The 288,358-nt window shown below is 42.3% G+C and overlaps 1 protein-coding gene across 2 annotated transcripts; it reads left to right on the top strand.

Annotated features, from left to right (window-relative positions):
• Positions 1-72,977: 72,977 nt before the first annotated feature.
• ARPP21 (cAMP regulated phosphoprotein 21) lies at positions 72,978-286,646 on the top strand. 2 transcript variants are annotated; one of them, XM_074150269.1, is made up of 22 exons: positions 72,978-73,112; positions 176,394-176,562; positions 178,338-178,506; positions 178,917-178,958; positions 179,366-179,407; positions 180,326-180,415; positions 184,519-184,669; positions 185,942-186,020; positions 187,346-187,405; positions 188,995-189,135; positions 205,919-206,027; positions 207,908-208,009; positions 214,474-214,511; positions 216,584-216,643; positions 219,802-220,031; positions 227,485-227,715; positions 232,155-232,324; positions 233,881-233,985; positions 236,452-236,721; positions 245,939-246,065; positions 284,170-284,321; positions 285,821-286,646. In XM_074150269.1, the coding sequence occupies exons 3-22, from the start codon at positions 178,339-178,341 to the stop codon at positions 286,076-286,078; spliced, it is 2,625 nt and encodes an 874-aa protein (XP_074006370.1). In that variant the 5' UTR covers positions 72,978-73,112; positions 176,394-176,562; position 178,338; the 3' UTR covers positions 286,079-286,646. The 2 variants fall into 2 exon arrangements, with proteins under 2 accessions (XP_074006370.1, XP_074006371.1); XM_074150270.1 differs by lacking the exon at positions 207,908-208,009 and having other exon boundaries at positions 72,990-73,112; positions 178,301-178,506; positions 219,802-220,034.
• Positions 286,647-288,358: the final 1,712 nt, after the last annotated feature.

Here is a 288,358-nt window from a genome sequence, read left to right as displayed (position 1 = left end):
GCAAGAAGTGAGTAGGGAAGCAAATTAGAGAAATGGCTTGTCTAAAATCACAGGTAACTGACAGAATTCAGGTTCCTGACTCACAGTGTCTTCTCAGGGCACCATCTATTTTGGACAGACACGCATTTGCATCTGCATACACACTCAATCTATGCTAATGCACAATCCTCTTCTTACAAATTGTTCTCTTTCGGAATAATATAAGGATTATCCCATCCTTAAGAGGATGACTGAAATACCCAACGATCTGTTAGGGGGTGCCAATTAAAGTTTTAATGCTCTAACAGCTGTTGTCTCCTTGTAAATGATTTCTCCTAATTTTGGGATTTTGTGTTAGCACATAAAATGCTTTGTTAATAAATGTGAAAGTCCTCAAGGAATTCTGTGCATTAAACTTTAATAATTGAAAAGTGCAGAGGAATAGCTGAAATAAAAATGACTGCATTATGGAGCAACTTTTAAGATGTGCCACGTCTACTAAAGATATCATAAACTCCCATGATACAGCATCTATTTTCTTGTGGGTTTTTTGGTTTTTTTTCTTCTGGAGTGATCAGCTCTCAAATCCTTGAAACAAGTTAGCTAGGATAGGTTATTTGGAAAATTAAAGTTCCCCTTGAAATCTCTGTCTGATAAGACATTCTGTTACCTTGTAGTCCAGGTCTACTAGCTTCAGCAAAACTACAGCTGTTTGCATCATCTGAAAACTTGGCCCACTGTATGCACAAGGCTCTCTCTCATATACTATTCAACTGGTGTCTTGAGCAGTTTCCTTTCAAGTCTTCTTTTTCCCCATTCCTTAAACTCCTCACATCAGGTCAAATTTGACACAGTGCTGAAAAATGCAGCCTAGGTGAGTGAGTAGCCTGTAGATGATATAAAATATCCAACGATGAGGCTGACTGGAGGTAAAAGAATTCCATATTGTAAGATGCATATAAGGAATATTAAAAAGCCAAAATTTACCAATGATTCAGATGACCAGCTTTCCCTAAATGCGTTTCTTAAAGTAGGCATTTTGCCAACTTCAGTATTTGCAGGGGCTATAGAGGTTTATGCTAATGATAATAATAATTATTACAGTAGTAATAATAATGATAATTAACAGTGTATGCTACCATGAATAACATAACCAGGACAACAACAAGATATTAAAAGAAGTAACATAACCAGATGTAATAAGTGAAATCCTGCGTATTCCAGGCTAGTGTTATCTGCAGCCAGCATAGGGCCTTTGGGGGGCTGATCACTCTATTAGCAGCCACCAGCCTCATCCTGTAATATTGCTGTTGTCTTTGGGTCTTGCTAGCAAGGACGGCGATGATATTTTTTTCCTCCCAAGTTTGTTCACCTTCTATTTCAGAAAAATTAGTGGCACCGGCTGTTGTCCTAGGTCGCGCACCTCCGAGTTGTTGCCGAGGGAACTCAGCGTATTGTGTGTTCAACGGTGGCTTCACTGTGTTTTTAATTTAGACGGGTTGAACCGGTGCATACCTTTTCCATTACAGTACTCATTTGTATACTGCATCATCTCTGTGTCTATGCTAGTCACATACATTATGCATATAGTACATGCTGTCAAATCATTGCAAGGCCCAGGGGTAACCTCTCTCAGGTTGACTAGCAGGTTTAAAACCGTTTGTTCTTGCACATGAGCGGTTTCTCTGTCAAGATCGGTGCCTGAGTGGATCTCCACCCTTAGTCCTGGGCAGCTTTGCCCCCAGCTGGGGACTCAAGAGGAGGAGCAGCCTGGGCTTCCCCAACCAACAGAGTCAATGGCGTGGGGCCATCACCTTTCTGCTCCCACAGCAGAAAGCAGCTCAACAGATCTGCTGCTGCGTGGCCCAAAGACGCGGTGTGTGATTGAGCTGCGGTGGGCTGGAGCCACATGCTTCTCTCTTGTCATCAAAAACAGGCACTTGAGAAGCTGCACTGGCAGAGGTCATCCAGAGCAGCGGTTTTCCACTTAAACGTATGGGGAATCTCACCTCTTCAGAAGCAGTGTTCTGTGCTTTGTGAAATTCAGTTGCATGACAGGTTTCCAATTCCGCATTAGAATTACAGAATCATAGAACTGTCCAGGTTGGAAGGGACCTTTCAGACCATCTATTCCAACCATCAACCTAACTCTGATAAAAATCATCACTAAACCATGTCTCTAAGCACTATGTCAACCCGGCTTTTGAATACCTCCAGGGATGGTGCCTCAACCGCTGCCCTGGGCAGCCCATTCCAATGTGCAATAACCCTTTCCATGGAAACATTTTTCCTGATATCCAATCTGAACCTCCCCTGGCGCAACTCGAGGCCGTTTCCTCTTTCTTGTCCCATGGCCTGGGACTTGGGAGAAGAGACCGACCCCCCCTGGCTACACCCTCCTTTCAGGGAGTTGGAGAGAGCGAGAAGGTCTCCCCTCAGCCTCCTTTTCTCCAGGCTGAACACCCCCAGCTCCCTCAGCCTCTCCTCACAAGACTTGTTCTCCAGACCCCTCACCAGCTCCGTTGCCCTTCTCTGGACCCGCTCCAGCCCCTCAATGTCTTTTTTGTGGGAAGGGGCCCAAAACTGGACACAAAAGCACATGTTTAGGAGTGTACTTTCTTGTTGGGGCTACACAGAGGAAAGAGAGGTGTCTCCTAGAGTGCAATGCCTTGTAAAGATAGAGCAGTCCGGATTGAGCAGACATCCACAACTTCTTAGCATGATACAGGGGGTATTTGGGCTGATCTCTTCGGTTTGAGCAATAATCTTCCTTCCTTTTTCTAATGGCTTTTAATTGCACATTTCAAAAGCTTTTCCTTTGAAAAAAAGAAGTGTTAAATAACTTGATGAAGTAGAATTTATTTGGACTTCTTTTTTATAGTTAGAACAAAAAACAAATTGGCATAACAGTGTAATTATGAGTTAATTATTCTAATAACTTTCACTTTCATTTTTATTTTTAATCTTGATTTCTTTTTCTGTGCTGAAGAATAGGAGACAATCCAAACAATGAATTAATTAATTACTCTAAGCTCCTTGATCTCTTCCTTGTTCTTTCCGCCCCCTCTTTTCAGATCATTAGAACTATGAGATAATCAGGGCAAGATTTCATTTGCTAACTCCTTCCTTTTTCCCAGCTCCTCCAATATTTTTTTTGCCCTTCTAAATCCCATTTTATCTCTCTCTTTTATGCACAACTTAATTGTTTACCATTTTTTTGGGTGTTATTTAAGTTCAAGAGCAGATAGAAAAGGAAGGGGAGTAAAAAAGACCCCTAACCATTATTAGTTTCTCAGTAGGTGAATTTCTGCTATTTTTGCTGTAGCCTGTTGAAGTCAATGGAGCTGTACTGAAATGTTCTTGGGGTTCTCCTGTCTCCATTAGAGTTGTCAGAGGCATCACTGTGTTTTGCCATTTGGAGCTGCTGCATTGGCAATGCAGTGTTTTGTTAGTGCTCAGTGCATAAAAAAAATCCGTGCCCCCCACATGGTTCATAATTAGCAGCGCTCCTTCTTCCTACCTGCTGCAGCTTTTACCCTCAGCTTCCACTCCCTGGAAACTGGGAATTAAACCTGGTGTTGGAGAGGGAATTATCTGCTGCCTGCAGCTTTGCAATGCAGGTTTATTCAGATACATCAGATTAAAACTTCTCTTTCCTGAGAGGCAGCAGCGGGGAATTGTTGCTGGTGCTGAGTAGGACCGAAGTGTCCAGACAGGATCTGGAGTGTGAGAAGGTTGCTGTGATGAAGACCTCGCCGTGCAAATAAACCAGACCAGTGAAGAGCCACCAAGCTGGTGAGGGGTCTGGAGAACAAGTCATACGAGGAGAGGCTGAGGGAACTGGGCATGTTTAGTTTGGAGAAGAGGAGGCTGAGGGGGGACCTCATTGCCCTCTACAACTCCCTGAAAAGGGGGTTGTAGAGAGGTGGGTGTTGGCCTCTTCTCCCAAGGGAATAATGACAGGAGCAGAGGAAATGGTCTGAAGTTGTGTCAGGGGAGGTTTAGATTAGATATTGGGAAGAATGACTTTAGTGAGAGGGTGGTCAGGCCCTGGCACAGCCTGCCCGGGGAGGTGGTGGAGTCGCCATCCCTGGAGGTATTTAAGAAACGTGTGGATGTGGCACTTCAGGGCATGCTCTAGTGCCTGAGATTGTAGGGGGTTTTTTTGTGTGTGTGTATGGTTGGATTCGGTGATCTCAGAGGTCCTTTCCAACCATGAAGATTCTGTGTGATTCTGTGAGTGACAGAAGAAAAGGAAAGAAGGCTACATTTGCATTGCCTCTTGCAGGCAGACATAAGCATGCTCTGCCTGTGCTCCGAGTGGGCTAGAAGCCCATATATTTCTGTTTCAATGGATCTTTGATGCTTGCAGGGCTGACTGTAGCTTCATGCTTCTGTTTCATAAATAGCTTACAGTCAGGGGCTTAGAGTTGCTTGGGCAGAGCAAGCTCATGCCCGCCTCCACAGTGGGGGCCTGAACACCATGGAGGCTTGAAGATACCCAGGGTAGCAGCAACATCAGGGCCAGTGCCAGAGCTCTTCGGATGCACAAGTCAGTTATCTTGTTTCTGCCATGAACGTCATAAATGGGTAATGAAGTTTATCATTCACTGTTTTGACACGCTGTTGTCTGTTGGTACTTGTACCTTGACACCACTTGAGAAAACACAGCTCCTGATCCCTCTGCCATCACAGTTTCACAAATGCTTTAAGCTGGAACAAACTGTCATCCTCACTAAAGGAAGACATACTTTCCTCTCATAGACAGATATTCATTCTTGACTCCACGTTTTTCCCTCCTTTCACTGGCACATTTATGCAGCAAGTTGAATCAGAGACCAATTCACATCAGAAACCATCCAGCAGAAATGGTTAGGTTGACTTCTTTTGGCAGCAGCTCTCATGCCATCTCAAAGTGTGCATGAAAATATGGTTATAGTTTTGCTAACTAGGACAGTGATTAAAGATCCAGTGAGTCTTGCGTTTCCTTTTAGCCTGTGCTCTTTTACTTGCTGCACTGAAATATGTCGTTAATGTAATAAGTTATACTCCTGCAAGCTACTTAATACATGTAGTAGTACTTAATGATGCAGAAATTCTGAGCCTGTTACAGTCAAAGACAGTTTGGGCATTAACTTCAATGAAGCTAGGATTTCACATGGAATTTCAGTGTTAATGAAAACCAGATGAGAATAATAATTATAACTTCTGCTAGTAAATGGTGAAATCGGCAAATCCTACTCAGCAGTTACTGTAATATATTTTTTGCCTGAGTAAGGTTTGCAAGATTTCACTTTAAAGAGATGCATATTGCTTTGCAGTGTTGTTGTTTTGGTATATTTTCATGGTCTTACAAAGCTGTCATTGTACAGCAGTGGTTTTTTCAGCTCTTTAACTTGTTCTTAGCATCTTTCTCATCTTTCCTCTTTGAGCCTATGGGAATATTGTTTCTCTCCTTTCTCTGCTCTTTTCTTCTTTTTCCCCTCTTTCTTATCCTCACCCTCTTTCTATTCTTGTCCTCTCCCCTCTTGTCCTGCTGCTAAGAGAACAGGCATACCTGTATGCTAAACCCACTGCCATTTCCAATATCGGAATAACTGTATTAACTCCGAGAGGTGTGTTTTTAAGGTACAGTTAGGATGTGTTCTGTGAACAGCTACACCTAAACAAATCACTTTGACATACATTTTTTTTAACCATTGGCTTATCAACGTTTCTGTCTACTCATAATTATAGGTTCAGTCCTGCAAAAGGCTGAGCATCTCCTCCCAGTTGCTGAGCATTACCAAATCCCGTTGGTGTTGAAGAAGAAACATAGAATATCTGAAAGTCACCCAAAATGCCCTTCCACTCCTAATCGGGGTGATGTATGAAATGGCATGCTTGTCATAGAATCATAGAATTGTCCAGGTTGGAAGGGACCTTTCAGATCATCTAGTCCAACCATCAACCTAACTCTGATCAAAACCATCACTAAACCATGTCTCTGAGCACTATGTCAACCCGGCTTTGAAATCCCTCCAGGGATGGTGCCTCAACCACTGCCCTGGGCAGCCCGTTCCAATGTGCAATAACCCTTTCCATGGAAACATTTTTCCTGATATCCAATCTGAACCTCCCCTGGGGCAACTTGAGGCCATTTCCTCTTGTCCCATGGCCTGGGACTTGGGAGAAGAGACCGACCCCCCCTGGCTACACCCTCCTTTCAGGGAGTTGGAGAGAGCAAGAAGGTCTCCCCTCAGCCTCCTCTTCTCTAGGCTGAACAACCCCAAACTCTAGTCAACTCTAGTAGATCTGTCAAATTTAAATTATAATGCACCTGTATTTTGTATTTATTTGCTTTAAAAACTAGTCTATTAACTTCAGGGTACTATTTGTAGGAAATTAAAATGGCAGGTGATTTTTGGATACATTTGGCTCGAGTCTAAAAGTATGTATTGAATAATGAGGTGCATATTTTCTTCTCCACTTCTGCTTTATATTCTTCCAACATACTTCACTGGCATACTTCTTCAGCTTCCCAATCTGGCTGTACGGTGAGTAAACAGCCAGCAATAAACACTGAAAGAAGGCTGTGATTGCTGCTTACACAAGTTACATCCAACCAAAGATTGATTTTAAAGTGAGAAAGAGTCTACTAAGATGACAGATAACTACAGCTTGGCTTCTGAGCCCTTGAGTGCTTCCCAGTGCTTTGTGGCAAATTTGGAAGTGAAACATGGCTGTGAAGTGGTGTCAATAGTGTCGTGGGGACAAGGGGGTCAAGGGAGTAAGGGTCTCACTTTGTGGGTGGGAAAGGGGATGCAGGGACATTGGAATTTCATAGCAAGATTAAAATCATGGAAGGCAAGTCTTAGGGTCAGAAACGTTTGTCCACTGCTTGGGTAGATTAACATAGACCAATTCCTTCTGGGCTGCCTCTTAATGAAAATGACTTAATACATATAATCAAAAAGGTAGAACAAATCAACCAGCCAACCAGATATTCAGAGAAATGATAGAAAATACATCTTTCTCTTCCCTTTTTGTATGTTTACATTGCTTTGCTATAATGATGCCTCCTGCTTAATTTTAGGTGAAAAACAGTCTTTTATTTGCAAAGGTTTTTCTTGAACATATTCCAGTTCAGGAAGAACATGTTCTTACGCTTCTGGTAAAAAAATTCTCAAACCCAAGACTTACGTATGTGGACAATCTGTCTGTCAATATGCACCAGATGTGTTGACCATAAAGTTGATTTAGTATTCTGCACCCATATTTTCTCACGAGGCGGACTAATGAGAAAGGAAAATAGATAAAGGAAATGTCAAGGAGAATTGCAGTGAAAATTTAGATTGTTTTGCAGGCAGGTAAATAGAAATGGGGATAAAAGCAGAAACTTTCATTCTGCTGCAATTGCTTCCGCTGTACAATACCAGACACTTTTAAAAACAGAGCCTGGGAAGGAAAAACACCCTTCGTTATAGAAACCTGGCTGCTTCCATCAAATCTTACGTATTCTTACACTATGCCTGGCAGGAGAGGTAATCACAAACATGACTTGCAGCAAATATACGGTATTATCAAGCATCTTCTAGTTCATTTATGGTGGGCATCTGTGAGAACTTGCATAGTTTTAAAGAACCTATTGTTGGAGCAAAATTCTGTATTTCAGAAAAATAAACACTGTAGGAAATAGACCTAACTTCAATGATGAAAAAAATATGTTAGTGTTGCAGGGTCCTGAATGCTGACTGATGCTCAAGTTCCTTTATCAATCACCATTCAAATGAAATTGTATACTCAGACAGGATGTGCTGATGAAATTATTTATTGCCCAAAATCATCCAATATAATGGATCGCTTACTCTTTCTGAGTAACTCCCTTCTTCTTTTCCTACTAGTTTCAAACTAGTTATTTGAAATAATGTATTTCACCTTTTATTATAGGAAGATAGCGTAGAACAAAGGAGAGGGACATGAACTAGGATACAGGAGAACTGGTGTCTGTTAAGCTCTCCCACTGATCTTGACCAAGTCAGGTGGTTTTTTTCCTCTTTTTTCTGTTTCCAAGATAGTGATAATGATACTGGCCTCCTTCGATAAAGTGCCTTGATATCTGCTTACTGAAGATATGCATCATGTGAAAGTCAGGCATTTCACCAGCTATGCAAGGAAAACAGCTCCTGTTGTATTCAGTCCCTTCTCCCTCTGATTTGAGCTTATAAAGTCAGATACAAATAACAGCAGCAGACAACCAGTTGCCTCCTTCATGCATAGCTACATAGATAATCTCAATCAGATGGGAACAAAGAACAGATGTTCCCTAAACATATGTGCAAACAAAAAATTGCAAGTGTGAATGTTCATGAGCAATGACTAAATCAGGGGAAATGAACAAAGTATGATTTCAGGATGCAAGCAAATATTTGTGAGGCCTGATTTGGAAATTTTCAGCTAGCTTTAAAAATGGCACAGTTAAGAAAATGAAAGGATTTAGGGATTTATTTATTTTTAACTCTGGGCCACGAGGACATTTATCTAAGTGCCTTTGGTCTTTTCTGAACAAGAGTAAGATGGCTAAATGGAGATGGTGCCAGGACACGCATCTGTTTGCATCTAGGCTTCCCTCCACGTGGTTGGATTTGTAATGTAGTCAAAGGATTAACTTTCCAGATTCTTTCAGTGCTAAATTATTTTTCTCCTGCTTCAGTTTCAGTCACCTTACAGCCTTCCAGGACTTTTCATTTTTCCCAAAGTGAGTATTAAAATGACTTACAAAAAACTCAACTGTTCTACTACCATTGTATTTTCCTTCCTTCAAAAGATCTGGCTGCCTTTGACTCAAACTTTCTCTTAACCCACTTTTAAATTACCACATCATAATGCCATTGATTTCAGGGCAGATCTACAGAAGAAGAAGAAAATTAGGTTGAAGTCAAATCTCTAATTGTAAATATGTTTTTCCACTACCTCACAGGCTATTCATTAGCAATATTACAAGTAGGAGATAAGTTGTTAAGCTTGGATTAAATGTCTTGAATCACGCCATGCTACCTTCTTTTGTTGTTGAATGGGATGAAAAAACAATGGTGAGCTTTCATAAAATACAAAGATACAAAGAAGATACAAGACACAAAATAGATACAAGGTAGAAAAAGGTATTTCTCTGTAAACACAATTACGTTTTCACTGTTAAGATGTTGATCTTATTCGTGCTTCTGGAATTTCAGAGATTTTGTGGTGGTTTTGTTCTAAATATGCAAAAGCAAACCAGGAAGATGTTGTTTTGTCTCAGAAAATGTGACTCTTACTTTTTAAAAGATTTTGGGGGCATGTGTGAGAAGTGTATGTTGAAATATGTGTAGTTCTCTACATCCTTTCATGGAATTATACTTTTTCCATTTGGTTGAAGAAATCCCAGATACCACACAAACCAGAAACATTTACAAGGGTTTTTCTTTCATGTACACATACTTAAAAGATATTTCACCCTTGAGGAAATACCCATATGATATCTTTTGTACACCATCCAGTAGCAAATTTATCTTAGTGAAAACTATTCTCTTCTACTTAGAAATCTTCATATTTATGTACGAAGGATGCTTCATAAGGTCAAAGATATGAGTTCTATTTTTCATCCTAACTTAAGCAAAGGCAAAAGCTGTAAAATCTCTGTGAGCTTGCATGGCACCTGATCAGCTCTGATTTACAAGGATGTTCATGTTGCTGCTATTGAATTAATATATTTGCACTACCCTGCTTTAATTTAGATGTGTTCCAGACCAGTTAACTGGAAGAGCTAAATAGGTGTTTAGTGTTTAATAGATATGATTATTAGTTTTATTTAACTTATTAGTAGAGCTGGGTAGAAAATGTTTTTCCTCAGCCTCTGAAGTTCTGGGGATTTAAGAAAAATGTTCCTATGCCACCTGAGGAAAAGATTACATAGTCTGTTGGGGTTTTCATGGATGTATGTGTTTCTGCATACACACACAGTCCTTGTAAGAAAAGAAAGTAAAATTCTTGCTGCATAGCCTGCTGATGAGGGTGCTTAGTGAGAAATCACAGAATCACAGAATGTTATGGGGTTGGAAGAGACCTCTGGAGATCATCTAGTCCAACCCCCCTGCCAAAGCAGGGCCACCCAGAGCAGGTTGCACAGGAACGTGTCCAGGTGGGTTTGGAATGTCTCCAGAGAAGGAGACTCCACCACCTCTCTGGGCAGAATTTAGGTAATTTTTATGTCTGCAGTACTAAGTGCTGTGGGGTTGGTTGTTTCTCTCCTGTCTGCTCAGTAGGTCTGCGCTGTACCTGAGGGCCTCTACCTGAGAAATGCTTAGTCATAGTCATGCTGTGAAAAGTTTCATTTCTATGAGTCAGTGAATCACAGAGAAAGCACATGGTCGAAAAACTCCAATTGTTTCTGTTTACTCATTTGTTTTGGTGATGGTTTTCTTCTTGTGTCTTCCCTTCTGTATCCCCTCTCTTCTTGGAGCATATTTTGCAAAGATGGTTGCTTTCAGAGAAATCTGTTGAAATTTTAACAACAGGGGTTCTTCAAACATCTGGCACAACATCTGGGCTGGTAGTCCTGAGAATAACTAGCACCCTCCCTCTTGTCTTCCTCATTCATACTTAAAAATCAAAATATGTATCTGGTGGTTTTTCTGCTACCTCTGATAGTACATAACACGAGAGGCTCCTCAGGAAAGGAGCCTTCTTAGAGAAGGTGGGCACACAGCTCTCAAAGGTGGACACTGCAGTTGGCAAGAAGACCCTGGGATATCGGGAGCTGCCTCTTCAGCACCTCAGTTTTCTGCCCTCGCTTGGCTTCCCCCTTGCTTTTTCTTGTTCCAGCTGCTTTTTCCTGTCCCCGCAATTGCAATTGGCTCATGTTCAGATTCGGCTGCTTTTTCAACACCAAGGTGCCTCTGGTTCTTTAAAGTGGCTTCAAGCTCCTGTTTCTCTGTGTTTTCTTCCAGCGTCTCATGCTGTGCAGCTACAGGACATGGACAGGAAGGTCCAGGTTGACGGATGTGTCCGAAGCAGGGTTTGTCCCAACAAATTTTTTTACTGGTTGAGCTGAACTAGCTATGCTTTTTGTTTCCAGCCACATCAACTCTTCTGGCTAGGCAGGGTTTTGCATGGTGTGCTTTAATGAACTCAGTGAAAGCGTCAGGCTGGTTCATCGTATCTAATTTAGCTAACTTTGCAGTCATTATTCCTCAGCAGACAGTGCCATGCTGTCCTAAACTGATGATGGCTGCTTTTCCAGGCCAAACGTTCAAATCTACTTAGGTGAACCAAGCAAAATCCAGTTCTAAACAGCTTTTATCACTTATCTTGCTAACAAATGTTTCCAGAAGACACTTGCATATAGCTTGTGCGTTACCAGTTTGTGTGACTTAATGGAGGGACACACTTCGCTCTGTGTGGGGTTTTTTTGCACTAATCTGCACTTGTTCTATCTGATAAAGGTATTTGGATGCTGAGCACCAGGAAAGAGTTTGAGCATGTTATAGACCATCCTACTGTAGAAGCTGAAGTCCATGCTGTTAGCTAGGTATCTTGAAACCACCCTTAAATCACATTAATGAAAAGCTGGTAGAAGTATGTATTTATTTAGTGGGTGAGAGAGGCTCTAAAGTTACTGAGGTTTATAAAGGCACAAAAGATTCAAAGAGCTAATTTTATTTTTTTAAGAAGAGCTCTAACATTTCATCTCACACTCCACTGACAAAACATCAGATGTTTACAAGCTCCTGCTCAAGGATCTTTTTCTTAAGAACCTTTACTGCACTCATGGGAGAGGTGTTTGCGTTGGGGACACGTGCTTATTTCTGACCTTCTTCTCCATTCTTAACCCCCCTCCCTTGTTTGGAAATGCTAAAGGCGAAGTGAGGGCAGTTGTAGTATACATTTAGCTAAACTATTAGCAAGTGGTACCTTACTGAGGGATAAGCCAGCCCTGTCCGCCTGGGGAAGCAATGAACGAGTCCCAGTGAGGAGCCCCTCCACACCCCAGGCGTTGTATTTCGCATCAGTGTGGGAACTGACAGCCAGCTCCTGGGTTTATGTACAAGGCTAACTCATATTCGTGGTACCGTGACGCTGCCCGTTTGACAAATTTGTGGATAAAGAGAGCCGCACGTTCTTCTCTACAGATGGGAAGGGCAAAATTCAGAAGGCTTCTATGCAGATCTTTGAAAAATGTGTAACTTCTGAAAACATCTCGGCTGCGGTGCCAACAAAACACTTTGATGCTAGTTAGGCACTGGTGTCTTCTGGCCACTGCTTATTCTGGTGTCCATTGCTCCCTTGTGCTTTCACCAGCTGCTTGACATTTGCTTGTAGACTGTTAAGTTTAATGCTAAGCTCTTTCTGGGGATGGCAACATATCCACTGCCGTTTTTGCACGGTTCGCAGCCACAGCAGAGTTCTAGGTGCTAACACAGTGATAGGTATAGACTTATTTTTTCCTGACACAGCAGATCTAGACCGAGACCCCCACCTGTTTATTATGTTCCAGTTCTCTCCTACTGCTATCTGTGCTGGAATCAGTGATTTAAAGGTTTAAGATTTCAATGTTTTTTAGATACCTGACCTCACCTGCCCCGAATAGCCCCAAGTCCCATATTTTTTTTGAAGTCACTTGGTCTCTTTCAATGAGTATGTCATCGCTTGGTGGAGATACAGTGTGTAGATTAAACACATTAACATAACATCTGCCATCAATAGCTGACACATCTTGCTGCTGTAGGATGGATTGCAGTGCATATGGCTGGTATTTACTGCTGAATAGATAAGAGGAAAGAAAGGGATGAATGGACAGAAAATTGTGAGCTCTCCAGCTCTCAAAACTAGAGATTTTGTAATCAGTAATTCTACTGTCTTCTTCTGTCTTCTAAAACGCCTACAGACAACAACAATGACAAAAGTATATAGTGACTTGCCATTGTTAATAAAGCTGCACGAATGCATGTGTTATGAAAATGAGTAAATGAATAAAGGAGCTGCCGTAGTTAACCTAGCAGAAGCGTGAATCAAATGCTGCTCTCTCTTGACCTCACGTAGTCCCCTTGCCTCTGTGCTTTAAATATCCAAGGACCTTTCTGTACTGCACATTGTACTTTAAGAAGTAGTAAGCTGTGTTGGGCTTTGTCAGGCCAAAAGCCACAGCCAGTGCCAGGCTCCCTTTGTTAGCCTGGGCCCCACAAGGCTTGTCTTTCTCCTCCTTGGAAAGACCAGAGAAGACCTGTAATATCTCATTTTTTCTTAGCTGAGCCATGCCCACCGGCTCTGCCACCACTTTCTTTGGTGCCACCAGCACGCTGCAGTGTGGTAGCTTTGCCTTGGGGCTTGGCAACGGGCTGAGAACATCTCCAGCCATACACTGCCAGCGACCAGGGCCAGTTCCTGCCTTGTGGCCTGTGTGTTTGGTGGTTGTCAGTGGTACCGGCATGTGCACCTCACACGTGCATCCCTCGGTCATGGGCACAGTCATCTCCTTCATGATCTGACACTGATGCAATCCAGCTTGCCTCATGCCTCAAAGTCTGCAGTTCTCATATGGCTCTCATTAAGTAGTCCTGGGTAGGACTCTACAACCACAGACTCTACAAATGACCCTTCATATAGTGTTTTCAGGGTCTTTGAGAAAAAACAGCCTGTTGTCACTGTTGCTGTTTTAGCCATGTGTTCTTTAATGCCCTCTAATAATAATCAATAAATTCTAGCTATTCCTAAGAGAGAAGCAGTGTGAAGAAGAGGGTGAAAATGCCATTGTTTGCTAGCACAGAATTGATCATCACTGGAACTATAAACAAGGATTGATTATTTCTCTTTTTGTTAAATGTGAGGCTACTTCAGGTTTTCTAGTGAATAGGTTGTACTTTCTTTCCTCTTGGCTGCATATAGTGTGTGCTGTTCTTAAGCACCTTTAAGAAAAACTTACTTTTGTTTAGCTTATAATATCTACCTCATGAGCATGTAGTCACGTGTACATATTAACAGTTAAAGGAGATACCCAGAGAAATTCCAAATGGTTTAAACACATGCCTTAACCCATTTCCACTGATGTTCTTCTCAGATAATTTGAGACATAGCTTTAAAAAATATAAGTAGTCTAACAAGGGAATAATAAAAAAATCAAATATTTTACTGAGCAAATTCCAGTATATAGAATCATAGAATTGTCCAGGTTGGAAGGGACCTTTCAGATCATCTAGTCCAACCATCAACCTAACTCTGATCAAAACCCCCATCACTAAACCATGTCTCTAAGCACTATGTCAACCCGGCTTTGAAATACCTCCAGGGATGGGGCCTCAACCACTGCCCTGGGCAGCCCATTCCAATGCTTAATGACCCTTTCCGTGGAAACATTTTTCCTAATATCCAATCTGAACCTCCCCTGGTGCAACTTGAGGCCATTTCCTCTTGTCCCATGGCCTGGGATTTGGGAGAAGAGACCGACCCCCCCTGGCTACACCCTCCTTTCAGGGAGTTGGAGAGAGCGAGAAGGTCTCCCCTCAGCCTCCTTTTCTCCAGGCTGAACACCCCCAGCTCCCTCAGCCTCTCCTCACAAGACTTGTTCTCCAGACCCCTCACCAGCTCCGTTGCCCTTCTCTGGACCCGCTCCAGCCCCTCAATGTCTTTTTTGTGGGAAGGGGCCCAAAACTGGACACAACCCTCGAGGCGGGGCCTCACCAGTGCCCAGTACAGGGGGACCATCACCTCCCGAGTCCTACTCACCACGCTGTTCCTGACACAGGCCAGGATGCTGTTGGTCTTCTTGGCCACCTGGGCCATATGACGACCTCTGTTCTAGAGGAACCTGGTCCTAGTGATGAGTCCATCAGAACTAATTACTTTAGTAATTAGAAATTACTAAAGGGTTAGGTCACATGTTTTTCTTGTCTCGGAAAGTCACCATATCAGGACAAAACTGAACATGTGCTGAAATGCTCTCCCAAACTGGAGCTGAAATCAGTCAGCCTGCACTTTACCCGTGCGTAGGCCGCTCACTGCCATACTACTGGAGTTTCTGCATGTCTGAAGAGGAGAAGTTGAGGTGGCTGTGCAAAGGATAGGCAGCATCAAAGAGCAGAATGAGGTGAGGAGACAAAGTGAGACATCAGGTGGCGATGACGGAGGTAGGCTTTCACATCCAGCTCTAGATGGATCTTCAGGCAACTAAACATAAGGCAGTGCTTCAGGGCTTTGCTGAAATGGGTCAAGGAGAAAATTGGTGGAGAGTGTGTTAAAAGAGAAAGGGAATGCTTGGGCAGTGTGTTATGGCCACACTACAGCTCTGTTGCTGGGCCAGGAGGGTGTCTACCTGAAATTTCCTATTATAGATAGCCAGGCTGGAATGACGTTTTTGTTTGTAAATTGTGTTTTCAAACCAGGTTAAGCCACACTGAAGCACTTTCATACACGTTAATGATCGCTGTGGAGAACAGTCATCTTGTAATGCCTCCAATTCAGGCTACGTATAAAAAGGCAAATCGGTTTCTGTATTATTATTCTAGTGTTTTTAAGCTAGAATTGGCAATGTTGATACCCAGATTTGCAGCCGTGAAGGTTGCCAGTGCTGACTGGGAGACCTTCAACCTTAAAAGCACATGTATGGAACTAATCAGGTAGGAAACAATATGTACAAGCTGTGTTCTGTGCTCCTGGCAGAAACCAAAGAAGATGTCTTCAAAGTGCAATTAGCACAGCGTGTACATTGTGCCTCCTGGACTATTAAATACTGTGTTCCATAAGAGCCAGGCCAAGCATATATACTGTTGTTCTCGCAGTAAAACTGATCTCTCTCTGTCTGGATGCGCTGAAGAAATTTGAGGTTTAGACGTTATTAGTACTGGGTTTATAAATTTTTATTTTTTTTTTTCTCAAAGTAGGATTGTAATTTGATATTTGTGTACCATTTGGTATTCAAATCTGTGTAGAACATCAGACCAGACAGTCCCTTAAGTTGTGTTTCCCTGGGCTATTTAGGCAGCATTTTGTTTCTCAGAGACGGTATAACATATATTATTAGGGCGTAGCAGTAAGTCTTTTCAGTGCAAGATACAGCTATTGAATCAGCACTGGAATTTTACATTCTTATAGATGCAAAAGCAATTCTTATTTTAATTAGGAGTTTCTCTGGATACTTAGAAGGGCTTTTGACAGAGGCTGTGTCTTTTGGGGCCTTTGATCTCCAGTCCGTTTTTTTATGTTACTGTTTCACCTGTGGAGTGGACATCATCTCGGCTTAAACATTGTGAGGATGTCTGAGGTATCTCCAGGGAAACATTTTGAGAAAGTTAGAGCTGTTGAAAAGAAATCTAAAGCAAATGGATAACAAAAAAGGAGAAAAGGAACAGAATGAAAAAAGGATATAGGAGCAGGATAATAGACAGTTTGGAAGATGGGTGAAATACTTCGAAAGATTGAGGATAAAACTGAACAAACAAAAATGTAGAGGGAAAATAGAAAAAATGTAAAAAAACCTAGCAAAATAAAAAAAGATTAAAAGTGGAAAAGAGGAATGAATGAAACATGAGAAGGAAAGCATATAAATGGATTGTTGGCAAAGGAAAAAGGAAAACAAGTGGATGGATATGTAAATTAATTTGGAGAGAGATTGTGTCTGTAACATTGTCACATGGGCATTACATGAGTTTTGCTGACTACTTCAAAGTGAGCGAGGGGAAAAAAAAAAAAGGAAGATAAGTTTTATACTTTGGACAGCAAAGATGTATGAATATTCAGGAGTCATAAACCATAGGTAGATCTCGGTGGTTCAGAGCTGACAACATCAGATTTTGGATATAGACTTCTAAGATATCTTTATCTGAAGTAGAAAACAGATATACTGTAACTGGTGCCAGAACCCTCTGTTTTGTTTTGGTGGAGAGAATACACATCTCGTGCTGCTCTACTAATGAGTCAATATTTATAGTCTCAGTTTGGCCTTTCTTTAATAAATTCTGCAAAGGGAACGAAATTCAAAATCAGTATTGGTTTTGAGTTTGAGAACATTTTTATTTCTTCAAAGGTGTACCTTGAATTTAAGTAATGCAGGCTTTACCTAGGCTCTTTGAACCCTCAAAATTAAGCTGGAAAGAGTCTGAGATCAACATATTTAGCTGAAAATTCTCAAGCCAATGTTAGGGTAGATCAGGGCTGGAGAATATCTCAAGGCATTCATATTTTCTGTACTGTTCTTAAGCTGATTTGAATGCCGGTTTGAAACAGCCCAGTGTGTGAACTTCCCTTCAACACAGGACAGTGAATTTTTTCCCCAAAAAAACTTATGGCACAAATCTAAGGGTGAGTCTAGCAAAGATATGCAGCTACTAAGAAAAAAGAGGTTCTTTCATGAGGAAGAAAATGTTTACATTTTAAAAGTTGGAGCTTGGTGTTAAACTTTTGAAGGTATCTTGACTTAGAAGTGCTGAGAGGCCTGCTGTATTTATTGATTTGAAACTGCATTTTCGTAAATCACTCAGTTTATTTAAATGTTTTAATACGTGGGTAAGATCTGAATTTCAGTTTTCTGCTGTGTAAAAATTAGGCCCAAATTTGTTACCAGATCTGCAGACTTTACTTTTGGTATATAAAAACATATGAAAAACCTCACAGTATTTATGTTTTTAAAGAGTTAATTGAGACAAACTGACATGCTTGTCTAGTAAACAAGAACTGTTATCCCTTCTTAGAAAAGTCGAATTTGGGGTTCTGCTGGTTGGTGGTGGACAAAAGATGCAAAAAGTCCCATTTTCCTAAACACACAAAGAATGGAATGGGGTATATTTCTTTGCCAACATCTGTTAGATGTAATTCTGCCCACATGGTGCTCTTTCCAGACTGTTCTTCAGAACTACGCTCCTTTTTCAGCGCATTACCTTCACTTTATTTCTAGTTTGTTCTTTCCTGCGGCTTCTGCTCCTCGCATAAGTAAGTACCTCTACTAAAAATAATTTTCCTAGAACCTTTTTGTACGTGTGCCTGGTATGTACTTCTCTGTTGGCCAGAACCTCATGTTTTGGAAGCTGCAAATCATTCCCATCTTTTTGCTCCATGAAAGAATTTCTTATGTTTGTTCCTTTCCAAATGAAGAACACTTGTTAAATCACTAACTTTCAATAGAATTTTAGCAAATTGTGGCAGTACAATGAAGATCACTGTTATGCATTACTTGGTCGTTTTGAAATGGATTCTCTATGACTGTTTATTACCGGTTTTCCAATAGCTTCTCTCAAGTCCTTCTAGTAAGAGAATGAGAAAGGAAAGGCTGAGCTTTATACTAAAGTCATGACTGGTCTGGTTGTGAGCAGCGTCAGATCAAGAATTGCTTCCTATATGTCTCTAAACAAGTTGCTGAACTCTTTAATGCTTTAGTTCACAAGATAAAAATGGAAACAATACTTTTCTCCTGTTATTTACATTGGGCTTTTAAAGAGCTTACTCCTTCCCATAAATATTTGGGCAGGGTAAGCCCTGGTTTATCTTTGGTTATCTTGTACCCAAGCATATTTATTGCACGCATTTCAAGGCTGTTCTTTTCCAGCTACTACATAGTAGTTTTCTTCTTCTCAGGAAAATCTTAGGGTGGTGGCAGGTGAAGTTTGGATGTTTCTGAAGTTGAGTTAATCACAGAGAAGTTCAGATGCGTAGATGACTCTGCTGAGATTATTTTATCTACCTGCAGTTTACATAGAAGCAGGCTTCCTCATGAAGTAATCTGTCCTGCTTCAGACCTAGGAAGAAATGCCACAAAACCAGCCTGTCACTGATGTGTGATGGTTTCAGTTATTGGTACTGCTGGGATTCAGTGGGAATGTTTAAGTGCAATATACCAGTAAAATAAATAAATCATTAATTTAACTTAATTCAGTGTTCCTCTCTCTCTACCTGCCTCAGGACAGGGTTAATGTTTTTTTTCCTTTCAGAACTGCAGTGCATTTTAATTAGCGTTGGGAATACTTCTGCAGCGAATGTGTACTTCGTGGCCACCTGAACTTTAATGCTTTTATGCTTTTACTTATATTACAGAGTAACTGTTCTTATTAGGAAATGGAAAAGAGCTCTATAATAAACCTGTGCAAGGTACTTAGTTTATATGGACTTCAAAACTGTTTTCTTTAAACTTCTGCAGCTTTTTAAATGCCTCCACACGCTGCTGTTCAAGGAACACATTTTTTTTCTTAAACGGACCTTAACAGTTCATCATGCTTTTGAATACAAGTGGTTGACCATGTACCTCAATTACAAGAGCAAATTGAAGGCAGTTGTACTATTCATCGAAATAAATCACATATTAGTTAACTAATGAAGAAGTCAACGGACAGAAGCATAATATCACAGCAGTTTTAGTAAACACAGGGGCAAAATTCTTAGCTGGTGTAAATCAGCACAGCCTTCATCTCTTCAACTGAGTTGTGCTGGAAGATACCAGGTAATGATCTGGTTTTTTTGGTAAACGTGTGAAGAATTATGTGCACTAATTTTCCTTTGGGAATTTAGGGGGCAAAATTCATTGAGGCTTGATATTTAGATGTTGCTTTTTATCTGTCCTTTCAGATAAAACAAAGAATCGTGTTGCTCATATAAAGGGAGACTTTGGCTTCTGTTCTGGAGAATGTGATTTGCAATTCCCATTTTCCAAGCCAGTTTGATATGCTTACCTAAAGAGATAAAATATCTGGGATCAGGAAGTTCAGTCATTAGGTGAGGTAAAGAACTGTGATGCTGCGGATATAATATTTTGAGAGCTAGCTAGATAAAAGATTAAAGGCCGAAGTTATTCAGCGTACAAGAGAAAACGCATTTCACACGTAAGGATAATGATTTTCTTTTAAGGGAGGAGTGCAACAGCTGTTCTCAGTGCAGTGCTGGCTCACATAAACTGGAATGTTTTCTCCAAACACTACTTGGGTCGCTTGTTTTATTGTTTTGTTTGTTGAGAATCTCTCCAGTGCTGCAGGTGCTTTCCAGTTGCACAAAGTTCCCGTCCCTCCAAACCTAAGCAGTAAACAGAGGTCAGAGGAAAGAAGTAACAACATGAATCTTCTATAGGAATCAATACATTTTTGCTATGAAGACAGCAGGGCAGAAAATGGATTTTGAAGCAGAGAGAAAGAACAGAGGGCAGAGGGAGCTTCAAGATAAATTAGTAAAGGTCAGCTGATACAGAGAGGGACTGCAGAAGGATGCCACAAGGTGACTCTTAAAGGTTGTGATAAAAGGGCAGAAGCAGCTCAAAAGTGGGGCAGAATAGAGGTAATGCGATGGGCAAATCGCCTGTTGAAATGTAGTATCTACATGACTTTAAAAAGACCTTCAATGCGTTTGGCTATAACAGTATGTACCAGCACTTGCTATCATTTGGTAGTGGTGGGGGAAAGGCTAAATGCCAGAGAATTGGGAAACGCCAGATTTCTGGGAGCTGTGTTGCTTTGAGTCTGTTCCCATGTGCTCTCATGCTGGCCATGGTATAATGTAAAGGACCTGTAAAAAAAAGGAAAAAACATAGATCACATGAAGTATTTAAAGAAAGCAACACAGTACACATAGAGGTGGATGGACATTTTCAGTGAAAGGAAGTATCCTAAACCACCCTTGCATGGAGAAATACAGAGTGAAAAAAAGAAAGAATTACTTCAGGGGTCTTGCTAAGGGTTTCTTTGACCCAGGATTCTGTCTCCATACATACTGATGTATAAAATAATCCCATCCCAAGCATATTCTTCCAGTTTCTGTCAGTCTGCATGATAAAGTAGGCAAAACACGAACTAGATGCTTTCTTTAAAAAAAACTAAAATGTACACAAGTGTAGCTACTTCCTAAGAGTTAACAAGCGGGAAGGCTGAGGAAGAACAGGCTGAAGTACTTTCCATTCAGCTTTCAGTTCACATATATATGACCTTGAGTTTAAGCAATAGACATCTTTACAAAAGACATACTTGGCTGCTTTGGCAACTCTTTCTCAAGAGCTTCTGATTTCAGTGCATGCCATTGTCAGTGACTAGCTGTCAATACCTGGTGAACAAATGTTCAAGTGATTTTTCAGTCTATTTATAGATGATTTGTGACCATAAAAAATAGGTGATGTTATCAGGTTGTTTACAATGAAAATCATCTATGAAAAATAAGAACTTAGGGGACCTTAACTTATCAGCTCAGTAAAATCATAGACCAAGTCTCAAAGACATTTCTTTGTAAGATCTTCTGCATGACAAACTATTTTTATGTATTTGCAAATGACTATTCGAATAATTTCAAAGATTGTTCCTGTACGAGTGCTGCGTAACCATGAAAATTTGTGTAAGGGAAAACTAGCAGATTCATTTAATTATCCCTTTCCCCTTGCTTTGTGCGTCAGAAGGCTTTGCTTTGTTTATAGCACTTTTTCTTTCGCACAAAGGGGAAATATTTTAGACACTGGTAATAACTGAGGTTTGTGTAAAGAGTAGCCCTGATGGTGTCTGGCCATCTTGAAAGCTCCTTTTGGTTATAGGGCTTCTCTACTCCTGAAGCACAAACAATACCCTGGGACTTAGACAATCAATCACGCAGCATGAATAATGAGCAAACACTCAAAGCAACAGTCACATTTGCATAAACCATTCATTCAGTACATTTGAATAACCACCAAATTAATGAAAATCAAAAGGAGTCCATGGATCATTTGCCAACAGGAACGAGGGCTAAAGCTGTTGAATAGATGGCTTGCTGAAAAAAATTTACATAGCTCTGTCTTTTTAGAAGGAAAAAGAGGAGGCTGGTTGGAGTGAAAATTACAAGGAGATGATCCTCTTCTTGCCCACCCCTGTAGTTCCTCTAACATCACTCTATTCGTTCCTGTGAGTGTCATTTTCAAGGAAAAAAGTATAATCTAGGAACCCCACTTTGCAACAAAGTAGGAGAAAAAGCAAGTAGGTAAAAAGATGGGTTTAATTGCCTTTTTGCAGGTGGAGAGCCAGATGTAAGCATTATCAAGAAATACTGGTTTCCAGAGATGCCTGCAGTAATTGGGGTTTTTTTATGGTACACTACATGCCTGGCAAAATCAGTAATGTGATGGTCTCTTTAGATACATTCAAAACAGGACAATTTTGAAAGAAACTCAGAAAGATGCGTACTTTTATTTTGTCTGTTCAATTTCTCTTGTTTTTCTCTTCCCTGTTTCAGAAGGTGCTGACAAGCCTCTGCCAGGAATCTATATTCAGTTTTAGAAAGTAAACTCTTCCAGCTGTCACACCTGAAGGCAAAACCTAAACTCAACGAATAGCTTATCAGGAGGTACTTTTCACTTTGCTGCTCCTGCCACTATTCAGGCTTCCCATTTCTTGGAAATCCTTTTTTTTTTTTCAGAAAGAAAAAAAAGGCAAAACCAAAATGTATGCATCATTCAAATATGGATGCAATTAATTTCATTAGGAAATTCTGTAATCCTGACATAAAAAAAATGCCATATAGGATAGAAAAACCAAGTAATATGTGTTTCTGACAATATTTAAATTAAACAAAACAGTCTCTGCCTGGTTACTGATTATTTAACTCTATTTTGTATGAAAATGCTTCCACCTGTTCTTCATACCTTGACAATGTGAGATCAGCAGAGATTTCATGCATGCCAAAACAATTGCTCAAATTAAAAGATACATGTTTATTGCTTTGGTAACTCCCATAAGTAAGGAGAGAGAGCAGGATATACTTCAGAGAAGTCAATCACTATCAGACATGGCTCTAACAGACAGGCTGGTGGTCTGTGTCTCTGTACAGTTCTTCAGCCTCAGCTCTTCCAAAATGTTGGTATTGGACACCCTTCATTGCTTACACCAAATGCTGATACTAATTCCAGAAGATTCTCCTCCTGCAGCACAGGCGTGTTTGATGGGCTGTTCAGTCTTCCAGAAAGACCTTTTAACTTAAGGCTTGCGTCAGCAAGTTAAACAGTTCTTAGGTTCAACAACCAACGTCATGTACAGCAGTCCCTTTGAAGACACTAAGCCTGAAAGATGGCAAAATCTGGAGAGCTGCCAGTTCCACAGGGAATCCCATTTTGGGGGAGATAGGAATGGAGAACCTCACTCAGGAAGCAGCTTGCTCACTCCTAGAGCAATCCAATGGGATTTGTGCTTTTGGATCTTCGGGTCGTCTTCTCCATTGCTTCTGGGGTTCTTCTGGCAGCTGTGTGTTTGGGGTTTTTTATTCAGGATTGCAGATGCAAATGCAACGTACTTTTTATGAGGCTTATCCTACAGGGTTTGGAATAGGGACACAGGGTTACTTGAAGACATTGAAGTGCTGGAGCAGGTCCAGAGAAGGGCAACGGAGCTGGTGAGGGGTCTGAAGAACAAGTCTTGTGAGGAGAGGCTAAGGGAGCTGGGGGTGTTCAGCCTGGAGAAAAGGAGGCTGAGGGGAGACCTTCTCGCTCTCTCCAACTCCCTGAAAGGAGGGTGTAGCCAGGGGGGGTCAGTCTCTTCTCCCAAGACCCAGGCCATGGGACAAGAGGAAATGGCCTCAAGTTGCCCCAGGGGAGGTTCAGATTGGATATTAGGAGAAATGTTTCCACAGGAAGGGTTATTGCACATTGGACTGGGCTGCCCAGGGCAGTGGTTGAGGCCCCATCCCTGGAGGTATTTCAAAGCCGGGTTGACATAGTGCTTAGAGACATGGTTTAGTGATGGTTTTGATCAGAGTTAGGTTGATGGTTGGACTAGATGATCTGAAAGGTCCCCTCCAACCTGGACAATTCTGTGATTCTGTGAATGAACTGGGTCTGTCCCTTTGCATGCTGACAGTAAGGGCCTTACGTTCAGAGGCATCACCACTCTCCCAGGCTTGTGTGGTTACTGTTGTTTCTGCACCTAAATCTCTGCAGGGTAGGCCCCTGAAATCAAGAACTCCACTTTCCACGGAAAAAATATGGATGCGAAACCCACCTTTTCATATGTTTTCTGTATTATTTTAACAATAGCCATCTGATGTAATGTTCAGTTCCAGCAACCCAGACAGGAAAGGGCATAAGGTGTCATGCAGGTTTCTCATTTTCAGCTTGAGCTGCACAGATCACTTTTACTTTCTCTGTAGCCAAATGTAGACCAAGTGATCTACCTGTTCCTTTTCTTGCCTTATTAGCTTTGCATTCGGAGAGCAAAACTTGTGCCATCTGAATGCCAAATGCTAATGGCTGCTTTTTGGGAAAAGTGTATCTTAAATTAGTCCCCACAAAAATCAGTTGAATTATATTTTAAAAGTAACACAGTCATATAAAACAAGCTGCTCATAGATATAAAGCAGGTGAGTTTCGTGGCTTAAGTTGCTAGAAACATAAGGTTATTGGCATCTGGAAATTTGATAGTTATTATGCTTTTTGTATGTTAAACTAGATCACAAATAAGCTATTTATTTATGTTTCTTTGCTGTTTGTTCTGAAAAAAAACCTTGCTGCGATACATACCAGATGTCTGTCTCACTCCCGTATGACTTTATTTCTCATACCTGCATTTTTTGTGGCTTATTGCTTGCCTGACTGCTTCTTCCTGTTGATTTCTTGTGCAGTTTTAGACTTTTTTTTGTCGTATTCTTTGTTCTCACAGCTGCTCCTCCGTCATCTCAAAAGATATGACTTCTAGCTGGTGCCTTTCTTAATGTTCATGTCCTACGCCTCTGATAGCAGAAAGATAGCAGAGGGTTCGCCCGCCTTCCGCAGATGTGCAGGCATGTCCAAAGCTGGTCTGGTTGTAAAGCTTTAGGTCACCATAAGTGAGCAGTCGTTATCACATATATATATTTTCTTTCTCTGCAGCAGGGGATCCCATCAGTACCTCTTCTTTTTGCCTCCCAGAACTCACAAGTGTTTCAAATCAGCAAAGCACAAATGAGAACAGTGTGGTAGGAATCAACAGGAGAGGAGTACTGGTAAAACAAATACATGTAAATGAGTCACAAGGGGAATGGCAGCTCCAGGGAAGATTCCAGTTACCTGAGGTCATACCCACTTTGTCCTCGCAAAGTCTCCCTCCCTCCTGCAGAAGATTGGGTTCACAGCTCTGCTCTGTCTTCTCTCCACTAGCTCGGTAGAGTTGTCCATGGCCTGCCGACCTCTCTTAGCATATTCTTGATGTCTATCCAACAGACCTTAATTAATGCTGGCTTTCTTGCCTACTTTTTAAACTGCAGAACCCCTGCCGTCTTTGCCTTTTAGGAACCAGCACTTTTCTTTGCTGTCCAGGTTTGTTTTCATTTCCTAATGTATCCATCAGCTGTGCTTTTTGTGTTGCCAGTTTAACATGCCCTGACACTCTTGTGCTTGATCAGCTGGATTTGGCAGCGAAACCCCAGATTCCTCAGTGTCTTCTTTGGCTTCTGGAGGTCAGGCAAGCTCAGCCTCCTACTTTCTTATGAGACCTATCAGTTAGCTTTTAATGTCAGTCCTTCACCACTGGTTACTTGCCTGATCTAACCTTCTCAGATTTAATATTCACACTGAAAGAAATAAAACACTTTTGATTTTCAATAATGTGTTATATAATAATATACATAGTAAAATACATTGCTATGTCAGACTATAGTCTTTGACTTTTAGCCTCCCATATACTCCTCACATTTAAATTAAGTTCTAAAGCTGTAAGTTGCTGTGACAAAGTTTGATGTCTGTATGAAAATTCAAAGAGCCCATACTGGTGTGAAGGCTCTGTTGAACAGCATGGAGGGCCAAAGCCTTAGGGCACCAGTATCATCAAGAAGGGACTGTCCTGCTACTTCATATAGAAACTAAATGGAGTCAGGATACTGTGAAGAATTTGTCAGAAATCCAGAACAATGTTAAAAATTTCAGTGCTTCTCCAGGTTGCTTTGAGATAGAGCCAGCTCCACACCACACCTGCTCTTATTCCAACCTTCCAGCTCCTTCTTTTGACCAGTTCAGTGCATTTCTTCATATTCTTGGAAGCTGCACAGTAGATAAAATCATCTAGCTGTATTTGCTGTCTCCCTAGCTAGATACTTGTCTGAATCTTTTACAGCCATCTGCTGCCTTCTCAGCCATGTAACAGAGCAGAACATCAGCAAAAATCAAATGTCTGAGCTAGAGATTTCAGCTTTATTCTATGCTCGATGAATAGTTTTATAATTAGTGATTTTTTCAGTTTAACACCATGAGAGCTGAAGGGCGTGATATCACGTAGACTTCATTTCCCCCCCCTGAAAATTGGTAGTACTTGTAAATATTTGTGACATCATTACGCAGTTCATCAAATCCAAAGGTATTGCCAGCTTTTAATTTAGAGCACAGCTCAGTCATATTTCACTTGTAGCCAGAAGTGGGTTGTGTTTCTTTTAACATTTGAATCCAAAGTATATGGAATGGGTAGACTGTGAATTTTAAGCTTCTGTTGTGTCTCCTCAGATTCTTTCATTTTTGCAATTTTGTACTTATTTCTTAAATAGATAAATAGATTGTGCTTTTGAGCAACCAATCAACGCAATTCAACAGGAGATAATAGGAAAGCAGTTCCCGACGGTTAGTTCCCATTTTTCACATCTGTAGTTGGGTTCATCAGAATAAAATCTCCAGGCTTGAATGACAGGCTATTAAGGGCATGAGATAGGTACTTACCAATGACTCAACCTACTCTTGTTTAATCGAGAAAAACAGTTGTTTGCTCCAATTAGACTACAGCAAGGAGAAAATGAAACTTAGCCAAAACCAAAGAGAAAAAATATCTTTATAGCTTACTGGCATCCAAACTATTGCAAATTCTTGGAACTCTACAGTTTAGAATCAGAGATGGGGATCTACTGCTCCTTCTCCTGTATGCATTTCTTTGTTATTTCCTAGAAGCTGGAAGGCATGGTCAGGTCAGGTATGTTGACATAGAATCATAGAATGGTTAGAGTTGGAAGGGACCTTAAAGACCATCGAGTTCCAACCCCCCTGCCACGGGCAGGGACACCTCCACTAGAGCAGGTTGGTGGACAGCAGCTGTTGAATGTTGTCATCTGAGCATAGGCAGCCATAGTTTTCCCTGTAACCATAACAGCAGAGCTGTTATAACCATCTGGAGGACAGGAATACACTTTTCCTACCCTGTGGAGTTCATCTAGCTTCTTCCCAATTTATTTTTCCTAAATAGCCTGGGAGCGTGAGAAGTAGGGACTTTCCAAGCAGAAGACAATGATGGGTCAAGCAGAGGAAGAGCATCACTGAAAGGTTTAATAATCTTGAGGTATTAAGCTCTACTTCACTTTGGGGCACAAGAAGAGCATTCTATTCCAGCTGTGTTTTGGTAGGCAGAGGAAGTGTAAGCACAGTGTTTTGAGGGGATGTATGGTTGTACTATTATTTGTCTGCTGGCCTAATTTTACATCAGTATCACTTGAATGCCTTCATCTAAAGTCAGGTTCTTTGAATGAAGAGAGCAAAGGATGTTCACTGTCCATTTGTCTAAATGTCTAAAGCAGAAAAATGACATTAGAAAAGATACCTTGATTACATCCACATTGCAGATGAAGAATTAAGACATAGCAGTTGTTATGTTGACAAAAGGCCACCCATGACCTGTGACTACACTGACAAGGCAACTACGTGAGAAGCAGCAGCAGAGAGGGATATTACATCTATAACCAAATAGGTGGTAGGAGCTTAACAGAGTTGCTGACCAAGACTGAAATTACTATAACACTACCACGTCACAAATATTGTATAAAAGTATAAAATCAGCGAAACTGGGCCCATGGGAAAGAGTAAAGAGGGGTTGGCTGTTTTTTAGGGAGAGGTTGAGGGTGGTAAGGGAGAGCTTGGGAGGGAGCAAAAATGTAAAAAGAGAATATAGGGGGTAGCAAATCGTGTTCAGAGATGACTGGGCTACACTTGAAACAGTTTCAGTGCTTGTGAATATTAAATATTTGTGATTAGTCAGGTTTTGATGTTATTGGTCACTAATCCTTGGCTTCTGTGGCAGCAACTGTGGCTATTCTGCAAATACAGAGAAGTCTGCACTTTGTCAGATCAGTAACACTGCCTCAGACTGCATTTTACCTAGAGAAAGTTTATTTCTGAATCCTCTAGGTTCTTCTTAAAAAGGTTAAGCTGTTGCATATTGATCTCTGTATTATTTTTGAGGGCTTTTACTTTCTATAGATCTGACATTAGGAACTGCAGTGTGTTCTGTACAGCAGAGCAGTGGCTTCAGAAATATGCTTCAGGGTGCCTTGTCCTGCAAGAGAGAGAATGATCCGTCCTACTACCTCCATCCCTTTTAGGCTTTCTGAAGTTTAGCTTGTCCTCTTGATGTTGAGTGTGACCTTTTTTTGGCACAGACGCTGTCTCCGCTCTTTAAAGACGAATGCCTGTTCTTCTGGAAGTGGCTGCTGTGCAGTGCAAAGACTTCTGAAGTCCCTTTGCAATCCATTAAGAGATTGGTTTATTTACAGTCTGCTATTGATTACTACTTAATCTTATATTCCTTCCCTCAAGGAAAAAAAAAAAGAAATAATCTTTGTGGAGTTTCTGATTTGTTCTGTGGCCAGAGAGAGCAAAAAGCGGTGATTTAGCTGACTGAAGAGGATTTTCAGCTTTGAATCAAAGTGCATTTGTTTTCATTTTCTAGCTGAGTTACACCCCCAAAAAGATTTGTTTGGAGCTAAAGTGTAGTGGAAATTGCTAGGTTGATGTCCCAGGGACAAATTTCTCTGTTTACCTGTAGGACAGGTGCAACCAGGGCAGCTCTGGCGCATGTTGTTCCCCAGATCTCCTTTCCTCTTTTGAAAGAAGAGCTTTCTGGTTGTAAAGCATTCTTGAGCACCCCTAGTCTGTTTAGGCAATCAGAGAAATGACCACTAACTGCTGTCGTTGGGTGCTCTCCACTGAAATTGTATGTGGTTCCCACACTGATATTGCTTGAACATTTTTGGTTGCTGCTGACGATGGGGTAGATGTAAGCAACATGTTCTACTGGGCCATGCACGGAAACAACCATCTCATTCTGCTTCTCCCACTGTGCTGAACAGCCACTGAATAGCAAAGATGTACGCCAACTCCACGGTGGACCAAACCTGCATCTGGATGATTTAGGGAGTAATAAGAGCCCCCAGATAGGACAGAAATTTCTATTTACAGCAGAGGGAAAAAATCTCCCCAGACAACAAAGATTAGTTCACGAGGAGCAAAACTGAGGATGCCAACTTTCTGTGCTTCTGCATACTAACCCCTGTGCTCCTGCCCACTGCAGGGGCTCCTCGCAGGCTTCTCATCACCCTGCTCTCTCTTGGTTCACTCTCGTGTCCCCTGACCACTCAGTGTGTGAGAAGTTCTACGTACTGAGGACAAAGCTGAGAGATGCATATGCTGCCAAGTCACTGAGTAGGTGAACTGCTGGGTGGGTGTTGGTAGGTGAAGCTCAACAGATGAGCTTAAGTTCATGCCGCAGCCCTCTTCCTCCTGGGAAGAACTTCTAACACGAGCCAGCAGTGTGCCCAGGTGGCCAAGAAGGCCAAGGGCATCCTGGCCTGTGTCAGGAACAGCGTGGCCAGCAGGAGTAGGGCAGTGATGGTGCCTCTGGACTGGGCCGTGGTGAGGCCTCACCTCGAGTGCTGTGTTCAGTTCTGGGCCCCTCACTACAGGAAGGACATTGAGCTGCTGGAGCGTGTCCAGAGGAGAGCCACCAAGCTGGTGAGGGGTCTGGAGAACAAGTCATACGAGGAGAGGCTGAGGGAACTGGGCATGTTTAGTTTGGAGAAGAGGATGCTGAGGGGAGACCTCATTGCCCTCTACAACTCCCTGAAAGGAGGGTGTAGAGAGGTGGGTGTTGGCCTCCTCTCCCAAGGGAATAATGACAGGAGCAGAGGAAATGGTGTAAAGTTGTGTCAGGGGAGGTTTAGATTAGATATTGGGAAGAATGACTTTAGTGAGAGGGTGGTCAGGCACTGGAACAGCCTGCCCAGGGAGGTGGTGGAGTCGCCATCCCTGGAGGTATTTAAGAAACGTGTGGATGTGGCACTTCAGGGCATGCTCTAGTTCCCGAGATTGTTGGGTTGTGTCTGTCTGTGGGTGGGTGTGGTGGGTGGTGTTTTGTGTGTGGTGGTGTTTGATTGGGGTTTTTTTGGTGGTTGGACTCGATGGTCTCAAAGGTCCCTTCCAACCAAGAAGATTCTGTGATTCTTTGGCTCTCTTCTCAATCCATCCAGCCCTCAATTTGTATGAAAATTTCAGGAACATAATTGTCTTTAAGATTTCTGCTACTCTGTCAAATTTGCTTCAAGTTAGCTAAGAGGTCAAAGGTTCAGAAGAAGAAAATGGACTGATGAGCAGACAGAGATTGCTGAAGTTTTTGTTCCATGAAAAACTAGCTTAAAATAAAATGGAGATGGGGGAAGAGGAGGAAACTAACAGTACAGGTTTAATTACTGGTAATTTTCTTGTCCAAAATTATTTTTGAGCTGTACTTTGTATTTATGACAATAAATTAGTGAAAAGAAATAATTTTCAATATTTCCTGTAGATTTTGTGCAAAGACTGTGATCAAACCATCTATTCTATGGCCTGAGAAAGATAAAAGCAAATCTGAACAGCTTGATGCAGTATTTCAATCTCATAAATATGAAAAACAAATCATTACCCATAATTATGAAGTACAATAAAGAATAACAACTACTTCTATTTCTATAGTTGGGGTTTTGTTTTTCTTTATTTTGTGTGTTGTGGGTTTTTGTTTTTATTTTTTTTACATAAGTGGTGGTTTTAAAGGGCTTTTAATTACATACTTGTAATGTACACTAAGAAAGCTGGCAGCTCCCTTGCATCTAGCAGCATCCCACATATAGCTGCAAAGTTTTAAAGGAGCTCTTATTTCCTTCCTCCCTTCCTTCCTTCTATTGTCTTTAAGAGCCAAATTTGGTAGACCTTCTGTCTGACATTCCTGGAGACTTATATTCTTTATTTCCTGACCAAGGGGCAAATTATCCCATCTCTTCTTGCCCCCCTGCCCCATCTCTCAGCTGAGCAGATGGAAAACTCGGAAGTGCTGTGTGCTGTCCCAGCTCTGCTCTCTCCCACAACTAACACTGGTTACTGGTGACAAAGGCTGCAGCTGAACAGGACGGTCTTGAAAAGACCATCCCACATCATCAGCCCTGCACTACCCATACGTGTATGTAAGGAAGCAGTGCAAGTTTTCTGACCAGAAACTGTAAAAATATACACCAGCAAAATAACCTGTATGGATAGAGTTCAGAGTAATTCCCCAATCCTGCCTAAGGCCTTAAGCTCCCACTGGTTTTGTTTCAATTTTATATCCCTGAGGTCACAGGATTCTGCCACTGTAAAGCAGAAGAGAATTGGCCCTGTAGCTCTCATCAGCAGGTAGAGAATAAAATGGGTTGTTGATCAAGATGTACAAGCAGCCAAGACACCCATTTCCTCTTTAGCCTGCTTATTAATCCTTGATTCTCTTTCAGGATAGAATATTAACAAGCAAAAAGCCTCAAGACATTTGCTTAGGAAAATTCTTCCAAAACCTGAATCTGCTTTTCTCTGCAAGGATATTAAACATAACTTTCGGCAAAAGATCGACAGTGATTATTCTTTTAGGCAGAATTTCCAATCCCTCTCTATTAGTTAGCCACTATTACACTGCACGTAGCAGGCTGGGACCAGCAGGGCTCTTCTGGTGTGGTCAGTGAAACCTTCTGCGACATCACGAATTAAGTGCCCATCTGCGAGTTAGGAGTGTATTTACTGCAACGGAACACGGAACTGAAGATAGACCTTTCCGGTTAGTGTTTTTTTGCTGGAGAGCATGAGCTCCAGATGATTTGATAGAAAAGGAACCACCTGGCTGTTGAGCCCCTTCCCTTCTCCCCCTTTCCTCTCACCATCCACAGCACCTGTGCTTCCAGCTGTGTGAGTGAGACATGGTGCCAGCCAGCCCAGCTAGGGTTCTGCATAGGTCAGCGTTACCTTTGGTGGTATTGCATATCTCTCTCTTTTTTCTTTTTTTTTTTCTTATTTTTGAGGGGGTGAGGACTGTTTTGTGTACTTGCTTTACAAGTCTTCACTTTTCTTAGAGCAGAGAAGTTTCCAAGCAGATCTTTCTGGACAGAATCATTTCACTCATTAGTTTAGCAAGACATTTGCACAACCATCTCTTCAGCAATGGCCCCATGTAACCCTGGATGTGCCTGAACTCCCCTTGTGTTTAATGTGAAAGTTCCTAGGCTGTGACTGTGACAAAGCATTTGTTTGGGTATGGCCAGCCAGGCTGCAGGGTCATGGGGGGCTTGATATGGGAGGCAGCCCCTGAGTGCATAACAAGTTAAAGCTGGTCCCACTTAGCCAGAGCTAAGTGTGCACAGCTGATCTTTTAGGAGAAAGGGTGAGCCCTGATGTTTTGAGGCTGCAACTACATTGCAGGGTGGTGGTGGTGGATAACAACAACAACAACAACAACAACAACAACAACAACAACAACAACAACAACAACGTTGTGCATCTCTCCTTGACTTACAGCCAGGAAACTCTACAGGAATGTGAGCACCTACTCTGTGAATCTGGCAGCCAGGTAAATCCCAGGCAAAGATGCTATGCTGCAGCTTATTAATACGCAAATGTAGAGGTTATAAGCCTGATTTAGCTACTTGTGATGTTTCTGTTCTGCCCTGTACTCAACTTTTCTTCTTGGGTACTACTTAATAATTTTTTATGCAGTTTATGTGGTTTTGAATCTTATTCCTAGGTGTTTAATTCACTCTGTGTACTGAACAAGGAGATGGGGGAAAGGGGAAATCAGGAGTGTAAATATAGGTGGACTTGTGGACTACCTTAAGGCACCTAAAATAATACTGTTGCTTAAAGTATCTTGCCTAATACAGGTTACCTGTTATATCCACTAACTGTGTATGGATGCCGCACAAGCCTAGGTATGTCTAAAATGATGGCAGATGCTTAAATCTAGACGTGGGTCCTACTGTGGAGGTTTGTTTTTCTGCTCTGGATTTCACTTTAGAGGTATTAAGTTACTGACTGTGGGATTGGTGGGCAAGTCTGTATGCTTTTCTTGGGTATAGCCTTTACTGCTATTAGCAGGTGCTGCTGCTAATAGGGGTAGCATATCTCTCATGCTCATCGGGTATACTCCAGAGAAGCACCTATTGCTCAGAGTGATGAATTAATAAAAATATCCACCTATCGGCCCAAAAAATAATAATAATCTGATGAAAGTGTCCTGCCCTGGTCCCTCCAGCAGATACTTGCTTCATGATCTCATTTATGTCTCTAGTCAAGTTTCCCTATTAGAACAACTTCTGTCATGAGGTTCTCATAGAAAAAAGGTGGCTTTTTTTTTTTTCCCCATGTGTGTCCCTGACCCAAGGAGGGGCTACTGGGTTAGGAAGAGGGGTTTCTAACAACCACTGTGAAAAGCACAGTGACTGGACAAGGAAAAATATTCAAGATGTTGGAGAAAGCAAAGAGAATTCATGCAAACTTTGAAGTGAGTTGAAAATTAGAGGGTATGATAAAAGGCTTTTTTTTTTTTTTTTAACTTATTCCATATGTATCACTGATTTATTTTAAAAAATGTTTTGTGAAGCAAATTTTCAGGGGTTGTGAATAACAACAAGTGAAATAGGGGGTTTCATTCAGGCGAATGTTTGCAGTGCTGCTTTATTGTGTTGATGCTGCACCATCTAAGCATTACCTTTCAATTGAATTTTAGTATAAATTAACTTATCTTCATGCAAGTGGCTTTAAAGCTAATAATCCTAAAAGAATTAAGATTAGAAAGTAATGCTATCAGTGACAAAGCTCATTAATGGCTTTTTATCACTGCAAACTGGTGAACTATAATGAAGATAATTGGCGTAAATGGAATATACTGTTCCTTCAGCCAGGTATCCTTTACTCTACTTTACATTAATTACTTCAAGGTTTTGTTCTGGTCAAATAAAATTTGGACGGCTTGTCCACCTCTTTTCTGAAAGGCTGAGCAAATGTCAGATGTGCTGCTTTGAGAAGTCAGAAAGGGTAAATCTGCAGCAGGCAAGATAAGGATGGGCAGAGGAGGTAAATACAGAGGCTGGAACAATTGCCGCTGCTGATCATTTTCAGCTGGCTGCGGGGACATTCAGGCAGCATATTCCCACAGAAAAAGGAACCTGTTTTTCCAGAAGGAAAGGTGCTCGGGTTGGAAACTATACTCATATTTTGTGGTGGATCAGCTCAGGTTTGCTACGGGAATAGGGATATTTTTTTAAAAAAAACCCTCCATAAGATGTATGTGATTAAAATAAAGTTGTTTGAGAGTCCAGTGAAGGCTGGTCTGCTCCAGGCTTTTCTGTGAAAGCACCTGAACAAAACAGATGTTTTTTGATTGTAGACCTTAAAAGCCTTTAGCCTTCTCTAGTAATTTCACATACAGAAATTAAAGCGTAACATGCATCAGCATGCTTCGATACCCTTATCAAAGCCCTTAAGAGACCCTCTCGGGGGGCCTGTAAGCACTAGATAAAGACCCTTGGCCTAAAGAAGAAGCATTCAAGGAAGAGATCTCTGGTCTCTCTCTGCTGGGAAATACTGGTTTATGACACACAGAGGCAGGTTTCTGGACTGCACCCCCTGTTTTCCTGCCAGCTCGTGTTGAAGTTGCTCTGTGATAGCTGAGAGTGCAGCAAACCTGCCTCCTGTAACAGCTGCTGTGTTGTCTTCCCTTTCCTTATGTTAACCAGCTTCATGAGGCAAGAAGAGCTTGTCTCTTTTGTCCAGTTAGTTGAAGTGTTGGTTGTTGGTATCTGGAAAACGGAACCGAATTCAAAAGGAAGCAAACCAAAGTATCAGAGCAACCTTTTTTCTGCTCTCCTCTGCCTCTCCAGACTGGATTTAGTTGAGCTAAGGGAAACTACTTGGCGATCTTCCCACCTGGTTTTGTGCCCCACTGGACAAGCAGGAAGGATGCTATGGGGTTTAAGTTTTGAAGGCATAAGAGTAAATGGTCATACTACTGCTCTATGGCAAAAAGTGGGAGAAAAGAGATTTTTAGCAGTTTGAGAGGCTTGTACAATACGCTTACTTTCATATATATATATGTGTATCCACTACAACAAAAAAAAAAAAAAGAAGAATTAAGCTGGGGGGGGGGGGGGCAAGTTCTGATAAAAGTTTTCTGTCTGATAAATATCTTCTGAAAGTGAGCACAAGCTTTTCCTTTCTTCTTCTCCCCTCAAAGGGTCTATTTCTTCCCTGTCCTGCACCTTGTTCACAGCAGCTCCTGCACCCGGCAGACAAATCAATTCTAAACCAACAGATTTCAGGGGGGGTTGGTGCCATGATTTGTGCTTTTTTCGGCAATTCAAATGGAAAGAGCTCCTTTACCCATCCTAAAAGTCTGCTGCATTAGTGCAGTACCTCAGTGAGCACTCTAGTGCTCAGGACATGTGCAACTAAATGGAATGAAATAGGTACTTAAAGATTCATATAATGCATTAACCATTTTTTTATCTTAATTCAAGGCATGATATATACAGCTGACATCAAAAGCCTTTCATAGCTGTTCTTTAATTTCAGTTTCAGTAATGAATATAGATCCAATTAGAAGGGACCTGATACACGTTGAAAAGAATTAACAATACCCCTAATTTCCATGTTGAAGTAATGGCTGCGATTATAGACTTCTTGATTTTAATCAGATAGTCTCAAAAATGACAGCGGATGGGGATTCATAATGCTCAGCTGATGCTACAAGGGATCTCTCTCTCTCTCTCATGTCTTTTATAAAATAAATTCAATCTTACAACCATAGAACAAAAGCTTCTTCCACATGCTATGTATTTTTTTTCTGGCACAGTAATGTTTACCTGAGCAGCCAAGAAGCAGATCACAAAGAGCATGTCTGCTGGTGGAGGGGGTTTGCAGTAGCTGGCCCTGAGCCCCAGCTATGGTAGGTAAGAGTTTGCTCAGGCTTACTTTGATCCTCTCCGATACGGTTTACGGGGGCCGGGTGGCACTATCTCCAGACAGGGGCCGAGCCTCTTGGTTCAAAGCATTTTTGTCTTCATGGTATTGAAAGCGATGTTGGCGCAGTTGTCGCAACTTAAACTGGCTAAAACTTCGGGACATTTATGTCACCAACCGCGGTGACTGTGGGGGAAAAACGCCCCTCTGCATTGACTCTTTCAGTAAGTGGTAACGTACCTAGTGTCAGAAACATATGGTAAACTGAACTGGATGAGAGCCTGACAGTGATGCAGGATTGCTTTGTGTCCTCTACCTAAGGCTGCATACCAGAAATTCTTCTGTCTTCAGGGTTGCTCTTATTTCTGTGGCATGTGCCGGTTTCAGAGGGAAGAAAGAATTGTGTGTAGATGCAACACACAGGGAATGAACCCGCTTGCAAAGGTTTCCCTCTCATCCATCTACCCTTATGGTAAAATCTGTGTCTGCTGCTTCTGTGATGTCTGTGTTACTGTCCTTTATACAGCCATTAGGATTTGGTATTGCAGGGAAGAGTGTGCCACGTGAATAACTGCATGTGAAAAGGCTCGCCTTTTTGATAAGGGCAACATCTAAGGCTGTGATGTGAGGTCTCTTCAGTTTGACTTGCTTTTCTGATGTTTTGGAATTGGTCTGTACCCCAGCTTCAGTATGTGTGGGAGAAGGTGGGGTATGTGGCATCTCAGGTAGAGACACTGGAAAATATTATATTTTCTGAAGCAATAAAGCCAGGCAGCTTAACTGGACAAATAAACCTATTTAGAGAAACGGAAAGTGTACTGTTTTGTTGTCGCTGAAGAAAAATTCCCCATACAGTCTCACCTTTTACTAAGCGCTTGACTGACGCACAAGCTCAAAATGAGAGCTGTTGATGGTGTCTGGCTATAACATCTGTAATGCAATATGGGATAAATCTATCTGAATCTGTATTGGAGGATACCTTGTGTGCAGCTGAGCTGTTACTCTAAAGCATATATTAGTCACAGAATTTTAATCAAGTGGCTTGAATTAGAAAAATCTCATCAACAGGGATGCAATCCTTAAATTGAAAGCGATATCGCATGCTGCTGAATGGGTGTACTTTTGTGTTCAGATCTGGCTCCATTAACAAATAGCTTTTAAATGTGCTGCGCTTATTCCAGTTATGAAGCTTATGTGGGTTCTCTCTGGTGTGTGCTTACTTTGACTCAGCAGGTGTTGTACCCTATAATTAATACTGCCTATACCAGCACGGGGAGTATTCCTGCTTCTTTCTGTTCCCATGTTGTTAAAAAGGAGAAAAACCTAGATAAAGAAGCCCTCGTTTATTATAAGAGATGGTGGAGAGATGGCCTGACTTGTGTCTTTGTCAAGAGCCAGCCCTGAAACTGTGTTAAAACACGGGTAGAACAGAGGGTAGTGGATATACATGGATATAGTATCAGTAAGAAAGTAAGTTGGGAAAGTGTGTAGTGTTAGGAAAGGAAGTATTAAAACTTTTTTTTTTTTCCATTTAATAATACTAATGCATGATTCTATGTCTCTGTTTGGTATTTGGGAGACATGGTATTTCTATATGTAATATGTTTGCTGTACTAGACAGATGTAACTTGATCATTCCAGTCTTGTATCAGATGTGTATGAGGAGAGAGAGGATATTAAGCTAAGTATTTTTTGAGCAGGTTTTTTGGTGGTTTTTTTTTTTTTTTCGTACCAAGTGGTGTGAATATGCTTGAAAGCAAAATTTCTGAAGGAAGATAAATACTTGATATGTGCTGATGCCAGCCTGTAATGGAAACTCTTAATTCCATAATATGCTTCCTTCCTCTCTGTCCCTTATTTCATGCTGCAATGTGCACAGCATTGACCATGAGCCAGGAACGTGCCCTGGTGGCCAAGAAGGCCAATGGCATCCTGGGGTGCATCAGGAAGAGTGTGGCCAGCAGGTGGAGGGAGGTCATCCTCCCCCTCTACTCTGCCCCGGTGAGGCCCCATCTGGAGCACTGTGTCCAGTTCTGGGCTCCCCAGTTGAAGAAGGAGAGGGAACTGCTGGAGAGGGTCCAGCAGAGGGCTACAAAGATGATCAAGGAAATGGAGCACCTCTCTTAGGAGGAAAGACTGAGAGACCTGGGTCTTTTTAGTCTAGAGAAGAGAAGACTGAGAGGGGACCTCATCAATGCTTATAAATATCTAAAGGGCAGGTGTCAAGGAGATGTGGTCGGTCAGGTTCTTCTCAGGGGCACCTGGCGACAGGACAAGGGGCAATGGACACAAGCTGGAACACAGGAAGTTCCATCTGAACATGAGGAAAAACTTCTTCACTTTGAGGGTGGCAGAGCCCTGGAAGAGGCTGCCCAGAGAGGTGGTGGAGTCTCCTTCTCTGGAGACATTCAAAACCAGCCTGGATGCATTCCTGTCCAGCCTGCTCTGGGTGGACCTGTTCTGGCAGGGAGGGGGTTAGACTAGATGGTCTCCAGAGGTCCAACCCCTACAATTCTGTGATTCAACTGTGTTTTAGTAAATTTCTACTTAACCATTTCTCAAGTCTTATAAATTCAACACTACTATTTTCTTTCCACGAGCTATTCTCCAGTTCAAAACTGCTTCACTGTAACTTAAACCATTTATGTAGAATATGTTAAAATTAAATCTGGGTGGGGTTTTTTTGCAAATCTTTGAAGAAGCAAGAACACTTGAGTGTTAATATCCTTGGGGGGGTTTATTTGGCTTTCTGGCAAATTCTTTTAATTTGTATTCCAATTCTATGATTTTAGATGGATTACTTTTCCTTCTACCCTATTTAAAAATGTAATAATCTAGTACTAGTTTGGAGATGCTTCTTTTATGCTAAACAAATATTTGAAAAGAGTTAATAAATCATTAATTTATGTTTAGATGCATGAAAGCTTAATCAATTGTTGCTGTTGAAGGTTTGCATCTCAGGTCTTGTTTATAGTATGACTTATAAATGTCTGTTCATGATGTACACCAATGATCTCCTATCCCTCCTGATATTGTGACTGTAATGTGTGGTAGATCATCTATTATAACTATATCAACTATTTAAAACATGCCCTGTGTATAAGATGAGATTTTTTTAGCCATCAAGCTTCGGTAATTGTTCCTGTTCAATATCAGTCCTTCCATCCTCACCATATGAATATTTGCAGTAACCCAAGACTGCAGGAGGGAAAAAAAAAAAACCAACACAACAAACAGTGACAGATGAAAACCCAAGATGAAAAAGCAGCATTAAAATTTGGCTCAGCCAGGAAGGCTGGGAAGATTGGAGAGAAAAGTCCGGCCGTGGATCTACTGAAACTGGTCTTACACACAGAAGTTAAGAACATTAACCTCTTGTCAATCCATTTCGTACCTAAATTCTTTCCTTGGGCATCACTTATAGCGTTGAGCTACGAGAGGCATTGCCTGTGCATCCCTTCTCAGATTCACTCTACCTATCAAAATAGCATATCCAAAGTTTTCCAGGCTCACGAGAGACAAAACTTATACTTAGTAAAAGCTGAAGTCACAGTTTACAGCAAAACTCAAGGCCGGACTTTAAAAATTGGAAACAAAAGATAATAGGTAACATGAGGTATCTTCGTCTTAGTCCAATTCTTTACAGGCCCATGCCTCTCTAGTTGCGTGGCCTCTCAGGTTTCCTTCAGCTCAATTCATGCTATGCCATCATCTAAGAAACTGTTATGTACATGTTTTCACCATTGAATGATGTATCTCTTCTGTCAGGTCTCTCTGCCTAACGTTTATGTAAGAAAATAGCTGCAGTCACGGAAGCTATAACCACTTCTTTTCTGTCTGGCCGTTCAGTGAGGGCACCCCTATGTCAGAGCCAGCGGAGGGGAACAAGCTGTACCTCAGCCACTGCAATTCAGTCTGGGGTTGCAAACCAAACCCATCTTTGCTGGGGGTTTAAGCTGGTGTAGTGAACTGAAATCACTGCTCATGGGGGCAGAACGTTGTGGCCCTTCCGGCAGCCCTCACTACAGGTCTTCTCCTCTCCGAGAAGCTTGCTGGGTCACAGACTACTGTAGGTAGGTTTGCCGAGTCCCCAGATCGAGAGAAAGCCTTCCCAGCTGAGCCCAACTGTTGTATCATGTGAAGCTCCAGCAGATGTACAGTGTATGTGGATGGAAAGATGATATTCAGCCTGCTCTCTGTAGGCGCTTGGGGCAAACACCTTGCTTGAAAAATTCTGCGGTAGGAGTTTTTTTCAAAAATCCAGATTTGGAGTGGATATAAGCAGAAAGAAATGTGAATGCACAGACTTAAATGGTTGCACTGGAAATCAGACTCTAGAAGCTGCAGGTGGCTGTCGTGTGTACACAAATACCTGGATTCAGGTTAACTTTAGGTGTTTATCTTCAGGACTTCTATAAGGATCATTGTCCTGGCCTCTCTCCAGACGAAGAGAGGGAACCGAGACAAAAATGGGAAGAGTCCAGGCCTAGCAGATCTGTTAGGTCAATCTGTGCCAACCTATTCAACTTGAAATTATCCTGATTGCTAGACTGTTGATATTTGTGCAGTTGAAGTGGTGATAATGTCTTCTCTTCCTCCTCAAATGGAGAGGAAAGCAAGACCTTTGTCATAGAAGTTTTCTGATGATTATTTGTTTTAACTTTTCCTCTCCCCTGCTCAGCAAATAGAGCAGAGACTGTAGATGGCATTTGTTTCAGAACTGTGCCTTCGAAATGATGATACATGGTTTAATTTCACTATTATGCAAAGTCTCATTGAATCCCAGAGAGATTCCTCATGGTAGGGAAGTGCAGGACAATAACTGCTTGCAGCGTCAGGGATTGTCTCTAGGCTGGAGCATTCTCATTACATTGTTCGTTACCGATAACTGGTCTGCCTCAAAAGTTTTTCTCCTGCCTTTTACGTGTCGTGCTTCTATGCAAGACCTAATTGCTGTGCTTTTCTCTGCTAACGCATGGGAGTTCTGGACATAAAGTCGTGCTGTATTAAGCGCTCTAACCAAGCATATCTGTATTGGGATGGTGTTGTGCAATAAGCAATTGAGCTTCGCTGCTGGTCCCAAGCAGGCAGCTCAGTTCAAACCCAACAGGCTCCATGCTTTCCTGGAGCAAGGGTTCCCTGCAAAGGTCCTAGGAGCAGGTTCCCCTCCTATACCTGCTGGGCTAACTATATCATTCATTAACTACTCTCGTTGGCTTTCTTGGTCTTTGCCACGTATTCTTTATCTACACGGCGTCCCACCTCACTCGGGCACCGTCACACAATGTGCCTTCAAGGTGGAAAGAGGATGTTTTCTCCTAATGGAAACCCCTCTGCTCTTTCCTCAATGAAGAGAAATGAGGGTCAGCTTTAAATAGGAGCGCTAAAATGTGTTTTCTCAGACTTAGTTCTGTATTCAAAGGCAGTGAAGAAAAATATGATCAGCTGGTCTCTAAAGAGGCAAATTATTTCCAATTATGATAATCAACAGGCTGGGAGATAAAAAGACTGATTTCTTTTAGGTGTAGTGATATTAGGTATTACAGCAGCAATAACATGTTTTTGTTTGGTTGGGGTTTTGTGTTTATTTGTTTTTTTACGAGTATTTTTAATGAGTATTTTAATCCCCTCTCTGAATGAAGTGTGTCTAGGTGCAGGTTTGGTGTTCCAGTTCAGATCATAGTAATGAGGTTGCAGTTATACTGATCTTCCTTATTTGAACTTTTGAAGGGGGGAAAATACTTTGGGCAACAAGTAGATCAGAATTCTTGGATTTTGATGACTTCCTCTGGAGATTTTTCTTTAATGTGGGTTGTTTTTGTTGATTGGTTTTGGGTTTTTTGGTGGGTTTTTTTGGTGGTGTTGGTTTACTATTTTATTTTATTGTAGATTAGCTGTGGAATATGCTTCCTTTGCTGTTAGTGGTACTCTAACTATCGGATATATGGTGCAATTATTGAAATATTCTATAGATAAACCAGAATAATTTCACAGAGCCAAGAAAGCAGTAATTGCTCATGCAGATGAATTGCCAGCTAAGAAGAATTTCTTATGAGTATTTTCAATTTTTAATGTTATGTAAATTATTCCTACACTAACATAAACAGGAAAGCAGGCTATGATTTTCAGACCCCTTTTGAATAACTTTTGTTCACATTTCTTTCATTCATTCTGCATTTCTATTGTGCCGCCCAATAACAGTTTCCCTCGCTTTACCACCCCGTTTGTCCATTAACGCATAGATAATGACCTCATTGCATTGCTGTAAAATATACTTATCGCTGGGATTCGTTATTCTGTCATGGCAAGGCTATTTTTAGCCCAGACTCCAGCTGGCAACTGAGAAGAAACATAGGAAAGGAAATTGCCTCAGGTGCTATTAGTGCTATCTAGTTGCCTGTAGTGTCTACAGTTTAATGTGAAGTGCCCTGGAGTGCATGGCTCCCAAAATAATTTTATTTCTTTAGCCTAAGAAGCAGTACACCAGTCTAGGGTGGAAAAAAAAAAAAAAAATTCAAAATAAAAATGAATACGTGACCCTGCTTTGAGGGGGAGCACTTCAAAGCTGATCAATAAGGACAGGTAGCAAAATATATAGCAGCCAGAGCTGTGATCAAATTTGTTCCTTGTGCATTGCGCACCTTGAGTCTTAGCCATGCTGGGCACAAGCTTGCCTGAAATTGGTGTCTCCAGATGGTTGGGAGATGTTTATCTAGACACTTTTTCTTGGGGTTGCTAGCTAAGTGTTACATTTTGGCTTTTGCACAGCACTCAAATTTGGATTTTTTTTTTTTTTTTTTTAAGGACTTGCCTGAAAAAAGTCCGTTTCTTTTCCGATCTGTGGAAAAGAATCTGGAGATGTTGTCTACCTTGACATAAGTGTAAGGTTTCAAATGGGTCCCATTGGTTATACTATTTCCTTAACAAAAAGGAAAAGGAATCTTATCCTGCTTCGGCAGGGGAGTTGGACTAGATGATCTTTATGGTCCCTTCCAACTCTAAAAAAAAATTCAGTGAAATTCAGTGAAAAGATCTCAAGAGGCACAAACTCTTGGAGTAGAAGACTTGCAGCTGTGACCTGCATTTAGTCAGAAGAGAGTGAAACTGGCTGCCCTCTGCCCGGCAGCCCTGCCGTTTAAAGGCCACTTCACAGATTTATGCATCAAAATTTACCAGTTTCAATACAGAAGCTAAATGAGTGTGAAACATGAAGTACACTGGAGAGACCTTGCTTGGATTTAGGGAAATGTTTTGGAGTGTGGGCAGTCTTTCATTGCTCCAGGGTGAAGCCTGGCTCGCCTCAGTCCAGGGCTCCTTCTGTGGGAGCAGACTTCCATGTTTAAGGTCCTCTAACTGAGAATTTAAGGTTTTTATTCGGGTTCTTTACATTGCTAAAAACGTCAATAAAATTGAGTTTGAGACAAATTTAAAATCTCTATTAGAAGAAGTACCTAATCTCCCCCCATGTCAACCTATAGCGTATAGTTTCTGTGTCGAGTACTCATTAAAATTCATTATTTTATTACAGTTCAAACACCCTTTATGAAAGTCTGCTTTAAATGGAAAATATATGCTGGAAACCTTTATAGGAAGGCTGTGCATATCAAAACAAATTCTTCTTTTAGCCTCGGCAGAGCCCGAGGGGTTGGGGGGAGGTGAGGGGAGGCAGGAACTGTATAACAGAACAAGCTTGGACAAAACACCCATGTGCAAACTTGTCACCAGGACCTGCAGACCATGCCGATGCCAGCCAGGGACTGCAACTTGATAGTGGTCATACCCTTATTTTAGTTTCTGCATATCACAGCCTGGTCTGATACGGTTATGCCTCGTGGCTGAGTAACAACCCCACCCTGGTCTTCCTCAACACTGGACTGAGGTGGTGAGAGCTCTTTCTCTTGAAAACCCATAAAACTGCAGTGAGCCTTCATGGAAATTAGCTGGTTGATTCCTGAGTGAAACTCACCTCTAGATCTTCTTTAGTTAGCTTAAGTGGCTATCATGCTTCTGCGATCCACATGACTAACTTGATAGATGCAGCAGACAACCTGCAATAGGAGTTACATTCCTCTGGGAAGAAAACTTTATACCAACATAAAATGATTTCAAGCCATGCTGCTTAATAAGGGAGAAGGATAAGATTTTACAAAACGCAGCTTTATGCTGCTGAGAAGCATGGCATCCAAGAAATTAAAAAGTATGTTTATTAGGGAAAGGAAGAAAGGGAACTGCAAATTATTTCTGAAAATTGTGATAGCAATAGGGTCCATTTGTGAAGGCCATTGCCAACACTTGCACGTTGAGTTAAATAGAACTCCTTGCTTTGCCTCAGGCATCATTACTTCCCAAGTACTCTAAAATGACTATAATATTCTCCATTATGTCCTTAATTAAGCATCACAGGACAAAGAAGCTCTGCAAACAAAGAACGTTTCTGTGTGAATTGATGTGGAGGAGGGAACTGTTGTGCATGGCATCTCTTCATTGTTCTGGTAAAGTGTGGTGGAAAAAACCCCACCTTTCAATATTTTTGTAATACGTTTAATCAAATTATGTCTTATGAACCTGTGACTGGATAATGGCTTGATAGTGACTTAAACACTAAGGCGATTATGAAAAAAGCAAAGTTTAAGGAGATAAATATAAAGTGATTGCTATATGTGTAAATCCGTTGTCATTATTCCAGGGATACTAAATAATCCGCTTTAAACAATAGGTAGTAAACTCTGGTTGAACCAACAGCCTGTTTCTGGATTTTGAAGCTACTAGAAATCTAATTTGGCAGCAGCTGGAGAGAAGGACAAATGAATTTTAAAATTTAGAGCATTTAAGAATGGCAAAATATTAACCCAGCAAAGAAAACATGAATTAAAGTGATAAACAGAAATAGTCTGACTAGCTTGGAAAAACACCCTTTTCTTTCAGATGCTTTGAAACTAGTATATTAATTGAAAAAAAGTAATCCAATTAAGCTAAAAATATCATAGAATGGGTAGAGTTGGAAGGGACCTTAAAGATCATCCAGTTCCAACCCCCCTGCCATGGGCAGAGATACCTCCACTAGAGCAGGTTGCTCAAAGCCCCATCCAGCCTGGCCTTGAACCCCTCCAGGGATGGGGCATCCACAGTTTCTCTGGGTAACCTCTTCCAGTGCCTCACTACCCTCACAGGAAAGAATTTCTTCCTGATATCTAATCTAAATCTCCCCTCTTCCAGCTTAAAACCGTTACCCCTTGTCCTAGTGTTACACTCCCTGATAAAGAGTCCTCCCCATCTTTCCTGTAGGCCCCCTTCAGGTACTGGAAGGCCAGTTGGTTTCCAAGTAGCTGGAATATATCTGTTTCCAAGTAGGGAAAATGCCACAATATTCTCTGTGCTTCGGAAGCTGTCCTTTAAAGGAGACTGGTTGCACTTCTGCAGCTGTGCACAGAAGCCGGGTGGTGGACGTGGCAGTAACACCTCGAGATGGCAGCCCAGTTGGTTCCTTGGTTTGTCAGACAAGAACCTCGTGCCCAAGAGGAGAAGCAGCCTGTGCTGAAGAGCTCATGGAGTCATGGGACTGGAGAGGCAAGGGACTGAGAAATGCATATGGATGTGAGAAAGTATAAAGGCAAAGGAGAAATAACAGCAGTTCCTTAACCTGGAGTGGATGGAACTCATCTGGAAATAGAAAAACATCTTAATTTGCAACTTCAGTCCTGAGGTCCAAAGGACCCTTGACATAGGAACTGTTAGGATATTTCTGGAACGAGTCGGGAGCTAGCTAAAGAAATAGAGGCTGCTACAAAACAGTGGAAACTCAGCGAACCCCAGAGCAATTCCTCCTTCATTTGGAGGTTCAAATATTTTTTAGAAACTTAAATAAAAGGGAGAAAAACAGCTGCACGGTGCTTCGGGGATTACATGCTAGTCATTAAGAAAACATTCAGTGGCCTTTGCTAATTCAGAGCAGAGATATATTATTGAAAAGTGTTGTGACAAAAAAAAAGGCAATTGCAGCTAATAGTTATATTTAACTGTTTCAACTAGGTGAGTGGAATATGACTGATCAAAACGCAACACTTCTCAGGCCTTTGTTTTTCTCAAAGAGGACTAGAGCTGCTTTACACTATTTCTTTGATTTAAAGTGGGTAAATGGAGATGCTTGAAGACGGTGTTGCATTTAAACACTTGAGGTGAAGGCTGGATGGCCTTGGGGCGCAGCTGGTGAGAGGGGCTGGTGCACAGGGTGTCTGTATTCATCCCAGGCTGCCATGAAGCGGTTGTCAGGAGCAAAAGAGGCAGAACAATTCATATAAGCTCTTGGAAGAGCCCCAGAGAGGAAAAACTAGCTGGTTTAATTCATGGAAACTCAGGAACTATGTATGTTGCAAAGTCCAGGCTGGTTCTAAATACAGAGGTGAAATAAATGATACAAGATTAATTTTCACTGACTATGAGTTCCTGGTTTGACCCAAGAATTAAGCTAGAAATGGCTGTAGGTCGTTGATAGTTTTCTAGCTCATTTCAGCCTGGTTTTAAAATAATATTTAAAATAATAAAATTGGGCTTTCCCTGAACCTGTTTCCTAGTTTTCCCCAACTTTATTAAAGGCGTAGACGTCTCAAAAATACAGATTCCTATGTATTGATTGAAACTTGATGGTAAGGGAGGAGAAGAGGTCTTACTACACCTAATTAAGGGGGAAAATAAACCACCAAACCATTATGCTTGCCACCCACAAGCAAAGTCTGAATCTGGTCATAACGTGATATATTGAAGCATAACTGATAGCTGAGGGATGTAGGAGAGATCTGAGGAACAACAGAGGGATTGGAGGACATGGAGGGGAAGGAGGAAGGGCAGCATAGCCCAGGAGCAGGAGCCACTGAAGACAAGTTACAACTGTTAAGATAAGTACGGCAGCAATACGTGGAAATGTATGGCACGAACCCTTACGAAAACGGGCATCTTTAATTCTGAGGCAGAATAACTTGTTCCGCATCACATTTCTAGTGTTAGCAGCTGGTATCTTTATTACAAAGGAGGTCTTCCGTGCTGTGATGATCTGCAATTTATATTATGTTGGTTAGCTCTGACTGGACTTGTGCGTCTCATGATGGTTTTTCTCTCTCAAAACAGATGAAAATAACTCTTTGGCTGCCCGTGAGCTTGTGCCAGAATGAGCTTCCTGTGGTGCCTGCTTCAATGCATCCCAATTGAGTTTTCTCCACTGTTTGCTTAAAATGATTAGCAAGCAGGTTTTCAGAATTAATATATTTGCTGGCATCACTGAGGAAAAACGAGCGCAACGTGCAGCTACAAGGAACTGCCTCTCTAATTTCAGCGGCTGTTCTGTGCATGCAGCTATCTTTCCAAATATTCAGAGTGCGTAACGTGGCTATTGTGCTTGTTTGATTTCATCACCCAGCTGTTTGTGCAGTATGGCCATGTTTCAGGAAACCGGTAACTCGGATCACAAAGAATAAATATAATATGTTTTTTCTTCCTCCTTTTTTTTTTTTTTTTTCATTTTCCTCCAGTTCATCGCGAATCTCCTGTATGTGAATCTCCCTGGTTCTTCCTCACTGCAGCAAACGTCAGATGAGCAAGTCACTGCCTGCTTTTCTTTCCTGGCATTTCTAGCGTTTCCTTTCTTCCCCCTGTTTTGAATGATATCCTGACGTATTATAACTGAATGTTAAATTTCTAATTATTTCCTTCAGAAAGTTGTCCGCAACAGCTTGTCCTGATTTGGAATTTATTTAGGCCATTATGTTTGAGGGCAGGCTAGGTTTGAAAGGTCAGATTGAGCACAGGTCATCCTGCAAATGCATCTGCTCATTTCAAATAATTTCCAGTATACTTCGGTGTAGTTTAGAAATCTTCTCCCCTTAATAAACCGTCTGCTTTTTTGCTCTTTTTTTTTTTTTTTTTTTGTCTTACTGTTGCTTTTCAAATTGCCTACGTTTGTGCTGAACTTAAACGGTGATGCAGCGATTACTGGAGGGGTGGGATTTTTTGTTTTGGGCTTGAGGTTTTTTTTCATCGGGGTTAAAAGATTTGAAAGTACTACCAAAAATAAAAAAGAAAGAAAATAGGTACTCCCATAATATTAAATTTTGCAAATCTTAGTGATGGGTGAGGTTACTTATTCTTGTGTGCAACTGTGGGATGAGGAGAACTGTCATATCAGTGCCTAATGTACTGAATAATGTACCTTCTACATAAAGTGCATTTGCTTTGTTCCTATAGTGACAGATGCAAGGAATTAATTTCTCTTAGCAAGAAATGTTCATTGAAGATAAGGCCTGAAATAAACACTGACACACAACTGTGAAACGCCCTGAAACTGTTTCTTGGTGACAAATTACTGCTGAGGTATATAGACCCTTCCACAAAAGTGACACCTATTGAATTTATTAGACAGATTATATAGAGGGGACTGAATCAGTTTTTGTCCTGTTTGTGGAGCTGACATTTACCAGCTTCTAATGAATTGGATATAGGCTGCTGAAAACAAAAGTCAGATGGTTATGAAATCTCTTGGACCAACCACCGTGGATCACGCAGCCACCGACAGTGTTTGTGCCGTAGCATTTTTGTGTGGAGGTGGACAGTCCCGGAGTTTGAGGCTCAGGTCGTTCATCTGTTCAAGGGAAATGGTGTGAGAGCTGCAATCAGATCTGTGAGACCTCACTGAATACAGTGAAACACACAAACGGTTTGTACTTTGCACAAACTGAGGCTGGATGCTGCAGGTTGCAGCAAAGGAGGAACTTGAAGAGTTGAAAATCATCCCTTGGAGCTAGTGGGAAATTTGATTTTTTTTTTTTTTTTTTTTTTTTTTTTAAAACCGAGCAAAGGAGCCAATGCAGTCAGTGGAGTTTAAGCAAGCATTTCACAGTCAGCTTTCTGTAAAGGAATAGATGCTGCCATAAATTTCTTTTGTGGGTGTTTATCTCTGAAGATGTTTGTTTAAAACACCGCCTTTGGTCACAAGTCAGCCTGAATGTGGGCTAATCTTAAATTCTGTCTCTGATTTACACATAGTCAGAAAAGACTTTACGTGGCACTTCTTATCAGTACTTTGCAAAGGAGATTAATATCGTGAGTTCCAGCTCACAAAGAGGGAAACCGAGATGGAGAAAAACGTCTTAAGTTACGGTCGTTTCCCCCCTCCCCAACTCATTGACAGAATCGGCAACAAAACCAAGTCTGTTGATCACAACCCTGCATTGCTTTCTGCAATCTGGTTTGTATAGCTACCGCTCATTTTACTCCCCTAATCTTGTTATTTTGGGATTTGAGCCCAGGTTGGTGTGGCGCGGGGGACAAAGGCTGTATCTCCTGTGTCACCAGTCACTCAAGAATGCAGGAGCGTGGCAGGCCATGTGGCTCGGTGTGCAAAGGCACCAGTTCAGTCCTGTGCTTAAAATGCAAGCCAGCAAGCTCCTAATTAAAAGGTTCCTTTATAATTTGCAAAAGCAGAAGCGTAAAGAATTTCCCTGCTGTACCTCCATCTGAATTATTATCAATGATCTTTTAAAAGGTAAACAGAGAAGTAATCCTCCTTCAAGGTATTCTGAATGAGAGGAGAATAAAGTGTCCTTCAGCAGCTTAGGATCAAAGCATACAGGAGACAAACGACTTCTGCTGAAGGCAGATTTGTGAAGGTATCTCTGCTCTGTCCTCAACAATTTAGTGGGTTTTTTCCCTTGCTTCATATTCCTCTTCCCTGCAGTAACCCCGCTGTAAGAGGTGTCGTACTGACAGCCAGATGTGAATGCTGTATGGAAGAAACAACAACAAAACAAGACCTTGCTACTGAACGTATGCTCTGGGTGTGTAGTATCGCATGAAATGGCTAAGGGTAGTTGTTTCTCGAGGGTTAAACTGACCCTTGCCCAGAATGCCGTATAAATCCAATGCACCACTTTGATCCTGCTCTCCTCCCAGTTCTGCTGGACCCAAATACGTGGGTGAGTTTGCCCCCAGGGCAGGCGTGGAAGGAGATGCAGTCAATAAAACATCACAAAGAAGTATTAAGCAGCACTTTGTTTCTGTTTACTTAACACAGGGCCACCTCTGCAAATAAATAATCTGCTGATTTTGTCTGGGCTTGCTGGCATAGAAAGGTTTGTTTCACTTGCAGACTTCTTCACAAGTTCTCCACAAGGCATAAATGGAGCAAATATATCTGAGCGGCAGGTCCCAGAGGCTTTGGGTCTGTCTGGCCTGATGTATGGTGGAGACAACCTGAGGCTATCCTGTTTCCACAGTGAAGCCCTCTGTTAAAAGGAGCCCTCCATCATGTCTACCTGGACTTTGGTAAGGCCTTTGACACCATCCCCCACAGCGTTCTCCTGGAGAAGCTGGCGAATCATGGCATAGACAAGTGTACTCTTCACTGGGTAAAAAACTGGCTGGATGGCCGTGCCCAGACAGTTGTGATTAACGGGGTGAAATCCAGTTGGCGGCCGGTCACCAGTGGTGTCCCTCAGGGCTCAGTTTTGGGGCCAGTCTTGTTTATTGATGGTCTAGATGAGGGGATTGAGTGCACCCTCAGTAAGTTTGCAGATGACACCAAACTAGGTGGGAGTGTTGATCTGCTTGAGTGTCGGCAGGCTCTACAGAGGGACCTGGACAGGTTGGATCAATGGGCCAAGGCCAATGGGATGAGGTTCAATAAGGCCAAGTGCCGGGTCCTGCATTTCGGTCACAACAACCCCAGGCAACGCTACAGGCTTGGGGCAGAGTGGCTGGAAAGCTGCCCAGCAGAAAAGGACCTGGGGGTGTTGGTGGACAGACGGCTTAACGTGAGCCAGCAGTGTGCCCAGGTGGCCAAGAAGGCCAAGGGCATCCTGGCCTGTGTCAGGAACAGCATGGCCAGCAGGAGCAGGGCAGTGATGGTGCCTCTGGACTGGGCCGTGGTGAGGCCTCACCTCGAGTGCTGTGTTCAGTTCTGGGCCCCTCACTACAGGAAGGACATGGAGCTGCTGGAGCGTGTCCAGAGGAGAGCCACCAAGCTGGTGAGGGGTCTGGAGAACAAGTCATACGAGGAGAGGCTGAGGGAACTGGGCATGTTTAGTTTGGAGAAGAGGAGGCTGAGGGGAGACCTCATTGCCCTCTACAGCTCCCTGAAAGGAGGGTGTAGAGAGGTGGGTGTTGGCCTCTTCTCCCAAGGGAATAATGACAGGAGCAGAGGAAATGGTCTGAAGTTGTGTCAGGGGAGGTTTAGATTAGATATTGGGAAGAATGACTTTACTGAGAGGGTGGTCAGGCCCTGGAACAGCCTGCCCAGGGAGGTGGTGGGGTCGCCATCCCTGGAGGTATTTAAGAAACGTGTGGATGTGGCACTTCAGGACATGCTCTAGTTCCCGAGATTGTTGGGTTGTGTCTGTTTGTGGGTGGGTGTGTGGTGCGGGTGTGTGTTTTGTGTGGGTTTTGGTTTTGTTTTGTTTCTGATGTTAGAGGTTGTGTGTGTGTGTGTGGGGTTTTGTGTGTGGTTGGACTGGATGATCTCAAAGGTCCCTTCCAACCAAGAAGATTCTGTGTGATTCTGTGTGTGATCGTGTTAGCCAAAGAAGAGAAACGTATGATTCTGATCTCTGCTTCATTCCCTCCAATCTTCCCTTCTCTAGCACCAGGGATCAGCTAGAATTTGGTACTCTCTGCCAGTCCTTTTTCCTCTCTTTGCCTACTCTGAAACATCCCCTGTATCAGGGAGTGGCAGAAACCTTTCTCCGTTTGGCACAAAAGCTTTCTGAATCTCGGACCTCTCTGCCTCGGTGGGACTCTGGGACTGCAGTGGATCTAACCAGGGCAATCTGCACCTTTGCAATTCAGCAAGATTGTGCACGTGCCATGCAATGTGAAAAAGAAAATGTCAGCCTAGCGATGACGAGCCCCAAAGTGCTTTGGACCTTGGAAAAGATTGTGTCGATATTCTGCCGTATGTGTAATTTTAGTTGTTTTTTTTTTTTTTTCTCCCCAGTGATTTAAATTAATTTGAATCAAATCATTAGGCCCCAGACTGGTACTGAACATAATGACTCATCCCTAAATTAATATTGTCTTCCCTGAACTACTCCTGTCTAAATCACTGGGAGATTCAGGCTTCTCACAAAATCAGCTACATTCAAATGAGTTCTGCAGCAGTTCATTAGGTAGTGATGTAATTGATACGTCTGGGTCAGCAAATGTTTAGTTACCCGCACTTTGTCCATTTAAAAGTTGGAGCAGGGAAACAGGTGTTTTGTAAACTTGTGACATTTCCATGAGGGGGGGGGGGGGGGGTGGGAAGGGTAAAAAAAAAAAAAAAAAGTAAGTAGAGCTTGAATGAGGAGAAAAGGCAGCATATCGTACTGCAGGAATCTCCAGCTCCAGCCTCACTTCTTCCTTGTACAGTGTGCTTCTCTTCGAGCAAATTCTGTCTTAAACGGTGTACTTACCACTTATAGCACTTGAAAGGGGCTATGCTAAAGGAATCTGTTAGCATGAAGAATAAATGTACATAATCGGACTGAGTTCAGTGGTCTAGGTGAAACCTTTGTATAACCGAAGTCAGTCGTTTTAGATGCTTGCTGTGCATTGGAGCTCTGGCATCCCTACATCACTGCGCCAGGCGCTGTATTTCAGTCGCAGCTATATGAGAGGAGAGACTGGCGGCAGCACACCAAGAACATCCCGCAAATGCTTTTCTGCGGCTATAGAGCCGATGTGCTAAACAGTCTGCAGACTATGCACGAGGCAATTTATCTTCCAAAGGTCTTAAATAGTATTGCCCTAATGAAACAAATGGATAATTATTAACTTTTTATCAGCTGAGCATCAAACCTTTTTGGTTGGTTTTAATTGTTTGAAATTTTTTTTTTCTGATTATTCTGATATTTTTTTTTTTTCCAAAGTCAACTTTGGACAGTGGCTATTTTTATGTCTTACCAAGCCTGTTGGTAAACGAGCTTCTCTCCTGTACACCTGTGGTGACAGGGTATGGCATTTTAGACTTAAGTAATCCTGGTCTCCACAGGGGAAGAAGCTGTCAGTCGTTCCCTATAATGAATGGTAGGTTTACGGTACGAGGCACTGCCTGTAGTATTAAGCAGCAAAGAAAGCGTGGCTGTCCTAGATTGTGAAGTGCTGGCTTCTGGTTATGGGAGCTGCGATAATGAATAACTGAGTGAGACCACTTGACAACTGCTCTGTTTTATAAAATATGACGCTATTTTTGCTAAATTTCTGTGTTTTCGTGAAGAGCTAGAACTTCCTGTCTTCCTTCAACAAATAAGAGAGAGGAAGTGGTGATGGAAAAAGAAATAATATAATTATTTCCTTGTCTCTTCCTTTTGCTGGTTTAAGGTGATTACCTAGCTATTGAATCCTCTAGTACAGGTCTTTTCCAAAGCAATCTTGCAGTGAATTTTTACGACCGGTCTTGCTGGCATCAGTTCCTTCTGTAACCTGAATACACTGGATGCAGCACATTTGTTTCACTGTGTTGTTCCGTTTGGAGGAAGTGAAGGAATAATGCTAAAAAGGAGTGACTGAGCTGACGGAAGTGACATTCGAGGCGGCAGTTTGGAGAGGCTTGGAACAATTCAAGTGTAATGAATGTGAGTCGTCTCCATATCAGCAGATTCGATATCTAGAAGCCAGTTTACTGAAACTTTTACCGAGTTCCGTTTCTGTAGCTTCTGGGTTGTTGGCGATTGCTCAGTCCCCAAGGATCTGAGGCTTATGGACCTCTTTTCATCTGGCTGCTCTTCCCTAACCGCTCACCCTGAGCGGTCCTATCTCGCTGCCATCCTTTTCAGGGTATTGAAGCAGAAATGTCTTACCATACCAAGGCACAGTCTCTGGATTATTAGTAACAGTTATTTCTGTAATTATTTATTTATTTATATGTATTTTACAGATGGAATCTGTAAGGATCCTCAATCCTTCAAAAATATTCAAAGTAGTTTTTATGCTTTTGATTCTACTCTTTCGTAAGGCTTCCTCTGTTTTCCTCCTTGTGTCTGGGCTAAAACACTGTATGGGATGGGTCATGTGGTTAATCTGTTGGGGTTTTTTCCCAGATCAGATATATTGCAGAACTCGAAATGATCAGAGAAAAGTTAAAGGAACATTTTAAAATATTCAATAAAAAGTTGCTAAGCCTAGAAAACAAGCCATTACTTTTTTCCTTTGCTCTTTGTCTAACGGGAATTTTTAAACTATATGTGGCTGGACAAATTGTCGGGTATTTCAGAATAAACTCACCGATTAAATTGTTAAGCAAAACACTAAACAAATTCATTAGTGAAATATTTCACTTTGATTCTATAAAAGCTGTTGTTCAATCATGTAATTTTCTCCTTTGGCAGATTTTCAAAGTTTTCAAAATATCGATTGTTCTGTAATTTCAGTCCCCACAGCTGTGGCATAGAGTTAATTTCCTTATGAGTGAAGCCAATCTGCATAATCGAGATCTGAAACAATTGTATTTTCTGCTTTTCCCGCTGAACGTCTGCCTAGAGTAATTCTTGTGCTATCATAAAGTACTTGCAGGAATATGGAGCATAATGTGCAACAGAGAATTTTCACATTAAATCATTCACTATATTATTTTTTATGTTCCCTCAAACTGATTGTATGCATAAATGTATGTACTTCTAGTACCGCTGGATGAATAGTTTCTAGCGTTCCCATTTTCCAGAGCGCTCTTCTTTACACGTAGACTTCTCCTCTGCTTGAAATCCCGTGCACCCTTCATTTCCCACAGATGGCCCAAGGAAGAAAGCCACTTTCCCAGAGGTGAGGAAAGAATTATATTTATCCAGATGCCCACGGAAAGTCTCTGTTAGAGTATGTCAAAAAACTGATAGGCTAGAGGGCTGACAGGTGCATGCAGTGAGGCCCTGCGAGATCTCAAACGCCTCAGCCGGTGAGAGCAAAGTAGTAACTGGGCAAGAAAAAACAGTGACAATAAAAGTACTTGAATGATAAATATTCCTGTGTACGTGAGTTGCTGTGCAACATCGGGGGGACCAGTGAGATTGAAAAAGCGAGAGCGAGTTTCTGGGGTGCTGAGGGTTGCAGGGCAGTCTCTTCTGTAACAGAGGTTGAGAAATCAAATGGCTTCCCATGCTCAAGCCAATGGGCTTTGCCAACTGAAAGATTTCATGCCAAGGCTGCCTTTCTTTTGTAAAGGGCTTAATCACCACCATCCAAGGAGCTCACCACCAGTTCAATATTAGTTCTTTTTCAGGGTAAAGAGAGAAGATACTTTGCAGATTAACTTTTTGTCTATTGTTTACTCTATGGTCAAAATTGAGATCTGTGCCTGAGAGAGGCACTGAATTTAGGAACTGAGCATCTCTCGGGTCATAAAAAATAGACAGCTTAGCTTCCTCTCATGTGTATGTCTGCCTAGCGTCACCCTATAATGACCTCTGCAGGGCTGACTGGAGTTACTCAGCCACCACTTTGAATATGTCCCCTTACCTTTTTATTTTCTCTTTAAATACTGGAAGTATTTAATAGAAAAGGCGTTTGGGTTTCTCTTTCAGGCTGAGATTTGCCCAGCAGTATTTAGGACAGAATATGTTTAGAGTAACCTGCGTCAGGGAGCAGCTGCTCCTTCAGGGCTGGGTGCCCATCATGCCTCTCATTGCTGCCCGTGCTCTGACATGGATGACTTGCGCTGTCGGAACCTGGCAGCCAAGTGGGTCCTGGTTTTTTTAGATAGTCATGAAGACAGAGGTTCATCATGGTTTCACAGAATCATATGGGGTTGGAAGGGACCTCTGGAGATCATCCAGTCCAACCCCCCTGCCAAAGCAGGTCCACCCAGAGCAGGTTGCACAGGAATGTCTCCAGGTGGGGTTTGGAATGCCTACAGGGAAGGAGACTCCACCACCTCTCTGGGCAGCCTCTTCCAGGGCTCTGCCACCCTCAAAGTAAAGAAGTTCCTCCTCGTGTTTAGATGGAACTTCTTATGTTCAAGTTTGTGCCCATTTCCTCTTGTCCTGTCCCTGGGCACCACTGGAAAAAGACTGGCCCCATCCTCCCGACGCCCACCCTTTAAGTATTTATAGGTGTTGATCAGATCCCCCCTCAGCCTTCTCTTCTCCAGATTAAAAAGACCCATGTCCCTCAGCCTTTCCTCCTAAGAGGGATGCTCCAGGCCCCTCATCATCTTTGTAGCCCTAGCCTTTGTTTCCACTTGGCCATGTTCTAAAGGACCTCTATGACCCATTCACCCGTTGCTGAATACCACTATTAAGAATTTGAATTTAGACAGTATATGAATGGTAGTAGATATACACACTTATACGTCTGTGTATGCATACGTATCCTCATATATACATGCAAGCCTTGACAGATGTGAGCCGTAGGTGTTATAGATGGTTGTAGCGCATTGATGGGAGAGGATTACAGGTTGTGCTGCGCTGTGTGACTGATCTGCATTTCGATTCCACAACAAGCCGCAGCAGTCGAGCCGCTGTTTTCAAAGCTATAGTTCAGAGGAACAAAAAACCGCATCTAATTGGCGCGGCACATGGCAAGCCAAATCGCCGAAGCAAAAGAGGACCAAATTGCTGGATCCTGTAAGGGAAAGTTACTGGCTTTTTTAGGGGGAAAAACCCAATTACTTGAAAAATACGTGTAATCTCTGTTTAGGAAGTACAAGTTGGAGGTAGCTTGCACCCCGGTTACCTGAGCAGAGGGTGCTTGAAAACTGAATGTGAGCTGACACTGGTGCTTCAGAGCCCGGTGCTACTCTTCCCACATGCCAACAGCTTCCACTTCAGAAAACAGAAGCTGTTTGAGTTCAGGAAGTGCTGAACTTAAAATTAAAACATACATTCGTAAGCCTGAGCGCTTTACAGAATCAAATTTTATCTTTCCTACTGTACAGCTGAGGAAGCTGAGGCACAAAGAATAAGCCCTATTTAAGGTCACATGAGGAGTCTGTGATAGAGCCAAGAGTAGAATTCAGCTCCTTATCATGAGCCTCTACACTCTGGATTATAACTTCCCAAAATATAGTTTTTGGAAGAAGAATACCCTGACCCAGTTTCTTCCGTTTGTTATTTATTGTTTAATTATTTTAACTAAGAAACAGGTATGGTTTTATTTGTTTTTTCTTTCACAAAGATTGAGACATACGTATTTAATTTAAAAAACCAAGCAAACCCACCTTATACCTATTATTACCTCTTTTGAATAGACATTAAATCTCAGGATCTCCTTTTAGTTTTCAGTTGCGTACGTTTTTCTTAGTCTAACTTCACTGCAGGATATTCTATTTGGTTTTATTGAAGTTTAGGCTTTTGCTTGATGAAGCTGTGCTGCTTCCTTTTCAAGTTATTTTAATATATTATTTTAATTTTCCCTAAATAATTGAATTGTTTTGCACAGAGAAATACCATTTCATTGTTTCATTTCCGTGCAGATTTTTAAAAAATTTCCATTGTAACTAAGATGCATAAGCGACTAGATAAAACACAGTGTTACTTACAGATGATAAAAGTTGAAGTCTGTCTCTTTTTTTTTTTCCCCCCGAACCTAATGTGGTTGCAGCACTACTCATTAATTTCAGATTGCTGGTGAATTTAAATATCGAATGCCATTATTTTATCCGTGTCTCCTGCTGCTCTCTGCTGTCCCCCTTCTTGAGGCAGCAACAGGAATCCGATAGTGCCGCCGTCTTCAGGGACACGATGTGTTTGGCTCAGTGAGACACCGTAGCTGTGCCTGTGAACAAACAAGCAAACAGATGTAGCTAAAGGACTGGAGAATGAGTTTGCCACTCAGGAAAACATCCTCTATCCTCCTCATGCTATTTTTTTTTTTTTTTTTTTCAAGGCAGTGACTCTAAATGGTCTTTCAAGGTTCTCTTTCTCTTACTGTTGCTTTGTGATTATATTGACTGTATCTGTCACGTTCACAGGCAACTCTAAAGGGCTTAGCATCTCCTGAAAGACCAGGAAACCTTCTGGAGGCTTTACTTCTGATGGAGAACTGATGTGGAGATACAATGCTTGGAATAGAAAGCAAAGCCTGTCTTGTAAGAGCAAGGAGGGGACGGTTGTTCACTCTCTCTCATGATGAGTTCACGGCCGGGTTCCTGTCTGCCGCCCTAACCCTCCAACACAGGCACGGGCATCGTATGACAGTGTCTTCAACCTCATCTGTAGAAACCTATGCCTTGACTGAATGTCCATATACCTCCTGGCCTTTATGTGTGGTTTCTTAACATTTGTGTGTGATTCTTAAACTGATACTCATACGTTTTAAACGCTAAACAGATTTGCCACTGCACAGGGCATTACTGATTTAGAAGAAGTGTATGGCACTTTAGACCTATCTAGCTAAAGGTTGACCCTCAGCACTGTTTCTTGGCCTCTATGAGCGGCATGCTTTTCTGGAAGTGATGTGCTCCAGATGTCACCAGTGATTTTGCACATCTGCCCTGTCAGCCCTGGAGCAGGGTTTTGCCTTATGAGTATAATCTCAAAGATTGTAGAGAATCTGAGGCTACAGAGACGGGTACAAAAACCTGTTAAATGGGAATGGTACAGTAGATTGTGGTGCCGCATTTGTTTCCCTAAACATGAGTGGCCATGCATACAGGTCATCAGCTCAGGAGCTCATTCCTTGTGGAAGAGCCTGCCCTAGGGCTCACCAAGTCACAGAATCTTCTCCTCCAGCTCCTCCTGGGCCTGACCACACTGGCCATTCACAGCACCAGGAGGAGACAGCCCGAGAGGGAGACCTCGAGCATCTCAAGCCCTGCTTTTGCTCCCTCCTCACCCCATGCCCCAGGCAGAGCACCACTGGGCAGGGCCCACCAGCTCCCTGGAGACCAGCATGGGACATGCCAGGGTGCTCTCCTCACCATCATCCACATGGGTCCTCTCCATCCATTTTCCAACCCTGGACCCTTTCCCTTTCCTCATTAGTTCTCCAGTCTTTTTCCCCTAGCCTTTCCTCATCCCAGGAGGGCTGAGGGGTTGGTTAGGAGGGAGTGAGACCCATCGAAGGGCCATGGAAAAGGATCTCTACAGATTGCCAGCGTGTAAAACCTTTGGTCTCATGAAAATCACAGCTAAATAACAAGTGTGTTCTCTGCATGAGGATGAATTTTCCGTCTTTTCTCCTTTCCTATCCCCTACCTGTGATACAGGATGCTCAGCTCTGCTTTTCAGTGCCGCTGTAGGACTGTCAGGACTTTTTTATTATCAGTAACTTTCTCTCTGCCTCATTCCCCACGTCCCTGGGAGCCTCAGACCACCGCTATACCACCGCGGCTCCGAGTTGTGCCGTTTCCCTCGCTCTCCGCTGCCTGAGAAGGCATATTAACGACTCCCACAGCCTCCGGGTGCAGGAGGATGGGCAGAGCTACTGGCGGAGTTTGCTTTTTCAGCTCCCGGGGCTGAAGTGGTTGACAGATGTTTGGAGGATTTCTTGTCTCTGGACCGGCGCTTCGTCTGTTCCGAATTGTTCAAAACACAAACAGTGGGTTGGCAGGAGTGAAATATGCTCAGAACCGGGATGTCAAAACAGAGATATATTTTTAAAAAGACAAGTGTCAAAAAAAAAAAAAAAAAAAGGTGTTCGAGCAGTTTATAGCAAGATGTATTTAAATAGTTGAGATTTTCTTCTTTTAACCCTTTGGACTCCCACCTGACATGCTATTCTGCTATAAATTTTTTTACATTCTGTAAATGTTATCAAGGGCATTTTAGGTCCGAGTCGCTGCTCTGCTGACTGATGGATTGGCTGCATTTTCAAGGTGTTTGACGTACTAGCTAACAACATAATTTGGAACTATCCTGTGAAGCGTACTGTTGTAAAATTGTAGTGAGATCCCGCAAATGCAGCGAGTGAGACGGTTGAACGGAGTGGCGGAGGGAACGTTTAGCGAGAAATCAAATTACTCCAGAAAACAGAAAGGAGTTGGGAAGAGATAGGGAGGAGAGGATGACAGAAGTAAAAGAAGGCTTGGATTTGGAGGAGAAGAAAGGTAATTCTGTGTATTTCAGAACTGTAATCAGTACAGGAAGAAGAGTTTCAGGGTCCTGTAGCAGATACAGCTTGCCTGCAGCCTCCTTTGGCTGTGTGTGCAAAATAAGGCAGGGGTGGTCGCCGATACCGAAGTGAATCATCGCCAGAGCCCTCTGAAAGGGCTGTGCAACTTTGGCTGAGTTACTGCAGGCAGGCTGGGTGTGTTAGTAACTCCACTTGCAGGTAGAAGAGTCAGTATTCCCCTGGGAGATCTTTGGAAAATAATCCTTAAAAAAAAATCAAGAGAAAATATAGGAAGCAAGTGTTTAAATAAGCAATGGAAACAAAGTCCAAAACCAGAGGATAAACGTGAGATGATTTCAATTAGATTTATACTTTGTCATCTTGAGTGTGATGATTAGTTGGAAAAACAATACAAAAAACCAACATTCCCAGAGTGTTGAAAGTTGTCATGTCCAATTCAAACGTTATGTGGTCAGCACAGGAGATGTTCCTTTTAGAATAAAGGTAGCACGGGACAAGCATGTAGTCCCGTTATTGCTCTGCACTAGTAAATTAGCAGAGTGCTTGTTTAGCTGGCTTTCATCAGTTGCAGAAATAATTCTTTCTTCAGCTATTGATGCTGTTCATGTGGGTATCATCCACATCGTTGTCTGTTCTGGTTATAATCCCTGTCATCAGAACAAAGTCATGCAGTAATATTATCTTATCTCGTGGTAGTGTTTGACCTGCAAATTAATCTGTTGCTATGCTTTATTTTGAGAACGCTTTTGGTGACAGTGGATTCTTGCTGTGTTGTCACTGCTCATCGTCATGACAATTTGCTTGGTAGGAACACTTAATGTTTTAGGAGCTTTCTGTTCTCACAGCAAATAGCACTGATGCTCTGGCATTTTTGTTGAGATCTGATGTGAAACTGAAGCCTCCAAATGTATATGTGTGGTGGATTTATGAATTCTGGTTTTGAGCTTGCAGCCCTTTTATTACCTTTAGAACAGTCTGGACCATGACTGAGTGCCTGCTCCTTTTTCTTTCCAACAGATGGATGGCTGTGTGACCAGGGACGGGGTTAAAAGTGATGGGTCTGCTTCTTTTTACATTAGCATAACTCAGCTGATCTCAGCCCGGATGAACTCGACTAATATTAATCTCAACGAAGAACTGACATTCTTCATGAGGAAAATCTGCCTGCATTCAGTGGATGTTATGTATTTCTTTTACATCCTTGGTTTTTTTTTATTTTAATGTAAGCAGATTTTATGAATTCTTACCATCCATAAAGAGAGCACTTAGCCAGGAGGGAAGATACTGCTTTTTTTTTATTTTTTTAATGAAATGAAAGTGCTGATACTTACCCATGTTAGATTCATACTGAAAGTCAGTTTTGATCTGACTTGTGTGCATTTAGGGGTGGACGATATTTAAACATTCATACTAAAGTATTAAAATACTTTGCAAACTATTGTAGCCAAGGGCATAGCTGTGCCTACCCAACTAGTGTGAGCATCGGTGAGTGGGTGTGGAGAGGGAAAGGACAGTAAAAGATAAAGCATTTCTGGGCCGCATCAAAAGAAGCGTGGCCAGTAGGTCGAGGGAGGTGATTCATAGATTCATAGATTCATAGATTGGTCCAGGCCGGAAGGGACCTCCAAAGGTCATCTAGTCCGACCTCCCCGCAGATTCTACCCCTCTATTCTGTTCTGGTGAGACCCTACCTGAAGTACTGTGTCCAGCTCAGGGGGGACCTCAGCACAGGAAAGACATAGGTGTGTTGGAGAGGTGGAGGGCCACAAAGATGCTCACAGGGATGAAACTCCACTCCTGTAAGGTCAGGCTGAGAGAGTTGGGGTTGTTCAGCCTGGAGAAGAAGAGGCTCAGGGGAGACCTTATAATGGCCTTCCAGTACCTAAAGAGGGCTACAGGAAAGCTGGGGAGGGACTCTTTATCAGGGAGTGGAGCCATAGGACGAGGGGTAATGGTTTTAAACTGAAAGAGGGGAGATTTAGGTTAGATACTAGTAAAGAAATTCTTTGCTGTGTGGGTGGTGAGACACTGGAACAGGTTGCCCAGAGAAGCTGTGGATGCCCCATCCCTGGAGGGGTTCAAGGCCAGGCTGGATGGGGCTTTGAGCAACCTGGTCTAGTGGGAGGTGTCCCTGCCCATGGCAGGGGGGTTGGAACTCAATGGTCATTAAGGTCCCTTCCAACTCTAACCATTCTATGATTCTATAATTGGATCCAAGCAATGATAATGACTCTATTCTCATTAACTCCGAGGTTTAAAGTGTAATTCCTTTCTGTCAGTGGAGGCATTTTGGCTTGGTGTGTTGTAAACCCAATGGAGAGATGGTCTGTAACTGGCGGTGTTGCCAGTCCGCTGGGTGATCCTAGAGGCATCCTGGCTGCCTTCGGCCATTCCCACTTGTGTTGCTGAACAAGCTGAAGCCTTGGCCTGAATCTGATTATGGAATATGAGCCCATAATGCTCGGAATGGACTTTTAATGTGGGAAGTTATAAGATGTGTTTACTGTGAGAGGATACTTGGGAGAGCCCAGATACGTATCCCCTGCTCTGCCACGGGGGTATTTTTTAATTTCTGTCTTGGTGGCCAGCAGTACCCAGCTGAAATGTCACTGTCCACACTTAAAAAGCATTACGATTTTTTTTGTTTCCTCTTCATTTATCTTTCTTTTAGGAACACTTTATTTTAAATTGATTTTGTTATTAGTGGATCTGCTCAGAGGCAGTGCATCTGTTACATATATTGAGAACCTGACTCCTGACTTTAGCGGGAGCAAGTGACAATGTTTTAAATTAAGCTGTCCTCCCTGCAACTATCCTTCTTCCCTCTATCTCCCCACCCAGCCATAAATAACCAGGCAGCAGAAGGCAGGTAGTGTTATAAATTGTCAGGCTACACAATTGCCTCATGTTCTGCATTCTGTTCTCTTTCCCTGTTATCATCCATTTTAAACTAAAAGTTCATCCATTTGTGGTCCTGCCATAAGAGGATGTCAAATAAATTGATACTGTAGTGTTTAAAAAGTATTAAAGAATACAAATACATACCAATACATTGATAATGCTCAGCAACCAAAAGACCCTACTACTAACTGGACAGTAGTGCTTTATTACTGTCATTTAAAGACCAAGGGGAGTGAAGCATAATATGGGGAAGAGTGATTATCACTCATAGTCTCTCACTTAAAAAGATGAGTGCTGGTTTCACTCGCCGTAGTGGCCCATGATCTATTAGCTCTCTGTTTCCCTTATACAGTAGGTGTTTTAATAAAGAGCTCACTATTTACTTCTGAAATGTCAGTATATCATCCATCCCAGGTCTTCATGGTTGTTCTACAGAACAATTACAGCCAGGAATTGTTATGAGGTATGGCCCTCTTGCTTTCCTAAACGCTCAGCCAGAAAGGCATGGCACAGCATCTGCCAGGCAGTCAAGGTGGCTGGCAGGGGCGTCATCCTTGGCTTGTCCCATCTTGCTTTTGGGTTCGTGCTCCCTCTCCATTTTTTTCATCATGGCATTTCAGACTGCCTTGTTCTATTCCGCTGCCCCTTGGCCAACACTTTGCTGTGTTTCCAGAGGTGCTATAACAAGTGTAATCTCTTTTGCGCTGCAGTTATTTTCTTAAACATGGCTTCGCCGTCATATAACGTACATGGATTAGGTCTAAGCTATAGAAATGTGTTCACACTTGCACCTAGAGCTTGTTCCCTACACTGAGGCCGTGAGGCGAGTGTGAGTTCCCGGGGGACCGCTCCCCATACCACTCCAGGCTGCCACACGCGCATAAAAAGGACAATCCCAATTGCTCACGCCAACCCTAAGTTTCATTTCCACTTATTAAAAGATGTGAGGGTGTGCTTCTGCTCAACTCACAGACTTCTTGAAAGAGAGAGAGCCCTGCCAGAAAACTTTCCACACTTTTACTGTCCAGACTATGACTGGCATCTGTCACTCATGTCTCAATAAGCACAAGAAGACAAAAAGGGGGTCAGAACCTGCTGTCAATTGTCCACTGTTTGCCTTAAAGAGTCCCTTTCCCTGACCCAGCAAATGCACTTGTGAGCCAGCTTGTAGGGGAAGGGGACTTAAAAGTGGGGAGGGCAAGCTCTTTGGGTTGTTAATTTTGTTTTCTTTAATCACTAGCAGCTTCTAAAATGTCTAGTCATGCATTTGGAAACAAAAACTTAACTATGCTGCCAGTTTCTTCGTAGATTTGTCTGAATGTTTCCCATTTTGGATAACCTTCAGGCTGAACCCCCCCAGACCACATCCTGTTATCAGTTTTAGATCTGAACTCCCCTCCCATTGCCATTGAAATTTAGACAGAGGGAGGTGGTTTGCATAAAAAGCAATGGCACAATATGGTCCATGATCTTGTTTTAACAAATCAGGCTGACTTGCCAGATGGGTTTTTACCGCTGAGAGCAGACAATGCAACATTTGTTGTGTCTGATATTTGGAACTCTGGGAATGGAGAGCAAAAGTGCTGTCATTGAAAGTAGTCCGGCCTTGGTCAACTTCCCTCCCCTTTTCACTCCTCTGAAAAATCTTTAGAACCGTGTTTTTGACAGTGAGTATTGGTGCATAAATATTTTGTTATGCAAACTTGATAATACAAAAAAAAAAAGGGGGGGGGGGGAAATCTGCTTCTACATATTCGAGCCAAGCATCCAGGGTATCTTTGGTACTGCACAAAAAGCACGGCACAAATCTCAAAAAATTATATGTGGAGCTGTTGAGAAAGAAAGCTGTAATACAGTGCTGCTGCTCTGCAAACGAATAACATCTGAGAGAGAGCATGATCAGTTGGGCAGCATGATACTCTTCGTGTTTCTCCTTTTTCTTATAATTTCAGTGGTTAAATCAAAACCTTCAGAAGTTACTTTCACAGAAATAGTCACTAGTAAAACCAGCTTCAGCATCAGAGGATGACAATAAACTCTATTATATTTCACTGAATTTCACTGAATTTTTTTTAAAGTTGGAAGGGACCATATAGATCATCTAGTCCAACTCCCCTGCTGAAGCAGGATTGCTTAGAGAATGAATATTTGTGCTGCTAAATTCCAGGAGAATACAGGACTATTTAAATAGATGCTCTGATTCCATGTAAGGAATCACTGGCCTTGAGATATGAATACCAGAATGACAGCAATGATGTATTCCAGGCTGAAGACTAATCAGGAGATTAATACGTGTTTGTCCACTTCGGAGTTAGTCTTGCTAGTTAAAGCTGACTAGTGACAGCTATAGATGGGGACAAGGTAACTATTTGTTATCCACTACAAAAAATCAATCTATAAATACATGTGACGGAAAAAGTGCTGTGAATTGGAGAAACTCTGATGTTTTTAGAGAGACAAGGATGTCTTCTTCTATCCAAAACTGGAGGCAGTCATGCTAATGAGTGGGATGATTGTGATAGATAAGAAACAGGACTTGGAGTTAGCAATTATCTTTGGTTGCTCTGTTTCTTGCTCGCAAGTAGGAAGCTTTCTAAGAGGGGAACTCAATGGTAAAATGTAAGTTCGCCTTGGTAAGTGATGCTAAGGGTGGGTCTGGCAGCAGTATGGGATGAGCCTCACACATAATTTGGGGGTGGAAGGGGAGCTGTGAGTGAAATATAATTATGGCTTGCCTGGCTGGTAATGCTGCCTTGAAGTTGCTCTCCTCCCTGTATTGTGAGGACGTTTTCAGTGCAGCTGGAAATGCTGTTGCTAACCAACACGCTAATGTGAACGCTAAGAATATAAAACCACTGGTATTTTATCAGAGAAAATAGAAAGGCTCTTAATCTGGAAGATATTTGCACTTGCTAATAGCTTCTGACAGTGATAAACTCGTGGGTAGTATCATTTCACAAATGAGAGTTTAAAAATTCCAAAGGATTCCTCCAAACATGAGCCCACAGTGTTTTTAAGGTTCCTAGCAGTGACGAGGTCTAGCCCAGCTTGCCTTGCCATCCTAAGGTGGACTTGTTCCTTTCATTCCAGATCTTCCTTTTCTGCTTGTTAGAAACGAGGAGGAAAAAAATAAATTGGAAACGGTCTATTTCGGGAGAATACATCTTGCTTGTAAATAGAGGAATTGCAGTACTAGCCATAATGATGCATCTAGTCAAGCATCCTTAATAAGCTCCTGATGCTCTGATTCATTTGTGCCAGACGGCAGCCCAACGCAGGCATTGCAAATGAAAGCTGCCCTTCAAGAGCTGGACCTCTGATGACTGGCATTTCACCTGCCCCTTCTGCCACATGATCATGCTGGGCAGGGGCCTACCTCTGCAGAGCGACTGACTTCTTCCTACCCTGCTAGTCCTCAGTGTCACCTCTCCCCGCTCTGACTGACGGAGACTCATTCTGCGTTACCAAAAGAGGAATGAAGGAGGAGATTATTGCAGTATATGGATGTCTGAAGAGCAATTGGAGAGGTACCTATTCCTTTTTTTAGTGTTGTTTTCAAGACCGTGTTCTTTTAAGAAGAGACAGAAAAAGGTCTCAAGGTTCCCCCGAATCATCCTTGAAACCATGCAAACATATTGTTCCGAGAGATTGAGAATTAACCAGGATTGAACTAGATTTGGCTTGAACTACTTTTTCCCCCAGTCATTCAGAATAGCTTCTTTTTGCACTCGTTCCCTTGCATAAAGCAGGACAATGTATATATAAAAGCAACCAGAACACACAAAAAATGTACTCGTATAACAACGACGTCATCCTGTTTCTTACCAGGCATGTACCTTTTCTTGTTAATCTCTAATACAGTGCCTCATCCTTTGGCCCTTTGGTGGCAGCTTGTGTTGGTCAAGCGTTGAGGCCAGCAGGTCACATGGAGCTCCTGTGCCACGCTTGTGCTTCCTATTCTGTCTGGTCTTCTCTGCTGCCTCCTCTTTTCTTCAGCTGACACAGTTCAACACGATGGGAGCACCCCTTGGGCTGTGGGGGGGCACACGGGAATGACCCCTTAGTGCACACGTAGACCCCTTGCAGGTGCCTGATCTCAGCTTACTAAGACTTTTTAATTCTCCCCCTTGCTTCAGCTAGGGTCTTGCATCATTCAAGGACATTTTTAAATACCATGCTGAGCTGCCATCTGATATTTTTTTTTGTTGTTTTATTTAATTTTCTTTTAATTTTTACTTTTTGGGAGCAATCTTTTCTGTTTGGGATGAAAACAAGCTGTGCTTGAGCACTGCTTTACATCTCTAAAAATAAAAGTTGGCTTTCTAAGTACACAGCACCCTCCCTCCTTTCTGCATCTCCATCTACCCCCCCTTCCCTCTCTCCGCTTGCATCTTTCTGCTGGAGAGATGGGGGGGGTTGAGGGGAGGGCATTCTTGGCAACTACCGAAGATGGATCCTAAGTGGTGCACAAGCGCACACATAGCAATTTGGCACACAGCAGGGGCTGGGGGCGGGAGGCATTTTTGGATTTGTCAGCTCATCGGCACAGCTAGGTTCTTGTCAAACAGCAGAAGTTGCACAAGTCCCCGGTGGCTGAGATGCAATCGGCAAAGCTGTGTCGGTCTGGAAGAGCAGAGATGTTGAGGCCACAGAATCGTTTCTTCCCCCATGCTCCGTCACAACTTACAAACCAGGTCGCAGTCTGGTCTTACTTCCTCAACACTCATTCTCTTTCTTGTCCTGCGTGCCCCAAATCTTATGTCAGTTTTGAGATCTATTCTCTGCCTGCATATCTTCACTTTCCTGCCTTCACATATGAGCAATTCTATTAATCACGATGCTGTGATACTAATTGCTGGGAAATTTTGAGACCTTATTGTGGTCAGCACAAAGTTGTGCCTGGGAGAGGTTTATGGAGCACAGGGATTCCCAAAAGGAATTACGTGAGCCACTGCAAAGCAGTACCAAATACAGGGCTAACCCTTGAGTTGCCTTTGCCAGTAACGTTGACGCAGCATCGATTTGCAGTCAAAAGAATATATAAAAAATTAAGCGTATTGCGTTTGTGGTCTAGGATCTGAATGTACTCTGCATAGCATGATACTAATTTCCTCTGATGAGATGCCTTACAATTTCTTAGACTCCTTTTCCGACTTAAAATACTTTTTCAACTGTGGTTTTGCATGACTCAGAGATGCCTTTTCTATTTGGGCTTGCAAGCAAAACGCAGTGGAGCTCTTTACCTCTGTGCTGTTTGGGAGATGCGCTTTCATCTGCAGGTAAAACACACAGTGTAGTTTTGAATACACTTGTCTTCCCTCCATGACTCTGTCAGCCGCTTCAATTCATGCTATATAAATTTATTTAAGATCTCTCAGTAGCTGGCCCGTGTAACTGTGTGATTAGGTTCTTGCCTTGACCTCTGCGGTTGCAGGAGATGTTGAATCTTAACGAAGGCAGCATGAGGATGCCGACAGATCCCTGCTTTTGTGTGTTCACAACTGCTACCCCTCTGATACAGTGAGGGGCTGCTTCTCTGAGAGCAGGTGCACCAAAGTCCCGAGGAGTTATTTTAGAAACCATTAAGCCAATCTGTCACATAAGGCTTGGCCTGGAATTAATTTTGCGCTAACCTGGTGATCAATCCAGCCTTCCCCAGAGTGGCAGAGACGGCGTAATTACAGACTTCTGTAGGAATGGAGCTAGGATGTTCTGGAAATCTTGCTTCAGCACTGGAGCAGTTCAGAGGAGCTACTGCTCAGCCTTATCTCCCCCAGCACAGCCCTGCACATCACACACACACCATTCTGCACACTGGATGGAGAGCCGTGTGGATTGCTGTTTTTCAGACGGACTGATATACTGAAAAGACTGAAAAGGAACAAAAACTTGACGATTATTAGTAACCAAAGATGAGAATAGATCTGTGTGCATTTTCAATTTTTTGATTCAAATTTTTGTTTGGGTAGTTAAAGGGTGGCTGACAGAGAGTTCAAAAATAAACCTCTACTCTAGTGATTAAGGCGTTCTGCCAAGTCAAATTCCTGTTGTGGAAATATGTGACTATTACCTCGTATATACAGACTGGCTGGAAACTTGCATATTGCTTTTGTCTTACCCATAAAAATTTATTCTACCTCTCTACTGAAATAGCAACAGTTTGAAATTGCAGACATCTTCCTCAGAGTGCTTTGTAGCTGTAACTTGGTCAGTATGGCCTGTTGCTGGGTTCAGTTCCCTTTAGACAGGGAAGGGAGCCTAACTTATTTTTTTCATAAGATACTGGGTCACAGATCTAACCACCAGGTATTTTGGGGGAAAAAAAAAAAAAAAAGACATAAGCTGTGACCTTGATCAACCTGATCTTCAATATAAACTACAGTCCCAGCTATTTATTACTGCTGCGATGAAGTCCAACAGAGTACATCCAGTTACAGATATTTGGGCCAGTTGTAGTGAAAATTGGAGGCACCTCCGCAGCAAGGCAGAAGCCAAGTGTGGCTTTTAAGCATCCAACTCCTATGGATCCAATCCTATCTGGCTTTGTCCTTTTATATCCTTGGGTGTACGTTTCAAAGTACAGGGCTTGCAGGGGCTGGACTAAAAAATGCTTTTCCTCTCATTGTTGCTATATTAATTCTTGTGAAAGTGCATAGCAAGCTAGGTCGACGACAACATGGGAGACCATACACTCACTAGAAAATCTGTGATACCATAAAAAAAAAAAAAAAAATCAACATATACATGAGAAAACTCAATAGTAGGGTAAAATCTCTTGTGGCAATTGCATGCGGGCATATCCAGGTCCAATATTAGCTTCATGCCAGAGTCTGAGCAGCTTGTTTCATGTCATAAGTCCTTGCGCAATATTGAGTGATGATACCAGCTGTGCTCAGGTTCTTGAATTACAGCTAGATGGTGGCCATAAGGGGACACACCATGCCTGCAGGAATAGTTGGCTTGCTGCTAGACTGAAAAGCAGAGGACTGGAAGCTGAGACTGAAAAAAAAAATATGTATATATATGTAGTTTCCTGAATCTCTCTATTGTTTATTATAACTCTCTTGGAGAATATGACTTTGCATGTAAAATTTTTGTTCTGATATACTTACCTTCTAATGGCATGTGCTGGCATATTGTCCCATATATAATACAAGCTTAAAGCAGCTAAATCCAGTACACTCCGAGGTGAGAGAGTCTCTTACCTGCACTCAAGCTGTGCAGCTAGATTTGGTCTTCACTTGGTCTTGAGTTACTTGCCATGGGAAGTCTAGAGAAGGACACCCATTTCCTGACATGGACACCCAACGCATGCCTCAGCCACAAATATCCCTCACTAAACTGATGTCTGGTGCTTTCCTCTTTTAAGGAAAGCTGTAGTTTTCTTCCTCCGTAAGCTTAATCCCCTTTGACCGAAGGGGAACAAAGCAAAGAGCAATTAAAGTTATTTGTTTATATAGGTGGCTGCACATGGCCACTTAACAGCTTGTGTCACATCAGAATAAAGCAGGCTTCCCGTGTTCCAGTTTGGTACACATTATAAAGGTTGGAAGATGTGGATCCGAATCCGCCTTCCTTAAGAGAAATGTTCCTTTCTCTAGTGAGAATTTTCCAAATCTACCAGTAATGCTATTTGAAAAATTTAAGTGTTAAATATTTGTTTTTAAGATTTAGGTTAAAGATAGATGTTCTGGCTAAACTGAAACCTTTTTTTTTAAAAAAAAAAAAACTGGAGGACTCAAATGGTTAGTCAGGGAATGAGTAGAGAGTATTTGGCAATTGCAGACTGGCGAGCCCATCTTGATTTGGTCGGGTAAACAAACAATCCAGCGAGTAGGGAAGGAGAGAACCTGCGCAGATCTTGGCCAGATTTGTATATTAGTATCAAAAGAGACTCTATATTAGTATCAAAATTTCCTTGGTTGTGGAAATTAATCAAGTTTCTTTTCCCTCGAGATCAGAGAGGTTACTCAGAGGAAGCAAGGGGAAAGTAGAGATTCAGCTGTGTCACATTTTCTCTCTAATTTAGCTGTCTAGGGAGCCTCCCACGTTTTGCAGAAGTGGAAACATCCAGTTTCACTTAATCTTTCTCAGACTGCAGCGGCTTTCTTCTTCAGAACCCAAGGTCTTTCTATGTTTACTTTTGGTGTTTGTCCCTTTAATTCTCCTACAGTTTCACAAATGCTTCTGGGGTATTTTTAAATTTTAGCTTAAAATCACATTTTTTATTTATTTATTTATTTATTTTTTTAAAAGGCACCATCTGGTCCCTGACACAGTTTAAAATAACAAACCAGCCAGCACGAAGCCAGCAGCGAGACCTCACACCTTTCACAACTCAGTAGGAGAGTTTCCCTACCTATATTTCTCCACAAACACTGCCACCATTGGGTTCCGTTCCCTCCAGAGAGGTCTCGCAGAAAGCAGGGCCTTGTAGCTCTGGCTTTCCATCCCTTTAATCTTGAACATAGTAATTTCATGGGAAGAAATTGGTTGCATCAGAGAAGCTTACGGCTAGGACTGGGGAGGATCTGCTGTAAACTAGAGTTGGAGCTCACGATCGTATTTAAGCTGCCCTCTGGTGCTTGTCGCTTCTGCAGCGCGTGTCTTCATCCCATCCCCTGGTGCCTGGAGACCCCTGCGATAGCCAGGGAACAGAGGAAATCAGGCACTGAAAAAAATTCCGTAAAAAAAATAAAAAAGCGGCCCACTTCTGCGGGTGTTTTATTTTAAGCAGGGTGTTAACATGCTGTGTTATCATTGCAGGCTGTGCTGGGTTGGGAGGTTTTCTTGCTTTTGGTTTTTATGAGCCACTTGTAGCACTAGCTTGTGTTTTCCCTTCCTGCTGTATGCAACGGCGCTGTATGTTGTGGTGCTTTCCCAGCAGCCACAAATCAAAGCATGCCACTCAGTAATGTGATAGTGCGACCCTCACCCTCGGCACAGCTGAGGCTCAGCCTGGCATTTCTCTCCCACCTGTTGGAAGACCTGAGGGTTGTCAGTGCCGAGGTAGCAGAGACAGTAAATACCAACATAACCTTTCCTATTTGCAACCAACGATTTTGGAAGGACTAAACCCACTGCTTGGGAGAAAAGGATCTGGGAGTCCTGGTGGATAGCAAACTTTCCATGAGCCAGCAATGTGCCATTGTTGCCAAGAGGGCCAACGGGATCCTGGGCTGCATAGGGAAGAGTGTGGCCAGTAGGTCAAGGGAGGTCATTCTCCCCCTCTACTCTGCACTGGTGAGGCCACAACTGGAATACTGCGTCCAGTTCTGGGCTCCCCAGTTCAAGAGAGACAGGGAACTACTGGAGAGAGTCCAGCGTAGGGCAACAAAGATGATTAAGGGATTGGAGCATCTCCCTGATGAGGAAAGGCTGAGAGAGCTGGGACTCTTTAGCCTGGAGAAGAGAAGGCTGAGGGGGAGACCTCATCAATGCTTCCAAGTATCTAAAGGGTGGGTTGAAGGAGGATGGAGCCGGACTCTTTCCAGTGGTTCCCAGTGACAGGACGAGGGGCAACGGGCACAAGCTGGAACACGGGAAGTTCCATTCAAATCTGAGGAGAAACTTCTTTCCGGTGAGGGTGACAGAGCCCTGGAAGAGGCTGCCCAGGGAGGGTGTGGAGTCCCCTTCTCTGGAGATCTTCAAGACCCGCCTTGATGCAGTCCTGAGTGATGTGCTCTGGGCAACCCTGATTTAGCAGGGGAGTTGGACTAGATGGTCTCTAGAGGTCCCTTCCAACTCTGACGATTCCATGAAAAGCAGGCTAATGGGATGAGTGGGAAAGGAGCGTGGGGGGGGCTCAGGGACTTCTGTGCAGGTTATCCATCCAGTGGGATATCCACTGTCTTTTCTTTTCTTTTTTTTTTTTTCCTATTCCATTTTTTCCCTTTCAATTATTTCCCTACAAGCTGCTCTGTGCCTGGATCACGCTCCCATCCCTGGCGCCGGTGGCGTGGGTGGTTAATATTAGCCGCGCAGCTGATTGTCCCGCTTGGTGCCCTGCGACAGGTGCCGGACAGCCGCCACGCTGGAATCCCGCCCGGACCGATGCCGGCGCTGGCACCCGCTTTCCCATTATATCAGGAAGGTCTGTGTCCCCGTCACTGCGATGTCCCGGCCCCCCTCCCCGGGGTTGGCCGCAGCTGTCCGTGGGACGTGGAGCGGGGCTGCGGGCACCCAGGGAGGCTGCTGCAGGGGGAAGCAATCCGTGACTCCACCAGACCGCAAAGACGGGAAGCTCCTGGGTTGGGACTACTCCTGCCGCGTGGATGGGGTAAGGAGAAGGTGTCAGCAGAGCTCCAGGCTGGTGGTTTTGAGGTGCTACTCTCAGAAGAGGGAACCACACAGAAGAAATTACTAAAAATCAATTATTGGCGCTTTGAAATTAGCAGGTCCGGGCTGCATTTGCTCATCCCTTGGCCGTGCTTTCTTTGCAGACAGCACAGCACTTGGGGTTTGCGTTAATTTTAATCGGCGTTCTCTGATTTTAGAATGCTCCTGTGCGAAGTTACTTTCAGTTCCAGCAGTGATTAGGTGGTGGTGGTGGTGACGGTGACGTGTTTTAATCATAAACATGAGAGAGAGAGAGAAAAAGAAATGGAATGCGCTGACTGCACTTGTGGGGAAGGGAGAAGTGCCGTTGCTCTGCTCTAAAAGTCCCTGATCTGTCTCCTTGGGGGTAAATATCTTAAGGTCTCCCATCTCCTTTGTTCTTTTTTTTTTTTTAACTATAATAGCTTCTTTTGGTTAAAACAACAAAATGTCTAGGTGGTGTTTTCTTAGCGTAGAGGCTTGGAGAGAGGAAGGGGGAGCCGAAAGGCTAGCAATGCTTCATGCATTCCTGTTCCCTTTATGTGACACCCCCCCACACTCTGGGTGGACCATGTGAGGAGAGGCAGGGCTGTAGGGCAGATGGGAAGGGGACCCGTGTGCTTCCAGACTTCTGCTGGAAGGACGTGTGTGTGTGCCCCGCGTGGCGCCTACGTGCCGGCTGCGGGATGGAGCACTGCAGGTTGGCTCAGGGAGTCGAGCAGGCTCCCTCTGCAGTGTGAGTGTCTGCTGGGCGCTGGAAGCCAGATGCTGCTGCTGCTGCTTCCGAAATAAAGGGGGGAAGAAAAACCCAAACATATCAAAAATAAATTAAAAAGAGACTCATCTCTGTAATTTGGCGATTTCTGCTCCGAGTTGGGGTTCTACCAAGGGCGGAAGGTCGGCCTCAGCAGTGCTCCTGGAGAGGTAGGGTGATGCGAAGGACGCTGAAATCGGCAGGAGTCCCTCCCTTGACTGTGGTAGGCTTTGGATCGGCGCCGTCCTCGCTATTTCCATCAATGGGTATCAATTAAACAATTTTTTGGGGAATTGTGGAATAAATAAGTGCTATCTGGGCCTAATAAATGCAATATGAAACTGATGAGAAGGTTCGGCTTCACAAGAGTCAGATGTCTCGAGGCGCAGTCCAGGTCTGGGTTTCTTCTAGGGGAAGTTTTTTGGTTGAAGCCATTAACATTTGAACATGGTCTTGACAAGGAAGATGGAAAATGCCTTTTCTCAGTGCTACATGTGACAGTTGCATGTGTGGATTTGCCTCAAAATGCCACTAGAAGCTCTTTGCTGCAGGAACCGTAACATCTCATGGAGGTTGCGAAATCCTTTCTGGTCTAATAAATGCTATATGAAACTGATGAGAAGGTCCAGCTTCACAAGTGTCAGATGTCTCTAGGCACAGTATAGGTCTGAGTTTCTTCTAGGAGAGGTTTTTTTGGTTGAAGCCATTAACATTTGAACATGGTCTTGACAAGAAAGATAGAAAATGCCTTTTCTCAGTGCTATACGTGACAGTTGCATGTGTGGCTTTGCCTCAAAATGCCACCAGATGCTCATTGCTGCAGGAACTGTAACATATCGTGGAGGTTGCGAAATCCTTTCCGGGCAGGTACCTCTTACTGAGGACATTGTGCTGCTGTGACACTATTACTGTCCTGCTGCTCCTGACCTCCCCACAGCCTGTGCTGCGCTGGGGACTTGACGTGGTTGGTTGGCAATGAAGACACTATGTAAACTATGGTAATCCCATACATCTCTTGATGATCAGAGGGATGGAGCACTTCCCCTATGAAGACAGGCTGAGAGAGCTGGGGTTGTTCAGCCTGGAGAAGAGAAGGCTCCGGGGAGACCTCATAGCAGCCTTCCAATATCTGAAGGGAGCCTACAGGAGAGCCGGAGAGGGACTCTTTGTCAGGAAGTGTAGTGACAGGACAAGGGGTAATGGTTTTAAATTGGAAGAGGGGAGATTGAGATGAGATATTGGGAAGAAATTCTTTCCTGTGAGGGTGGTGAGGCACTGGAACAGGTTGCCCAGGGAAGTTGTGGGTGCTCCATCCCTGGAAGTGTTCAAGGCCAGGCTGGATGGGGCTTTGAGCAACCTGGTCTGGTGGGAGGTGTCCCTGCCCATGGCAGGGGGGTTGGAACTGGATGATCTCTGAGGTCCCTTCCAACTCTAACCATTCTGTGATTCTGTCTCCTAACGCCCTGACTCATGCTTTCAGCCATACCTTTCTCCGGCTCCCTTTCTGCTTCCCACCACGCACCCACCCTGGTTTATATTCTTATTTTGATACATGAGGCAGAATTAGGTGAACCTCAGCCATGGCTGAGCAGGAGCTCCCATGCAGGGATGGGCCAGTGCTGTGAGGGCTGGTGTTTTGCTGAAGGGAGATGTGCTGAGGCGAGGGGACAATACGTGGCCATCTCCCTTTGAATGCCCTTTATTTGTGACTTCAAAAGTGCCTCTCTAAGCAGCTCGCAGAGAAGCCATTTGCAAACTTGATGCCAGTTTTTAAATACGAGGTGAAAGTGGATTTCACTGCCGTGAAACTCGGCAGGAAAGAGTCCCTCAGGAGAAGAGGGACAGCAATCTGCGTCCCTGAAGAGCTGGATCTGTTGCCTTGCAAAGGGCCTTCAGTCTGGGTGGGAAAGCATAACTAAGCATGTGGATCTCCAGCGGGGCTGGGGACAGGACAGCATGTTATTATAAATTTTTATTTATTTATTTATTGAAGCATTATGAGAAAAGTGTTCCGTTACAGTCCTTTGAGAAGAATAAAGTGTTTCTCCCGCTTTGTACATGAACCACTGATCTTTCATAGGAGTTAGAAGGCATATCCAAACAAGTTTTGCAATTCACCTTTCGTAACCCAGCAGGTCGAGCAGTCATTGCTGTATCTGTACAATTCTTTTTTTTTTTTTTAATTAAAATTATGTATCATTTTCATAAGAAACTGACGTTATGGGTTTATGGGCTCCTGTATTGCATTATCATTGCAATAGCACATGCATTAGCACATCATACTCATAATTTACCCTCCCATCATCCTCGTAATTTCTTGGGCATTTAGCTTGTAATGTCACTGTAACATTCTGAGAAAATCCTGTTACGTTTCTAAGCAGTATAGGAATCCCCGCTGCTACTGTAAACACATTACCTGGTCAGAGTTATTTTAATTTGGCGTTAAGGAAATAGAAGAATATACTCTAACGATGTGCACATCTAGCTAGTGAGGAAGACAATCCCTTTTGGCTCCTTCAACTATTACAAACATCTGCCTTTTCTCATGCCCTAGGACTATATATACATGTGTGCATTTGGTAATATGATTTCTATAACATATAAAAGCATGAGCTCATAAAATCCACCCTGTTAGGATCCTGACAGCACTGCTGGTGAAGCTGGTGATAACCAAGCACGCAGGCGAGGTATCCCTCAGTCACACATCAACAATCCGGCACCTCTGTGAATTTGTAAAGGAACACTTCTTTCCCTTGCTGGCACGGAAAATCTGCTGATGGCCTGTTCCCTCCTCACCAAGGGCTAGAAACAAAGAGCAAGGGAGAAAGGCTGTTTGGCAGAGAGACTGGGAAGAGAAGGCTGGGACAGATTTTCTACCAGATGCTCCCCAGAGCAAAGGCAATAAGTTTGTTTACAGCTACGGTTGTGTATTGTTTACAAACTCACACCTCCTGAAAAGCAAAAGAGAGGGGCGAAATTATTTGAAACACAGAAAAAGAATGCACGAACAATCTTACCAGAGGCTATAGAGGTACTTAAGAGGACTACATCCTCATGGGGAGGTCTGAGGAGCACATATCCAGGTGGAGCTGAGTCTATTGCCGTCTAGGTGCCTCCTGTTCTTGCCTCACTTGTTATTGACAGACTTCACTGGCAAACTAGGCTAATGTTAGCACGTTCTCACTGGAAGTGATTAGGTTTATATGTCTTTGTCTTGAATCTAGGCCTGCCTTAGATCTGTCTGTCTAATGCTGGGTTTCCCTTGTTGCTTTCCTTGCAAGTTCATCCGTCTCTCCCTTGCTGCTATAATGGCAACCGCACCTTTGTTTGCACTCCCACCTCTTCCCTGCAGTGATTAAGAAAGGTTAGGTAAAAATCTGTGTATCCCAGTCTTTAGGTTAAAGGTGTCCGTATGTGTGCATGGAGGGGAGGGCAGGAAGGCAGCACGATTATTCACAGGGAAGGCAACCTCCATCCATTTCTTCTTAAAGGAAGAAGGAGGTGAGGCGTTGACAAATCAGTCAGGTTGACGTCTCTATGAAAGGGTTGTTGGTAGGGAAGGCTCATAAAGAAGGTGCCCATGGAACCCTTAGCAACACGTTGGCAGCACCCGGCAGGCTGAGTGGTAATGGAAGAGTGAGGAAATGGAAAACAGCAGCGGCCCAGGCCCCTGGTGTCCTCGCTGGTGGATCCTTGTGCAGTGCAAAGGCCTGGAGGGGAGGTGACTACCGGTGATGGATGATGTTGAGACCTCAGAGAGAAATGATATAATAAATGCTTGGTCTGACACAGCAGGAAATGTTTGCGTAGAAGTGATGGGTAATAAATAAGATCATGTTGCTATAGATCCTGCAGGCAATGCTGGAGCAAAAATACTTTCTGATTTTCTTTCTCTAAGGAAAAGAGGTAGGGAGTCAGGGACTCTTATTTGTGATAGCCAGGCATGAATAAAACTGTGCTGGCTGCATACAGTCGGTGTAATCTAAGGCTGATCCAGATCCAAGTACTGCTGCAGCTGTAGGTTCTCAGTTGTCATCGCTAAGGTTACAAAACCCCTTCCCTTGCAGCTTGTCCGATGTCACGGTCTGGAGCTGAGGGCCCGCCGCTGTATCCGTGGTTAAAACGCCGTCTTTTCTTGCACTTGTTATCAGGGCTGCCACGGAGATGGGGACAGTCAGACAGTTTGCCCCAGGCATTGACTCGTTATATGTGATCCACGGTAACACACAGAGGGATGCAGACTCAGCTTCTGCCCTGGAGCTTCCAAGTGTTTCTGTTTGTTATTTTTTTAAAGTATTTAACTCCTCCCCCCCCACTTACTCCCCCCATTTTTGTATAATTTTTCCTCTCTTTCTCAATTTTATTTGAATGCCAGAAAAGAGACCTCTATTGCTGCAGCTGCGACGGTCAGTTAGGTAAGCTCTCCATGCTAATTTTTGCTGGGTAGATAAATATTACCTGAAAGCAGCATTACAAAATTAATAGAGACTTTGATTAAGAAATCTGTTAATTGAAGGGCTGGTTCCAGAAACAGGTTAGCATCTCTTGTTTTGAAAAAAAAAAAAAAACGAGTGGGGAGAATACACTGGCTATATTTTTAACATTTTGAGGTAGCTTCAGAAGTCTTACCCACAAGCCCCTGAAATCAGTGAAACAATGTCCCGTCCTTTTTATTTTCCTTATAAGCAGCTAAGGAAAGGATAAGAAATTTCATACTGAAAGCCGTTTTTTTTTCAATATGTGTCTGAGGGTTAGTGAGCAGCCAGGGAACAAGAGTACTAAAACTATCTGCCTAGCCTCAACCTTTAAGATCTTGTACAGTGGATTTCAGAATGCTTTCTGGGGGGGGTTTTTTCCATGGCTTTTTTCCTTCTTGAGAATCGCACTCCATGTAATGACAGCTATCCAGCTGTCCACATTTAAAGGACAACTCTCCTGAAGAAAAAATACACACACGCCCCCCCCCCCCCGAAAAAACCCCAACAAACCAAATCTCATACGATCAAGCTCTAGTTTCCAAAGATGCCACTGCTAAAACTGTGAGGTTTTGTGACCACTGGTGATTAGGATGGACGGTGTTAGTGAATAAGGGAAGGGCAAGAAGAGCATTTAGTGTCCCCTCCAAGACAGGGTGCTGGTGTCTACAGTAGGGCTACTAGGACTGTCCAAGAGAGTTAGTGTTCATTCATAAAATCAACATTGACCTTAAATGGTACAGTACACTTGTAATTATAGAAGCTTTGTCATTTCAATGCCTTCTTGTGCACCTGATTGCATATCTCCCATTTTCTTATCCATGCTAGGGGGTTCTGGGACTTGGGACTTGGCAGTGAGGGAGGATTATTTTGGTTTAGGCATGCAGTGACCTATGATTTGACTTAGAATATTAAGCAATGGCCTGACAGTTGCTATGTAGACCTACTGAGTACCAACATTTGGAAAGTGAGGTCTGCAAAACAAAACAAAGCGTTTTTCCCTGAACATACCCTATAACTATGGTAGCTCAATGTGACTGGATAGATTCTTGTTGTTTCCCATGCTTCTGCATTACATTAAGCCTAAGCTAACTGGATTTTAGGATTACTTGCTGTTCAGTACATCACTGGCATCATAGGGTTATAATGCAGGACTTTCTGACCATGGGAGTACACAATATTGAAACCTGCAATACAGTTTCTATGGTAGTGCATTACATTCTGTTCTTATTAATCTGTTGTTCCCTAAATCCTGTATTGTTAATGATCAAATAATTGTTCTATTACAGATAACCCCAATAGGGCTAAATCTAGTTGGTAAGCAAGACTACCCAGTTTTACAAAGAAGAAAAAATGGAGGTGGAGGAAATAGGGAGTGGGGGAGTAGACAATTATATACAACATATTTACACGCATTTTACACGCACATTTTTACAGCCACCCGTAGCACCGGTCCCCTCTGCCAGCTCCAAGTGCTGCACATGTATTTGCAGGTTGAATTTCAGCCCTACTGCTCTGCTTTTGCTGACAGCGCAGTAATGAGCTGAAACAACACCACGCTATTCCCAGGGCCGCGTGGACATTGCTAATGCCGATGAATAAGTAAAGCTTATTTGTCGTGACAAGGTGAGACTTGTATATTACGCCAGATCTTATGCTGTTCAACAAGAAAATCTCTACTGATTCTCATTTCACTTAGGGGGAAAAAAAATACCGAGGAGGAAAAAAATCAATATTTTGAAACTGGGAACGTATGTTTATCAGGTTTCTGAGAGAGACTGGAGGCTAAATACAAAGCCTCACATAACAATTAAGTTTGAGGAATTTTGCCTTGAAATTAAAATCCTTTCCCTTTTCACACTGCTAGACACTGGGGGTGTAAGAGCAGTGTCAAGCCAATAAATTGGGGCAGGGCAGGGAGCTAAGCTGGTAATTACCCCTGAACTGTTTATCAAGCTCTCAACAACACCCTGAATTTAAAGGCCCACTGGTTGTGCAAGAAGACTTGTGGAGGGGCAAGAGCAAGAGCATTTACTTTGGTTGGCACTGGTTATTTGTGGTGGTGGTGTTGGCAGGAGACAACACCAAGTTTCAGGCCCCCTCAGCTTGCTGAGATGACTGAAGAGACAGGAAGAGCGTTGTTGGCTTCAGCGTGGCCCAGCCAATACAACTGCAGTCTCAATGTCCTTTGGTAAGCCAGACTGCCCAAAGGTGGGAAGTGTAGCTGAGATGGTTTTTAGAGAAGCGAAAGGTGGGAAGTGTAACTGGGATGGTTTTTAGAGAAGTGTGTAAGCTTGTACTAGAAGAAGTCAGTCAGGAAAACTCAGGCTGCCCCTGTGGAGGTTTGAGCTGTGGTTGGTTACAGGAGAGGAGGTCTTGGTGTGAACCCTTCTTCTCTCTGCTAGCCTGGGGGATAAACACAGGACCCGAGAAACTGCAATATTTCAACCATGTGCCATTAGAGCCTGAACTGAAATCCCAAGATCATATAGCATATTTGGATTATTGATATTTCTATTACTATTTTTACTTCTGTTGCAGTATTAACATCAGGGGGTCCGTATGCTTGACAATTTGCAGAGGAGTTTGGTATTGTCCGTTTTACAGGATGGGGAAACAGGGAGGGTCACCAAGGCAGTCTGCTTAAAGTCTTACTCTGATGACTCCTCCTAAAAGCTTCTTCTGCATCGCAAGGGGGCTTCAGCAAACATCACAGCAGAGATGGAGATGGTTTTAGGTGGCAGGTTATGGGACAAAATCTTCCAGCCAGCGCTTTCATGAGCAACACTAGCCAGAGTAGACATCCTCATGTCTGGCCCCTGGAGAGGGAGATAAATCAGTCTAAAATGAGCAATTTTATTGACAAATAACTCAGTCTGTGATGTGTGAAAGATCTGGTGCTTTTCACTGAGTGAAAACTGATCTGTGCTGTAGTAGCCAGATGATTCACCACACAGAAAAAAAATCAGAAGTCAGAAAATGCGCTCGTGAGACCCCACCTGGAGCACTGTGTCCAGCTTTGGAGTCCTCAACACAGGAAGGAGATGGACCTGTTGGAACGGGTCCAGCAGAGGGCCACAAAGATGATCAGAGGGATGGAGCACCTCTCCTATGAAGACAGGCTGAGAGAGCTGGCGTTGTTCAGCCTGGAGAAGAGAAGGCTCTGGGGAGACCTCATAGCAGCCTTCCAATATCTGAAGGGAGCCTACAGGAGAGCCGGAGAGGGACTCTTTGTCAGAAGATGTAGTGACAGGACAAGGGGTAATGGTTTTAAATTGGAAGAGGGGAGATTGAGATGAGATATTGGGAAGAAATTCTTTCCTGTGAGGGTGGTGAGGCACTGGAACAGGTTGCCCAGAGAAGCTGTGGATGCCCCATCCCTGGAGGTGTTCAAGGCCAGGCTGGATGGGGCTTTGAGCAACCTGGTCTGGTGGGAGGTGTCCCTGCCCATGGCAGGGGGGTTGGAACTCCATGATCTTTAAGGTCCCTTCCAACCCTAACCATTCTATGATTCTATGAAAATGCCTTGTGAGAACTGGTCAAATGTGCAGCACAGGGCTGATCCTCTTGATGTCCTGGGTGTTCCCCTCCCAGCCATCAGCTGGGGTCAGAGGCATCTTTGCACTGCTCAGATTCGGAGCCATCAGCACCACAGTTCATCCCAATTTGTCTGTTTGTTATACACAGTGAGGAGGTGGGAGACTATGTGTTCATCTAACTCGGGATCCTGGGGAACCACAAGGATGCTGGGAAAGAAATAGGACATGAGTACAAAAAAACTCCTCTCCATGCTACAGCTCCTCACCTTCAGGCGTTGAGAGATTTAGGAGGGGCTTCCTGAACGGTGTGGCATCCCAGCCATCCTGTTGATTAGCCATGTCCCTCGTGAATTTGTCTAGTCCCCTTTTAGTCTTATTTTATACTTTTTGGCTTCTGCAGCATCCTCTGGCTATGAGTCACAACTTAATTACACCTTGTGCAGGTAGGTTCGATGCCGCGCTGGAACTGGCAATTAGTACTTGCAGTGGCGACGCAAAGAGACATTTTCCCTGTGAAATGGCCTTTTCATCAGCGCTACCCCATGAGGGGGGAGCTGCCTTGTTGAAGCTTGCAGGAGAGAAGGGTTTCCGGGGGTGGAAGGGGCCGGTGCCAGCCATCGCGTGGCCGACGAGCAAGAGGGGATAGGTCCCGTCAGCGTGGTGCCGCACACCTTGGGCTACCCGGCGCTGGGACAATTAAAAAAGCCACCCTGCCTGCTGAACGCCAACCGCGTGTTCGGTGCTCTGTGGCCATGGAAACACCTGACCTATTTACACCTTCAGCGGAGCGAGTGGCGGCTGGTGGAAGCGTGGTGGGAAAAGGGGGAATGCTGATTGATGTATGTGAACGAGCGTGTGGGAAAGTTTCGGAATAACACAGCCCGAGCGGGCCAGGGGTTCCTGCATCAGCTCAGCTGCAGCCTCAGGTGCTCCTTGAGCAAACACGGTTTGCCCAGAGCCCATGTTTTGCCTACGTAAAATAACATTCACCTCCTCACCCACCGCTTCCAAAGGTCTGTCCATGGCTTTCTCAGATCTTACGGGAATTCATTCTCTTCTCACTTCAACAGCAAACTACTTCACGCTCTTTCTCCAGCATTCATCCCTGAAAAGGCTCCTTTACGTGGTGTCCTGAGTTGAGAGACACAGGACTAACTTTTCTTCTAATGCTGGGGAAAATTGCACTTTTAGAAGACTCTAGTGTCTGAATTTGTGAAAATATTTACTTTATAGCCAGCCAGGCTCTGTGGGATTCAAGGTTCGTGTTTTCGAGCCTTGCCAGGGGCAGGGACGAGGAGGAGCAAGGCCTGGGCATTTGACCCGGGCTGGCCAACAGGGTTATTTCATACCATGAACGGCACATCCAATATAAATTAGAAAAGTTTGCTGCGTAGCTCTCTCTCTCCCTTGATGGCGGCGGGTCCAGACAACTCCTTGCCCCGGTACCGGAGCCCTGAGCCCTTCCCTTCCTCCTGAAGCCATTGCGCTCCCAGTGTCCGCCATTTGCTGTCCCTGCTGGGAGTGCACAGCTTCTGCTGACAGAATGGGCTGAGTATCATTCCTGTATAGCTTATATCAGTATCGGCATTAATACTGGTTCTTTGGTATTATTGTTAATTATTTAGTCTTAGTCTGTTAAATCTATTTATATTTCAACCCTTGTGTTTCTTTGTGTTCCCCGATTCCCCTTTCCGGGTGGGGAGGGGTCATCGGGTGATAGAATAATTGTCTAACGATGATAGATTGTTATGGGTTCTCTCAAACCATAACACGTGGGAAGCACTTTGCTCCACCCAGGAGGGGAAGGGAGAGGAGTCTCACTCTGCAGGAGGGTTGGCCATGCGCCTTACAAACCTCATCTGCTCCTCGCCCATCTCTCGGTACAGCCAGGGAGATGGGAATGAGGAACATACAGTCACTTGGCCACATCAAATGGAGCAGGCGATTTCACTTAATTGCAGCCGGGGCTTTTACTTAGGCTTGCAGATTCCCGTGACAGGATAACACCGTGTAATTTGGTGGAGCATGAGCACAGCAGATGTCAGGCTGAGCTTCCAAATTCTGTTCTTCTGAGGTTGTGTATTAATATAAATAGGCAAATTAGGTTTTAGAATAGCAGTTACCTGAAATGGAGCCCTAGCTAAAAGAAGAGGAGGTCTGCTGGAGAGAGGGGAAGATATTAAACTCTGGATGTAAAGGAGAACTCTGCAGATACAAGATAATCACGGTGCATATTAAGAATGAAAGGAACTCCAAGACTTTAAAGATCTGTTGGGAAATCTTGAGGAAGAAAGGGTGTTCGCATTTGATATTAGTGAGAGAGAGTGTTTAATATCTCCAAAGCATCTGATTAATAACCATAGCATCAGACCTTAGGAATGCAAATTTTATAGGTCTTTAAGATGAAAGCTCCCCCTCCACACACTTTTTTAAATTTTGGGTGTGTTTTTTTTTTGTTTGTTTGTTTTTTTATTGCATGTTTCAAAGCCATTCATGTTCTGGCAGGTAACAGTTTTTTATCCTTAAAGTAAGGGTTGCCTGAGGAACAAACTGTGCAAATTCTGTTCTCAAACACCAAAATTAGACAGAAAATACCATCTGTCCCCTCTCCAGCCTACTCTCCCTGGTCCCAGTAATGCCTTCTAGTGGAAAAATGGTCGTGAAGCCACTAAGATGACACACGACAATACACCATAATGCAGTGGTTTGTGTTTGCGGAGGGACTGCTGTTTCTCCCCAGAGGAGGCAGGTGGAAGCCCTGTTCCCGGCTGGATGAGGAAGACTTTCATCTTGCCCTGCGCCGCTGGGCCCCTGCCTGGGCTTGGTGGGAGTCTTCTTCCACAGCAAAGGCTTTCAGGTGGCATTCCTGAGAGCTTTCTCCTTGCCCTGCTACAGCAATCAAATTGACGGAGCTTTGACAGCAGCTGTGACTCATTTCAGGAAGAAATCCACTTGAGTGCTCATTATCACTTCAGCATCATTTACATTTTTCCCAGTCGGGGTGAAAATTTTGTCGTGACAGAGCACAGGCTGTTTCCTTTGCCCTGGGAAGCCCGCACAAACAGACTTTCTACCTGTTAGCTCCTGCCAGCAGCTTTGCAGCTGGCTGTCTTTTGTTTCTGACTACTTCTTTTTTTCTCTTTTTTTTTTTTTTCTCCTTCTTTTCCTTAATGGCTGTCTGGGTTTTGGAGACTAGTTACACAACGCTGTTTTTTCCCTCCTCCAGCATCGCCGAGCAAATTTCAAGGCTGCGGAGGAGGGGGAGGAGAGACTGATGTGCTGAGCCACCTTTGCCCATCCACTTGTGACAGGGGTATAATAGGTACAGTTGATTTGAGACTGCCAAGAGTTTGCTGCCAAATTGAATTTTTCATAAACTGATTATTGCAAAGTGCTCTTGGCAGAGGAGTCTTTAACACCTTTCTAACAAGCTCAGCTCAGCCCAGCTAGTAAGAGGGATACTGTAATACTAATCCCCTTCTGGATCCCTGGCCAGGATTTTGGATTTACCCAGAAACTGTTTCCACCCCCATTCCCTCACTCATGAGTAAACCCACTTAAGGTTTTTTCATAGCTATTATTGGTGCAGGCATAGGAAGACTTCTTCTCTGCTGGTGTAAAGCAGCCTACCTCCATTGATTTCATTGTCCTGAGTTACTTCAGTACTGTGGGGGTGATCATATGATTCAGACATAGTCGATAAAGTTGATGGTAATCTATCCTCAGTAATTTAGAGAGTTTTCCTCCAAAGAGAGCTATGTAGCCAGGGAAAGAGCCTGGCTGAACTACGCAAACCATTTATCTGGCAATTTCTGTCTTGTGTTTTCTGCTTGCAAAATACTCACCCAAAAAGTTTTTGGTTTATATGGTGTTTTTTTCTTTGTTTTGTGTTAGTGGGTTATAAGCTAGGTAGGCAAATTTGGTTCCTCAAGATGCAGTGTTGCCTGATGACCGTCACCCCACAAGCAGAGACCACTTCCAAGGAAGCAGGACAACCTCCTGCCTGTAGGCAAGCACCTTTGCTCATTCAGAGACACGTGCTAAGTGGCCAGAGACCCTAAAATATCCTTAACTTGCGTGAGTCTTCAAGAAAGGAGAAACAAAACAGATTGCAGTTGAAGCAAAGCTGCTATTTGCAATTAGCCCAAATCGTGTTTAGAGCTCAAAAAAATGCACATCAAGTGTATTATTTTGGACAAACTGTGTCCCTTCGGTTTAGCTGTTGGAGGCTGTGCCTGCTCGGACGCTGTGGAGGACCTGGTTTGCAGTGGAACCTTGATGTGAACTCCAGATGGATAGTCCAGGGGGTGGGCAGGGATCCCACATTGCACGCACATCTGCTCGGCAAACTTGGCAGAACAGATGCTGGGTGTATGCGATGCTTTAAAAAAATAATAATTCATCATTTTAAACCCCCCACCCCTCGGATGACCTTTCTAGCAGGAGCTCCTAGCGTAAAATAAATAGTACCTTAGCAGTAGCCACTGGGGGAGAGCATGTCCTTATTTATTATTCTGTTTGCTTTGCCTCTCCTTAATATTTTTACCATCAAAATATGGCAGGGCTTCACATGTGCCAGGGACATAGATGCAACAGAAAGCCCACACTGCTCCAGAGGGGAGATGTTTATGGAAGCACCAAGGAGCAGAACAAAGGCACAACGTGCCGCCAGGTCCACCACCAGCAAGCGCTTGTGAGGAGTAATCCGTACAGTATACGGGACACACGCAGATAATGCGGTCACAATTTAAAACCATACCATCTGTTTAGGAAATCTGAATGGTTTTGATCTGCCCCTGAAACGGAAAAAGAAGTGGGAGTACTCGGGCTTGGCTTCTCTTTGGTGGTGCAAAGAAGCAAGATGCTTCCAAATGTCTGAGCAGATCCTCTTCTGCTTGGGGGAGCTCCTCGTGGAGCAGGCAGGGGAACTGCTCTCACAGGTACAAGAATTATGACTTAATTAAGGAAATGTTGATATTTATAATTCAGATGTTTCCACTATAATTTTTTACAAAGATTGAATAACTTGAAAATTTTTGTGGACCAAAAATCTACAAAAGCTAGGGGAAAAAAACCTGCTTGAGGTCAAGTCAGGGCTTCTTTTTGTTTTCATTTTACTCCAGGAAAATTTCTTTTTGCTGTCCCTTAGCATCCATTTTGAAATGAAAAGTCATTTTGATTTGAAAAATGAACCTTTGTAATTAAAAGTGAATTTCAGTGAGATATATTAAATGATGGGGGATGTTCACTGTAAATGACCTAAACCCAATGCCAAATCTTCTCAAAAAAATGTTTCATCGAGTACTTTTAGCCAGCTCTTCTCATCACATAGACATTATCTATAGCAGTAGGAGTTCTGGTGTTGAAACAGGAAGCACATATCATGAAAAACTGTCATTTCAGTCAGATAATTCATAAATATTAAGGATAGTTGTTTGACATGATAAATGATATTGAATATCCTATCTGGTAGAAGAGGAAAAATGGCAGCTGTGAATATGCTGCCATTAAGTGGCCAAAGACTTTGGCAAAAAAGAAAATCCTGTATTTGTTGTTTTAACATGAAAAACTATGTATTATTCTTTTTTTAACATTTCGGACATTAAATAATATGCAAGTAATGAAGAGTTTTAAACAAACAAGAAAGGCGGAATAATTAACCATAGAAGTTTTTCTGTCATTCCCAGGGCTAGAATATCAGCAAAGATGGGTGAATGTAGGTTTCCTCTTCTGGGGGTTGGGAAATAAATGAATAAATAAAAAGCAAGCAGTGTAGGTTTTTTAACAAATACGTGAAAAAAAGTTCATTTTTTTCTGGAAAAAAGTTTTGGACTTTTTTTTCCTGATTTTCTCTTATGACTAACTAAGGAGGAGAGGGAGAGAGAAGCTGCAGTTGCAAAGTTTGACAGTTTCATTAACAAAGATAATAAAAAACCCTCTTTCGTTTCTTCAAAAAATCTAAGCTACTCCTAAGCAGCAGTATATGAAGGTGGCCCAGAATTACCAAGCCTTCTGTTGCTTCTTTGCAAAAACACTAGTATCTGCAGTGTAGCTTTAGGGAGGTGCATCTGTTCGTCGGGAGTCTCTTTCTTTTGGTGAGAGCTGGGCAAGGAAGATTATCACAGAATCACAGAATCTTCTAGGTTGGAAGGGACCTTCAAGATCATCTTGTCCAACCATCAACCTAACTGACAAAAATAAACACCCCCAAAACAACAAAATGCAACACCATCACTAAACCATGTCTCCCAGCACCACGTCAACCTGTCTTTTGAACACTTCCAGGGATGGTGCCTCAACCACCTCCCTGGGCAGCCCATTCCAATGTCTGATAACCCTTTCAGTGAAAAAATTTTTCCTAATATCCAGCCTGAACCTCCCCTGGCGCAACTCGAGGCTGTTTCCTCTAATCCTGTCTCCTGTGACTTGGGATCAAGAGACTGACCCCCGCCTCTTTATTATGGCGCATTTCACTTCTTGTCATACTTCCCTCCTAACCTTTGCATGCATATATATATGTATATTTAAAAAAAAGATGCATTTTGAATCGGCCTCCAGAAGGAGGGTGACATTTAAGACACAGATGCCAGGATCTGTCCTGCCTGGTACCTGCACGCCGTGCAGTTTTTGCATGGAAGGAGAGCGTACCGTTAAAGACTAAGATGCTCTTCCTCTTCATCCACAAACCTCCTTATGAGGAGTGCACTGCTGGAGCAGAGGAAAACAGGTTTGTGAAAGGGAGTGTGACTGCAGTGGTTTCCATAGCGTCTTTTTCATCCTCACTGCTTTCTCCTAGCCTTCTCCCTGTCCCCTCACTGTCCCCAGCAGGACTGGGGACATGCTGCCTGTCCAGAGTCACCCAGGCACAGGTCAGGTGAAGCAGGGACCATTTTGGGTTTTCCCACTCTGCCTCCACTAGGTCCGGGAGAGAAGAAAGAGGGGGATTTCGTTCTTCAGGTTCATTCTGGTCTTTTTTGCCTTTGTTAACACAGATACCAGATTTGGGGGGGGGGGGGGGCAGGAATAAAAGCTCCACATTTATTTCAGAGAAAAAAAGCTGAAGTGTTGTTTTCATTCTGAACTGGGAACAAAAATGCTCTTGACTTTCTGAAGGCACAGAATTCTAAAAATTCACTTAACGTCCTATTTTACTGGCTTTTCAGTTCTGAATTTCTTTTCTGTATTCTCCTCTGGTATGTCAATAGCACACAGTGCTGGTTTTCGTCTTTCATTTGGTCTTTTTTGCAGTAGCTGAAATACTTATTTTAATCGATTCTTTTTTTAAACCTTAAGAGCAGCTGTTACTTGGTGTTGACTAGCACATCCTAACATTGCTTGTAGATCACAGTTTCTTTTTTACATTATAGCTGCAAGCGGTTTCCACTTAGCTTAATCGTTTCTACAGGTATCTATTTAGATACCATTCATTTGGGTTTATAGAAAAAAAAAATGAAGCAGGCTCTCTATTTTAATTTGTGTGGCATTATTCTGTTAGACCATATAATCCAGCATCAAACATTTCTTTAGACACATGCCTTGCCTAGTTTCATTCAAAGCATTCCTCTGCTTGGAGGCATCAGGCAGATCCCTTGGGCAATTTGTTTCCAGTCGAGAGATATTAATGTTTCTGTGTGATAAAGTGTTGGGGTTTTTTGTTGTTTTTTTTTTTTTTCTTCAGTTTCATCTCTCTGTGGCATTAAAATTGTAAACGCAACAAGTGTTGATGCACGAGGTGCTTGCAGAGCCAAACGGCAAACCCACATCAGTGAAAGCAGTGACATGGCGTGGAGACGAGAGTCCTCTTTTGATCCACTGATACACACTTTGTGCGTATGTGCAGGTGGCCCTGCACCGCGCAGTCTCATTTACTAGCTGGCTACATGACAGATGTGGCGCCTGCATCATCTCTGACCTGTGCCTATGGAAAAGGAGCTTTTAAAGCCATGATCTTTTATATATACTGCCCAGTTGGCCACCAGAGGATGTTGCATATATGTATGGTAACGTCGCCTGGTAAACAAATTGGTTTTGCAGTTTGGCCGGCATCATTAGTTAATTAGACCCTGGCTGTTTAGGCACCTGGAACAAGCAGTGGGAATTTAAATTCTTCCGATAAAAGGATTTATTTATAATGAGTCTCGCCACATAATGAGTTCCAACCGGGGGGAGACTGACCATTAGCGGATGACTCACAGCATTACCGTAAAGATCAGAGTCACACATTCAATTTTATAAGGCTTGGTGAGAGCACGGGTTCTGGAAACAAATCTTTTGGCTCCAGTTTTTCCACCGTGTTAAATTTGATGCAGTCCTCCTATGCCTGAGAGTAAACAGGCAGGACACAGCAGACTGTTTATTTTCTTTCTTTTTTTTTTTTTTTTTATTGCTCTTCCTCTCTGCAGTTTCAAGAGGAAAAGGAGCTGAGTTTTTAATATTACGAGAATGCTCAGCCCTTTTCAGCTGGGAGATGACAGAAGCAGCTGCAGACCTAAATGAAAGGAGCTCATCTCTGAAAATTTGCTATGCTATGCAGGGTTTTGCTGGTGAGCTGCTGATGGCCCTTTAATGTCTTTATACTTTAACAGTACTCAGAGGCACGGCGGTTCCTCCTCCTCCTCCCTCCCCGGCAGCTCCTTTCCCCCTCCCTGCCCACCCAGGCTTAGGATTTCATCATGGGAAGGCGAGAGTTCATCGTAACATGCAAGGGCTACGCTGAGCTTGAAGAAAAGGGCCGTGCCTGCTTTTATCATCCAGCCGGCAGCTTCCCTTCAGCTCGGATTGATGTTCTCCTTTGCTGGCGTATTTGCTTTAAACATTTGGCTCCCTGAGTCACATTCATACACTGCGCGTCGTTCGTATGCAACACACGGGTTGTTCTCTATTTATTTTATTTAAGTAGCGTATGCTATGCAAGGAAGAATACTTTTTTCCCTTTATCCTTGCAGCGTATTTTCCCAATTAGAGGTACACGGCACGTTAGGATGAAACCCAAGAACTACCTTCCAGCTTCCAGGTCTCTGCTCTTTTTGTGCTAATCTGTGAGCACCAGCATCTGTCAGTCTGGAAACTGGTGAAGTGTTAAGAGCCATGACAGATTCCTAAAAAACACATTTACAGCTGGGGAGGTGAGGACAGGGTATGCAGAGCTCAGTAGAAGGATCTTGGAGTTTGAGGGAGGCTCTGGGAAACTGTCTTGATGTAGTGTAACCTGCCATTTAGAAACCTTAGAAAGCCTTTTCTCCCCAAAATTTTAGAGACGTTGAGCCTAGTCATGTTGTAATTCACCATGGGGTACGTGAGGTGTAGTATTGTGGACTGGTGTGTGATACCCCAAGGAAAAGGGGGGGGGGACCGTGACCGATGGCCACCAAAATGCTGCCTGCAGCAGCACCGAGTAACATGAAAGAGCCTGGGCTACCAGAAACTTGTAATGGGCAAGAGAATCACTTTCAGTTAAATGGGCATATGCAGACAGATGATAAAACCACAGGATAGTTTGGGTTGTTTGGAGATTATCCCAGCTGAAAGGCAAGAGTGCTGCTCACTGCTGAGTAGCAATGGGATTAAACACAGCATAAAACCCAAAATCTCTCTGACAGAGGAGGAAAGAGAGCAGTTGTTGGGATCCTTCTCAGCCTAGCATCGTACGGGGACATTTCTATGCATTGAAGAAAATACGGTTAGAAAAAGAGACGTATGTGGTTTACGAGACCGTAACAAATGTGGCACTTGGAGCCCTGCAGGAGGCACTGAAGCTGGCAGGGCTGCGGTCATGAGCTGTCACCATATTTGCTAAAGCTCAGTGGTTAAAGGCAACCATCCCAGATGGTGTTTGGAAAAGCCATGGTTTCAGGGCCAGCAAAGGATATGGTACCAAAAGCAACTGTAGATTAACAGCAGTCTCCATTGATTGGCCTGACTCGAGGGGGCATGAGTGAGAACGTGCAGGGTGAGAAGGAGTCCCATGTGAAGTCCTGCAGGCTACAGTAAAAAGGAAGCATCAGATGACCCAATGGTGATAAAACCCATTTCCCTAAGGCAAATAATGCCCTGGGTAACCTCTGACCCTCCAAGTCAGGCCATACCTGCATGTGAGACCAAGCAACAACCGCTGAAGAAGGAGGTAGTCTCTGGAGTTTGGAGGAAATGACAGAAGTGGTGGGAAGACTGCCCACGTCCCCATAGTCAGCAGGTGTAAAGCAGTCTCTACCTCATGGAAAAAGATCTGGGAAAAAGTTCATTTTGTTTTGCATGCTTGGAGTCCTCACCTGAGCTTACCCAGCACTCGGCTGGCAGGTGTAGTGCTATAAAGAAAAGAATCAGCAATCACCATTATAACGAAACTTCAGTTTTTCCATAGCTTGGAATATTGCAGTAAAATACCACCACAAAGCAAGTTGCTCTGACTGATGTGATAAGTATTAACGTCGGGAAATCATTTTCTGTCTTAAATTTCCCTCACATTTTTTATCTCAGATGCTGTTTTTACATCAGTTAGATTTTTTTCAGACATAAACGGTCCCTTATATAAGATTTTACCTGTCTGTTTTCTTCTGGTTTTGCGCATTTGTTCTTCTTCTATTGTAGGAAACCTCTTTGTAGCGACGATATGCCAAGAAAATGAAATGGTCCTTTTGCTCCTTTCTCCCAGCGTGCTACCCAGCTGTCCCAAAATCTTACTGCTCTTTAATACTGAAGACTTCAAGGCAGAGAGAGACAAATAGAAAGAGACTGAAAGTACCTTTATATGGGGCAGTTTGCCATTTGGCACAAGCCCCAGTCTGAGTCAGTGTTTAATTGTGTTTGCTGATCATAGTTCTGGCCTGGATATTTTAAAATAGATGTTATCTATTAGGAAAAAAAAAAAAAAAAGGAAAAGAAAAAGGGGAAAATAGAAGAAAATTCACACTGTAAGGTGCCTGAATACTTTTAAAATTTTATTTTTCCCTTTTAAAATAAAAGCCTGGGAAATTGAAAACATTCACATTATTTTAAATGCAAGTAGAGACTTTGGAGTGCCAGTTTACCGAATACGTGCAAAACCCAGATGTAGTTCATCCCTGATGTTGCAACCGGGATGAATTTATTCCAAGGTCTGTACAGAAATCTTTAGTTCCCTGGTTTGGCAGAGCTTGGCAAACATCCAGGCTGCATTAGACCTGCCAAGTGCTGTAGGCTGGGATTGCTTTTTGCCTAACGTGCCCTCAGTGACCTCGCTGCTGTCAGGTGTTCTCTGTGGTATTGTACCCATGAGAAGCCAACCTAGTTCATTCAGCCTAAACTGGCATAGTCATTAGCTAATAGTGACGAGTTTGGTTTGCTGTGGTGTTTTCTTCTGTTTGTTTCGAGGGTTTTTGTACTCCCTTAGCCTGTGGTCCTGCAATGTGAAGTTCCCCTGCCCGACCATGTTGTGAGAATGGGGTGTATATCTCTCAACTGGAAGCTGAACTATAGAAGAAAGAAACTTTTCTGGGGTCTCTTTCTTTATCTAGCTTATTAAAGGAGTAACTCAGCATTGCTCAGGCTGGACAAGAGGGAACGGGCACAAACTTGAACATAAGAAGTTCCACCTAAACATGAGGAGGAACTTCTTCACTTTGAGGGTGGCAGAGCCCTGGAAGAGGCTGCCCAGAGAGGTGGTGGAGTCTCCTTCTCTGGAGACATTCCAAACCCACCTGGACAAGTTCCTGTGCAACCTGCTGTGGGTGGACCTGCTTGGCAGGGGGGTTGGACTAGATGATCTCCAGAGGTCCCTTCCAACCCCATATCATTCTGTGATTCTGGATGGAAAGCATCCTGCGAGTGAGGAACCGCAGTGGAGTGCAGGAGAAGGAGTGCAGGCCTGGAGGTTGATGCTTCCACCTTGTCACTGCCTGGAGAGCCAGCCCAGCTCTCCCAAAAGTTTGGCAGGTGAAGCATGGCTCCCAGCAGCCTGAAGTTTCTTACTGGAGCAGTTTATCTGCTTCCCCATCGGGGGTCCCATGCAGGTGTGTGGCCTTGGAGTAGAACAAGAATCCAGCTCTTTGCGGCTAAATTCTTTCCAGGTGCAGGTGGCAAACTCTGCATTTGGCTCCTCGTGCTCCTCCTTCCCCAGAGCAGCTTGGAGCAACTGTAGCAACAATGCCAAAGAAATAATAACAGTTAAAAAAAAAACCCAAAACCCCCCAAAAAGCTGTCCTTTTTCCATAGCTTTTTTTCTTTTAAATTAAATGATGGTTGTAAAGAAAATAAAAAGAGAATGCCCCTAAAAAACCCACCGCAACCACCGTTGGTGTGGAGTTTGGCATGGTTGTGGGCAGAACATCAGGCTCCATATCATGTGTGTGGGTTTGATAGGACAGCTTTTCCCTGTGAGGGTGATTCCTGGCTTTGTTTTCTGAGTTTCAAACTTAGTCTCCAAAGGAAGTATGAGAAATAGAGTAGATCACGTATGAAACACCCAGGTGGGGTGTCGCTGGTTTTGGTCTTTCATCCTTAAATTGACAAGAATGATGTTTTGGGGTTTTTTTTTTGTCAGAGTTAGGTTGATGGTTGGACTAGATGATCTTGAAGGTCCCTTCCAACCTAGATGATTCTATGATTCTAAGAACGTTGTGAGTTTTATGAAACTTGAAGGATACATCTGTGTTCCTCCGGCAGCCCAATAATAAAATCAGCAGAGGCTGACGCTACTGCGTGGATACATGGCTCACGATAAACATTTGAAAGGCGTTACATCTCCACAGCAAATGAGGCCTGTCAAAGAAGGCCACTTTCAAGAAATCGTACTAAATTATGGAGTGTGGAAAGTATTGCGGATTAGCTGCTCTTAGTTCATTCAGGGCTTAATGGCAGGCAAGAAGAGGGAAGCCGGCGGTATTCAGCGATGTATTAGCAATGTAAATGCAGGGGAGATGGCGTGAACCCCATTCTTCTGCTGCCTGCCCCGCACCTTTGAAATGTGAGGGAGCTTCTCCGCATCTCCGGGGAGGTTGGCAGCCAGCCCTCGAGCCCTTCGCGGTGGCTGCGGTGGCTCTCTTTGCTGGAGACCATGCTGGGTGTTTTCCTTTCCCCTCGTCTCACCGAAGCCATTCAGGCTGAAAACGTGGGTTTGCTCCTTGTGAATCGGCGCCCCAACCAGCAGAAATGAAAACCTCAATAGAAATGAATTATCAGTATTTATAGCGCCTCTGGCAAACTCTGCCTTTTTAAAGGAAGTGCCAATAATTAGTTCTGGTGTTCTAATTAAAGACAGCAATCTGTAATTAACAAAGGGATGCTGTGTTTTATATCTAATTTTTATTATTTTTTTTTAATCAGCATTACTTCACAGTTGTTACATTTTCAGTTACTTGTAATGCTCTTTTGCATATTTTTTCCACTTCAAGGCGGAATAATTGGGTGAAATATTTCTATCATGTTTTAAGACAGTCAACCTGAGGGGGGGACTCTGTTCATGTTGTATTGGGGGTTGTGGCAGTGTTTTACAAGTTACTTCGGGTTCTCCTAAGAGGAAGTAAATTTCAGTTCTTGTTCTTTAAGGTTCAGTGCTTTGCTGCTTCTATGTTTTAAGTCACCTGCTTAACTTAAAGCGTTTAGGCTGTATAGAAACTTAGTTTACTATCCAATTTCTCCTCATGCAAGTGATCGTTTCTATTAACTGAGCGTTTAAACACCATTGTGCAATAATAACTCTGATCAAAATACCTCATGTGTAATTGACCACAGAAAAAAACATTATTCTGTTGTTCTTTTTATTTCTTTTCTGATTAAAAAAAAAAAACAAACCCCACCTAAAATTTAGTTTTGTAACCCTGATGAACTCAGACATTCTTCACGCTGGCAACCCTATATCCCAAATGACCAGTTTGAATGTGAAATGTATTTTGTTATGGTAAGTGGTTGTTCTTCATGTGGTTTTATATTAGCTGGATAGCTGAAGTTGGTATTAAAACCTGGTAAGGACCCAGTGGTGATACCTGAGCAACTTTGAAAGCGCCTATATTTCCCTGTATTCTGCTTTAGAGACATATGTATTCAGTTGCTAGTGTCTAGCTCAGAATGACCATGGGCATTAATCTCATCCAAGATGTGCGTTCCTTTGTTTGTGTGTACTTTAGAGACAACAGGAGAGACAGTCTTGAGGACTGTACGCCCCTGAAATGGGTTGCTTTGCTGCAGAAGCTGGCAGAAAAATTCCTGAGCCACTTCACGCTGTTGGCATTAGCAGTTAACACCCTTCTTTTATATGACAGGGCATGTGAAAGAGGTGTACGGCCACCTAAGCTCACTGTGAAAAGCAGAATAAAATGGTTCAGAGCTGTCAGTACTACAAGATCGGTATTCCTTCCTTGCTGTTACGTCCTGCACACACCGTGCAACCTCTAAGCTGAGAGCCCCCGGGTTTTAATTTTCAGGCTGAGTCCCTCAACGCTTTTGGAGTCCTCACAGCTTTGGTGGTAGAGCCGCTTCTGCAAAGCGTAGCCTGGCAGAGAGGTTGGAGCTGCAGATTTAGCCTGAATGCTAATGGGATGTGGAATTGATAGAGATGGGAAGGGGGAGGAAGATATTTCCTTTCCAACCCGAGATGCCCGTAGCAAATTGGTGTGATCCCACCCGTCTCCTGCTTAAAAAAATCTCCTGCTGGGGCTGGCAGAAACAGTGACGTGGCCTCTGCCTTGGGGTGAGGGGTGCACATGTGTGCCCTGTGCATCCATCCAGGCTTCCCAGCGGAGGCCAAAAAGTCTTTAGCTTGTTTCTCCTGTCTCTCCCTCCTCTTCTGCTTTTCCTCCCTCCTACCACTCTGCATCTGGATGTAATTGCTGTGGTTTGTTTTGAAATCCTTTGGGAAACTTTTAAAATAAGAAAGAGGTTAGCGTATCACTGTTTTGCATCAGCCACAATTTCCTTATTTATCCTTAAAGAGACCTTTTGAAAGAGTAGCCAGGATTTAGGATGCCCACGTCGACTGTAAGCTGAACCTTCTTAGATCTCCAAGTCACCGTCCCTCCTACCTCCCCTCCTACCTAGTGATTCAAAATAAGAGAGATATTCCTTGACGAGAGTGCTTACCTCTGCTTAATTAGAGATTTAACTGTAGCCTTAAATGCTTCCCCAAATAGGAATCATCAAGTGAATCACAGCCTTGAAAATCCCTGGCAGGGAAACGTTAGTTCCAAGCCTTCCAGATGGTTAACCATGCCCTTGTTTTGAGCTTTGCTGGAGAGTGCATGAAAAGACTCACAGCTAGAAATACTAGCTCTTGCATTTATTTATTTATTTTATTTTGGCTCTCTCTCCTGTACACGCAGGTTCACCATCCTCTCGAAATGAGAGTTAGCGAATGCTGGCATTTACTAAAAAAGGAAATGCTTTATTGTGTCAATGTGTGTATAAGCTAATGCAGATTTCTAGGGCAGCGGAGAGAAGGTCCTTGGAGGTCCTTCTTACTTATTGTTGGTGAAGGGAAGAACGGAAAGGTAGAGGGAAGAGAGCAACAGATAGGGGAAAAAAAAAAGGAAAGAATTAAGAAGTTAATAATGGTGAAAGCTCACTGCCTGGGCTACGTCTCTTGCTGTGTTTGAATGATTTTTCTTTGCAGACAGCTTTGCATGGCACTATTTTTAGGCACTCTTTAATAATTGAGCTGTAGCGATTGTGCTCAGCAGTTAGAACAGGCAGGGAAAATAGCATCTCAAAGAAATCGTGCACCAGGGTAATAATTTAAATCAAACCGCATTATACTGCGCTCCCCTTTCCCCCTGTCCCCCGGAAAGGTGAAATGCTGCAGAACACTGAACGCAGGGGGAAAATGAAAATTGGGCAAGTTTACAGCACATAATAAAATCCGTCAAGAGGGTCTATGTTTTAGAGGTGGAGCGCAGGAAGAGGAGATGTGGTCAGCTGCTAAGGAATTGCCGTCACTAGGTGGTTTACGAGGGGGGCGCCCCGACTTCCCACCACCAGCAGTGAATCGGGAGGGAGCAGCCCTGCCTCTACCTCGCCATCCGAGAAATTGTCACAGGGGGAAAACATTTGTCAAATGTCAAATGCGCCAAAACAAGCAGAAAGCGGCCGTCCAGTGAAATACAGGAAGCTCCAGTCGTGCGCAAGCAGCAAATTTGGGGCTTTCACAGGAAAACGGAGGAGGTGTGGTGGACAGTAAATCCAGGATAAATGAATCACTGTCTGACTTGTCTTGAAAATACAATTTGCAGATTAATACCGCGCTATTTTGATTTTTAGTGAACTCTATCAATGATAATACTCTTATTTAAAACACAGTTTGAGTATATTTTAATTTTTCATTATTTTTATTACCGATATGGCCAAGCCTGATGGCATGGTTAAGTCCTCTTTAAGGATTTCAGGCGTTTACTTTGCAGTTCCAAGTTGGTTCTCTTGTCTTATATTAACGTGCTTCATTACTATACAGACAGAAAATACTTTGAAACAGAAAAAGAATATAAAGTGTTACGATTTGCAGTAAGTAGTGGCTGGCTGCAAAGATATAAAAATAGGAAAATTTCAGTTACTGTCTCACAATGTAATATTACAACACAGAAATAATGAGAATCTATTTCTGCATAAAACTGTGGGAACTTGTAACAAATTCAAAAATTAAAATTTTACAAGCTCCTATTCTCTAGAATTTCCTTTAACATAAAACTCTTTCTCTTAAGCAGACTGAAACGAAGATATTGAGAAATTTTTTTCAACCAAAGAGTCTTAAGTGTTGACCCGGTCTGTTCAGGAAGCCTGAAAACTGGGTACAAGCTTGAAAATGCACAACAGTCCACTGGATTTGGGGAGTAGGACCTTCATAGATGATGACTATAAAGAAGGTGTACTTGTCTCTTAGGAAGTTTGATTTTCCTATCAGGACATGGAAAATTCCCCTCAGCATTTCTTTATTCAAACTTTTTGCAGTTACTAGAATTTATTCTTTTAATATTTGAACTCGGATTCTTCTCTTGTAACACCTTCTTCTTCCATTTTCTTTTTGTATAAAATAATAATATTGACATTGTGATATGAGAAATATCCCTATGATAAGAAGTTGGATGTCGAAGTTAATGGCTTCTCTTCAAGTTTCAACAACTTGGCTGTCAGAGTGAAAAGGCTCTTTTTAAAAAAAAAATTTAATAGCCTAGGTCATAAAGGTCCACTAAAAGTATTAGAAATACAATTATGCAGCATTTGCTTTCTCTGCTGTTCTGACCTGATTTGGAGAGGAGTCCCTTCTTTGAAATTCAAGAAGAATATTAAAATGAATTAACTTCTGTGTGTTGTCATTGTTAGTTAGATTTTATTTCCTTTTTTAAAATAGTGAGCACTTTTTGCCTTGCTTGTAATAAGACTCGTTTTTAAAGATATTCAGTTGCAACTAAATTTTAAGCTCCTGAGTTTTGACCAAATTGGAGTTGTTCTATCCTAGTTCATGAATTCTATGCTGACCTGGTTCCCAGAATATTTAAATTCAGGACCTGTCAAGAAAAACAAAAAGGAAGGAAGAATATGTCTCAGGATAAGTTGCTCCTCGGTAAACATGTAGATAGCATCCAAACTGTTAGCGCTGAAATGTCTGTTGCCTTGTCTGCAGGCAAACTAATTTGAGAATTAAAACCAAGAACGTCACATTCATAAATAATAAAGTAATCCTAGAAGGGTTGTGTCAAGAACTGGTAGTTTGGAGATGAGGCTGAGACCGTGGTCGCTGGATCCGACTAGTATAGTCTTGCCTGGGCTACCACACGGCAGGAGGAGGCACTGAAGTAAGATGGAGGTGCACTTGGAGACAGATTGCATATTTTTCAGATATCTGTAACTGTCTGGTTGATTTGAGACTGCAATGTGACTGAAGGGCTCGCTGTTAAACCTTGGGCAACAGGATGAGCTGGAAGCCATTATGCAGCAGGGCAGCTATGAGGACAGTCGTACGAGGAGAGGCTGAGGGAACTGGGCATGTTTAGTTTGGAGAATAGGAGGCTGAGGGGGGACCTCATTGCCCTCTACAACTCCCTGAAAGGGGGTTGTAGGGAGGTGGGTGTTGGCCTCTTCTCCCAAGGGAATAATGACAGGAGCAGAGGAAATGGTCTGAAGTTGGGGCAGGGGAGGTTTAGATTAGATATTGGGAAGAATGACTTTACTGAGAGGGTGTTCAGGCACTGGAACAGCCTGCCCAGGGAGGTGGTGGAGTCACCATCCCTGGAGGTATTTAAGAAACGTGTGGATGTGGCACTTCAGGGCATGCTCTAGTGCCCAAGATTGTTGGGTTGGGTTTTTGTGTGTGTGTGTGTATGGTTGGACTCAATGATCTCAAAGGTCCCTTCCAACCATGAAAATTCTGTGATCCATAGTTTTCTGACATGTCGTTATGAGAAGATTAGCCTGACAAAGCCTAAGTCCTGCACCATGGCAGTTTCTGGAAACTGGATGTGAGCAAGGTGAGGTGCAAAAAATGTCTAGGAGGTGCCTGCTGCCATCTGGAGTATCCACAGAGTGAAGGTGCCTGAGGGGTGTGGACTGTACTCAACAGATCTCCAGGTGGTCTAGACCCAAGGCTGAGACCCATGATGGTGCAGACACAGTGGAAGAGCACAGGGGAAAGGCAGAGGTGCATGGGGCCAGTACTCTCATCTCCTTCACAAGAAGAGATGGGGCTTAGACTATAGCATGTCCCACCCTTGCGAAACATGAACTAATTTCTGTTTTTTTCTAAGTTAAAAGTACTCTATGCTTTCCAACAGTACCTGTGCTAACTCAGATATAGTGTGCCTGAAGTGTTGGTATTGCAGCAAATTCAGTAGTCCCTGAAAAGCAGAATGGCTTTGCTCTGGATTTTTTCTTTTATCCTTTGTCTGTTCTCCTCATCACCAAAGTGCCCTCTCTATCCTCTCCGGTGCTCCCAGCGGGCGAGGAGGAGATGCATTTGGGGCTAGCTGGGAGCATCATGTGCACTGCTCGGCTGCTTGGCTGTTACCAAGAGCAGGTAACAGCTGACTTGTATGGAGGAAAACATAGGTACGAGCAGTGGTTTGGGCTCTACCTGCCTGCCCCTTCTCTGTGAAACTTGTAGGACCCTCAAAGTCTGAGAGCTCTGTCCCAGTGGCCAGGAGGAGTTTGTCAGTTCTGTGGGGAGTGGAGGAAAGAAAGGGGATGGCACAAGGCAGCGTGCAGGCAACACGATCGCGTGATCAAATCGGTCTCAAAAGTACACCGCAAGATAAATTTGGCCTTCAATTTTAAGAGAAAACTTTTAAATGTCATTTATAACAGACTATTTCTAGCACTCTCTAAATGCTAAGCAGAGGGAATTATCAGTGCTAGACAGTGGGCTTTTATATGAATAAAAAAAAGTTCAAATTTTCTTTGGAGACGTATCAGCTGATAAGGAAAAGTTACCAATGTAGTGACTGAGGGATAGAGGAGTATGAATAGGCAATAAAAAATTAATTGCATTGTTTTCTTTTCAGCCTCATATTTGATTATATGCTTACTGAATGTCGGCTTCTGTTTATTGTGGAGCATAAGTGCTGGAGTTATATCTAAATATAAAATACATATTTTTTAAAAAAACAGTAGCATGAATTTCTAGGCACAAAAAATTCATTGTTTATCGTTTGCAGGTTGGCTGATATGCAAAGAATATGTGTGAGTAACATCTCTCTGCAGAAAGCGAGAAATATACATATATCATTACACTTGCAGGCATTCAGCAGAATGGCAATTTTCAACTTCACAGACTTTCCTAAAGCTCAGCTGTATGAGCCAGTTGGACCCATGAAATTGGAAATGAGCTCACATTGGTTTGGAGGGATTAGAGCTACAAAGAGCATCCACAGAATGGTGAACTTGGCCTCTCCGAATTATCCGAATCCAACCTCAGAAATTCTAGTTGGAAACTTCATTTGATGGAATTTGCAGCGTGCTGGAGAGAGTCAAGTGGACCTGTGGTCCTAGAGACGGCTTTGTGGCTTAAATGTTGTGAGCTCTCAGCTCAAGCCTGACTCCTCTGAAGCCTGAACATGATCTATTTAGTGTTTGGGGGTATTTAGGTGGATTATGTGTCAGCTGGAAAGCCCGTGAGTCCTAACTGCTCATGTAAGCTTGTAACTCTGTTTCTGTTCCTCTTACCCCTCTTTTTCTGCATTATGAGTGATGGGAATTAGTGTTTAATTTATTCATTTTGTTTTCAGTGGTGGGAGAAAAGAAGGATTTTAACATTTAATTTCTCCTAGCTTGTTTAAAAGAGAAAGAAACAGTCAGGTAGTTGTCAAATATCTGGAAAGTCCTCCAGGTTTGACCTTGTTAGCATCTGCAGCGCTCCCTGGGTAAATACAACCTTCCACAGTAGATTTATACGATAATAACAGTAATTCCTGCTTTTGCAACATCCCAGTGTCCCAGCTTTATGGAAATTAAAGTGAGAAAACATCATCAGTAAGAAATATCGTGGCTGAAATACCTCTGTCTTGGTGACAGAACTAAAAGCTGCCTGCTGTTGGGAAGGCACCCGTTGCCTTTTAGGGCATATTGACATTCTCATCTCTTCGGTGTTCAGCCATTTAGGTGTAATGAACTTCTTTTTGTCCATTTGTTTACGGAGACAACTGACAGAGGGATCATGTAATCTGGTTTTAGGTGTATTTTTTTTCAAAAGTGAAAGCCCTGCCACTCTTCCTACTGAGAGCTTTTCTTTCTGCAACTCGCAAAGGCTACTGCTCCGGAGAGAAAAAGAGCTTTTACAGATTTTTAGGATCGCTGGATGTACTAGTTAGTTTTTAAATTGTGACTGCCAGGAATTGTGTCAAAGCAGAACCCTAGTCACAGCCTCATTGCACCATCTGTGCATTTGATAAAAGACGTGTTCATTTAAGGACATGCTGAAAGAGAGATAGGTAAGAAATTAAATACTTCTATATTCATAGACACTAGGCTGCAGTACAGTGGAATGGTGTCTTTGTACATAATTTCTACACTAAATCTTGTCATCAGTAGTCTTATTTTTAAACAAATATTAAGAATTAACAATAAAATACGTAATAATTTTTTCACATGTAGCTGAATATCTGTCTTTTTGCAGAGGCTGATGCTTTTTTTCTTCCTCTCTGGAAGCTTGAGAGAAGCTCCTGTTTTCGTAACAGCATCTTTCTGCCACCGTTTTTAATCAGACTGTCCTTAGCTAACACGCAATCATCGTCCTCTCTTAAGATACCCACTGCAAAATGACCATTGCTTTCTGTGTCAGTGTAGAGAGACTGAAATTATTGTTAGTCTGATTTTTAGTAGTTCCATAGTGAAAAATAAACCTTTAGAAATGGAGAGTAATGGAAAGAAAATGGCCATTTCTAGCCAGGTAGACACAGCAGAAGGTATCTGAGTGTTCATTACATAGGGAATACAAAGACTATTCATTGTTACGTTATCAAAATAGCTTGGGAGAAGGCAACAGGCCATTGTCAGATGCTAAATTTACTGAAGGATCCATTTCGAATTATATCTTAATTTAGAAATTAATTAACAGATTTACTTGTAAACACATGGAAATATCGATTATATGATTATGTTCTAAAAATATAAGTACGTCAATGTTAGGAGCCTGAGCAGTAGTGTTCTTACACAGCAATGTAGTTAAATCCAGCTTGAAGTGCAAAGGTCAGTTCAAGCTTGTCAAGGGGACACACACGTAATCTATACATATAAATATATATTTGCAGAGTATATACAAATGGATATTCTGGTGCTTTATATGTATTAATTCCTCTATTCTAAAATGTTGCTTTGAAATATGAGGGGTTTATCGGACTAGTAAGTAATTTAAGAGTTGTATTACCTTTGGGCAAATATGTACTTCTTGCTAATTTATTTTCATTAGATACTCAGATGTATAAATGCACTTACAGCAAACTTAAGTAGCTCTCAGGAAGCAAAAATTGCCGCATGTTGAAGAAATTTTATGGTACCATTAAGGCTGACCCTAGATAACTGGTTAGGAAGGGTTTATGCTATCACTGCACCATTCAAGGTAAAGTGCTAACCTGGCATTGTTATGGCTTCTGAAGTTAAATGGAGTTCCTGATAGGTCTTTGCAGCTATTGGACGGTTGTTATCCATTAATATGTAATGTCCAGGTCTTGTATGTTTTACTGTCGTTCCTTCAAACAGGAACAAAAATAAGGGATTTAAGAGCACTATAAATATCTGTCACTGACTTATTACAGTGCCAACACACTGTGAGCCAAATTTTCAAAAATATTTGATGTTCAGGCTCAGTCCTCAAATAAGCTAGGTTCCAGTTCTGCACTTCAGTCAGACAGCAAAGCTGCAGGGGAAAATCTTGCTCCAGTGGCTATTTTGGTGAGAAAACCAGTTACTTGACTGGAGCCAGCATGCCGTGACCAGCAGCATCACCTTCCAGCCTGGGGAGGAAGGAGGAACCTGCCGTCGTGTAGCACAAAAGGCTGCTGATGTTTCTTCATTCTGCTAGATTAGAAGCACCTGCTTACAACCTTCAAGGTTGAAGAGCAAGGCTGGATTATTAAGTATTAAATATAATATTAAGTATGAAGAAGCAATTACTTCTTAATTCAGCAAATTCAGGAAGTCTGCAGAATTATGAGGCTTTAGACCTAGCTGGCTTTTGGAAACAAATATATCTTTAGACAGTGCTTGAGATGGATCTATATAAAGATGCAGATTATGAATATGGCAAGATGGAAGCAAGGCTTGTAGAAAGACCTCTAGATCCCTACACTAGATGGTCGTCTATATGCATATTTATGGCATATAAAGGAGGCATCTGCTTATATTTGCATCATCTTTATCTGATGACTAACAGAAAAAAAACCAAAGCAGAAATCAAACTTTTAATATCTGCAGCACCTTCTCTAGTACAACCCTCAAATGTACAGGAAACTCTATTTCCTGTACCACGGGGAAGACAGCCCTGAAAGTTGATGTGCGGCCACTGTCATCCACGCAGGTACTGCTATAAGTGGAGCAGGTAGCACAGCCAGACTCTGCCCTTTAAAAAACAACACCTACCTAAATAAAACCCTCTCTTACTTCAGTTACTACTAGATCTGCCTAGCCTTCTGCCATTCTCTGGATAGAAACGTTCCAAAGTGTGCTTTGGGCTAAATTTCATTGAAAATTCATCCAGTGCCATCCGGTTGTTTCTAAGAACAAAGCTAGGCAAAAAGATGGCTCTTTTTTTCCATACTAAAACCAAGCAAATAGAAGAACCGCTCTGACAAACTTTCCTAAAAAGCTTCATTTCCCCAAAGACCTAAATCTGATCTTTGAAAATAGCAGTTGTTTTGGAGATGTGCGTTTTGCTCTTCCCATGAGCATCCACTAAAATTACGAGTTTTGTAACTGCTGCTCAGACACGTACGGCAGAGATTTCTTTTAATTCTAGTAGCTAATTTTCCTCATGCTTTCACAACATGTTGTAAACTAAGTCCTATAAATAATTTAGCTGTCCAAAGCTGCAGCTATACAGTGAGTTTAAGCAGCCAGGCTTGGCATTGCTGTGGATTTGTTAAGGAAATACCAATGGACTACTGATTTTTTTTGCCCCTCTCAGTATTTTTTTGCATCATAATATGCTGCACAGAGGTTTTGGCTCACGCTGTTAATATCTGAAACTATCTGACACGCACAGATCATATATGTCGTGTTTCTCATGAGGGTCTTTTACAAATCATGGCTTTCTCAAGACCACGATATGTGTGTTTTATCAGCTCTTTAGCATGCATTGCTGCCTATAACGTGTTTAATTAGCTGCACAGATTTTCAGTTGGTCTTCATTTCCTTGAAGTGGTTGATCAGTCAAGTCACTGACAACTGAACAGCTGTGTTTACTTCTGTTGGTACTTTGTTTGACCAATTTGCTTTGATCCCTCTAACAAAGAAACAGCCATTTTGATTCTGGTTTTGGCTCAGAAAAATTGAGTTTGGTGTATACAGGCCTCTACCCGAACTAGATCTCTGTCCTCCAGGCGTATTTCAAATGATGAGGAAGGTGGGTCTTCGTCCCCATCCCGCTCAAGAAGCTGTTACGAGAGCTGAGTGGGACTCTGTGGATCACTAGCAGTGACTGAAGGGGAGCCAGTGTGGGGGGTTACACTCTGGGTTACTAGAAATCAGTCTGCAGGAAAAAAAGGAAAAGCTGTGATTAGCTATGCAGGGAGAATGACCATGGGACGAGGAGTCCAGCTGGATGAGAAGCGAGTCAAGGTTACCATCAGGAGCTTTCAGCAAAGCATCACACTTGAATCCACACAAATGCACTGTTTCCAGAACCTGAAGTGGTTCTCAAGGACCTTGCATGCAAACCTTGCTTTTAGAAACTTCTGTGAAGTTCCCTCTACCCCAGCAAAGTATGTGTTTAATTCCCTTTGGATGTTGTTGCACCTGAACAACACTAACCTCCTAGATCTCTGCTAGGAAATGGCAGAATTAGTTTTGCCTGTGTCGCTTTAATTAGCCCCTCCCTGCTCTGCACATAAATAATTTACTCTTTGGAAAATAGAATTTAACTGCATGATTAAATTTTTCCCTCTGGACTTATGCTTCTTTCATTGCAAAGAATAGCTCTGATACAGCAACAAATACATACTGTGCAGCAAAGGATGCTGTTTACCTACAGATCCTCTGCCTCACCTGTTGCAGAAATTAGGGACTGTATAGAGGAGCTGAAAATGGAGAAAGTAAATTGTCATAGTGAAATGCTTTTCTGAAGGCTTTTTTTCTTGCTTCTGCCATGTTGTTTGGATGCAATATTTATTAAAACAAGACAAAGGCAGAGAAGCCTTTTACAAGTCCCATTTGAATAGTTCCACAAACTGTTGCCTTAAAACAGAAAATGTTGTCTCTTTGACTGAGAGTCAGTCACTGACCATGTGAAAGCTACAGTGCTGTTTCACTGGTTGCTTCCATAATGGATCCAATGAGCTTTTTTTACGTTACACCGAATAGGAGCCGTGGTGCTCACATGGTCACCTCCTCCTCCTCAGCTGAAGGCATACTAACTTCCATGTAAGCTACAGTAACTGGGAGTTGAGAGGCAGTCACATCAGAGGGACTTTCAAATTCAACTGCAGCAGCACCTCACTGAAACCAGTCTTTCCATTGGGAGCGAAAGGTCTTCATTTTAACAGAAACCCGAGGGGCTCATCTCTATGAGCATTTGAAGACTCACAGCATTAAATGAAATCAGTGCGAGATGTGCTTTGGACATAAAAGATGCCATTGAATGCTAAGTACATGCAAACTCTCTAAGCAAGCTGAATGCCTCTGTTTTTAAAATCTAAGCCTCAATCCCTGTAATTTAAAATGGAGTTAGTACAACCTCTTAATCCCATAGACTTTTGAAAAGAAAAAATGAATATTTCCAAAACTGCTTGAATGCTATAGTGGTACATTCCAAAGAAAACTCTGTAAGCAGATTGTTATATTCAAAGCAAGGAGTAAAGTGCAAAGCTTGAACCACTAATGTTGATGAGAAACAAAATACTGAACCGCTTCTCACAAAGCGAGTGCCATCCATCCAGTGTGTTGTATGGTCCAAGGAATCTGCGGTTAAAAACTCTTTGCTAATGCATTCTCATAAAGGGAGTAAACTGGAGTTGCACAGACCATTTGAAGCTGCTCGAGGAAGCAGGAGGTTAGGAGTAGCCTTGAGAGTGAAGTGATCAATAAGGTGCAGATAAGCAGGCTATTTATAATACTCTGAAATTTATCCCATGGCTGTCATCGCTGCACGTGCAGACTTATCCGTCTAATTGCAGGAAACTTTTCCGTAAGGTCAAGTTTCTTTCCTTATAAGAATGGCAGCGATTTGTCTTGTTCATTGGTTTTTGCTAATTGTGAGTCTTTATGGAGAGTTTTTCATACGTGTTTCTTCTCAGTATCACTCAAAATAATTTTTCTAAATGCAATTCACTGTTATATTTGGAAAAGAAAAAAAGTAGTACAAATTTACCCTTTTTTCTAAGCGTGAATACTAGAACCTGCTCCAACTCTGCTGTAGGCTCTTTTGTAATAAACTGTTTTAATTACAAGTAGTCTTGCTGTCCATGATAAAATTGCATAATGGTGCTGCATTGCGAGTTGTGACTGATACCTCTGTCTCTTTCTTTCCCTGACTTTCCCCTTCCCTGAACTGCGCTTTTGGCAAGTGTCACAGAATCATAGAATTGACCAGGTTGGCAGGGATCTTTCAGATCATCTAGTCCAACCATCAACCTAACTCTGATAAAAACCATCACTAAACCATGTCTCTAAGCACTATGTCAACCCGGCTTTTGAATACCTCCAGGGATGGTGCCTCAACCGCTTCCCTGGGCAGCCCATTCCAAGGCTTAAGAACCCTTTCCGTGGAAACATTTTTCCTAATATCCAATCTGAACCTCCCCTGGTGCAACTTGAGGCCATTTCCTCTTGTGCCATCGCCTGGGACTTGGGAGAAGGGACCGAATGTACTTCCATTTAGTCACTTGGATGTGCTGAGCAGCTGATGCTAATTGATTAGAAATAGCAAACTAGTTTATCGAGCAAGTGGGTTTGTGCGTGTGATTTTGGAGTTCAGCTTGTGGGGTAACTCAAAGGAACAAGAGGTACATGAGCGGAAATAAAATCTCACGACATCAAACAAAAGCATAAAATGGAGCAGATGTGCAAAAGTGGAGGTTCTCCCTTACCTTCTGCATCAAGTCAGAGTTAAGGAGACAGTCTTGAATGGTCTGTTACTGGCTGGAGTGCTGCAGAAAAGATTAATAAATTTATGAAGCGCTTAAACTTGCCTCCCAGACTAAGCTTAAAATCTTGTTTAGCTCCTTTGAACTATGAAGGGCCTTCTACTTTTATTAAACAACAGAAAGCACATTGGTCCTCATAATGTTGGGTTCTTATGCGTCCAGATTTGTCAATTTATTGAGTAATGTAAAGTTTTTTGTTTTTCAAGGAAACAGTATTCCAAATGCAATATAAAACAGCAAAGAAAGTTATTCTGCATTTTTTCTGGAGCTTCTGAATCCTGTCTTCCTTTTACATAGCTCTAATTTATTTTGTGTGAATGTGTCAGAACTTAATAAAAAGGCTAGGAGCATTACCATTTTGTGATTGAGAGAGACAAGCGAAGTGAGGGCTGAGTGATAATGGCCTATTCCTTTCAGGGAAAGAGCCTTGAGTAATATTGTTCTGCAGGTGAGATAGAAGTTTGTTTTAATTCCCAGTCAGGGAATTAAAACCTGATTACTCAGGATCCCCTGAAACTCAGGATCCCCTGAGTATTTTCTGCTCCTGGGTCTAGTGATAACAGTGAAAAATAAACAAGGCAACAAGAAACAGCAGGCACTATATGGGTATCATTGGTTAGCCAAAGCTTTCTCTAGGTGGCTTTTTTTCCCCCCTAATAACTGTCTTTTTTCATGATATAGAAAGCCATCTCTGGTCACGTGAAGAAAGTTTCAGAAGCCAAGTCAAAGGAAAGCAGGAACAGGATTTTACAATGAAATTTGTTGACAACTGAAAACACTTAAGAGAAAAAAGGGTCTCACAAGGAATATATAAAAAAAAGTACTTTTTTTTAATTAAATTGTTTTATTTTCAGTTATGACCTTATCTGCTAAGCTGTTTCTTTGCATAAGACCTGATACTGTAGAAGGCTTAGGTATCTGATGTGCTCTCTGGTGGTCCAGTATCGCCCACAGTACAATTGCTCATTAATATGGTTGCATTTTAATTATGTTTTAAGAGTTCACTGTAATCATAGAATCATCATAGAATATCTCAAGTTGGAAGGCACCCATAAGGATCATCGAGCCCAACTCCCTGCTCCTTGCAGGACTAGCTACAACTAAACCATATTACTAAGAGCGTTGTCCAGATGCTTCTTGAACTCTGTAGGACACATTTACCTTGGGACTAAGGCAGAATGCATGCAAAACACTAGAAGTGACCAGTTTACAAGATACACTAAACCTTCTTGATTTCTTTCTAGGGAATTTTTATATCCTAATGCTAAGATTAGTAAAGTAAAAAAACCCAACCAAACAATAAAAAAACTACAGTTATTTTTCTGTTATGGTGAAATCTCTGAACAGTTTAGACAAGAAGACCTAGTTTCAGTTAACCTGAATTGTTCAACATCAGAACAGGATCCAGCATTTTTCATCAGGGGATTGTATACTTTTGTAGGCAAACCTAGTTTGAATACGGTCTTTCACCCCTTCTGTGCGAGACTCCACATGCAATGGGAGCTGCGCTGTTTAACAGTGGGAATCGCCTAACAGAAAGGATGTTAATGGAAAGGAAATGCTATTGTATTTGAGTTTTTTGTTAAAGATCTTAACAAATTGGCCTTTAGCAGTGAGTCTTTACCACAATCTCAGGATGCTCTGGGATCTCTCATTTCTCTGACTTCACAGCTCTAGAGAGTGCTACCAACAGCAGAACACAAAATTTGGCTCGTTCCCGCTCCTCTGGAGTTGACCAACTCTTTCCAGTCAGCCGCAGATTAGACTTCCGCACGGCAGTAAGTAGGGACTCCACTGGAAAATCTAGCCAATATACAACAGAGCTTTGGTTTCCCTAGTAGAGTCAGAGTGAGCAATTAGAATCTATCACTGAGTTTCTATAGGGCTTCTTTGGAAACTGCAGATTGTATTTAGGCAGTCAGTGCTGTTCTGCAATGCATGGGGCTGTTTTAGATCCTGAACTTACCTGAAATCACTTTGCACCCTTTATTTTGTCACGATTCAGGTAATCTGTAACTTTATTGGACACCCTGTGTCACTTGGCAGTGTAATTAATGGGTAGCAGGCTTTATTTCCCTCTCCTTTTCTGCTGGAACAGCATTCAGGGAGGCTGTTCTTCTGTCCAGAGCATCTCCAAGGCTTCCTGCCCACAGGTATCAATGCTTCTTTCTCTTGAGGCTTACTGCTCTTGGCAAGACGGGTAAGATGCATCAAGTAACCTTCCAGATCACCATTCAAGGCACGTTGTTTGCTGTTTCTGTCTTTTTCTTTGGGGTTTTGAAAACAACATACATAATTCATGTAGCAGGTGCAATTTTGTGTTGTCATTGTCCTACAATATGGTGTGTAGTAGTAATCAGTAAATTAAAAAAAAACATTGGAAATTAAGAGGCCATGGTGGGAAGTCAAAATATGCGGATACTCTTAGTAGGTGAGCTGGAAATGAAATGCTGCAGTTGTGTGCTACTACTGCCATTCACGTTTTTCTCGCTGCTTATTTTTCCTGTGTGTCATGCCTTGAGGGCCACCTCTATCAATTAGGAGTTTAATTGGAACTGGAAGGATCATGTAATAGACTTACAAGCTTAAGTTAGCCGCAAATGTAGAGACACATGCTTAAAAGTGAAAACAAGAAAATAATAATAATAATAATAATAATAATAATAAAACCCAGATCACAGCTTAAGATGCTTTTCAGCTTCTCAGGGAGGCAAACGAGTTTTACAGTACTAATTAACATTTTAGGGCATGCTATATCTGAATAGCAGGAGACTGTATGTGTGTGGGAGGTGTCATTTCACCACAGAAAGATAGAAATAAATAAAACAGTCATTTTCTGAAAAGTAAGATTTTGGTACAATAAGATGTAATAAGTAAGATGTGGTACAATAAAAAGGTGAAAAGCATGTTTTTACTATCAAACGAAGAATTTGGGTGTTTTGGCAAATGGCGTTAGAAAAGTGCAGCACTAAAAAAGTCAGGGAAGAAGATGTGGTGTACGTGCATGTAGCTCTCTCCTCGTGTTGTTAATTGCCTCTCCAGCAATCAAGCTGTCCTTCCTCCATTTCATATGCAACAAAGATGCCAAGAAAAGTTGCCTGGCCCTTACCCCCTCACTCCACAGATACAAACACTAAAGCCCACGGTTGGGGCTCCTCTGTCAGCACAATGAGTTTAGGACTCTCCGTGAAGCCTCCGTTCCACAGATCTTTATCGACCTCTTCATTACTGGTCTCCTTCGCGCATTGCTTCCTCGCATCCCAACCGCGTGGCCACCGATGCCGACCTCAGCCCCTCTGTGCTGAGATGCATCCACTTGAACAACGCTCCTTCTATTGTTTCAACTGCATAACTGTTATTTCAAGTTGCAAAATCCATATTCTTTACCTCCCCACTACACATGATGACCATGTCTGGACTGCTAAGACCTTACATTTTTGCACTTAACTTGAAGACTCTTGAGCTGCTAACATTGACATGGATAATATATGGACTTTATAACAGCCTTCCAGTACCTGAGGGGGCTACAGGAGAGATGGGGAGGGACTCTTTGTCAGGGAGTGGAGCCATAGGACGAGGGGTAACGGTTTTAAACTGAAAGAGGAGAGATTTAGATTAGATATTAGGAAGAAATTCTTTGCTGTGAGGGTGGGAGACACTGGAACAGGTTGCCCAGAGAAACTGTGGCTGCCCCATCCCTGGAAGTGTTCAAGGCCAGGCTGGATGGGGCTTTGAGCAACCTGGTCTGGTGGGAGGTGTCCCTGTCCATGGCAGGGGGGTTGGAACTCGATGATCTCTGAGGTCTCTTCCAAGCCAAACCATTCTATGATTCTGTGGTTCTTCTTTCCAGTGCCACCCCCGCCATGTGGCACCTACCTAACAGCCAGGTTTACACAACTTCTCCCCTTTTCCTGGTGTCTTGCTTCATAGGTCTCTTCTAGATGCCTCATTGATTTTCTGGAAAGGTCGTGGATAGAAGAAGTATGCTTGTAATGAAAAAATACCATGAAATCTTTAAAATACTTTATTACCATTTAATGTGGAGTTATCATCTCACTAAATTTGTTTGCATGTATCTTTTTTGTATGTATGTGTGCATTTGAGCCCTAAACTTGTGTTTCACTATGCCAGGATAGTGATTTAGGACGTAATAAATATTTCGTAGGTCTTCCTAATGGGAGGGGGTTGATATTTTAGCATCTGGCCATTGTAATGATCCCACTTAGGCAAATAAAAGGAGTTTGGCATGAACTGAAAAAAAAACTGTGACTAAGAAAAAATCAGTAGCAACGAGCAATTGAAAGCAGTGGATTGTAAACACCAGGAAGGAAATTTGTCTTGCTGGGGCAAAAAAAAAGGGAAACTAACTTTCCAAGGAGACTTAGGTAAATCATAAAACTAAATTGCAGACAAAATAAGTACTAAATGAAATGCCTGAAGAGAAATCTTGATATGAGCAGCAATTACACATTTTAATGTTATTTGTAAGATAATGGAGATGATTAGGACAGGTGTCCGATTATATATTCTGTTTATAATTAAGCCGTTATTTGATATCATTTTAAAACCAGACAATACCGGAAACTGAAGAACACGGCAGCAGTTTTTTTGTAGAAGTCTATTCTTTGTGAATCTCTGTGGCCAACTGTGTGTGGGCGTCTAGAGTTTTGTTGTTGAAGGAATCATCAGTCAGTCGTTACGATACAACGCTGGATGCACTCAGCCTTGCGTTCTTGTGCGTTATAGAAGTTAACTGACCAAAAGCCTCCTTGAATATAGCTTCTTTATGTTGTCTTGCTCTCATGAAGGAAAATGGAAAGAGAAATACCCCACTGAGGTGCAGTTCCAGATAGCATTCCTGCATTTTTCCAGAAATATCCCAGTGAAGTGTGTTAGAAAGTTAAACGATAGAAAACCTCACCAGCTCACACTCTTGGCTTTGCCATTGTTTGTGGCAGATTTGTGTATAAAGTGCATTTTCCAGCTTCTTACAATTCTGGGGGGAAAAAAAAAGCAAAAATAAAAAAAAATACTTTTAATGTAACTGAAAATGTATGCACACAGCTATCTATTTTATATTTCTGTGTTGGACAGATTATGAAAAAATAGAAGTTTCAAGTTGCATGTTTTGAATGCAGAAATCTGAACATATTTCAATTCTGAGAAGTACAAGAAATGTTTTTGAACAAAGATTGTTTAAAGACAAAGCAGATAATTTAAAATATATAAAAATTGTTGTAATTATCTTTAACATTTCTGATGTGTTAGCCTTCTGATGAAAGCTACAGCTCTTGTGAAGTTTTCACAAATGGTGAATTTTTTCTTTAAAAGATAAATAACGAAAGAAGTGGCTGTTAAAAAGCAGGTCCCGAGATCCATCCCGACGGTGTGACTCATGCTCCTGAAGCTTATTCTGTGCCTGATACATCAACGTTTGCTAGTCTGCACTAGCCGGTAGCTTGCTGTCTATTGAAAGAGGATAAGACGACTTTTAAAGCAGGAGACCAGACTTTTGCGACACGTATGGCAAGACCTGCAGCTGACAGTGTTAGCAGAGATTTAGCGAGAGTTTAGGATGCTGCCTGCCTGTTAGCGCTGCTACGCGCCGTGTGTCTCTTGTCTCGGAGAGGACATCGCGCAGCCGGGTGTCAGAAGCACCGGCCACTTAATAGTAACCCCGGATCGGTGCTCCCTGTGCTCAGGGATCCACCGAACCGGGGCTCTCTCTGGATGGAAAAGATAAGGTAGGGAGGCGGTGGTGCTGTGGGGCTGAACGTTCGCCTGATGCCTGGGATGATATGATTAAGCGAGAAAAGGAGGGGGAGTTTCTAATCTGTGTTCGTGTGTACGTATTCACAGGCGTATGTATACACAAGCCTTTAAATGCGCTCCTGTTCCAAAAGGTTTGAAAATCAGAAAGTAAGCAAAAGCTGCATTCTTTTATCTAAGACATCATGAGGTTGTTTAAAATACTCGCGTTACGGATCTCTGAACATCTCTTTAGGAGGCTGCAGCCTTCAGACATACCTGCAAGCTCTCCACTGAGTTGCTGTGTGTATTACCGACAGTCTTTGGTGAAGAATATCTTTCAGTAAACCATAAAAAGGATAAAATACATGAGTATAGATTCGCACCAGCTTTTTTTTCCTAAGCTGTTTCACACGTTCCCCCAGCCTTAAATCAAGGTTACCTGACACGTACACCATGATTATACACAGAAGATTTTAAAATGTCATTTAGCAATAATTAGTTTTCATGAAACAATTGAAAGGTAGCAGCGTTTTCTCAGTAACTCTCTCTGGAGACAATCAGCTGCTTCACTAGAGCTCAGTCTTTGCTGCAGGTTCATTTTCCTTTCATCTTTTGCTTCACGGAATGAAACAAAAAATAGAAAAATACAGAAAAACCACAAAACTGTAATCTGAAAGAGTTACAAAGTGAACACTTGGCATACAACCAGATTATATGAAAGGGCATTGGCTTTATGTTAAGAATGTCACTGGTATCTAATTATCCAAACCAAACTGTTCTAAGAAAAGGCCATTTTGACTGTATCACTTAAAATTGTGTTTTGTATGAAGGTTAAACTCAAATCTTACTGCCTTATCAACTTCCCTATGCTCAATATTAATGTATACACGTGAGTATATAGACGAAGAAAACATTTGTTCCAAATATTTGGCTTGAAATTGCAATATATGCCGGGTAATAAAATAGTGGGAGGTCTGCTGAAGGATCTAAACAACCGTTCTTGCAAGAGAAAATCGCACCTCGGTGATCTGTTAGTCTTTGTCACAGAAGAGAGAGGAAGGAAGTTGGATGGCTTTGCTTGATTCAGGCCATGATCCTCTCCAGCTGAGCTCCTGGTGGCTTGACGGTCACCGGGAGACCGTGAAGGGCCTAAGGAGAGCATTCAAGCTTTTGTGGGTGGTTTGTGCACGCTTTCTCTCGCGTTTCTCCCTTGAAATAAATATTGGAGAGCCTTGTTCTGAAGCGGAATGTTGAAACCTTGGCAGCCTGTCAAAAAGATGTCGCTTGTTTGCTAGCCAGCCGTTGGAGGTTTTTTTGCACGAACGGTAGTTAAGATGGGGAAACGGACATCAAAATGCAGGCTTTTTGGCAATATGCGTTTGTGGCTAAAAATGTTAATTAGGAATGTGATGAATTAGGAGGCATTAGGAATGCGTGATTGGGAACAGTAAAGAGAAATGTTGTCATGTTGTTAGGCGACTCATAAATAACGTTTTCACTTGGAGTAACCGGTACAGAACGGGTCACTTTTTCTGAGAGAGGATTCTGTGGGGCGAAAGGGTATTTCAGAAAAGAATGACAACAATGAATAAAGGCACAGGAAAGGTCTCATATGAAGTGAAAAACTTGATTACCTTAGAAATAAGAAAACTCCAAGGTGACATAAAAGTACCTAAAGCAGTGAATGGTCACAAACAGGTAGATGAGGAGCCTCTGTGTTGTAATGCTGGTGGAATTTATAGGTGGGGATGTTAAACATTAGAAAGTAAATACTCTTTGCCATGATATCAAAGTTCTATGGGGTATTGTTAGCAAAATTCATACACTTGAATCTTCGCCATTTATATGGATAAAGAAAAACATCTCAAGTTTAGTGCTAGGAAAGAGCTTGGGAAGAGTTATTTAAGTATTTCTTTTAGTTCACTTCAAGATCAGAGGTAGGATTCTGGAGGGATCAGACCCACTATGGTGATTTCTACGTGCGTTTATTTGTGCACATCTCACAAATGCCCCTTCCTTTACGGGAAATATAAGTGCAGAGAGAAAAAAAAAAAAAAAAAAGGAGATGAAAGTTCATAGCACGCCTTTTGCAAAAATGAACAGGTGGAGGAAAACTTTCTTATGGCAACTGAAATCAAATAATAACAACAAACACTTTCAGGAAGGCCTGAGATGTATGAGGAAAAGGAACCCATTTGCCTTCTCAATGAAAATGTATGGTCTGTATTATGTCTCATGAATATTATGACCCTCTTAGAATATGAGAAAGGGAAAGTGAGACACAGCGAACTAAATGTTTCTTTTTCTGCAGAATTACATGGAAAGTGCTAGGATTTCTCACAAGCTGCAACAACAAAAAAAACTTTGGTGGTTTTTTTTTTGTCCTTTGGTGCATTAATTGCATGGACTGTATTTATATTGCATGCATTACGTTCCAGCACATTGTTCTTTTTTTGTTCTCAAATTGGCTTGTTTTCTCAGCAAAGCTTGGATAGTTAACAGAGACGTGTCATTCATCTCAAAGTCCTTTCTAACTTCATGACTGATCTTGCTTGCCTTTGATTAAATTGTGTTTTAAAACATACTTTCACTTGGGCTTTTGTAATTTTTCCAGCTGCCATTTCTCTTCTCACCAGCTTGCTCAGGCCATTTCAAATGTTTTTACTGGAAAATAATTCTCTTGAGACATATCACATAGCTAAAATGCAAAACAAAAGAGAATCTAATTTACCTGAGGGAATAATGCTTAGAAGAAGACCTACTGCCGAGTATCAAATAATAGCCTAGTAGTACTCCAGAACAACAAATGAATGTATTCCTCTCTTGCTGGGATTCCTACGTGCAGGACATCACTGGGAGAGCTGGAACCCGAAGTTTCTCATTCCATCAGAAACTGGGGCTTGTTTGCAAAACAGATAGTTCCTCTATTGCAAAAATAGTATCACTTTCTATTCCAGGTGCAATAACAGCAGTTGAGTACTGACCTGAAAAAAATAGTCATTGTGCCTCCAAAGCAAGCTGCTATAAACAAACATCTTTCCCTCACAGTCCACCTTCATGGACATAGTGGTTTACTGTTGGAATCGAGCAATTGTTTTTGGTCTGTAATCAGTTGTTTTTCTTTCTTTTCTTTTTCCTTCTGGCTCCGGAGGAGGCCGGCAGTTACATCTGTTAGAGTTAAGATACACTGCAGTGACTTTTCTGATACTGGAGCCCTGTAGCATATTGGCTATGCAGAAGCAAGGAGATAGGCTTTTCTGTCTACATGATCTATAACACTATGCTGCTAATTCAAGACGAGTGAACTATTTTTAGAGGTTACCAAATGACTCAGAATAAAGAAGCAATTGTATAACAGATGCGAAACCGAACAGTCAGATTATCTGGCTGTTAAAAAACTGGAAGAAATCAACCTAATTTCAGTTCAGCTGGAGGGAGTAGGCTTCTTTAAGAGCACCTCAAGTTAATTTAAAGTGTGTTCCTGAATATAGAACCTTTGCTATCATGAGCTACAGATGCTTTAAAAAACAAATAACCCCTTTCCCCCTCTTCTGATGACAAATATGAATTTTAGTGCAAGAGATTTATGCTAGTGTTTGATGTTCACGGCATTGCACCTGGAGTTTTAAATCCCATTAGAAACTGCCTATCTTATTAAATGAGGAGTTTAATAGTATGCTTGGATAGTCGACAGCCAAAACAAGATCAGTAGTCTTTACACAGAGTAGGAAAAGTGATAAAAATGATGATGACTGAGTACGTACTAAGTGTCAGCTCTGTCAGGTTCATGGGCTTGAGATTTAAGTTTTAATATAATATTTCTCAAACCTTATTGATTGTTGCTACTTAAAATTCACAGGTTCCCCTCAGAATGCTTCAGGAACATTGAAAATGTCACTACAAACTCAACACCTGGGAAGTTTTGCATTTGAGTTAAAAAAATAAAAATGACTGCAGTGTTTACTCTTAAAAACCAAGACAACCTAATGGCCTTAATATTTCAGCAGTTTTCCGTGGCAGTTTATTAGGTGCACTGCATGGGGTTAAGACAGAAGTTTTTCGTTACATAACAGGAAATAAGAAATTTTTAAAACTTCACCAATGTTGTCTAACACTCACAGGATCACAGAATGCTTTGGGGTTGGAAGGGACCTCTGGAGATCATCTAGTCCAATCCCCCTGCCAAAGCAGGTCCACCCAGAGCAGGTTGCACAGGAACGTGTCCAGGCGGGTTTGGAATGTCTCCAGAGATGGAGACTCCACCACCTCTCTGGGCAGCCTCTTCCAGGGCTCTGCCACCCTCACAGGAAAGAAGTTCCTCCTCATGTTTAGATGGAACTTCTTATGTTCAAGTTTGTGCCCGTTCCCTCTTGTCCTGTCCCTGGGCACCACTGAAAAAAGACTGGCCCCATCCTACTGACACCCTCCCTTTAAGTATTTATAGGCATTGATCAGATCCCCCTTCAGTCTTCTCTTCTCCAGACTAAAAAGACCCAAGTCCCTCAGCCTTTCCTCCTAAGAGAGATGCTCCATTCCTTTAATCATCTTTGCAGCCCTCCCTCTGCTGTACCCTCTCCAGCAGTTCCTTGTCCTTCTTGAACTGGGCTTTACTCCTGTAAAGATGGGTGGTAAAAATTAGGCTCAGGTGAAATCTGTGGCCTGAATTCAGCAGGGCTTTGATTTCACCCCAGCTGCCAAAATTATACTTTCTTCTACCAGATGAGGAAATATTGGTAGTGAAGTGACTCGTATTGTAAGATAGGGTAGCCTGCCGTGGGCATGATAAGGTGGAACCACCAGATGGAATCAGTGGTGCTTAACCTTTGCATTTTCAGCTTGGGGAAAAAAACCCATATACATCGAAGGCATTAGAAACACTGGCAGAGTGAAGGAGGGCATACCCCGTTCCGGCTGAGATGAGGGCTGATAGCGAATCCGCGCTGGTTGAGTCAAGAGGTGGAAACTTTCCTGCTGCGTTGGATTTTTCAGGTAAATAATGGTGGAGCTCCTTCCTGCTTCTGTGGTGGAGGCTAGGTGTCGGAGAAGCTGATGCTCGCAGGGCTGTGGGGAAGGAACAGAGCTGTGACCAGTTCCTAGAGCTCACCTTGGTGTGTGTTTCTTGTCTTGGTGACACCGAGGTACAGAGAAAACTCCACTAGTGAAAGGGAAACAAATGCAGTTCCACTGCATCTTTTTCTGCTTGGCTTTCCAGCCCTAATGAATGAAAATTCATCTGGAGAAACACTAATTGGGTTTGACACCACAAACACAGCAGTAATGGAAGCAGGTTTCTCAGCTAGGGACTGATGATCTAACAAGCTCTCTCAATGAGATTAGCTAGTTTAAGGTCTTGTGACATTATTCATTAGTTTTCTAACACACTAATCTTTACAGTACACTTCCCAATTTGATGTTTTATCTCCTTCTCTAGCTAAGGGCTCTGTTCTTTTCTACCCAAGATAATGTTTCTTGTTAATTCGTGGACAATCAGCAGCAAAAAAAAATAGCACTCGCTGGCACATCACCCTTCTCAAAATATCTCTCAGGACGTTTGTTTCACATCAGTGTCATTTTATCATCCGTGGCAAGGCGACCAGATGAGTTGATCAAGAAGGCATCAGTAAGTGCCTATAAACAGATAGCTGGGAATATTTGTCAGTGCTGAAATTATTTTTATGCAAGAGAACTGGTCGAACGCTATTGTATTTTCAGGAATGGTCAAACTGCGGGAGTGAAACAGTTGATTGCCTGGAGGAAGTATCAAAATTCTGTGCTTTGCAAGTTCTTTGTTCATGCCAGCCCAAGAATTTGAAAAGGAGAAAGGGTCAGAGTGTCTGCAATTCCAAGCTGCATACATGAGCGTGGCAAGAAAGGAGTGCCAGAACTAATGTATGTGGTATGTAAATAGTATTGGCCGTGTTTAGGCATCATCAGGATTGCAGCAGCTCTGTATATTGCCAGGCTTTAGAATCACCTACAGTTCTTGTGATTATTCTTACTACTTCTTGTGATAATTTGTTATCAGTGTGAAAAATTCTTACTATTCAAAGTAAGGATGTTGCTCTCACATCAATCTAAAATAAAACTTAGTTGCTATCGTAGAATAGCTGCATTTAACCGAAAGGGCAAGTATTAGGTTCAGTTGAGGGGACACAGGAGTTGCAGAGGGAAAACGTGCTACTCCTTTGCTCCTGACAAAACTGTAACATGGGAGAAGAAGTGTTTCATATGCATAAATAAAAATCAACAAATGAAATGCATCTAACAGTATTTGTTTGTCTTGGCGGTTTCACACATTTCTTCTTTTATAATGAATCATAATGCGAGTGTAAATATCAATTCCCGCCTTTCAAGAATTAGAAAGTTTCAGCCACTAATTTTTTGTGTCATTCCCTGTGCAAATGAACACTTCCAGTATCATAGGAAAAGCTGTTCACGAATGGAGCGTTTCTCGCTTTGGAAATACTTTGTCCTACACTGTTTTATTTAGCCTACACCTATAAATAGAAATCAGCTGCTAAGAAATGAGTTTACTGTGCTAAATCATACAGTTTTATTTTGCTAGCAAGCTAATCCTGGTAAGGCTAAAAAATGGTTAATAGGCAATCTGTAAGATCTTATAAAATGACATTTGGAAATCCTGCAGTCATATTAGTCATTAGCCATGGCAATATTCTGCCATAAGGCAATGAGTCAGACGATTGATTAGAGAACCTCATCATGATATACCCTCTGGCATGAATATGGAGAGAGGGAAAAGGAAAAGGAGAAAGGAGAGTGCATGGGACACAGGACAGGAACATGAAGGAACAGAAGGGCAAAGAATGTCTGAAAGAGCTTATTTTTCAGAGGCAAAGGGTAATGGAGGAAATGGAGAAGAGTCAGACAGCATAAATCATGACTTCTGAGGACCACCAAAGTGTGCTACCCTCATGCTTTGTGAGTGAAGTTCAATATTACTGGAAAATCTAATTTTTCTTGCACTCTTAGCGCGGCCTCTTTCTCTAGACATGAGGCAGCTGTCAGCCACCTTTCTCACAGGTGTTCAATAGAAGTTGTGGAGAAGACTGGCATTGAGACATTGCCTGTTTTAATTCTGCCCGTTTCCTCAAATGGCTTTACCAGCTATCATCATGTTTGCTGAGGAGCGTCAGCGAAACAACCAAGAGCTCACAGAAGCTGACAAAAGGCCTACAGGGGACACTGAAAAAATGCTCACCCTTGAAAATATTGCTGGGCACTGCAATTAAAAGGGAAGAGCTCTGCTATTTAGGGGGTTGTGATGCTTTTACTGGTGGCCGTGCTATGGCTCCCCTGCTGCTGTTTAGGAAATAAGCACAGCACTTTTGGCTGTGATGCTCAGGTATGCAAAGCTGGGTGCCTGCCCCATCCCTGCAGTCATTCTTAAAAGCTGCCAGCTCCTGGTAGGAGAAAGGCAGGACACAGAAAACAGAAATATTGTGCAAATAGTAAGAATGATAGACACAAGAAGAAATCACTCGTAAGCTAAGGCTTTTCTACAGTACCTTTTTTTTACTTCCCAAGGTCATCTCCCTAATGGATGCTTTTCTCCAAAGCAGGGTATGATGACTTAAGGACCTTATTTACGGTATTTTCAAATATCTAGGTCTTTCTTGATTTATCCTGAATCAAACTCATCTAGGTCCTTAATTGATGCACAGTTCTATCAAAAATCAGTGAGGTTTCTAATTTTATTCCTCAGATTTAGTGGCAGATGGCAGATTTAGTACCATTTGTCCAGTATACATGTAGTATGAACAGAGGCGCTTGTACCTTTAATGCAGGGGAGCTATTATTAAGATATTCTCCATGAAGGCACTATCTTCTACAGGGTTCCCTGGCTTTCTTGGTCTGCAAAGCTCATCTCTTTTCTTAGGCACTTCAGGAAAGAGGTTCCCGGTTTTGTTTATGTTTATAGGAAAGTGATTACAGTTATAATACAGGGAAAAGCTGATCTGTAGGATTTTTTTGGGGCTTATTTTCTAAGTACTCCGATTTGTATGAAAATACTCTGCCTGTGATAAACACTTACTATAGCTACTTTATAAATCAAAATGAATAATTTATCGTTTGTGCTTTTAAAACCTGTATTAATCAATACCAAACATTTCAAAAGAATACATACAGATGATATTGGCAAACGAGCTTGCTGCTGAGATCAATGCAAAATTCCCATCATCTTCAATGAGACTATTTTCAGACTGTGATGTAGGATGTTACATTTTTACAGACTGCCATTATGTAAACTCATAATGATGGATAGTCCTTCCCTGAGAATTACAATAGCCGTTAAGAAAGATCGGAAGAAACAGGTGTGAAGAATAAACAAAGGCACGGGGAGATGGCTTGAATTGCTCAAAGTTCTCCATTAATTAAAAGGTAGAATCAGGGTCAGAGCCCTGATATTTGAAGTCAAGACCTGGCTCCTGCATAATGATCTTGCTTCACATGCAGCCTTCTCAGGTGATGCATGGCTCATCTTTCCTGGGCTGTGGAGATCTCACAGAGGGTGTAACAACAAAATCAATTGTAAGAACAAGCTTCAGCAGATTACTCCCCACTGCCACTAATTACTTTTCGTAGTGGTACCTTGCCTTTCTCTCTGTCCTATCCCCATGCTTATGAAGCACTTCCCCTCTCCGTCATTTACTTCTGTGAGCCATGAAGCTCCCCTGACATCGACAGAAAAGGCAAGAGAGAGAAGGCTCCGTGCCTCACATGCTCATAAAAGCAGTAGATCCCAGGGCCACGTAATACAGTTACAGATTGAAACAAGGCTCCTGTTCACCATGCTTATCCCACTTTCAAATTGTTTAATAAAACTTTTCTTCTTCATAAGGAATCGCAGAGGGCTTGTGTCTAACTCCTTTTTTGGGGAATGTGATGATATAAACACATTTAATTGTCTTAACTAGAATTTCATAACATAAATATGACAATAAACAAAATGTTGTTGAAAACTACATAGCGTAAGGTTAATGCCATAAGCCATTAAAACACATTTATCTTTTAATTGCCATATTAATCAGTTGATCCTGTGGGCTGTAAACTTATCACAAGTTTGGGCTGCATTAGGAATGGGCCATAAAATCCTAACTGCAAACCCTCATGCCTCTTAGTAAACTGTGACTAATTTTACCTGTTCTGACATTACTGTCAACCTTCTCCAGTTGTTTTTACATCTTGGTATAAAGATGAGTTTGACTGTTTTAGTTTGTTTGTGCCTTGCTCTGTGATGTCGCATTTTCCATCCCTGGAAGTGTTCAAGGCCAGGCTGGATGGGGATTTGAGCAACCTGGTCTAGTGGGAGGTGTCCCTGCCCATGGCAGGGGGTTGGAACTCGATGATCTTTAAGGTCCCTTCCAACTCTAACCATTCTATGATTCTATGATTTCTTTTGTGTAAGTGCTATTACTAGTAGTCCAGGGACTACACTGTTCTCTTTAGGGTACAATTATTCCTGGAAAACATTGGAAAATCCATAGGCTTTCCAGATGAACGCATCTAAATGTAGGAACTACTTTGCATGGAAACAGTCATCAAGATTAATGGCCTCTGTGTTTCGTTATTCACTGTATTTTAAGGAAGATTATCCACAACATAAGCCATCAACAAATTAAACAGAGGTTGGGGTCATGATCCAATCTTTCAAGATCATATAGGATGTCTCTTATGCTGCTCAAAGCACATTTTGTGTGTGTGCCTTCAACTGACTCTCAACAGGATTGTTCTGAGATTTCTTGATGGGCCTGTAAATGTGACTGAAGAGTATAATCTGTCCCCCTGTGAAAGCCTGACACTCTCTGCCCAAAATGTCAGGAGGCTTTGAATGTAAACTTACATACCCTATAGATCTTGGTCCAGTGCCCTTGACCCTAGAGTCAGCAAAAAAAAGAGGAACAATCACAACAGCCACAGAAAGCAGATGAATCTTGAGAAGAACAGATTTCGGGAGCACTGTATTTACACAGAGCATTTACACAGTCTCTAGGGGGAAATGGTGAATCTCCAAATCACATGTTGATTAAAGCTGGAATAGCACAGAAGTTGCCAGTCTTTTTGAATGCTGAGCAAAGGAATTTTATTAGAATCAGAAAAGTATAGTTATTTTGAGACTTACTCTCTTTCTGCGTCTGTCTCTCTTTTTACCGTCTCTGCTATTCGTTAAATGTCTGCCAAGAGCCTGGCTGCCCTCTAAAGCCTGGCTTCTAGCTGCAGATTTAAAGAAATAATGTAAGTGCTTTATGCTTTTTGCTTCATAATGTACTCCTGATAACTTTTTGTGAGATACACAGAATGCGGACAACATGAAAGAGAATGGAAGGACCAATTTTCGATTCCTTCAAGTTTTGTTTTTCTAAAACTACAGAAGATAATCTGTTTCATAATCCACATAACTGAAATGCTGATCAGTAGCAGCCTTGGAATGAGACCTTAACTGAAGATAGTAGGATGATCATATAGTTTACTCTGTGGGCCTTAGATCAGGCCCTAAGAAAAAATTTTTTGAAGTCGTTTCGTTTGCTCTGTAGGACCACATGGTTGCCATCCTCATGGAGAGGTGTTCAAAAGCAGACCCAAGTATAGTTATCATCTCTCAGGATTTTCACAAGGTGGGAGCTACACAGTATCATTGTGTTGTGCTGAACTTTCAGGGAATTATTTAATTTAATATGCCTCTGGGGTTTTCTGTGACACTGGAAACGGATTCAAAATTTAAAGCATATAGTATTAAAAAGAAAACAAACGAAATTTAAGAGAGAAAAGGCTTTTCTCACAACAAAGCCGATTTTCTTATCCCTTTCACCAGGAGTTCAGCAGTAGGAGTTAATACAAAGGCAACACATAGGTAAATGGCTCTAGCAAATGAATCTTCATTGTTCTAGGTGTCCCGTGCTTGGTTTAAGAGAATACGTCATGCAAAGCAGGCTACCCAGTGATTCACTCATGACAGGATGTGCTTTTGTCCCATTTGGGACCATAAACCTTTTTGGATTGTGTATATATTTGCATAGATATTGGCTCCTGCTTTAGTAACAGGGGAGAGGCATAAAAGGGAACTTCCCTTGGAATGGCAGGACATAAATTTTTTATATGCACAGGTTCCTCGTAATCTTAAGGTCAAGTTTACTAGCCAGCAAATGGGGTAAGAGTAGCCGTACTTTTTAATTAACCCATATTCTTTTTCCCCATGGCTGTCAGTAAATTTACATTTGGCTGCGATAATCCAGTTTCTGTTGGCAGCACAGGCACGGAGACGTGTACAGCTTGTGCAGATCGCAGCCCGTATCGGTGCTGAAACCCTGAGCTCTGAATTTCATTGCTAGGCTGTTCAGTGCCCCCACGATGTCTTTCAAAGTCTTCGAGGCTCTGGTTTATTCTATTACCTTTGTCAGGCTGAAGTACAGTAATTTATATTTGTCACGACTGCCCTTCATCTGGTATGGCGCAACCTTGGGCTTTTTTGTCTTGTCTTTTTTATCAGTGGAGGAGTCCAGTATTTTGAATAATTAAAACCACATAAATAGTTGATCTTGGTGATACGGCATACAACAGTAAGATGTCTTATGTAAAAGCCATGTGCTTTTACTTCTACCGCCTCATTTGCTTGAACTAGATTAAAAAATTGTTGTCATGAAAAATTAAAGATGATAATAATAGGCATTATTATCCTGTTTACTACATGCTGCTAATATAGAGAGATTTAGATTTCTCCTGAGGAATGGTTTGATGTATATTTGTTTTCAATTAAATTTGCATATGCCGCTTTAAAGAGAAAGATGCTCTATTTATCTCTCTATTTGCTTTCACTGAGGAGGGAATAAAAGTTCCATACTTCTCCCCCTTTGCTGCATCACTGCAGGAGAGCCCTGTATTGTGTATCATAAAGCGATTGGGAAGCTGGGTAATTAATCATGAGCTTTTATGTAATAGAAAGTTTAAAATTCATTAGCTTTATATCAGAGCGAGTGTTATGAGGGAGAACATGTTGTGAATGAGAGGGAGAGCCTTATAATTAAGGAAGTGTGTAAATAATAATGAAAGTCATTAGTGCCATTCAGTTTGTAAGAATGTCATAATGTAATTGGAGCATTAAAGTGAAATTTGCGATGACAAACATTAACGATACAAAAGAGAGAAAATGTGGTTATCTTTAGTTTGACAGATAATGTCAGCTTTCTTGCAAGGCCCAGATGGTGCGCAGGGAAATGTTAGGAACAGTTGTATTTTAATATTTTTTATGATGTGATATTTGGGAATACAATGTCACAAACACCCAAGGAGGTTCGCGTTTGTGAAGCAGTAGTGCCTTGCAGGGTATGGTGACCCAATGCTGCGTGACCGAAGGAAGAGAGAGGGAAAGTCTTGCCACTGATGCAAGATCGTTGTTGCGATAAAGGTGAGGTGTGATGTAGCACGGTGTGACAAAGCTGTTAAGTTTTCTGTCTGTCTCTCTCATGCACTTTGAATCTTTCCTTCCTTTTTAAAAAGAAAAAAAAAAAAAAAAGAAAAAAAAAAGAAGAGGGGGGAGGGAGAAAAGGAAGAAAATGATTTAACAATTATGCTGGAAATTATATGATGCTAAAATTGTACCATGTTCTGCTCTTTCAATGAAGGGACTTTCTACAGTATTGCACATTGCAAAGGCTATAATTTTAGGGCGTGAAAAAATGTAGATTCCAAACAAAGGAAAATTTAAATATGTCTAGTGGATAAGGCAAGGCGAAACAAAAAGAAAGCAGCTGGAGAAAATTTGGGGGAACTGTATTATTTTTAGGGCAGTGACTGAGAAATAACTATGCTTAAGACTCTAAGACCTGAAAGGTCCAAGACCTCATAGTACCTGTGCATTCTGCCTGCGAAGTACAGCGTTGTGGGGTTTCATACTGCCCCCATCGCTTCATGTTGTCTCGACCAGCAGGTGGAGGGAGGTCATCCTCCCCCTCTGCTCTGCCTTGGTGAGGCCCCATCTGGAGCACTGCGTCCAGTTCTGGGCTCCCCAGTTCAAGGAGGACAAGGAACTGCTGGAGAGGGCACAGCAGATGGCTACAAAGACGATGAGGGGTCTGGAGCATCTCTCTTAGGAGGAAAGGCTGAGGGACTTGGGTCTTTTTAGTCTGGAGAAGAGAAGACTAAGGGGGGATCTGATCAACGCCTATAAATACTTAAAGGGTGGGTGTCAAGAGGATGGGGCCAGTCTTTTTTCAGTGGTGCCCAGGGACAGGACAAGAGGGAACGGGCACAAACTTGAACATAAGAAGTTCCATCTAAACATGAGGAGGAACTTCTTTACTTTGAGGGTGGCAGAGCCCTGGAAGAGGCTGCCCAGAGAGGTGGTGGAGTCTCCATCTCTGGAGACATTCCAAACCCGCCTGGACACGTTCCTGTGCAACCTGCTCTGGGTGGACCTGCTTTGGCAGGGGGGTTGGACTAGGTGATCTCCAGAGGTCCCTTCCAACCCCATAGCATTCTGTGAGTCTGTGTTGAATAGACCTAATTTTTACATAAGCAGTCATTCGTTCTTTACTGTTTCTGTTCTGCAGCCCAGTAGCCAACACAGAATTTGATTCCGTAGCGTTCAAGAGAAACACTGCAAATTGCTAAATTGGGGCTAATCAAACGTAGATTCCGTTAAGAGTCTGAGGAAATGAGCAGTGGTCCCAAATGAGCGCAAGGGGAGAGGTGAGGGTGTGCTGGAAAGCACTGTGCTCTGCTCACAGCTACAGGACACACGCTAGGGTTGTAATGGCGGTCAGATGGTGGAATGAAGAGCCCATTAGGCCAGTGCAACGTAGCAAGCCCCACGCCTTATTGAGTGATTACCTCAGCAGGATTTTAACCCATAGCTCCCTAAAAAACCTCTTAAGAGTCCCCGGTCGCACGACAAAGGCCACATTTTCGCTAGCTTTATCACCACTGACAGAACTTGGGAGGGTTTTCAAATGACACGTAGTAGGAATTATTGTCTGCTTACTGTAGATTTTGTAAATACTGTAGATTTTGTAAGTATTCTCTGCTTACTTGCATGGTTGGACTCGGTGATCTCAGAGGTCCTTTCCAACCATGAAGATTCTGTGATTCTGTAGGGCTGCTGCTACTGTTGGGGTTTTTGGGTAGGACAGTCGCGAGTAGAGTCACAGTGACTATGCTAAATTATGGTTATGTCTGTGCCTTTTCTGGGCATCGTTATTGAGCATAAACAAAACTAATGTGATGATACACAGGCTGTAAAAAGAGGCTGTCAGATACATTGCCTCCAGTAGTTTGTAAAGGGCTGGCTTTGGAAAGCATTCTGGGGTTTGCTTTGGTTTGTTGTGGTTTTATTTTCAGGTTCCTGCTGTTCTCTGGCACATCTGCACACTGTTTTGCACATAAAGCACAATACGGCCTTAAAGGAGGCAACTACTTCATCTCACGTGGATTGTGAGGGGAGCGGATCTGCCAGCAAATTGAGTCACGCTTTTGACACCCTCTACTGTGGAGGGTCTCCTCACCTCCTCTCCAGCAGTGTTCATGACCAGTGTTTCTTGTTTGCTGCTTCTCTAACTGAATGGGTTAATAAAGCTGGAGGTTGGCAGGGGGGTAAGCACAGATGGTCGCAATTGTACAGAATAAGAACTAGCCTTTCTTTTCTTTACTTTTAGCGCAATTCCAACCTTTATACACCGATTCGTGTGTAGATTACAGATTTTGAGAATTAGTCTGTGATCTGGCAGGTTCATCCCTGTTTAGGCAAGGCCTATTATTTGTAGACTTTTCTTTTAATTATTCCCAGTACAACTGTGTTTAAGATGTGACTATTCACAGTACTGGCAGCCACATCTTGAAGCCATTATACTGTTTTTACCCTGTTTAGACTCAGACAATATCTCTATCAACTTGAGTGGGAGTGACCTTAGCAAAGATAAAGACCAACCTTCTTCTACAAATGGGCTTTGGATTGGGGATCCTAAATGAGCAACAATTTCTGAACCTCTTTATAGTGATGTACTGAACTCCATCACTTCATGTTTATGGTCCTGAGTCACCAAGCCAGCCTTGGGAGTTGCATCCACAGGAGGTCTGAGGTGGGAGCAGCTGTACAGAAGTGAAGGCCAGTGCCACTCTCTCTGGGAGGTCCCCATTGGCTTCCTCTATATTATAGCTCAAACTCAAGTCAACATTTTGGAATCATGGATGGCAGGAAAGTTTGAAGACCCAGGGTTAATACATTTCTGGAGACCAGTGCCGTGGCTTCTTGGCCAGTGTGAGCCTCAGAGCATACTGCAGTGAGGGAGGGTGGGCCGCAGGAAAGCAGCACATCCAACTTACACAGATGCTGTGGCCAAGATCCCTTCTAGAGATTCTGATGGGAGAAGTTAAACATTAATCTGGTTGAAGAGTATCAACATACTAGTATGATATCAAGTTATTTGTGAAAAATACCTGCAAGATAGATCTGGGCCTGATGTCCATGGGAGTCTTTTCTTAATCTGTTGTGTTCAAAACATGCAGTTTGGAGAAGATTAGATGTTTCTAGAAACAAAATTTAAGAGGGGAATTTCAAAGGGAGAAATTGGCGGTTGGTGAGTTCTCTCGGTTATAGGGTCCGATTTGGCAAGTCTCTTTTTCTTCACCTCTCAATCATTTTGCGAGCTTCAGTCTCTAAGTTTTCATCTATGGTGTCCGATCTACGCAGTGGCACTGCTTGTTTAACAGGCAATGCATTGGGCTGCATCTGCGTGCCCTGACTGAAACACAGAACAGAGATGAGCTGAACATTACCAAGACCCAGGCTCTTCACTACAGGAAATAAATATCTCAATTGAAATACCTTACAGTCTGTATGATTGTTCTCCGCCTACTTACAGCTTACAGTTCTACCTACTTACAGGTCTTCTGTAAAATACACTGGGGTTGCTTTTGAGTGTTAAACAAAGCCTGCAACTCTATAATAATGCTTTACTGCTGCTCTTAATATTGCTGTGGCAGGATTTCTAGAAGGTAAATGGGGATTCCTCTTGACATTGGTTGGTTTTTTTTTTTCCCTTTTTCCCCCTTCTTGTAATTTCCTGGATCCGCTTGCTCACCCAAGAAGCAGACTAGTCCCCCAGCTTACCTTCTGCCAGGATACCTTAAGGAGGGGTGTAGGTCTAGTTGTGGTTTAGCAGAGAGAGGCACCGTGTATTTCTGAAAGCCTCTACTACCCACATCTTACTGTGGAAGCTGAAAATTGTCACCTGAGCTTGTCTGCTCTCTAGATGTGCTGGGAGGAAATCTATGCTTTTATACGTTGCTTTAGACAAAGGGCTGTAATAAAGGCTTTTCTCGGTGAGATCTTGAGGGAAACTGGTTTGTGTTAGTGAAGTTGTTTGTGATTCTTATGGCTCCTGTGCTGAGGACTGTAGCTACCCTCCTGCAGATACTGTGTTTGTCATATGTCTCCTTAGAGTCACTCATACTTGTGAGCCAAGGAGTTCCTGGGCTCTTAGGTGACCCTGAGCCGTTGGATTATTAAAGCTCATAAATCCTATTGAAAGACTTCGGAATTTCCTCACCCTGATTTCTTCCCTACAGGACTCTAATGTGTAGGTAGCACACGTTCCCCACAATGAATCACGGATCTCAAGATAACCAACTCATTGCCTTCACTGCCTGGGACTCTCCCTCCTCCGCTTTTTCTCACCATTTTCTCTCTGGCCCATTCTTACACCACAGCTCACAACATTCTTACTGACTCTTTCTTCTTACTGCTCTTTCTCTTACTCACCACTGCTTCTGTTTTCTCTTTGCCCTAACGTGCATGCCATACATATATATTATAAAAAAATACCACGATGCCAAGTTCCTTCATCAGAGGTGTGCTTCTGTCCAGAGCAGCTGAGAACTCCCTGAATTTCTGAACCTGTAACAGCTCTTTGAATGTTCTCTGCAACACGACTGAGTCAGAAGGGGAATGGGATGAGCCCTCTGTGTGGCATTCGGCTTACTTTGGATCATCCTTTTCGAGCTGCCAGCCACCCTTTATTTAGCCCGTGAAACAGCTCACTGTCCTTCTGACGCTGTGACCTGCAAGTCGCCTGGTCCTCCTGCCTATAAACATAAATTAAGGAAAAGGCTACAAAAGGAGAGACAATTTGCACTGGCACGAGCTGTCAAAGCTAGAGTTCAAATTCCTTTTCTTTTGAGAGTCACAGATGAGCAGGAACTGCAGTTTCTGGTCTTAGGGGGGATCAGATGACTTTTTTTTGTGGGGTGAGGAACTCCACACTGGAATATCCTTTTCAAGATACACAGATATGGCACATCAAACGCTTTGGGATTTCTAAAAGAAGCTAAGAAGGGATTTGAAATGTCAGACACAAAGAAATGATGCTTTGCTTTTAGTGGGAAAAAAATACCTTCCTCAGCCCCTCTAGCAACAGATTATATTTTTAAAGGGTTGTTCATTGATCTTCCTCCAAAGAGAGAGTCTTAGATTTAGGTACCTGATGTTAATCCTAATGAAGCCCATTGCGAAGTTCTCACTGACTTCAGTGGGAATAGCATAAAGCTTCATATTTTGTCAAATCTGAGCTACCAGTACAAGCTGTACGCAAATTGCTCAGTTCATTTTCCTGTACGTGTGATGTTGTAGCTGGAATAAATATTTTAGCTCTTCCCGAGAAGTGTTTGAAACTAGAGCAATTCGGCTATATTTACCTAATGTAAAGTGCCATTTTAAATAGAAGTGCGGTATTTTTAAGTCCATCTGCAAATTATGCATGATTAATTTGTTTGTAATGCGTAGGATGTAAAAATGGAAAAAAAGTTTTTAAAAAAACCAAAAAACCACCAAAAAACCCTAAGACTGATCTCTGTTACAGAAGCTTATGATAAAATACATCAACAGTTTGTCTGACGTCACGTACTTGCAATCTGATGCCAGTTTTTGAGAGCCCACTAAGGTTTTCTTGATTTCAAGTGAAATTGAGATAACATGGTTAGAAAGCGTGCTCGCAGTGAACGAGCAATGTAACCTGTTGCCATGCTTCGAAAATACCTTGAGCTTTAGGGTCTGGTGCTGCCTATTGGAATTTTGTGTATGTATAGCCCATGTATGTTTCACTGCTGTAGGGTGGTCTGGTTGTGCAAGGGCACTTTGCAAGACCAGAGTCCCAGAAAGCACGTGCTAGGCGTTAATTAAATGCCTTATTCAAGAAAGTATTTGGAGAAATATAATGGCTAGAGAGCAGCCCTGAGGAGGACTTGGGAGTGCTCGTGGATGAGAAGCTCAACACGAGCCGGCAGTGTGCGCTGGCAGCCCAGAAAGCCAACCGCATCCTGGGCTGCATCAAAAGATGCGTGGCCAGCAGGTTGAGGGAGGTGATTCTGCCCCTCTACTCTGCACTGATGGAGACCCCACCTGGAGTACTGTGTCCAGCTTTGGAGTCCTCAACACAGGAAGGACATGGACCCGTTGGAACGAGTCCAGCGGAGGGCCACGAAGATGATCAGAGGGGTGGAGCACCTCTGCTATGAAGATAGGCTGAGAGAGCTGGGGTTGTTCAGCCTGGAGAAGAGAAGGCTCCGGGGAGACCTCATAGCAGCCTTCCAATATCTGAAGGGAGCCTACAGGAGAGCCGGAGAGGGACTCTTTGTCAGGAGATGTAGTGACAGGACAAGGGGTAACAGTTTTAAATTGGAAGAGGGGAGATTGAGATGAGATATTAGGAGGAAATTCTTTCCTGTGAGGGTGGTGAGACACTGGAACAGGTTGCCCAGAGAAGCTGTGGCTGCCCCATCCCTGGAGGGGTTCAAGGCCAGGCTGGATGGGGCTTTGAGCAACCTGGTCTGGTGGGAGGTGTCCCTGCCCATGGCAGGGGGGTTGGAACTCGATGATCTTTAAGGTCCCTTCCAACTCTAACCATTCTATGATTCTATGCAATAGGTTCTTGGGTCTTTTTTTTTTTTCCTGATTATCCCCAAATCCTGGCTACGCAACAGACAAAAAAAGGTGTCAGAGGTCTGAAGAGCTCACCAAATTCTGCCTGTGCTTAAATGTGCAGCTTCTGCTGACTTCCGTGAGGCTTAAATGGACAGTTATTCCTGGGCATGTTTACAAATCGGCACAGGCAGCAACAAATCATCGCCGTGCTTCCCCACCTCTTAGATAGTGTGAGTGTGCAATGATTGTGATTTTTTTTTTCCTTCTGGAAAGAAATATCCTGAAGAGGGGATGTGGGATGCATATTCTGTTAGATTCGTATCTGACCAAGAAGGTCTGAGGTGACTTGTCATCAAAGGGAGGCAATTTCACCTCTTTGTGTGTGATGCTGCTCACCATTCTGAGCTGAAATACTAGCTTGCATGATACTGGGGTGATACTGGAATTTATTTTTTTTTCCAAGTATTTCCTTTGTCCTTGGTGTAGCTGGCATATTTTAGCATTTAGTAACTTGCCCCCGGCACATCCTGCCATGCAGGAGAGAGTGGAGCGAACTGCTAGGAATACAGCTTGGATGAAGTTTTATCTACTTACAGATCTGACATACGGCTTCGACACTTCCCACTCCGAAGACACTCCAGCATCCCAATGGTGGGAGACAAGCTGTGGACACATGGCTGTTTTTACATATTCATTGGGTCTAGTGTCTAGTTTAAGGTTTTGAAACATTCACCCCCCTCAGCCCCTTTCCTGCTCAGGCAGGTCTAGTGAAGGCAGGAGTAAGCACTGCTTTAAGGTCCCGACGCAGCCTGCGCTCTTTTCACTGGGAACCCTGCTTGGGAGGGAAGGGATGATGTGCAGCAGCCAGGTGAGGTCCATGGCATTTCAGTGCATGTTCAAAATATGTTTGGAAAATGGACTGTGGTCGTCAGTGGAGATGGCTGAAAGAAACGCTTCACAGAGTCACAGAATGATATGGGGTTGGAAGGGACCTCTGGAGATTGTCTAGTCCAACCCCCCTGCCAAAGTAGGTCCACCCAGAGTAGGTTGCACAGGAACGTGTCCAGGCGGGTTTGGAATGTCTCCAGAGAAGGAGACTCCACCACCTCTCTGGGCAGCCTGTTCCAGGGCTCTGCCACCCTCACAGGAAAGAAGTTCCTCCTCATGTTTAGATGGAACTTCCCATGTTCAAGTTTGTGCCCATTCCCTCTTGTCCTGTCCCTGGGCACCACTGAGAAAAGACTGGTCCCATCCTCCTGACACCCACCCTTTAAGTGTTTATAGACATTGATCAGATCCCCCCTCAGTCTTGTCTTCTCCAGACTAAAAAGACCCAAGTCCCTCAGCCTTTCCTCCTAAGAGAGATGTTCCAGGCCCATCATCATCTTTGCAGCCCTCTGCTGTCCCCTCTCCAGCAGTTCCCTGTCCTCCTTGAACTGGGGAGCCCAGAACTGGTCCCAGTGCTCCAGATGGGGCCTCCCCAGGGCAGAGCAGAGGGGGAGGATGACCTCCCTCCACCTGCTGGCCACACTCTTCCTGATGCACCCCAGGATGCCATTGGCCTTCTTGGCCACAAGGGCACGTTGCTGGCTTATGGTCATCCTGTAAGCCAAAGAACTGGTCCTTCCCTGTCACCAGCTGTAGCACGCTTCAGTGTAGTGCCATTTAGAGCCTTTTGTGCCAATCTTTTTGCTTTCAGATGCAGCCTGTAGCCCACGGCGTGGGGATATGTTAAGTAATGTAATTAAAAGTTGATGGAGCCACACGTGGCCATCCTAGGAGTAAGCCACGTGGGGAGATGCATAAGCAGAACAGGTTTTGGTGTGCCTGGCTGAACGCCTCTGATCACTCCAGGCGCGCACCAGGAGCCTGCTAATGCACACCCTGTCGTGGTTCATTGCTCGCTCTGTTCTTCCCATCCGATCCCAGCCAGCGGTCCCTGGTAACAGCCGGTGTTCGCTTCCGAGGGGAGCGAGGGATTCCAGGGGTGCCAGGAAAATACCTGCTAAAGCAGACCTGTCCCCCTCCTTCCCCCCCTGCTGTATGTTTGTCCCTGTTTGACTGGCACACGAGTTCTTCCACGTTTGTTAATTGTGGCAAGCTGTCTTTTGTAACGAGGACTTTCTGAAAGCGAGGAGTGCCTTTTTGACCGTGTGTTCTAAATAAGAATTGTCTGTCCATGGGAGTCGGGTTATTTGTATGGCTGTAGACAGAAGCGATGGCTATATTTCATCGGACCTTGCTGCTTTGTACTTATTGACTGTTTATTTTTCATCTGTAGGATTAGGAATTGCAGCGAGCGCCAGGCGCTTGTCTCCTTTCAGGTTATTGTAGCGGAGGGCATTGTACCAGATGCAGGGCTGTTCAGAGAGCACGCGCTGCCAGCAGCCGATTGCTGGATCCGCTCTACATCATCTATGGCAATTACATTTGGCGCTCTACAGCTGTAATTTCACTGCATATTAATAGCCACCTAGCAAAAAGGTAAATGCCCTTTTCTCGGCTGGGTGCAGAATCATGGATGCCTGGATGTGTTCAGTTGGGTAAAACGAGGCTCGGTTTTTAAACGGGTAGCGAAGGTTTTATCTATTGGGAACGCGTGCGCCGGGGAGATGTCTCTTTCCCGCTGCAGTTGATGGTGTGCGGCGAGGGCTCCTGGAGACTCACCATCAAGCCAGACCCTCCGTGGAGACGTGCTGGGAAAGGGGAGGGGGAAGGGGATGATGTCCCCCACGTTAAGTGGCTCATCTGCTACCACCCAAAATCTGCTGCAGGCCGGGTTTTGAGTCCCTGTCAGCCAGCAGCACGGCTGGTCGGTGCAGATGCTGTCGGGTTTAACCCGCAGAAATAATAATAATAGTAATAATAATCATCATCATCATCATCATCAAAACCTCTCTCCCCATACCTTCCCTGAAGCTGTCCTCCGGAGCCAAGGGGCCCATTTTCTTCCCTCTTTTTATTTTTTTTTTTGGGAGGGGTTGGGGGCGACGGGGCGTGGGCGGCAGCACATAACAAGGAATCGGAGGAGATTAACGAGCTTTCTCCTTATTAGCGCCGCTCGGGTGCTTTGTCTCTGCTCCGGGCTGGGGATGGGCTGACGGTGAGGGCTTGGGGGGGGGGAAGGAAAGGCGGGGAGGGTTGGGGGGGGGGTGCAGCGTGACTGGAGGGGCCGGCGTGCGGGAAGCCACACGCAGGGACGGACAGACAGACAGACAGAAGACAGACAGACAGAAGACATACCCACCGCGCACAGACAGACGCAGAACCCGGCCGGGCAGCGTGTGTCTGTATGAGGTGGGGTGTGGGGTAAAAGGCGGGGGGGGGAGGAGGAGGAGGAGGAGGAAAGGGGGGGAGTGGGGGGTGCGCAATGGCGGCGGAGCCAAGGGCTGCTGCGCGGCGGCGGCGGCGGTTGGGTCGGCCGAGCCCGCAGGCGGCGGAGCGGCGGCGCTGAGCGGGCGCGGAAGGGAGAAGGCGAGGCGAGGCGCCGCTGCCTTTTGCGGGTCCGAGGCGCCCCACGCTGCGTGGGCGGGGAGAGAGGGAGAAGAAAGGGAGAGGGAGAGAGCGGCGGGCGGGCAGTACAGCCGGGGAGGCGGCGGAGGAAGGACGGGGAGGAAGAGGAGCGAGCATCCGTTGGGGCGCCGGGGGAGAGCGGCTGGAGGCAGGGCTAGGCGGCGGACGGCCCGGCGGAGGAGCGGAGCGGAGCGGCGGGAGGCGGCCACCGCGCCCCCGGCCAGCAGCGCGGCGGATCCCCTCCCGGGGAGGAGGAGGAGGAAGAGACCATGTCTTGCGGGAAGACGGGCACTGTACTGTAACAGCAGCGTGATCTGCCGCGAAATAAAACAAAAGCAGCCAACCAAAATATACCCAACAAACAAAACAAACAAAACAAAAACAAACCCAGGCCGCCAAGACGCTGGGGGCACATCCAGTTTTCGGGCAAGGTAAAAAGAAAAAAAAAAAAGGGGGGGGGGAGCAACCCACCCCAAACCAAAAAAAGCCAAAGCAGAATCTGTAGACATTTGTGTGGCGTGATGTCCTTTGTTGTTTGCGATTTTGGTTGTTTGTTTTTTTTTTATTTATTTATTATTTTTCCCCTTCCAGCATGTGTCTTCTGTCATTTCGTTGGAGTCATTCGCCCCTTCCCCCCCGCCCCCCTCCCTTTTTTCCCGTGATCTTTTAATTTTTGAGGTCAGGGCGGCTTAAGCATGTGGGAAGCGGCGGGAGAGGGAAATAGGAGCCGTGCATGGAGCTGGGGGCTTTGCCTTTATTACACGCGATATGTGCATTTATTTATAGCAGCTGCAGGATTCCGACTCGAAGGTGTGGTATTTACCGGGGGGGAGGGATAAAAAAAAAAATTTATATATATATCTCATTCATAATCTAGTAGTTTAGTGGGGCAGGATGGTTTGGGTGCCGGGGTCTCGCACAGGGGGTCTGGGAGCGGTAGGGTAGAGGTGGTTGAAAGGCAGGTACGGGGTTAGGGGGGGATTCCGCCGACCCCCTCGGAAAGTTGTCCCCGGCAGCCGGTAAGGAGCAGAGGGGGAGGTGAGGGGGCCGGGGGCCGGTGGTGGCCGGGAAGCCGGGTTTGAGGTTGGGGAGGCAAACGCCTAAGAGGAAAGGGGGGGGGATCTGCGGGAGGAGATCTCCCTCCTCCCAGCGGTCGTTTGAGCTAAAACCTATCAAACTGGAAAAAAAAGAAAACCAAAAAAAACCCCAACCAAACCAAAAAAAAAAACCCAAACCGCCAACTTTCACTCGCTGATTTGTGAACAACATCGAGGGATGCGCTTTAAAAAGCCGTGCTTTGCTGGAGGGAAAGCCTGGGCTGCTTTGACTGGCATTTATTCTTTTAAGGGTGGCGATTTGAGGGTAACAGATTGACTTGATGCTTCCTTAGCATGTCTTCTTTTTTTATTTTTATTTTTAAATTTTTTTATTGTGCATGCAGTGAAGGAGGATCGCAGTCCGGGAGTTAGCAGTCGTATCGTTGGGTATCCTAGCAGCCTGCTTCCCTAAAAAACAGTTCACGTTACCCCGCTGAGTGTAATTCTGCTTCCTCGTGCGTGCGTTCCAACGCTCACTCCTGTGGGATCGGGTCAAAACGCGCTCATCCACTGCAGCCATTGCGTAGCCTTGGTTAATTGTTGGGTTTTTGTTGGTTTGTGGTGGGGTTTGTTTGGGTTGTTTGGTTTTTTGTGGTTTTTTGTTTTTTTTTTTTGCAATCATTTACCGTTTCAGCCAGCGTGCAGGGGGTAGGGGTACACACACACACACAACACCAGGCTTGAATTTGGGGTGCCTTTCTCTCTGCTGGGTGTCTTCGCGCCTCCGCTCTCCCTCCCGTCTTTGCGCTTCCAGGTGCGTGGCGGGTTTGCTGCTCCTTCGCCCCGCTGCCGTGCGTGACATTCGCTGTCAATATTTGTGCCGGGGGGGGGTGGGGGGTGGTGGGGGAGAGACAGTAAGGCATTAACCAGCAGCACCAGTGTTTGCCGTTCACCTGTGCGACTTCTCTCCCATTGCGCTGAGCTAGATGCATGCCCGGTGCGCGCTCTTCTAAATAAGTGGCAGACGTGAAATTTAGGCGAGTACAAAGCGATGGAAGCTTTGAGGGTGATGGGGAGGGGAAAAAGGAAAAAAAAAAAAAAAAAAGAAATACTGTCAACTGACCTGCAACTTATTTCAGTCGCATAATTTAACTGCACGCTGATTTTTTTTTTGTTTGTTTTTAGCAGTCTTCGTCACGGATGGAGGCAAGTTTGTGTGCGCAATTAGGCTTGCAAATTGCTAATCTCGCACTGACTTTGCCTTTCGGTTCCCAGCTGGGCATGGTTACCTTGAGAGCTGTGGTATCAGCACTGTCAGAGCATGCTCCGGTGGGGAGATCGGGTGGGTTCTATTTTTAATACTATTTAATGAAGATGCTTCTCACTCTGCGATGTACGAAGCATAATGGAAGAGCAGAGCGATGATTGGTTATGGATACTGGAAAAGGAAAAATGCAAAGGTAAAAAGGGAAATCCCTCAAATATTTCTGTTAGATTAATGAAAGAAAATGCAGCTGTGCAGAAAGGTGATCAAATTAGCTGGTTTTAAGTTGAACTGTTTTGTGGTGTCTAAGATGATTTAAAAAATTGATTTTAAAAAGTTGTATGAAACAGACTGTAGATAGGAAATGATTTTGTGCTGTTGATAAGTCTGATTGTGTGTGGGTATGCTTAAGTTGAAGAAGAATATTCCATCTTAATTCTTTTTTAATGTTGAAATGTCTTATGGTGGAGTAGCTCTCGGGAACATCTTAAAAATATTTATTTTTCTTCTTGTGCTAACCAGTTTTAATCATTAATTACTCTTATTGGTAGCCTCCTGAAGCAGGAGTTTTGAGTTTTTATTCCTTGCAGTTAAAAGTTAATTCAGTTGATGCAAAAAAATCCTTGTTGCATGTAATGCTCGTAGGATGCAAGCAGCTGTAAACCTTTTGTGGTATCTCTGTAAAGGAAAATGCCTATAGGTAACTACAGCGTATTCCGTTATGCGAGATGCGTGTAGGTACTTTGGAAAAACTGCCTTGTTCGGTTCCTGGTATCTGTGGTCAGAAATACATTTATTAGCTATTTGCAACAATCCATGCGCTCCGAATCACGTAGAGAAACTCCCCTTGATTAAAGATGTCTTCTGTAAAACAACTGTATTTTCTCTCTGTTGCCTGCCGTTTTACAGGACGGTAGTCTTAAGAAACGGCTGAGAACCCCTCCTGCAAAATCCCTTTTCAGGCAATTTATTTCTGCTCTATGCTAGTCCTTTTGACTTCCCCAGGGCTAAGGGTGCAAGTTGAGGGGTGCTCAGATGGGTGTTGCGCTGCGTCGCATCGTTAGAGAAAAAATTCCCTAAGGGATGTATGAGGATGATGAAGGAAACGTAATGAGATTTTTAACACAGGTGTAATGATAGATCTTGGAAAGAGCTAAGAACAGTGCAACAGTCACTTTTTGAAACTTCATCCTGCCGGAGTCAAACTGTGGGCCAAATCGTGTTTCTGATGGTGCTGCGTTTCCCTTGGGCTTTACTGGGGTTATTTGCATGATTACAGTAAACTAGACTTGGCCTGATAAATCACTGTTATTAAACAGAATTTCTGGGAACACAGAGAAGAAAAAATTCGCTGCGCTCTTGGCTTCCCCCCAGGTTACGATTTTAACAACTAACTTTAAACTTTGAGTGAATGGGGGGGGGGGAGTGCACTATTTCTAGGATGTCTTACTCAGAGTCTGCGTTTCCTCCTGTAGGCATTGCTCTCGCTACAGTCAATGGGAGCTTTAAATTTGGAAGTGCGGCCAGGCTTTGGTTCAATGGTTTTATCAGTGCTAAAGACAGACACAGGGACAAATCCGCAGCAGCTGTGAATTGATGTAGTTCCATTGGTTTTAAGAACAGTATAGATTTACACCAGCTGATGATACGCCCCTCTGCTTGTAACATAACAGGATATGTAACTTGCGTTTGAGTGGTATTATCAATTTTGATGGCATTAATTCCAGAGAAGGAAAAGGCTTTTGACAGATTGGCGAATTCTTGTTTATAGGGTATAACTCACAAGTGAATGGCTCGATCCAGTGAGTGCTCCCAGCTCAATTTATTTGCTCGGTTGTAAAGATAATTTGTAACTTACACGATTATTTAAAGCAAATGCTATTTGTGTTAAGTAATCTATTTTCCAAAATACCGTTACAGATTGGCCAGTTGAGAAGTAATGTAACTACCGTGCAATAAACTCGCAAAATCCGTTTGTCCCCTGTTCGTTCATTTATTAGATTTGAAGTTCTTGTATTAACATTCCCAGCAGGTAGTAAGTCAAGCAAATGGGTCACTTTTTCTTCTGGAAGATTGAAACATTCATCAAACAAGTAATACCTGGCAAAGAACCCTGTACGTTCCAGTGGAGAGCATTTTGGTTCAGAAGACTTGAACGTACTGTGTGTGAACATCTTTGTATCTGTGTGGTAACGTGCATTTCTAGGGCGCCTTCTGTTTTGGTGACAAACTGCAGTCCAGGTAAGTTGGATTTTCCCCATTTTGAGGCTGGGTGAATTGAATTGCAGATAAATTACGCGGACCGTATGTGAGGTCACGTATCTGGCTTTTGACAGCCATCAAGTGAGACTGCCGGTCTCCAGTCTTACGCGGGTCACTGCTGGTTGATGAGGCTCCCTGATTAATTGCTGGGTTTTGTTTTGTTTTCTAATTTCTCCACTTCATACATGAAATGGTGACTTCCAGAAACATGTAGATGTAAATAAATTTACATGTTTTTTTATTACAAGTATTTCATTTTTATGTAACAATTTAATGATAAATGCTTCTAGCAAGGAAATACCTTCAGAACAAGTGCAAGGGATGACTCTTGTCTGGTCCCGGTTTCTTTTGGAAATATATTAAACATACCTAAACGTTCAGGTAGACATACTGGTTACTGGTTATGGACAGGATATGTTTTTCTTGCGTTCTTGTTTAAGAAGGAGACTTAAATCATAATAAGAGCCACTATGGTTTGTGAGAGCATGCCAGTGCGCACACACACACAAACACAACTTATTAGAAAAAATAATAAAAACCAAAGAAATTACACTATAAAAGTACAGTGCTTTTTGTTTTAATTAGGACTCATTTCTTGATAAATGACACCTGGGATGGGTTCTTGCCAAGTAAGTCCTCCTTTGTCAGTGAAGGTCCAAACCATTCAGTTACAGGATGTAAGAGGTAAACTGCTCATCATTCCTTAGATGTCTGAAGTTTCTCTAGTTTTAGAGTCTGCGGTATCTCATACGGTGGTTTTACAGTCAGTAAACTTGATGATGCATTGCCAGTGACCCTCTGTAAGAGTGCTCCCTATGCAGAGGTCTCCTATGTTTTTCTGTAGCTTATCTTCATAAGAATACATAAGTGGTCTATATTAATGTGTGGCGTATGCAATCCAAAGTTATGGATTGCATTAATTCCAGGGGAAGAGTATTGGAGCTCTTCTGTCACCTTTGGGGGGGGGAACCCAACCCCCCGAACAAACACTTTCATACTGTCTTACCGCAATTGCCCTTTTCCACCTGTTAATAACATTCCTGTTTTTTTTACTACCACTTCCTTTTTCGCTGTTGTGGTTTCCAGGCTTTCAGGTCATCCATCATCAGTACACTTCTTTATGGTTCCTTGGAAAAAGGAGTTGCGGAAAAGGTCTCCTTTCATTCAAACGTGTCGGCTTTTAATGGCATGGTGAGGTCTTTAAACCCTGTTACATCATTCCAGATTCCTAAATAAATAATAAGCCGGTATTTGAACACGTTACATCGCTGCTGTACACACCCCCCAATTCCATTTTACCGAGAGGAAAAAGCGGACTAAATACGGGGGAAATAGAGAGAAACAAGGAGTGAACGAAAGAACGTATTTAGCAGGAGTGAGTTCATAAGAGCTATTTGGATTGAAGTCATTGCTTCTCTGATAAACACGGTGAAAAACGTTAGGCAGTCCACAGGTTTTCCTGTTAATGCTGAAGAAGGTACGAAGCGTGAGAGAGTGATAATGTCACAGAGCATGACTTAGCTGAAATGCAGAGGGCGTAGTTAGGCAGTGACAGCTGGGAATTTGAAATTTATGATCGGGATATCCAGTGACTTTCTGAAGCAGGGGATTTAGAGTATTTTTTACTCGCTGGCAAGATACGGAGGCAGCAACCAACCGCGTAAAACTGTTCTCAGTGTTTGCACAGTGTATGTTGAAGTGCATAAGGTGAGAAATGCGTTTTTTATAAGTGAAAGAAAATGTTTTTCACAGCATAAAAGCGTCCTAGTTTCTCTTCTTTCTCCAAATCAGATGGCTGCTCTTGATCTTTTCAGGCCAAGAGTCACAGTTAACAAGAAGAGTAGCATAAGACAGCAAAGTCCTATGAAAAATATTCTTGTAATTTAATGCTTTTTAGTATATTTCTCACTTAGTGTTAGGCAATACTATGATTTATTTATGAGCTGTTTATACAGTACCCGTGTTAAAATTATAGAAGCTTAGTAACATCATCCAACTGATAAAACTGTCTTTTTCCTGAGTTGGATGCCTTTAAGCTTTTGAGTCAAAGGAAAGCTTAAATGGTCAGCAGGACAGTGTTAAAAAAATAAATCAGTGATTAGGCAAAAAAAAAGAAAGCAGTACAAAACCCCCCATGCCCCTTCCCCCACTGTTAAATACTCTGGTTTTTTATTTCTCAGAGTGTTTATCTTTTGTTTGCAATCTATGCTGAAGCGTAAACATCAAATACATGAGAATCAGCTGCTTTCAGGCTTCCGTTTCATCCCAGTTTTTATGGCCACACAGCAGTGATTTTTGCTGGATTCATAAAGTCACCAGAGCCATTTTTATATTCTAGGAATTGGATTCTGTTATCAAAAGCGTGCCCGAACAACTAATAATTCTGTCATTAATGAATCCTGTGGCGGTATTTGTGTGTTTATTGCCTCACGAGTTGAAGTCTTCCCCTGCCTTCCATGCAGAAAACATTTTGTAAATTTTTATGATATCATTAAATACGAGAGTCGGTTTGTGGTGCTTTTCTTCGCAGGGAGCGCCTGCATCTTGGTTTTGGTGACTTGCAGAGCTTCCAATGCTGTAATGCTTTATTTCCTGTGAAGAAAGTTACCACAACTGGTTCCTGAGTGAAGAGGGATGAGCGAGGCTTTTTGGTTGAATGAAGCTAATGCAGATAAACTGTGTTAGATGACTAGAAGCATGTTATGAGTACAATTAAACTGTTGTATAGTTAAACGCTGCATGCTAATTACTGTTGAATTCAGTGGGAAGTTTTACTGGGGAGCAGACCTTGGTGTTGATGCTCTTGTGTGAAATTGGTACGGAATGATGCGCTTCTGGAGAATATGCCCGCTTTGTGCTTTTTTTGGGTGCTTGTGCCATCGCACTTAATTTGAAATGCTTTGCCTTCAGCTGCACAAAAGGAAACCGTAAATTGCAGTGGTTCAAACTAAACTTCAAGGTTTCTCCATTTTCAAGTGACTGTTCCATTTCTAAATACATTGCCATTGGCATAACATTTAGAATCGTTTGAATGAGCTTGCTTAATGTATTATAAAGTATTTGTCATGGAGTCAGAAATGTTTATGGTGTCATAAAAGCTTTAGGAGAAACACATCGAATAAATTGGTCCATTCTAAAGGCTCACTGCAGATTTTAATGTAAGCCCAGGAAATGGCTGATAGCTTTATAATTTGTGTACTTTATAAGCCATGAAATCTGAATTGAGGAGGTCTGACTTTCATGCTTTCGGTTTTTGTTCCTTTAAGAAAAATTCAGAGCTTTCTGCTGCCAACAACAACAACAAAAAAAGGCAAGTTGTGAACATAGATCTAAAAAGAAAGCTTAGCGAGTAACTTAGGGCATCTTAAAGTGCCGTGTTTCATAACACACGCTACCATGAAGAAAATGACAACAAAATCATTTTTGATTCAGGTACAATTTTTATGGAAGCTTTAATTTGTAGAAAACAAGTGTAACTGAATTGGAAAAATACTTTGTCTTTACCAGCGTTATGTATCTCAATATGCTTTTCCACTACGGTACTGCGATCTGTTCTGCATCCGAGCAGCAAAATGGAGGGGTCTCTAGTGACAAGAACTGTGGCAAGCAGCCTTAAGAATTCTCTTAGCTACTGAAGGCAACAAATTATTTCTGATGGATAATGTAACTTTGGTTTAATCTGTGCACTGATGAAAATGACGTCATTTGAAAGAAGTCCTTGAATGACCCGCTTCTTGAGGTAACCGTCTCAAAATCAGAGGCAGAGATAAAGGAGTGGTGGGGTAAGGGGTGTAACGGAGGATTAGCGGTAGTACTGCCGCTTGTAATGGGCGATCGGGTTATGGGGCGTCAGAATTGGAAGGACAGCAAAGGAGAGGAGAACTTTCAGGAGATGTTCCCTGAACATGAAGTAATTGGAGTTTTGGATCGCCCAGAAAAAATACATAGAGGTGTCACCTCTTTTCAGTATCATTTGTTTTCTGATTAAAAAAAAATAAAATAAATATTATAATAATAAAATTATTCTTTAAAAATATTTAAAAAATCCTTATACATGTGATATGTCTTTGCGTGGAGGATCAGGACAAAGCAAGTACTTGACCGCAACTGCGCCTGGTCTTCTCAAATGTGAGGTTAGAGGAATTTGTAAGTGATCTACATCTACGGAATTTTGCTGGTGGTGAATTGCTCCTCTCTGCCACCTACCTGGCAGAACGGAAAGGAAGATAATAGAGAATTGGTGCCAGGGTCTGAGGGCAGCTGCCTGGCAGCACGCGCTAGGATGGTGCTTCTTAGCTTAATGTCAGTGCCTGAAGCCGATAGGGGAGTCCTGGGGAGGCATGCAAGATCGTGGGCTGTGCAGGCAGCTCTTCTGTGAGAATAAATAAATGGGTTTCCATCTTAATAGCTCTTGTCTCTGCATGCCAGTAACCTCATAAATTAGTCAGGTATTTACTGAAGTAGCATATGTGCCCTATGACTACGTAAATTCACGCCTTCCTGTAAAGGGTTTTGGATTAATGGAGAAGGATTGGTAGAAAAGAGGAGATTATGGGACACAAATCTTGATGCAGCGTTTTGTCTGCCTGTGGTTGTGCCGCCGGTAACCATCTAGCCATAGCTGTGGGGCTGTGGTTTCTGCAGATACCCTGTCCACTCCTCCTTTCGTCGTGATGGTTTCCGCAATGCGGGAGGAAGATGCGGCAAGCACCTACCTCTTTCAAAGCCCACGTATTTCTTTGATGTGTTTGTCACTCCTCAGGGTTTGGTTGGTTTTTGTGTTTTTTTTCAGGAAAGAGAACAGAGAACATAATTTGTACTCACGAAGGCTAATTATAATTCTTCCTCTCCAGATCCTTTCCTAGAGAGCTATATGTTCAAAGAACTGCTGCTGACTCTGTCCTACATCACAGTTATGTTCGATGTCCAGGCAATGAAAGTCAAATTGTAGGTTCTTTTGGCACCTATTCCTGTTTGTGTTTATTTAATAACAGATGCTCGTGTCACTTCTTTCTTAATGTCAGGCACTTCAAAGCCATCTGTAATAAAACCGCATCAGTACAAGAGCCTGTCAGGAAACAAGGCAGTAAAATAACGACACTTCTTCACAAAACATGCCGTTGGTTAAACGGCACCATTTCAATTTGTGGAAAAATGAAATCAGTTCCGATTATTTCAGTACTCTGAGAGCAACTGCAGTGATACCTGATTCTTTGACTTGCCTAAAAATTGACAGCTGACTGAGCGATTGGGTCGCATGTCACCAGCGAACGCTGTGGCGTGGGAATATGCCTGCGAGATTTGCATTGATCTGAGATCATAACGAAGGAGGAGCGTACAGGACCCCAATTACTTCTGATGCCCAGTTAAACGTTCCCCTGGAATATATCATTTATTACCTATACTCAGGAGTTGGAATGAGGCTGGCGGATGATGGTGGGGCATATCACTGCTCCTCACAACATCAGCTGCATGTACAAGCAGCTTCCCTGTCTATTCACTGCCAGACGGAGGATTTTAATAAAACGAATACAGAGGCTTGATTTTTTTTGACCTCTGATGGTTTGTTCTGGGGACAGTAACGTGAGGTGCTATTTTTATTAAGCATTGCAAAATGGGAAAATGGAGATAATTTCAAGTAGCCTTACAGCCTCAGCAGAGAAAATAAGAAATATGGCAGGGAGCTAGTGTTATAGTCTTGTGGCAACAGCGGAGCGCGTGAAGTAAAGCACACTGAGGTTAGGGGACTTACTGCATCCTTAGGTGTAGCATACAAATAAGGGGTCTTCCTTAAAACCAGTCTGTAGCCCTGACTTAAAGGTTGCTGAAGGCGCAGGAAGTTAAATGTTAGAGGAATTCACCGCAGTCCTAATCTAAACTCTTCTCTTGTTTGGTTTCTTGATGTGTGTATTCCAATCACTCTCTAGCATTTATGTCTCTGCCTCTTTCTTGGCTCTTTGCACACATGCATCCGTTGTCTTTGTTCTGCTCCTTGCATCCTCGGACCATCCTTCATCCTGGGCCTTTACTTTTGTAAGTTGTGCCCCTGGTGTGAACTTCCCTCTGGTAAACTGACCCTTCTGACTTTTCCTGGCTTTTCATCATTTGCTTACGTTTCCCAGCTTTTGTTTCTTACCTCTGTCTACATCAATTGCTTGCCCCTGTTTGAAATGGCTGAAAGCTTTGATTTATTCATCCTATAGTTCTGCACTGTTAAAAATAACTTAATTTTATAGATATTTGGACAGTCCACTTACAGAAGCATAGAATTGTCTAGGTTGGAAGGCACCTTTAAGATCGTCTAGTCCAACGTGAAGCATACTATTATTATTCGAAATATGCCAGTTCCCTGATCTCTTGGACTTCGTTTTGGTATCTTTTAAGGAGGGAGTATCAAACCAGCTCTGATTGCCTCTGTGAAACAAAAGGTTTTGTGGTGGAATCTTAGAAGGCCTTGTGCTTTTGGACTTCCCAATGTATGAAGCTCGTATCAGTGCAACTGGGTCTCATTGGGCCTCCATTAAAACCCAGTAGCTCCATAGAATCACGTGCGCGTTTGTTCCTGGAAAACGTTGTGTCCTGAACTCTCTATTTATATAGATTATTTTTTTTCTTGAATTAGTAATATTTTCAATAAATTTCATATGTGTCAGTTGCTTAGAAACTAAAGCGTAATGGGAATGACACAAAATTAAATGCCTTTGACAGTGTGCTTGTTGTCAAAGACTTTTTACACGTTGGCTCTCTGACCTTTCCGATGTCAGACCTGCTGTCTGTGGTGCGAGCAGGAGATCCCAACAGCGAGCTTCAGCTTCTAATGCATGACCTTAGATGCAGTTGACTACGTTACTGGGCTGGGCAATGAAAAGAGGAAAAAAGGATGGAGTTCTTATGTGGAGAATTATTTCGTATTTTGTTCCTGTACACTTGTTGAATAGGATTGGAAACTGCACCAAAAGCTGAAGGTTACATATTCTTCTCATAACTTTGATAATAACGACTGCGTGGCCAAAGATCTTGGTCAGAAGGAGAAGAGACTAACAGTCACTGACCAGGACATCCAGCTCTACATTTGAGGACCTATACTAAATACATAATTCGCTTTTTGTGACATGCATATATAGAAGGTCCTTGTAAAGATAGGGAGGTAAAGGAAGTGTTAGGTGAAATTTCTCCCTGAAGTGAGAGACTGATGTATTTGAAGGAGCACAGTTCGCTGCCATCATCTGAATGTTGAAATTTATTTTTCCTGGAAACCCAATCTTTGTTTCTACATTTTGTTTCTTATTTTTTTTACCTCTTCTCATTCATTGTTGCTGAGATGTAGCAAGACAAGCGCCTGTACTCAGCTGCCAATTACGGATTTAATTCAGTTATTTGTTTTTCAGTAATCTGATTGCCATTAGTGCTTACTTCACTAATTGCCCGCTGTATTTTGTCAGTTTATTATTAAAGTAACGTTCTGAGTATTCCGAAACCTAATAAAGAAGTGATGGCAGCAGTCTGAACAGATGATGTATAGTAGTTATGAACTGATTTCTTTTTTTTATGGTGAGTTAATCTCCAGACTGATGGACAGTCAGCTCAGTTACCTCTCAAGCAGTGCTGGATTGAGGAAATCTCTCACCAGTTAAAGGCAAAATTCTGTGTTGTGTGGAGTCATCCCACGTTTTAGAGGAATGTCATACTAACAAGCAGTTCATTCCACAAATGATGGTGCCAGTATTCTCCGCGATGTCTTTAGTGGTAATTGAGTTCTCGAGCTCGGTTGTTTGCTAAGGAGATGATCTGTGATTTTTTGAAAGCACGTGTGTAAATGTCTGTAGCAGCACAGACTTGGAATGCAATGAGATGGGCTTGTTTTTTCAGGTAGCCCGGGTTTAAATAGACTGAAGGAAAGCTGTTGCTTTTATTGACTTAATTCTCTAGTCTTAATCCTTGCAAATAAAGGCATGAAAATATTAGTCCATATAACCTTACTGCTGCAAGTCGGAGAACTACGTAACTGGATTTTGTTTCTGTAGCAGGAAGCTGGTATGGCTAGAAGATCTTTCCGAAACGTGCACCCGCATATTTTGTAGTCTCTTAAGATACAACATTTGTATTTCTGAGTTAAACTAAGTTGGGATGTTCCCCAAACGGCTGTATTACCAGTCTGCTGCTGAACTGCCTTTCCAACGCAGCGGATAGGAGAACAGCTACTTTGCATTTGGAAGACAGACAGGCAGAATACTTGTTTTCAGCTATCTGTTAAATACATACATTGGAAGAGGTGAACTCCTGTTATGTGTAAGGGAAGCTGCTATAGAAGTAACATTGCTTTGTGTTCTTCAGCCCACCAGAATGACTGTAGGTGCAAAATGCAGTTTTGACAATCCCCACTCTCGTGCTCACTAATGCCAGATAAATAAAAAGAAACTTTGTTGTTGAAAACTTTTTTTTTTTTTTTTTGGCTGGCATTCCAGTAAAGAGAAGATGTGGAAAAAAAACCAACCACAACCAACCAACAAAAAAGAACAACCCCAAGCTTAAGATGGGAAGGATGACGCTGGGCTAATTCTGTTACTGTGAATGAGAGTATGTGGCTCTGTAGGAGAGCTTTTTCCAGTGATGCCTAGCTGTGAAGGGTGCCTATGGGGAAAAGGTGGAGACCTCTTCCCCTCTGCCCTGCACAGGCTGTTGGTGATTGGTGTCATAGCCATCAAATGCCTATTTACTTCAGGAGATGAAAAGAGGCCCTTTTATAAAGTGGCTAACTAGTCTGCCAAAATAGGGCATGTGTTTGCCGAATGATTAGTGGAAAACCAGGGCTACTGCCTTTTAAATATTATAGAATCATAGAATTGTCCAGGTTGGAAGGGACCTTTAAGATCATCTAGTCCAACCATCAACCTAACTCTGATAAAAAACCATGTCTCTAAGCACTATGTCAACCCAGCTTTGAAATACCTCCAGGGATGGTGCCTCAACCACTGCCCTGGGCAGCCCAGTCCAATGTGCAATAACCCCTTCTGTGGAAACATTTTTCCTAATATCCAATCTGAACCTCCCCTGGCGCAACTTGAGCTACAGACAGTGAAATACTATGGTGGGTTTTTTTTTTCAGGAAGGGGTCAGATTCAGTACTTCCAAATGCCTGTCTGAGGTTATTCGTATAATTTGGGGTTATTATTTTCCAGCCAAGGCTTTAAAAAATATTGATGCCTTAAAAAAGGGGGCCTTTTTGACAGTGGGAATAGCTACGAATTTGAATGCCACAGATAGTACCAGTTGGCAAGCGGTATGCTGTACCAATATCCTCATGAAAAACCAGCTTTCCCAAAAAATGCATTTTCCAAAATACGAAGACAGATAAACGGGTGTGTTGTGAGCGAGTAACGTGAAACGGTTTGAGGAGGAGAATGGTCTACCATGAGACAGTAACTCAGAGAAAGATACTCAAGCTATAGGAATCCCTATTGTTTAGTTTTCTAATTATTTTATTTTCTTTCTAACATTCTCCAACACTGAATTTCCCTGCCTCATGCCCAGCTCTAAGAAGTGTGGATGTCCCCTGGGAAGGAGAACAAGGCAGCCAGCCATCCCTCATCAGTGTGAAACTTTTTAACAAAGATTCATTTGGGGAGTGAATAGAGAAAAAAAAAAAAAAACAAAAAAAAACCAAAAGAAAAGAAAAGGAATTGTTTTTAAACAAAAAAAAAAAGCACTTTTGGCATCGTTTATGCTCCCCAATGGAAAGTAAGCTGTCCAACCACTAACTGTGGTGGTCTGGAGTGCGTCTGTACGATATGTTGGCGGCCGTGCTACGTGGTAGACGGCGAGGATGGAACCCGGGGTATAACCGAATATTCCTGGCAAGGCTTTGAAAAGCGCCGGGAGCTAATTCTAACCCGGGTAATGAAAGCAGACTTGAAGTTAAGGCGAGCTGATTGCCCTTAAGTGATTGCCTCGCTCGGTTCCCAGTGACGCTCCATGGCGTGCTTTAATGGCTGTACAGCTGATGGACTCAGGCCCCCGAGATTCCCTTACGGAGGAGGAGTATTTCTCTGGGGTGAGATGAAAAGAGGATTTGAGAACTGTAGGCACTGCTAAGCAGGGCTCGTAGAAGAAACACGAAGAACAGCAGTCCGCTCTCAGTACTGCGTTTGTTGTAAATAACTAAAATGGCATCACTTTAGTGTTGAGGTGCTGATATGGCCACCTGTTTTTCCCCATGTCTGCTGTCAGTGGTGGGATGCAGGCTTGCACGCTGCTTATTTGTTTATTCATTTCTCTTAGGAAAGGAATCGGAGCCATTATGATAAATTGCTTGTAAGCGCTATTTCAGTCTAATTAGATTTATAACAAAATGGATCCTGTGGACAGAATTTTGCATAAATAAGAGCGTTTCTCTTGCTCTTTCGCTTTCCTGCCTCCTGTGTTACAGCAGTAGTTCCCAGAACATTTTCATCCAGAGGCTACAGTTAATTGTAATGGGCTTCAGGAGGTCATACAAAAGAAGCATGGAAGGTTTTTCCTGATTTTCTACTATTGTTAAAAATGCAGAACTTCTAGATTTCTTGTTACAGGTCCTATATCTTTACGTATAGACAAACAATATTTTAAAATATGCCATTAGTGGCTCCTTTTCATACCCACACACACGTTCACTACCTGCCATAAAAGTGTCCTGAGTTTAAAGGGGGCACCAGAGCGTGGAAGATGCTGGAGAATGGTGGCCATGTACCTGGGGAAGGGCATGCTGGCTACCCTTCTACCTCTTGTTTTGACCAACTTCATGACTCATTTCACCTCCGTATTCCTCAAGTGTCTCCATCTGGAAGGAAATGCTTGGTTTTTGTACTTATGTGCCCTGAATGTGCGTTTGTTGCTTTTTTTTTTTTTTTTCTCCTTAATGAGAGGGTGTGGTATTCTAGAACCTTTTCTAATAGAGCGGCACTATAGGAGCATACACTTTGCCTCTTCTTGTGCCAATATTGACAGATATAATCAAGTTACGGTACCTTCACGAGTTAGCTCAGTCACGGTCATTATCTGTGTGTAGTCCTTCGATCCACAGCATATATGAATACATTCGCTGCTCTGTTCCTGCTGTTAACTCTCTTCTGTCGGTGGTCTGTGTTACTGCCTTTATTTAGTGATTCTTTTCCAGACAAATCGTGCAATAACCTGTTTCTGGTAGTTTTAGCAGGTGGTAATGTTGAAGAATTTGAACAGGTACAAGATAACTGAATTTGAAAAATAAAGTCACCGTATGTTTAAAAAAAGAAAAGTCAGAACCCTGTTAAAATTTCAGAGTTTTAATACCTGAGGCGAAGCTTGAAAGAATTGATAGATTTCTTTCAGCTGGTTTATTTTATATTTTAAGCCTAGAAATATGTGCTTATGTAGGGCACGTATTCAGGATTAGCACTTGGCAGGATAGTTTTTCATACAATGTTGTGGTTTTTTTTTTTTCTTTTTTTCTTTTCTTTTTAAACCTGATGATATGTACAAATAAAAGGAATGCTTCCCCAAGCGCCAGATTTAAGTGTTGCATACAGCTTTCACTGAAGTAGGCAGACTTTTATTTTGCAGGTCAAAGTTGAACAGAAAAAAACATTTTGAGGTGGGGGGAAGCTTTTGAAAAAGTTACAAAGCAAACTTGACCTGTTTTGTGTGAATTCCCCTCTTGTGCCTTTATCTTCACTTTGTGTGGAGTGTTTATAAAAGGGCATTCATAAACAATTATTTATAATTTCCTATGCTAAGTTCCATTCAATTTTTCAAAAATGCTAGTTTTCCTGATGTAGCTGTGATTCTAAAACAGTTACTATTTAAAAGGAATGTTTTATTTATGTGTTTCATTGTTAGAACGTAAATATTTTTTCTAAATGGCTTTTTAAGTGTATCATGAAAATATATGATACTGTAATGATTGTGTAGGTATACATAAGAATTTAATTGCCTTTTACATTTCTGTTTGGACTTTGTAACTTTTGCCTTGAGACTCGTACTTTGCGTTAGAATCTGTTCTTTCTCACTTGACAGGGGTTTTCTGGAGGCTGGCGTGCAGAAGTGGCTTAAAACCAGATGTTGTCTGGTTTGCTGGGCTCTCTCTGTGCGGGAGGTCCTGGCTTTTACATTCGATGCTTCTGCTGACTTCTGGGGCATCACAGTTTCACCCCGGGATGTGGCCTCGACATCACTGCAGTTTGTGTACCGAGATAACCAGTTCTCTGTCACTGGTCTGCATGCGTAGCTGCTGCTTAAATCAGTGGCTTTTGGATAAAAAAGTATAATTTTGCTTTCTTCTTATTAAAGCCCTCACTAGTTCTCATATAACTGCTCCAAACTGTTAATTTTAGGCTTTTTTTTACAATCTTTCTAGTGCTGTCGTTTTAAGGAGTGATTTTGACTGCTGCGCAGTAGGTGCCCTCCTTTGTGCATCCCGTTTCCCTGCTTATCCAAGGAGGTACCGGCCGCGGATGAGTGGCTGGGACAAGTATGTTCATCGCTTTTCCAGTTTTGTTCTCAGCATAAAAGAAGGGTTTAATTTAAAACGGGAGTTATCCTTTTCTAGCTGCCCTGGAGCAGCTGGAAAGGCACCCAGAGGGCCTCTCCTGGTCTCCGAGTTTTCTCTTACTACTGGAAATTTAAAAGTTTCCTGCTTGCTGCAGCTGGCTCCAGCCGGTCTTTCTCTTTTTGTTACTGATATCGCACTGTTTCTCTAGCCTTGAGTTCCTTTGAATTTTCTGGTATTTCTGATATCACTAGATCGCCCATTTCGCACACCTCTGTGAGCACCCCTGTGTCTGTTCTGTCTTCCCTGTCTGTGCAAGAGCAGCTTCCCTGGTATACAGAGTTCTTTGTTTCTTTAATAGTTTCTTATGTTGTTGAAAATGTGTAATGCATTTATAATTTTGCAAAAAACCCAGATGGCTGGAGGCATAAAGCCCGCAGCCAGATTTGGTAATAAAATAAGCCTGTGGCAGCAGTAAAACAGTAATGTATTTAGCATTAATTTGCGATTCGAAAGGTAAGATTGCCTGATAAAACCTTTCATATCAGCCAGTAGAGCTGAAAGACAATGTTTTCCTACTATGGTGAAGTGCGGATTGAGTTACAGACTGTTGTGTTGGTTTTTCTGATGAGAACATATATCCATTGTCTGAGCAATTAAAAGTACCCTTGCATTCGGTAAATTCAGACATAGGGTGGGTCAGAAGTATACGTTGTCTTTCACGCGTGTCACTGGTCATTCTGCACGCGTGTTTCTTTAGGACTTCATGCTGCAAAAACCTTAGGTCCGATCCGCTAAAGCAGTTGTGAATGTTTTAGTGTTAAATTATGTGTGTGTCAGTGGTTACAGGACGTCGCCACCCGTTTGTCCCCAGTAGGGATGATGCTCGGCTGACGTGAGCTTCCACAGAGACATGTGACGGTAGATGCGAGCGCAGTCATTGCTCAGTGACTTGGTTTGCCTTGTTCTACTCATGCCCAGATTTCTTGTATATATACACAAGTATGTATATACAATGCTCAGCTTTACTTCACTGTGGCTAAATTCTTTTTGCGTTCACTGTGGTCACGAACAGTAAAATATAGCTAAGATAGAAGGAAGGAAGGAATAAAAATGGTTAGATTAAATTTACCCAAGTAGACTAACGGCATTTCTGCTTCTTAAAAATCACACGTACACACCGGTTACGTACATGTATAATGTGGTCATTGCCAAAAAATAGAAAGCAATTGTACACTTTTCATTTAGGAAAAAAAATAAAAGGGCCCTAGTCAGGCTCTTTTGTTTCTTTATTTTCTAAAGATAGGCAAAGGCTGTGAAGCATCACATAAATACTCAGCAATTTCACCAAACTGGGGCAGTAAGAAGTGTCCACAGGCATGCGTGGCAGGAGAGAAAGAGGTCTGTAAGTTTTATGGTACATCCTTGAGATCAGACTTCTCCAGGAGACAGTCCGTAGATGAAAAGCAAATTGACTCCCTTCAGTTCCTACAGAATCTCCTAAAGGACCAAGAAAACAAAAATGTGGTAGTTGTAAGGCTTTTTACCATCCCCAGCTCACATCTGGAACCAATAATGTATAATATAGGAGCAAACCCAGAAACAAGGAAAGAAAGCTCCAACCTGAAATACTCTCCTGGGAGGTAATTTTGAGTTTGGAACACACTCAGAGAAGTGCTTGGCAGAGGAACTAAAGTCCATTGAAAGAAGTTTTATGTTGTGTCTCTGGAAACAGAAATAAATTTAATGTACTTAAATTATCCCTTCAGACCTCAAGCTCTATATTACTATGTAATTCTTTTCTTTTTTTTTTTTTTTTTTGGTTTTCTCTCTTTGTCCCCCCTGTCTGAATTGCCAGGGTCTCCGACTAGGTACGTGAAATCCCTTCTTGTGCAGTACTGGTTCACATACTTGGATCTATATAAATATTTAACACACTAAGTCAACAACCTTCTTCGTAAGAGGTTACAGAAACCGGAGCAGTGGATGTAAAAGAAGATGGCGAGAATTTGCGTGAAGAGAATTGAGAGAATTTGAAGAAGTTGTATAAATGCTTTGTTACGTTTTGGTTAGTTTTGTCAGGCCGCTCACGCAAACCGTTTAACGTGCGGGCTTAAATGAGAAGAGCTCTGATTTCAGTAGAAGGGGGCAGAGTATTCTCGGTACAGGAGAAGGTGAGGCGATCCCAAGGCCCCCGGTAGGGTGTATAATAGGTGGGTGGAATCGCAGCCGGCAGCCGCGGAGGGCTGTGGTGTGGGAGGGTTGGAGCGGTGGCTTTGCCAGTCACAACTTCAGCTGAAACCCTGCTAATTCTGCTGCGGCGAGGAGGCGGTGCAGTCTGATGGTTTGTATCGATGGTTACAAGGTATTAAATTGGCCCAGAAGGCCAATCACATCCTGGGCTGCATCAAAAGAAGTGTTGCCAGCAGATCCAGAGAGGTGATTCTGCCACTTTGCTCTGCTCTGGTGAGACCTCACCTGGAGCACTGTGTGCAGGTCTGGAGCCCTCAATATAGAAAGGACATGGACCTGATGGAGCGGGTCCAGAGGAGGGCCACCAAAATGATCAGGGGGTTGGAGCACCTCTCCTATGAGGACAGGCTGAGGGAGCTGGGGTTGTTCAGCTTGGAGAAGAGGAGGCTCCGGGGAGACCTCATAGCGGCCTTCCAGTACCTGAGGGGGGCCTACAGGAAGGCTGGGGAGGGTCTGTTTACAAAGGCCTGCAGTGACAGGACGAGGGGCAATGGTTTTAAGTTGGAGAAGGGGAGATTTAGATTGGATATTAGGAACAAGTTCTTTCCTCTGAGGGTGGTGGAACACTGGAACGGGTTGCCCAGGGAGGTGGTTGAGGCCCCTTCCCTTGAGATATTCAAGGTGAAGCTCGACGAGGCCCTGGGCAACCTGGTCTAGTTGGGGGTGTCCCTGCTGACTGCGGGGAGGTCGGACTAGATGACCTTTGGAGGTCCCTTCCGGCCTGGACCAATCTATGAATCTATAAATGTTGGCATATTGAGAAAACTCCTTCCGCTGAAACTGAAGCAGGTTTCTCCTATTGCGTTTTCGAACCCTTGGCAACCCAAATAAACGACTATCCAGAAGTTAAACACTTGAGAGAACTTTCTCTCTTTTCCAGTACGGAGGATAATAGTAAGGTGTCTGATAATGAAGGAAAGGGAAAGAATATCCTCTAGAGGAGGGTCTTCCAGGATTGTGTGTGCTACCAGCGGTATGCAAGCCATCTTACGACGCTCTGTGAACCGTACGTGGACAAAACCATGTGTTTTGTCCTTCTCCCGGGAGCAGCCTGTTAGTTGCTACGATGCCAGTGGTGGTACCCACTAAAAGTAAGGAACTGCCTCTCTTAATTATCCCCGTCTGAGGCTTCCTGCTTCAGAAGTTTTTGTATTGAGAAGCCCTTTGAGGAGGAGAAAAGTCTTACAAATTGTTTTAAAAGGCTGATTCTAGCCTCCCTGATTGCGTATCTGTAAGTTACATGTTGCAGTTGTGCCAAGAGTTTATGGTCAAGATCAAAGGCTTATTAAACTCTTCCCTTTGTAGTTCCACACATTGAAAAAAAACAGTCTTTTGCATTAAACAGACATAGGTGGGAGGCGGATGGAGAAATAGAGGTAGAGCTCCGTGTTCGTGCAGCCAAACACAGAATGGGAGGCAGATGCATTTGCAGCATCAGGGTTTTTTTTTAATGAAGGTGAGTCCCATTCTTCCTTAACAGTGAGTGAGAAAGCATTTCCCAATGAACGTATGTCTTCAAATTCGTACCTTTATTACGATATTGATGAACCTGAACTTAGTTAATTAGTTTGTGGAAAGTTACAGGAGTAACCACAGATTTGATACTCTTGCTTTACTTTGTGGGTTTTTTTCCTGGTTTGGTTTTTAATACTGCCCGGTATTCTTGTCAGGAATCTTAGTTCTGTATATCTGGGTGGAGAATAGCTGGAGAGCAGCCCTGAAGAGAAGAACTTGGGGGTGCTTGTGGATGAGAAGCTCAACATGAGCCGGCAGCGTGCACTGGCAGCCCAGAAAGCCAACCGCATCCTGGGCTGCATCAAAAGATGCGTGGCCAGCAGGTCACGGGAGGTGATTCTGTCCCTCTACTCTGGTCTGGTGGGACCCCACCTGGAGCACTGTGTCCAGCTCTGGAGTCCTCAACACAGGAAGGACATGGACCCATTGGAACAGGTCCAGCAGAGGGCCACGAAGATGATCAGAGGGATGGAGCACCTCCCCTATGAAGACAGGCTGAGAGAGCTGGGGTTGTTCAGCCTGGAGAAGAGAAGGCTCCAGGGAGACCTCGTAGCAGCCTTCCAATATCTGAAGGGAGCCTACAGGAGAGCCGGAGAGGGACTCTTTGTCAGGAAATGTAGTGACAGGACAAGGGGTAATGGTTTTAAATTGGAAGAGGGGAGATTGAGATGAGATATTAGGAGGAAATTCTTTCCTGTGAGGGTGGTGAAGCACTGGAACAGGTTGCCCAGGGAAGCTGTGGATGCCCCATCCCTGGAGGTGTTCAAGGCCAGGCTGGATGGGGCTTTGAGCAACCTGTTCTGGTGGGAGGCGTTCCTGCCCATGGCAGGGGGGTTGGAACTCGATGATCTTTAAGGTCCCTTCCAACCCAAGCCATTCTATGATTCTGTGATCATAAGGTGACGAGTATTTGTAGGCAGCCATGTAAATTGTAAACTGATGTGTCCCATTTATATGTGTGCAATGTACTGAAAGGTCAGATACTTCATTTCTTAGGCTCTCCTAGGTATGAAAATGACTATATGCCAGAGCCTTCAGAACAATAATGTTCTTGTCGTGCTCTGATTGCAACCAGAACGTGGGAAACGCAACATTTATGAGTAGAAGACAAGATAACGAAGAATCGGGCCAATCCTGATGAGCATGAAAGCTTCTTAATGTGGCATTCTGGTCTCAGCAGCTTTATACAGCATGGATCAGAATTTCGCATGGTTACACAGAATATTTACCAGTGTTCGGCTTCTTCACTGTTGGTTTTAAAACCATCATTGAAAAGATCCATCATTGTCTGTCCTCTGTCATGACTATCCTTTCTTTGATTTTTATAAAACTGGTGACAAGCCACTTGCAGTGAAAGAAGCTTGATTCTGTTATTGTGGAGAGGTGGGCAAATATTTCGGGACATGTTGGTTTTCTAAAAGTAGAAGTTTTATGGGTCAAAGCAAGTATGTTTGAGAGACGTTGGTTGGTCATAAACTAGTATGACCAGAACAGGTTTCATTTAGTTGGCACCCCGAGTCCTGCCTTGTTGTTTCATTCAGAATCAAGCAACCAGTATGGATGCTGGAGGCTGGTTACTCTTGAGTATTTTTATACTCTGTCAGTGCCTTGGTATTTTGGTTTCATGAGGTCTAAATTTTTCCCAGAACGAAGGTTTCCAACAAAGGAGAAAGACCCCTTTTTGAACCTGACAGTTGAAATTTGGGCAGTTTTATCAGATAATATCTTTTAGGAAACCATTAATCTTTCAAATTCTAACATGTGGTTGAATAATCAAAAATGCAATATTAGGCATAAATTAACATGCCAGCAATTATGTTTGGCAGCCTTTGCACCTGTTGTGGGCTGCAGTCATATACAAACATAAAGAGGTTCAGACAGGATTCTTAGATTCTTAGATTTCCAGTTAGACTGGAGGCAGGCTAAAACTTGTCTGGATTTAAGACGGTGATAATGTGGATACGGAAAGTTGAGACGGAGAAAGAAAATGAAAAAGAGCAGTAAGCTTCCTCTCTATTCCTTGTTCTTCAGAGATGCTTCTGAAACAAATGAGGTTGGTCTTAGCCTTTTGTGGCTTTGAAAATTGAAGTTTCAGAAAGCAATAGTGGTTTTGGTTTTTGGGTGTTTTTTGGTTGGAGAAGACAGACAAGGGAAGACTTTTCCATTGGCTAGAACTTTCCTCTCTTTAATAATTGCTATGTGTGTACATGGGTGGGAAGCTCAGGGTTGGCGAATGAACTGCAAAACTTAAATATAAAGGCAAAAAACTCTTTGAGCAAGAGACGGTGGGCTTTTCTCGAAGATTTATTTGGTTTTTTTTGGGTTTTTTTTGAGAGTGATCTCCAAAGCTAGAAATTATTACGATTAGCATTCAGAATTGTTGTAATAGTACTGAAGGGTTGGTCAGGTCCCACTCATTTAACCATTGTGCAGTCTCACAGGCATTGTCTATACTGAGAAAATGAAAACCAGATGGGAAAATAAACTAACATAGAGCAGCAAATGTCCTAAGAGTTACAAGATAATGTCTTTTCATATGGCTCGTGTGAGGAGGTTGGATATTAGGAAAAATTTTTACACTGAAAGGGTTATTGCACATTGGACTGGGCTGCCCAGGGAAGTGGTTGAGGCACCATCCCTGGAGGTATTCAAAAGATGGGTTGACATGATGCTGGGGAACATGGTTTAGTGATAGCTTTTTTTTGTCAGAGTTAGGTTGATGGTTGGACTAGATGATCTTGAAGGTCCCTTCCAACCTAGATGATTCTATGATTCACATAGACCTTGTGTCTGTCTCCTGGGGATAAGTAAAGTGGGAACATTGCTTCCCTTTAGATTGAACTTGTCCATCTTCAGAACTCATTGTCACTCAGTATTATTTTTGCTATCATATTATTGTAGACCAAAGAATTTCCCTTCGGCCAGAGACGATCCTACTATGACCTGTGAATGTAAAATGTGAGGTCTTAAGTTGACTGAGAGACATAGGTCTTTTCTTGGCTGGCTGCATCGTAGCTGGGAACATGGTAAAGGGGATGTAACTATGTCGGTGTTAATGTGGATTGGACTTGCCGTAGCAAAGTAACGTATAAAATGGATGGGGGATTTGCCTGCATGGTGTTTTAAAGTGTTATTAGCGTGAGTGCCGGTTTTCCTAGTACTTGCTGCTCTCAGCCCTTTTAAAATACCAAGTTCATCATGGACTAAAATAATCAGAACATACAGAAATTACAATATTCATTCTCATTTTTCTTGCCCTATATCCCTGTATCTTTTCCTTTCTCTTCCTCCTTCATTTTTTGAAACAAACGAGGAGATTAAGTACCAGAACTCCATTAGTACAACATTGCAGTTGAGAATGAAGTTGGCAGGATGGCTGCTTACAGTTCCCACAACAATCATAACTAGGCTAAATTGCACATATGTATTAAGACATAAAACATTGAATATAGCGATCAGAATATTCCTTATAACACATTATGCATGCTGTGGGAGCCATCACTTTGAAAATCTTGACTTCTGTGTTTTAAAATCTCTTTTGAAATGTAACATTAATGTATTTTTTTTTCCTTTTGCATGTAAATTTTTTTTTCTGTGCCCACTGGTGATAAAAATCAGGTCATGAATGCCATCTTGGTATCTCTGCGAACTCTGCATAGCAACCAGTCCTTCTCCTTCATTTAATGTTTTTTGCAGTGAAAACTGATACAAGAAGAAATAAATAACAGCAGGCAGTGAAATGAGAAGTGTAAAACAGTGAGCTCCCATTACGGCCGCGTTACATCTCAGTAAGTTCCAAATGATGTCTGATAAATGTTTTTAGAAAAACTAGATTGAAATACTGAAATACTTGGCTTACAGACAGATGTAAAGGGATACTTAAATTACACGTCTCTTCTGCTGACTGGTAAGTGTCGTGTCATTTTGGAATCTCTCCAGCCTTTGGTTCTTGTACTGATCACGGAATCATGGAATTGTCAGAGTTGGAAGGGACCTCTAGAGATCATCTAGTCCAACTCCCCTGCTAAAGCAGGGTTGCCCAGAGCACATCACTCAGGACTGCATCAAGGCGGGTCTTGAAGATCTCCAGAGAAGGGGACTCCACACCCTCCCTTAGGCAGCCTCTTCCAGGGCTCTGCCACCCTCACCGGAAAGAAGTTCTTCCTCATATTTGAATGGAACTTCCTATGTTCCAGCTTGTGCCCGTTGCCCCTTGTCCTGTCACTGGAAACCACTGGAAAGAGTCCGGCTCCATCCTCCTTCAACCTACCCTTTAGATACTTGGAAGCATTGATAAGGTCTCCCCTCAGCCTTCTCTTCTCCAGGCTAAAGAGCCCCAGCTCTCTCAGTCTTTCCTCATCAGGGAGATGCTCCAATCCCTCCATCATCTTTGTTGCCCTACGCTGGACTCTTTCCAGTAGTTCCCTGTCTCTCTTGAACTGGGGAGCCCAGAACTGGACGCAGTATTCCAGTTGTGGCCTCACCAGTGCAGAGCAGAGGGGGAGAATGACCTCCCTCCACCTACTGGCCACACTCTTCCCTACGCACCCCAGGATCCCATTGGCCCCCTTGGTGACAAGGGCACATTGCTGGCTCATGGATAGTTTACTATCTACCAGGACTCCCAGATCCTTCTCCTCAGTAATGCTTTCCAGAAGATCCATCCCTAACCTGTATTGGTGCCTGGGGTTCTGATGTCCTGTCAACAGCTCCTGTGCCAAGGCTACACCCTGTAAATGTCAGGGGGTTACTAAAACCCTGAACTGGGAGGGTGTAAACTCGCAGTGACGGTTGAAGCTAACGTCACCAAGCTACAGTGGCAGCATAGCAGACCTTGCTGTGTCCTCTGGCCCAGCGGTGGGACTCGTGGGCTGTCGTGCATCTTCTTCTACTTACAGTCTCATCTCTCCTTTATCCTGTTTGATTTGGTCCTGGTGTTTGAATGCTTTAGCTGTCAACCAAATGAAGGCTTTCATACGAGACTTACGGAACCAGGAAGATTGACCTGAAACCGGTCATGCAAGGGTCTGATTGTTTCTGCTCAGTTGAAGAAGACAGCTCCCTTCTCAGTGTCAGCATTACTGTAGCGCTTCAGGCTTTCTACCCTCATCCTCTGCTTACGACTCCCATTGAAATCAAGCAGAGTTTGTGCGGAGCAGCAGGATAGTTTGTCATCAACAGCGGGGTGTTGCATTTGCAATGATTTTGTTTAATTTACGTAATTGGAGTTGAAGTGCAGAAATCCTCTTTAGTTGTATCTTATTATGATAAGAAGCCGGCATTTTCAAAAGGGTCTGTGATATTTTGGTGTCCAGCTTTCCTTGGAGGTTAATGAATGTTTAAGAGTCTTTATTGTCTGACATTTTGAGAAACTGCAGTTTAACATTGATTAACAGAACGCCGATAAGACTTTAACAGTTTTAATAGAGATTTGGTTTTGTCCCTAAACATACATACATAACAGATTTTTGTCTCGTATTGGCTGGTGGACTTGTTTCCTGTATTATGGTAGCTCCAAGCTGCTCCTGTCAAAATTTAATGCAGAGGATGCTGGATAAACACAGATTAAAAAGTTTTTTTCCCCACATCGAACGGGATGCAATCCATTTCGTTCTATAATTGTAGTTAAAACGTTTAAATTAGACTTTAAAAATGGTGTTATCTGAAATATTTGAAAAGCCGCTGCTGCTTTTCCTGGTTTCAGAGGTTAATGAAACCAGACTAGCAGGGAGGTCCCCACTTGTATGTTTGTTTTCCATGAGCTGGCTGGGTAACTCAACAGCTCCCTTCGGGAGAACCATCATTCAGAAGAGGTGTAGAAAGAAGAGAGAAATACTAAGTACTGTTGTTTGGAGTTTTGTCTATTTAGTTGTTCTCTGATGCAAAAAAGTATCCCTTAAGTGGAACACTTGCTGAGATCATAGGCCCGAGGTGGGTTCAGATCTCCCCGTATTCAGGAGGTTCTGAGGACCAGGGCTTTTCTGGCATGATTCTCAATTCAGAACGAACCTAGTTTTGCTGGTGGTGTTTAGCTGAGCCATTAATACGTCAGACCATGTGGCGCTGTTATATGAGTTCCTGATGGGCCTGTTCTTGATCCTTTCTAAACTGTGGAAATTTCCTTCAGATAAGTTACTTAGATATTTAGAGGACAACCTGTACTCTGCCAACAAGTTTTCTCATGCATGGCGTCTGTGGACCTACTTAAAAGTAAGTTACAGCACTGAACTTACTGCAGGATACTTTATATTTCGAGGCGTGCAATAGTTCTATGATTTTTTTTTTTTATTTGTTTTGTGCTTTTAGGGGATGAAAAGGAAACTTGTCAGGTTGTTCTGTATATATTGTACATGCGTATAAAAGCCAAGACCTGTGAAAAATCACCTATGCAACACAGAAATCCAGGCAGTGGCAAAAGATAAAAAAACCTGCAGCCCAGTCAGTCCTGTTCACCAAAAAGACTTCCCAGAATGTCAGTGGGATTTCTGAATTTTAAGGAGAATAGACATTGTTCAGACACAACTCTTTTTACTTGAAGTATTTTGGAAAACGAGTAAACTCTCTAAGGCAGCTGAAGCTATTTTCCAGTATATTTTCTTAGAAAATTATTTTTTCAAGTCCTCCCTTAAGTCTTTTTTAAGATACTACCGTAACTTTAATGCTGTCAGGTGATTACTCGTTTAGTTACAAAGACAAATTTATTACGGTAAGAAAAATTTTGGTATTAGACTGGGATTTTTTTCATTTCTATAACGGGATGAAAGATTTCACTCAACCATGCGGATTTGTTTGGAGGTCACGCGTTACTCAAAGTCCAGTGACTCTCCAGCAGAGTTGCTAGTGTGTGGTTATTTACACTTGCTCCTGCTGATATCTGTTAAAACTTGGAATATCTATCAGCTTATTATTTGCACCTATAATGACAGGTCCCTGGGTGTTTTTAACCACATTTTGAAATGGAGTGTATTTACTAGGGATTTTGTGGTTGGTTGGTTGGTTTGTTTTTTTCAATTAATACTTATAACCTACATTTCGTAATCGTTTTGTGTGATTTTGAGATATTATAACACTTAAAATACCGGTTGCGGAACAGTTCCTTTGCCTTTTCTTCCGTATGAAACTGCAATTCTCTCCGCTTCCCCTCTTTCTGTTTCAAATTGTACAGTAGATCCAGGTTTTTAAGCAATAGTCAATCAGAAGATTTGTTTTGCTGTGGAGCATGTAATAAATTAAGCAAAACATACAATAAGCTAGTTTTACTTCTTTTATTGTCTTTTACAGAAGGTTCTTGGGCAGATAATTTTTAATGTCAGAAGAGAAGACAAGGGCGTAAATTCTTGCCGTTGCACTTTGACATGGTCCAATAAAACATGTGAAGGCTAGGGTTTTTTTTTTTTTATTAAGAAGGGTGATTTGCAAGAAGGGTCGCAGTTCCTCAGAACTGGACTTTAAACAGTGACAGGAGTGGTTATTAACTTGCCCTTTCCTGTAGTTTTGTCGTGTTCCATCAGCCTTAGAAAATCCTGAAGGTATCAAAATAAATCCTGAGGCCCCCATTGTGTGGCATAGCATATTAAGAAGTATTGAACGAAAGGATTTTGTGTTTTACACAAAATTATTGTTTCAGTTCTTGCATGGGGGAGGTCAGCCTAGACTCAAAATAAGATTAAATAGGTGAAAAACACGTCATTCACAGGTGAACTACTAAAAACGTTTAGAGAAAAAACAATAAATCACTGGATTACATGGTTGAATACCACAAAGATGCTTATAACTAGTCAATATGAAATTTCAGTTAAAGAATTTAGGGCTATTGAAGTTCCAAAGTACTCATTAAATTCTGAATACCTTCTTGAATTTTTATGAAAGCCTTTTGTTTTTCCAAAGACTATTAAATGAAGGTCTCATTTAACAGGCTTGTTTAAGGTCCAGGCTGTGACCCAAGCCCGGAAAGAAATCTGTACTTTAAAGGATCTGTAGCATAGAGCTGCCCTTGGTACGTATCAATTTGTCATAGTCAGTAAAGTCCCACCACTTCCATTTTTCATCTTCAAGTTTAATAAAATATGTTCTTCTCTACCCTTCCAGTGTTGTGCTTTATAATGATATTTTTGTTTACTCTCTGGTACTGAGCACAGCAATGAAAAAATGTGATGATACGGCCATTCTGCAATGGAAATCCAATATATTACAGGCTATAGAACTTCAGTCCCGCACTTCTCTCCTGTAATTTAAATCTCAGTATTTTTAGATCATTGATGTAGTTAGTGGTTTCTAGTGCCAAGTAAGACAGATTGTTTCACAGCAGGTAAACACAATTTTGGATATTATAGAAGTTTTCTTAAAATCATATTTGAACTTGTGGAGACTTCAATCTGTATAACAAGATTTAAAGTACTCAAAAAAAACCTCACTGTTTTTCTGCTCGTGTTTTTTTGAATATCCCTTTCGATTAGGTTTTCTTTTTTCCTATTTTAAATTTAATAGAACATATTCCTTGGAGACATTGGCTAGAATATTTGATTTCTGCTGTGTATTCATTTCTCTCTTTTGTTAGTTCGTGTTTCATGCAGCTTTCTGGCGAGGCATATGTGGAATGGCCAATTACTTTTGTAACAAAGCTGCTTAGCTCTCTCTCATACATGTGTCATAATTCCTTCCCTGAAAAACACAAACAGACATAGAAACACTTTTTCTGCCTTTTCTTTTGTTCACAATATCGCATGGAGCCTGGAATTACCCACTGGAAAAGGCCAACATAATGCAGAAACCGCAGGGTTTCTGGCAAGGTATTATCAGAAGCCAAAGCTGCAAATCTTTGAGCCTGTTCTATAAACCTGGGTTTCTGCCTTTTCTCTCTTGACTATGGTAACTGCTTTGGAAGAGGATTTCTTCCTCTCGCTGGCCGTTAGGGTGACAGTATAAAATACCTCATTGGTATTTTGTAGTTGGATTTTTGTTTGTTTGTTTCTTCAGGAATTTGATTGCCATGTCTACTGCTGATGCTTCTGACGAGGAAATGGGATGTACATCAGTACATATCTTAAGATGGGTTCTAACATAGGAGGAGAATCTATTTTTAGAGATGGCAAGGGAATTGATAAAAGACAGACATCGCTGTCTTTGTTATTTCTACGAGTGAGCACAAGCTGAGTATATCTGGCGCTTAAGTGCTTGGAGCATTGCACAGTAATATGTAATGGTTTCATTGGCTTCTATAGCATGTATTTAGGCATTTTAACTTCTAATTTACGCTTACACCTGGCATTTTTCTCCATTTTCTTTTGAAACCATGGCAATATAGAGCATTGGATACAATGCATAGCATGCTTAAGGCTTCTTTTTGTAACGTATGGTATTTACTACTTAATTGCATTGCCTGAGACCAGCCAAAATGCAACCAACAAAATGGGGTTAATGTGTTTACATAAAATACAAATATACATGTATTAAAATGTAAAGATATATAAATTAAATGCATAAAATGCACAATTGATACATAAATATTTATATCTATTATGTGTGTTTATAATTTCTCTATAGTATTAGGAAAGTATGATATGCCTTAATTTTCTTTTTCTTCAGAAGGGCCTCAAACAATGAGGAAAAAAAGGGGGATGTGGCTCTAACAGAAAAAGAAAAAAAAAAAAGTAGTAATTCTCAGGAGATTCAAAGTTAAAAACAAGGAGCATCTCCAGATTTGATTGAAAATTGCCAAAATCTTACCTGTACCTTTGCAAGATTTTTAGACACAATAGTAATGTCTAGCAAAATAAGCTTAATTGATGAGACTTTGTCTACATAAACAGTTCTCACGGGGCGTTGCTCTCCTAAGTCTATTAATGCCCAAAAGCAGCCATCAACTGAGCATTTGTATTCCAATGTATTTTTTGATAAACACACTCAAGAAGAAATTTTGGCATTGTTCCTATATGGATAAATAAATAAAATAATATATTAAAATAATAATCTTGTATTGGGACCTTTCAAAGGGTCTGATCTTTGTTACCTTTGCTAGAGGGGATTTGAGCTGCGACTATACAAATTGGTTGGAATATGAGCTTGGAAAAGTTACTCTGCATTAAAACAAGCTTGATACCAATTGTCTTTGGACATGGAGAGCATAATTGCACAATTTCCAAGCAGTAACGTTAAATGGGGGAGGGAATATAATGTGTGGTGGGTTGTTTGTTGGGTTTTTTTTTTTAAACCTTATATAGATTTATGGCTTGCTTTCTTTTTTCTGGAAAGAAGAGTATTTCTTTGGCTGCAGGCTAGTTTTGTTTCAGAAAATGGTACTAGGAAAAATAGGAATAGCTACTATGTTTAATTCCAGTAATCAAAAGAGACTTTTGGAGGGAAATGATACATTATTTTTTTTGTCTTTCAGTTCTCATGTGGAAGCTTTTTGCTGTTTTGTAGTTGGTGTTTGTCCACTAAGGCAATTCTAGTGGTTAAGCGCAGGTCTCTTTCATCAGCATAATGCTGCTTTGCTGTTAGCAATTATTTTCTTTCAGGCTTTGCCAATTAAGCTAGCGCTAGTGAAAATGCACCTAATTTGTCAAAAAATGGCAGGATGAAATATCGGGGCCATTATATAAATTGGGAAAAGGAAAAATCAGGAGAAGCATATGTGAGACTTGGTGATACTTGGTCCATTCCTGCAGCATTTTCGTTCCAGTTATGCCTCCATCCACTGGTGATTTTGGGAGAAGTGTAAAGCAATTGACCATAAGTTATGGGTCATCCGTGTCTTGAGTATTGTGTATTTAAAAAAAAAAAAAAAAATCATCATCTTTGGGAGAAGTTGCCCAGAATGTTTTGTGCAAAGATGATGTTGTAGTGAACGAAATTGTTTTCTTCGTTGTCCCGGTTTGAAGTAAAACTGAACCAATTTTCTGTTCCGTAACTTTACATCCTAGCTCGGCCTCCTCTAACTCTCTGAAATTAACGGTGTATTGTGGAGAAAACTGCTCGTTCTCAGAATGATAAGCCCAATGTTTGTGCTCCGTGCCAAGGGATGGTGTGCAGGGAAGCCCTTGCTTATACTTATTGCTGTAACAACCAAGGGCAGCCCATTTCGTTATTTGCCCCCTTAGAGGGTCGGAAACGGAAAAAACGTAGAGGGGTCACATCGGTGGGGAGGAGTGGACAGGAGAGGTGACCCAAACCTGACCAACTGGGGTGTTCCATCCCATCTGCCCCACGCTCAGTATAAAAGCTGAGGGATCAAAGGGTCAGCCCCTTCCTGCGATGGCCGACGTCCAGAGAGGACTCTGTCTGTTCATCTGCCTTTGATCCCGATCCGTGTGTTCCTGACTCCAGAGCTGGAATCCAGTTCCCATTCGTCACTGAGTCCAGTCTGGGACTTCCCCAGTGCCTGCCGGTGACATGACTGTCATCCTGGGAGCTTGACGCGGTTTTGTATATATTGTATCTATTTCATTATTTTCTTCTTTATTTTTATTTTAATATTAATTCTTCATTAAAGTAGTTTAGTTCATTCTAAACTTCTGAATCTCTTTATCTCTTTCTCCTCCTCTCTCCTCTTTTGGGGGGGGGAAGAAGGGGGGGAAGGGCCATCTGTCAGTCCGGTTTTGGTAAATTCGGCCGAAACCACGACATTCGTTTTGTTTAGATTTGGGTTGTTTGTTTCCTCCTCGGATTCAATCGGTTTGCGTTTGGCACGATTGGTTATTAATAACGATGGTGGCTCGGCTGGGCACTCATTTATTACCTGCGGTCTGCATAGACTGAATTCTTCAAAGGCATGTACACTCCAAACGCAGACTTGTGGTGCTCGGGTTTTCTAGTAAAGTCCTTAAGCTATAGGAGGAGCTGAGTAAAGAAATAGGTTAAACTGAGCTTATAGTTCCTGTCTGTAAAGCAAAATGGACTTAATCCATGGTTACCTGAGAGGATAGAAATGCCAAAGAGAAGGCATTGAAGGAAGAAAGAGTGGGGATAGCTTGACTTAGAGGAACAAAAAATGTTTCAAGAACTCCTGCATTAAGCTAAAATGTAGTTCAAATCAAAATGAATGTAAGCTATATATTATTTCCTATTTCATTAGGTATAACGTACCACAAACGGCCTGAATTTTCTCACCTAGACTGTGCTGGATACCCGTAGTCCCACCGCTTCCCTCTGTGATGGCTCCCAGGCTCTGCAGTAGCTCTGATTGCCCTCAGCACTGCTGAGACCCCCTCTGTGGGGAACGCAGGCTCATTTACGCTGCGTTGCTGATCAGCGTTTCGTACTGAAATAAGGATATCCCAGAAGGAGTTTTATCATGATATTCACTGTCTTTAAACTGGTTTTAGTGTTTGTGGAAACGGAGCTCCTCTAGCGCATTTGCCACTGAGCATCGATGGGTGGGAGAACATCTCTCTGCATAGAGAGATGGAGGACGAGCATGAGAGAGATTGTTGAAGCAAACCGTCAATTGATAAAAATTAGACTAGATGTAGATAGTAATGGAAATAGCGTATACCTGTTTAACTGGCAATTAAAAGGAATTGGCTTCTTTAAACCTAATGGCACATAATAAGATGGCGTGCAGTTGTTTCCCGCAGGAAGAGAGAACTACTGAGAAATTGGGAAAGCTATTTAAAACAAAAACTATTGGCACAAGAAGAAAAATATGCAAAGTATTTGATGTATACAGTGGGGTAATGGAGAAAGTGTCCTGGCAAGGCAGTGAGGTTCTTGAACAATCCTTACAGCAAGACGGCTGAGAGCATCCTCCCCAGACCCCCTCTAATCTTCAAGTAAAGCTATCAGTCGGAAAAGGAGACTTCGTGATACAATTACCTTTGATGGCTGAGAAACAGACCTGATTACCTGGGAAGACGAGTTTCAGTCCCCTTTCCCTGTGAATTGTGTGTTTTCCTATGTTGGCTGTTGTTTTGGTTACAGAATTTGTGTGTTGCGAGGAGACTCGGGTGCATTGACAGCGTGGCTGGGAACCGCTGTACCTCTGAGCTGGGAGGCACAGGAGCTGTGCTGGTTTCCGCCAGCTAACAGTCAGACCAGTGAGTTTAATGAGCCTGATTTTTAGGGAAATGTGTCAGTTTTATATCCGGGAACGAGAGAACAAATTGGCGTACGTGTTTGAAATGCGTTGAAATGATGTTCTGAAGGCTGGGCTAAAGCAAACAACTCATTCCAAGGGTGCCGATTTGTACATCGGATTAGCTTGTTAAAAGTTTGGGTGTTACTCTGTTCCTAGTGAACTTGCGTGATTGACATTTATTAGTCAGATCACTCAAAGCCTTGTATCTTTTCATGCTGATCCTGGAAGACTTCAAATGGTCATCGTGACAGATAAAAGAGCATTTTTTTGAGCCTTTTCTTAAGTATTAAAACAAAACAGGCTCTCCCTATGGGCTGGCTGTATTTATTTTCCGGGGTAAAGCTTCTAGCTTTGCAGAAATATAACAAGCTAGAGGGAAAATCGTCATTACTACTTGACTGAAGATGATGACATTGACATGAGGTCTTCTGACAGGGGATTAAAGTGGAAAATATTGGTGGCAATCCGTTAGGAACAAGAGGATCCCTTTGGAAAAAAGAAATCAACTGTAAACCACAAAGAATTGCTTTGTTTCTTGTTTGTTGGTGTGTTTTGGTTTTTTTTTTCAGTTGTTAGATTGTTCTTAGCCCTGCTGTAATTTGTAAATACTGGATTTCACATGCCGGTTGGGAGGAAAGCCAGTGCTATTCCGACACGGAGGCTTTAGCTGGGATGCTGCTCCTCATCTTGTCTAGTTGGGTCTTTTAAAAGGCAACCGATCATTGCGTAGGATCTGAAACCTTATCCAATATATTTCCGTACGCCCCGTTTTCATCAAACTTGACCACTGTTGCCACCGATGGTTGTTTGCTGGCCTGCTTAAGGTGGGTCAGTGGCCTCTGTGCTACTGCTCGTACACAGATGCTCATGTTTCTGTAACTCCTGGAGGGGGGAATGCATCTGCTGTCAGTCTTTATTGAAAGTACCAACAGTAAATGAGTCCAAAGAGCCTTTTACCTGCAAAGGTCCGTGGCACACAGGAGCAGAAAATGTAGGCAGCCTCCTTATCTGTTTCTGTAGTGATGACGGAGAGGGGACAAAGTGAAGACAAGAGGAGGCGGGAAGTGAAATAAGTCTTCAAACATTTCCTTTAAAAGTATTTTTTGCCCTTGTTTCTTAAGGGTTAGTCTTCAGTCTTTTTAACAACCAGCAAACCTGTAGGATTCCACGTTCTCGCAACCTTGATTTTGATGTTATTTTTCAATTTGTTTTTCATACTAAAGCATGTTGGTGTGAGAGCTGGCATGGATTATTATCCTGCTATGATAATACACAGGGGCAAAATTGGCTTCTAAGTGCATGTGTGTATTTCTATGGGAAATGTGGGAAACCAGTGAGAAGGAGCATGGAGTACCACCTGTCTAATGATGTAGGTCCTGATGACTAGGGCTGACAGCTGAGTAGCAGTGTGTTCAAACTAAAACGCTGGATTTCATCTTACTTGCCTTTTTTTGGGTGGGATGGTAGTTTTTTGGGGGGTTGGTTTGGGGGTTTTTTGGTACAATAGGTTTTACATCCTGAAGATTGTCTTTGAAGCCACCACAGAGAGTTGAAGCGCTTGTTTTCAGTGTGAAATGTGAGATTTTCATAGATTTGCTTGTTGCTAGGAATGGGAATTTTTAAAGTAAATATCAAATAACAGGAACTTTATGCTTTAAGCCAGGAGAGTTTGGCAATGTTGAGGGCTGTGTGTACTGATAATCTTAAGATAATACTCATGTGACTTTCCAGTGTTTTCCTGGGGTCTGATGAGTTAGTTAGCAAGAATGAGTCAAAACTATCTTTATAGGTATGGGTAAGGTATATATCGCATAGTGGAAGTCATGACTGACGTACCTGCTTTCAGCTCACGGGCTCGTACCGTTCATGTGAGTGGAGAACCACTATGGGACGAGAAGGATCCTGATGTTGACGATGAGCCAGTTTTCAGCTAGAGGAGCTGTTGATTTTACCTGTATGCTTAGCAGCTTTAGTTGGAGAAAAACACCTCGGATTTCACTCTGGCAGGGCTTGGTCCTGCCTGCTCCTGCCTACTCTTGGTTAAGAGTATGCTGTTTGGCCTCAAAGCCTGCTCATCATCATCTCTTCTGAGAGAGGATGTGTCAATACTTACTGGAGCATAAAGATTTCAAAATTCCTGCTTCAGAACGTGATACCTTTGAGGCCATCAAAACATTTCCTGATACATAATACAGAAAGGGCTTACTCTCCTGTGGTGGGCTTGTAGGGTTTTGTCAGATGTCTCTCTGTTTAATTTCGGTTGATGGCCAGCTGTCAGTTCTTCATTGAAGAGACCTTTCTGATGCCTTTGCTCATTTTTCTGTTCTGTGCTTTTTTTGACGTCTCTTCTTCCTCGGTATAGTTTTTAAGCTCCTGCATTAAATTAAGTGTATTCCTTCCCAGAGACTTTCCTTGGAATCTGCGTGGTACGTGTTACAGGAACATATGTGACTATACGTGCCTTCTTCCATGCCTTTCTCTTTGAGCTCTGGCAGTAGCTGCTCAAGCTCGGTGGTACCCTCAGCTTCTAAAGTTAAAATCCTGTTAATAAAGAAAGCAGTTTTAAGAAAAAAAAACCCACCAGCATCCACACAATATTTGCTCGTCACCTGAGTCTTATACATTCTGTACAAACAGATTATGTTTCCATTAAAATGGTTCTGCAAGTGGCTTGGTGGGCACCTATATTTTCCGTTGCATTGCGGCATGCGATCCTCAAGTTGCTTTAAGGAACGGGGCTGAAATTTTGCTGCAAGCTCTTGTAGGCTGCTTCTAAGATCCCGACGCCCCTGTGAAATTCTTGCTCGCTTGCAAATAAAGGTGGTGGGTTTCGCCTAGCAACGGGCTTTGCTGTTTCTACCTGAGGATCAAAACCACAAGTGCATTTGTTCAGCCTTTTGCATCACTTTGGTGCTGAAGGTTTCGGCAGTCAAATCATCGCTGACATTTCTGTTGATGTGCAAGAAAGAGAATAATCCAGTATGTTTTTCCAGAGCGGTGCTGTCACTGCAGGACTGAGAATAGTAAAAAGTGCATTCATCACTGAATAACCAGATATCCTGGAAACACGCGAGGAAGAGACAGATTTTCAATCAGAATGTCTGACTTAATGGCTATTTTCTGACTGATTCCTCTTTGCTATTTATACTGTCCCTGAAGTATTTTATAGAAATCTGAGTCTCTTTGAAAACCCACCCAAGCAACCAGAAGTGTATTTTACGTATTGTAGTATGTAAATGATTAGTCATCACTTGTAAATTGCCTAATGGAGGAGGAGGAAATTTATATTGAGGAAGGTGAAGAGCTCGGTTGTGACTGCTATATGTCTCAGTTCTTCCTGCCTTCCCCCTCCCTCCCCCTGAAGATAATTATGAAGGATTTTTTAAAAGAATCATCCTAAGAAACACTGTCATTGCGGGTTTGAAAAATGATAGCTGCACACTGTAAGCTTATTTTCCACTTGCTTATGTTTTCTTGGGGAAATTTATGGAGTTTTTTTTGTTGTTTTAAGTTAAGATTCTATGGTCTTGCTGTACATTGCCAATGAGAAATGATGTTGGCATCTGATCTTAAGTGTAACAATATGGGGAACTCGGTTTATGAAGAAATACATCTTTGGTAAAGCATGATAAGATTATGTTGAGCATCTGTGGCACAAGACCAGAAATACTGTTTATTGGAGCTTTGGCAGATCTCTTCACTTGCTGGATATGATACCCTTTGTTGGTTAGTTGGCTGGGGTATTTTTTGTTTTGCTCTGTTTGTTTGTCTTATGAATAGTTAATTGGTGACACATGGCAATACTTGAAGAATCCTGAGGTTATTTTTTTTGTGCCCTGATTTTGGTACAGCTATCTATTGTTTAGTTAGTTTTGGAGGGTTTTGATTTGCATCAGTCTGTCCCCTGACTGGCAGTTTGCCGGGTGAAACTGTAATACACTGTATTTCCTTGGGGTTTTTGCTTTGTGGTTGGTTTTGGTTGATTTATTTTTATGTATTTTTTTTCCCTCTCTCTCTTTTGGAAGTGTGATGGAAAGCGTTAATGGAAGGGTTAAAAGTTTTTAAGTCAGTGGTTTATTCAATCTCTTCTCTCTGAGTATTGGCTCCATGAAATACATTTGCATGTGCTTGAGCATTTAGGCATAATTTTCCATATTGTTCTTTTGCCACTCCCATCAGGATCCTATATTTGTCAATGAGATAAAATTTATGAAAATGTCCTGTGATAAATACTGAAAAGCAAGTGGGGAAATCATACTTCGTATTCCTCTGTAGAGATGTACTTTGTATTACTCTGTACAAATCATTAAGTGCTTTGAGGAAAAGAAATATTTTTTTATGCATATAAATTTGCAGACTGGCCGTGGGAGTTTATGCAACTGCCTGCTGGTCTCCTCTCTGCACTTGAGCTCCCGGAGAGGGCAGGACTTGATTTTGGTGATAAATTCCAGTTCTGGCGCGTGAAATTCAGCTTTTTTTGACATGCTGAGCTCTAGCGTGCTGCCACATACCGTACAGCAGTTACATGTGCAAAATCCCATGTGCGGTTTAAAACGTGCCTCAGAAACAAGGAGTTTCATTATTAGGGTGAGATTATTAGGGTGAGATGATTATTAGGGTGAGGTTATTAGGGTGAGATGATTTTCGGTTTCGGTCCGTGTTTTTGGTTTGGTGGGGGGTTTTTTTTGTTGTTTTTTTTTTCTCCCCCTCCAAGTGGAACGATAGGTGTTTCTTTCTGTTTGCTGGTTTGGTGTGTTTCCAGTAATTGCTTCAACTGCCGTTCACGCGCAAGCCTGGGGAAGAGATGCCAGCTGTATCAAGACAGTTCAGCACACGGCCGTGGCTTTGTAAATCGATCCGACTCATCCCAAAAATGCTCCTTTTCTCAGGTTCAGCTGGTAAACGCAATCCTGATGAAGAGCATAAATTGCATTGTTGAGGCAACTCATTCTTCAGGATTATTTTCCAACTCTAACCTGGAGATCTCCTTTTTTCCCCCCTCTCGCAGTGCCTCAAAAGAAAGTTTTTCTGGCGGCCGTTTTTTGGGGAATAGGATTTCTGCCTTCTCCTCCTCCCATTCCAGATCATCTCAACTTTTTATTCAGTTTATTAAATGAACATCTCGATTCGCTACCCTGGAAAAGCAGGTCACTTTCTAAAAGCACCCACCTAGTTTCTTTTTTCAATAGCGTTTGACTGTTGAAACTCCGATTGGAGCAGAAGCCGTAGTTGAAAAGCAGGCGAGTCCTTTTTCCTCATGCCCTCATTGCTTTCTGTTGAAGCAAACAGATGAGCTTATATATAAATATGTATATATGCTTTTTTTTTTTTTTAATGAGAAGTGCTAGAATTCACTAAAAAAGGTTAAAATTGAAATGAGTAATCTTCAGTGCATAATGCAACTGTTAATTTTAGCTCCTTGCGTAGGAGCTGTTATGACTTGAACAGCCGGCTCTAGCCTTCATTAGAGAAGAAGCAGGCAGTTTTGAGACAGGTGGAGCTGGATCAAGCTGTGAAAGTGATTTGCTTGAAGCTGGTCATTAGTGTTAGAAATCTGGTCCTCTCTATTGCATCCTTACCTTGTACCATGATTGTTACCGTTGCTTTTATTTACTTTTCGTCTTTTTCCAGGTTGACTATGATCCATCAAACTCCGTGAAGGACCAGCATGGAGATTGGCGCCTTGAACTGTTAATGGGGACATGGGAGTCACGTCGTCGTTGATCATTTGCGTGGACTTAGCCAGCGAAGAGCAACAGAAGGCGCTAGAAAGACAGTGGGAATTATAGCAGTTTTTCAGGTAAATGGTGGCTTTGGTGGGGCTGATAAACGATGAGTGTCCTTGGTTTTGAGAACACTCTGTAAGCACTCAGGTGAGCTTGAGGGGGGGGGGGTAATATGCCCATGGAGAACTTGTGCATGTGTGTGCGGTTTCTTGATGTAAATCTCTTGCAAACTGAGGGTTGTTTAACAGTTTCAGGTCTTGCCGTTCGTCGTGGTTTGAATTTTGAGCGGAGCATTGCAAGTTTCAATTCTAAATGCAGAATGGCCGATAGCATGGGACTTCCTGGGGAAGGGCGGTGGGAGGAAGGAGAAGAACTCAAAGCTTGAATTGGCTTACTGTCAGCTAATTTGTGAGCTTCATATTCCAGTTGGTTGATTACGGAATTGTGTAGCTTCATCTCTTGTGAAATCCACAATTCTTCTTAAATGGGAAGATGATGTAGGAAAGGCTTTATTATTTTATTTGCTTACAGTGTCAAAACAAAAGCAAAAACTGGAAGTAGTAAGTTTTTATTACTCAGTAGGTCGGATTTTTTTCCCCACTTAAAACATAGCTTAAAAAAACAAAGGTAAGCGATATCAGATCTGTTGAACGTGCACTACAAGCTGTAAAAAGAAACATGGCAAAGTGTGGTTTTGCTTAATAGCCAGTGTTTCATTGCTGAGAAGTGGCAAGGTGTTGCAAAAGACCCTTTCTGAAATAGCTCCCTTTCTCAACCACAGTTGTTTTTCCTGAAGGTACTTCTTAAGCCAAATGGATGGGGGAAGGAAAAGTTAAATTATTCATGAGTCTCATTTGAAAATTGATCAGTGGAGGAGGCTTCAAGAGGGAGCTGGGGGTAGAGAGAGAGAAAGAGAGAGAAAATAATAATAGGCTTTAACTTGAAAAGCCTTTAAAGCTTCTGTACAACAACCCATTGTGAGCTGAGACTAAATGCGGTTTGGTTAAGATATCTTCATCAGAAATACCTGCCAAGGGCTTCCTGTAGGATTTTCATAGTGTTGGAGAGTGACACGGGGTTTGGGAAGAGGCTTAGGATTTTAATAATGGAGCTGTCAGTTTGGTGCCTGAAAATGCTGACCCTGAGAGCTTCATTGCCAAATTCAGATTTCATATTTATATTGAATTTATATTGAACCTCTTCAAATATATATGTTTAAAATGGTAGTGAGCACCATGGGCTTCTGCTATGTACAAAACCCGTGGTTGAGTGCTAAAAAACAGTGTTGTGGCTCATGCTTTGTTTCTATTTCTGTGTGTTTTGTTTGTTTGACTATTCTTTTTTATTCAAACAAAACCAAAACCAAACAAACAAAAAAAAGGGCAGGGGAGGGGGAAATCGGGAGGAGGGGAGCACTGAGATGCCAGAGACCTGGAATTCTGAATGGGTCCTTCCTTCCTGGTGCCGCTGAGCTCTACAGCAGAAAGTCCCTCACTGTCCATGCCTGCACCTCTGCAGTCCTGGGGCTGGGGTGGGAGAGACAGGAGGTTGCAGGACCTTACCTTAAATCTGCTCTCTACGACCTGTTTAACCTGACACTATTCTGCTGGTATAGACAGCCAATGTTGTCGATTCAGTACATCTCTTCAGTGCCTCTTTCCACTCCTGAGCTGCGTATTTTGGTTTGCTTAACAAAGGAAATTAAATGACTTGGGAATTAAAAAAAAAATATATCGTAATTAAAAAAAAAAATAAAAAATTCACCCCTAGTGTTTTTGTGTGTGTTTGTGTCGTGATATCTTGACCTTTCAGGTCACCAAATCTTGTTATTTTAATTTCTGTCTGGAAGAATGTCTGAGCAAGGTAAATCAAACCAGGAGACAGCAGAGGAAGCTGCGAAAGAGCAGGAGACTGCCATCTCTGAAGGGAACATGGACAACTGTATCCTTAATAAATCTGAAAGCTCGGAAGTGGAGGAGAAGGAGGAGAAGCTGAGCGATGCCAAGACAGAGCTGCAGGTAAGACAGGAATAGTGAATGGGTGCGTTAAATATCAGTGTGCTACCATTGTCTTTCCATTTCTATGTTCTCTCTCATTGCCTACACTTCCCCTGTTTTTCCTCTCTTAATTTTGAGACTGTCTCTTTCTTTTTTTTTTTTTTCTTAAAGATTGTTTATTTGTTGGGTTTTCTGGGTCCTTTTACCTCCCTATAAAATAAATGCTATTATTTGTTATACCTTTTAAGCTCTTTAGGCTGCTGTCCCTGTTATTAATTTTTCTGAGAAGTTAATTCCTAGACATCTGTGTTAAAGCTTGGTGAAATATTTGGCTGTTTTCCCTCTTTGGGGATTTAGAAAACTACCTTGATCTCATGAATTTACAGGTAATACTTAATGAATAATTACTTAATGTGTGGTTTGGTTTGTAGGTGTTACTGCCAACAAAAAGTTGTTATGCAAAGCCAAAGAAGGTAATTTGATGAGAAGACTTTATTGGATGAGGGGGTTTTAATCCTTTTTGCTCCATCGAATATAAAAATAAAGGGGGAGACTACAATTTAAGAGGAGCTTGGAGAGGGGGAGCGTTTAATTAAGTATGCCTTTTCTTAGATTTTTATTATATTCAGAAATGCAGAAAACTGTGCAGTGTGTTTTTATTGGGTTTTTATACCTGTTCTTAAAATGAATAAAGTGAGCAGAGATGATTCTTGGTTTCCCTTGCTTTCCAGACTGGGTTTGGGGAAGTTGTTTTTGCAGTCAGCAACTGTTTAAAATACCATTTAGGAGTGGTTGAATCTCTTTTTTTTTATTGTTAATGCTCTTGCCATGCACATTCTCCACTGAAGTGATAACTGCTTCTCTTTTTTGCTCTACCCAGAAACGAGGTGCAAATCAGAACCAGCAGAAAAAGAGATCCAAGGTAAGGGTCCATCTCTGTTTGGAATTGCATGCCATGGTAGGATAAAGAATTTCAATCAAATGTCTGTCTGCAGTTGAAATTCTGGCCTTTCATCACTTGTGTAGTGGTTGGGTTTTTTTTGTTTGTGATGGTTTGTGGGTTTTTTTCCTCCCCGTTACCCCATAATCTTGTTGCACAAAGACAGAGGACTTCTCTAGATAGAATGTTTCAGGATCCCCTTTATTTATCCTTCATACTTTTATGCTGCCGGGCTCGCTGTGCTTGCGTTAGACAGCGTGTGTGCTTGTGTGTGACGCTGGGGAAGGAAAAAGCTCATTCCTTTTGCTTTAGTAATTAACATTTTTGTTTGAATTTTATTTTAACGGACTAATCTTGACATAACAAAGCAGAGACTGACTAGCTCCCTAAGGAGGAAGGGAGAGGAGAAGGAGCTTCTAGGAATGACAGAAAACCCTGAAAACCTTCTTTTAATTTTTCAAGTGCAGATCCATAAAACTTGCACATTTTATTGTCCATGTTCCTTGGATATAATAATATTAGAAGAAGGGGGGGGGGGGGGGACACCAAACAAGCCAAAAACCCAAATCCAAATAACCAGAAGGAACCTTTGAGTTTAATTTTATGTTAAATTACCTTCAGTGTTGGATTATCTCTTCTTTGCTGTTACGATTTTTGGTGGGAGCGAGTGAACTGTGGCAGAAATTATTAAAAGCAAAGAAACCTACCCCCTCCCCTGTGTGGCAAACGGCTCATTGCTTAGAATCCTCTTCTGTGTGCATCAAAGGCAGATAGAATTTTGCTGGCTGGGGTGGGTAGTAGTTATTTGGGATATTTAGGGACAGCTGATGTATGCAGTTTATGTGACTTGGGGTCAGTAGTAGTGTTCTCTGTTTTTTTTTTTTGCTCTCTCTTATTCAGTCAGGAGCTAAGGGAAAACTCGTCCGGAGTCTTGCTGTGTGTGAAGAGTCATCCCCTCGCCAGGGAGTGGAAAATATTCATGATAATCAGGTACACTTGAATCTCTTAGCTGCATGGTTGACCTCCATGTTCAGTTGCATGATTATGTTACTTAATTGGGCATTTAACCAAGTCTTTCTTGGGGGAAAAATTACATCTGACAATGAACACGTTTTTATGAAGTTATCTGGTTTAGCGTGAACTTTATTTTGCAATATTAGTTTTATACTATATCACAGGGTGTTGTTTGCTTTTTTTTCCAGACCCCCTGAAAATTTCAGCAAATGGAAAAGAATTCAAAAGAATTCAGATTTTAAAATTTAAAAAGATAGTAACAATCAAAAAGAATATTAATATATGTTCTTTTCTCTAAGGCTCTCTCTTTCGAGGCTGCACCAGATACAGTTATGAATATGCTCTGGTTTCTGGTTCCTCTGAGACTCAGTTCATATCAGTGTCCCCCTTCACATAAAATTCACAGGTCTTTTGCTCTCTAAAATACTTTGTTAAAGCCAAGGATGCCTCCTACTGAGTGGCATTCATTTTCTAAACTCTTGGTGTAGATTTTCCGGTATCGAAAAGCGTGTATTTGAGTTTATCTGTACTGGTAGTGTTGTATTCCCAGTAGCTGGTAGAGTTCTGTCCCCTGCACCTCTCACCTCGGACAATAACACTGGTGACAGTCTTTGTAGGCTAACTTCGAAAAATATCCCAAAAAACGAAAGTAAAAATCTCAAATGCTCTTCTTTGCTTGCCTGGTAAGAGCAAGGCTTAAAAAACACCCCAAACCAAAATACCACGAGCACTGCCTATAGTTTTATGAGATGTTTGTGTGCAAATGAGATCAGCCATCGAGAGAGCTTGAGCAAGTGACTTCTTGTGAGCTTAGCACAAAAACAAAACATATCACGTTTAAGTGTACTTTCTCACCATTTCCTCTATTGACTTGAAATGAAGCAAATCCAGCTCTCCTCTTAGCTCATAAGTATGGAGAGGTTTTTCTATTTTTTTTTTTTTATTTTTTATTTTTTTTGAAAGACCAAAACCCAGGTTGTTTAGCAGGGGGACGTCTACATGTTCTGCTGCTCTACAATGATGCTTATGCAGTGGGCAGGCAGGTTATTTGATCGGTTGTTCTGTTGTAGGTATACGCTTTCTGCTTAACTTGCATTACTCAAGGCGCGTGGCTTCTGTTCTGCTTTCATTTGTATTTCCTATTGCTTAATGGAGAATGGAGAGGAGAATAACATAAAGAGATTGTATTAAGCATCGCATGGTAGTTTATAATGTACTGCACAGGACCTGTATTAAACATCAGAGAAAACTGGCCGGTTTGGAGGTAAAATCCCTGTCCGGATTGCACCCCGACGCCAGGCAGAGGAGGGGTTCCTGTTCCACGCAGCCTCCGGTCCTACCTTTCTTTGACCATAACAAAACATTTATGGGAGATAAAATGCCTCCCTGGACCGACCCCTGCGTTCATTTGCTAGAGACACAATTGGCTTGGGGTAATTAATTAGATAGGAATTGCGCTTCTGCTGTCGCAGACGTTTTACTAACGCATCTGGCTCAGCTTTGCCGGGGAAAGCTGGACCTGCAGGCTCCTCCTTGGACTGGCTGAAGGATACAGGAAGTTTTGTGCCAGCCGAATTGCTTTGCTTTCACTTGAGGGGAGAAAAAGCTTATTTTCGGTTTGGATTTTATTTTAATTTTTAAAATCATTATTTTATCTTAATGGTTTACAAAGCACAGGGAATTAATTACCAGAGAATGTACGGTACATTGCCAGAACTACTGAGTATGGATTGTACTGCAGACTTGATGTTTGTATTTATATTTGAATACTTGCCTTCATTTTCCTGTATAGGGAAAAAACTTGTTTACCTGTATTACTTGACCTTGAACGCTTACCTGATGGTTCACTATGTCCTTACTTAAAAGGAATGTTGCCTTTAATGTTATACTATTGACCAAGAAGTGTATTATTGCAATTTGAACATTTATTTTGTTGTTCACTATACTTACCTTGTATCAATGTATTTATTAACATTGTATTTTATTATTGAGAAAAATCAATAAAAATCTAAGAAAATATACAGTAGCTTGCTTTCACGACTCTACAGCCCTTTTGTGTGTTTATTCTAGTGCAAATATAGAAGTACTACGTTACATGTAAGACTAACTACTGTATGTTCCTATGTGTGGTTTTGTGTAAAGTCTGTCGTTTTTTCTTTCCATAAGTGCATTTTAACCTCTGTGAAAGTTAGGATTAACGTCCTGGGAACAGCATGGCCAGTTACATTTTTCTCCTGTTCTGACAAGGCAGCAGCGCAGTCGCTCTGCTCCAGGCAGTGCAGGGAATCAGAGTTATCCTTCAGGGTCTTTGGGCAGCGGTTGATCCAAAGTTTGTTGCTTGAATGAGGAATCGAACTGCCGTTTGAAGTGAGAGAAAGCAGGCGTAACGTTAGTCCTCTGAGCGCAACTGAGCAGGTTAGCAAACGCTTTTCCACGTAACCTTATCGTAAATGACCAGGAGTTCCCACTCCCTCCCTCTATGTGCTCGGTTTTTGGCCAATACCGTCAGCCAAAACGAACAGAAGTAGGGATTAAGGACGTAGTTCAGGTTAAATTTTGGCTCTAGGGCTCTGTTTCTCTTCTACGGTGCTTTTCATCTCAAGTCTTTGTGCCACATTCAAACTTCACAAAAAGTCAATACTGATTAAGCTGAGAAATTACCGAATTTCTGTCTTACCGTGGCATGTTTATGCTGATACCTTGTTCTGTTAGGATCTTGTCTTACGTGTGTTGTGGTGGCTGATTTGTAGTTCTTTAAAAAAATTCAGAAACCTAAAATTTGTAGTAATTATTGAAAGTATTGTTTGAATTCGTAATGCTCTGGTTGCTTAAAAAAACAAAACCAAAACAACCCTAACTTTAAAGTTTTGTAATGATCTTTTGGTATGAAAAATTGTGACAAAGGAAGGGAATTTACTAGCATTCAAGAAACTCCAATTTTCTCCAGCATTGGTGAATTTGGTTTGCCTTAACATGATGCCAAAAAATTATCAGGCATGCAGGACTTTCTTCTATTAAAGAAACCTGCATTAGCAGGGAGTTTTTGTGACAGCTTAATTCAAATGTGCGTTTTTACACTATTTAAGCTTATAGTATTATTTTGGCCATTTTTTCTTCAAAAGAACATGAGCACAGAAGTATGCTTCCTTCAATTATGTCCAACCAGATTGCTATTTCTTGAAATATATAAATTACGCCATGGTAACTTCAAAAGAAAACAATTTGTGTTCCGTTCCAACAAAGCCAATGTGAAGTAATGTTTTAAGTGGGAAATAGCAAGTTCTTTAAAGCAAATCAGAAAAAGCCAACGAGCTTGAATTCTCAGTTTTAGTTAAGTTTTTAAAGCTGAAGCGTGCTTTCAAAGGGACTCATAGTCTCTGAAATACTGAATTTTAGAGGATAAAACTTGTAATGCCTTGGAGAAGTTCATTTCCCACAACTTGTTTGAAAATTGCAGTGCACGTTTCACCCGTTTTGCTAAAGGCATATTTGCATATGTCTGTAAATATAAAGTACTTGATAGGTTAGTAAGCACTCTTGTCTACAGCTGAGTTTATAATTTGCTGGGACTTTTCTACTGTCAGAGCCTGAAAGCTCTGTCTGGCTGATACTGTGCTTACATGTGCAAAACAGTTCACATGAACCTGCAGGATTTTGTAGTGAGGGGAAAAAAGTTATATTTTTCAGACATCTATCCATCAATCAACATCTAGCATGTGTAGTATTGATTAAGTTATAGAATTACTTAAGAAAGCCCATAAAATGTATTTCACAGTTCTAATAAGTCTTAAGTGAGAACTATCAAAGTGTACAATAACATAGTGCCTTTAATATAGGTAGACTAAAAGTTTACAGCGTTCAAATGTTAGGGAAGAAATACACTTACCACTAGAATTTGGCCTCTAGGGTGCCATTATTCTCCTGGGAAAAAAGATAATTTTTTTCAAATAGGAAAGAAATGTATCTGGCTTCAGCTTTTCTAGCTACACGTAGTTTAACACAAGTCTCTGCAGGTTGGAAGCCATGGGAAGCTTACTGAATCTGGCCGTAAATTCATCTTTCTTGTTTTTTCCCAACAGGAATCAATCCAACTGCAGCTTTCAAGTTTTCCTAGCTTGCAAGAAGAAGATAAATCTAGTAAAGATGACTCCGAGAAAGAAAAAGAGAAGGATAAAAATAAAGAAAAAGAGAAAAACAGTGAAAAAACCAAGATCAGAATGTTATCAAAAGGTGAACTTAACAGTAATTATAACAATTTAAATACTTTTATGAAAAGGATTGTTCTTATAAGTGTGCATTTCTTTATTTGTATATAAATACACAGTAGAAATGGTTTTATACATTGAGAAAATTCAGAACCTGAAATGCGTATGCATGGGAATGGTTTTTTTCGTACAAACTCAGGCTTTGAAAGTGAAGAAACCTTTCAAACTGAGGTTCGATATTGGAGGTTCTTAATTTTCTTTAATATAAAATCATTCTTCTGAATACTTAACCGTGTTGATATAAACACATACATATGTAAATATGTGTGATTATATAATAAGATAAGTGTAAGACTCTAATACGCTTTTCTCCATTAATGATAATATATTAGCATGTCATTTTTGCATTGTAGGCAGTAGAGAGTAATCCTCTGCGCTATTGCTCCTTTCTCATGGAGGATTTCTCTTAAATGCTGTAAGGAAACCCACCCATGGCCTTTAACCTGTATTACAATCTACTGTTAGCCTCTACTAAGAGTTCTTCAGAAAATATTTTTGTATCTAAATATAGTATTTTTTTTAAAAAAAAAATCTTTTTATTAATCCATGGTACAGAGTTGCAGTGTAATCTCTTAAAAATCATCATTGCCTACCTGGGTGTGGATCCGCAGCTGGTGTGAATTGTTAGTTGGCTTCAATGGAGCTCTCACAGTTCACGCCAGCTTGAGGATCTGTGGGTGCTTTTGAGTGAAGCGATACAGCAATGCTGAAAAATTAATTCTGACTAAAGTCACGCATCCCGATTACCTGCCCACTCTCAGGCGTCATTGGATTTCAGTCTCTTAACACAAATAGAATTCCCCCCGGCACGATGCCTCATTTTCCACGTGTACAGCATTTATTAAGTGGTGCAAAGAGCTGTTGATGAATAAAACTTTTTTTTTTTCTTTCTTTCTTTTTTTTTTTTCTTAATTTTATTTAGTAATGTAAAGGAAGAAATTGCCAAGGTCTTGAGTAGCAGTGAAGGTTTGCCATGATTTTCAAATGATCACCACTTTCTGTCAGTGTCTCATTTTGGTGCTGTGTTCTCAGTAGAACGGTACAGAGGGATGGTGAATATCCACCCGATGCTTCTGAGCGTAGATCTTTGTTGGCTGAACTCCAAATGAACATTTTCTTTCAGAGCATACGCTTTCAGATTGTTGCTGGAAAATGGATTTTGATTTATGGCATAGCTTAATCGTGACTGTTCAGATGAAATAAATGAGGGGTGTGTGTGTTTGTTTTTCTCTTTCAGATTGCAGTCAAGAGTATACAGACTCAACAGGCATAGATTTGCATGAGTTTCTCATTAACACGTTAAAGAATAACCCCAGGTAGGTATTTTCTGCATTAGAGCTGGCGCTCCTGAAATTATAGCTGGCCATCTCTGAGTTCCCGTAAATGTATCCTGTGTTTTATTGGTTCTGGAGATAGTTATGAGGGGAAAACGTAAAGGAGGTAGGCTGTTGATGGAGCAAAAAGCTGTAAAAAGTCATCAACTTCTATCCCCCTGTCCGATCACCCATTGCTTAATTTCATTTTCAGTGACACATGGTCTTTGTTGCTACCTTCCTGCGTATAACTGTACATGATTTTAGCAGGAATATATTATAACTATTGCAGTTGGAGATTTGTATAGGAATATAAAGTAGCTTTCTTTTGGCAGTGGTGTGCACAATTAAAATCCTGTGTACAGTCCCAAATTCTGCTCTCCATATTCCCATAGTTTTCATTTGGAGCAGCGAGCTGGTTTTAACATCAAATTTGCCTCTGAATGCCTAAGGAAGGGTCTGTACCATTTTTACATGTTGCGATTTTCAGCATTCGTTTCAACTGAATCCATTAAATGGGTACCATGTAGCTCTGCAGTTATCGGAGAACTAGGAATAATAGGGCACCTAACAGCTTGCATGATCTCTTGTATAGGTGACATAAGGTCCTTGAACTGTTTTGTCTGTGCAAAATGAGAAAGTTCAAAAGAGCTAAGGAGTGATGGGACTCGTGTCAACCTTACAAAAAATGTACATGTGGGAACGTGCTGGGGAAATTTTTGAGTGTTTCTGGGTGGGGGGAAGGAACATTCGAAACCTTCCAGCTGAAAACGGAGCATTTTGACTGAGAAATGCTGTGACGTTGCCTCCTGGGAGCCGCAGTTCAAAGGTGGTGTTCTCCATTGTGCTCTCTCTAACTAGATGAGATGTGCCCAGTCTTCTCGCCTGCAGATCAATGCCTTGTGGAAGATGTGTCTCAGACAAAATGTTGAAAATTTCTGTGGTAGCAGGTCTCGTCATGAAAGATCTAGCTTAGCTGGAAATCTCATTTTCCATCAAAAAGGGGGAAAAGAGACCAAAGAGACTGTAGCAGTCAGAGTCTTTCTCTACGCAAGGCGTTGATCACTGCCTGGTGTGGCTGAAAGACCTCTCAGACCATACTTGAGCTCAAGGAACAGCTAAACCTGTCACGTTATGTCAGCGAATGTGCAGCAAAGCAGGCCACAATCTTCTCCAGATCCACCAGGGAAAAGCATGTTTCATTTTTAATCGAGATGGCTGACAACACTTGCAAAATTGCCTTGCAAACATTGATGTTACTCCTTTTTTTCATCTAAAATGTCTGCTGGTAGTTGATGCTACAAATCCTTGCATTTTCTTTTTGACAGGGACAGAATGATACTCTTGAAAATGGAACAGGAAATTATTGATTTTATTAGCGACAACAAGTAAGTCGAGTTCCCCCACTTGGTTCTTAAGTCACGCCTGCCTGTAGCAATGTGAGCTGAGCGAGGGATACGCTCAGATGGACCACAGGGCTCCTGAGCGCTTTTACTCGCACGCTGCAAGACCAGGCTTTTATTTCCTGACACGTGGTGGTGTGGCTTGAAATACGGTAGATGCAAATGAAAACCTTTAGCTTCTCGGTACGTCATAATTTTTTCAGCGGCTTCCACTGGCTCCACTTGTTTAGGCCCAGAAATATAAGTAAAGCTTTCAGTGCAGAGGATGATCAAATACGCTACCTTGAGGGTTTCCCTGGGTGCTCTGTCACTCTAATGCATTGGAAAATAGAACTGACCTTGGGTGGAAGGGACCTGGGGGTGTTGGTGGACAGCCGGCTTAACGTGAGCCAGCAGTGTGCCCAGGTGGCCAAGAAGGCCAAGGGCATCCTGGCCTGTGTCAGGAACAGCGTGGCCAGCAGGAGCAGGGCAGTGATGGTGCCTCTGGACTGGGCCCTGGTGAGGCCTCACCTTGAGTGCTGTGTTCAGTTCTGGGCCCCTCACTACAGGAAGGACATTGAGCTGCTGGAGCGTGTCCAGAGGAGAGCCACCAAGCTGGTGAGGGGTCTGGAGAACAAGTCATACGAGGAGAGGCTGAGGGAACTGGGCATGTTTAGTTTGGAGAAGAGGAGGCTGAGGGGGGACCTCATTGCCCTCTCCAACTCCCTGAAAGGAGGGTGTAGAGAGGTGGGTGTTGGCCTCTTCTCCCAAGGGAATCATGACAGGAGCAGAGGAAATGGTGTAAAGTTGTGTCAGGGGAGGTTTAGATTAGATATTGGGAAGAATGACTTTACTGAGAGGGTGTTCAGGCACTGGAACAGCCTGCCCAAGGAGGTGGTGGAGTCGCCATCCCTGGAGGTATTTAAGAAACGTGTAGACATGGCACTTCAGGGCATGCTCTAGTGCCCGAGATTGTAGGGGGTTTTGTGTGTGTTTATGGTTGGACTTGGTGATCTCAGAGGTCCTTTCCAACCATGACAGTTCTGTGATTCTTGCTACCACTATGCTCTTTGTAGTAAAAGGTTTCTGCAGCTTTAAAAAATAGAGAGTCAGAATAGGAGCAGAGGAAGAAATTATGCTGACAGGAAACAAACATTTTTTGTCAGTAAGAGAGGAAAAAAAGGAGTATTTACCAACCTAGGTCCTTCCAGCGTCACCCGACATCTGGCCTTTGGGAGAAAGGCAGAAAGCTCTTGCCAGTGTCTCAGCAAATCTGCAGGATGGTTTGTGTGAGGAGCATGAGTGTGTGTCAGGTTTGGGGACAAGTTCTTCCCAATATATAGAATATTCAGTTGATACCATGAAGCGTGAGCTTGGTTTGTCCCAATGAAGCGCGTGGAAATACGCTTATTAAAAACTCAAAATGTAATTCTTTTCTCGTCTGCCTTTTTTTAGCAAACACTTGTAAATGCACAAAGGAGAAGTGTTCAGTTAGATTTCTGTCCACTGAACTATCAAATGTATTGCTGTTTTCATTTCATTATAGCTCAGAGGGAAATGTAATTATCAATGCACTTTTGTTTTCCTTTTTCCAGTAATCACTATAAAAAGTTCCCTCAGATGTCGTCATATCAGAGGATGTTAGTGCACAGGGTGGCAGCTTACTTTGGAATGGATCACAACGTGGATCAGACTGGAAAATCTGTAATTATCAACAAGACCAGCAATACAAGAATGTAAGCAGCAACACTGTTGTGTTTTTCCTTGTTCCCTTTCACAAAAGCTGGTTTGTACCATGACTGCGTTCCGTATTTTATATATATATATTTTATTTGTGTTTTTTTTGTAGCAAGAATGAGTGCTTGGGGCGGGAGGGGAGGACAGGGCTAGCACGGTGAGGTTATTTGAAGATATAAAGAAGCGTAAGGAGAAATCAACCCCATTTTTCTCTTGCAAGAAACTTAACACAGTATGTTGGAATGTTACTTTCCCTGACATCTTAGTGCCACTACTTTGCTACAGAAATGAGCTTGTTGCTTTACATGTCACCTGATACCGTATGGCTATATTCCTAAATAACCCCAACATACTTGGAAGATTGCCTCTTCCCTTGTTCTGGCTCTCCCTGCTTCAAGAGTAATTTTCTGCCCAACCCGATTATTTAGGATTTAGTTCCCCTCCACCATCTGCCACCATTCGTTTCCTTTTTCCTCCTCTTTTCCCCTCCTTGTTCCGCTTTATTTTCTCTTCAGATCTCATCATTTGACCGCAGAGATTTTGTGGGATATAAATTCCTTCTGATGGTTCAAATGCATTGCAAAATTCCTGGCAGGTTAAACTTGTGCTGGCATGCTTTATGCTCTCCCCCATGAACCTGTATGAAGCAGGCAAAAGCTCGTTATAAGTTCCCTGGCTAATTCAGCAAAGATGCAGTCATGCATCCTTGCCTAATCAGCATCACTTGTTCTGCTGAGTGCCACGTGTGTATTAACCGTCATGGAACTGTAGCCTTCCTCTGCCTCTTTACCTACGAACAACATAATGAAGAGGAAGTAATTACAACTGGGTAATGAAGTTTTGGTATCTGGTGTTGGAACAGGAAGGCCCTATTTGAAAATTGTGTACTTCCTGTATTCAGTTAGGAGGAGAAATAAAACCATTTATTTCATTTACATATACAGTAGTTAGGTCATTTACTGAGATGGAGTTGCAGAGAGTTGGGGTTTTTTTTACTGTTATTAGGTTCTCCTGTAGAAGACTAGAGGGGCTACCTAATTTTGCAGCATCAAAATCTGAGCCAAACACATTGGTATTTGTTATTTCACTGAGCCCTAAAAATCTTCTGTGTGAGAAGTAAGCTTAAGATCATGGACGATTTATTTTAGATCCTTTTCATGGGCTGTTCCTGAGATACTTGGACATCTGTAAAACAACACATAGACATTAATGTTTTTAAGGGGTTGAATAAAGCAGTTTGAATAAAACAGTCTGATTTTCAGAAGTGAGCAGACTTACAGTAGCTCAATAAAACTAACATTCAGGCTGCTGAAGCTTGGCCTCAGGGTTGGTAATACCTGCCCCTGTGCAAGGTCTGTGTTTGGGTATGAATAGGAAAAAGCTGGGTATGCGGCAAACTGGTGTTCGTTTTTGAGCTGTAAATGCGAAAACAAATAATTAGTCTCCTCTTAAACAAAACACAATCAATCACATTTAAATGCTTTTTAGGCATTCCCCTCTCTTTACAGTTCTCCCTTTTCCCTTCACATCTGCGTCACCTCTGTAGTACACCAGCTGCTACAGATCTTTCCTCACAGCATTGCCTTCTCCTGGTTGACTTTATAATGTGATGGTATCACATTAATATCTGATAACGCCTTGCTCGACGGTGTGGCTGTGCATCGCAGAGGTGGGATGGCACTGGAAGTGCCGTTGGAAATGCTTGCGTGGTGCTTCTGGAGAGGACACTGAGGTCTTCTTCAAAAGTCAGGACTTCATCCGAGTGCTCTGGTGGAGCTGTGGTGGGAATGACCAAGCAAGGCTGTTTACCAGGCATGAACTGACATCCTTGTGTGTGAGCTCAGCGGGCTGGATGTAGCAGGGGTATAATGGATGGAATGACCCTTTCAGCTGTGGTCTTACAAGCTGGAGGTGAGGTACAGAGCCAGACAAATTGGTTCTGACACCGTTCCTGGGTAGATCTTCCAGAAATAAACACAGGGCTTTTCCCTTCTGTTGACTGGGAGTACAGCTGTTTTGTAAGCACCACACAAACTGCAGATTTTTTTCTCTTCTGCAGCGATTTAGCGATAGGGAGCTGCATTGTAAGGAGCTCGTATGGCATCATGGTGCTTCCAGTGTGTTATTCACATTATTTCGATACTGCTGTAGAATAAAACCTTGTAGAAGTAGCCCTTTCTTTTCATACCTGGAGGAGATGGCACATTTCGTTTTGTTTTTTAAATGTCCCTGGCTCTGACAGAAAGTAGATTGTCATTGTCCAGCATGAATAAGGGCTGATGAGATTTTATTATCCGCAGCAAATACTGCGTGAGCTCCACATCTGAAAGCTTCCAGTGTGATTTCGTGTGTTCTGCATTTCAGTACTCTCAGAGGAGACAATTTGGTGCGGTTCAGAATCAACACCAAATACTGGGAATGTGTTGACTCTATTAATTACTACTTGGAAAGTATCCAGAATACCGGAGAATCTGGAGAGCGGCTGAAATGCTGTTCAGTGTGGTTATGCTGTGCCGTAAGCCCGGGCTTTGATAGTTTTATGTGAATTTATGGAGAGGCCCTGTAGATGGATATTCTGAAGATTTGCATTTTGACAATAAAGTATCTCTTTATGGCATATGGTTTCCAAAGTACTTCAGCTGCCTACTGCGGAGAGGGAAGAATATTCTTGCATATTCAAGAATTCATGAATTCTGCAGACTTCAGTCTGTGTGTGCATGTTTGGGAAGAGCATACGACTCTGCAGAGTTGCCCCTGTGGCCTTGAATAAGCGCCATGTGGCTTATCTTTCTGGCTCATGTCCCATCTCCGGTCACACTTGCAGGCGAGTCGTTCCCTGGCTCCAGGCAGCGAGTTGCATTTATTCGGTTCAGCAGAGACCTCTTGTGCTCGCTGCCCACGGGTGCTTGGAGGCACAAGTCTCAGGAGAGTTAACAGCTTTGAGATGAGTGGGCTGGTTGGGAGAATTTGGTAACAACCCTACCGTAGAAGTACCATGGTACTGAGTAGGGTCTGTCAAACAGGGGACTAAGGTATGAACGGAGTGGAAGAGGGCATTTCAGTTCTTTGATCAATTGTCTGTCTTAGGGCAACACGTATCCGCTTCTGTGTACCCGTGCCTATAAAAAAATACCTGCTTTTTCTAGGGCTTGGAATTTGAGAAGGTGCTTATTGAAGAGTTTGCACAGCTGGAAGGAGGGCTGGGGCTTGTCTGGTCAACCATGCTGCTTTACCAGAGAAGTGAAGATGATGGTAAAAACGCGCTAGGACTTGAATCTCTCTGGGATTTACAGTCCTGGAGTTCTAGTGAACTGTTGGTGAGGTCTCTCTTAAAAATACAATCAGACCACAATGACAGTTTTGCAGCCTGAAGACTATTTGTGATGAGGAGCTTAATCTAAGGTGCCCTTTTTTTAAAATTTTATTGGAATGTGAACCAGTCATACTGTTCTTGAAGCTTTTTTATGAGATGAAATTTTAAAACACAGAGGTGATCTCAAATGTCACCAAAACTACCCAAATGTTTGTTAAGCCTCATAAAGTTAAGTCTCTGTACACTAGCTCTTATTATGGAATAGTGGATTTTTAAAAAAAATTATCTTCCCTTATGATTTTTGAAATTAAGACTAGGTTAAAAACAACAACTTTGAAAAATAAATATCATTTTTCATGGTCTCATATCTTACAAAGCCCTGTCTAACTAAATTGTCGAACTTTAAAAAAATCTTAGCAGCATACCTGAGAAATGTTGATCAGAAAATGAGGGAGGTTTTTTCCTGCTGTTTTGGTTTTAGAGTCAAAGAGTTCAACTACTACTTAAAATGGGAAGTCTGCTTTGAAACTGCTCTTGTGTCACCATTCTAGTGTATGTTTGTGTATATTGTCATTGTGTCTGCTTGTCATCTGTCTAAAGATATGCTGAAATGTATAGGGAACTAGGCAGTGAAATGTGATATAAACAGAAGTTTGGAATTGAGGCAATGTGTTAGGGCATCCCAAATTGGAGCAAAAAACACGTGCCACCTTCTATTCCATATATTCCTCCTAATTCCTATCAAACAACTGGAAGTACTTCAGAGCTTTTTGCAGAGCTGTTTGTATTATTACACATACCAGTTCAATCAGTTTCATTCATTTGGTTATCTTGTAGGTAGGAGGAGAAAAGTAGGGGAAGTATGTTTGGTGTGCTTGGGAAATGAGAAGGGGTTTCATCTGGTTGAGATCATTGTCATTGTGACAGGTATGTCTGTACCACAGCCCACACATGCATTAGTGTACATTTTTATATAAGCGTGAGTGGCAGGGCTCATCAGAATTGAGAAGGTGGAGTGCTTAGAATATGTAATGATTGTATTTAGACATTTTCATACATCCTGAAGGCGTAACATACCTATTACAAACTTTATACCACTACTCACATCTTCAGTTATGACTAAGTTGTTTTTTTTTTTCAAGAGCATCATGAGTTATGATCCTTGTAATACTTGTTTTTCTTCTTACTCTAATATGTAAATGTTAATATACTGTTGGCCCAGTCTGAAGGTTTTTTGGTGCCTTTGAGATGCATGAAAAACTTCGGGCAATACTTAGATGTTATGTGTATTACAGGGATTCCTTATAATCTAGGGTTGAACTGTATCAGCAAGAGGAGCCATAATGTACAGTATGTACTTTGAATAACCTACAAGATCTTCATAGTTATGACATACAATTTGAGTTATTCTGTCTCCTCTGTGTGAGGATGGTCTGAATCACAAGCAGAGAAGAAAAGTTCTTATTAGGTTTCTATTGTGTATACGCCGAGTGATCTTGTTGCAGATAACATCTATGCCAGTAGAGATGGGCTGTGCCAGTTTCACTAGCATAAGATAAGAATCTGAACTTTGGTACAGGATCTGGCAGACATGTCAGTAAAATGGCATACGCTGAACATTGATGATTTCAATGAGGAAGAGTTTCTAGAAATTCTTTTTTTTTTTTTTTTTTTACCCTAAGTGGAAGTGCCAAGAAGACTTCTTGAGATGCCAAATGTTACAGCCTTTGGAGCATGCAGAATAGTATGCCTTTCCCCTTGACTGAATAAAATATTCAGTGTAAATGACTTCAATTTCTTTAAGCAGTTGTTTGCTGATGGGACATTTTCCACATGCAGTTGGTAACGACTCTCTTTTAGGTATATCGGAGTAGTTACAACTGTGTACCTGAATGCATATATCTTATTTTTTGTAAAATCTCAGAGCAATTCAATGTTTGCCAGAGAGTTTGGAGCACAGTTTGGGATTTTTCCCCCCCATCATAACACGGAACGGTTATCTGGCAAATAGTTTGCTATATGGTATTGTATCTGCATTTAAGCACCGTATGCTATCCTTGATTATCATATATGTACACAAAGTAAGGGTCTCATGAGAGCAGAATCACTCTTAAGAGCCACATGAGGCAGAAAAACATATGTGAACACCGTTATTTCTGGTTTTATTTGTTTTCCTTGGAGTCTTGCATTGCTTTTCTTCAAGGGACTGTCCACTCCATTTCTCTGTTTCCTGGTGTAGTTACCTTTTTCCCATCTTCGCTACAGAATAGTTGCTCCTTGACTGCTAAGAAATAAGCAGAAACTGGGGATATTTATAGTTTCCCTCTGGTTTACGTTTGCTGTTGCCCAATTAGTATACGTGTCATATGTTACAAATGTGTGGAGAAATATAAGGGTGCGTAGTGGATGTATGCAACTAAAATGGAAAAAAAAGCCCTGTGTAACTGGGAAATAACACTCTAATTGTCTGAGACGTGACATTTTGTTCCAGTTTAAGCTGAACTAATACATTATGCAACTAAGAATTTAGTAGGAACATAATAAAGCAATAACGTATAATAACGATAAGCTGATGTAGCTACACACGTAGCTTTGAAGTAACAATTTATGTTGGGTTTCACAGATTTTATTTCTTGAGATTTTCGTACAAATATAATCTGTTTATTTCAATCTGTGGTTAAATTAGGAATGCGATTAGAATAAAAACATTTTTCAGTGCCATAGTAATGATGCTGAGGATGCCAGAGCCCAGTGCCCCAGTAGTCATTGCCATGATGCTCTAGGTTTTAACCTTTAGCTCCTATTTGGCTTTCCCTGCTGCAGCCCGGAGCTGGGCAGCACGTCCCTGCATGCCGAGCAGGAGAAGGCTTTCACATCTGAGAAGGAATGGAGAACTTCCTGAAAAATGCTTCAGAGAAACATTAAGGGGGAATTAGATGTTTCACACTGAGGTTCAGGAAGTGTTTGCCTCCAGCAGTGCCTAAGCCTCCTCGTGCACTGCAATGCCTCGGCTTTTTATTGCAGGAGAGACACCTGACATGGAGGAATTGCTTTTCTTTTATCCAGTCACGTGGCAATTGGAGAATTAATTCAGGGTGTACGTATGTTAGTAAGCGCTAGGCATTTTAGCAATATCTTAATGTTATGCTACAGGCATTTGTTTCAGACATACAGTTGCCACTGTTCCACTAAATGCATTAACTTGAGGTGTGCACATTCATTGTTTCACTGTTTGAGGCTCATCTGGAAGAGACTGAGCTTTTTTTTCTCCAAGTCTCTTTTTTTTTTTTTTTTTAAATTTTAATTTTTTTCTTTATTTTGATGATACTTGAATCAGGAGAGTCTTTTTTTCTGAGCAGGTATTCTCTCATTTTAGTCACGTACCTGTTTTGCATGAAAGATACAGAAGAAAAAAAAATAAAATACTTGGTACGCTTGAGGTTGAGCTGAATATGATCCTTAAATAGTGGCTTCATTCTTACTTCGGTCAGTGTAAGGCATATACTGGACCCATGGAAATGACTTTGTAAATGAGATGTTAGAGTTAATGAACCAGTTCTAATAGTTCCAATATTAAATTTTCTTCTAATGTAATTTATCAAAACTAAATTGTTTGTAATTAAGGTGGACATGTACTTTACAGCTGTTTTATACTCTAATGAAATATTAGTTAAGCATTAATCAGAGGACATCTATGGTATTTTGCTTTCTTTTTTTTTTTTTTTTTTCTTTTTTTTAATTCTTGCAGTCACACCACTGAATAGTGTAAGTTTTGATAAATGCAGAAGGTTACCATCGCCCGGTCTGCGTGGGAAGATGGGAGGTTACCCAGGTAGAGGGGGCTATGGAATAGCAAGTAGGTAATTTGGTTGAGGGAAGGTCTTCCTCGCATGAGTAATTAACCAGTGTCTCTGTGTGCTTGTCTGAGCTGTAGCAGGAAAAGTGCCTGTTAATCAAGCTGCTGTTGGGTCATTTATACTTTCAAATCACCGAAGGCAGATCTGGAAATCTGAAATGGCCCCTGTGCTTTCCTCAGGGATAACTATATGTCAGTAGTAGGTGAAATGATGTCTTTAAATCTGGGCGTTTCAGAAATAAGGTGCTGATATATGAGCAAGTGAATTTTAGAGGTGTTCCAAATTATTTTTAGTAATTGCCTTTTACGCTTCTGTGGCCTGCCTCGTGTTTAATGTAGGAAATATGATCACTAGAAATGCAAAAAGTATTCTGAATTTTGAGATATTTGTGTTTTTCATAAGCAAAGTCAGTCGCTTCTGTTCCCTGTTTCCAAGGTAGCCTTGCGAGGCTGTCTCTGACAGGTTATTAAAAACCGGTGCTCTTCTTCAGGCCAGTGATTGTTCACGGGATGACCTCTGTGATCCATGAGTCTTCTTCCTGGAGATGAGAGAAATGTTCATGGCCTGAAGTAGAAGTAAGCACAAGAATTTGTTATGGTATTAATTGGTATGCATGGGGCATTTGAAGAGGACTAATGGTTTCTTCATTACATGGTCGGATTTTGGACATCTTGCCTTCGTTGGTAGTGTTCAAATCTCGAGTTTGCTTCATTTTTCTTTCTTTCTTCCTTGTTAATTTTTGAACTTCTAAGATAGAAAAATGTAGTTTTAAATAGATCACAGCAGTTATGCAACACTGTGATTTTCCAGTCACTTAGAGTATGTCACATCCTTAAAATCAATTATTAATGAATTCCGTAATAAACTATGCTACCACTTACAAGCCTCTACTTGCTGGAAATAAATTGGCACCGTGCAAAATGTTCAGTCTCAATAGACATCCTGAATATCAAGAACTAAATCCAATGCAGGGGAGTGGGAGCGGGAGAAGCAGGTCCCTCGGGTACAGAGATAACCCTAATTTGATCATAGGAGGACATTTTGAAGCTCAGAAAATGGTCCCTGTCAGAGACAGGGCTTTACACTTCAGCCCCGTGTAGCGGAAAAGCCAGTACCTCAGTGTGCCCTTAGCCTGCTGACTTATCCCCTGAGTTCAGAGGTACATTCCTGTGTTCTGGCCTCAAAATACTGGGCCAAATACTGAAGCCTGTACTTAGGCAGACTGTTGGCCTGTCAACCTGTACTATGTTTTTGCATCCACAGATTAAAATGGGATGACTTTCTGGAGTTAAGCTTTAGGAAAGCTTGTGAGGATGTTGAGTTTTGCTATGATACCTCAACGGCAGATGAGGTTCTTTAAGTACTGTATGCTCTGAAAGCCTTCAGGATCTGGCCGTCTGCTTGGTTCTCACACGGAATAACTTGGCATGGAAGAGATTTGGTGTACATCATCTCTGTCCATCGTACAGCCTTCATACAGCCTTAGGGCAACGAAGCTGGTGAGGGGTCTGGAGAACAAGTCTTATGAGGAGAGGCTGAGGGAGCTGGGGATGTTCAGCCTGCAGAAAAGGAGGCTGAGGGGAGACCTTCTCGCTCTCTCCAACTCCCTGAAAGGAGGGTGTAGCCAGGGGGGGTCGGTCTCTTCTCCCAAGTCCCAGGCCATAGGACAAGAGGAAATGGCCTCAAGTTGCGCCAGGGGAGGTTCAGATTGGATATTAGGAGAAATGTTTCCACAGAAAGGGTTATTGCACATTGGACTGGGCTGCCCAGGGCAGTGGTTGAGGCCCCATCCCTGGAGGTATTTCAAAGCCGGGTTGACATAGTGCTTAGAGACATGGTTTAGTGATGGTTTTTATCAGAGTTTGGTTGATGGTTGGATTAGATGATCTGAAAGGTTCCTTCCAACCTGGACAATTCTATGATTCAGCTTCACCATTGTTTTCATAACAGGAAACGCTGCTGGTGCCAGCCCCACTGAAATCGTGCTGCTGGGGTGCTGGGTCTAGCATCTTCAAGGGTGGGCGAGAGTGACAGAGTGAACCTCGCTCTCTCTGAACGAAAAGCCCAGGGGGATGTCGTTTCCACGTACCATTTCTGGCTCTGCCTTTTGGTCCTCCCGGGCTGATCTGCAACCCCAGTTAGAGGGAAGAAAGCCTGTCAAAATGACTTGTGACTTTTCACATCCTTGTTGTTTAGTAATAAATACAGAGCATGTTTAGAGTCCAGATGCTGTTCTGAAAAAAAACACATTAAAGAATATAGACCCTTTAACCAGGAAAAATGTAGCATTTGGTATTTGAGGTTTTTTTTTTTCCCCTGTGCTGCAGGGAAGGCGGCACCTTGAAGGAGCTGTCTTTTACAGGGTTGATTTTTTTAAAAAATGGCTTTCAGTATGCTTTTATCATCGTAACAGAAGCTGTTAGTGACTCATAGCATAAAAGCAGCAATCTGTTAATGAGGCATTTACCTTTAAATGCTTGAAATGCCATCTTGAGTGGTTTTAATACTTAAGTTGTTATAACTGCACTGTACTTTAACAATTATCTGTATTTAAATTCTGACTATGACTTTTTGAAACGCTGTTTTAGCATCCATCAGCCGAAATACATGAAGGCTATTTGAAGGCTGTAATTCTGGGCCCTCATTCTTGAAAAATGTTGTTCTGAGAGAATTTAATCAAATAATTTAACCTGTTGGGTTGGAATTCTGCCTTTCGTCATTAAGTTGGGGCCTCCTGGTGATGATGATATTTGCTTCCAAGTTCCGTAAGTTCTTGAACTCTCAGAATATATTCTCATGCCTTCGTGATCAAAACAGTCAATCGTACTGCAGATATTAGGGTTTTGGCCCCCAAGGTAAAGCAAAGAAACAGGAATGCTCACGTAGTTTTGCTGTGGTGGCAATGCAGAGCCCTGTGAGAGCCTCCAGCACAAAACCAAAAAAAAGCACAGCAGGCAGATGTAGTAGATATTCACAAACTAGCAAAGCAAGAAAGGCCACCATACTGTGTCACAGCGTGCCCTCAAAATAGAGGCAAACACGATGTTGGGCTGAGCAGTCGGTTTAATTAAAAACAAGGGCGAATAACAAGAAAAAAGACCATCAGAACACCTGCATCAGAGTGCCCTGAATCTTCTCAAGTCCTCTGAATCCTGCCGCCAGCAGCGCTTCCCCCCTGCTCTCACCATCCCCTTGCTCTCCTGGTGGCATCCTTGTGGAAGAATATTAAGAATGTTTTGTGGGTTATTCATTTTGTTTCCCATATGGTGGTTCTGTGGCTAGCCAGGGGTGGTTTTTTGCCTGTTCCTGACCCTACTTGTCTTTCACGTTGTGTTGCCACTCAATCAGAAGAGGAATATTAACATGCTAACCCCCGTTACGTGCATTAAATGAACGTTGCATTGCAAATGCAAAGTTCTTTTTACTCATTTTTTTTTTTTAGACTCTGCACACCGCAGCAGTCTCCACTTTTGAACTCCCTTTCCTATATTGCGTTCCTACAGACAGCTGCTTCGCTGCTACCTGTGAGGCTTTTGCAGATGATTTGCTAGATTTTTACATCTTTTACCTCATTTTTTTTGCAGATGTGCTAGATTTTTAGCTACATCAGGCGCTGTACTGGCAAGCCCATCTTTTCCACACATGGTGAAGCTGCTGCTGCTTTTGAAAGGCCTCTTACAACAGCCTGTGCGCTGTGGTGCTGTCAGAAGTATATGCCTCATAATAAAGATTTACGTGCTGTGTGTAAGTCAGCCCCGACAATCCCAGACCGTGTGTGTGCTCTGCTGATACAGGGACTGAGTCTTCAGAACTGTATCGTTCAAAGCTCACGCTTGTCTCTTTTTCCATCTGTCCGTTTGGTGTGGTGTCTGTGTTTCCTGTTTCTCGGCCAGTTATTTCAGAGCTAACTAACTTATTTTTAAATGAGTGCAGATTTCCCCCCCCCCACCCTCAAGTATTTCGTTTCTTATGTCCCATGCAAATAGATGTCTATGAAACTGCATTAATTGCCTCTAAACATGCAGATGCAAGGAAATGCCCCGTGACTTCCTTACTCCGTGTATCCTGATAGCTATTACCACTGTGCAGTATGTTTTTAAAATATGTAATTTGATTAAATAGTGAATACCTGGTTAAGGTACTTTGGGTTTGGGTGTTTGGCTTTTTTTTTATTACTGCTTACAACGGTTGACTTGGAATGAAACGCATTAAATGAGCACGTCAAGGGGAATCCTCCTTAAAGAGTCCATGTAAAAAATTATGCCTGAGGGACAAACTCTTGTTTTCTGTCATACTGAGATAAATTGAGAGGAACTCTACTGAAGTGAATGGAAGTAGCTCACATTAAAATTGCCATAATGATACTAGAAAAAAAAAAATCCTATAATGGATGTTGCTATCAAAATCTTAACTTTTTTTTTTTCTTTTCTAACACACAAGAAGTGTTCTGCTTATTCCAGCTTTACCATTTCTAAAATACAGGCTTTGTTGTAAGGAATGAGTCCAGAAAAGTGTCTTTTATTGGGCCTTTGCTTAAGTAAGGTATAAGTAACTATAAAATGAGAATAGTAAATGATAATGACCAACTTGTGAAACAAAAAGCACGCACAAAAAACATCTAAAAGAGGTGATGATGGAGCTTTGTCCTTCTGTAGATTTGTTACTATATATGTGACTTCATGTTTCCCAAAATGACAGCATGGTTAAGGTTGGAAGGGACTTCTGGAGGTCATCTTGTCTGAACCCCTGCTCAAGCAGGGCGACGGGGAGCCAGTTGCCCAGGACAATGCCCAGATGGCTTTTGAATATCTCCAAGGTTGGAGACTCCACCACTTCTCTGGGCAACCTGTGCCAGTGCTCTGTCACCCTCACAGTGAAAGTATTTCAGGCACAGAAATAAGAATCTTGACATGACTGTTACAGTGATCTCCCAACACAAAAATAAGGCTGAAAGAGTTGAAAAGATCATTGGATGCAGGAGAAGGAGCACAGCCATTAGAAATGGAGTTGGTTCCCTGCAGGTATCCTGCTGGCACCTACCTGAACAGCGTGGTGCTGCCTTGCTGGGCAGGATGGGGAGGAGAGGCTGATCCCGGGGTGAGAAGGGCTGCACGGCAAAGAGCACTGACTTACTCCGAGATCCAGTTTCTCTTAAACATTCTTAGCACCTGATCAAAAGCTTTACAGGGAAGGAGGAAATGTGCCGTGTATTTTCTTCTGAAACACGTTTGCCAGAAAGATGACTAACCGAGCGGCCTGACAACTTTTAGGAATTAAATGAGTTCAGAGGCAATTGTGTTGCCCAGGGAGGTGGTGGAGTCACCATCCCTGGAGGTATTTAAGAAACGTGTAGACATGGCTCTTCAGGGCATGCTCTAGTGCCCGAGATTGTTGGTTTGTGGTGGGGTGTTGTGTGTGAGGTTGTGGGTGTGGGGTTTAGTTGGTGGGTGCTTTTTTTTGTTTTGTTTGGTTTGGTTTTTTTGTTTTGTTTTGTTTTGTTTGCTTGTTTGTTTGTTTTTGTGCGTTGTGTTTTTTTTTGTTTGTTTGTTTTTTTAATGTGGTTGGACTCGATGATCTCAAAGGTCCCTTCCAACCACTAAGATTCTGTGATTCTGTATTTTTGTTAAGTTGTGTTTTTAGGGCACAGATGTTTTGCTTCCACCCATACTGTCAAGCAATAAAAATTTGGATGATCAAAAGGTTATATTAAATAAAAACAAAACAAGCAAACAAACTTTGCATTTTTTTTTAGCCTGTTGTAGTTTCCCCCTCCTTGTGTCTTGGTTTCTGAGCCCTTAAGGTATAATTGGGTCATACTTTCTGGTTTTCTCAATACAGACCTCAAGCTGCAAAAATTCCTATTGACTTAAAAGGGAATTGGTATTTCTTCCTTAAGCATTTTGGAGTTAGCGGGGTTTGAGGTTCTCAAGTGATCTGCTGATTCCATAAGTTATGGGGGCTAAACGAAATAATGAACATCATACCTGTGGGCAGCACTCTTTATAAGCCTGCATTTGTGTGTCTTTTCTTGGGGGCTGTTGTTAGCATGTGGATGGATGTACTGTGTGGCCACCAACAATAGGATACGTATTGTATGTTGTTTTCTTTGGGTTTTTTTGGAGAAGATCCCTATATAGTTAGAGTACTCGAGTTAGTGATAAGCTCTTTAGAAGTACTCAATGTCGGCTGTGCAAATCCCGTTTTTACCACTTAAACTGAAGTGTGGTTAGGGTTTGGAGGTATAAATTAGAGTAACCAGTGTGGTAATAGTAAATAAGTTCCTGATTTTCCATGGGTTTAAGATAGTAATTGCAAACCATGCTTTGACTTGAGTAAGATCTTAATTTATGCCACTATAGAAAATAAGCTTGATGAATTCACTCCCTTATATGCATGAACAGAATTTCTTACAGTATCGTACAGATTCTACTACTGACAGCATCAGGGCTAAAAAAGCTTAGAAGAAAAGTAAATGTGGTCGTTACTCATTTAGGACTTACATGAGAGGAATTCACTGTATCTGCTGTACTTACTGTACTTACATACTCTGTTAGTATATTGATGGTATACTGCATCTTTCTCAAAATTATTTTCTTCCATTTTCCAGCAGTTGATTCACCTGCAAATTCATAAAACAATTTAACAGATTTCCCCAGAAAACCCCAGTGGTTCATGCTTCCTTTTAGCAAATGCATTATACAATTAAAGGGGACTTTAATTGTCCCCTAAATAAAGGGGACAGATCTGTGAATGGGGAACTTGCACTGACTTCCATCAGAGGGCCAGACCCAAATCTTTGCAGAATCAACCTCTTTTCTACCCAGATAGAGCATTTGGTTCCACTTACTAGTTTTAAGCTTAGTTTGCCATCTATATCCTACTAATAATGTATTTTTGCAATGGATGTTAAAAAAGAAAATGCAGTAAGCAGCATTGACAAAAGATACCCAAAACCCTATATGCAAATATTGCTGGATTCTGATATCTCCTTTAAAATAGCTCTTCATTTCATCTCAACTGAATGTCCTTTTCTGATTTTGAACATTTGAGCACTTACTGAGGGGGGTCTGTAGGCTGACGTGCCTGAAGATACCCTCTTTCTCACTTGACGGTCTTCCCTCAAGCTTTGCAACCTTATTAACAGACCTGGTTGTGCAGTTTGCGTCCTCACTGCTAATGGTGACCTGGAGTTGCAGTGACAGCTGGCTGGGAAGGATGTTCTCATGGTGCTCGTAGTACTGTTGGCGCTCCGTAATGCTCTGCATGTTCATCCAGGCAAACTTCTTTTCACAACTGTGGAGATTAATCACCCACTGGGCGTGTAGACTAATTTTATTAACAGGCACACAGTAGATCATTAGTTTATGCTCATGGCTTGATCTTACGCTTCTCCTAGACAGGTGGAAAAATTCTCTAAATAGTAAATGAAGTGAAAATGGGATTAAAAAATGAAAATAATGTTATGAAGTGTGAAAACCATGTTGTTGTTTAAATAAGTTAGTAGTTGGAGGAGACATTTCACCAAATTGCTTTTTCCAGTTTTTTTTCTCTACTTTTTGATTGCATTTTTTTTTTCCTCTGCATTTTAAAAATCCCAGTTATTTATTATGCTCGGAATATAGTTTATTAGATGCTCAGCAGATAGTTTACAACTGTGCACTTTACACTGATAGTACAATTACAGAAGCTTTGGTGCATTAGGATGTAAAACCAGAAAAATAACATTCCTCCGCTGGTGCTGTCAAAGCAGAGTGTTTGAAGGAATGAATCTTCTTTTTCTGGCCGTGCAGGCACAGTGCTCGTTAATGGGAGCAAAGGCAGAACAACCCACCTCGCAATCCATTAATGGGGCTTTGTAGCCTTTCCGTTTATGAGGAAACATCACTAAGGACCCATTAGGTTAGAAAACTATGGAGAGAGCCGTGCTCCTCTGGACTGCTTAGAAGGCAGCTAGTAGGGCATCCAGAGAGTCTGCCGACTTTCATCTCCTGGGCCCTCTATCTGTTGGTACAAGCACTTACAGCTGATGGACAAAAGCTTTCTTGAATTCTCAAAAGCTGTGGAAATCAGGCTAGTATGTCTTGTTGCTTTGTCACAAAAATGCGTGTTACGAGCAGAAGTTGGGAGTCCTTCAAATTCATACAGAAAGTGAGGCAGGAGGGCTGCTGTCCCTTAATATTGTATTTCTAGCAGTTAATTACAAATGTTTCCTGCACATCTGACAATGAATTGTAATGGACTATAATTAAAGCATGAAGATGTGCTGTATTTTGATTTTAAATCCATTGCTAATTAGTTAAGTGCAAATCTGAATGCTCTAACAACAAAATGGTGGCTCATTTACGCATCTGGTTTAATTTTCCATTCTGAGATAAGATGAAGCAGAGATTTTTAATTTGAATTTTTGAAGATTTTTATTTGGAAGTGGATTTTTAAAAGCTATTTCTGAAGTCACTGACTTCTGTAAATTCTACCTTTAGTAAATTCGACTTTACTTCTTCACAGTCGGTCCGTTACTGTCAGTGGAAGCTTCGTGTCTCGTTTGTGTAGGTCTCCATGTAGACAGGAGCATCTCCTACCTGTACTGCTAAGAGCTCAGCACAGAGGGCAAGGTTTGTGTTTCCTGGTGGAAACCTCATGGCGTGACACAGTGTGGTATTGCTTTTATAAACCAGTTTGTGTGTCAGCCGCAGTTAGGTGATAGCAGCATGTAAATCCCAGCTCGGTTCTCCGGGGCATTGGTCACCCTATTGACATTAGCGGGGCTTGGGTTTGGGACATTTGATTGACATTTCGGGTTTGGGTTCCAGAGAGGTGCAGGCTGGAGTGTTATTTATTGACAGCTACAAGGCATTGGCAGTGACCAGCTCGGTGTTATGAGATACTTCTTAAAATTTGATTTTTGCAGAAGGTGAGAATGTGGAACTGCATCCTCCCAGGTCCTCTTATGGACCTGAAAATGTTGTGCTTTTAATGACTGGGGTTTGGCTTTTAAAAACAAACAAACAAATAAATAAATGCCTGAGTGGGTTTAAATCGGTGAACTAATTGATGCTCTATGATTGTTGCAGAGTATTTTCCCCACTTATTGGTGATGAGATACTACTTTGTTTAAGCAAAACACCATCAGTCCCTCAAATTACCGTTGGGTTTTTTAAAAAAAAATTAGGAGTGAGTAAACTCTTGGGTTTGGTTTTTAAGATTTCTGTCAGTTTTTCTTTACTTTTAAAGGTGGATAGGCTTCGCTAAGCAGCAGTGTTGCCGGAGGTCACAGCTACCGAAGGAAGCAAATTAACATACAGTATGTTAATTTGTTTTCCCTGCCCTTCAGTCACAGTGAGGAAGAGTCTAAATATTTCAGTGACTGAGATTTTGGATTCCCGCTCCTTGCTACACAACAACAACAACAACAACAAAAGCTGTTTATAGCAATAACAGTTAGCAGAGATACAGCAGCCTCAGACAGCTATAGGCAGCGTCTCACCATGACCACAAATGTTAACTGCTTTTGCACTGAATGCTTCTGTGAAAACAAAAGAGCGCTGAGAAATAAAGATCAAAGCAAAACCAAAAGAAAGATTTTTTTATTGCTATGTTTTACTTTGCTGGCAGACCAGAGCAAAGGTTTTCTGAACATTTAAAAGATGAAAAAGGTGAAGAATCCCAGAAGCGATTTATCTTGAAGCGAGATAACTCTAGTATTGATAAAGAAGACAATCAGGTTGGTTCTCGGTTCGAGAGTTGCTGAAATTTTGTTCTGTTTTTGAAGGTGGGCTGACTGATGTTATTGTTGTTCTTTTGTTGTTGCTCTCCTCCTCTTCCTCCTCCTCCTCCTCTTCCTCCTCCCCCTACCCACCCCTCCTGCCCCCTCCCCACCTCCTCTGGCGTACGTACCACCACCGTGGGTAGCATCCAGCCCCGGCGTGGCCGCTTCAGCCCTGGCAGTGTGTGGGTTTGCATGGGTGGTTTGCTTGGCGCAGGACTTGCTGCATGCCCACGGGGAGGGGGAATGCCGGCGGCTCCGGGCTGCGTTGGAAGGCTGTGTCAGTTGCATTTTCTTCATGTCTCGCCTAACTATGGCAGTTGTTCCGCTCCCCCGCAGCTTCCTCCTTCCGTTGTACCCATTCAGAGTTGGATTTCGGTATGGACTAGTGATAAAGTGATGTAGCCCAAAAAGGAGAGAGGAAAAAAAAAAACCCCAAAATCCCCAAAAAACAACCAAACAAAAAAATGTCCCAAAGAAACACGTGGTGGTGAGGCCAGGTCAATTTTATTTTTTTTTTTTTAAACCATCCTAAATTAAGTTTTGACCAAAAATAAATCAGTTTCATCTCTTAGCTCCCTCCCTCCTCCTGGTCCCTCACCACCTTTTACTGTCTGTGTAACTTACTTGCTTGTTGTGCATGTACCGTGGCAGATGTTCCCCCTCTGTGTTGCCTGTGCCATAACACTATCTTACCTTAGTTGAGCCCAACGAGTAGGGGAGCGCCAGGGAAATGTGTGTGTTTGTGCTGCCTTTAAAAGCGGGTGTTGTGCTGTTTCGATCCAGTGTAAGCTGTGTATGTGGAATATATTAACCAAACCAAAAGAAAAAAAATACCAAAATGGGTTCTGATGTGAATTGCTTGTATGAGAAAATTCTCACAGGTAAGAAGACGGTGTATGCTTTCTTTGCTTAGGTTATATTTGTGGAGGGACCTGCCAGTGAGTCTCTCATTGCCACTCCTTCATGTTTTCAGTAAGAGACTGATTTTTCCTGTCTTTTTTTTTCCCCCCCTTTTTCTTTCACTTTGAATTGTACATAGCAGCATTGCCAGTTATGCTGCAGTTGGCTTTGGAAGCAAACCCCCAGCGTTTTCAGGGTACGATGAACATGGGGATCAGCCAAAGGAAAACAGCATGACCTATCTCACCAGGTGCTGGGGTGCAGGGGGAGAAGGAGCAGTGCTTGAAACCCAATTGCCAGTGAAGCATTTCTTGCTCGGGGTCCTCTTCTCCTCTCCTCCCTGCCACAGCACAGCCATTTCCCGCACTCTGGTTTACCAAGAGGCACAAATGGCCATTCTTTTCCTAGCAAAACTGAAGTTGAGGGTTCCTTTATGGTGTGGAAATGGTTAAAACCGTTGTGCTGATTATTTGGGACTTCTCCTCCTCATACACATAGACTTTGGTGGGTTTCTTCTAGGGTTTGCAGCTCAGCTCTTACTGCCTAGTTTCCTTCTTTTCTTCCTCGATTGCATAGGTGGTGCAGCGCTGCCTGCCCTCCTCCTCCTCGCAGCCGGTAGGAGAGTGGAGAGATCCTAGCAGTTGAGGGCGATGGCACTTAGGCTTGGGGTGAGAACACCCAATTTTAGGACGGCGGGGCCACAAAAGCCGTGCAGAGAGCCTTGTTTCGGCCACTCGCTCCATGAACCCACGTGCAGTACCTACCTGGAAACCCTCGGGTGCCCAGCCGTGCAGGGCTCTTCGTGCAGGAACGACAGCTATCGTTTTCATGCTTCATTTGTTAAGTGAACATTTATTATTCTCGGCTGACAGTTACTTAACGGCAGTTTTTAACAGCTCAACTTATATAACCCTCCTGGTTTTCTTTCTGCTCAGCAAAACAGAATTCTTCCATTTAGAGATGACAGACGAAGTAAATCAATTGAAGAGAGAGAAGAGGAGTATCAGAGAGTGAGGGAGAGAATATTTGCACAAGATGTGAGTAGTTGTTTTAATTGCCTCTTTAGTGCCCTACCTTCGCCGGTAGCCAGACAGTCTTGCCCCCCTCCGACACGAACACCGCAGCTGGACTTGCCCTGTGGAGCTGGAGGCGACAGGGAAGGCCGATTGGCGCAGAGGGTCCCAGAGGAGCTCGAGAGGCGCGGAGGTTGGTTTCTGGAGAAGGAGGTGATGAGAGATTGCAGGGAGAAGGGTAGAGGAGAGATCAGGCCCAGCATGTTGTCTGGGGAGTGCTCATCCCGTGTCTCTGAATGTTCATGTTCGTGTGGTCTAGGTTTCTTTCTTTTCTCCTTCTCCTTTGCGAGCCAAAGAGCAGTGATTTAAATGGACACTCTCAATAATTTTAAATAGCTGTGTTATTTCCTGTTTGTTTCAAGCTTGATCAAATTTTCTAAGTGTCCTTCTGCAGAGTCTCCCAATGGTTTTGTTTCTTTGGCGCGGTGCTGCAGCACCAAGACACACTAAGAGCAAAGAAAAGAGGTTAAACATGGAGTTGCACAGGCTTTTGGAAATGACTGATTAAGGAACTGTACTTCTGCCATCAGAAAGCGTCAGTCACTTTGCTGATGATTTTATTCTGAAAGGAATAAAATTAAATAGGCATTATAATTCCTGCCTTTAACAAAAAATCAGAACTTGCACAATGAGCTGCGTCGCTGGAGGAAAACATGTAAATACGAAACATCCGAGCAATACCTCGTGTTCCTGAAGAAGGAAGAAAATCATAATTTGGTATAATGCTGTAATGACGGGGTCCTAAAAGGAAAAAAAGAAAAAAAGTCAACAATTTATTGTGTTATCTCATGTCTCAGTGGGAGCTCTGCCACTAAGAGGAATATGAGAATAAACCCAATTAAAACTGTTACTGAAAATCGTATTTGGCAGTGTCCTTTTAAATTAAAACTGTTCGTATGTTGTAGGGCTAATAGCATAGGTATCCTTTTATTTTGCTCTGGTTTTGGAGTTGCACACATCCAAGTTACTTTTCTTTAGCGGAATACATTGCATAGTTTTAAGGGGTGTGTTGTCTCACTTGTGATAAGTAATTTCGCTTTTTAGTAAGTACCTTGCCACATCTAAATGTTTTTAGCCTCACTTTTTTTCTTTCTTTACTGAGACAATTCCAGTAAAAGCAGAGGCTGGTTGGTTTATGTTTTGCTTTTGGCATGTGGGTCTGATGTAAATACCGTCACGGTATATATGGTAGAGTTACCTAGTGATTCCAGGGCTGCAAAAGCCTCTATTCCCTATATGAAAGTTGCTGTTTTCTGGCTTATTACAGAGGAGCTTGTGCAAAACCAAAAAAAAAAAACAAAAACAAAATCTTTGGGTTTTGAAGCAGACTTCAAATGAGACAAAATGTTGTTGAAAACTACTATGTGGAAAGTTGTTGCCAAAATCATGCAGTTTCTGTCACAAGCAGCAGGTAGAAATGCCAGGGTGGGAAGTGGAGGTGGCTGGAATTGCTCCACACCGTGCTGCTGTTTTTATCTTTAGATACTTGAGTTTTATAGACAGGCAAGCAGTGAGCATTTTAATTGCCTGCAGCAGGAGGTGGTTGTGGTCCATCGGGTTAGCATCTCCGAGTGGCAAGACCTAGGTAACAGTGGGGTTTGTGGCAGGCGTTTTAAATGGATTGGGAGTGAGCATTATTAAAGATCAGCAATGTTAGATATCTCTCCCTCTCTCTCTCGTATCCACTCATTTGCTCTCTCTCCCTGCTATTGCAGGCGCTCCTGAGCATCGTAGTGCTGTGAATTTCAGCGAGCTGTACTGATAACATTAACAGGAATGTATGTCTTAGCTGAGCTTTCTTGAGTGGAGCACTCCTCGAAGTTATGAGGTGTTCTTAGGATGATGTCTGTGGTCGTGGAGGTGGACAATGTCAGTTTTTTCAATTTTAGGAAAGAGAGCGATGGCTTCCTATTATAGGTTGCCACTTACTGCATGTAAGACTTTACAGTTTTAAAGCCCTCTGCAATCGTTAATTAATCCAGTTCTTCCCAGGTCTCTCTGAGGTAGGTACCTAAGCCTTGTCACCCTGCAAATTGTAGATGTAGAAAGAGAGACAGGGAGGGATTAATCACATGGTATTTTTATTATCTGTATACTGTTTATACTGCTGCAGTCAAGCCTTTTTCAGTGCCTTGCTTATGAACCTTAGCAAATGGATTATAGATTCTTCATTTCTAATTGGAGTATGCATGAAGAGAGTTTGCATGAGAGGTCTCCAAAGGGCAGCCACGAAGGTCAAGAGTACTGCCATTAACTTGGTGCACCCGGCACCCCTTCTCTAAACATCTTTGGGGTACCCAAAACTCTTTGGATAACAGATCAGCCCATGAGTCAGAACTTTGAACAAAGCTTAGGAGGAAAAGGCAGTCTGGTGACGGGGGCAAAAAAATTCTCCGCGTGTTTCAAGAGCTGTGAAAAATGTCTTAACCTGGACCCCACATACCAGCCAACAGAGCGATTGCTTGTCCTGCCTTTGATTTTGCAGCACTCTAGTGCACCAGATACTTTCATTTCCAAGTGAGAAGGTTGTAAAAAAATAAATACGTTCATGAATAATGCCATCTTTATGATAGTCCTTATGATGATTAGTCTGATGTTAGTCAGTTTAAATTATACTTTCTGGCAAGTTTTCCATCTGCTGTGTTTGGCTATCATAAATTTTGACGAGGGGAGCTGGAGGTTTTAATGACTCCTGTCGTGTGTAGAGTCATAGCAAGAGGCAGAGATTGAGAAGCATGTTAATGTGGTATCTTAATAAAAGGATTGGTGAAGAAATAAATAGTTAATGAATGTGATCGTCCCAGCTCACTGAAATAAGAACTACAAAGTGCACCTCAAACTTTTCAGACTGCTAACAGTAAAACAGCACTGCTTGAACTGTGTTACACTCAAAGCTATTTTCAAGGTTATTTTTTAACTGCAAAGCCTACAACCTTCCTTTTTAAAACTTACTTTTATTGGAAGCTTAGTTTTACAACAATTTGTGAATTTTGCAACCAAGTGCACTGGAGGAGTGGACCTGGAGTATCTAGGTCTCGCAAAGAAGTTGTTTCTTGTCTGAACTGCTTTAGTTGCCTTTAGTAGGTTGAAAAGGAATTGTCCAAGAAAGATGAAGGATAATCTAAAAGAATAAAAAAGAAAGTGTATGTTGTTCGTGCCCTGTGCGTTAACTCAAATTATAGATTTAACTGAGAATCCCAAATGCGTGCATAAATGGTACACTGCATTTGGCTTTTAAGCATGCAGAAAATTGATTTTAAAGACTAGCAATCAAATTACATAGAGGAAATTTCATTCTTCAAGGTTAACACAATGTATAACCTCATGAGCCAGAATCACATAAGGACCATCCATTGTTCATAAATGTATTCTCTAGCAATCATTGTGTATTCACTGAAAAACGTAGATGTTTCATTACTTACACAAACGCTAGAATTTCCCATGGTACACATGGAACTTATTAAAGGAAATACACCATGTTTTTTATCTTTTGTCCTTAAGTGTAATGGCTATTTTTGACTGAACGTATTCTGAAGAGCCAGACCCTTTAGATAAAATAACTCATGATTCCTCTGCTTAAGAAAGCACCGAGGATCTTTATCACTCTCTGAGTTAAAGAGAGTCACAAAAGATATTTGAAAAGGTGGCTTCAGCCTGTCCTATCCTTCTGGTAGGAAAAGATTAGGAAGAAGAGGGTTTGAAATTAATAGAAACAAAACAAAGACACACCTCGTGTTGGCTACCATAAACCCGTAGGTACTAAAACTCCCATATAGAGCCTTTGTTTGTGGCTGCAGACCAAGCAGTAAGTGTTAGTTAGAAGCCTGAGATCTATCACGTCTTGTTTAACTGATGTGACAGTGGTTACCTGATGGTATCCACTCCAGGATATTGCTGCATGTTAATAGTTATCTATGTTGGCTAATGTAATTAAAACCAAGAGCAGCAACCCCCAGTATACCTAGTGAACCGGCAGAGCTGATGAGCATTTTCCAGTTGAGACTTTAAAAGGCTCTGTGAAATTGGAAGAGTGATATACTCCTTTCATAAATGTCAGTTAGTCCTATAGAGCACCCTAATGGAAATCTTGCATGCAGAGATCTCTGAGGAGGCAAATCTGTAGGTAATATTACATTACTTTTTTTCCTTTTGTAGGCTTGTTGTCACTGTCTTTGAGTATACAAGAGCCAAGTGTTTTAAGAATGTTTTTTACAACAGCTGTACTGTCTACCTAAGCTTTCCTGGTGCTTTAAATTGAGCATTATTGATGCTATAGATCAGGAAAGTGAATCCTGACCTTGTAGGAGCTAAATTGCTATCCAGAGCTGCTTAGCTATCTGATTTTTAACAGTAAGAATAGCATAATATAAAAAAAGTGTCTGTCTTCTCTGCCTCTCAGCCTCACACCTGTACTGAAAAGTAGTTTCCAGGGGTTGTGTGGCCCCGTGCCAGCAACATCAGCCAGGAAGGCAAATGGAATTATTATAGTCTCTAAGTCTGTAATGCAGTTGATAGTGGTTCCCATTAAAACACTGAAAAGGGAGCAGACCTCTCCGCTTGTTTGATAAAATATAAATCCCGGATATTTATGCTGCTTTATGCCCCAGTCTCTTTAAAAACTTGAAAAAATAAAATAAATTTTTAAAAAAAAAATTCCAAGCAGGTACATGCCCCTTTGCTTTTGTAACTTTGTGGGGATGCAGACCAGTACTCTGGTGTAAGCAAAGGTTTTTACTTACTTGTGCTGGAAGAGTGGCTCTAATGCTGCTTTGGAAACGTGGCTGAAGTGAAGTCAATGCATAAATGCCTATCATGAACCTCAATCTGAAGACCCAGCCCCACAGCTGAGGTTATACAACCTCCACGGGGTGGTTTTACTGTGTTCACAGGTAATTAGATTATGCTGAAGTCTGCACAGCCACATTTGTTACTGAAACCTTGTGAGTAAGGTACATAAAATGAGAGAAGAGGCAGTGTTGTAGTTGTACAAAGGATCCCAGTGGTTTTAGGGGGAACAGTTTGTGTCTCCTCTAGGTCTGCTGGGGCTGGTGGGAATTTGGTCCCTGGCATCAGAGAACTTGTTCCTGATGTCCTGAGGCTTTGTGCTAAGGAGAGATGCACTTGCCACCGATGCAGCCCAGCCCCTCGTGTGTTCAGTTGGAGTGCAGGATGGGATCCCACCTGGGAAGCCCACAGAGCTGTCAGATGTCCCCTGATGTTGGTGCTTTAAGGAGCTTTAAGGAGAAACTGCATTGCCTTCTCGGGGCTAAATTCCTTCCTTGTGTAAATTGATGGGATGTCACCGGCTGCGGTGCCAAGGGAAAAGTTTGCCCAGGCATCTGTTGGAGCACTGGGAATAAGCAGGGTGTTGCTTCTGGTGTTGGCCAGGGCTCTTGGAGTAGGTCGTTAGCTCACCCTTTTCAAAACGGAAACATTCCAAACCCGTGCATATCTCATACCATTAGATTTTGACAGGGCTAATGATGGCATTGCATTATTCTTTGAGCTGTTGTTACAGAAGTAATGGGCATGATCTCTGGTGCCCTCCTCACTTTGCCTGCCTTTTGTTTAAATTCAGTGCAAGTACTGACTGTCCTTTCTTCTGTACCTCACGGAGATATAATCCAATGACAGCTACGAGGCACTTTGTGTAGTGAACATGAAATAGGAGGGAAATGAAAAAATCAAAGGGGGAGAATTATTCATGGGAAATTGAGCACAGCTTCATTTCTCTGCATAAAAAATTAAGTAATGCTAAAAGAATTACACAGTTGCCCATAGGATTTATTTCTTCTGAACCCTTCACCTTTCTTGGGATCTAAGTTCCTCCAGCAGTGAACCTTTTTGCAATAGAATATTATTGTTGCTAATATTATTATTAAGATTATTATCATCATTTTATATCTCAATGTGGGTATGACTGTTTCCTCTCCAACCGTAAAATGTGAAATCGCACAGTATTTCTAAGTACTGCAGTATCTTCTCTCCCTTTGAAGAATTTTGTCAGTTCTGCATGCTTTCCTTCTGTTTGTCCTTCCTACCTGCAGCTTTGTGCTCTTCTGCAATCTTATTTTGAGGAGGTAGGGCAGACCAGTGGAACCTTATATTATGTAGGAAAACCGGTTTTCCCCTTCGAATTGCCAGTATTTTGCACATACCGCATTCTTCTGATCTCAGGACTGAGAAGTTTCAGTTTGTTTCCAAACTGAGACCCCTTGTTGGCAATGTGTTATAATGCATGGAATTTATTTTACTGGCCTGACCTTATTCTTGACCTTTTTTCCCTCTTGTCTTCTGCAAATGCAAATGATGCATGAATTGAAATCCCCTTAAGCCTGAACAGGGGAGATAATTCTAAAATCGAGGAAGGAATTGGAACAGCAGAGCATATCTAGAACGTCTGATACAATGCCTTTTTTATTTTTCAGTCAGTTTGCTCCCAGGAAAACCTTTTTGTGGAAAACAGGTAAAAAATAGCTTGCTTTTTTTTTTTTTTGTGTTAAACTTAGCTGTTTCTCATTTTGTCTATCGTAGTTCTGTAGTTGCTTATCCTAATGCAAATTGAGCAAATTTGTGATCCATATTATCTGCAGTGTTTTTGTGCTTTAAGAAGTGGGGGGGGAAGAGATTGCCTTGCAGTATTGTATATGGGCAGATAAGGGGTTACTGCTGCTTTCCCAAGACTTTGCATTTCAGTTTAAAAAGCAGATTGTGGGAAGGAGGGGGAGCCCACCTATGATTTAATTTGCAATGACTGATCCGTTCCTGGGAGTGCCTTTAGAATTTTAACTTCTTGATCTTTAAAAAGCACTCTAGCAGCGGCTGGATGACAGTGTTTATGAAACCCCATGCTTGTGTTCCTGGTGTTTAACTTGCTCTCCTGTGGGGCTGAGCAGCAGCACTGACTTCACTTGTTGCTTGTGAAGGCTCTCAAGTCTCCCACACCAGACCTGCTTTCCTGCTGCCTTGTAGTAGTGAGACAGGGATATCTGAGCCAACTGCTGCTTTGCACTACTGTGTGATAGTTTTAATGGATGTTCTTTGTATTATAATAAATCTACTTAAAGAGACGAAGAAACTGTGTTTAAGATCTACAAAATATGAAGTGTTAGCTCCATAACAGCCATCAATTAGCTTAACTGTGTTGAAAATCTTAGAAATCGCGCACCTTTATGGCAAATAAAGATTTTAACCAAAACGCTGGGAATTTCACTGGTGAGTGTCTGAGTAGTGCTAGCCCAAGTCTGTCCTGTGCAGTTTTTAAAACTGTTTAGCATCCCCTTGAAGAAGGGGAGGTGATCTTTCACAGTATTTCTATCTCTGTCCATCCTTACACCTGTCAGATGCATTTATGGGTTAGGCTGTTCCCATACAAAATGACTCTACAGTAATGGTACAAACCAGGTTTTCCAATGGACAGTCCTGTAAGGGGAATGAGGGAAGAGCACTCAGGAGGCAATGGGCACTGTCCTTAACCATCTAACCACCGCATATTCTGAGAGCCAAGGATATTTCCTCAGTTGCTTCTTCTATATCATGACTATGGATATATGTTTTATCAAAATAAATCAAAATTTCAACAGAGGAACCCAGAAAGCAGATGCTCCCACAAACCTACTTTTCCCTCTCTGGAGAGACTGGGACAATAACCGTGATATAGTTGTTCATGTTCCCAAGTCAGTATGGAAAGCTCTCAGACACTGCGCTCCTGAGGGTAGGATGGGGACCCTTACGGCATAAACCATGAACTTTGTAGCCAGGTCTCCATTGGTTTATGCATTCAATCCCACACCTGCGTGCAGGAGAATGTGGTCAGTTCTGATGTTCACACTTGGTTCACTTTGTTTGAGATGGCTGACCAGCTTTCCTGGTGTGAGGATGCAAACCCAGGTGGGGGACCAGTAAAAGGCCAGGTTGGAAGTTGGGATTCTGTTACTGCCTGCGCTGTTGTTGTCAGGAGAAAGACTTCAGCTGCCTGCCTTCCTCAGAACACTTCTTTTTTCTTGCTTCATGCCTTACAGCATTTGATCAGGTGAAGCACTTCAACTCGTACTTACCTTCGTGCACACGAGCGATCTTGTTAATTTGCTGTGTTGAAAGTTAGGTATGTGTTTAAGTGCTTTGCCTAAACCTGAAGCATTTCTCTGAGCTGCAGAGATTTCCAAGCGACTTAGCAAGTGTTTAAAATTATATATGCAGTATTTTGCTGGCTTGCATATTTTGTGTTCTTATTAGGTGATATTTTTGTGAATTTTCTTTTGGATTTAGATATATGGTTCCTTGGCTTCTGAGGATTACCTTGCTTGGTAACAGGAAATGTTAAATGGCTTTCAGCCTCCCTGGCTGAAAATTTCTTATGTTCAGCTGACTGTGCATGGTTATGGGAGAGGGAGGGGGCGAAATTTTAGCCTTGGGTTTTTTTAAACTATGAATCTAGTGCAAGTTGGAAGATGTTTCTAGAAATCAAATACAGCTTTACAGATCAGATAAATTTGAATTACCATGTCTGTTACCATAATCTTTCTTTTCATTTTCCAGTAGGCTGTTGGAAGACAATAGTATATGCAATGACACCCATAAGAAAAGACAGCTGTTTAGGTTTGTATGACTTTATTTAATGTTTGTTTCCCAGTAACTCTCATTCACGATCCTATCTGTGTCCTCAGCGAGGGACACCTTGACGGGTGTGGGTATGTAATTTTTCTGGTTGGAAAGGAGCATGGAGAACAGAGTTCTTACACTGCTCTTGCCACGCTCTGAATGGGGAGGTCACAGTGGGACCCTTTCCTTTGGATCGTTGGCTCAGGAACCATATGAGATTTTTCCAGCTGCCTGGCTGCTTGGACTGCCACAATTTAGGGATGACTGTGACCGGTGGAAGTTTGTTTTTCTCTAGTGTATATGACAGGCACGTTTCAGACTAGTGCCCAGACTGACCTTTTTTTCCTTTCATTGGTTTATTAAAAGCCGAAGTAAAAGTACAATGAGGTGAAGCTGATTGAAGTTCCCTTATCTAAAGCAGCAATGTTTTGAAACTTTTTTCTCTGTGAACTTTGTCTTCCAAGCTCAATTCCTTCTGCCCAGAGAACATTCAGGTGTATCATGTATCCCAGATCTCATTCCAAGCCACGGGAAATCAGCAGGAATCAGTCCATATTTCCATGGAGAATTTGGCACGCTGCATCAGTGGAAGAGCCAACCTGGTGGTCGCTGTTACTCTGAGAGGCTTGGAAAGACTCTCTTCCCACACCGTGGGCTCCCACAGGTTGGGTTCAAATCAACCAGAGCTGAGCATGCCAAGCTGCTTTTGAAGTCAATCACCTGCCACAAATCTTAAGCAGAGCAGGCAGAAGCAATGGATGCTTTCAGAAGCACGTCCTTCATCCAGTAAGGCGTGTGGATAGCCAGGCAGAAGTTAGGTGATCGCTAGATGTCTGTATGCATCGGCGTTTGTGCATGCAGCGGTGATAGGTTGTGTCACTTCAAACCTACAGCATCTATTTTAACGTGATTTTTCATGATGAGGAGAAAAGGCTGCGGGATTATTTGACGTATGGCTGCTGACTGTGCATGTCAGCGCAGCAGCCACGGAGGAGCTGGTGAGACTGCACCAGATAAGGAGCAGTGCTGGAGCATCTGGAGCTGCATCCCATGGGCACAGGCAGAAAATCTTTTCTCCGTGCTTTGGGTTGGTCTTGATGATCCGAGAGTCTTGGATTGGGCATGCAGGAGTGAGGAGGCATCTTACACACAGACACTCTTAATAACTAATATCTCTACAGGTTTGGGGAATAAAAAGGAATTTTCTGTAACCCAAACCCACAGATAACTGGGATACAAACGCATTCTGGTTCTCTCCTTTTTTACTAATAATATAATGTAATATAATATAATATATAATATATAATATAATATAATAATTGTTAATTTCTAAGTACAAGAGTGCAAAAAGAGTCTGTAAATAATACACTTTGGGTTTTTTGCTTTCCAGTTAAATCTTAAGGACAATTTCTTTTTAAAATATTTTTCCTTTTTTTTTTTTTTTCTGTTGTTGCTGCTGTGCTGTTTCTCTTCATGCTTTCCCAATGCCTGGGTCTAGCAAAAGTCAACAGGTTAATACTGCTGAGCTTATCTGTGAGAGGCTCTGATCACAGTCAAGGAACGCACCAGCCTGATCCCGTCTTTGACACGCTGCTCCTTCACGTCCCAAGCGACGCAGCTCAGCAGGTTCTCCAGATAAAAAGCAGGAGCCATGTTCACAAGGGGAAGGGGCCAAAAAAAAAAAAATAGATACAGTCCCACCCTTTTGATTTGTAGAAAGAGCTTTGAGCCTACAAGGTATTATGCTGTCAAATAAAACAGAAGGGTGGAAAACGTCTTCTAAAAGCCTTCAAAGCCGGTGTTATTAGGGATGAGGGTTGTGGTGTGCTAAGCTGTGGCAGGCATGCTGGTTTTGTCATTTCAGCCGCACATTGTGAGCGGTTCACCATAAATAGGCCAAATTCTCCTCCAAATTCTGCTCACAGCTTACTGTGTTGTTAGTCACAGTACCCTGGGTGCCTGCAGCTGTTCAAGGGCAGGCAGTTTCTACTCAGATATTTTTCTTTTTAATTGCTGTAGCAGAGGAGGAGGGGGAAAAACCCCTGTAACTGTTGGGTCTGTAAGTGGAGCGTTAGCGCTGAAGAGTTTGGGGTCCCAGTGGGAGGACGCACGTTTACGGGAAGGCTTTGGATGCCTTTACAGAGCAGATGATGAGTGGAGAAAAGGTGCAATAGAAATAAGAAGGATGAATATGATGACAAAGGTAGAGAGCAGGTGAAGTTAGTGAGAAAACCATTACAGGTGATGGATAGCAAAGGGAGAAGTAGCAAGGGGTCTGCTGATGGAAGAGACCAGTCAACAGGCAACAGAAATACTATGTCAGTGCTGCCTTTACCCCTCTACTCTGCGCTCATGAGACCCCACATGGAGTACTGTGTCCAGCTTTGGAGTCCTCAACACAGGAAGGACATGGACCTGTTGGAACGGGTCCAGCAGAGGGCCACGAAGATGATCAGAGGGATGGAGCACCTCTGCTATGAAGACAGGCTGAGAGAGTTGGGGTTGTTCAGCCTGGAGAAGAGAAGGCTCTGGGGAGACCTCATAGCAGCCTTCCAATATCTGAAGGGAGCCTACAGGAGAGCCGGAGAGGGACTCTTTGTCAGGAAGTGTAGTGACAGGACAAGGGGTAATGGTTTTAAATTGGAAGAGGAGAGATTTAGATTAGATATAAGGAAGAAATTTTTTACTGTGAGGGTGGTGAGGCACTGGAACAGGTTGCCCAGAGAAGCTGTGGCTGCCCCATCCCTGGAAGTGTTTAAGGCCAGGCTGGATGGGGCTTTGAGCAACCAGGTCTGATGGGAGGTGTCCCCTGCAGGGGGGTTGGAACTCGATGATCTCTAAGGTCCCTTCCAACTCTAACCATTCTGTGATTCTGTGGTTAATATTGCTGCGTCAGCCCCATCTAGTGAAGTGCTCTTAGGATATATGCGGAAGGGGAGCAGTGGTAAGTGCTGTGCATGTAAAAGGGTATAGCACTGTTTATTTGCTGAAGGCAGATGAGTATGGGGGTCATATCCCCCGTTTCAGGCATGCTTTAGTAAATGCAGAGTGTTTCTTTTTTCTCTATTAGGCTTGCTGCAGGGTACCTAAAGATAGACTCTGCCCTGACATGGTTTTGTTTGTGTATAAACCTTTGTTTTTCCTGATGTCCGTAGGGGTAACAGAGACAGCACGGGGAAGGCATCTGGCAGTCGACAGAGTAGTACGGAGAATGAATTGAAGTGGACAGACCACCAGAGGCCATGGAGCAGCACAGACTCGGACAGCTCAAATCGGAATTTGAAGCCAGCCATAACAAAGACGGCCAGTTTTGGTGGGATAACCGTCCTGACGAGAGGAGATAGCTCATCAAGTAACAGAAGTACCGGCAAACTGTCTAAAACAGGTAGCTAGTACTGTATTGGGTTCACAGTACTTCTTATTGTGCGGTGGTAAATGGCTGTACTGGTACTTGCCTGAGTATGACGTATCACAGAATGGTTTGGGTTGGAAGGGACCTTCAGAGATCATCTAGTCCAAGGTTGTGAGTTACGGTTGTATTTCCCGTGCATAGCAGATGTGTACATCCATTGATGTGTGCTTGTATCTGGGTACGTGGTATTGAGTTTTTCGGGATCAAGAAGAAAACCTGGTGCCTGAGGTTTGCAAATCACAGGTAGGCGTTCCTGGACTAGAGTATGTGCACGTCCTATTTGAGTATCTGCACTCATAGCCTGAAAAAGGTAGTACTCCTTTCAGACATAGCATAGATTTTACCCTTTTGTTAATCTTAATCTTTTCGAATCATGAGGATTTAAATGCCACATATCTGATGAGAAGTCCAAGAACATTTTGTAGTTGTTGTTGCTACAATGCAGACCGTCTGTGTCTTGGAGTACAGCCTCTCCTGTGCTGCTGGGAGGTGAAGCAGTGTGCTGTGGTGGAAGCAGGCAGAAGCTCTGGATTCACAGAGGTCTCAAAATCTCTCTGTTTTCTTGTTTAAGTTCCCATTAAATGAAAGCACCATTTAAGGAGACCACGAGCCTGGTGGGAATTCTGCATTTATTTGCATTAACTTCCCAAGTACATTAACATATGGGTGAGTCACAGGGTCTGGGTCTAAGTAATTTCAAGCCGTGCCATTAAGCTACTCTATTACATTTTTGTGTAAAAGTGCGTAATAAATAATGAGCTCATCAGATGATTCCATCAGTTTAGTTCATTTGATAAATATAGTACAGGACAAGTGGTAATCAATACTTAGCACTTAGTGCTCTTTCAGCTTGAGAGTGTTTTATGGACAATACTTGATTTAAACCCAGTTTATCAAACCTGGGTCAGTCAGATTTCACTCCTGTTCCCAAAATTGTATGGTAGCCTTTGCTGTGATTCAGGATACTGGGGAATGGCGTTTTCAGAATAAATTGAGAAAACCTTTGAGTGGGTAGCTACATTCCGGACCTCCAGATCTTGAACGTAGTTTAAAATTTTATTATATTTCACAGCTGTAAAGGAACCCAGCTGGTTAGAAAGCCCCTCTTTCAAACCCTGCTGGTCATAAAGCTGCTGCAAGCTTTTGGAATATCCAAAATATTGGATATATATTGGAATATGACAAATATTTGGTGTATTATGATAAAATGCATAGATTTATAGAATATCTCAAGATGGAAAGGACCCATAAGGATCCTTTCTTAAGATAAGATTCTCTTTCAGTTTCACTTTTTCTTTACACACGTGAAATCCTATGGAATTAAGACATGAATTTGACTTTGAAAATTAGCACAGTGTAGTTGCTTACCTCTGGCTTGTTCCTGAGCATGAGCATATGCAACATAGCAAAACCAGCGTGTATGTAGTTTTGAAGCTACACTCTCGTGTATTTTTCATTTGTATAAAGGCTGAACAGACTATACAGTGGGGCCTGAAGTATGCATTAGACCATGTTTTTACCTCCAGATTTCTTTGCCTCCGACAAACCTTTCCATTGCATCAGAATTCAATTTGATATCCATGAATTAGGGAGGAGGCACAGGTTCCTGGTACACTTTTTCGTATCATTCACCTTCAATAGAGTGCAGTTAAATGTGTTTCTCTGCAGCATTGTATTGCAGAGGTAGAGAACATTTAAAATGGTGTCAGGGAAATCCAGTTTGGAGGGTTGAGACATCTAATTGCAAGAGAGTAATACTTTTAAGTAACATTTTTAGTGTTAAAATCAAGCATACTAGAGGGTGAAAACGTATTAAAGGAGAGATCTCTGAAGCATGCCAATACTTGTAAATGCATCTGTATTCCGTATGCACCAAACCCAAAATTGCTTTCAAATAAAGGCTCTTACAATACATTTTTAAAACATCACCGATATTAAAATTCCATGCTCTTTGCAAAGCAATTGTATATTGTAAGTGCTTTGACTTTTTTTAAGCAAAGACTTTAAATTGGAAAGCTAGTTGAGGCACAGAGAGTGGAAAAAAAAAAAAAAGAAACAAAATAAAAGGAAGAGGTGGGGAAAAAGAGCAAGGCTGGATGTCAAAACAAACTTACACCTTCAAAGCCAAGACACAAAGTCAATCTGTCAGTCAGCCCGAGGAAAGGCATAGGAAATAATATCTGAATCGCTATTTCTGTCCTTCTCTCTAAGATATTATTGAATGGCATTAAAGCAGAAAGGAACAACTGTTCAAAAAATCATGGGAGATGTGCCTTGATAAAGTATTCTTCCTTCACCACAAAATGCTGAGTGCATTCATACAGCTGTCAGAGCCCTCACGTGCTATTTGCGTGTGTTTTCTAAGGTACATTAGGTACCAAGTGACTCTTCATTGGGCATGTTTTGCATTAGATCTTCATTACTCTGTATTCTAGTCATAGGCTGCGCTGGGTGTCCCGTAGCTCAGTACACATTTAAAGCTTTATCATATTTTTTTTAGGGGGGGATTTTGTTTATTTTCTGTTGTCTTTACACCTCTGTAATCCTATTTTGATAGGATTCAGGTAGTAGCTACAAGCATTAGGCACACTGCCCTGGTAGTGTGGCAGAGCCTGGTAGGCACCAATTCTGTCCCAGTTCTCCTCTGCAGAAAGTACTAGTCTGTTCTCTGAAGTGCCGTATGATTCACAGGAATAAATTTAAAACTTTTTTGTCTTGCATGTAGTATGTATGAAATTAGTCTAAAGTTCGTCAAAATGTTTTTCATTGGCTAAATGATGAAAAATGTTTGTGGCCGTTTTAAATGTGAAAATTATTCTACATATTTGATGGTCATCCAGAAGTGTGGCCAATGCTTTTCTTGGAATATTAGTATTAATAATTCCAATATTAATATTACAGGATTATTATTCCCATGTTCGTGGGAATATCAAAACTTCCTGGATTTTAACAGGTGGCTCACAGCTGCCTTTGAGAATATATACAGTGATGCAATATTAGCATTATAGCCTTTCTGGATCATTTTTAGTATTGTCGCCAAAATTAAATGTTCTGCCCTTAACCTTAACTTCTGATAAATCAGTAATTAATGGTACATGGCATTGAAACAGAAACTGAAGCACAGAAATAATTTAGCCTCCTCTTAGGGAAAGAGAGATCAAAGAATGTGCTGTTTTCTGTGGTAGAGTCCAGTAGTGTCAGTTAGTCTTAGACCTAAATTGCATTCAGCTGCATGGGAACTGGAGCTTAGCAAAGGATTTACGTTACTTCATTCTTGCAAACTTCACAAAAGGGGCTGTTTGAAACCCATTACATAGTTATCTTACTGGTTTTTATGGTTATTTTCATGCACCTGTTGAGCGTTCAGAAACCCACCGGAAAGCACAGGTTGTATATTGCAAATAAAATCATCTTCTCTGTTATTGTGAAGCCTAGTAGATGTAGAGGGAGATGTTAAGCTATAATTCAACATTGAGTGGGGAGTTGATAATTTAACAAATTGCAATCAGGTGGCATTCATACAACTGAGGAAATCATACAAAATGTAGGTTAGTTTAGATTTCCAGTAATATAGAGGACTTTCCAGGGTTGTAGAGTGGTGAGTAAAATAGATGTCCCTGTAGGCATCAAAGATGTACCCATTCAGTCTTTAACACACCCGTGAGGAGAACATCTAGTTCATTGACTACCACGTTATTTTCACTGACACATTACTGCAGGTTTTTATATACATTTTTAGGAGGGAAGAAAAGATATGTTTCAAAGAGATGTCCTCTGTGTATCTACATATCTATTTAAGTAATTGTTGGAAGACTTAAAAGATGTAACTATTGCATCATTAGCTTCTCTTAATGCATTTTCCATTCAGTGGAATACACATCTGTTGAAGTGTGTTTCTTTCTCCCCCCCATTTACAAAACACTGGCTGCATTGGGGTATCAGCTGTGTTGATACACATCTGTAGGGATCATTGACTTCCTTGACAGGGCTCCAAGTAATCGGAGCCACAGTCTAATCTCTCCTCTTAGGCGTTCATTGCTGCTCCTGTTGGGGAAAGACAATTATGCTTGCAGGCATTTCAATATGTTAACCCTTTTTTAATTTATTCTTCTTTTAAATAAAATGTCCTGAAAGTTTTGGAACTGGATTTCTGCTTCTTTACAATTTCCTTTAATCTGGCATTAGCCTGATGGTTCTCATGAGTCCAAGAGAAACTGTAGAAATGTTGATACATGGGTAATAAATCACAAGCCAACTGCTTCCAGTCGTACTCTTCCCACCAACCAACTGTGCTGAGACATCAGTCTTATTTTTAGAGGTGCATCTTGCAGAGAAATAATCATTTTCAAATGAGCACATACCATTATAATTAAAAAAAGGCAACCTAAATATATTGTAATATACAGAAATGTAAGTGACTTACACAAGTAACAAATAAATATTCCTAAAGCAAGAAACTATATCCATGACAAAAATGCTTCCCGAGGTGACCAGCTCTCTACTGTTCTGAAAAAATTGACCATCTGAAGCAAGTAATGGGTAGCTCTTGAGAGTCCACTTGTTAAGAAAGGAAAAATTTACCTCAGGCTTGGAAGGTGGGATGAACGGAGATGTTCAAAGTCATCAGATACGGAATGCTGACCCAAAATAAATAGAGCAACACATGTGGCATTGCCCACTAATGCTCAGAATATTGGAAAATTAATGGTACCTCCGTGCTCTCCCTCTGCAAACCCTCTAAGCTCTCAAGAGTTTGTGGTGATTTTTCTGTCCCTTTCTTTTACCACTCTTTGAACTGCTGTATCTCTCAGAATACTTAAAAAATACATTAATGGAAAGTCGTAAGAATATGAAGGTTATTATTATGTCAACTGTGAAGCAGCAAGAAAATTATAGAAGAATCTAGAAGAAGTAGCCATCATTACATACTGCAAAAAAAGAGGTTGGATTGTGTAATGGGGGCAAAAATCTCATTTAGTCAAAGTTCCTTTCAGAAGTCTTTAGCAAGACATGTCTTAAAGTGAATCTGAATAAAGTCAGATAGTCTTTTTTTTTTTTTTTCACTTGCTAGAGTGCTGAATTCATTATGTGGTGATTTCTTATTCCAGATTTAGACACCGTGAAAACAGCTAATCGGAGCTACAAAGACAGGATTAATTGGTGTCAATTTCTAAACATTAGTGTTAGAATTTTCTTGGCTTAATGTGTCTAGACTTAAAATGATAGGAAATAAGTTGTAGTGATGGAAAAAGAATTTAAAAAATCATTCTTATACAGGATAATGGGGGGAAAATTGGTTAAGTCGTAATGTCTAGGATTTTTTTTTTTTTTTTAATATTCAGAAAATCGCTAAAATGGTTTGATGTCTTATTTGTGTTTTTTCAAAATCACCACCTTGTCCTACTGCCATAGGAGAGCAGATCTTGGATCTTTTAAAGCAGATGTTTCATCTTGGCCAACGTGGGGCGATAGCTCTGGAGGTTTTTTCCACTGCTTTTTCCTACCATTTGACTGGGTACATCTGAATTCATTGCAGTCCTTTGGCTTTTAACATTCAGGAGCTGGTAAAGATCAATCTGTGATTCTGCCGTAAAAACAACTGGAAGGGGGAAAAGGGAAAAACGATTGAATGTCAGAGCCGCAGTCTTCTTTTAGGCTAACGACTTTTCTTCAGAATAGCATAAAATGGGGAGAGAGAAGTCTGAACTCAGGCTTGATACTACTTACACGCTTAGAAATAATGGGAGGTTTATAAAATCTCATCACCACTCCGGCATCTCCAGATGGCTTTCTAACCCGTTGAATTCAATAGGTGATGGAGAAGAGGAGAAAGTAAAGCAAGAACGCAAAGAAGCAACATGAAGAACATGTAGAAGAGGCAGGGCAATGCGGGAAAGGACCTGCTGGCTGCTGTAAAAGGAAGATTAAACTCCAGCAGTTGCATTTACATTTGCGAGGAAGATGACAAATACCGCTTGCAGCTTGATGAAGATGACCTCCAGGAATACCTGTGCAATTTGTAGAACCGCTGAAATGATCCAACAAATAAAACTGTCCCTGCAGGAATAATCTTTCTAAATTTCCAGCCTCAGACTACAAGGAGGGAAAAAAATATAGCAGCTAATACAACTTTGAAGTGTATTTCTAGAAATCAAAAGTTTCTTTTGAAATCTCTGCGTTCTTGATTCCTGGAGAAGCAGATTTAGGGTCCTGCTTATGGCAAATAGTGCACAGCTCATAAAGAGGCCTGTCTTTCTAGCAGCTGCCATATGAATAATAGGTTTGAAGAAGATGGATAAAGATGTGTTTTACACAGCAATCTGTGGAAGGACCCTCTGCAGGATGCTGGTGTGATTTTTTCAGAGGAAACCTGTTTTGCTCTAATTATGAGGAAATAAAAAAATTCTGATATGGATTTGGCTGAAAACAAATCGAGGCTCTAAGCATTCTACTGCAGGGTTCTCCTGCAGTGTCCCAAATAGGAAGGGAAGTAATTTGCCTTCTGAGAAAGTTTGCTAAAAGAGACGTCCAAGTTCTGTCTTTTCTTTTAGCGTATAAAGTGTATATAGTGTATAAAGTCCTGCAGGAGAAGGCACTAAGAAGGTGAGTAATTAATGTAAGATGCTTAGACAGTGCAGAGAAGTGAAATAAAAGAACTTGCAATTACAATATACTTTTGGGAGGAAGCATCCATACAGAGATTTGCTTTTGCATCTCCCTTGTATTTGCCTTCACATCCTGCTTTAAGGAAGCTATCATCTGAGCCTTACGCTCTCGGAGATTCTTGTCCTTTTTATGTGAAGCCAACTGAAATCTAATTAAGTAAAATCGCTGAAGTTTGGAAATGATATTTGGGTTTTAAAATAATGTGTCTCCCTGTCTTTCCAGGTGCAAATGTGTTTTAGCACATTTGATTTATTTTGATTGATCAATTTTAATAGGCTGGGTGCTGACAAACTGAAGTGGCACAAGTCTTGGGTAGCTTTAAGTTAATACACGTATGACACAGCTACTTTCATACTCGACTGACAACTCTGTTGCTGGGGGTTTTTTTCCTTACAGAAAATGTTTGGTGGTTTTGTGTGTTGTGTGGGGTTTTTGTTTCTTTTTCACTTACAATGTTTAGTTTTTATACCTTCTAAATGACTACTTATTATAAATACATGCTGAGCGTTTTGTGTTCTGTTTGATAAAGTTACTTACTGGCTGGAGGAAGCTGATGTTGTGGGAGGAAAGTGGTCTTTTGAATTGTAGAAATACCCCTGGATACTGAGCTCAGTAGGGAATGAAAACCCCAGCGCTGCCAGCCGTGCGTGGACTGGTGCCTGCCTTGGCAGTGTGTGAAGGCTGTCCTCATGTACGCGCCATGTCCGGTGGGGACTGGGGTCCCTTGTAATCCCCTGCTGTGATTCTGTCTCTCTGTTAGGCTCAGAGTCTTCCAGCAGCGCTGGCTCCTCAGGATCACTGTCACGAATACATCAGCCTCTCCAAAGTGCATCTCTCGTCCCTGGGGTGACGGCCAGCTCTTCGGGCAGCATGTCCTACCCTGAGAATGGGATGAGCGGCCAGGTGGCCCCCAGCAACACCAGCTATATCATTCTTCCACTTGAAGCTGCAGGGATACCGCCTGGCAGCATTCTTCTCAACCCACACACAGGTCAGTATGATGCTCTCCTGCCTGGTGCTGCCCTTCAGTGTTCGGTGTTTCCAATGTCATCTGGGGAATTGGCAAATTTCATGTTTCTTGACATATTATCCTTGAGGCCCCTGACGAGGAAGCAGGCAGCAAATACACGTAGAAATGACTCTTGGCAGGTTGTTTTTTCAGATCTGCAGGCAAAGCTGGATTGGCTCTCTGAGGCTGTTGTGGCACGGCTGGTGGGAAGTGATGCAAAACACACTCATGCAGTCCCAGACAGGATACTCATCTTGTAAAATCCTGGCTGCGAATCCTCTCAGATCCCATTAGCTTCATTAAGGACAGAGGCTCTTCCATATCGAGCTGAGATACGGTGCAACCGAAATATGATGCTCACGGTTTTAAAGGTTTGTGCTTAGCAGCAGAACTTCATACAGCTCAGAGGCTGCATTTGAATTAGCACTTCAGAGTTAATTTCCTGATGTGATTAGCAATTGTACTTAAATGGGAAGTTTTGTGATAAGAGAAGGTTGTAATCTCTTCAGTTCTGCACCGTGGCCCTGGTAGGTAGCAGCACTTTGGGGCTTGAATGAGGCATTTGCAGTCACCCAAGCATTGTGGACACTTCACAAACCACTCAGCTTGAACTCGAGTGCTCGTTGAGAGCTCAAGGCAATTTGTTACCTCCGTGGTCCAGATGAAGTCCAGATAATGTTACACTATTACTCCCCACGGTATTGTACTGAAAGCATTACAAAGGTTCAGGGAGGTTGAGACTGTGATGCTTCTTCAGTGATGGGGACTATTTCAGTGACCATGACTAGCTGTGCTGTCAACCTGAGCTGAGTTATGCTGGGTTTTAAAATAACAAAGCCTACAGAGCAATGTATTTTCCGTTATTCTGGGAGCTGAGAGTTGAACTCCAAAATATTATTTCAAAGTCCTTAATAAGAGCATTCAGGAGCTTTTTATTTGGGGATTTTTCTTTATAACCAGTATTTTATGTATATTATACTCCTGTCTTCCAGTATTTTGGTGCAAATGCATAAAGCTTATTTGTGAGTCCACTGCTAAAAATACTTTTTTAGTTAGAATGCTGTCAAGAAAAACTGAAAGTTGCAGCATTTGAGAAAAACACAGCCTTGACAAAACTGTTAAACCAAACTTTTCACAGACACTAGAGATAGTGATAGAGATAGCGTATCTAAAATCAGGGAGTTCTTGTTTGTTTAGATTCAAACAGGGTAAGTTCTTTGCAGAGAGATGATTTAGAAAAGTACACACTTGTGCAAGTTACTGATGACTTCACTATTTATGTGTACTTTTTTAAAAGCTATCACATTATTGACATGAGTGCCTAATACTGTCAGCATGAGTAGAGATTTTCTTCGTTTCTAAAAATGACTCAGGGGAGAGGAGATGGGCTTTAGGCAAACCCCATCATTATTAATTTACTTATTTCTGTTGTTCTGGTAGTTGATAGTTCAGTCTGTAACACTGGAATTTCTTGGTCAATACAGAAAGAAGGTGTTTTGTGTGCTATGTGGTCCACTCCCATACAAAACTCAGCAGACCTAGGCAGAAGTCCCTCCATAATTCAGGTGATAGGACTGAGAGAAAGGAATGAAAGGAATCGCTGCTGCTTCAAGCCCACCAACAGCTGAGAGGTTCCTGGCCATGGCAAAGACAGAGGCTGCAGCTCATCACACTTGCAAGCCAGAAGAGCTGTTCAAGAGGAACATCTCCTACACCTGTTTTGTCAATTTAGCAATTTGCAGCAGCTAGCTCATATTTTTCCTTGATACCTAGGGAGTCTTTGCCATAGGTATAATGCCTTTCAATATTGCCACTAGACTAAAGTACCTGGTCTTCCCTCCTAGCACATCTTCATTGTCTGCAGAGGCATAATCAAGAGCTCCATGTGTGTTAGTATGTTTAATATTCAGGGAGCAAGTGTTTTTGTGTACGTACAATTTTGTGTTTCGTTCAAATCGCATGTTTTGTTTCTGTAGCTCCCTTGTAAATCCATACATAATAAAGAAAATGGAGGGAGTAGATTCTTCTAAAGGCTGAAACTCTTGTCTCAGGCTTATAGCTTCATGCTGCTACCTGTGCTGGAAATCAGGCTATACTGTAGCATCTACTGTGTTTTTAACATGCAGCAAAATACAATGCTGCAAATTTGCCACTCTTCGGGCTCAGAATCTTTGCATCTTATTAGGGTAATATTACAAAAGAAGCTCCGTAGGGAGGAGACTTAGATTGCTGGATGCTGTGATCGGCTATCAAAGTGATGGATGCTGTCAGAAACATAGATGAAGAGAAGACAGTTTAAAGAAAAGGAAAAAGGAGCTTTGTTTCCTGTAATGAATAGGTTTTCTTTTCTCCACGTAACACCATTCTTTAGCTGTTTCTTCTCCTCTTGCAGAATGGCTACTTCCAGTCTTTTTTGCTCTTTTGATCATAGCACCGTGTCCTTAAAGATCTTTGCTTCCTTTCACACTGCATAGTCACTGACTGTGCAAGCCTCCAGTGGCATCCGCAGATGCTGCTAGTATCTCCCTACTTGATTAAAGCTCTCCACTCTTCCTCCTGTGTTGGCAGTCCACGCTTTCTTTTCCATAGCTGCAGTTCCCTTTCTTTCCTCTCCTCTGCTTTACCCTTCTTCTACCCCAGATAAAGAAGCTTCTTGCTTGCTTTGGGAAAGGACCATTTATCTGGCTACACTGTTTTACTCTCCGTTTCACCCACTTCACCGATCTGTTTTACCCTTTAAAGGATTTCTCTTGACGTGTTCTCTGACTTAACCCCTCTGCCAATTTAAGAGCATTTACGTTTCATTCTTACTCCTTGAAATGACATGGCAATCTTTGCCCTTCTATCAGGGCCACAGTTCATCACTTACAAATGTCTTCCCTGTTACCATCTGATCTCTCCTTTTCATTTCTTATTTCAAGATTTCTTCATGAAAGGTCTGTTTTTTCATCTTTAAAAGCATTGCTGGGCCTTTTCTCTTTCAGTTCTGTCGTCCTTCACTGAGACATGGGAAGTGCTCTTTACGGCTTCCCTTGAGTGTCTGGCACAGGCTTCAGGAGCCTGTTATCCCTCTCACTTGGTCTGACTTCCCCAGTCTCCTAAGGTACTTCTGGAGCCTGAGACTCCTGAATCCGGGGAGCACATGCCGTTGTCAACTAATGTGTTCACAGCAAGAAGCAGGAAGTCAGCCTGTGGTCAGAACTGCCCCGTGCTTCTCTTCTACTCACTCGAATCATGACATTTCTCTCTGTGAGTGTGAGACATGCCCACTATAATATGGCAGTTCCATCCAGAAAGTCTTCATGCTTTGGAGAGTTAAGGCAAGGTTTCTGTATCTGGTGCTCCTCATGTTTCTGACCATGATCAATAAGAAGGGGGGAACTGCAAGGCTGAGGAGTGGATAGAACAGGTAGGGATGCCTGTGGTATACAACTCAGAAGTTCATTATTTCACTATTGCTCTCAGTCACCAAATTCCTCCAGAGCTCCCTTGTTATTTCAGATATTCATACTTTGGTTACCTACTTTAAATGTTACCACTTCATTGCTAAAAATCCTTTTTTTTTTTTTTTTCTCATGGAAACATCTGTAATTCCTTTGATATATGAATTTATGATGGAACTATGATGGGTATGTTATGATATATGAATTATGATGGAGAACAAAGGTCATGGAAAACATTTTCCCTACAGAAAAATACCAATTCGTTTTTGTTTGTAAGGCAGTGACTTGGGTAAACATTTTTCTTTTTTAAATAAACATTGCTTTTGCAAGGTTACTTCCCCCAGCTAGAATATCTGAAGCAAAAAGAGTTCAGCATCTTAGAGTAACTTTGGACATAATTTGTCCTATATAAAACAGATTTTCAAAGACATCTTAAGTGTTTCTTCCTTGATAACTTCCAGTGCTGCCTCCTCTAATTACATAGGGCACAGGTCTCAAAAGTACAGCACTATGTTATTAGAGTGTGTAAATAAATTAGTAACACGAGTGGGTTTGTTTTTTTTCCTTTCCAACAAACCACAGTGTGTCAGGAGTTGTTGTGTACAGCTGACTGCTGTTGCCTGGCAATAAAATGTACATGAATATTCCCTACCTCCGGAGTTCACTTTTAGTACTAATTGATTCATCATTGAATGACTTCAAGTAACCATAGCATCTGAATCATCTTATAGCCATGGTAACCTTCCACCCATTCCTTGGAAAGTCATACTGCCAAAACAAATACCTGCTGTCTGCCTTGCCTGGAAAAAAACCCAAACCAGATGGCTGATACTGTAATGAGGCACTGAGAGTGATGAGCACTTCACTGTTTTAGCAGGTCAGCTAAAGAGCAACCAGTTAAAGCAAGGTTTTATGATTTCATACGGGAAACAGCACATTCTTAAAAGTGTTCAGCAAAGGCAGGCTGTTTTGTTTCAGGTCAACCGTTTGTAAATCCTGATGGGACACCGGCAATATACAATCCTCCCAGTGGCCAGCAGACGATGAGGAGCCAGATGGTGGGACAGTCTCAGCAGCAGCCTTCATCCCAGCAGCCTCAACAGGTTCAACAGCCACAGCAGCAAATGGCAAGTCACCTTGTCACACAGGTAGGTGTGGTGGCTGCTGAAAAAAGAGAAGCAGCTCTCAGGGATGTGAAGGATGACACAAAGGGTAGGGGGGAAGGATGCAGCTAGACAAAATACCAGGATGTTCGTTTCTTTTGAAACAAATGGGGTCCCATGAGCTGTATTTTCAATGTGGAGGAAACTGATAGAGAGGGAAGATTCCTTTTTCAGTTCCGCCTAAAGGATGGTTTCATTTTGAAAAGGACTGTTAAACAAGTTGGTGTATGTCTACATAAATTTATTTCGCAAAAATGGCCCGTCAGTGAAAACTAAAGCATTCATTCTCAAACTAGTACAGCCTGTACTTCTCTCCAAAGAGCCAAGGACCTTTCCCTGTCCCTTTCGACAGCAGTGAGGCTGAGTCAATCAACTACAGTACAGGGCTCTACAACCTCTTCCATGTCTACTTATATCAGGCCCGAGCTGTGGGTAGCCCACTCTCTGAGCACCCCAGCCCCAGACCGTGGGTCTTCTGCCTGCACCCCATGTTCTTGCCGTGACTTTGCTCTGAGCTAGAAGCTCTGGAGTTACAGCAGAAGAGGGGAAGAGCAGCGTGGTTTGGGCGCGGTGCCACGGTATGTTGGCTCTCTGGCCCCATGGCGTGCGGCCAGACGTGGCTGAGCATGGGCAGCAGGGTTTGGGTCTGGTTCAAACTTAATTTTGTGGATTCTGTGCCTGCTCTCCCAGAGCAGAGCAGCCAGAGGAAACTACTCAAGCAAGAATGCTACATCCTGCTTACTCCCAGAGCAGCCAAGATCTACTGTGGTTCTAGTGTGGCTTTATAATTTGGCATGGTTTCATCCCAGGTTACCCAGAAATACAATGTTGAAGTTCAGTGAAGTTGCTTTGATTTTACTTGGATTTATGTGTTTGTGGCTCTTATTTCTTGGTTTGGTCTTAGAAGATGGAGGTAGCACCAAGCCCGTGTAAGACTCAAGTTAAATGAGAGATTAAAACCAAAGGAATAGTAAAGCTATTCAAAGGTAACAGTGCTGTAGAAAATTGTTCTTTCACTTAGATAAACATCTGCTCCAAGCTGACAGGCCTGTCTCTGTTGTTAATTTGCAGACTGTTCTTTGTCAATTTTTTTTTAGCTATTGTGTTCTGCCAAAAGAGCTTTGAAGTCATTATTCCTTTGCCTATGACACACTCGGAGTTGAATCAGTCATTATCAGCAAAATTCAAATATACGGTTACACTGTGCTGCTCTTCCATTTTATCTCTGTAAATTAAATGTAGAATCATAATTTGGCTTTGCCTCACATCAGTGATAAGAAGGTGTAGCTGTGACTTTATTTAATCTAACAGCCACCAAATATCTGAAAATAGGCTGAAAAATCGGTAAGAAAGAATTGTTTGGTATAATGCTAAGGCGAAGACTAAAAATCTCAGTACCTGACCTCTTGCATTTGTGCTGGCGATGAGTCACCTGCATTTTCAGAGAGGTGTTTGTGATCTTTGTTCTCAGTAACAGAGTTTGTTGTTGTTACTATCTAAGTAGGTTGTATTTATTGTCTTTCATTGTGTTTATTTTGCAGCCTGTTCAGGCAATGCAGCCATCTTCTCAGTCAGTCCAATATCCAGCAGTTTCTTATCCTCCCCAGCATCTCCTGCCAGTCTCTCCAACGCAGCAGTTTTCCGTGGTACTAAAGATTTTTTTTTTATTTTTTGTCTTTCCTTGAAGTTGGGTGCGTGAGCATGAGTATGCCCCAGAGCCTGTGGGGAGCACTGCATGTGAGAGCCCCATCTAAATCCCCCTTTGCCTTAACGTTTTTGGTACTGACAAGCATTTTGTAAGTGTTCCCACTGATTCTGGTTACCTGACCCGGAGGATGATATTAGGAGCAGGGCTCTTACCTGGTTAGCACAGAGGCTCCAGAAAAATGTTTTGTTATGCCTGTTGATGGGAGCTTTTGTCTCCCCACTTTATGTCGAGGGAGCTCAAATTGCTAACTTGGGCATTTCAGATTTGCGTTATTCCCCTTTTATGTCCATAAAGACTAAGAGACCTCTAGAAATCACTGGGTTTTATTTGATATTATTTTATCAGTATACTAAGGCCACTGCCTGGATTTATTCCCTGATGATACCAGAGCACTTGGAAAACAGAGCAGCAGCGAACCAGCCGCAGGAGGTGTGGTACACTGTGCATCATGACAAAGCACCAATGGACACATATAATAAAAATAAATAGAGTGCACTTCTGGAGTCTGAATGTGGCTTGGTGCTTACAGGGCTAAGATTATACTGTTGTAAAGTGAAGCTGACATTTTAAGAGGCGCTACAAGATTTTTTTTTTCTGTTATTTTTCTCTCTTGCTCTGGTAATCTTCTTTATGACTGATTTTTTTTTTTCCCCAAGGTAGAGATGTCACATAGTTACAGTAGGAGATGGAAACAAAGCTGAATGGATCCTTGAAGCTAAAAAAATGTTATTAATGCTTGGTAGATGAGCGGTACTATTTAAAGGACAATAAAAAATATTCCGTGCTTAACAGAAGTTGCATACCTCAGTGCTAATTCTCTTGAAAAGTGTCTCGCAGGCTTCTCAGCTTGTTCTAGTGATAACCATAGTAAGGCTGATATTTTTAGTGGCTAATTTAATAGTTAAACTTCACCTGAATCAGTGTTTTCAATGTACATTACAGTATACATATACTGTATAAACTACAGGATTTTGAAGCTCTTGGTCTCTATCGTGCAAATGTAGAGGCATTCCAGGCTCAGTGGAGTTTCTTGTAGAATAAGTTTGCAGTCATTCACCAGTCAGGTGATGAAAACCCTAGCTTTTTAAAGAAAAGACTTCAAACAGACAACTTAATGTGCCTGATGGTACTGTTAATAGCATTACTTTCTTACACCACCTGAAGATGTGCCAAGAGTGTTTAAAATGTTGGCCCGTGGTGTCCACTGTGGGAGCGGGAGGGTGAGTCTCTCTGCAGTCTCTGGCAGGGCTTTCCACGAAGAAGCATATTTTTTTTTTATTCTTTTTTTGAAGTTCCTGCCAATAAATACATTGTGCAGGGTGGTTTTGGAGAGCGAACACCACAGGGATGTGAACAAAATGGAAGATGCTTCTTTTAAAAAATAGTGTAGATGTTTCAAGTGAAAAGCATTTTGATAGTGCTTATTCCCTGTCCGTGAGGGGGTATAAAGAAAGGACCATAATCTGCATATTGGCACATGATGGAGTTTTATGCTGGATTTGTTGCCGTATACACTATGTTTTAATGTTGAGTATTTAAAACTCTTATGATATGGACACAAATGAAAATACATAGAACCATATTTCTAAATTTTCAGCCCTCACAGTATAAATTTGAGAGCATTGATTAGTATGGATCTTTTTGCAAAACTTGAACAGATACTGTTCAGAATCCTGGTATCATTACCAACACGTAATGAAACTTAGGTCCATTGACTTTATTTGGTACGTTCATCCTACCATAGATTTATTTTTTTCCCACTCCAGTCAAATAAACTACTTATTTCTTTCCAACACTGAATAAAAAGCTTTGAAATAGCAACTGAAAGTTTAGCTTTTTTTTTTTTTTTTTTTACCTTCTCTATGTTTACAACCTTGGATTTTCAAAACAATCCAAAAAGGAAAAAGTGTGCACCTGAATCCTACTGAATTCCTCTGGGGAACATTTTGAAAAACAGGTGAAATTACCAGCATGTGTTTGGCTGAGGAATTCTGTGTTTGGGGGAAGAGGTATTCATAACATTATTTTCATGCCCTTTATATTTAAAATGTCTTCTTTTTGAACACTGGAAAGTTCACTAGGCATTTTGGAATAAAAGGAGGGGGGGCAGGGTAAAAGCCAAAATAACTGGCTTTTACACCAAGCGATGCCATTCGCCTCACAGTCTGGAAGTCTTTTGTCAAATCATTTATAGAGATTTTCATTTTAATTGCCTCCATTTTTGTAGCTATCCGTACAAAGTTTGGCACATATTTGAGCCGAGCAATGCCTTCCCCTCCGCCACCCCACCCCACCCCCCACCCCCAAAAAAATGCTCTGGTTTGAACCTATTTGGTTGTGCTAATCTGTGTGTCAGCTGCAGACATCGTGTCGACGTTATTTTCTACTGCCTTCTGCCCCGCAGCGAGATGACATGACAACGCAGTTTAACCAGATGAGCTTAAGTCGTCAATCATCGGGAGACAACCCCGAATCGCCTTCTGGTCCTGTCTACCCGTCGCCCATCCTGCAGCAGCCTGCCCAGCAGACGGGTTACATTATGGCTTCTCCAAGCCAGCAGCTTCCCCCGGGGAGCTTTACAGGTTCAGGTCCACCAGTATCCCAGCAAGTGCTGCAGCCGCCGCCACCGCCGCCCCCCCAGGGCTTTGTGCAACAACCGCCACCACCTGCTCAGGTAAGGACAACCTTAGCTGCCATGGTGCTCGTTATCACATCAGAAAGAGAATATTAAAAAAAATCGTCCAGATTCTAGGTTGTTTTGTTTTGTTTTTTTTTTAATTTTTTTTCTTTTCCTTGGTAAAAGCTTGGCAGATTTTTAGGAAACTTGCAAAGCCTCTATCGTTTCCTGGGTTTCCGCACTTCCTTCCCTATCCTCAAACATTTTTCCAAACATATGTTCCTACTCCAGGACACATCTGTACATGAATATAAAGGAGGAGGGTGAGTAAATATCCATAGTCTTTTTTCCCTGTATATGTACCAAAAGAACAACATGCACATCAGCCCAGGTAGTCATTAATCATATTTAATTGACTTGGAACATGTGAGATGTCACAGATCAGTAATTTTAACTGTCTTCCTGAAGACTGATTATGTTTTACTGTTTCACTACCAAACGTCTCTGCTTTTCTCCTGGGTACCTTTACAGAATATTGAAAGTGATTACTGTCAAGAAGTAAAATGCACAGATGATTTTCTGGACCATTTTCAAGGCATACAGTTGAAAAAGCCAAATTTCTTTATCCAATTATAGATAACTTCATTTAAACTCTGCTTTAAAATGGTATTAATAGTAGTTCTCCTGTTTTTGTTTTGCCCTTTGGAAGAAAATGTATACAAATAAAATTAAAAAACACCATTTCCTTTAATGTGAAAGTAGTGTAAGGCTTACTGTTTGGTTTTTGGTTTTTTTGTTTGCCGCTTCTTACTGAAAATCTCCAATTGTGCTTGTTAATAAAAGTGATCTGAAGGCTACTGGATGCTCACATCTCAGAGGACTGTGACGTCCATAGTTTCTGTAGTTAGAAACGATGCAGCCATTTTTTCTGAGAGAAGGCTTTCAAGAAAGAATTTTTAAGGAGGTAAAGTTCAGTATCATGTGATTATTATTTTTTTTAATTGAAAATACGGCTAGAAGAAAGATTTCACTGTTTGCCATTTTAAAAATGATTTGGGGAGGAAAAAACGACCTGAAGAGCAGAATTCCCTGATTAATCCATCTCCCCATCTAGACTGTCTCCTATAGTGAGTAAGTAGAGGCTGTCCAGGCTCCTCTCCTCATGTACAACCCCCCTCCCCGGTGCCCTTGGTGTTTTCAAGCATCATTTAGTCAAACCTCACGACATTTCTAGTGAACCAGATAAATGCGAGCACCTCCGTTTGAGAAGCTCTCCCCGCAGCAGGCGAAGGGATGCCTTTCCCAGCCCTGCCAGACGGGGTTTGCTGCGGGGGCTGCAGCATCACGCTGCCAGCTGTGGCCAGGGACCCCATGCCACCTCCTCTCCCTCCTCAGGTGAGACCAGGTTTTCAGCCCACTCTGGGGTCCTTGCTAGACCCTTCCATCAGTTGACTTTTCAGAGGTTGCCTTTGCAGGTTTGCTTGTAGCTCCTGCCCACGTGTGGCTGAGCCTTCATCACCTGGGGCAGGAGCGTTGCATTTCACCCTTAAGTGTGCAGCAGGGTGGGTGCAGGGTTTTACAGAATCACAGAATGATATGGGGTTGGAAGGGACCTCTGGAGATCATCTAGTCCAACCCCCCTGCCAAAGCAGGTCCACCCAGAGCAGGTTGCACAGGAACGTGTCCAGGTGGGTTTGGAATGTCTCCAGAGAAGGAGACTCCACCACCTCTCTGGGCAGCCTCTTCCAGGGCTCTGCCACCCTCAAAGTGAAGAAGTTCCTCCTCACGTTTAGATGGAACTTCTTATGTTCAAGTTTGTGCCCATTTCCTCTTGTCCTGTCCCTGGGCACCACTGTAAAAAGACTGGCCCCTTCCTCTTCACACCCACCCTTTAAGTATTTATAGGCGTTGATCAGATCCCCCCTCAGTCTTCTCTTCTTCAGACTAAAAAGCCCCAAGTCCCTCAGCCTTTCCTCCTAAGAGAGATGCTCCAGGCCCCTCATCATCTTTGTAGTTCTCTGCTGTGCCCTGACCTTCTTGAACTGGGGAGCGCAGAACTGGACAAAGTGCTCCAGATGGGGCCTCACCAGGGCAGAGCAGAGGGGGAGGATGACCTCCCTCCACCTGCTGGCCACACTCTTCCTGATGCACCCCAGGATGCCATTGGCCTTCTTGGCCACAAGGGCACATTGTTGGCTCATGGTCATCCTGTTGTCCACCAGGACTCCCAGGTCTATCTCCTCAGAGCTGCTCTCCAGCAGGTCAGCCCCCAACCTGTCCTGGTGCAGGGGGTTATTCCTCCCCAGGTGCCTCAGTCTGGCCTAGTGTTACTTTGTGAAGCTGTTTTCCCTCATTAATGCTTGCTCTGGTGCTTCTGGAGAGGCAGATGAGCTTCTTCAGAGGACAAGCGATGAGGAGGTGCCTTTTCATATATTGACTGCTGTACGACCAGTACTGTACTGGTGTGTCCGATGGCCACTGTCTCTGTCCGTACCCCACGTACAGTACATATGAGTGTTGTCCTCCTAAGTTGGTACAAGGTGGAAAGTTATTGAGGGCAGAAGAATATCTTGTGGGTTTGCAACAACTTCTCTTATTTGAGTGGGGAATGGTTTGTCCTCAGGGTGTGTAGAAAGGTGAGAAATTCAGCGCTCTTGGCTTCCTCTGCATCCGCTGCACCACGTGCACCGTTCATCTCCAGCTTGTCGCTATTCCAAAAAATCCTTGTCGGATACCTGTGTGGAAGAGGAGGTGGGGCAGGGGGTCAGTCCCTGCTGCCTGTGTCCCTGTGCCATGAAAGCACAGTGGTCTCGGTCTACCAGGAGGGGAGGGCAAGCAGCAGCTTCTCTGCATCCGCAGATGGGAACTTCTGATGGACACTTCAAGTTTTAATTCATTCTCTTCGCCCCTAGAATGTGGCACAGCGGTTTAGATAGTACTTGTAGCACGTGTACGGCGAATAGAGGATCCCTCTTATAAAAAGATGAGCGGAGCCTTGTGAAATAGTAATTCCTCTGCCCTAACAGCTCGGCTTTCTGCACAAGGCAGCTACACCCATGACTCCCTGTCCTCCCTATGGGAAAACACCACCGTGGCGGTGGCTGTTGGCAACCTGAATCACTTACTCCTTTGGGTTTAGACGCAATCGTAAGGCTGCTCTCAGATGCCAAAGCAGGTGGTTTGAGGCAGCCTCTAAAAAAACACGGGGGCGATAGAAATGGTGACGCACGCAAAACGTTACGTGATGCTTTAATCAATGCAATCAATTTAAAAGCACTCTTATATCTTAAATGTTGCTATTGAATTTATACTGGTAAAAAAGAGGCTTGACTAATGGGTAATTATTTCCTGTAAATGCATTGCTGATAAGGTTCTAGTGGGTTGGCTGTGAGGCTCTCTATGCTGTTGGAAAATACCGGAGCAAGGCAAACTTGTGTGGAGGTCCTGTGAGTATGATCATTTCCTTTGGGAAAGGAGGAGAAAGAAATGCTCTCCAAGTCTACAAGCCCAAAGGTACTGCATTTAGATTATTAGCTTTTGTTATTAAAGTTCAATTAGATGTGGCTCTACAGCTGCTTTCCAAGATTCTGTCTTCAAATCTGTATCAAAGCAAAAGCAGACTTGAGTTAGGAATGACACGCCTAGGAAGGGTTGAGAGAGGACCCCTTGTATTTCTTTTGCTGCTTCTTTCATTACAGCTGTTCCCCAGCTTGACAACAGAGTCATGATTTAATAACCTGAAAATAACGATCTGTCTTTGTTCGGACAGCTGGAAAAAAAGAAAAACAAACTGAAACCCAACTATTTTACTCTGGGTTTGCTGAAGGGGACTTTTAGCGGCAAATTCCTGTTTGCTTTCTGTATTACAAACAGCAGGCATACATCTTTACTTTCTCTATTATCTTCTGTTCTCAATTTTCTTTGCTTACTGATGGGTTGTTTTTTTTTGCATTTATGGGCCTGGGCACTTCAAGAAGGGTCCACATACGGTTTTTGCAGCACACTCTCGTTGGTGCGTGTTACTACTCTGCCTCTGCTAATGAAGAAATGGGCAAACTGCAAGCGCTATGCCAGTGGGAAAGCATATGCTCCCTTTAAAGTTATCTTCACCTCTGGCTCATTCTTTGTGGAAGCTGTACTGGCAAAATGATGTCCTAAAATGTGACGGCATGAATTCTTGGAGCGTCTGGGAGAAGTAATACACATGTTGAGGGATTTCTCACCTGAATTAATTTTGTGTCATCGTTGATTTTAGCTGTCTCTTTGTAGAAGCCCCCTCCTAGAGAGTCCATAGCTACCCTAAGGCAAAATCTTTATTCATAGCATGTCTCCTCTAGGAAACTTGCTATGAAAAAGGCTGAGGGGGCCATTATTTTATTTTTTTTTTACTGTTATTATAATTATCATGGAGGATGGGGGGTAGGAGGGAGAGAAAAATCCTTAAAGAATGACTAATCCCAGTCAGTTAGATACTGGGAAGAAACAGTTATCTCTCTGGGTCCATGAATCACTGTGGTTTCTTTTGTCTTCACACCCATTTATGCAACTGTAGCTGCCATTAGCAATAGTGTCAGCATGAGGAAATAAACAAGATACCTGTGAATTTAAGGGATGCTGCTAGAGAGTGGTCCAAAGGAGACCCAGTCTGGTAATAGGTTTTGAACTGTATGTGGACAGAACAAAGCAGAAAGCCAATGCTGTATTGAGTGTCCGTCTGTCATCTAGAGAAAAAGCATGTTAGAAGGAGGAAAAATTAATGCCTGTTAGTGCCATTTCAAGAGTGTCTCTGAAGTGATGTGCCTAGTCCTGTTACAGTTTAAGTTAAGAGAATGATGTATTTGAGAGAAAAAACAGATGTGTTGGAATGGTAAGCTTATAAACAAGGAGGGTATTCGCCTTCAAAATAAGAATATCCAAGGGGTTAAGGATCATCTGTTGACTCTTTCCATGGTAATTATTAAAAGGGAGGGATTTTTCACAGTGTAAAGGATTAAGATCAAGAAGCTATGCTTTTTAGACTAAAGAGGACAGTGTTTATTTAGCTTATGGTCTTAGAAGGGCATAGTTTTTAATTTTTTATTTATTTATTTTTAGGATAACCCTATAGCTGTGTTGGCATGCTTGTCAGTGTAGTAGAAACTTCCTGGTTCTGTAAATGAAATTTGTTAAACAAGGAAAAGGTCCGAGGCTAGATTGTGCATTCACATGGGAAAGCAATTAAAGTATAATTTGGCACCTCAGTAGGCTGCTACAGAAATGTAATGTTTTTTCTTGAAGAGCACATGAGCAGAGGTGTTAGTAACACTGACGTAATGAGAAACTAAAAAATTCAAGAGGGTCAGAGCCGATGATGTAAGTGATACTTGTTATCTCCGATACCTCTAATTCCACTGTTCGCTAAAGCAATATCAGAAAGGACAAATAACATGTTTCAGCTACTGACGCAGAGATGAATTCACGATAAATGAAAATGGATTCTTCCAAACCCCTCAACCATGAAAGTCCTGTTTTATCCGTCCCTATATTTTACCCAAAGCCCTCTTTTTAATGTCTGAGCTCTGGAAAAAAAAAAAAATCCACAAAAAAAAAGAACAAACCCAAAACCACACCTCTTCTTTGCGTCACGTGTGCATGATTACTAGCAAATTCATTCATTAATCTTCCTAAATGAAATGATTTTATTTTTTTTTACCCAATGCTTCTACTGCTAACATTTTTCGGGCTGATAGATTGTACTCGGATAAGCTTCTAAATGGGTATATAACAAATGTATTCCAATGAACTGAGAAAATGAGAGAAAGGGAGAAAACCCATTGACTAACTCTGAGGTATTATCTGTGTTGTAAAAATAATTACCTGTTTCCAAATTACTCTGAATGCTTCAGTGTACATATATGTTTTTTGCGCTAAGCATGCTCAGCTATAAACCTCCCTTCAAAACCTACATTCTTTATGTTATGTTTTAAAGTTACAGAATCTTTCCATAAGGAGTGATTCACATTGTTCTCATATGCTCATGTATTTTCAAATATCTAGGGGCTTCTCTGCACAAGGAAAATGAGGAAGTTGAGGGTAAATCAAATAAAATTAAATCCTTTAACTGAGATTAAGCTACAGCCAGGAGAAGTAAGAGTATTTCCACAGGGGTTTAATATTCTTTGATTTGTAGAATACAGTATTAGAAATTAAAGAAAAATATTTGAGATGATGTCTACTCTGTTCCTCTCCTTCAAGGCAGGATCACCTATTTGCGTGACTTCACTTAAACTAAGTCTATCACTTATTTCAAGTCTCCTGTTGTAGAGGTTTCCACGAGATGAGTTTACCACACTAAACTTGCCTGATCCCCTCTTTACACTGCTATGATGTTTAAAGAGTGATTTTTCACACCTGACATGTCTGGGTTAATTACCCTATACCTTGTGTCTTTTCTTTGCAGAGAAACAAATTCACCGTGGTTTTGTCCACTTTACAAAGGCATTTTGCTTTTATTACTTCAGTCGCTAGCAAAACAAATGACTCAAAGGCAGACTGTAACCATTAGGTGTCACTTGGTACTGTGGGGAGGGAAGATAGGTGACAACAACAAGCCAGCAATGTGCCCTTGTGGCCAAGAGGGCCAATGGGATCCTGGGCTGCATAGCGAAGAGTGTGGCCAGTAGGTGGAGGGAGGTCATTCTCCCCCTCTGCTCTGCACTGGTGAGGCCACAACTGGAATACTGCATCCAGTTCTGGGCTCCCCAGTTCAAGAGAGACAGGGAACTACTGGAGAGAGTCCAGCGTAGGGCAACAAAGATGATGGAGGGATTGGAGCATCTCCCTGATGAGGAAAGGCTGAGAGAGCTGGGACTCTTTAGCCTGGAGAAGAGAAGGCTGAGGGGAGACCTTATCAATGCTTCCAAGTACCTAAAGGGTGGGTTGAAGGAGGATGGAGCCGGACTCTTTTCAGGGATTCCCAGTGACAGGACGAGGGGCAACAGGCACAAGCTGGAACATGGGAAGTTCCATTCAAATCTGAGGAGAAACTTCTTTCTGGTGAGGGTGGCAGAGCCCTGGAAGAGGCTGCCCAGGGAGGGTGTGGAGTCCCCTTCTCTGGGGATCTTCAAGACCCGCCTTGATGCAGTCCTGAGTGATGTGCTCTGGGCAACCCTGCTCTAGCAGGGGAGTTGGACTGGATGGTCTCTAGAGGTCCCTTCCAACTCTGACAATTCTGTGACAATCTGTGACAGCATTTTCCAGTTGAAACGTTTTTGTCTTTCTAGTAGTTGTTTGAATCTGGTTGATATTATCTGGGGAGGGGGAGAAGAAGAAGAAGAAGAAGTAAAAAAAAAAAAGCTGTGTGATTTCTGTTGACTCAAGAAAATGAATAGACCTTGAAGCACGAGTAGGTATTCTGTCTCTTGGTTGGCAGGTGATATTGACTGTCAGCTGGTCTGGGGGTTTCACTTCACCAACATTACTGAGTCCAGTTACCCATTCCGTAGTCGTCTTCTTGCCTGATTAGCCATCCATACCCTCTTCTTGCCTAGTCTTTTGTATCTATGCCTGTTCTTGTAATTTGACATCATCTCTAGGAAAATTTCTGATCTCTCTTCTGATGTCCTGCTAGTATACAAAAGGATGCAGTTACCTTTACTCTGCTAATACTTTCATTTATGGGTAATCAAGTTGAATAAGCATTTCCTCCATGCAAATAAAAGTGGCAAAAATTCTTATTTTAAATGGAAAAAAAAAAACCAAAAGCATTTTATATGACTCGGTACATATATCTGAGCAGGATAAACCCCACACACAAAGAAAAAAATTTGCATAATTTATAAAGAAACGCTGACAGATGTGGCAGGAGTCACAGTAGGAGCAAGGCTCCCAAGTAGGGCAACAAAGCTGGTGAGGGGTCTGGAGAACAAGTCTTGTGAGGAGAGGCTGAGGGAGCTGGGGGTGTTCAGCCTGGAGAAAAGGAGGCTGAGGGGAGACCTTCTCGCTCTCTCCAACTCCCTGAAAGGAGGGTGTAGCCAGGGGGGGTCGGTCTCTTCTCCCAAGTCCCAGGCCATGGGACAAGAGGAAATGGCCTCAAGTTGCACCAGGGGAGGTTCAGATTGGATATTAGGAGAAATGTTTTCACGGAAAGGGTTATTGCACATTGGACTGGGCTGCCCAGGGCAGTGGTTGAGGCCCCATCCCTGGAGGTATTTCAAAGCCGGGTTGACATAGTGCTCAGAGACATGGTTTAGTGATGGTTTTTATCAGAGTTAGGTTGATGGTTGGACTAGATGATCTTAGAGGTCCCTTCCAACCTGGATAATTGTGATTCTATGATTCTAAGCCGTTGCCCTCTGCAGTTTGTTGATACCATACGCTGCTGAACTGTCTCGTACCCACGGAATCCACTGAAGCTGGAAATGAAAAATTTTGAGTGCTTTGAACTTGCCAAGGGTCAGTTGAAAACTGTTTAGCTCAAATGTCTCAGTAGTGGTGGTGTAGGATATATAGGAAAAAACCCTTTAGCTCCAGTCACCCTTAAACTTCCATGTTACCCTATGTGATAAGGTGATGTAGTACATGTTGCTCTATAATGACGATAATAGAAAAAAGAAGCCCACCTGGCAGAACTTGCTGACTCGATGCCTACCCTCAGCTCCTGCAAGAGAACAGCTATGATTGTTTTTTGAGCTGTAATTGTATTCACACCCAAGTGTGAGAGAGGCTTTACAGGGAAAGGTTCATGTAAGGAAGGATGCAGCTGTTAAAACAAAAGCATGAATTTAATAATCATTTCTTAAAAGTGTTAAGGGCACACACACTCCATCTTTCCCTCTATCTCACTTCTATGTATTTTTACTCCAGGCCATTTTTTGCTTCAAAATGACCATTTTCTCCAGAGTTCACTTAATGGTTCAACATGCTGTCTATGTGTAATATGTTGATATGGAAGGTGTTTGCATCCATTTTTCTGCAGCATTTGATATTTTACTGTGGTTTCTTTGGTATATGCATGTAGCTTTTTATGCATCTTGGATCTTTTTGTGTCTTTCAAATAAAATTTTTCTGTTTCTTAAAGTATTTGAGAAGAAATTTGGGCACTGATAGCCCTTTTCCTGGCAAAGCTGAAAGCAAGCAGCGGTTCTTGAAGGGACACAATGCAAACCTCTCCTCTTGATTATGGTTATCACTAACATGCTTGACTTGAACTCTTTTTCTCCTTCCAGTTTTGTTTTATTTTGTGAATCTTTGATCTTTAGAGTCCGTAGTTAGTTGCTGTTCCCTTTCTTTGCAGATGCCAGTGTATTATTACCCATCTGGTCAGTACCCTACCTCAACAACTCAGCAGTACAGACCCATTGCCTCAGTTCAGTACAACGCACAGCGGAGTCAACAGATCCCACAGACTGCACAGCAAGCAGGTATTTACACCCATCACTCTTTTCTGCAGGTGCTCGTGGTGCCTTTGCTGGTGAAACCTGTTGGTTGTGTTTTAATTTTTGAATCTGAGCAGCGGAGGAGAAAACCGGTCACTGTTCTGTTTGAAAATATGGTCAAAGTTACGAATTGAGAAACCCTTTTCTTGGAGATCCTGAGCAATGGAAGAGCAGAGGTTACGTTCTCTGTGGTGGAGATGTCTTTGGTGCGTGTCCTCGGTGTCCATGTTCCACGTGAGGGTGCACAGAGAGGGGTGGGAGGGAATGGATGCGAGCAGTCACATTACATGTTCAAGCCAAACCCTTTGTTCAAACATGTTCGCGTTCAAACCCTTTTCTTGGAGATCCTGAGCAATGGAAGAGCGGAGGTTGCGTTCTCCGTGGTGATGTCGTCCTTGGTGCATGTCCTTGGTGTCCGTGTTCCACCTGAGGGTGCACAGAGAGGGGTGGGAGGGAATGGATGTGAGCAGTCACATTACATGTTCAAGCCAACTGTTGAGATTTGTCCTTCATCGCGCAAACTCCCAAATGTTTATAAGATTCTACACGGTGGACAGGTTTGCAGTGATGCAGAAGGGGCCGGTTGTGCTCCACCACCTTTTGCTCTCCCTGAGCCGGAGGAGTGGTGGGCTGGCCCGTGTGGTTGGTGCCCGTCGGGACCAGGTTCCCGCAGTGATGTGCGGCTGGAAGGGGGGCCGTTACACTGTAAGAGAGTGAGTAGCAGGTCTCACAGTGAACCGGTCTCTTTTCCTGCTGTGTCATGCCACTCCTGATGACACCAGAGCGAGAGGGACGTAGGCAGAGTTGGGCTGGTGCGTATTGGGGGGAGGGCAGGGGTTGTGCTTGTGAAAGGGTCCTCGCATTTTAAGGGAATAAACATTCTTCTGGGTTTGGAGATATTTTATTTTATTTTTAAGTTGTTGATTGTGTGACTCTCTAGTGTACACCACCCCCCGTAGGGTGTCTCAGACAGGAGCTCTAAGGTGTGTGGGGGGTGTTTTTTCCCTGATAGGGCTTGCAATTACAGACATGCCAGGTAGGACAAAGCATTCGTCTTTCTGTCTGGGTTTGGCAGAAACCCTTCTGAATGGCAAAGCAGGTTCCCTGCAAAGACATTGATACAAAAGTCTTTTAAGATGCAAGTCAAGAGCCCAGACGGGAGACAAGAACAAGACTTACGGGGTCGTCCAGCCCATCAACTGGTCCCTGTAATGCCACTGCTAGCAATTTTGTTCACACTCTTTCGGGTGCTCAGGGAAACAAAGACAAAGCAAACGCAGCTATAACTAAGCAATTGATTGCCTTTTTTTTAATTTTTCTTTTTTTTTTTTTTTTGTTTTAAGCTGCTCTCTGTTCTAATAAAATGAATGTTTTGGTCAGTGTCACGGTGGCTGACAGTATCTGCTTTCATAACTTTGTATTTTTACATTCCTGAGAGAGAAAGGGGTGAGGTATTGCTCAAAGGTCATCTGTCTCTTCTGACTTCTCCTGCCTAACAGTCTGGTACCGTATTTATTATCTCTATATAGTGGGCCTTTGAACCTAAGTGCAAATCGACTTAGATGACATTATCTGGGTCTACTGTGTTGTTATAAAACCATATTTATCAGTTTAATGCTACATCCGTAGCATAGTGGAGATTATGTTAAATGAAGCTCACAAGAGATGGCCTGAAGCACTTGAGTGATGTTATGGAGAATATCCAGCTATTTGATCTTGAGGAAATCCTACCTTTAAAAACATATTGTAGCAGAGAAGCGGTTACATTTGAGTACAGACAATGCACAGATGCAAATGCTAATTTTGTTTCTGTGTTTACTGCGTTGTTTTTCTTACATGTTTGGAAAACATGAGTCAAGGAGTTTGTGTACAATCTCTAGCATGTCAGTACTCTCCTGCAATTTGCTCTTTCAGCTGCCTGCTCAGTTGGAAACATTATTCTTATCTCTTGTTTTAAAAACAAAAACATTTAAACTCCCTGCTGCAGCCATGATTTCAAGCATTTAGCTATTCTCAGATCTTGAGCCTTGGCTGAGGACAGATTCCCCAAGCTGGTTCATCCCTTTGGGCTCAGATACATCCTTTCCCGTAGCTGTTGTCCGAGTGCGTGATAGGCATGCCAGGAAGCAGCTTGCAGTTTCCTACAGGTTTTTTTATTGCAGATGGTGAAAGGATCGTTCAGATTTATGTTCTGCTGCATCCCTTGGCATTTGGAAAGTAACTAGCTTTCCAAAATGTCACATAATTTGTACTAAAATAAAAGAGAAATTAAAGTATAGGAAAGTATATTATTTATGCTACAGATTTATTGCAGGAAGTTCACTGTAAGCACCGAGACACCACAAAACCGAATGGTTCAGTGATGGTTTCAGGTGGTTTCGTGCCCAGCGTCGCTGCATCTACTTTTCTTCCCATGAGCCTGCCCACACGCGTACATTTTGCTCCTTGTGTGCCCTGTGGCCTCAGCCTGCCTGCAAAATCCTTGTCTCTTTTGGTTCCTCTTCGATGCCGGGTAGCTGCTTGCTGGGCAGGAGACAGTGTTAGGGCACCGGAACAGATTGACCGGTGGCACCTAAACAGAGCAAATAACTGCAGCCTTTTGACAGGAGGGCAGGTGAGCTGGGGCACGTCTCTCCTCTTTCAAGCCACTGATTTTTATGAAACTTTAGAAATGTCATGTCTTTGCAGCTTCCATCTCTCTGTCAAACATGATGGAAATCAGCTGATGAGCTCAAAAAGTTACTCTGAGGGTTATTTGAGGGAAAACCGGCAGAGTAATCACACTCATTTTTCCTTCAGAAACCAGTTTTAAAAAAACAAACAACAAAACACAAAACCAGCACAAAAACTTCTAAATCTTCCTAGAAGCTTGTACGTGACTGGAAAATAGCAGTCAACAAGCGAGTGTTTTCAGGCTGCAGTTTCCCTTCCCGTGCAGACTTACCTTCGGGTCAGTACGTGAGCAGGTTGCGGGGGAGCCCAGGATGACAAGGGGCAGGAAAATGAAGACGTGAAGGAGAACCGCGCTGGCGAAACAGAGGACAAGGGGGGAACAGATGGGAAGGAGGCAGAGGAGAAGCTGATTTCTGAAACGCCTTCCCCAAAGACCTCGCAACACTTGCTGCTGCTGCTGCGGGAAGGGGACGGCTGCAGCGAAGGCAGGGAGCTCCCACGGGAGCCCGGGCTGGCTCGTACGGCAGCGTGAACAGGGAGGCAACCTCAGCCCTGGCAGCTCAGAAAGCGTTTTATTAAAATAAAAAAGTTTGCTGCTTGGAGGAGCTTTTGGAAACTTTCAAAGCAACAGCAAGGAGTTCAGATCTTACTTTCCCTTACTTTGGGCTGCAGAGGTCAAAGTTTGATCTAATGCCAGCAATTTGTTTTCATTTTTCTTGGAAAAGGTCTCTTCAGGAGCGGAGCAATATTGATGACTTTTACAGCAAACAGCTAAAGTAAAATGTCAGCACAGCATCTGTGGTAGCTTAGGGAGCCTGTATTCTCTTGTGGCTCTGGAAGGAGAGCAATATTAAGTTAAAATGGCTCCAGGGCAGAAAAAAAGATGAGCTCACCTAAAATTAAATTAGAGCTCTGGCAGCAATAAATCAGTTGGAGAGAAGGAGGAGAACTTTCTTGTGTGTTTATTTACCTTGGGGTTTTTTTATTTTTTTTCCTTAAGTGCTGGCTTGTATGAGAACGTAAGTGACCCATTTCTAGGAGAAACCTAGTACAAAGAGAGTTGTCCGTGAAGATTTTATAAAAACCTCTGCCATTTGAATTACATTCGTTTCTGTTTGAGGCAAAATGTGGTATCTGAATGGCGTGGTAGCACGGTCTGTAAACAGAAATACTTTAATTTCACTCAGATGAATACCATCATTGCTTTTCTTCGTTGTGAATCTTCTGCACCATTCTTGTGTCCAGTCCTGGGTTTTCAAAGTTTTTCAGAGTGTGGCCGTTGAGTGGGGCCAGGGTCCAAGCTGGTGTCTGTCACACCCTGGCATGCGTAGGACGTCGTAGGTGGGTTCGTAGGACATGTTCAGGCAGCTGTTCTGAAAACCGGTATGCTCATTTTTCAAACTATTTGTTTATGTTGCTGTTGGTCATTTCTGCACTCTATAACAGATGATATTTAAGGTACGGTGAAATGCCCAATTCTGTAACCACACAGAAGAGAGTATTATTTCTGTATTCCCCTCTAGCTGTACTCTGTAAATTGCGTGTTTAGCATCATCAGTATTTCATTCTTCGGTAATTATCTCTAAATTGATAGTTTCAAAAGCTTTCAATCCTAGTTACTGTGTTTGAATAGAAAAATAGAGATATATTGATGATAGATCAGTAACGATTTCTATTTTATCACAATAGAAGAAGAAACCAGCAGAGTGTTATTTTATATGTGTCTCTATTTTCTTTCATTATAGCAAGTTCTGCGGATTTTTCATCTTTAAAGTGCTTCATAAACATGAGACAGATCAGTACATGAGCATTACTTTGGGATATGCAACTGTTCTTAACTGCCATTCACAAATGAACAAGCTGCAGCAAATTACGTGATTTTTTTCCTACGTTGCTGTATGTCTTCCAGATAATTTCATAGCACAACAGAAATTTTATGGCTGGATAAAACAATCTTTAGATTCTTGTTTGGGCAATAGTTCTAAAAGGCGGTTAGCTTGGTTGATCACACATTTATAAGGTAAAAATCTGTGGCGTGTGTTTTGCATCAGTAATGAAGTTCATCTTTTGAGATTAAAGCTCGACCTATAGCATTCGGTTGAAAAATCTTCCAGTCAGAAGTTTGTACTGTGGTATTTCCAGAGAAAATAAGGTGGTATTTGGCGTAATTGGATGGTCTTTAATTCCTGCAATTAATGTAATGATTTTAGGATTTCTCATTTGAGAATCAACAGATGTTGCCATTGTAACTTTTTTCAGTGCCCAGATTGCACAGGAAGGCTCAGACTGCGTAGGAAATCTCTGCTTTTTCCTACAAGCAGAATAGTTGCTTGTGTACAGTAGCACCATGGGCAAAAGGAAGTTGTTACATGGGGAAAGTATAGATCTGAACGCTGCCTGGATTCAGAGTCCGTTCTTAATAAGCATCCATGGATATTCTGTAAACAGCGAACGTTTGTCTTGAAAGAAAGGTAATATTTCTGATGGAGTACTGTATTATTAGCCTTTACAGCTTCCAGTAAGGAAAAAGAGGTAATTGTCTCTTTAATGCATCCCTGAAACAAATTTGAAGCGAAGACAAAATTTACCTTAACGGAGTCCATAAAATTGTTTAGGTAGAAATCAGAGTCAAATTGACAATGAAATACCAAATTTCTCCTTAATTTAATTATGTAGGTGTCAGCATAATTGAAAAGCATTATCATCAAGTCTCTTTCATCCTCTTTGTCTTCTGAAAGCATGTCACTATAAACTGATGCTGAGAGGAAAAAAAAAAAAAGGCAGGAAGGGAAATGTGCAGCACTAAAAAAAAAATGGTTTGTTATCATGGTCATTAGAGAACCTTATAAAGAAAGATTGCAGCTTTCTACCTTCATTAACAACCTGACAGGAGCTCATGGTCCATGAGAGATTTGTTTGCATAATTCCATCTATAATTTCTGTGCTTATATAAACATAAACAACTTCAATTTCTAAGTATCTCATTATCTGAAGAAACTCTTTCTCCAGCAGTAATTGCTTACTGCACTATTGAAACAGATTTGTACTGAAGGTGTCCATCTGTGTTTAATACTATATGTTTTTACAGCAGATAGTGCTTCTCCTGACAAGCATTACAGGGTGTGTGTGTCTCTTTCGACAGGGGTTTGACAGGAATGGGAGGGACAGAGCTCTACTCTTTTAGAAACTTAAGCGTAGTGCTGCGTTCGTTAATGTTGATGTGAAGCTTTTTGAAATTTAAAAGCATTTTATGAAATGGTAGGGCCGGGTCAAGAAGGAGTTTGCAGCAATTGCAGTAGGAGGACTAAGTTCAAAATTGTGATCTTGGAGTGATCCATACTGATATTATTAGATGCTGCCCAAGTATTTCATGTTTAAGTTGCTCAGAAACTTAAAGCTTTGCCTACAATCGCTTCCATTTTGATAGTTCTGAGTGTCTCTGACCAAGAGCAACTGCAAGGCAGAGCGAAGCGCTCCTCCTGCCAGCTGCCTTGGAGACTTCTTCTGGTGGGTGTGCCATGGAAGCACCTGTAGCAAACCTAGGGGACTGCTCCTCAGGCTTGATTTTGGGTCTTTTTCTTAAATCACATCTGGAAGAGAAGGAGCCCTTGTGGGGTCTTTTTTTAAATTTGATTTTATGATCTGGTTCTGACTTTTTAGGTATTCCCAGGGTATGAGAAACCCAGATGCCTTGACCTGAGAGGGTTTTAACCCGTGTTGTGCCCTGCAGGGGAAATGCTCACCGGGATCTCTGCTGTTCAGGGTCATTCCCCATCTTTCTTACAGTTCTTTCTTCAAAGGTGTGAAGGAACAGAGAATTAAGTGCATTAAAAAGTACAGCATAAAGCAAGAAACTCGCTTAGTTCTGATTATACATTTTATGGGTTTTTTGCAAGTTTAAGGTCTGGCTTTTGTTGTATTTCACTGTCGTATATGGTGTGTGATTAAGATTAGCTCCCAGACCCATCCTCCTCCTCCTCAGTGTTTCCTATTAGCTACCCACAGGGAGTTTTCTACCTCAAGTTTTGCACCCTAGATTTCATTCCCCTACTGCTGGAGGAGGATTCTGTGACCGAATATTGCATTCAAGACTTTTCAAAAGCTTGCTGGGGGAGCCAGGACTACACTGTGAAAGCTTTTAAATTTTTAGTCTTAGAAGCACTGAATCCTGGTGTCCTTCTGACATTACACAGTAGTGCTGCGCCAGTACTCAACCACCGTTCAGCTTTAAAGTATATCTGTAATTTAAGTTAATACCAGGATTAATATTGTGACGCTCCCTGCAGCATACTTGATTCTTAAAATTAAAAGGTAAAATCACTTTTGTCAAAAAGCTTTGTTCTTCCTCAAATGACTTGTTTAATTATTCAGTGTTCGCACCAAGACAGAGCAAATATTGAAGGAAAAGAACACCGGTAGGCTCGACAGTCATACAAGTCTTAAGACAGGCATTTATTTGTGGTTTTCTTTCAAGGCTTCTCAAATTTTGTTCAACTTCTCTAGTACTAATTAAAATCTAAGCAATTTCTGGCAGTGCTCCTCCAGTTTCACAATCAAATATGGATTTTTAATTTTTTTTCTCTTTTTAGAGAATTAGTATGTGTTAATCTCATGTCAGTTGATATACAGGAGGAAGCAAAGAGAGAAAAGATTTCTAACAGCATTATGCGCTGGATAGGACTTCAAAATAGCCTCTGTAAAAATTGCAGAGGCCACACTGGGATGTAGGAAACGCTCTAAGGTATTCAACAATGTCTACAAAGAATCTTTGTATTTCTATCTTTTCTTTGCCAAAAAGAGTCATACATCATCTCTATTGCTAGTTCTGTGTTGGATCAATGCACAGTGCTCCCACTTCTTGCGATGGAAATTTCCAGCACTGAATAATTGAGACGATAATATTATAGTCCTTGAGAGCAAAGACAGATTTCATCTTTTCTTTTTTTAAAATTTTTCTTATTTTTTCTTTTCCAATTCCATCGTGCCATTGCTAAAACTAGTGGAGCCCTACCATTGACAGAAATGCTAGAAAGGCTCTCTGGAGGGGCAGAGGCCATCTCCAGCTCTGCTCACAGTAGGTCTGTAGGCTTTGGGGCTCAGTTTTCTGTTGCTTTCCCACAGATGAAAGCATGCAATGGGATGGAGAAGTGCAGGAGGGCTTTGGGTTTAACCTAATAATTGAAGAAATACTGTGAATGTACATCAGAGATCTGCTCTGGGGGTGGGAGGAGCTTTTGCCTTACTGTTGCCATCGATTGAGGATTTAGGAATTGAAGCACACTTTGCAGTTTTAAAGCTTAATAGAACAGGACACTTATTTAGATTGGGATGCGGCAGAAGACATACATGTGGGTACGAGCTGCCTGGAAGAAGGGCCACAGCATGTCTTCAGGGTTAGGGCAGAGGAACTCAAGAACTGTGTCCCAGTAAAGTACTATTCTGCTGACTGGCCCTGATATGTAAAAAGCTCCCAGTGCCTTTACCTTGATTTTTTTCAACTTTTGTTACAGTCAGTTATTGTTTTCCTAAACCGTCCCCGAGAACAGCATCCCTCTGCAATTGCAAGGACGTTTTCATTTTGACTCACCAGTGTTAGATATATAGAATGTATGCATTTATATAGCAAGCGAGCAGTTGTCTTAATTTCTCTTTTGTTTGTTTGCAAATGAAATAAGGCTGGTGGTATGAGTGTGTGAAGGAGGCAGCCCTTGAGTCTTCTCAAAGAAAGGAGCTGTTTTCCCTAGCAACAGGCAAGGATACGTGATACCTCTCCAAATAGTTTTTCACCTCTTCCCCAGGTCCTGCTCTCTGTTACAGCTCGTTCATTATGCACCAGAGCAGATAGCATTCCTGCAGCATGAGCTAATTGTAATGCGTGAGGACTGGTAGCTGTCATTGGGATTGGACAGAAAATATAAAAAAAAAATTGAATTTGCTGCCTGAGTGCCTGGTTCTAACAACAGCTTGATTATTTCTGTTATTATTAGTGATGCATAGTCCCTGCCGAGGTTTCATTTCCAGTGGGTATCGCTGGCGTTCATCATTATGAACGATAAGGATAAATGCAGGTTTTCTTGCTGCAGACTCTGGTGAGGGTTCCCTCATGGCTGATTGGATGTAGATCGAGAAGGGAAAGAGGTGATTCTTTACGCAGCCTTTGCTGCCAGTCTAAAGACCTAGCTGTAAATGTGAGTCATTTTACGTTAATTCACTCCAGAGCTGACAAATAGAGGTTGGTTAATACTATTCAGAGCTGCTGTTTCCACTTCTGTTTATGTGCTGGTGGCAAGACGTGACTATATCCTCATCAGGAATGTTATTGTCAGGATGGAGAGACAAATAAGCACTCTGTTCGGTATGTGGAGCTTAAATTCATTTTTACAAAATGCTGTTTTTAACCTAGAGATTTCCATGATGTAGAGTTTGAATCCCTAAGCCAACTCTACCTGAATAACGGGAAGTTAGATGATCTCATACTCCAGTATATCTGGAAGGAGATGAGCTCAGAGTGCTTTACCACAGATTTACCTTCTGTATTTTTATGTATTTAATTTAATTTAATTTTTATTTTCAGTGCAATGCTCAGGTTCCTAATGTCTTAGCAAGAAATACAGTGTATTGGCTACTGTCATACAAGCGCTTAAAAATAAGGAAAGGAAGAGAGGCCAATCTGTGCGATAACAATTCTTTTACCCTAGTCATGCCACGGAGCTACAGATGGCCTAGGGAGCCCTCTGTGCGAAGAACTTTATATATAAATGTGAGATTTTCTTTCTGTTTCACCCCTGAGATGCAGAAAAGAGCTTGCATGCAGGGCTAAAGGAATATTAATGTAGGCACCTTAGTGGGCATCCAGTTCAGGGCTATTGTCTGTCTCTAAGTTCCTTAGACAGCTTAGGTAAAGAAGAAAAAGAAAGAAAAAGTTCTTACTGTGGCAGCTGTTGGTTCATTCTTTACCTGTAAATTTTGGGTACTCAGAGTTCCTGCTGAGTTCTGAAAACGGTAAGTAGCTTTTGGGATCATACGTGTGGGATGCTCATGTGTGTTCACCTCAATATTACTGTTTGGAATAATTTGTGGTTTTGCAAGTCTTTGACTTTCTTGTCATCTTCAGTCTTCGTGTTCCTTATGTTTGCTTATAGAATGAAAACCCAGAACCATAATGAGAAGGGAGTGGACTTGCCTGTAAATAAGAGCAGTCTTTTGCATGTTGCTAATCATTTCTCTCAAAAAGACCTTAGCCCTGTGGCATTACTTAAAAAAAGAAAAAGGAAAAAAAACGAAAAAAACCCCCATCCATTTCTGAGCAAGCAAGTATTTAGGCTATATATATGTATCCTTGGTCTTTTTGTCAGCTTGTGTTATCGAAACAATTTATTATGTGCTTCAGCACTGTCCTCCCAGCAGCATGCTGGTGAAACAGAACATCTTCAATAGCATCTGCTCAACAACGCTGCATTTCCAGTTTGCTCTTCGTTGAGAGCTGCCTTTCATCAGGTACCGAGTCTGCAGGAGTGCAAAAGGCTGCATTTTATGGGTCCTACAAAGGAACCTCCACAAATTAAATTTTTAACGCTGCCAAGTGCCACTTTATAGAATAAGCAAAAGAGGGGAAATGTATTAAATTATAAGAAGTAATGTGCTACTTCAAAATGATTGCTGTGTTAATAGTTTGTATCAAATGGCAATTTTAATTTCGTCTCTATTGGAGGAATAGAAGGCAGTTAATCTTTTGTAGCACATTGTGAAAAATAAGGGCTTAAACAGGATCTCAGCGATGCTGTTCCTTCACTTAACCTTGAGCTGGGCAATAAATAATTATAAATGCAGCTACATGGCAAGGCAAAAGTAATTTGGTGAAACAGAATTATCATATAATGCAGGAGTTAGAAATCTGAATTAGGTTTCCTGACGTTCTTTGTTCCAGAGAAGTATGAATTTGCTAGTGATTTGTGTGTAAAAGAGTGGAGCCAGGTTTTACAAAGCACCTTTTTATACCCAAGGTATCACCAAATGATTTGGATTGCAGTGCTGGCACAGGCAAATGCTCTTGTGCTCTTTCAGCTATAACTCACATAGGGCCTTTGGTGATAGGACTTGTTTTACGGAGGGAGAAGGTGATGTCCAAGGTGCATGAGTGTTTTAACATCTTCTGAATACTTTCCTGCTCTTCACTCAGGGCACCAATATCATCAGTGCTGCCTCTCTGAAATTTTTAGTGGTACCGCCATCGTATACAGTGTCTGCTCCGTCGTGGTGAGCTGCTGAGGAGACTAAAGATACAAGTTAGAGCTGCTTTAACCCCGTGCCTCTCTCTCCTGCCCACTGCAGCTTCGGGGGACGCCTTTCCCCGCAGTGCCACACTGCTGTTCCTTACAGCTCCCATGCATGCCTTGTTGATCCCAAAGCAGCCTTGCCAACCTTGCTTCACCTTGGGGCTTTTCGGCCAACTCGGTGGAAGCTGGTCAGTGAAAGGATCAATGAAGCGTATGTGGTGTGGGTCATCAGTTCCTATCATGGACCTGTGTACAGAATGCTCTGATAAGGAGAAGCAAAGGATGTGGAAAAATATATGCAGGAGGAAGTGAAAGAGCTGTATTTTTCTGCTCTAGAAGTGTGCTTCAACGTACTGGCCCACTGGAGCAATAGGCAGGAGCCACTCAAACCCCTGGCTAGCTGGGAAGCCATCGTTTATTATGTCAGGGTTGTGTTAAGGAAGAAAACTTTCCTGAAGTAAAATAATACAAATATTATTCAGCTTTTCTTTGAATCAATCTGTGTCTCCCAGAAATATGGCCTTGCAATATAAGGAGAAAGAAACTTGTTGCTAGGAAACATAGTTAGCGGTAGCAGTGGGTTCGTAGGGCATTGTCTGAAGTCCTCTTGAGTCCTGAACACTGATCCCACTAATTTCAGGGAGATACCACATTTATATTTCCATGGTGGAAATGTCACAGTGATAAAGACTCCCCTACTTCTATCTGGTTTGTCCATGTGTTTGATAGCGAGCTATGGAGTGTTTACAGATGGAGGAGATTTCTTAGTTTTATAAAATGCGAAAAATTAATGTAATGTGTAACTGTACACACGCTCTTCATTTCTTCTATGCAAATTTGAGACTAACTGAATGGCTACAAAAGCTGACATGATATGCTTCAATTTGACAGAGGTTAATAAAAGGAAGCGTAGCTTGTACTTTTTTTTTTCGCCCCCTTTTTTCCCCCTTTTGATGTATTTACTTGTTACATTATAAGGAAGAAAGTGGCAGTGCAGAGCTATTCATATTTTTTAAGAGTTGTAGTCAGGTGAGCAGCGTGTGGTAGGACCAAGTCTTTTAAGTCCTCAAACAAACCAGTTTTCTGACCGATTTGAAGCCTGGAGGAGAGCACAGTTACTTCAGTTTCTGTCTTTTCACTCTACTTGGTTCTGATTAATATGTTATATGAGTTTACAGCGTTGTCTGAAATGCATTAGACAGCTCATTTGTGCTTTAATATGGCCCATTGTGTAAATATAGAATGGTATGATTTATTGGAGAAACAGGTGTGGGCACATGGAAATGCAGTTTGCCTTAGAGAGTTGTTTCTAATTGACTAGTAAAATGCTGTTTCCGAGTAGTCTATAATTAATCAGCAAGAACTCTTTTCCTGAGTTTCCTCCTGTAAATGAACAGACTCGGCACATCCATCAAGTAGAAACTGAGAAAATGAGAGGGGAAACAGCCTGAGTCTCCAGTGAGCAAAGTGGTTGTATTACCATGAGGCAGTCCCAGCATGGCGCTTTGCTGAGTGAGCGCAACATTGGCTTCGGAAAGAAACCCTGGATTTCTCATTTCTTGTAGGCTTGTTAAAGTTTTATATACACTTGCAGTGGCTACTGCATACCCAAAAGGAGGTAGGACTTCACTGTGCACACTATGCTGGTAATGGAACAGGGGTGGATGTTGGTAGATCTGAAGTGCAGGTGGCTGATTTCAGACTCTGCTTGAGTAGATTCAAGAATATCTCATTTATCTTCTTGTTCAGCAATTTGGGAATGAGATTTATTTCTTTAATACCTGGAAGTCAAAGGACTCCCATTGTTTAGTGCAAGGTCCATACAGGTTGCTGGTTAGAGAAGGATATTTGGAAGCAAGGCAGGGCATCTTGGATGTGGAAAAGAGCGGAATGTTTGGGTATGCATTACAAGAATCAGCCCTCAGAAAACTACCCACTTAATTTGCAAGAGTTGACTTCTCTTCAAAAATCTTAAGAACCAGCTTTTTGGAGTGAAATCCAGAAGCCCAACAGTTAGCCAGGGGAGGTTCAGATTGGATATTAGGAAAAATGTTTCCACAGACAGGGTTCTTCAGCCTTGGACTGGGCTGCCCAGGGCAGTGGTTGAGACACCATCCCTGGAGGTATTGAAAAGACGGGTTGACATAGTGCTTAGAGACATGGTTTAGTGATGGTTTTTATCAGAGTTAGGTTGATGGTTGGACTAGATGATCTTAAAGGTCCTTTCCAACCTAGACAATTCTATGATTCTATGTGTATATTTTCATAGCTTGGATGTGCTGTAAATGAGCAAAAGCCATAATGTTCCAAATCGTTGTTCAGTTCCTTAGGTTAAGGTCATGTGTCATGTCTTTACGGTGGTTTTGAAACCATTAATTTTCCAAGGATGCCCTTGACTTGCTTAAGAAACTGCCTTCATCTTCCTGCACAGTGAAGATACTAAAAGCACTCCTTCAAGATTCAGTCTATCCGATGAATTTTTACCTTTGCTCAAAAAGTGGCTGTCTAAGCATTATCTACTGATTTCTAGTGTCTAGAGAAGGACAGAACTAAGAGGAAGACACGGGGTCTGTCCTTTTTAAAACCTTGTTTCTCTAAACTCCTGCAATTTCTACAACTCGCTGGATATATCATACTAGAAGCACAGCCTGCGGGCTACTGGCATCCTTGGGAGGAATTGTGTTGGCCCTAAGTGCTGCCTCTTGTTGCATGAATGTTGGGGACTTCCTCATACCAGCAACTCAATCTTGTTTAAAAAGTACTTAAGATTTATTTTTTTTTCCTTGGAAACAATTTTGTGAGGTTAAGAGCAGTCACTGTATGATAGAGGAAAAGTAAAGTAGCCAAGGCTTATTGAAATAGTTCCCCCAATTTGGCTGCTTTCATGCGAAAACCAGCTGTCTCCTTTGGCTTGTCCTTTTTTCCCCTCTTCAGTGGAGCAGTGGGTCACTGAAGTGCATACTTACATCCATTTCTATTCAGGTAATCATTTCAGGGATATGAGCCCCATCTTGCTCAGTAGGACTTGCTTACGTGTTTAAAATGCTTTCCTGTTATAAGGATTTTTTTTTCCCTTATCTGAGGCAAAAGCATGAGCAGAACTGAGCACTGCTGCTTCCTAAGGGACAGTGGATTCTGTTCTGATCCCAATTGACCCACGGTTGATTTCTAAACATCTTCAACACCCGTGCTTTGGGATAACCTCATGACCAGATAAGTTTGCGTGGAGCTTTTTTGTCTGTTTATTTTTCAGTATGCTCTGTGTCAGTCTGTCTCTTCGCAAAGATGAACATCCTTGATACGATTAACAAAAGCCCCACATGTGTGATTTCTGAGCGTGAGGAGAATGTGCATAGGCAGGTACATATGATATGATCCTCATATGATGAAACAAGGAGGAAAGAAAACTTCAGGCTTAAGCACCAACTCTCTTCAGGGCAGGAGGTTAACATTTGACAAGAAGAATGCCCTTTTGAGGTGTCCAGCAAAAGCAGATGCAGATTTCACCAAGGCCTGATCTTTTGAAATTCTCTTTGCTTACGCGGCGTACTTCTCACGGGATTTTTCCCGCAGCTCATAAACGTCTACGCCTGTGTAAGGGCTGAGGTGAAGTCTTTATAAACTGTCAAGCTTAAAACCATTTTGAAGTTCTGCTGTGGCTCACAGCATTGGAAATAAGAAGATTAGAAATTCTGCTGCGATTTATAGGACAAATTTGTTTCAATATATATGATTATTGTGTAATTAAATACCGCATCTCATTCGTACATGCATAAGTCACCGGAATTAAGTTTGTAGAAGCTACTTTTGCCTTGCCTTTTCCTGATTTCTGAATATTAACCGTGCCACCCTGGTGCTCTCTGAGGCCATACAGACACAAACGCATTGCCCTGTGTTCCAATTTTAAAAACCTGGAATGTGTGACCCCTTAAGGCAATGCAGCTGTAGCCAAACAGTGACAAACTTCTCACCCTTTTCAATGCTTGCCTTTCACTTTAGGGGCCTGCTTGTCTCTGTACAGATGTCTGTGTGTAGTTTGCTCCAGATTTATGTCTCAAGCTTTTTCTTATAGGTCATGCATCCGTAGCTTTGGGAATAACTGCAGCTCCCTGTTGAAGGGTCCTTCGGTAGCGAAACTGCTGTGATCACACTATGGAAGAGCGGGGTGGCGTGAAAGGAGCTGCAGGGGGTGTGGGACTTCTCTTGAGACCTTAACCTTCTGCTGGGGTGAGCTGACATTTGGGACAGGCACATCTGCACAGACAGACCATCCTGCACCATCAGATTTCTTATCACAGAATCACAGAATCTTCATGGTTGGAAGGGACCTTTGAGATCATCGAGTCCAACCACAAAGAAAACCAACAAAAAAACAAAACCAAAACAAAACAAAACACCACACACCACACCCACCCACAGGCACAAACCAACAATCTTGGGCACTAGGGCATGACCTGAAGTGCCACATCCACACGTTTCTTAAATACCTCCAGGGATGGTGACTCCACCACCTCCCTGGGCAGGCTGTGCCAGTGCCTGACCACCCTCTCAGTAAAGTCATTCTTCCCAATATCTAATCTAAACCTCCCCTGCCACAACTTCAGACCATTTCCTCTGCTCCTGTCATTATTCCCTTGGGAGAAGAGGCCAACACCCACCTCTCTATGACCTCCTTTCAGGGAGTTGTAGAGGGCAATGAGGTCCCCCCTCAACCTCCTCTGAAGACTCCAAACTAAACATGCCCAGTTCCCTCAGCCTCTCCTCGTATGACTTGTTCTCTAGACCCCTCACCAGCTTGGTGGCTCTCCTATTTGGATGCAGGACTTGGGAGAGAATGGTGCTGCATGACTAAAAGGTATGTAGATTTTCCATCCTGGCCCCTTCAGCCTTTGGTCTGAAAAAGCGGATTATTATCTACTGAGTTAGAATTGTATTTGTATTTTGGCAGCAGATCAAAATAGAGCCTTAACCAATTGTCCTTGCTTAAGCAATAATATGGATCCTGAGAAGATGGAGAAGCTTGTGTCTTCTTGTTATAAAAGATTGTTATATTGACATAACAGAAACTGAAAAATTGAACGTAATATGAGGGCGAATTTTCATTTGAAGGGCAACACTGCAAAAAAAAAAAAAAATCTTTACAGTTACTAGGCTGTAAAAGCAGGTGGTGAAATACTCTCAGCTTTTACACAGTATTTACTTTTTATAGGAGATTTCCAGAACCACTGTCTTAGGCCTGTGAATCTTGCTGCTATTTTCCTCGGGGACCTAAGGAACCTGACGTATATGGAGCATTTCCAGTTTCCTTGTTAACTTGTTAGTGTTGCTAGAGCCTTCTGTTAGAGCTATGGCTCTGATTAGGTATTATTGAACATTATGGAACATCAGGTATTATTGAACATTTAGTAAAAAGGAATGGGGGCTTGCTATGTGCTTCAGCAAGGTTCTGAGCAGTATGGAGAAAAAGGGGACAGCGAGACAGCAAGGAGCAGATGGTAAGAGCAGAGACCACCTTATCTCCTTTCCTTTCAATGGTGTTCTCTGTTTAGCCTTTTTCTTGCAAAAAAACCGTCATGAAATCCTCAGTCCGTCGCACTGGCTATGTTACAAGAATGCTGGGTTTTGTTCTGTAATGAGATCGTGGAGGCCCAGGTGACCATTCTTGTTTTCCCTTTGGACTGCCGCTCCCTGTGGCTGGAGAGCCTGTGCAGCGTGGAGAACCTCGGAAGGTGTCAGAGGAGATGGAGCAGAGAGCATTTTTAGGTTTCCAGTAAATTGGGCTCTTCAGACAACATAACATTTGTGCCTACACTGAGAAGTTAGCCTTCTGGGGAAATGTCACGAAAGACGTTTTGAAGACTGCAGCAGAGAAACGGGTGTTTGGGAAGGAGGTAGATTTGGAACCTATTTAAGAGTGAAATTTTCCAGGGAACAGGGGATAAAGTGAACGTTTTCTGGGTTAGAGGTTGTGGGAGCAATAGAAACAAACGTTTTCTGGTCGCTCATACAGTCCCGATTACTGGGATGCTGTGAGGGTTATTTCATTGTGTCAGGATGACAGGCGCAGGCAGGTGGTGGGGTAGAGAATGGTATTCTTACTTCTTCTGTCATTGAAACCAAGTCAGGGGCTATGGCAATTAATCCTACTGCCTCCTGCCCAATTTGCAGTAGGGAGGGGAGAATCCCTCCCCTCCTCGGAGGTGAAGTTTAGCTGAAAATTTCTGGTCTTTTGGTAAGGTAGAATTTGAGGGATGTTGCGAATGTGCTCCATCATTTAAGTAGCAAATGTAAATCTAAAGGGTATAGGCAAGAAAAAGGAAGGGAAGGAGTGACTTCCTTGTTACAGCTCTGATGTTCAAGTTGTTGTTATTGAAGAAACAAAAATGGTCCCGTTCTCTGTTGCTTGAAGAAATCTATTTCTGCCTTGTACTTCTATTAAGTCCTGTAAAAAAAAAAAAATCATAATTACAGTGTACTAAACTAATTCTTTTACACTGCATTGAGCTTAAAATAATGTTGAATCCATATTTCCATTAGCTAGCAATGAAAAAACTATTAAGAATAATGCTTAACACACAATCAATTCAATTCCTGCAAATGTTTCTAAAGAAGAATGGTGCTGCAGAGCCGTAAATAAATGGAAGCAATAGCCTGCAATGTACTGTAATATCTGTACTATCAAGAATTTCAATTCAAGGAGAAAATGTTCATTTTAATCATTAGATTAGAGCTACAAAAATAGATGAAGGGGCAGGTTTAAAAAGTTGCTGAGCTCTTCTTTCCTATATGCTTTAGAGAAATTAGTTATTTAACTACTAAGTTTGGCCACTTTTTCATTTTTTCCAAGTCTTCATCTGTAGAGAAAGTGTTTAGCTGGCTTACTTTTAAAGTATCACTCAGCACATAGGTGTTTTATACCATTGCAGTTACAATGTCACTGGGGCATTTTTCATATGGAGACTGTAAATACAGAAACACAATTCTTCAGGCATTTACTGGCTTAAATTCAAGAAAGGCCAGCTTCCTCTAAAATGTTACACAAACTCATTCTATAAGTATGCAGTACATCTGAGGTCCTCAGGTTATACAGTAGTGGGTATCATAGAATAGATAGATATTCATTATCACTTCCCAAGGGAGTGTTTTGGATTAAACAGAAGTTAAAAATGCCCAGCAGAAACAAACTCTGTTAAATGTGCTTTATTTTTGGATATGAGCCGATTGCAGTATAATTGTTGATAAACTTCTTCCGATGCACTGCAAGATGTAACTGCGTTGACCAAGTCATTAGTTTCTCCTGCTACTCTTAATTTAGGAGCTGTAAAGACACAAAGATGTGCTTCCTAGTGTGTAGAAACGGGAGGACTGTAATAATTGGAGGCAGATAGAATTTGTTAAACTTTCCCTCCTAATACGAGTAGAGTCTGCCGCATGGCTCTCCGTGACACTGTCTAAGGACACCTTCTCTTCAGAGGACACCCTCTGAAGTCCAGGTTGACTGTGAAGTCAATCTTGGTCTATGCTAGTATGTCGGAGGGTAGAATTTAGCCCAAAGTGTCTTTAAAATAAAACAATTTTTCAGTGTTTTTACAGTAGTAAAACCTTGCTGTGAGAGGAGACTTTGGCATGATGCTTTTTCTGTGCTCCCTTTCCAGTCTTACTCTGAGCCATGGGAAGAGCCTGGCTCTTCCTGCAGGTTTGAACTGGTATGACCAGTGAACAAGTGTGCCCAGTAACTTGCTTCCTTCATAGAATCACAGAATTGTCCAGGTTGGAAGGGACCTCTAAGACCATCTAGTCCAACCATCAACCTAACTGATAAAAACCCATCACTAAACCATGTCTCTAAGCACTATGTCAACCCAGCTTTTAAATACCTCCAGGGATGGGGCCTCAACCACTGCCCTGGGCAGCCCATTCCAATGTGCAATAACCCTTTCCGTGGAAATGCTTTTCCTAATATCCAATCTGAACCTCCCCTGGTGCAACTTGAGGCCATTTCCTCTTGTCCCATGGCCTGGGACTTGGGAGAAGAGACCAACCCCCCCTGGCTACACCCTCCTTTCAGGGAGTTGTAGAGAGCGAGAAGGTCTCCCCTCAGCCTCCTTTTCTCCAGGCTGAACACCCCCAGCTCCCTCAGCCTCTCCTCATGGAGTAGTGATGATACAGGTGTCAGCATGGCTTTGGTGACCGCCATATGGCCAAGTCGCTATCTCATTTTGGGTATTAGCACAGCTAAACCATGGCAGCACTTGCATCACTTTTACCAGTCCTGTCGAAGGTACAGCCTGTAGGTCTGCAACCCGTGGCTTGCTTCATAGCCTACAACCTGGAAGCAAGAGGCAGTTATTTTCCAGGTTCCACCTAAAAGGTTAGCATCGAAACTGTGACCTTCTGTGCCAAACTTTGTTCCAGAGCCAATTTGTAAATGCTTTGTATGTCAACTTTAGCTGGGAAGTCCCAGCCACTCTCACCGTTGTAATGTTATCTTCCAAAAAGCCAACAAAAATACGGCTTTGATGTGTTTCTCTAGGTGCTCAGATGCTGTTGCGTGTGAGGTATTATCACGAAAACCACATTATCACGGTAATTCAGGGCCTTTGGGCATCCGATGATGCCAATTGCCTTCAGTTCTTGCTGGTATGTAATTTATCACTGGCGTGGCCTACCCTGCTAAAATGCGCCCTTTGTGGGCAGAGGCGAAGCTAATATACTTTCAAAGTGTATTTGAATTGCTTCAATAAATCACTGCTGTCACTGTGAGCAGTTTTATCACTTGCCAGAACAATATGTTATCTTCATGCTTTATAGCCTTGATGCTATTCTGGACTTTTATTTGTGTAAATTCTAATGCATCATAAGTTATTTTATCAAATGAATTGGAGCAGCCCTGATTTTTTACCTTTTTTTTTTTTTTAAGTGGAAGCTTTGGCTTGATCTGTAAAGAGGACAGCACTTTTATGGGATGTGTTTTACAGTAGTAATTATTTTCTTATTATTGTTAATTAACTCTAAGAACACTTCCAGTTTGTTTCCAGTTTGTTAATTTTCATTCTTCTAAGCAGTTCACGCAGCTGGGGTAGCTTTGGTCTGTAGCTCATTTCCTCTCCGCCTCTGCTGTGTAGCAGGAAGAGCAGCTACACACCCATCCTGGGTCGTGGAGTCTCGGCAGCCAGTAGGACAGTGGGGAGATGCAGGAGCCTCCTTGCCTCGATTTTTTTTTTTTTTTAATTTTTATTTGCTATCTGTGAAAAATATCCACCAAAGTAATCAACTGTGTGGATTTAAATTTAAAAAAAAATAATCCTCAAATGCAGAAAGCAGTTGTGGTCAAGCCTTCCTACCTAATAGCTGCAGGAGAGCGTAACGGGGAAGTCACAAGTAGTTAGTTGTGCCTAAGGCATAATTAATTCCTTCATCTGGGGCTCCTTCATCATATTTTTCTTCTCCTGCCACAGTGGTAGATCTGTTTGAGTGTGACCTGTGGAGACGCTTCAAGACCTTGCCGTTACTTGGAAGCTCCTTGCAACCAGAGGCTCTCCTCGGCTCTCCTTTCTCAGGAACGCTTTGACATTAAACACACTGTTTCCAGGACAGCCAGTAAAACGTCTCCTTTTTATGGCTATGCCTAAAATACCAGTGAATATTTATGAACCAATTTGCCATGGCTTCTCCTATGATAGGAAAAAAAAGTGCTTTTAATTGATGCCATAGCTCATTCCAGAAGATGAGAGCAAGGTCTATAAAGTAGTCAATTGTTATAATTAGAAAATAATTTATTTGCAGCAGATGCATTTGCTAAAATGTGAAGACTGTATTCATCTTTTTTTTAGCTTGAAGAAGTTATGTTAATTGTTTAAAACTGAACAATAGCTCTACTGTAAGGGAAAATTTACAGGTATAGATCGAGTTCCTTGTTGTGAGGAGTAGTCTAAAGGTATGACTTACATTTGTCCTTTTTCAATTGTAGAAGTTAGTGTTTATTCTCAAGGTTTGCACTCGGAATGAGCACTAGTTGCTAAAGAACATTTTGCAGATGTGTTTGCAGATCCTGTGATTTTCTCTTTTCAAAAATTTTAGCTACACAGACGTTTTTGGCAGATTGGCTAAGGCACATCAGCCACCACTTCAGAAATGCATGTTGTAAATTTTACATGGAGAGACGTTTCTGGCAGCTGCTTTGCGGCTTGACTTTGAGCAGCCCCAGAAGTGGTGTATGAAATCAGTTAGCCCATCCAGGCCACGTAAGCGAGAAACAAGTATTCTCACTTAAGGTCGACTTGAATGATGGCGCTGCATTAAATTCAGTGATGGCATGTAGAGGAATGCTTATATGCCTCTGCTCAAATGCATAGATCGTTTCATAGGATCATAGAATTGTCTAGGCTGGAAGGGACCTTTAAGATCATCTAGTCCAAAAGAGGAGCTAGGGATGGAGGATACGTGTGTTTCTGTGAAAAAAAGCACTAAGAAACCCGCTTTTCCCACACAAGGCATCTATCCCACCTCAGCTGAGCCTGGGGAGCTGGCAGTTGCCTTTTAGCGAGCGTTGCAAAGCCTTTGCAAACCCTTCCAGGTGAATTTCAAAGTTCCCATTCATATTGGTTTGTTGGCAAATCTCCGATTTGCAGAGACCTGTGGTTAAGACTTATGCTCTGGCAAATGACTCTTACTGTGCCCTCTTCCTCACCTTCCTGCCAGTATTGGCAGACTTCAGGCCCTGGGAATTCAGCCCTACCCTTGCAGGTGCTGACAGAGAAAAACAGCCGTATTTTTTGGATCAAAGTAGGGTCCTTCATCCAACTGAAAATTTTGCAACGTTCTGTATGTAACTCTTGGCAAATTCAGCACTTGGAGGTCTCTTCATATTATATATTGTATTGGAGATCAGTTGTTTTTCCATTGACTGTATCGATTGAGTGTAGAGCACTTCTCAGCAGTGCTGGATTTCAGAACGTCTCATGAAGAAGTCACCCCTCCAAACCTTATTTTACAGATGAGAAAACTAACATGAAGAAAGGAGAAGTAATGTGCTCAGGGTATACTTTGTCCCAGGCAAGCAAAAAGCTATAAATATTTATGATGCTTGCAAGGAAAAAGTTCTGCTGCTGGCTCTCAAATCTACCTTGACCACACACCCAGACTGATCTTCAGTATTTATGCTGAGTCGAAGGTTCCATATGTTTAGCGTCTTTATTGTGCGTTTTCCGTAGCTCTGAATGCTTAGCTAGCATTGCTCACAAGTTTAAGACTTTGCAAATACCTTTGGCCGTGAAGATTGTAGGCGCAGCTGTGCTGGGGTTGCAAGCTATTAAAAGTGTGCTGTGTGGCAGCAAATGCTCCGTGGCAGCTCTGCCCCAGTGATTTCTGAGAGCAGACATTGCCCCGGAGAGACCCACAGCAGGCAAAGCACAAATATTCAGGAGACTTTCCTACATTTAAACGCGTGCTGTGCTTTTTTTGTTTGTTTTTTTTGTTTGTTTTTTTTTGGCTAATGAAAGTAAATTTTGCATCGTTTACAGTTGCAGATACCTTGAGGGGGGAAATAAGGGGATCAGGATGGGTTTTGCAGTGCAAGTCTCCATACAACGCTTTTGCTTGATAGATCAACCTTTTCGGGCTGTTGCACTGGTTGGGATAACCAAAATATCCTTGTGCTATGACAACACTGGACCACCTATAGCGGGAGTTTTCCAACTGACTAACGTGCTCTGCACTGAAAGCTGGGGATGAGCAAGGGCGAGAAGGGGTTCATTTCCATGTAGCTGAATTAAACCATGCTCTGGCTGAACGTTTTGATATCTGGTGACCACAGGCCTGATTCCAGCCTTGCTCGAGCCCACAGAAAAACCACCACTAGCGTGAGTGAGGCATGGACTGGCAGAGTGACATCTGCCCGTGTCCCAAGCACCGCTGTTGGCCGACTCAGCAGAGAGATCTGGGAATCAATACAGAAACGAAGAAGTCTCTTCTGAAGCCACCTCCATCCTCCTTCTCCCTTTTCTCTTTCTCCCGCTCTCTTTGGGCCAGGGTTTCTTGGTGCAGCTGTGCAGAAAAGCTTGCTGCTTGCTGCTGACAGCGTCGTATCTTTTCATTTCTTTTGTGAATACACGAGAAACTTGTGTCTCTAGGTGTTGTTTGCAGAAGTACCACTCAACCCTCTTTGGAAAAGGCAAACATGAAAGTTTACCTCCACCATGCATTCCCCCCTTTTTCTTTTCTTGAAAAATGTAGTTCGTGTTATTCTGCCCACCCAATGCAAGAGTTGAAAGTAGGTTTGCCTGTGATACGGACATAGGCGTGCTTTGCAGATTTAGCTGCCTGATTTATCAAAAGACTTTATAAAACTGTATGGATGAGTTATTTTGCAGATTCCTTGGCCAATTAAAACAAAAAAAAATATATCTCAAATTCCTTTGAAATTAGCTGATCCTTCTTCCCCCTCAAGGCAAGCCAAAAGATGAAATAAAAGCTTTAAATTGCCTATGGACAATTAAACTGTTCCATTTCATTTAAAATATTTTTTTAATGTAAATTGAAGAAAATTTTTGAAGTCTTAGAAATTAGTAGTGTTCTATTTGGAATGGCAAAAGGGAATGATTTTACTTTTTTCAGACATTTTTGGCTTTTACTCTATTGTTCCCTCCTTTGTAAGATCGATATTTTGGCCACAGGTGAAGCTAGCCAGGCAGTGGGGTGACTATGTCTGTAGATTTTGCTGTTCACCTCTTTCCAAGAAAAAGGTTTAGTTGGAAGGTAGAGCCCAGTTTTCGTGCAGTAATCTAATGTATTGCTTTTGTACCTGTGGCAGAATTGCAATCAGTGTTTGCATTTTTGCAGTGATGCAGAACGGAGTGGATGCCTAGAACAGAGACTGATATGAAGTACTTGGAGGTGCTTTACGTGTCTTTCACCTTGGGTAATGGGAATGGAGGGTCTTTTCAAGGGGTAATGGGAATAGAGGGCCTTAATGATAACGATTGCTTTAGTAGCAGAAAAGGCCTAACCCAATTTCCTTAACAGTTCTTTTTAATTAAGAAAGGCAAGAGAAGTACACTAGGGTGTACTAGTAAACTAGAAGGGTTTAATTGCAAGGTAAACACTACTGGGATCACTCTGTGCCTGGGCCACAGAGGTGAAGTAGGTTAGACTCATCCCTGGTTGCCATTTGATTTATTATTTGCCGGTATCTCTTGGTACACAGCCAGTGCTTAGTCTAATGGCCCTTTCATCTACGTGCATAGATGTGCATTGGGCCAGGTGTACATGCAGGCTCAGTCCCATCTTGTCCCACTTTCCAGCTTGTGGATTAAGCAGTGGCTGTGCAAAAGGAGGCTTGAGAAACTATTTGATTTCATATATTGTAGAACGGAATTTTACTGGAATGGAGCCTCTTTTTCCTTAGGTTGATTGCTACCTGCCGGTCAAGCTTCTCAGAAGCCTTTTAAAAGATGCTAAGAAAAAATGTGTCACTATCTCTCCCATTGGAGATCCCTTACTTCAAGGGGCTGAGTTCCCTGGCCTCAGTCCAGAAGTGCACTCAAGCCTGTAAATCATTGCTCTGAAATCAAGAAATTGGCTGATACGCTGAAAAGTTACGCAAATGCTTAAGGGCCCTGCTATCTAGGGGCCAGAGCAATCACTATGTTGCAGGCGAGTGCTCCTAATACGGTGTAAAGCCAGTTAAAGTTGATTGCTAACCCCAATAGTCTTTGGATTACGTTCTGCATGGGCGCACTTGGAAAATATGAGATTTTTTTTTTTTTTTTTACAGTTGGACCCATATGGGCAGACATATGCTGCATCAAAGTCCCGTTGGCTTCAGTATCATCCTTGCGTCTGTTCGCATCTAGCTGGGGGTTGCAGACCATAACTTGCTGTGCCCTTATGTTATAGGTAAATAAACAAGCATGAGTCTTTCTGCTCAGTGATTTGGTACATTACCCTATAGGTGTACGCAGAAGCAGTGGGGAGAAAGAGTGCCGCCAGGCAATGGCCACGCCTGTGTTGCAGATGGTATTTGCATTTGGTCTTGCATTTATGAAAGATCTCCTCCAGGCTGAGGCACAAACCAAAGCCCAGCTTGCGAGGGCGAGAAGCGTAGATCATTAGTGAGAATTTATGCTGCTAGCAGTAATTTACCTCATCCTGCCCGCAGTGAAATGCAACACAGTGGGGTGAACTGTGTCTCACCAGCACGCTGCAGCCTTCCTCCGACACACAGGATGTGGGCAGGAGCCTGTGCCTGAAGCTGCGTGGAAGCAAACAGTGTGGGAGAAGCAGCGAGAGCACATGGAGGGTCATCTCCATGACCGTGCTGGTGAGCAGCAGCCTGCCCCAGCGCTCCCTGCTCCGTGCGAGGCTCTAAGCACTAGTGCTCTCTGAGGCACTGCACAGAGATTTTGGTGTATTTTCCAGAAAAAAGTTTTGTGCAGTTCTGCTATTTTTCTCTGGGCAAGTTGTTTCTCTTGGGTGCTTATTTTTCCATCTCCAGCTGCCTTGTCTATTCAAGAATTTGCCATCTTCGGGGCAGGGACTGCAGCTATTCTTTGAAGTTGGCACGGTAGCTGCCATGGTGGAGCTTTGCCCTGGGCTCGTGATTGTAGATATTTCAGCAATACCTGGAGCAGAATTACAGATCGATACGTGGGGGATTAATAGTTTGTTTGCTCAGACCTGCTGTTATTTATTTGGGGGGAATCCAGAAAATCAAACTAGTGTAATGTAGAGATGAACCTGCTGAAATTCAGTAACTCCGAGGGTTCACAGCTTGCATGGAAAATCTGATCCTGAGGGTTTTGAATTTGTTCTTTTTTGGGATCACACTTATTTTTGCTTGGGTGGCTAGCTGTCCCGTTGCACACAGTTCTGATGGATTTTCTAACAAAAGTTATGGATATTGCAAATAATTGTTATGCTATGGCTGGGGACTGTTTTATATGATATAACAGTGCAAACACAGACACAGGGATGTATAGGGAGTATTACACAGGGTAACATTCATCTAATGAGCTAAATTGACTTGACCATATGTGCTTCCAGCCTGCTCTGCGCACGAAGGCTTAACCCACCTCCTGCTTCGCTTTGCATTCAGCCCAGCTGTGCAGGCAATTTGTGTAGCCCAGCTGTTGATCAGTAACTTGGACGTTTATTGTTACCGTCCTATGTCTTGAGCTCCGTCCCTCATGTCTGCAGCTACTTTTGGCTGGCAATAGCAGCTCTAAGTCTGCTGCCCTTGGAAAGACCAGGCTCCTTTTATTCAGTGGGGAAAATGATCATATTGCCACCCGGCTCAGGTGAAGAAATCATTCTGATGCAGTCCCAAAGAAAAATCTCTCTAGTGGGCTCTCTTGAGTTGATGTTACTTGACTGTTTTCATTACCTGTATGAACTCTCCTGGGCAGCCCTGTGTTGGACGGCTGCATCGTGCAATCTGGAGCTGTCACATCTGGAGCATCCCACCGTTAAAGTGGGTGGTTAGGTTGAAACTCAGTGGCTGCGACCAACATACTACTATTTAACTTTTTTAGCTCTCTATTTTATCTGATATTTGTTTCCAGTGATACAGATATCTGTGTGTATGAATGCAAAGGTTTAAGTCAGTGCCATTTTTTTTTAATAAGGCTTTGAATTTATACCAAGCTTAAGTTTGTACCAGCTACATAATTGATATTCCTGCCCTGAACTACATGAACTTCCCTGAAGTTACCATTTCACGTGAAAAATATTCCCATCTGAAAATGAATACATTTGTAACAAAGGTTACGTCTTGCAATTCTGCAAAGTACAGTTTTCTGGGTAGAGAGATGAGGAGAGAGCAGTTTGTTCTTGCAGTTTTCAGCCAAAGCTATTGTTTTGGGTTTTTTTTTTTCTGAAAATAATAGCAATAAAAATAATTAATCATAGAATCATAGAATTGTCCAGGTTGGAAGGGACCTTTAAGATCATCTAGTCCAACCATCAACCTAACCCTGATAAAAACCATCACTAAACCATGTCTCTAAGCACTATGTCAACCCGTCTTCTAAATACCTCCAGGGATGGTGCCTCAACCACTGCCCTGGGCAGCCCAGTCCAAGGCTTAAGAACCCTTTCCGTGGAAACATTTCTCCTAATATCCAATCTGAACCTCCCCTGGCGCAGCTTGAGGCCGTTTCCTCTTGTCCCATGGCCTGGGACTTGGAAGAAGAGACTGACCCCCTGCACAGTTCACTGTAAATCTTAGCTTTAAAGAAAAATTCAGTTTTTCTGCAAGAATGTATGGACACTTTGAATTCAGCAGAATCCTGAACAAGTTATGTGGTCATTCTAAATGAAGACCCTCTGTAATGTTTTGCTGGCAAGGGCTTCTCTCAAGATACCACTTTTCAATGTGAAGTAAGACCTACAGCACCTCACATGCCAAAGGTATCTTACTATCAACACTAATGAGCTTTTACACTGGTGCTTTAATTGTATATTAGCTATTCAAAAAACCTGTAAAGAGGAATTGCAGCAGATTACAGCAGTATAAAAGTCTATGGCCATAGTCAGGACTATGACTAAATTTGCATCTGGTTTGGTCTTTTAGCAGTAAAGAGCTAAAGAGCACCCACAGATTCTCCAGGACAATCTATTGTCACAGAGTCACAGAATGCTATGGGGTTGGAAGTGACCTCTGGAGATCATCTAGTCCAACCCCCTGCCAGAGCAGGGCCACCCAGAGCAGGTTGCACAGGAACATGCCCAGGCGGGTTTGGAATGTCTCCAGAGAAGGAGACTCCACCACCTCTCTGGGCAGCCTCTTCCAGGGCTCTGCCACCCTCAAAGTAAAGAAGTTCCTCCTCGTGTTTAGGTGGAACTTATGTTCAAGTTTGTGCCCATTCCCTCTTGTCCTGCCTATGGGTCTGCATTAACTCTCATGAACGTCAGTGGGATTGGTGGGCAGGTGCTGAGAACAGAAGGATTATATTTGAGTTTTCCCTAGAGCTATTTGGGACCTCCCTGGTGTGATGAGGACCACGCACCAGCTTGCAATACGTGCCTTCACTGGCTTAGCTCTGTGGGGATGAGACGGCTTCACCCTCCCCCTCAGAATTACATTTTTCAGGTCCTGCAGTACCCTTCCTGCAGGCACCTCAGCTGGCTTTGGGCATCTACACTGCTGTGTGTAAACCCACGCTCATCATCCTACTCAAAGGGAAACGCTTTCCAAAGCCCATCTCCCCAAAGCTTGTTCACGTAACTCCATGGATTCTTTTAGTTCAAAAGCATAAAATACTTTCCTCTTTTCTGTCTGTATCACCTGTGTCATTGCTGGCTCCCTGACTTTTTTTTTTTTTTGGTCTCCAATAAAATGCAGAAGCCTCAGATTACCAAAACAGCTGCACATGCTTTGTCTGGGTTAATGCATTTAAGTTAGGCTCCGGGGCCTGGGTAAGTGCCAAGATCCTGGATCAGCTGCTTTACCGGAATTATGCTGCAGTAACGGAGCCCTGCATTATTGTGTGGTAATTATTTTGGCTTGCAGCTATATTTTTACTGAAGTGAGATAAAAGGATTTTGTCTTAAAAATAGAATTTTCTTTTCAGACTCTTACAGAAGCTTTGAGTTACATACCGTGTTGTCTGTAAGAGGTGTCCCTCCGTTTATCTTCAGATTTATCTTCAAGCAGAAGAGCAGATAATTTTTGTCATAGTTTTTGAAGAGCAGGAACAATGCTAAATGGTCTCAAAACACAAAATAAAAGTATATTGAAAAGATAGTAAGTGATTAAAGTGTCATGTAATAGCCTGGCTTTAGGTTCTCAGCAAGAGCAGGTTTATTTTCCGCATCAAGCCACTTACCAGTAGCCAGTTGTTTTTAAAGCTGCCCCTATAATTTGGAAGGGACAGCTTTTACTTGTGTAGACAAGTAAAAGAATAGATAGATTTTAAACTGAAAAAAAAAAACCAAAAACGTTTCTCCAACCTTGAATCTCCTATATTTGTATCTATTCAAGCTCCTTTTGATGCCTACTTATATACATTTCTTGTCAAATGACAGCTTTCTCAGGTTTGCCAGTTGATAGTGAACTCAATGCAATCATTTATCTTTGAACTGTTCAACTCTGCCCTTCCTCGTGTTCTCGTTAATAATGCCAGGTCTCCCAGGAGCGCTCTCACGCAATTTTATCACATAAGCTTTTTGCTTGACCTTACCTGCTGTTGCCCGGAAACACAGGGTGGGGGAAAGTAGCCAAAATGTCAGCCTGCCTTAATTAAAATTTTAGTCTCAGAAGATGTTACAGTATGTGATTTCATTAGGTGTATAATGAAAGTATTTAATCATACCGCTTATTTGTCGGGGCTTTCTTACTTGGTAGTGAGGTAGCCGAGTTTTAAACCAGCTCTTTTAAGGTGTGGGTGGGTGTGCATCTTTTAAGTGATTCTTAAATTCGTTCTATCCGTGGTTTTGCATGTCTGCCCTAAAGGTAGTTGCTTGGCTGATGAAGTACAAGGCTTTAAATAATAGTTCAATGCTCTTTGCGAAAACATCTTGGCCCCACGGGACAGTGAGCATGCATATAGATGGGTTTTAAAAGATAATGCTATTCCTTGTCTCCAGCAGTTGGAACTTGGTGTCATAGAGAAAGGGTGAAAGAAAACGTAATGGGTGTTTCTAAGTCTAACACGTGATACGCGGTGTTACTTTCATCATCTCTCATCGGCATCATCTAAACCACCGTAACAGGAGGCTTTCTACCACCCAGATGGGGCCACTAGTTTTAAGCAGCGACTATTCGTGAGGAAAAGCCTGTGCCCAAAGCACTGTCTCTTAGCTTTTGTAAAGATATACCTTATTCTGATTTATATAGGACAAGCAGAGTTAAAAAATGCATTTGTGAGGTCCTGATCCTGCACATCTTTTGAACTGGGAGGGTTTGCATCACTAGGGCAGTTGTGTTATTCCCCTAATTTCTTCCCCATTTTGTTAGCAGTCAAGAAGTGGTGTCTGGAGCAGCACATGAAACCATCCATGCTTCAGATGCTCTGTGCTTTGGGTTTCTTCCAGCCTCCAGGGTTGCAAAACAAGTAAAACTAGGATTTCCGCTAGCTTTTTGAGGAAGAATAAATGAAGAGGACGAGGGAGGGGCAGTTCAGCTAGAGAAGACGGATCCTGCTCTAGCAGTTGGACAGAACTAGCCAGGTGGGGGGTTTCAGAGCTGTTAGCCACAAAAAAAAAAAAATTTGTTGTGTATTACTGTATCTTCGTCAGCAGTTTTTACCAAATCCAGCAAATTGGTCGCTCTGAAATAATGCAAAATTGCAGCAAATTTCCAAATTTGATTTCTTCTTCTGAAGCTGGATGAAGATGCTTTCTACACTATTGATTTTGTGGGATTTGCAGCTTTGTAAACCAGAGAGAGAGAGAAGGAGGGGAGGACAGACAAACTGTCTTATAACCAGTATTTCTCTTCTTTCTCTTGTGATAAGAAATCTTACTGGCTCATCTCTCTGATGCATATACATCTTGCTGTGTTTCTTAATGCAGTTGAATACGGCTCCTCCTCTGTGGCTCTGCCAGCAAATGTGGCTCTTGATCTGTTACCAGGTTCGGGGAGCATGAATGTGCTCTTAGCAAAGCTACGGCTGGTTTAGGGACCAGGGAGCTACGGTTCTGGCAGCAATTATGTGTTGAGACTCTAAGTTCAAAATCCTGCACTTCTCTAAACCCAGCTCTGCAGAGAATTACTTGAGTCACTGTCATTGGAGTCAGTTTAGGAATATATTTACCGTGTTAGGTGTTTTCAGTGAATGTAACTGGAGTGCCATTAGCCAAAAATTGTTTTGATCTCGCACAACTTGAAAGAATCGACATCATTAGTTTTAGATGTTGAAAACGGCACGAGTGTAATACCCCACGCTTTCCCCTGCAAGCTGTACTGCTGGAGTGGGATGTGCCTTCACCTTAAATGAAAGAAGCCAAACTGTAGGTCACTTACGTGAAAAGGCTTCTCTTGTTTTTGAGGGTCTGAGCCTGTGGAGTGCCGTGGGGAGAGAATTCCATGCTGCTGTGGTTATAGGCACGTGTGCTGTTTTATGTGTGTTATAGGCCACCTCCAACTTACCGATGGCTTCTTAAAACTCCTTTATTTCAGGCATCGGTATTCTTGGGTTTTGTCCTTTGTATGTGTGTGAAAACTAAATAAAATAATTGTATGGTCTTAGTTTCGAGGGGAAAGAGATGGATTTTTAGCCTTAAGTTGTTACGTATTTGTCCTTCTAGCTCACATGCTATCCAGTTCACGCCCATAAATTATCTGTGATGTCTTCAAGTGGAACGTAAAGCCTGAATATCTTACGAGGTCAAGACATTTTTATGTGTATTGCAGAGAGAAGGCAGACACAGTAGGAGCGGATTGATCAACTGCAGCAGATCCGGTTTGCAGCATGCCTTGGATTTTAGATCCGAGCTTAAACTACGAAATTGTTTACAAAGTGTTTTGAATTCCAGCTGCACAAGATGCAGTTTAAATCTTCAGACTCACACAGAAAATGACACACCAGCAGGGAGACATTAATTAGTATGTGTTCTGTGGGATTCTTCAAAACTGTAGACGCTTTGGGGTGAGGCTAAAATCAAAAGCAGCTTAAATTTATAGCTTGATTTTTATATTTCCCATGAGACTTTTAGCCCGTCATTTGCGGTGAAACTAGCCAGGTAATGACCAAACCCACCCCGATTTCCTCAGCAGCCACCCAAATGTAACACGTAAATGCCTGGACACAAGAAGCCAGTCTGAGCACCTTGGAGCAGCTCTCCTCTAGAGCGAGCAGTATATGGGGAGATTTTGTAGCTGGTAATTACGACGTTCACCTAGGAGGTGAGACATCTGGTTGCAATCAGTACTTGAGTATTTCACGTGAGGTAAGGAGCATCGGCAGGAGGGACTGACGGACCCCTCTAGGAGGGAAAAGGCTTTGTTCTGGCTGCTAGAAATGCCCCAAATTCCTGCTCTCAGTTGTGCTGGGAAGGGATTTCATTACGTACCTCCCCCAGCTTGGCCAACTGTCATAAACACAAGGTTCCCCAACCTGGCTTCCTTTCCTCATATTTTACAGATAACATTTAGGGTCTGTTTGGGAATCAAAAGGTTCTTTATGTCAAGACAGTGTTTGATCTTGCCGAACTGCTTGCTTCATGTTTTTTCCTTCCTTTCTTCCAGTTTTGGAATGGGCCTGCTCAGAGCTTTTGGCAAATAAGTGAATTGCCAAACTTACCAAAGTTTGCATGACTGAATTTTAGTTTTACAATGACATTTTTTCTTCTCTGATTAGTAACTTATCGTGGGCATTGCAAGTTTCTGTGATTATAGAGTAAAAGCTACATCCAGCCACTTTAATACTTTACCTATATCTTATTTTAAAACAGTAAAGGAAAACATAACCTAGCAAAATTCTGGGAATAGACACCCACATATTCTTCAGCCTACAAAACCTACTGAGTGCTACTCCAGCCGGGGCGAAGTAAACTAAAATAGGCCAGAAATAGCCCTTAGAGTATCCACCGTACACAGGTGAACTCTGCTTGTGGAGTGATTTGGGTGGCATTGCCAGTATGTGGTCAAAGGGAAGAGAGACGAGGAAGACGATCCTGTCTCACATGCAGAAGATTAGTCCTTGGAACATAGGAAAAGAGTTAAGAGCTAACCAGCTAACATTTTCCTAAGTATTTTAAGTCTGGAACGTGTATTTTAATGCTCTAAATAATACTGGACACAGAGCACACTCTAATCATTCCCACAGCTTCCTCTCAAACTGATGAGTACCTTCTAGCAAGCTGTCCGTCCTCATTTTAGAGGTTTCGGGTGATAGCAAGCGTGCTTCCTCTCTGGTAAATCACACCCTTGTTAATTATAAGGTCTGCTCAAACTTAAAAATTTATTCCTAATCTGAACAGTTCTAGCTTTTTCTTCCAACCATATCATTTTATTATACCATTTTCTATTCTGTTCAAGAACTATCTACCAGCAGATTCCTCTTCATCTTTTGAATAAATGGAGCAGAGTGAGCTCGTTAGGTCTCCCAGGAAGAGGTGCACTTTCTGACCTTGGATCATTTTTGTAGCTGTCTTCTCAGCCCTTGTCAGTTTTGTGGAGTCTTCTGCAAATGTAAGCCCCCATGGCGAACACAGCACTTGGGAGTGGGTGCAGAATCTGCTGTTACACTGTTTTCAGTACGTCACAGGATATTCCCTTGAGTCCGCACCAGAGGTGATGCTCGCTCCTCTTGGCTTTTCCATGGGAGCTCAAAGTCAATCTCTTCCCGGTGCTCCTGGTGGCAGTTGCAGCAGAGTCTGAGCTGGTCTGTACCGGGGGACACCAGAAAGGCACTGCAGTAGTTGCAGAGGGGTAGGAGCATGACCAGATCTGTGTAGCATTGCACCCAGCCCAGTTAGCCCTACTGAGGTTTCCCTTCTGAATTATTTTTTTGTTTTGGCCTTCCCTTTCTAAGTCGCTGCAGTGTGTTGCCAAGGTACCTGCGTTTCGGGTTTGCTGGTGGCAAGAGCTCAGCTTCTCCCAGCACAACGCTGAGTGAAGCGGGAAGGGAGCAGCTCTCCGAGCACTTCACATCAACACCACCGTGAATTTATGCGTTTGCATTGGATGGGCTTAGTTGGCAAGGACTCGGTTCACTTGGTAAGAGTAACAGTAAGATTTGCAGTTCAGGGACTCATGCCGAGACCGTCGCCTTCATCGGCCAAAGTTGTGCTGATACACATATCACAAAGCTATCTTGCTTCAACTCGAAAATGAGCAATGGAAGTCGCTCCAAACATGGATGTGCTGTTCATGAAGGATGCGTGCTGAAGCCAGCAGAGCACCGAACATGCTTTAATTACAGCTCTGGGTGACGTTATTGGCGGCGGTGTAAGACCACTGCGTTTTGTCTTTTGAGCTCCGTAGCCTCATTAAGAAATTAAAACATTTGTGGTTCTTCCGTGCAGTCTTTCTCCCTCTGGGATGTTTAAGTTAGCTGACTGTCAGCACGGTGATGTAGGCTGTAAAGGTTCAGAGAATTACCTTGATGGTATGACGGCCTCTTCCATTTCTACTGCAATCCAAGGCTCGTTTTTCCTCTGAGGCATTCATTGAAATTCTGTGCACGATTTGTTCCTCTGGTTGTTTAACAATGTCTCTCATGTTTGCCCTGATTTAAAAAATCCTCCTTTGTAGCAGAGATAACATGGAGCAGGATGATATAATTGCAGTAAAGAGGCCCTGGAGCTTGCAGTAATAGGATGGTTCATCTGATGTGTACTGCCATTAGGAAATAACCCACGTATGTATGTTCTCAGGGGACAGTAAAGAGGCTTTTAAGGATTACACTTTATGTAGTATGAAAGCTAATGAGCGAAAGAGCAAGTATGAAGAAAACTATTGCTGCAGAAAGCATGGTGCCTCTTCCTGTTCTCACTCGTTTCCTGATGCCTGTGTAGCTCCAAAATGTCCACCTCTGCCTAGCAATGCATGGCTTTTCGTGCACTGCAGTCGGTTCCCAAGACTTTTGAGGACACTGTATTATTTTCATTTGACTGAAAAATAAATAGCATGTCAAAAGCATGTCAGAGCTGAGTTGAGGACTGAAACTGCTGTGTGGGTGCAAAATAAATAATTTTGGGAGAATAGCGATTTCTGATAGTCTGTGTCCTCAAAAAAAAAATTTGCTAGAATGAGGTAGTTTCACAAACATTGCTGAAAGGTTGATATATTAAGACTGTCAGGTATGCAGAGTCTCAATTCTCCCATCTCCATTCTTTTTTCTGGCCAGTGCACACAAACGTATGAAGACATCAACACACAGTAAACACTGAAGGATCCATTTCAAACGTTACGTGGCATGCAGAGTCAGAGTTGCAGAATTTGGGCTGCAGAGGTAGGAATTCAGAGCAGCTGGTTTTTGATGTTAACAACTTCTTGCTCAAGTGGAATGCCACATAGAGCACCGCTTTCTTCTCCTTGCACTTATGCTGAAAGAGAAGCTGTCTAGCAGAATGGACTTGGGCTTTTTTTTTTTTTCCCACAGCATTTTCTTCTTACTTATAGAGCTTGTTGTAGATGAAATTAATTCATCTTTTAATACTCTGTACCCCGTCTGCACTGTTGGAGTGTATTTTTGAACCTGGTCAGGTTCTTATGCTCAACGGAATAGATGAACTTGCATCTTTCTTTATACATTTGACAGAGTAAAGGGTCAGATAACTTTGCTATCAGGTAAAGTGAAGTGGCTTTGCTTCACTTGCAGAGCCTTGAAGAAGATGCTGTTTTTTGACCAAATGCTGTACTGGGGTTCTGCAGCAAGGTCTGACATCTATAACTTCATTGTATTCCAAAGGGTACCGATTATAAAAAAGAAGCCCATTAAGTGAGGGAAAGATGACAGCCCAGCACCTTTGTAAGGATACAGGCAGGCCTACTGACCTTCTTAAATATCCCTGTTTCCACCCATAAGCCAAGGGAGCAAATGGTCAAGAGACCACAGTGCCGCCTTCTGGGCCAAAGAAGTGACTTAATTTCCCTTAATGGCAGAGAAGAATGCAGTCAGATTCTTACATTAATCCCTCTTTGCTCCTATCTAATCACACTGGAAGTGTGTTAGAGTGCATGTGAAGTATTTTTCTGCTTGTACTGAGGCCCCTCTGTGTGGTCAGAGCGTTGTAAAGAGCTGCTCTCAATCGATTCTCTGCCCAACCTGTATTTGTGCCTGGGATTGCCGTGCCCCAGGTGCAGGACCCTGCACTTGGCTTGGTTGAACTTCACACGGGCCCACCTCTCCAGCCTGTCCAGGTCCCTCTGGATGGCATCCCTTCCCTCCAGCGTGTTGACCGCGCCACACAGCTTGGTGTCGTCAGTAAACTTGCTGAGGGTGCACTCTATCCCACTGTCCGTGTCTCCCAACAAAGATGTTAGACATCACTGGTCCCAGTACTGACCCCTGAGGAACACCACTCGTCACTGGTTTCCACTTGGACATTGAGTCGTTGACTGCAACCCTTTGAGTGCGGCCATCCAGCCAGTTCCTTACCCACCGAGTGGTCCATCCACCAAATCCATGCCTTTTTATAGACCAGAATGTCATGTAGGACAGTGTCAAAATGGCCCCAATGGTGTCCGTCTCTGTGGAGGACCAGTCCGCCGCCCTATGCCAGTGCATCATGGTCCAACCCTGTGAGCCTAGATCCAATGTTTGATTGCATTCACCAGCTTAGCGTCACTTGATCCCTGCTCCGCCATCAATCTATCGTTCATTACAACATCTGGGACTTACTTTGACACCTGCAAGTGACATGAGATGAATTATCTGTTGCCGCTTCCGCTGGCAGTTGACTCCTCTCTGCTTAAACTTCCAGTCTTGCAAATACCAGAATAGTAGCGCTAATGTTTTTTATTTCTGTCCTCTCTCTCTCCCCCGACTCCCTCAATTGGTATATGGGAGCAGAAGAGGACTTGCAATTTTATTATTGCTGTATAAGCCTTCTGTAAACTCAGTTACAGCACTTCTGATGGTAATTTTTGTGACTGAAAAATATGCTGACACTGTGTTTGTGCATAGTAAAAGAGCAAATTTGAATATATAATAATCTGGTGCATTTGGGAGATGTTTGATGCTATAACCCAGCCAAGTTAATCACTCAGGGAATTTTTTTATTTCTTTATTTTGCTCAGTTGACTGGAGATATTAATCTCATATCTGTGGTAAGGCATCTTTAATGCCAAAGAAATTGATCAGAGATAACCCAGCATTTCTCTGGCGTCAGAAAAGATTTTGAAGCAAAGCTATCAGTTGAGAATAGACCAGCAGAAGCAGAAACATTCCTTACTTTATTTTTCTTACATAATGAAGAAGTACCCAGGTGATGATTTCCAATTCGTGAAGTATATTGAACCATGTACTGTATTCATGAATATAAATTGAGCAGATGCGCCGCAGATTTTTCTATAAAAATAACACGGCGTTGGTCCTTCTGATAATTCTTCTTTGCCTGAAATATGCTTATTCTGGGAACGTCACTGCGGAGTTAATAGTGCACTGCTTAACTGCATGTTAAAAAATACGAGTGCTAAAGGACATAAAATATCTTAAAGAGAAATTATTCATAGATTTATAATGACTGTGGCTGGCTGCATTTTTTCAAGGTCAGGAACTTTCTGCAGCTTCTTTTCCATTCCCACTTTTTCTGCAAAATCCTTCATCACCCAGCTAAGCCCACTTCCATCCAGCAAGGCTCATTCTTAGGCTGGGTTGTGTTGCTGCCAAGCAGCTCATTGCTTGTGCTTCACTTCCCATCCACGGCTTCTGCCTTGTTAGCAGCGTTGCCCTCCTGATCATCCAGACTTTCCCTGTTTCTCAAGTAGTCCTAGAGGAGCCATCCCAGCAGAAAACCTGCCGTGTTGTGCTGACTTCCAACACAGAGCCAGGTGGAAACAGAAGCATCAGCTTCTCGTCCCTGTGCAGTCACTTCTGTATCAGCAGTGTTCCCACCTAGCAAAGGGGAGGACCAGGCACTCCCTAGTTTATGATTTTCCTCTTTTGCCAAACACAACAACAGTAGAGTGGAACATGACCCTAAATATCCTCTAATTGTATAAAAAGCCTTGCAAGTAGGAGCCAGTGTGTATACAGATGTTCTTCTTGATTAAATAAAGCCTTCCCTGTTTATATCATGCTAGGGAGATGCATTACAAGAAAGGTAAGAGGGTAAGATAAGAAACGTGACTTGAAAGAAAACTACCAGATTAGACTGTGAAGGCCAAATACTGATGTCCTTGAGGCCAGTGGGAGTTTTGCCTCTGAGAAAGTAGCCAGAAGCACCTTGTGTCTCTTTGGGGCTTTACCATCCTGCACAGCAGCCAGGCATCCCTCAAGCTGGTCTCTGCCACAGGGTTGAAGAGCATGAGGAAAGCGTGTCACCCGGTCATGCTAGTCTGCTGGGGCTATCAACTCACAGGCTGTGTTTATTCCCCTTTATTTTTCACTTCCAGTGGCGTTTCTTTAGAATTAGAGCAACTTTTTGACGAACGCAGTGAGAAATGATGAGATCGTTTGCTGTTGCCGAGATCAGTTTTAATTTCACCCTTACAAGCGACTGGGTATTTGAAGATGTCTTTCTTCTTCTAGGTTACCAGCCTGTCCTGCCGAACCAGCAGCAGGGGTTCCAGGGTCTCATGGGAATGCAGCAGCCGCCCCAAAGCCAGAACCTGATGAATAATCAACAGGGAAATCAGGTGCAAGGCATGATGGTGCAGTATCCAGCCATGTCGTCTTATCAGGTACTTGGGAGCCCTGGAGAAAGGCTGCTGTTCTTGGAGAGTGCTTAACTGAATTACATTTTCGTATTGCAGAATGGTCGGTGTTATTTCATTAGGACAGTGTGTGGCAGGAGGCCTCCTGATAAACACGCTTCTGAGTCAAAGCGGTTTCTTTGCTTCCTGTTTCCTGATTTTCGTTTGGAATTGGGAATACTTCAAATGAACTATTTATTACAGACTAGAGTGCAGCTAAAAATGTCACAAATGAAGAATCATAGAATCACAGAATCATAGAATGGTTAGAGTTGGAAGGGACCTTAAAGATCATCGAGTTCCAACCCCCCTGCCATGGGCAGGGACACCTCCCACCAGACCAGGTTGCTCAAAGCCCCATCCAGCCTGGCCTTGAACACCTCCAGGGATGGGGCAGCCACACCTTCTCTGGGCAACCTGTTCCAGTGTCTCACCACCCTCACAGTAAAGAATTTCCTCCTAATATCTAATCTAAATCTCCCCTCTTTCAGTTTAAAACCATTATCCCTTGTCCTGTCACTACATTTCCTGACAAAGAGTCCCTCTCCGGCTCTCCTGTAGGCTCCCTTCAGAAGGAATTATACTTCTTCCTGTGAAGAAAATGAATTTAAAATAATAAAAGACAGAACATTGTTCTTTTCTTTTTTTTTCTTTTTTTTTTTCTTTTTTTTTCTTTTTTCTTTTTTTTTTTAATTTGCCAGTGCAGTGTTGTTTCCTGTAATGAAGTTGAGGGCTTTGCCTGAAGCAGTTAAAAATTACTTGTCTGTGGAGACTCCTGCCAAGGATCCCACCATGTCTTCAATAACAAGCTGTAGCCAGATAGATAGTTTTCTGTTTATTGGGTTTTGGGGGAGAGGGAAGGCAGTGGCTTAATTTTTCCCCAGTCTGTAGGTTACCCAGACATACTTCCCCAACTTTATACCTGGTTTCTGTGTGATACGGCGAGAGCCTGTGAGAGGTGGCCGGTGCTTACGTTTCCTGCTGGTCCCTCTGGAAAGTATAAGATGCTAAATGACAACTAATTCATGTTAATAGATTGCACTGATTTAGCAGCCGTTCACCTTTTCCCTCGGCTTCTCTGAAAACGCTACAGCAACCAAGGTGGAAACGGGGGAATTGCTTATGGGTAAAATTTTCCCCTTATATCTTCAGAATTACTATATGGAAAATGTGTTTTAAAGGTTAATGATTAAGTTAAAGATTCAGACCTTTTAAATGGCCTATATATACTGTTTGCACTGATCCCAGAAATTCACATTCAGCTAGATCATGACAGAGCCACTTACTGGGCCTGGGAGCAGAAGGACTTCCCTTTAGCCCTTCTCTAACAAAGAAAGTCCTCTAGGGATGAGAACTGTTCTGAGCAGTGGAAAACGACACATTTTGGCAGCACGTTGTATATTCAGATTCAGCTAGAAGGAAGGTAGGGATACTTGGGACCTACTTTAATATTTTTTTTTCTTATGTCTTTCCATATTCCTACCTAGGTGCCAATGACCCAGGGTTCTCAAGGATTGCCACAACAATCATATCAACAACCAATCATGCTACCTAATCAATCAGGTCAAGGAACACTTACAGCCACTGGAATGCCTGTCTACTGTAATGTCATACCTCCTGCCCCACAGAACAACCTACGTTTGATTGCCCCACACTGCCCCTCCAATAACGTTCCGGTTATTTCTGCCAGCTGCAGGACAAACTGTGCGAGCATTAACAATGCAGGGTGGCAGGTCAAGTACTGACACGCTGGCCTGGTGTGAATATACGAGGATAGCGGTGCATTATTTGACAAATAACTCATGGCCTTCAAACGAAGAGGAACACAACAGGATAATCAGTTGAGGACATAAGTACTGACTATGCTCAAGTGATTTGCTGCTGGAAAAATCTGTAAAAATAAAAATAAAATAAATTTTGAAAAAAAAAAATGTTTGCTGGTTAATGGTGCATATTTTTGTCATGTCTGCTAGGTATGCCTTTATAGCTTAGCTAGTGACATGAATTCATTGAGGTAAGATTTTTTCCTACCACTGAACACCACTGTGTAGATTGTAATATCCCCGATTCGGATTAGTTTTGTACTTTGTGTTGAGTTTGTGAAGCTAAAAGTATTTAAAAATATAATAAAAATCACATTGTACCAAAGCTGTAATGGAAATTAAAAAGATCAGAACAAAAAAAAAGAATTACTGAATGGAAGGAATAATTTATATACACTATAGAGTTTTTTTATGGATATATACTGTATTGTAGTGCTTAATCACAATAAAGCTATTTGACCTCATGGAGAAAGGTCATGTTTCTACCACCTGCTTGGTCTCCTCTCTGTTTCTGAATGAGTGAACTTCCCTTTGATTCTACATTGTCTTATTTCAGGTGAAGCTAACGGCGGAATGATGCTTCATGGGCTTATGGGACTTTGATGAGAAGGCAACATACCTGTGTCTTAGCACGCAGTACCGTAACAGCTGAGACCCCTTAGAAATTGTAGCATTGACACCCAGAAGGTGTTCAGTGGATGATGTACCGGATCATCTTAAACGAGGTTTGTGCTTTTCCCATCCCTCGGACCAGTAATGTCCCAAACACAATTCACCACTGCTACAGGCAGAGGTACAAGTCATACCTCTTCAAGAGGCCATACAACAGTGGTAGATAAGAAGACATAGATATCTCATGATATCCCATCTACTTGCTGGAAGGTCAGTTGCTGCTGATGTCCCAGCCACAGTAGCCAGGAATTCTTCTGCTACACAGAGATACTCTACCCGATTGTCAGTACTCCAGCTATAAAGCTGTTTTGCAACAAAAAGATGACAAGAATCTGCTCCATCATGTTCAAATAGTGGGGATGAGCAATACATTTGGGGATTTGGCTCTTAAAACATGCAGCACGGTGGTTGGGGGAAATTTTTAGAACTTTTTTTTTTAATTCCTGTGGTGTTTCTCATTATTATGTCCATGTTCACTCAAATATGCCGCTTGTTCTGATAAATTATTCTTCATTCATAAATGCTGCATGGAGTTCCTCATTCTGCTTCAACGATGACAACATTTCAGTCACAAATGTGTTTACCAGACAAAAGCCTGTGGTGTTTTTCACTTAAGCTGCAGTTTTGAACACCTTTAAGATAGGCGGGGGTTGAGCACTCCAGAACGATGCATACACGCCATGAAAAAGCCTGAGATCCTTTCGTGTCTAAAATCTGTATGTGTCATGGTACGATTCTTTAGGTACACCCAAGATGACAGCAGCCTACAAGGTCCTTGACCATTGATAATTGGAATGTGAAACAGCTTTTCTTTTACCTTTAAGATAGATGGCCTTTCCTTTACACGCTTTAGCTGTGGAAGCAGGAACTGGAAGGGCTACAACCCGTATTTAAAACATTTTTCTTTTCTATACAATGAACAGATATTTTTTAGAGTTCAGTCTTTTTTTATATGTGTGTCTTAAAGTGTGGAATCCAGTCCTATGGGATCGTAAGAAATTCAGACCCTGAATTTTATGTAGCGTAATAGCGATCCATTTGCCGGGAGACGGTCAAGAAGATGAGCAGGTAAGTAAACACAATTCACTCTTCAATTTGAGGTGAAATGCTTTGGGAGAGCCTAGTGATTGATTATTTTTTTTTTCTCCCTTTTTAATGTCGAGACACTGCATTTGAATTTTTCCTGTGACCCTGAGCTCTCATTTCAGATGCCCTGCATCGTATGGCTTATTTTCTTGTAATGTTGTAAGTACTGGGGAGGTTTCTCTCCTAGCATTACTATAATTGCACATAATTGGGTTAGCTGCTGGATGAGTGGGTGTCCTTCTCTGCCGAGGCTCCGGAGTCTGGCAGGAAGGACGTGGAGGTGACCTTGTGCAGGACAGGTTGTGTGTCGCCAGGCTGAAGGAACGAGGATGGGGGTGTGAATCTCTGTGCATGCAGTGTCTGGAGTGAAGAGATCCTTTAGAAATCACTATATTTAGGTCCCATTTCTTCTCTTCTCTGAACCACTACTGTTAACCTTATTGG

The sequence above is a fragment of the Numenius arquata genome, chromosome 7 (genome assembly GCF_964106895.1).
Source record: "Numenius arquata chromosome 7, bNumArq3.hap1.1, whole genome shotgun sequence".
Lineage (NCBI taxonomy): Eukaryota > Metazoa > Chordata > Aves > Charadriiformes > Scolopacidae > Numenius > Numenius arquata.
Note: the sequence above shows the minus strand (reverse complement) of the source record. Positions and strands in the feature narration are given on the sequence as shown.

Excerpts from the sequence above, each read along its gene's own strand:
- ARPP21 (XM_074150269.1), top strand. The coding sequence starts at position 178,339 with ATGTCTGAGCAAGGTAAATCAAACCAGGAGACAGCAGAGGAAGCTGCG. Across the intron at positions 233,986-236,451 it reads CAACGCAGCAGTTTTCCGTG|CGAGATGACATGACAACGCA; the intron begins GTACTAAAGATT and ends TCTGCCCCGCAG. Across the intron at positions 236,722-245,938 it reads AACCGCCACCACCTGCTCAG|ATGCCAGTGTATTATTACCC; the intron begins GTAAGGACAACC and ends CTTTCTTTGCAG.